The 288358-nt window shown below is 40.8% G+C and overlaps 13 protein-coding genes and 2 long non-coding RNA genes across 29 annotated transcripts in view; 4 read left to right on the top strand and 11 right to left on the bottom strand.

The window, feature by feature from the left end:
• b3glcta (beta 3-glucosyltransferase a) overlaps positions 1-40177 on the bottom strand; it is a 63485-nt gene extending 23308 nt beyond the window's left edge. The window contains 4 exon segments of the mRNA XM_056440993.1: positions 4462-4571; positions 13959-13998; positions 29747-29790; positions 39911-40177. Coding sequence (XP_056296968.1) covers positions 4462-4571; positions 13959-13998; positions 29747-29790; positions 39911-39974 — 258 coding nt within the window. The 5' untranslated portion in view covers positions 39975-40177.
• A 2292-nt stretch (positions 40178-42469) lies between these two features.
• wdr95 (WD40 repeat domain 95) lies at positions 42470-63112 on the bottom strand. The gene is made up of 28 exons (XM_056441274.1): positions 63066-63112; positions 61433-61688; positions 60489-60512; positions 58403-58633; positions 58025-58110; positions 57813-57905; positions 57684-57729; positions 57524-57570; positions 54986-55103; positions 54750-54819; positions 54100-54340; positions 53905-54010; positions 52892-53043; positions 52102-52216; positions 51904-52007; positions 51743-51822; positions 51577-51631; positions 51449-51494; positions 51017-51076; positions 47413-47575; positions 47238-47333; positions 47083-47141; positions 46001-46133; positions 45827-45866; positions 45361-45449; positions 43728-43912; positions 43517-43618; positions 42470-43415 (listed from the first exon to the last, which is right to left on the bottom strand). The coding sequence occupies exons 1-27, from the start codon at positions 63110-63112 to the stop codon at positions 43523-43525; spliced, it is 2838 nt and encodes a 945-aa protein (XP_056297249.1). The 3' UTR covers positions 42470-43415; positions 43517-43522.
• Positions 63113-63926: 814 nt separating this feature from the next.
• LOC130210860 (testis-expressed protein 26-like) lies at positions 63927-67150 on the bottom strand. Of its 3 annotated transcripts, XM_056441356.1 has the most exons (7): positions 66131-67150; positions 65737-65815; positions 65468-65630; positions 65211-65355; positions 64875-65057; positions 64620-64775; positions 63927-64533 (listed from the first exon to the last, which is right to left on the bottom strand). In XM_056441356.1, exons 1-7 carry the CDS (start codon positions 66141-66143, stop codon positions 64400-64402), a joined length of 873 nt encoding a protein of 290 aa, XP_056297331.1. In that variant the 5' UTR covers positions 66144-67150; the 3' UTR covers positions 63927-64399. The 3 variants fall into 3 exon arrangements, with proteins under 3 accessions (XP_056297331.1, XP_056297330.1, XP_056297332.1); XM_056441355.1 differs by having other exon boundaries at positions 65737-67150; XM_056441357.1 differs by having other exon boundaries at positions 65262-65355; positions 65737-67150.
• A 152-nt stretch (positions 67151-67302) lies between these two features.
• Positions 67303-69867, top strand: hmgb1b (high mobility group box 1b). Its single transcript, XM_056441359.1, has 5 exons — positions 67303-67402; positions 68513-68668; positions 68782-68927; positions 69019-69193; positions 69333-69867. Exons 2-5 carry the CDS (start codon positions 68522-68524, stop codon positions 69438-69440), a joined length of 576 nt encoding a protein of 191 aa, XP_056297334.1. The 5' UTR covers positions 67303-67402; positions 68513-68521; the 3' UTR covers positions 69441-69867.
• Positions 69868-74820: 4953 nt separating this feature from the next.
• LOC130210789 (protocadherin Fat 4-like) lies at positions 74821-76292 on the top strand. Its single transcript, XM_056441273.1, has 3 exons — positions 74821-75393; positions 75551-75740; positions 76009-76292. Exons 1-3 carry the CDS (start codon positions 75340-75342, stop codon positions 76290-76292), a joined length of 528 nt encoding a protein of 175 aa, XP_056297248.1. The 5' UTR covers positions 74821-75339.
• A 1-nt stretch (position 76293) lies between these two features.
• LOC130210692 (uncharacterized) lies at positions 76294-81018 on the top strand. 4 transcript variants are annotated; one of them, XR_008834844.1, is made up of 9 exons: positions 76294-76349; positions 77139-78050; positions 78143-78315; positions 78444-79023; positions 79122-79585; positions 79800-79897; positions 79994-80061; positions 80146-80213; positions 80348-81018. It is a non-coding gene; the product is annotated as an uncharacterized LOC130210692 (long non-coding RNA). The 4 variants fall into 4 exon arrangements; XR_008834843.1 differs by having other exon boundaries at positions 76333-78050; positions 78444-78624; XR_008834842.1 differs by having other exon boundaries at positions 76333-78050.
• Positions 81019-82461: 1443 nt separating this feature from the next.
• spartb (spartin b) lies at positions 82462-89458 on the bottom strand. Its single transcript, XM_056441272.1, has 8 exons — positions 89184-89458; positions 88639-89131; positions 86778-86975; positions 85358-85499; positions 85062-85256; positions 84811-84969; positions 84636-84726; positions 82462-83653 (listed from the first exon to the last, which is right to left on the bottom strand). The coding sequence occupies exons 1-8, from the start codon at positions 89456-89458 to the stop codon at positions 83449-83451; spliced, it is 1758 nt and encodes a 585-aa protein (XP_056297247.1). The 3' UTR covers positions 82462-83448.
• Positions 89459-95179: 5721 nt separating this feature from the next.
• Positions 95180-98963, bottom strand: LOC130210621 (uncharacterized). Its single transcript, XR_008834838.1, has 3 exons — positions 98875-98963; positions 98733-98799; positions 95180-98652 (listed from the first exon to the last, which is right to left on the bottom strand). It is a non-coding gene; the product is annotated as an uncharacterized LOC130210621 (long non-coding RNA).
• A 21424-nt stretch (positions 98964-120387) lies between these two features.
• Positions 120388-132165, bottom strand: postnb (periostin, osteoblast specific factor b). 2 transcript variants are annotated; one of them, XM_056441840.1, is made up of 22 exons: positions 132042-132165; positions 131480-131578; positions 128458-128522; positions 128081-128238; positions 127839-128003; positions 127608-127754; positions 127128-127269; positions 126246-126458; positions 125975-126109; positions 125131-125279; positions 124841-124977; positions 124524-124654; positions 124287-124417; positions 123480-123582; positions 123287-123354; positions 122905-122950; positions 122756-122785; positions 122059-122409; positions 121929-121976; positions 121337-121369; positions 121200-121238; positions 120388-120581 (listed from the first exon to the last, which is right to left on the bottom strand). In XM_056441840.1, exons 1-22 carry the CDS (start codon positions 132158-132160, stop codon positions 120553-120555), a joined length of 2538 nt encoding a protein of 845 aa, XP_056297815.1. In that variant the 5' UTR covers positions 132161-132165; the 3' UTR covers positions 120388-120552. The 2 variants fall into 2 exon arrangements, with proteins under 2 accessions (XP_056297815.1, XP_056297816.1); XM_056441841.1 differs by having other exon boundaries at positions 121200-121235.
• Positions 132166-139846: 7681 nt separating this feature from the next.
• On the bottom strand, positions 139847-149070 carry trpc4b (transient receptor potential cation channel, subfamily C, member 4b). 2 transcript variants are annotated; one of them, XM_056441204.1, is made up of 11 exons: positions 148213-148593; positions 146750-147268; positions 143059-143395; positions 142706-142845; positions 141709-142022; positions 141400-141595; positions 141101-141295; positions 140780-140821; positions 140555-140644; positions 140221-140470; positions 139847-140082 (listed from the first exon to the last, which is right to left on the bottom strand). In XM_056441204.1, the coding sequence occupies exons 1-11, from the start codon at positions 148588-148590 to the stop codon at positions 139952-139954; spliced, it is 2592 nt and encodes an 863-aa protein (XP_056297179.1). In that variant the 5' UTR covers positions 148591-148593; the 3' UTR covers positions 139847-139951. The 2 variants fall into 2 exon arrangements, with proteins under 2 accessions (XP_056297179.1, XP_056297178.1); XM_056441203.1 differs by lacking the exon at positions 141101-141295 and adding an exon at positions 148984-149070 and having other exon boundaries at positions 139847-140470; positions 148213-148615.
• A 14918-nt stretch (positions 149071-163988) lies between these two features.
• On the top strand, positions 163989-217190 carry frem2b (FRAS1 related extracellular matrix 2b). The gene is made up of 24 exons (XM_056441066.1): positions 163989-168996; positions 169965-170054; positions 187854-188000; positions 192362-192592; positions 195770-195895; positions 196113-196364; positions 204074-204223; positions 205690-205899; positions 206015-206212; positions 206299-206463; positions 206771-206953; positions 207044-207174; positions 207267-207422; positions 207669-207972; positions 208161-208292; positions 208515-208846; positions 211013-211205; positions 211326-211430; positions 211664-211791; positions 211868-212002; positions 213193-213319; positions 213892-214079; positions 214166-214312; positions 214913-217190. Exons 1-24 carry the CDS (start codon positions 163989-163991, stop codon positions 215411-215413), a joined length of 9339 nt encoding a protein of 3112 aa, XP_056297041.1. The 3' UTR covers positions 215414-217190.
• Positions 217191-217771: 581 nt separating this feature from the next.
• LOC130210477 (tripartite motif-containing protein 3-like) lies at positions 217772-233604 on the bottom strand. Of its 4 annotated transcripts, none has more exons than XM_056440821.1 (13): positions 233515-233604; positions 225341-225513; positions 224491-224731; positions 224146-224297; positions 223836-224016; positions 223016-223745; positions 222627-222730; positions 222023-222190; positions 221766-221934; positions 220854-220913; positions 220556-220626; positions 219921-220061; positions 217772-219828 (listed from the first exon to the last, which is right to left on the bottom strand). In XM_056440821.1, exons 2-13 carry the CDS (start codon positions 225484-225486, stop codon positions 219676-219678), a joined length of 2316 nt encoding a protein of 771 aa, XP_056296796.1. In that variant the 5' UTR covers positions 225487-225513; positions 233515-233604; the 3' UTR covers positions 217772-219675. The 4 variants fall into 4 exon arrangements, with proteins under 4 accessions (XP_056296796.1, XP_056296798.1, XP_056296799.1 ...); XM_056440823.1 differs by lacking the exon at positions 233515-233604 and adding an exon at positions 229050-229073; XM_056440824.1 differs by lacking the exon at positions 233515-233604 and adding an exon at positions 228099-228122.
• On the bottom strand, positions 233559-260836 carry LOC130210478 (uncharacterized). Of its 2 annotated transcripts, none has more exons than XM_056440826.1 (11): positions 260733-260836; positions 259123-259240; positions 257643-257794; positions 256398-256498; positions 248947-249023; positions 248472-248688; positions 248089-248204; positions 247702-247813; positions 241557-241758; positions 240721-241050; positions 233559-233641 (listed from the first exon to the last, which is right to left on the bottom strand). In XM_056440826.1, the coding sequence occupies exons 3-11, from the start codon at positions 257747-257749 to the stop codon at positions 233605-233607; spliced, it is 1299 nt and encodes a 432-aa protein (XP_056296801.1). In that variant the 5' UTR covers positions 257750-257794; positions 259123-259240; positions 260733-260836; the 3' UTR covers positions 233559-233604. The 2 variants fall into 2 exon arrangements, with proteins under 2 accessions (XP_056296801.1, XP_056296800.1); XM_056440825.1 differs by lacking the exon at positions 233559-233641 and adding an exon at positions 238375-240144.
• Positions 260837-267201: 6365 nt separating this feature from the next.
• On the bottom strand, positions 267202-273617 carry LOC130211258 (FH2 domain-containing protein 1-like). The gene is made up of 11 exons (XM_056441997.1): positions 272573-273617; positions 271654-271715; positions 270949-271051; positions 270727-270812; positions 270540-270640; positions 270369-270439; positions 270176-270283; positions 270015-270085; positions 269820-269937; positions 269569-269733; positions 267202-269484 (listed from the first exon to the last, which is right to left on the bottom strand). Exons 1-11 carry the CDS (start codon positions 272897-272899, stop codon positions 268237-268239), a joined length of 2460 nt encoding a protein of 819 aa, XP_056297972.1. The 5' UTR covers positions 272900-273617; the 3' UTR covers positions 267202-268236.
• A 1172-nt stretch (positions 273618-274789) lies between these two features.
• LOC130210989 (arfaptin-2-like) lies at positions 274790-282495 on the bottom strand. Of its 4 annotated transcripts, XM_056441547.1 has the most exons (10): positions 282239-282495; positions 282023-282131; positions 281407-281515; positions 279141-279203; positions 278199-278285; positions 277956-278059; positions 277616-277837; positions 277376-277533; positions 277091-277265; positions 274790-276140 (listed from the first exon to the last, which is right to left on the bottom strand). In XM_056441547.1, exons 2-10 carry the CDS (start codon positions 282119-282121, stop codon positions 275985-275987), a joined length of 1173 nt encoding a protein of 390 aa, XP_056297522.1. In that variant the 5' UTR covers positions 282122-282131; positions 282239-282495; the 3' UTR covers positions 274790-275984. The 4 variants fall into 4 exon arrangements, with proteins under 4 accessions (XP_056297522.1, XP_056297524.1, XP_056297523.1 ...); XM_056441549.1 differs by lacking the exon at positions 278199-278285; XM_056441548.1 differs by lacking the exon at positions 279141-279203.
• Positions 282496-288358: the final 5863 nt, after the last annotated feature.

The following is a 288358-nucleotide window of genomic DNA, read 5'->3' as shown; positions in this document are numbered from 1 at the left end:
CTGAAACATCTCCGCGACTTATTGACTGGCGTGATAATCGCGTGACACAACGAATCGATAATGAAATTCGTTGCCAACTATTCTAATAATCAATTTTGATCGATTCGTTGTTGCAGGCCTAATATAGATTTTTATATTTTCAATTATATTGACTTGTCTTCTATACACATCTGGATCCAAGTTCAATCACATTTCTTAACATTTTCTATGACCAAAAAATAAACAGTTATAATAATCTTTGACCAGTCGCTGATTAAGGACTAAGTTTGTGTAATTGCATGCAACAGAAACTAAAACGTCAGACAACTCTGAGATCATAAATGCAAACACAACATGATGTGGTATTCATAAAGCCTGTCTCTTCTAGTAAAACGTGATGTCCATTAGTGTAACTGAATCTGTTCATGATAAATACCATCCCCTGGCAGAGACTGAATGATGTCACTATTTATTACAGGATGCATAAAACAATCATTACAAATTGCGAACAAATTTCACTAATTTAATAAGATTCAAATAATGAATGTTTTTTGCAAATTGTATTGCTGATGGTGAAGTAAAGGAGTTCAGTGTTGTTGTGGATAAATATAGCAAGATATTTCTATGGTGTGGATTAATAAATATTTCTCAAACCAGAAAAAACAACATTAAACTTACTTAATTACTCATTATTTATAAATCCTTCAATTTGGTACAGTCAGTAGTGAAGATAAAAGGTGTGTGACATCCAGCAGTAGTGGAGTCTGACACAACAACAACAACAAATCCAAAAGCACAGACGTATAAACCCAGATAGGAGATATAAATAATAATAATTAGTCTCTTGCTCCAGCAAACACAGCGAGCAGTTCCTTCAAGTAATTGACTGTAACATCGTCATTAGTGATGCTGCTTTCACTACTTAAGCAAATGGAATTCAACTCGTGTATTTCACCACATTTCATTTGGCTCTAAAGAGACATTTAATGAACAGAAATAAATTGGCATTTTGTCATGCAAATGTGCCGTTCTGCTCCGACATGATGCGGATGTGTTTACTGACATAAAATATAGGTTTGCATCCTGCATTTTTTGGGAATATCTGAATTATAACCAGGAATTTAATTATTCATAAAAATGAAAACATGTCTTTAGACCAGGGGTGTCAAACTAATTTTCCCCGTGGGCCACATCAGCATCATGGCTGCCCTCAAAGGGCCGGTTGTAACTAACACTGTATAAATGTAACGACTCGAGAGCATATTGTTAAATAACTGTCTTTGCGTTTGATTATTGTTTATTCGAGTGGAAACATATTGTAGATGCATTTATATAAATGAATATAAGAAAATATCTCTAATATTATACAATAAATCAATTTAATTACTTATATTTATTATAACCCACATTACTATATTGTAAGGTTGTAATAGGTTATTTTGGATTCTGCACATGTACATAGAGGAAGTCTTATGTTTTAAATGAATACATATAGAAAGATATTATACATAAGAAATATTAGGAAGGATATTATGATGACTGATATTGTGAATTTATTGTGAAGCATAAGGGAAATACTCTGGTTTCTGTATTAACCGTTTGTAATAAATGTAAATGGAAAAAGTTAATGTTTATATGTATGACGCATGGGAATGAATGTTAGTTTATTATTTCAGAGATGTCGCATGAGATAGATGCCGTTTGAAACCCGAGACGTTGCTTTAATCTGGAGAGTAACATAATAGACTTTTATTGTGAAGGAACTTTTTAGTCAGTTGACTGGAAGTGTGACGTCTGACCCCAGGGTCGTGACGTTTGAGTTTGACCCCACCATTTTGATATCTGGCTTTAAGCCAAGGAGAAAGTCCTGCATGTTTTGAAGAACAAAGGACTAATCTTTGAGGTGTTTGGCTGTTTAATATTAATATATCATCCGTGTGATGGAGAGATCGCTCTCTCGTCGTTGACTCTTGTTGGGCAGACCTACTCGCCTTTGTGTTTTGCTTGTAGCCTGTGTGAGCAACAGTCAGTTCGACCCCACGATCGTGAGCTTTAATTGTTTGTTAAACTTCTTGCCATTAAATATTGTTCAACTGAACCCATTTCCTCCTGATCCTGATTTTCATCAAGCTCGAGACGTCCAGCATTCTGAACTCTTTCAGTATCAAAGATCAAACGCACGTTATCACTTTGTTCAAAGCCGTTTTGTTCAAAGATGTAACTTATGGCTCACTTACAGAATCGATGACAACCAACGCTGCACAACAAGTCAAGGTCTTGAGGAGAAGCTTTTATCCCATAAAAACAAAAATGAAAGTCAAAGAAAAGAGACTCCACGGCACTAACAACATGAAAAAAGGGAAGTTCTACTACATTCAAAACACTTTTGACAAAACAAAGCAATATGATCATATTGTCTCTTTTTTAAAGAATGACATGGAGGGCTGCTGAATCAAAGCATAGGATTTCCTTTCTTACATTTTTTTTAAGAAAAGGCGATCATATGTCTTTTAACCCTGTAAGACCCAAGCATAGAAATAATATCTAAATCTTTTTTTTTTTTAAGTCAGATGAAAAATGTTTTAATGCTTTTGGAAACGTTGTAATATTGCAACGTTAGTGGCTAGCAGAATTTTTCAATTTTCTCTCCTTGTTGGTGGCATGTTTTTGTTTTTTTAAAACGTTGTAATATTGCAACGTTGGGCCTAGTTGCAGCAAGATTAGCATTTTTTCTCCTTGCTGGTGGTATTCTGAAATGGAAACAATAGTTAGAGAATGTTCACATAAATAATAAAATGCAAATTAAAATCTATCTAGCAATACACCCACACATGGCTGGCACATAATCTGGCTAGGCTAATGTAATGTTACACACATTTACACACACAAAAAAACAACCCCCCCCCCAACTACATCCCCATATCCCAGACATTTACACATCTCCCTGAAACACAATGCATTAAATGCAACCCCATATTCCAGAACATTTTTCACCTCTTCCTGAACAAATTATAAATGCAACCCCCCATTTTCCAGAACATTTACACCTCCCTGAACAATGCATTTCCTGAAGGGTTATTTGGGAGTTTTTCCTGTCCGATGCAGGTTTTGGGGCAGGATGTCTATGTGGTACAGATTGTAGCACTCCGAGACAAATTTGTAATTTGATTGGGGGCTACAAATAAACTGAATGAATTGAATGATTATATAATGAAACCCCCACATTTCAGAACATTTACACCTCTCCTGACCAATGCAAAATACATGCAACTCCCACATTTTCCAAAACATTTACAACTTGTCCCTGAACAACCATCCTCCAAAGCATTCTACACATTATCTGGCTTGTGTAACAAGGAGATATTTGGGCAAACCAACAAAGTCCAGATTTTAAAAAACAGTTGACTATATCTCACTGCAAACATAGAAATAACATAGGGTTTGGGTTACCCTAACCCATTTAGAATTATTCAAATATGGTCTAAACTTAAAATTATAACAAATAACCCTTTTGTAAAGTGTGAATCATCAAATACATTATATTTATCCTGTATCTGAACATCCGAGAAGTGGAATGTATCCATGTAGTGTACAAGGTGCACCTGCTATTTTAGCTACCATTTTCACCCAACGTTGTAAAATTACAACAATGACATAACAAGCTGAAAATCTAATGTGATGCATTAATTCCACAATAACTTAGTATTTACATGAACTACATATTCTAACAATCACCAAAAATATTTCATGGGATTTACTTACTTCAATGTTGATATAACCAGTTGAATGAAACAAGGAGATGATGTGGAAAGTTTGGTAGTAGAGTGAGTTTCATGCCTTATGGCCACACCTATATACACATTTACAATCCAATGGCATTGCAAGGCAAGACAATAGGACCCATTGACTATGTAAATATGGTCTTTCCCCAAAAAACGTTTATGCAAATGTGTTTTTTAGAGAGATAAAAGTGATGTTGTAATATTACAACGAGGGGTCTTACAGGGTTAAGCCGTCGCGGGCCACATAGAATGACGTGGCGGGCCTCGTCTTTGACAACAGCGCTTTAGACGATCACCACTTCTCATAAAAAATTAACCCAAAAAAGAGGCTGGGAATGGAGAAGAGTGTTATATCTGAATATCAAATCTGCACAAATGTCTGTATTTTCTAAATAAATGCATATTTTGACAAACTACACTTTCACATTGTGGACATAATAGAGGCTATCATGAATAATTCTTCAAACTATCATTCAACATTTAAAATGATCAGTATTGATTAGTAGTGTATGTTTAACGTGAAATCACATCTTTACTCCCAAAGGAAATTCCTATCAACAAAATGCTACAGCTTGCAACATCAACTCACTTTTGCTGCTCGTGTTGATCGTCGGCTACATAAATCCTTAGAAATACAGCTGAGCTTCCTCTTCCAAAATAAGAGCATATGTGCATGAGTGGAAGGTGTCTTGAATCTTACCTCTGTGAGACTGTGTGCCTGCTTCAGTAAGTCTGCTCTCCGTCTTTCTGCCTGCATCACATGGAAGGAGTTGCTTTGACTCTGGAGGACGAACACTATCTCCCGCAGGTCTGGAGGAACACAAAGGACGGAGATGTGAGACTGCTCAAATACTGGGGGAAAAAGATCATGGCAATCGATGACCTTCTGAGTGCACGACGAGATAAAAGCCGCGGTCTGAATAACTGAGGTGGTTTTTGCTAATCTCCATTATTGGCCTGGGGATAATAACCAGCGCGTCAAGAGCTTAATTGGCATGGGTAAAGAGTTTATAAATGTCACAGCCCAGTCTGTTACTTAAAAAAGGATTCGCAGTCAGAAGAGTCTTCCTCGGAGGTGATGTAACGACCAAACTGTTGACACAGTCCAGCTGTTGACTTTTGGCCGAGCGGCACAAATGCACCGACGGTAAAACCCGAGATTGGTACGGTCAAGGTTAACAGAGAGCTACTAGTTTAACACGGTCGGTTTAAAAAGCTGCTAATACCGGCTTATTCATCGCTGACAACGTGTTAAGACACCAGCTGACTGCAGTTCATATAAAGAGACGTGACAGTGACACAGCTCAGTGAAGAATGACACAAACACGTCCACATAAACCCTCAGGCTCTCACGACCAGAACAATATAAATTAGACCAAAGCACCGAGGGGGGGAGGGGATTCTTTTAATTCTGTCTTTGGCTCAGTACAATTACATTTGACAACTCTTAAAATCCTCTAAGCTGTCCCTCACATAAAGTCTGTAGCACCTGGCTGGAACAACTGCGATAACAAAAAAGGCTTTTCAAGAAATGTAAAGCCAAGAGGTGGGAGCTTAAACGAGGTAGGAAGAAGAGCAGAGGCGATGTCAGACTTCTTTTCCTGCTACGACGGGCAGCTCAGAAACTTCCCGGTAGTGAGATGTGCTCTTTTGTGACAAACATAACAAGCTTTGTTCCAAATAATTATCCATTGCTTTAGACATTTTAATTAGCATCTTGAGTGTTTGCACAGAATATAGTCATTAAGGGGATACCATGTCATGAATTATGATTACCAGATGGACTTTTTCCCATGGAGCTCTTTAAAATGTGCTGACTTGGTGTATTTTAGTGTTCCAAAACATAAATAAGTAAGACAGGTCTATAATCTTCCCAGTGGAAAAGTTCAAAAGCAATGCATGGGAAAAGAGGACGGGGAAGTGTTGAGAGTGGCAGGATTAGATGGATTGCCTCCTCCTCGATTACACTACTTGAACCTATTCCATGGGTTCAGATATTAGCAGCGGGGTGGGGGGTAGATGCTATGTCAAGAGTACAGTATCCGTGTCCGATCTTTTTAATTAAGTGGTGGTGGGTGTGTCGCTCCTTTGCTCTGCTCATGACAAAGATCCCATTGATCCTGGAGCCCTGGTGTGTGTGTGTGTGTGTGTGTGTGGGGGGGATTTACTTGCTAAATCTCATCATGTCCATCTCTCAACAGATCTAACCCCCACTGAGAGCTGAGCTTAGGGAGTGAATACCTCGACACCACCTCTAAACGTCCTTCTGCTGAGTTTGCTAAATGACTGTGTGTGTGTGTGTGTGTGTGTGTGTGTGTGCATCTGGTTTCACATAAAGCAGTGCCTTTTAAAGCCCCAGGTGTGATACCAGCCTCTTAATATTGCACAGTTCAGCAATAATGCCAGCCGCATGTGACTAACAGCAAAATCAGATAAGCAGGTAGCCAATTCCTCATTGTGCAGATAATGTGTATCCCTCATGTCGGAAGGAAGGAGAATCAGCGAGTGAAACAAAAGAAAAAAGAAACTAATTCGAACTGAATTCACTGGCCTCGTCTCCACACTAATGGGTTTCGATTAATCATCAAACAACGGACAGAAAAGGAAAAAAATCCAGGTTCCAACGCCTTCTTTACCTCCATCAGTCCGTTGTCCTTCTCCTCACAGGTAAAAATCACCTTTATGCACCCTCTCGACACTCAGGGCAGCCAATGCAAGATTACAATTGTGCAATCAATACGTCTATCTGTATTTAATTATAGAGCAAAGATTTGGCGACAAAACACATTGTATGTGGATTGGTGAGATTATCAAAGGACGCCTCTGGCCTGAGGAGAAAACATGCTCAACACTTTGTGTGTCCCTTGCCGTTATAGGGCTTGAGCATTTGATATCGTTGCTAGGGCGCTGGTAGATGGTTGCTAGGTGATTTCTACATCGTTGGTCTGAATTTCCGAGAACTGCTCGGGACTTCTGACTGTTCCAAGGGCAAGGCAGCACGCCAGAGATTACTTTGCTGTGTTTGTTGCTCGACTATATGGGACGGTTTCCTGCAAAGTGTGAGATAAGTTACATTGGCACACTTCTTTATAAAGCATGGCTAAAAAAAACATTTGCTCTCCTTGTTTTTAATCTCTATTTTTACTTAAAATTTAATTTTGTGATTTGTGTCTAGTTTGAAGCTGGGGTGCAGAACTTGTGTCTTCCACATCTGGAAGTGAGAGTAATTACACAAACAACACTCATTTTTGACGTGTGCCTGCAGATGAGCTCGATGCATTTCCCCCAGTTATTAGTGTTTGTCCTCACCATCGATTTTTTTACATTTTTTACTTTACTCCTTCCTCTGAATTCAATGTTTTTCTTTGTTTGGTGGAACGCACCCAGAAACATTTCTTGGATGCTACTGAGGATTTTCAACTATCGCATCCCGTATAGTCCTAGCTGCTCTTTCATGTTGGTCTACCCCACCCTCTTTTTTCTTTTACCATACTGACAATTATATAACAAGTGGACAACATGCTAGGGGGAATAAGCAATGTAATAAGAAAATATCTATATATTCTTTTTTAGTGAAACAAACATTTTAAAGCGTTGAACATCTTCTGCATGCATAACATTACTTGTACAACCCATTTGATGTGAAGCCCAAAGTGTTTTACAAAACAGCAAAACAACAAGAACACAATAAAATCTCAATTCAACCACACATTAACTATAAGAAGATTAAAGTCAAATTAAAAGTCAAATAGAACATATACTGGTTACCGGTGGCTGCCCGCATCCGCTTCAAAACACTGGTTCTGGCGTACCGTGCTCTGAACGGATCGGGCCCCGTCTACATCCGGGATATGGTCACACCGTACACCCCGGCACGTTCGCTCCGCTCGGCAACAGCCAATCGACTTGTGCCTCCTGCACCTCGAGCTAATCACTCGAAATCCAGACTGTTTGCTGTCCTGGCTCCTCAGTGGTGGAACGAGCTCCCCACTGACATCAGGACAGCAGAAAGTCTCTACATCTTCCGTCGGAGACTGAAAACACACCTTTTCCGACTATATCTGGATTAAAACACAGATTTGCCCTTCAGTGGCACTTAAATAGCACTTACTTATGGTACTTTTGTAGTTCGACTATGTTGAGGAAATGTTACTTCCTGTATTCTTGTTGTTCTTAGTTTGTGCTCTAGGTTGAAATGCACTTATTGTAAGTCGCTTTGGATAAAAGCGTCTGCTAAATGACATGTAATGTAATGTAATGTAATATAGGTCATCAATATATTTGTTTAACTTCTAATGGAGTTTGCTGGTCTAAGATCTACAGTCTAGGGCTGTAAAAACAAAAAACGGCCTCATATTATTAAGTATCAGCAGTATTCCCATTGGTAAGAGTATGCAATAAATTCATCTGAATAGTATTTAATAGCATGGCAACGATGTGGAGCAGCAGACTTGTGCCAAACTTGCCACAAAGCTCTTTTTTTTGGTGATTAAGTGATTTATTTTTGAAGAATGCCTCTAGGCTGAAAATCATATTCCTTGAATGAAAGAGATTGAAGGTTACTGGGGAGATGAAGCTAAAGCCCCTTTCACCTTGGAAAAGATGATTGTATTTTGCCAGGCTGATGGAACGAGAAAGCATGAGACTAGTGTTCGTTTGTCTCCCCACACGCATTCAGAATTCTACAGGTAAAAAAGAAAGACTGCATCTGCCTTGAAATATATTGGATGAAATGAGACACAGGAGAATGCTGTCTCATTCTCTCGCTGATCTGATGCTTTTCTCAGTGCACGTAGCCACCCTATAAAGGCAATCACCATCTGGTCTTCTCTGCATATGAGAAGGCAGAGGATCAGACGGATAAAAGAATCCAGAATGATAAAATAAGATGCGTTTGTACTTCTTGGTGTGTGCACGCACACGGGAGGTTGAATTAAATAGCTGCACTTTAATGTAAGCTCTCGTCGTGGCTTGGCCCCGCAGTTTTGTCACCTCATTGACACAAATCAATAGTGACCCTTCCTTCGAGCGGGATGGCAGACGTTGCCAAGTGGCCGAGGAGCTGAGAGCACACTGACCTCGAGGCACTCCTGGAGCTCTGTCATCGCCATCAGTGTCACAGAGCAGGTGTGTGTGGTCACCAGGGCCGTCACAAGAATGTTTCCTTTCAGCCCGGAGTATCTCCATCCCCACAGGTAAAGACAACAAACACACCAACAAATGAATGCGTGGGTAAGTTTGGGAGCGCAGCGTTTGATTCTAGAATTCTACAAGACAAAAGGAGGAGCGTGAGGAGGGAAAGCAGATCAATAGTGCAATTTCAATGGCAAATGTCTGCAAAAGTAGAGGGAAAGGATTTGTTCAAATGGGGGCCATTAGGCTGTTGTGGGAACAATGAAACTGTCATGACGGACCCAGAGCTCTTCATTGCCAGGACACATTCAGAGATGACAGAGGATGTCAATAGCTCATTTCCATAGTCGACGGGCCTGACTTTCTCATCCAGCAGCTGATTATGCTGGTGTAAAACCTGCTACACTCCAGTGATTCACACTATTACAGTCCCTGTGTCAAGATGGCCAAGAATCATCCGACTCCTAAAATGTCTCTCTCTTCCTCACGTCCAATCCGGCCCATCCAAGAGACAAACTACATCGCAGAGAATTGGATTGCGGTTTCCTGACCAAACTAACCATGACCGTCACACCAGACCGCGCCGGGGTTTAATAGCCAATCCACAGACATCTGCTGATATTCAATTCAATTCAAACCCGTCTCCTCAAAATTGTGTTTCCATACAATTAAACTGTTTTTCTCAATTCGGTTTATCATCTAAGAAATATAAATAAATACATTTTTTTTTAATATGTTACATTAGTTAGGTAAAGTTAAACAACACGGTTTGGCTTTAAATAGTTACGTTTGTTTCGTCATTTCATTAATGGACATATATTAAAATAAGTCAACCCTGAATTTTTTTTTCTCCTGGGACACGAACAGTGGCATCTTGGGTAAAAGTCCTGTGTTTATTTGACCCATCCCCCCTGACCTCCCCCCTGCAGACTATGATATATTTCTGATGACTCAAAAAGAAACGTAAGTTTGGGAGATTAATAGTTTTCTTCGAAATGTTATTGACAGAGCAGTCGTTTTGTATGGGAACATTTAGATCACCAGGCTGCCAAATCCAATACAGCCAACTTTTTAGGCTGTGGTTTGATTAAGCCACATCAAATGAATGTAGCTTCCCTGTAGGCAATAATCTGGCTTGTCAGAGGCCTATGTGTCTTCCAGCAAGTGAAACGATTTGCTATCAGCCTTCTTCTCATATCATTACAGACTTGTAATTGCCTTGCACCCGATCAATAGAGAACATGGTGCATTTAACTTTCAGCTTACTTCTGAAAAGGTCATTGTCATAAATATCTCAGAAAGAGGAAAATAGCAGGGGGGGGGGGGGGGCAGATGGAAAGGAATGAGTGAGATAGGTAGATGCACAAAGATGGAAAAAGAAAGAGGAAGTGTGCGTGTGTGTGTCCTCGGTATACATGAGGGGGAAGCCATCAAGGGGAAAAGTTCCTCTAAAGTAAGCTCATTACAATTTTCCCCAAATCGTAAAGCAAAGAACACACACGCACAAAACAATCACGCAGCAGATGCAACACGTAAAGGTTGGAGAAAAGGGTCTCCAGCCTGGGATAATCACACTCATTAGAGGTTCTCTAGAGTTCATGACTCTATGGACAGCTCAGCTGAAGCCTGATGAGAGCTGAACTCAACCCGTAAACATCACTTAGCATCAATAGTTCAGGAAGCTCGGGCAATTAACGCTCAACAGATTTCAGGTTTGCTTACAAAACCCATTATCCATAAAAGTGGAGAATGGATGACACCACTTAGTCTTGTTTTATCCTCAGTAAGTAACTGATTTTTTCATTCGTTTACGATACGTGATCTCACACCCGTCCATAGATGAGAAATTATTTTAAGATGGATGTGTGATTAATTAATTATGAAAATAATGTAATCAGCAGTGTTCTAATTAATATAGAAAAGCAGAACTAGCAGCGGTGGCATGCAGCCAGTCACTCGGAAACATGAGCGGGTTGGAGACATACATGCAATAAGGAAACGTAAATGCACAGGGAATATGAGCTGGTATGCAGGAAGAGTTCAGTCAACATCTTGTGAACATTGTACCTTCTTGAAAGATACAACGCGTATCTCCTGGGTGCGAGGAAGCTGGCGCCAAGCCACTCTGTGGATATAATTAAACTGCTGAGGGGATCGTAGCACTGCTTTCATGGGTGCAATCATTGTAATGGTGAGAATCTGATTTAAATTCTGGCACGCCTTCTCTGCTCTCAAGCAATACCATTCATTGTTTGTGGTACAGAGTTGCCCCGTGCCGTGAACTATCAAACACTTTACTTTAAAAAGAGAAAAACACCTTGAAAATAAGAACAACAAATGACTCCGCTTTTGTTGATGTACCTTGCTGTATGCTGAATATTTGCTGAACCAAACCCTTTATGGTTCTACAACTTCAAAAGGTGAACATCTAATGTTGTTGCTATAGTATTCCCTTGAATTCAAAGAGGTAGGTTATATTTCTACATCTGCAACAAAGGTCAACAATCATAAGAAACACAGATGGTGGCCAGGACGAAGTGGCTTTACAGGAAGTAAGGAGATCAAATCACCATTCAGACCAGAGATCAAATCCTGTTTCATGGTCTCTGAATTCAGGATTCTTTTCCTTTTGCAATATGAAATCTTGAGAAAAAAAATGGATGACGGGGCAGCCAACTGTAATATATCAGATCAAAACTTGCATATCTGCACTTGACTGACCTTTTAACTAACATGAAGGAAGAAAAATCGAGGAAATACATTGATTGCATACATTTTAAGAAAAGGTAAGAAATAGGACATCAGCTCAATAGTAAAGTAAGTAATGAGTGTGGTCTGGGTAAAAAGCCAACTCCATTTTAGTCCAAAGAGCGTCCTTTAGCCATTACATAAGAGATAAGAACATCACTGCCTCACATCTACTTACTGAAACAGCAGAGCTTGGCAGACAATATATCAAAATGTCTGAATCAGGTTAAAACTAGACTTTTGTACCGCTACCTCTGTCCAATCTGTCCAACAGCATTACTTCATTGTGTGTGCTGGAGCAGAAAAAAGGAAGACAGGACATGATCTGAAACTAACTCTATAAAAAGGTTTTATCGAAAAAGTTCTTTGCATATATTATCATTCTTTACTGCGACTGCTCAACCCGGCCACTGGTTAATAAAACCTAATCTTATCCGTTGTCATCTTCTTCTTCCCCTGACAATGAAGTGAATTTGTGTGATACAGCACAATATAATGTTTTCATATAAATCGAGATCGAGAAGAAGAAGACAAAAAAACATATTAGCGCTAAATTTCTACGGGCAATTAAAGAAATATGCTCTTGCCAGTTAACAGTTATGCTGCAAATTGTGAAGTTATGTTACAATGTGTGGAAAGCAGACGTGTTAATTTTGAGATCATTTTACATTCAGTAGGAACTTGGGGCCTATGGCACTGATGGAGTTTTTTTTTATAGCAGTTGCATTTTAACAATGCAGTTATGCATCTTTATATTGTGGCTGTCTCTTTCTCTGAGGCATTTCCGTCCTTGTTTTTTGATAAGGGCGATATTGCATTTTTCAAACCACTACAGCACAATCTGCCCGGAGGACTCACACTGCTTCCTGTAATGTGGTCATGTAGCTTTGTATTGTGTACAAACTTCAATATAATGCCTGATTTAATTCAGACATAATTGAGACATCGTTCTATTTAGGTTTGGCCCCCTCAAGAAACATTGCTTGAATCATTACTTCCAATAACTTCTAAAAGGTCACCAGTTCCTTTAGAATAAACAAGCCAGGTGTTCATTTTCATGTGGTATTGTTAAAACATTAGAAAGTCAGACAAACAATATTCTCTGCAGGCAAGTGCAGTCTTTTTTGGGGGGTGTTACAAAGGGAATTACCATGGCGGTGCCAGATAGGCTTCATTTTTGGAATGGCCGTCTGTTTATATTTCCTCTCTGTGCTGAGGTGCCAAATGAGAGCATTATCAAGTTGCTTTTGTGGGCTTTTGCGTCTGCCGTGACCCAGTTGAATGAACAACAGGCAGAGGTCCAGAAACCTGGCTCCAAACTCCACTGCATGCTCACGGAAATCACTCTCAGATGGTGATTGTGTGAGCCCCCTGTAGCATGAAAGGCACGCATGAGGTCTTTTTATTTGCTTTATTTATGAAATTTCTGGTTGCTGTCAAATCGATAAAGAGACTGGGCTACGTTATGGAAAAGTCTGAGGAACTCGGAAGATTCCATTTTCTAGGCAGGCATCACACAAAAGCCCTTTTCCAAATGTAATGAATTAGCCTGTGCCATTCCAATGTCACCATGTCCAACATTTTTCATTTCAAGATGAACTATTCATGATTGTATCAAGTGCTAATCTATTTAAATCCTTTGAGCACACAGTTAAAAATGAGAAATATTCAGTAATAGTTCATTCCTTTGAATGTCATCCAGCATTATAAATGGGTTCCTCGGATTCAGACTTATTCAAATATCAAACACAATAACTGATCAAACATTTGATCTGTACTATGATGGAGGCTTTAAAGACAGGTACTTTCAATGACAGCGACGATGCCCTTGATGTAAATATAAAATTATATTCACAGATACATTCTATATTATTGTTTTTCAGCCTGCAAATCACAATGCAATTTGTATATATAGGATATTAGTGAAACACTTACTGGGTACAGTTTATCAAACAAGGAGATAACAACTTTGTGTTTAAGAGAGAGGACTCTAGGTTATGAAAATAGTGTTGGCGACACTATTGTTACTAGGGAACAACATATTATGAAAAGGTGTACATCTATAGCTGGAGCTATAAAGCAGTATGTCTTTAGAATGATGATCAAATGTAAAGTATTTTAGTTTTTGGTTCTGAACCATCTAGAATCAAAGGTGATGGCAGGAAAGTACCCAGAAAGTAATGGTATTGTAGTTAATTGCAAAACACACATCATAAATAATAATGTGGTGAGCATTCCCTCTTTCAGTCAAGTACATTTACACTGTATGAATGGGCTGAAATCTCCCCTCCGACCGGAATTAGAAAAAATACTTACCCAGTTGATTGTTGTGGATGACATGCAAATCATTGTGGCTCTGAAAAGACAGATGTGATTTGTATTAATAATTACAGCAACAAAAAAGATCTTCAAAGACAAATCCAAAGAATGACCTATATACACCAAAAGATGCAGAAAGTGTCAAAAAAGCGTCTTGTGTGAAGATTCTCAGTTGCGGATAAATGCTCCGTTTCATCTTCCTAATCACTAATTAAGACTTAGTGACACTAAATATGGAAAGCCCTGTGGGTTATTTGGAGAAGGAAATGGGTGATACCCCACGTCATTAGTCCTTCCTAATTGTGTGGGTTTTCTGCCTGCAGCATTTTAGCTCCTCCGCGCATTCGGCTCAATTAAGGCGCTCGACAGCGTTCCACCTCCAGAGCTGTCGATGCACGCGGCAGACCACGGAGGGATGAGTAAATCAATCACAAGCCGAGCAAACTTTGAACAGCTCTCTTTTCCCCCTATCTTCTTGAGGAAATCTTTCAGTCGTTGGGAGAAGGCGAGAATGTGCAAGTTCTGGCTGTTTCTGTAACTTGTGAACGAGAGTGGCAGAGTATTAATAGATAATGACAAAGCCAGGCCTGTTTTGATTTATGACTTCCTCTAGACTAACAATCATTTTACTGGCAAGCTGTTGCAGCCTTCGGAGAGCTTAACGAAGTCATGAATTCACTCTCAGTGGGTGTGTTGCAGTGGTTACAGTGAATCACAATGCTTTGGTGGCAGGCCTATATGTAACCCACCATCTCAGCACATTCGGAGGGCGAGCACATTTCATCATAGAAAACACATCATTCAGTCAATTACCTGCCCGTGAACAGTTTCTTGCAACTGTTATGGCAACACATTATTTATTTTTCGGTGGGGCACATGATTCTGACACTTTCTACCTCTCCTATTATATTCATCAAGTCCTGAAACCAGAACTTTTTCCAGATGCACAAATAATCATACAAAGTTCTCTATATATACAGCGATGATTCGTGCACACGGTCGGATGTAGTCATATTTATGGGTTAAAAGAAAAATATATGCACAGGCAGACAGGAGCATATCAGGTTTATTTAATTCAGTGGATATATCAGCTTAATTGTACTCGGTTGCAAGAGTCATGCTCGCAAGGTTTTCTTATCGCACACACTTCTCCTCTGAAATCATTTCCTCAGCTGAAGAGGGAAAACATGCATAAGCCGGGAGAATTTGACTGGTTATCAGATAATTACTTTTGTACATTTTTTGCAACGTCAACAGATATGATATATCGCAACAGGCAAATAATCATAACATAAATTTGCCTGGATGAATGTGGTTGCTGTGACAGAAGAGTGGCAGGTGCAAATATTTGTTTACTCTTCCTCCTCCAGCACAACTCAACTCTGAGGCAGATGAAACAGAAAATCACTGCACTGTCGAGCAAAATAAATCAAGACCTGCGTTGTGATGAATGGACTGGTCAGGGAGACGTTACCAATTACTACTCACGACGCTGCCTTAAGAAAAAGAAAAAATAATGCGTGAGGTTATTTTTATTCATGAACCTGCTGAACATGTTCACTATCCACCGTTGACTGTCACATCTATATTTGGTTGCCTTTGCAAAAGTCCCGAAGATTGAGGGTTGATGGGCGTTTTAGTTTGGCGCATGCTGTTGGATGGTGAGTTTTCAGACGGTACCGAAGATCTGTTTGTCAATCTTTAGTCTTAAATTGTTTATAGCACAACTTGCACATTACTCCTTCCACGCTCACCGGCATGGTCACAAACAACTGTGCAGCTCATGGGTGCATTACTCAAACTGGACTTCTTGGATCACATTTCTCACCTCTTCCTATTTGTCGGGGCTGAACACCCGTTGGAGATACCTGAATTATGTCTTTATGTCTTCATGCTTTCTTACGTTTATTAAGACAACTGATCAATTATAAAAAAGATTGATTTCCAACCTCCACGGTGAGATTGAACAATACTGATATGATGTCAATGCAGTGTTTCCCCGACCACTTGAAATCTCCGCTCGCCACCCTGTAATTTTCGGCTACCTACCATTGAAGCCACCTCCCCCCCAACACTTCTCGGCTCGCGCGGCAGAGCGATGCGCGCATCACGGCATCGGCGCTCTGCCGTGATGCAGACTGAGACACGTCCGCGCACACGGGTGAGCACACTCTCACTAGCACCCCCTCCCCCCGTCAACAACTCTTCTCGGCTCGCGAGCGGCAGAGCTCCGATGCCGGCGCGCGCATCGCTCAGCCGTGATGCGCACACACAGGTGAGCACACTCTCACTAGCCCCCCCCCCCCCCCCCTCAGCATATTTTTCTGATCGAAATAAACTAAACTAAGGGGTTAAATCGGGCCCCATTTGTGAATCCCACAGAACCAAACCCACCCCGGGATGGGTTGTAGGAGTAATCACACAAGGTGATTCTCGCCAAACCGTCCCACCCCGTTGGGGAGGTAGGCGATTCAAAATCATACTCGCCTATGAATCGCTCCTCCCGTGTAGGCGATTCTGAATCGCCTATCGCCCACCTCTCCTGTGGGATTCACAAATCCCTGCTGCTTTGCTGGAAATCACTTCTACTTATAAACTCTGGTTCGGTGCTCCGTGATGTCACTAGCGACGTCACAGCACAGAACCAAAGCGCATTGTCATGTGACAATGTTTCCATGATGACGGACAAGGCCGCGGAGATCGAAGGCATTGACAAGAAGTGACCTCCACCAGGAAACCTGTTTATATGTATGTATCAGGGCTCTCAAGTGTCACGCATTGAGCGTGAGACTCACGCATTTCGGTCTTAACTCACGCACTCCCGCCACACATCGTATTTCTCACGCTGAAAAGAACTCTCGGCTCTTTAATGTTTTAATGCAGGGGTGCTCAATACGTCGATCGCGGTCGCCGCAGAGTTCCGACGCCGGTCTGCGCGCATCGGGACGGAGCAAAGAAAAAGTCACAAGCATGTATGTACATCTATGTATATATGTTTACCATTTTAATTCCTTTTTATACCGAGTCAGGCCTGTACACCAAGTCCATTGTTCCTGCGAAGACTCGCAGCAGAAGACGCTACGCCAGGTTCACGAACTCTGTACCGAACTCTGGCAACAGGAATTCAGCCAGGAAACCACATGGGGACCCCACTGGACCACTGCCAAGGGGGACTTGGGACCACTAAGGACCAGTGGAGGGCTGAACAGGAGCCGGAGCGAGCTGCATAAAATTCAAAATACAATACACCAAAAAAAGTAATAAGAAAGTCGAAACAAAGCCATAGAATAGTTGGGAGGAAAAAGTGATAAAAAAGTTAGAGTATATATGTAAAAAAAAAAGAACAAATATAGTACATCCTAAAAAGTCATAGAAAAGCTTTTGTAAAGTTCACCATATAAAAGGCATCAACAAGTCATCATAAATTAATTCATAGAAAAGTAATAGTTTAGTAAGTCAAAGAAGTCAGAAAAAAGAGTATCTCATTAAAAGTCAGAAAATAAATTAGTTTAAGTTTGAATTTAAAATGTTTGCTTTCAATATTCAACGACATCAAACACACCACAGAGATGTTGTCTCAGTTTGTATAACATTCATTTTGCCGCATATCTAGAGAAGAGGAAGAGGGAGAATAACACCACCTTTATTAACAAGCGACACAACAGAGAGTTACATGTATAATACACAACAATATCCTTAAAACCAATGTAAAGATTGAGAACCTGTGACCCACGAGAAGAGGAGGTGGCGCCTCTATTTCTGTATTTCCCCTTTTCTTTTGGGACAAAGCTGAAGCCTCTTCAGTCGTCGTGCACCTGCAACCGTCTACACCAGGAGTCCCCAAACTTTTTCCTGTGAGGGCCACATAACTTTTCCCTTCTCTGGTTGGGGCCGGGGTCAGTTTGTAACAGAAAAAGTGTGACGATCGTAGGGGTGCCTAAATGTAAACATGTATTGCTTTCCAGAAACCCACACATAACCAAATATTAATAACCCTTCCCGGGATCTTCACACGTTCTATTTGACAGCGGCTAGTCTAGGATTTGCGTGGCCAGACTGAAAAAATAAATAAATGTGTCTCTGGTATTGTTCAGGGGGCCGGGCCAAATGTGCAGGTGGGCCGTATCCGGCCCGCGGGCCTTAGTTTGGGGACCACTGGTCTACACAATGAACACCAACCTTTGTTTATGGAAGGAAATGAAATTGTTGCAGTTTGCACTTATGAATGTTTTTAAAAATTTTAATTAATTTTGTAATGACTTAATAAAGTAATAATTTTAATACAAGTACGTTTGTATGACTGTTTTTAGGAAACACTAAGGTACCTACTTCTGTGACAATGGGATTGGGCATCTGCCCATATATAAATATATGAATATATGAATATTCATAGTTTTCCCACAGTTGAAGATTGACACTGCTCTGCATGAATTTGATTGAAGAAATTTAATTTGCTGTTAATTGCACAAATTGGCCATTCAACCCAAGATTCTTGCAAAAACAGATGATTGCATGCACAGGCAGACAGACGCATCTGAACCAATGACAGAGGAAGCTGTGAGTGCCAGAGGCAACACCACTACTTGGTTATGTTAAATACATAAAACATCATAGTTTGGCTTAAAATCACAACAAAATTCAAACAAAGCAAAAGTACTTGTTAGGTTGGAGCTATAAAACGACAGCGTACCCAGACACGTCACCCAGTCTACAAGGACTTCCTCAGACTTGTCTGTGATGTGTCAAAACTAAAGTAAAAGTTATGCCGTTTGATTTTCCCATGTGGGACCTCGACACAAGTGCAGTGTTTCCCCCACCATTCTATCAGGGTGGCGGCCCGCCCCCCTGAAATCTCCGCCCGCCACCCTGTAATTTTCTTTATCGCGCCAGATTACTTACAGCAGAAGTAATTTAAGGTCCCTTTTCTTAAAGACCATGTCTTTGTTCTTTTATTAAACTAAACAGCCGTCTGTTGTTGATCGTCTCTACACAGCAGCATGTCATTTCTGTCTCTACGTGTTACGTTAACACTTCTCGGCTTTCCGTCTCGCACGCCGCAGAGCTCCGATGCCGGAACACCAACATGTTTCAAGTGTTTGCGTCGGTCGGTCGGTCCCCCCCCCCCCTCCTGAAGCTGTAAACCTAGGGGAAACACTGCAATGAATATACATTTATTCTGTTTTAATAATCTAATTAGTTTATTTAGATTTTTGGGGGGTTTATTGACCATAAAGATATATATATTTTTAAAACATGTCAGAGGAAGGAATTCCGGGACCGATTTTAACCAGTATGAATATGACAAATAGTTTATTTTTTGCAGTGTTGATATTCATTACGATGTATTTTTCCTCATGGGCACAATCGCCAATTAAAATGTAAACAACCTGGTAAAAACAAAGTGAATGCACTAACAATTTACATGGTCAAAACCATTTAAAATCCTGCTCCATGAGACCACTTTTTAAAAAAAGGTGGATGGTCACAAATGAGTGACTCCGGGGCCACACGTCTTTCTCTGGTAAATGATTCAATATTCTGCGCAAGAGTGAACTCCGATCTCGTCTAACATCATTTTCGCCATTACCGAAGGATGAATTCTTCTGGGCTCACAGAGCTCGGCTCTTTTTGGCCTCCGATGGTTCTGCACACAGGTAACGCTCTCGTTAATCCCATCTGACAGCCGGCTGTCAGCCATTTGCAGCAGGAATCAGACACCCATAGGTGTTAAAAAGGAATTGCTATGAGTCTACACTGTCTATCTGAAGGGGATTAGTTTCACCGTGCCTTGAGCGCTTTTGGTCTCTGGCACGTCAGCGCTGATGCAGACGGACAAAAAGATTCTGCCTTGTGTAGTTTAACCTCAAAACACTGGCAGCGTAGCGGCTGAGGTGTACATGCATAAGCTTCTTGGGATGCTCAACCTTCGTTATTTAATTATTTAATCAAGGACACCCACAAAGACAACCCTTTTAGCTCTGCCTTTGATTTGGAGGCCTGACACACACATGCACGGCAGAGCTCCTGCCCAATGCTGCATCCCGAGGGCACAGGCGCTCCACTGATGTGAGTGACCCGTCAGGTCCCATTAGCTTTCTGTTCACTGACGGCAAGAATTATTTAAGGTTACTGGATTTTCTGAATTTTGACATGTGAGGGGAAAAATAGGGAATGTCTACAGAAGCGAGTTGTCTCGATGGACCTTACAATCTGTTCTTAACTGAGGAATAAAGTTTTGCAAATTGTCACCTCGATTTTTAAAGATGCTTTCAGATCTATTGAGCCGGTTTAAGCATGAAAACCCCCTTTGAATCCTTTCTCCATGTCAGGGAACTGCATTCAACAGTCATTTTTCACAGCAAAAGCTCTTAATGTGTGATGACTTAAAGATTTGGAATGTCTGCTGCATTGAAACTTCAGAAGGACATTTTTCATAACAGTGTTCAGCTTTTAGTTGAGTTCAACTGGAAATTGGGAGAAAATAACAGTCTGAATGGATTAAAAAGGACACTCTGGCAGGGGGACAGACAATGAAAATCAGCCTGTAATTGGGTGCATTTACATTTTAATTTAAAGTGTTCATCAATGTACATTGTCCCTCTGGAACAAATAAAAACTTGAAAGACAGAAACAACTGTTAACTTGCTTTTAATGACAATTGTCAATTCCCCATTGATGATGGTCCACCTGAAAACAAAGGCTCTCTGTAATTGATCTTTCACCAAGTTACTGTTGCTAAGCCTGTCAAGCCCAGCCTTCTGTTCTCATACATCACATCTGCAGTTAACAAAGATTACTGCGGCAGATTTACCACTTGAAATCTGTATTTAAAAAAATTAACAATACCTCGTTAATTTGAGATGCAGGTAGACGAAAGCAGGCTTTCCACTTCTAGCCACCGACTGTCAACTTTAGTGGCCGACATGACAACCGTCAATGCTAGATTTGATCAGATGTGACTGTACTGGCTAACACACCAACTGGCTTCATGGAATGGTTAAGAAGGCCGTCTTGTGATTTGTTTATGTCTGCAGTGGACTCATTTTAAAACGAGATTCTTGTAAAAATGTCATGCTATATAAAACATGCAACAGTGTCTACATGGATGTACCTTGTGAGAACAAAATGTTATCCTTCTTATATTTAAAACCACTTTTTACAACATAAAAAGTGTGTTGTATTTTCAAATCAGTTGGTAGATATTTCAACACTTTCTCCCTTTTAACTTCAAACAAAACCCTGTGTAGCTGCTTAGCTTAATATTATGAGCAAAAACACTGTTGGAAATACAAATGTTATGAGAGAAAATACTTGCACAATTAGGACCAGTCGATGTGTTATGCAAAGCTAACAGCCAACTTTGGCGGAGGTTTATAGAATATACGCTTACTAAAATACAATAAAGAGCAGGACATAACTGGTCCTAGACTTTGATAGAATCCAGATCCAGCATACACAGATTATCAGATACTAAATAGTGCACAAGCTACTCATAAATGGGATTTTACTCACGTGACCTCTAACGCCACAGTACAATTTAGTTTATGATGGGCTCATATGGAGGATTGTAGTACGTTAAAACACTCTGGTTAATCAATCCATACTTTTATGCTGTTGGATTTTTGGAAAAGGCTATAAATAACACATTTTCCTCCAAACTCTTTAAATGCTGAGTATTGTGTTCATGAAGAGATCGATGCACCCGGTTTCGGCATGTGCAAGTTTGACAGGGACACAGACTGCTATGAAGTGCTGTGAGCACTAAACCACGATCTGGTTCTTTATCGGCTTTTTCTAACTCAAACAAAAACAAAACCATTACTTAACAGTCAAAGTAAGTAAAATAAATAAGTGGGCAAATGTTATAAATATAAGTCATAGAAGAAGTAAAAAACGTTCCTACAAAATAGAAAAACTAATTACTAAATGAAATTAAATACTTGTTTTAGGGTCTGCTAGAGCATAATTATCTGTTTTAGTTTTTTTCCTTCGAGAAAAAATTTATCTGAAACCAAAAGGGAGACTTTTTTCTATTCTTTTATTTTTTTGTTTCATGATGGCGTCTCCTAGTTTTGCATTAAATTTGACAGAATCGCGTTATGGAGACTTTTATTCGATTCAGCCAAACACATTTTTTTATAAAGCATGAACGTCGGCATCCTTTTCCTTCTTCCTTTTAATAATCAAACAAATATTGTGGACTAGAATCCCCGCCTGGCGGTTATATGCCTCTGCCAACCAGTCATGTGGCATCCATATCTTTTTAAAATGTAATAACTCCAATTTGTTATCCTTTTAGACATTTTTGTGAAATTTTCATAATTAGCATGAATGATTGAGTTATGGCCCAAAACGTGCCTTATGAGGCCACAGTGACCTTTAATCCCCACACAGTTCAAACTTGAGGCGGGTAGGGTCGTGCTTTAATCCTTCAAACAGCAGTTTGATCCCCTGTTCCGCTAGTTAATGCCATGTTACCTTGGGCTTAATGTGCTCTATGAATGTTAGTTAGTCCTGATGGGCAGGTGGGACCTTGCACGATAGCCCTTGCTATCAGTGTGTAATTGGGTGTCCATTTCTCATTTGAGTGTGCTTGTGCCAAATTTGAACTGTGCATAAGATGTTCCTGAGACCACAATGATGGACCTGCTGGACACAAAGCCCACCAACAAAATGCCTATGGTTCCAGCTTTTGACGGCACAGAGACCAAATAAAAAAAGACCACTGGCGAATAACTACAAGTTATTTCATTTGGACCACAGGTTGTCCCAAAAGTATGGTTCCAATGGATAATGGATGCAGGTGTGTGTGTGTGTGTGTGCGTGTGTATACCACCTGGAGAACTGTTGACAAGCACAGATTGTGTCCAGTTGCAATGGGATTTCCAGGTGCAGCATTCATGCAGAATACAAATAGATTAAACATTTTCTGAGAAAAGATCATTGCAGCGGAGTTGAGGCAATGATTCAGACATCAGTCACATCTCATCTTAAGTTTGTTTTTCTTTTCAACAACTGCCTCAGTAATGAGATGCTAAATGATAATACAAAAATACTTTCAAGCATGTACTTACAGCCATTTAGGGAGTACATGGTTTCAACGTTAATATTTAGAAATCGTTTGGCAAATAAGAAATGTCTTCTATGTGGGTGCCATGTTTATACTATTTATTGTAATTTTGGCATTGTTTAGAATTCTAGTAAATGTGCTGTTGAGTTCCTGCACAAAGCCGAAGAAAATTTGTTGTATTATGTAACCTTGTGAAGCCACCATTTAGCCTGGAAAACACATGAAATAAGTGAATGACTCACAAAGATCAGCGCTTTCAATTACTTCTGCTGGACTGGTTATGTCCTTGTGTCTGTCGTATGACTGGTCGAATGCTTTTACCAAGGTCTAGGAACAAGCCTGAAGGAATTTCAGAAAAAAATGCTTCCTGCTTGGGCACTGCAGTTACTTTTAAAAGTGTCCTCATGTGTCTGGAGAGGACACGAATGTTGGCAAAAGTGACACGAACATTAACACAGGGCTCTCAAGTCTCACGCATTGAGCGTGAGACTCAGCATTTCGGTCTTATCTCACGCACTCCCGCCACACATCGAATTCCTCACGCTGAAAAAACCTCTCGGCTATTTAATGCTTGAATGCAGGGGTGCTCAATACGCCGATCGATTGTTCCGCTGCAGAGCTCCGACGCCGGTCTGCGCGCATTGGGATGGAGCAAAAAAATAGTCACTAGCAATGTTTAGCAACTACAGTATATTTATCAAGGCAGCGCTTGTAACTTTTCAAATCCTGCCTGCAAACTGAAACCGATGAGCATCTCCTCCTCCGCCGTGAGGGCGCAAACAGTAAGCCACGAATTGCAGAATCCCTCTGGAAATGTATTTATTAATTCTCCAAACATGTAGTTGGAAGTGTAATACTATCAGTCGCTGCTTTGCATTCGGAGATCAGTGTTACCCATATCACACACACTACAGCTTTTAATCCTGCTGAGCCTGGTTGTTTGAAGTCAGATGGGGAATCTTTTCGTATTCAGTGCCAGATGTCCCGACCGCTGGCCCTAAAAATCATGTCAAATAAGCCGATAGCTGAACAGTGCTTTGAAGGCATGCGTTGGTAGTTTGAATGCAATGTACATCATTGTAAACCATTTTCCAAAGCATACTAAAATCTCAACTTCTCTGGAGCCAGATACACTATATATTTCATGATTATCTTTAAACAATCACATTACTTCCATTTATACTGTTAAACAGTACTGATGTTCATTAAAAAGATATCACAAACCACTGGCCAGTAATTTCAGGTAACAATAATTACAATCTAGCTCTGCCAGACCGGCGAAACTGCCCGGTTACTGCAAGTTGTTTTTCATTACGCTTAACAGTGGCTGACCGAAAGATGTGCATTAAAGAATTCCATACTTTTGGAAAATATTGATGGATATAGCATTTATATCATGTAACATTCAGGCAGCATCAAGATCCACAATCGTAACATGATACTTTTCCAAAATCACATGAACAACACTACACATACAAATTAATTAAATCCCCCTCACAGCCCGTATAAAGTAGTGAGAAAAGACTTCACTTTTAAAACCGTCAATGTCATGGGGTGTGGTGAGGCAAAAGCTCAGGCCCAGAGGGAACGAGCAGGAGTCCAGGTAAGGTGGAACATAAAACTCTTTACTGAGGAGAAAGTCAAATGTGGAACTCAGATAGAAGGCGGAGTCACACAAGAGACTAACAACAGGCATTAATGACAGGACTAAACAACAGGTATCAATGACAACAATCTGGCAAGGGACAAGGGGAAGAATGGAGGTATATATAAGGGGGGAAACCACAGGTGTAGGGCATGAAAAATCAGGGAAACAGAAATGGCTGAGGGCAGGTGAAGGGAATGAGCAATCAAGAGACAGGAGTGGCTGAGGGCAGGTGAAGGTAATTAGCAATCAAGAGTCACTGGGGAGACCCACAGAACAGGGTGTTGCAGTCAGCATGTTAGCGTGTCGTTACCAAGCCTGTTTGTAACCTCCAACGACCAAAAACAGACTGTGAAACTAACGTCATATAGCACACCCGAGGTGGAAATGATATAAAGAACACTCATGATACCAGCATTGTCTAAATGAAAACATGCGGAGCATGCACTGTATTTAGGCCAGCATAATGTCTTACAACTATTTTATGGTTACACCCACAAATATCAATCATGTCTGATTTAACAACTGAGTTATGGCTGGTGTGTATTGGTGTTCCAGAAAACCAAATCTCATAAATATTTAAAACCAACAAAAGACTCGCCAGAAAAATTTCTTTATGAACATGGAATGCAACTAAACAGTTTTAAGGTACACTGCTAAGAAAGTCCTTCATTGCAACTTCATGTTATGATGTGAATAATCCTCTGTCGCAAAAGCAATCATACATTTCTTTTTTCAGCAACTGAGATAATAAATCAGGTGTGTTAGCTTTTAGAGTCCACTAATTTATAAAAATTTCAAAATGTTGTGTGCCGTAAGTAAATGACTGCCCGGCCTCCCGTAATGGCTTTCCACAACTTCAAGACCTTCAAACTTCAATGACCTCCAAATTTGTATTCCTCTCTAATGTTGTTCACATTGTTCTTTGGCTCAGTTTCCACTTTGCAGGCGGGCTTGATGAGGAAAACACACTCACAATAAGGCAGGGAATCTCAATCTGTCTGTCAGTTCTTCACATATCTGGAAAACGGCTCATTCGATAGTTTGAGGAATAATAATGCATTAGGTTTTAACGATATCTGTAACATAACCAGTTACAGATCTCTGACATGTACATTACCATCCAGCTGAGTTGAATGGTTTAAGTTCTTTGTGGGGATTTAGGGTACAGTGAGTTGGAAAAGTGACATATTTCAATACATTTCAGAACTAAACATCATAATACATCTTTAGCTATAGGTGCCCTTCAAGTTTCAAGTTTCAAGTTTTTATTGTCACATCCCCTTTTATACAAGTATAATCGGTTCGTGAAATTCTTATGTGCAAAACACCCGACAGCAGTAGCAGACTAAAAAAAGAATAAGAATGAGAATAAACTATACAATATCCACACACAAAAAAGAAGAAAGTATTAACAATATATATATAAAACAGTGTAATAGAATATACATCATGACAATATATATATATAAAACAATGTAATAAAATATACACTTTTTTGAGACTATATATATATATATATGTATATACATACAATATATATATACAATATATATATATATAAACAATGTAATAAAATATACACCATGGCCATAGATATTCACAGAATATGTTCTGGTGTGTAGTGTTAATGAGGGTCTCAGTCCTTGTTCAGCAGCCTGATGGCCTGACTGAAGAAGCTGTCCCTCTAGTTGAGGGCCCCAGAACCAGGCTGTGATAAAGTCAGCCCCAGGTTGTGTTATTCCTGTGAACCAGGCTGCAGACCTATTTCACTGGTATATATGTGTGATGTCATGGTGGGTGCAAGTCTTTTTTCTTTTTGTGGACCTCCCACCAGTAGGGGGCGTCGCCGTAGGGCCACTGTCAATTAAAATAGAGGCCAATATAATCAGGGGGAGCACTAAGGTCAGGTGTTGCTAGATTGGGAGGAGCCATGGACGGATTAAGAAACCACGGGCCCCTGGGCCTGGACGTGTCAAGGCCCCCCCCCCCCCCCACACCCGAAAAGAAAAGAAGAACAAAATCTGTAAACAAAAAAATAAAAATAAATGTAAATATACTTTTTTTTTTAAAACATCGCTAACAAAACAGTCCGTATGGAACAACGATACCGGAGCTGAGCAGACAACATAACGCGAATTATATGACCATGACATGAATGACTTAAGCCTAGCATATACCGGCTATGGCGCATCGTGTCATATCATCAGTGTTGGGAGTAACGCGTTACAAAGTAACACGTTACTGTAATTCCACTACTTTTAGCGGTAACGAGAGTGTAACGAAGTATTTTTTAAATCAACTAACGCAATTACAGTTACTGAAATTTAAATGAGTTCGTTACTCGCGTTACTCTCTTTTGTGAAAAATGAACACTTGCAGACAAGAAGACAAGCTAGGCTACTTTAGCTTCTTCTGATCTGACATCGCAGGACCTTGGTGGCGCAATGATGTAACGTCTCGGACGTTATGGACTGATGACACGGAGACGGGACGACGTTATTATTCCTCCCTTTATTGGGCATCCACCAACACAGACAGCGTGCTCCTCTCAGCTCAGCAGCTCGAACGTCAACAACAACGGTTCCCGTCAACCACCCTTAACTTCCGTTTTCCGACAGGTTAACCCCGCCTCCCCTCTCCTCCGCCAATCACAGGCACGCCTCCCCTCTCCTCCGCCAATCACAGGCACGCCCCCTCGACCAGCATCACGGTGCCACACTGTGATTGACAGCCACTTCCAGTGTTGCCAGGTCCGCGGTTTTTGCCGCTGGTTGAATTTTGTGTCCGCTGGTTCGGGTAGACCTATTTTGCATGCAAATTACATGAATATCTTTAAATAAAAATCCATATTTTAAATGAAAAAAATTATTTATACCCAAATCCTACCAAACTGCCTCCAGATCAGCACGTACCGCCTCACTAGCACCCCCTCAATTATATGCAGCACCTCAAGACACCTTTGTTTTCTTTTAATTAGTGTTAATAATGTAGGCCAATCACTTTTATTTCATTGGGCCTAATGTGGTAAAAAAAACACTGTTAAATCACTGAGACAGTTATTTTGTATTAAGTTAACTAAAAAAGGGACTTTTGTACTCCTGCTTGATTTGAAGGCCTGTTGCCCTGTTGATTGCAATAAATAGGTCTACAACATATGTTTATTGTGTTTGACTGTTCAGTACTGTTCATGACATTAAAAAAGCAGACATAAAAGTAACTTAAAAGTTACTTTCCCTAGTAACTAATTACTTTGGATATACAGTAACTAGTAAAGTAATTCAATTACTTTTAAAAGAAGTAACTAGTAACTATAACTAATTACTAATTTTCAGTAACTTGCCCAACACTGCATATCATCATATCAATACAAAGTTAATAACAGCTACTTCACGCAGAGGCTCTGGCTTAGGGGCCCCCTGAGCTCATGGGCCCCTGGTGCCGGTAGGCTCGTTCGGTAATCCATCCCTCAGTAGGACTATTGGGGCCCTGTTACTGACATGAAGGACTTAAGCCCAGCATATACCGGCTACGGCGCATCGTGTCATATCATCATATTCATATCAATACAATGTTAATCACAGCGACGTCACGCGCGGAGGCTCAGGCCCAGGGGCCCGCTGAGCTCATGGGCCCCTGGGCCTGGGCCCGGTAGGCCCGTTGGTTAATCCATCCCTGGGAGGAGCCCACAGGTTTTTTTGACTGTTTTTTGACAATGTGTTTTGATTTCTTTCATTTTTTGAGAACATTCAAATGGGTTTGGACAAGGAAACATATTTTGGTTTGTGTTGGAAGCCATACAACTCTAGAAATAAATAACCTTTTCACATTACAAACTGGACATTTCGTCTGTTTATCGCACGCGTCGAAACTAAACCTCCAAGTAATCACAGTGACCTTTTTTGATAGGCAATGGGGTCACTACAGTGGGTATATTGCAAGGAAGTGCAGTGTTGAGTGTGAAATTGTTTGTATCAGCGATTCCCGAAAAAGCTGCAAGCAGCATGGCCACAGGACAAGCATTGGGCCCGTTCTGAGCAGCCCTGCATTCGTATTACTGGAACAAATGTCTCATACGAGGAGTAAAAAACACATGTTAGCCATACTGGGAAACACCTGTCAAAATATCGGTATTACAATGATTTGTGACCGCGTTCAAAAGCAAAAGGCATGTTGGGAGAGTGAAGGAGACAAACTTCCTCAGAAGTCCGATGGTAACTAGGCAACACCACTCATGAGCTCGACAAATAAACGAGCAGCCACATGTCCGAGTCTAGAAGGGAGGCGAGGACAGCAGAGGCTTATTTTCTGAAGCTTGGGCATTTGTGTCTTAGTTTCTCAGTTTTTATCATGTTTTTTTTTCTCCCCAGCACATTTAAAAACTTTTAATCCTAATTTCCATTGTTGCAAAAACACTGCTCTTTTATTTCCTTTAAAGGGTTTCTTCTCCTGAATGGATGCCATTTAAATCTTTGCTTTATCACTCTTGACAAGCAGCTGTCCACTAATCGTTTTTTATAAAGAGACTATGCTATAGAAAAGGCAAATCGAGAATGAGACTCACTTTTTATAGGAAAGATTTAAGCAAACCTGTTACATTGGATTTTTAGTTCATGGAACAATACTCCCTCACATATATGTGTACAACTGGAAAATGCGAACAAAGCAAAAGTGTGAAACTTCCTCTCTCGGGAGAGAAGCGGTCGGCATCAGTAAAAAAGCAAGACAGTAATTGACCATTTCTGTGATGCTAAGCACCTCTGCCGGGGGACTCACTGAGAAGTCGAGCAACTGAACAAGTTAATTATTTATCGAGCGGCAACTGCCGAAAATGATCTTGCATTTAAGGAAAGAACACATACAATTGAAGTTTGGAGGAATTTAAGCCTCTACTCTAGAGGACAATAGTTCATCCATTAAAAATGTTCATTTCAGCTGGTCAGGTAAGTAAGGCTTTAATAGAGGTGATGAATGATTAAACCCAATTATCAAGAAACAAGCAAAAGTGCAAGGGTTCACACTAATCTGCACACAAGAAATAAAGAATCACATGTCAACTGGTCTCCTTACCTGTGAGCCTTTTCCTGAGCTGCCAGCAGAAAGGTTGATATGGACTGTAGGAATAGAAAAAGAAAAAAGATATTCTTTTAGACAATGATATAAACGGCAATAAACTATTTTTAAATGAATGTTAAACATCAGGCCATCGCACAGCTGCTGTACACAGGCAAGGCTAAAGAGAAAAACCTGCTTTAAGTTATTGTATTTGAAACAATTATAAAGACAATTTAAAAGAAAAGATAACTCGAAGCCCAATTCCTTACCTGCTGAGTCTATGTTGGATCTCTGAGAGCACCATTTGTCTATCCGAGTTTGTAATTAGAGCCCTGAGAGATTCTAGCTAATTAAATTGCCATCGATTCTAAGATGAGAAAATCTTCTCAGAAAGATTCCCAGGATTTCAAATCAATATGTCCAAAGCAGCGGTGTCTCCAAGAACGAATTTATACAGCCATGTAAATCAAATCAGGTTTGCTGCATTCCAACATGACTTGGCTTTAAAACTGACTTTAATTAAGTTATAGAACCGAGAAAGAGTTAAATGTCCTTCTCTGACTCGCAGCAGTAGCCATTAGAGGGAAACAGACTGTTGATTAAAACCTAAAATCAGCCATGTTGTATGGGAACTCTAGCTCTAGTGTAAAACAAGAAGAAAGAAAGTAAAATATAAAAAGGTACATGTAAAATACATACTATTTCTGTGTCTTGGTTTTTAGAACTCATTCTGCAGTAAATTGATCATATATACAATGTCCATTGCAAGAGAACCCTCTTCTTGAATTATTCAAAGCGCTGATTAACTTCAAAAACACAAAAAGCCTGGAGTAAAGCCACAGTTCAGAACAGACGAACAGGGTAATGAACCAAATTAGTTTAGTCATGAAAGTGCCAATGATGCCATCTAGTTTTCACACCATCCAAATAGGCCAACCAGGTCAATGGAATATTATTTTTGCATGTTCCTTTCAAGAGCAGCATACAAAACGTCTTCAAAAGAGTAGGCATGTACACAAAAAGATGCACTGCACTTTCAAACGGGAGAGATCTGATTTCATGCAACCTTTGACAACATTTGCTTTGTTTGCCGTTTCAATAAGACTCCGTTCACAGCAATTTACCGTTATCAGAGTTTTTTTTATGACAATATGAATGCTCAGAATATGCCTTCTTCTGATGATTCTCCATGAAAATGACATATGCTGATAAAAAGTGGCATCTCATTAATTGAATTCACCTGTGTATTATCTGATATAATGCTGAATAATTTAAGAAATTCTCTAAATAATAATAATGTTTAATCACAGATTGTTGAATAAACTGTCACTCATTTTTTAAGCCAACATGGAAGAGAAGTCACAAAAAATGTAAAGGTTAAACGTCTACTTCTGTGACAACTCAGCACATTTTATCTCCTGATCACATGATGATCCCCGAAACCAAAGCTAAGTGGACATTGAGCTTGAACCTTTATTTAAACATTTATAACATATTTCTATCAGCTGTTGCAGTTGTTTCAACTGCCACTTAAATCCACGGTGCTCTATAATTTCCTATATAGATCATTATTGCTCCCAACGTAAACAAAAGCCTGTGTGTGCTGATAAAAGGAGGAACTAATTGGAAATTGAATACCAATTTGCATTACACTACCTCCTTAATTTATCAGCAACAAAATGCCAAATAAATCAAATTCAGGCTAAACACGGTATTATCTAATGTCATAATTGCCATGGGAAGTTTACAAACATAAAATATGATCCAACAAATCACAAGCTCCATAGAGCGAGTAACCACGACATCGTCATCCTCCAACCCAGTTTTGGACTCCATTTAAAATGCAACATTTTTGCGTGACACAAAGCCTCTTTTCATAGCTCAACCTGGAGAGGGAGAGACACCCGGAGGAGAGGAGTAACTCCCTCCATAATGTCAGGAGTGTTGATGGGAGCACCTCTTTCTCATTGCCTCTTCAGCCGGCATAATGAAGACTGTTGTTTCCAAGCATGCTTTCAATTGAGCCGCACCGAAGGGGAAATTAACTGCTTTGAGTTTAGAAACTCTGCAAATCACACTTCAAGCTAAAAGCTCGGAACTAGCTTCTCAATTTCACAACGTCTTTGTTGGAAGATCAGATGCTCGGTGCAATTACCCAGGGAACACTGTGCTCGTAACTATGGAAGGGAAGGGTATGAGGTCGTTATGGGTGAACAAAGAAAATATGCATTGTGGGTGGGCCGACATACTTTACAGGACTCAGTCATTAAGCAATGATTTGCCTGTTCGACAGTTGCTTGGTGTTTGACTGAACTTTCAAACTCACCACATGAAAGTCCTTTGAAATAGTGACACATTTGACACTGCACAATTCAAGTGAACAAATATGGAGGAGGACTACACGAATTTGAATATTAATTAGCAGTCAGTGCCAGGGCTCTAATAATCACTATGTACAAGTGTATTACATTACATTACATGTCATTTAGCAGACGCCTCGTGTCGCCTGTTTCTGCCATCAAGGGGAGTTAACATTTAACACAAAGTTCACTTTCACCTTCATGCCAATTTAACGGCTTCATCCCACCTCGGCATTACATCCATATTGGATGATTCTGTGATTCTGCTATGCTAATGTTTTGCAGAGTTTGCTGACATTTTCTAGACGTCTTCCTATTTTAACCATGTTTATTCACCAGACCTATCACAGATATTACAGAATGCAAGCATTCTTTAAAGCATTGGTCGTTGGATGAAAACAAGACATTGTCACTTAACCTATTCTGGGTTTTGCAGAATGGTATAGAAAGAAGCAAACGGACTGAGATCTATGCTGCACATTCAAGTGTTTCTCATTGAGCTGTGTGACTCCACTCCGAGAATGAGACAGAGGGGTCATAGCAGAATTGGAGTTCTTGACACATTTTGAGATCAGTCTGAACTGTCACATGCCTATATGCAGGGGTGCACATAACTGGTACGCAGGTACGCATGCACGAAAATAATCAACAATGCGTAATGCCACTTGTGTTACTTTGCGCCTTTGCGTACTTGACCGATCTGATATTGATCGTCTCTACACAACAGCATGTCATTTCTGTCTCTACGTGTCGCGTTAACACTTCTCGGCTCTCCGTCTCGCGCGCCGCAGAGCTCCGATGCCGGTGTGTGCGCGCACATCGGGACGAAAAAAAGTCACTTGCACCCCATACATTTAACGATAAGTTGATATAGAATGTCAAGGTTTGTTGTAGTGACTTTTCGATACCACCCTCTTCCTTCTGAAAGGTCATTTAATGCAGTGTTAACCAGTGGCGGTGCGTCCATAGAGGGCGCCGCCCCTCTTAAAATGTTGAGATGAAGAAAAAAATATTATATATCCTGTCAAAAAACATTATATACCAAATCATTTAAATAGCAAATATATGTTGACGCGCTAAATGTGTGTGGGAGACCGTCAGCCTGTCAACAACCACTTAAGTTAAATGTTACATAAATAATATATCGCCACTCATCGTCACGGAGAGAAGCCCCTCCCCATTTTCGGGCCCGCCCAATGTGTGTGCGGCAGCGAGCAAACATTTCACGGTCGTTTCGGCAAGGACGGCTTCTCATTGGCGGATGAAACGTGAATCTTGGGGCGCAAAAATGTGCGTCCTGGCCAATGACATCGTTTTATTATTTCACGTGATTGGACTATTCAGCAAATCAGAGACCGGTATCGTTCCCTCATCCAGAGAGCTCCACGGAGCTACGAGAGCAGGTAGCTAACGGAGCTGGTCAGCTGGAGGTTCAGTGAGTAATGCGCTGTTTAATTTCCCGTCTGTTGTTCCAAAGTCCTGGGACTGAAACTCTCTGGACTACAACGGGGTGAGGGATCTAAAGAGCTGCAGACAAGTGTAAAGCACAAATCTTGCCGCAGTTATCTAGCTAACAGCATGGAGCTAACTCGCTAACAGCCTGAAGCTAACCTTGTTTACAGTCAGGAGAAGGAGACCGAACTGGCATCGAAAACACAACGAAGAAGTTCTGAAAAACAGACACATTCCCTCCAGAATAATGAAACAGGCTGGTTACAGACATGATTGACTTTAACCAGAGAGTTATGGAGAAGTTTGCCAACTTTAAAGAGAGGAGGCTACTTGTCTTTACAGTAGTGGGTCTACTCTGTCAAACACCCAATGTAACATGTGATCTCTTTCTGACTCTATTCTGTGTAACGGAGTTAGAAATGCACTCTGTCATTTCTTGTTTTCAATGTATTGTATTTTATTTTTGTTTGTTGTTTAACTAAATTGTTGAGTGTTTGTGAATTTTATTTTAATGAGCTATTTTTATTTAGCGTTACTTTTAAAAATCTGTTTCCTGCGGAAATTGCTTTCCATCTCTGTTGCACTTCCTGCTCCTGAGTCCCATCTTTCCGTCACAATGGTTTTATATTGCTGAGGGTGAGTTGAGTGAAAAACGATGTCGCACTATTTTGGCTATATTCTTTAATAAAAATTAACCGTTTATGTTACATACAGTAATGGAATGCTAATACGATCACGGCGTCCAGCTGTCGTGTCATTTAGACCGTCAACATATACGTTTGGTGGCGGTTTCATTGAGCCACTTTGGCGCCGTTTGTTTAGCTACATCCGGTCGCCCCGACGTATATTTTCCTTGTGTAAATTGTGTTGTTTTGCGTGTCTAGGAAGTGGAAGTGCAGAGACAGATCAGAAGGCAAATGTGTGTGTTTTGTCGTGTTCTGCAGGTATGTGTTTCCCGTTTGTTCAAAGTTAGAATTTTCGCTGTTTCTGCTGAAATGACTCTAGCTCATGTAGTTATTTATTTTGTCCATTAGGGGTCTCTGTTTTCCCCTTGTATGTTACATGTCATGGTTTTTGATGAGAATTGTTATTATTTAGATTTAATGTGGTCCTGTCTTCCATGGACAATGGTTTTATATTGCTGAGGGAAGTGGAAGTGCAGAGACAGATCAGAAGGCAAATGTGTGTGTTCTGTTGTCTTCTGCAGAATAAATAAGTGCTGGGAAAATCCACCATCTGAGCCGACTTCTTCCATGCCCGTTTCACATCCGTTACATCTGCTCTGAACCTCTTTCATGTGAGGGTGAAACTCTTTTATTTTGCAAACCTCTGAAACCCAGCCCAATGTTTCTTAAAGCTGCTCTGAACCTCTCATGCCCAAAGTTACAGTGTGTTGATAGTTGTTGTTGGACAATGTTGAGCACGGTGTGTTCTTGAAATAAAGCTTTGTTTTTTACAATATTCTACTCAAAACCTCTTTTCTTCTCATTGTTGAGTGCTATTTAAACCGCGTCGCTCAACTGTGCCCCGCCCCCCCAAAAAAATTCACCAGCCGCCACTGGTGTTAACACTTTTGTGTTATTGTTGGTGAAAAATCTGTAAAGTTAAATTCTAGAATTAATTCATGGAAGAACATTTTACGAGGACACAGGTAGCAAACACTGTCATGATGACTGTAGCTCCTCAAAGAACTGGCACAGAGGGCACAGTTTGCTCTGCACGTATAAAACTGTAATAATGCATCTAATTTGTATGTCAGGTATGCGAGACGCACAGGATTCATCTCTCACTGTGCCATATTAAATCTAAACTGGTCTAGTCCACTCAGCCAGCAGAGCCGGCTAGAATCCATACTGGCACTCTGAACCCAGTCGTAGCGCTCTCTCATGATCATTTATTTTGATCCAAGTACTGTTCAAATGCTTCTTATGCAACATCTTTAGGTGTTTCGAAAATATTCATACACCATTAGTGGTGGTGTATAGCAATAGTTAATATGGCCATAAACACATGGAGCATGGTGTGTGATATACCATAACTCATTAGTTAATTGATCTACAATGCATCTCCAATACTATATGAACTGGTTTAACACCAATGTCCAAATGTTACTGTCAGTGACAAAATACATTTGTCATTTTTGTAGTTTTATAAAGGTCAGGCAAAGCGCCTATCCAAACGTCTGTGATTATAGGGAAAAGCAAAATAGTATTATGTCTTTAACTTTACCCAAGGGTAGATGATATGGATAAAATCCTGTATCACAGTATGTGTAATTTTATATATATATATATATGTATATTGTGAAAAGTTTTATGGGAAAAACATTGTTAAAATAACCAGATCATGGTTTTAGACTGATACAGGAAATACAATACATGTAAATTAAAGAACTTGATCACATTGTTGCAAATCCATTTCCAGAAAGCAGTCCTGCTAATAGTGGAGCTGTAAAAGCTAAGCTGATCAAATGATTAGTCGATTTATTGAAATCTATATGCAACAATGTTGATAATTGATGCAACAAAAGTTGCGGTTCCATTTGCTGCATCTAATGTCAAGATTTCCCACTGTGTCTTGTATGATAAGTAACTGAAGTTAAAACAATTCATTTGGAGACCTGACTCAGACCTCCATTTGTTCATTCCTTATTTCTATGGATGCCATCTCTAGCTGATCCACTTCAGCTGGCTCCCTTCAGTGTGTGGGATCATAGCAGCAGCTGAACCTTGAAGGCCTCTTGAATCACAGACCTCCTCGCCCTCTCGCAAACAGTGAGGATGCTCGTGTCTGTGATCTCAGCCCTTCAATCACTACCCACAACTCTTGACAGCCGGCGGTCAGAACACAGACAGTTTACACTCTCTCCTTACCCACAATCTCAATCCTTGTGGTCACTTCTGAGTGGAACTCCGAGACACTTGAAAAGCAAACAAAGCAATGCAGCAATGACTTCTGAGGTTGTTACTTCAGTGTTATATTTAGACCCAACCGTCATATGAAGATCTTTTCCCGCTGCAATGAATATGATATATGCAGTGTTTCATCACACTCGCATAAAAACAGCTTTAAAAATCACATCTACACTTTATGTTAAGCACTTTCTCCGCCCGAAACATTGCACATTCGTAGGTATCACCATGAACTATCACGTGCAGCAAGCAGAGAAGAGGAACTACAAGCGTGACAAAGTGTAGGCTAAACGTTGATGATGCAAACGAGAGAAGGAAATTGAGGGAGACTTCTTCAAGTTCATATGGCATGGCAATAAATAAATCCTGATTAAGTATGAAGATGATGCTGCTTCCAAAAGATAGAGGTATAGCCAGGGGTGCACATAACTTTTTCAGTGAGTTACTCAGGTGAGTACCGGGAGATGGTGTTTGGTACTCACTCCATATGTAGCGTCAGCTTTTGTGACGTCCACCTACGTGGGGGGGGGGGGTGCTAGCGAGAGTGTGCTCACTTGTGTGCGCGCATCTCGGCTGAACGATGCGTGCGCCGGCATCGGAGCTCTGCCGCGCGCGAGACGGAGAGCCGAGAAGTGTTAACGCGACACGTAGAGACAGAATGACATGCTGCTGTAGAGACGATCAATATCAGATCGGTCAGTACGCAAAGCCGCGAAGTAACACAAGTGGCATTACGCATTGTTGATTATTTTCGCCCATGCGTACCTGCGTACCAGTTATGTGCACCCCTAGGTATAGCATTCCTAAATGTTGTAGTGGCAGCGGGGGGTGTTTAGGCTCGGCTGCAGAGTGGGTGGAGCGGGGGTGTGGTTCAGGGAATGGTGTCTGATTGTCCTCAGTTTGAGGCTGATTGATAATCTGTGTGTGTGTGTATCTGTGCGTCTGTCTCCATAAAGTAGCAGTAGGGACTGAGCAGCGAGGTGGTGGAGAGCAGAGATGCAGTCTGCGGGAAAATAATAAAAGATATTGCCAAATGTCTCTAGTTGCTGATCCTTTGTTGCTTAGGGGGGGAAACCTACTGGTGACAGCCTGAAACCTGTTACTGTTGTATGTCATAATTGGGCCTGCTACAGTCTAATTATTCATGAAGGGGTTCACTGCTATCTTAAACATTTGAGGAATGTGCTCCCTTTGTACCAAGAGCCCACGCTCTATAGGGCAACTTCACCATTAGATAAATTACTTTCTATTAAACTCTGATGATACAAACAACAGGAACCCTGCAGGGATTAAAAGTGCTAATTTCGTTCAAGGCCGTGTATAATGACCTGATGTGCAGTGAAACGGTCACAATGACATGTTGCTTATCTTCCCCACTTTGTTAACACAGACACGAGGTAACTCAGGACAAGACCCTTCTTGGGCCTATCCACTATACAGGACACAACGGTTGTGTTAAGTAGTTTCATGACAACTTCCTGAGCTATAACAAACAAGGTGGTGGAATGATGGGAAAAGTGGGAACAAGTTATTTATAAAAAAAGGACAGATGTGGCGAATGTATCTGAGCCTCCCTTTTTTCTATGCAATAGATTTAAAGAAATGCAATATAGGACACAACAGAACAAAACTGACCCCAGCAGAAAGCCTCTGTGTGCTATGTGTCGTGTCAACTGGAATTTGTATGCAGTGCTTTTGGCACTGTTCTAAAATGGCTAAGTTGTGGTTATCTACAGAAGAGAAGTGGAGTTCAAAGCTGAAATGTTATCCGTGAAGATCCTGGACAGTTTTCATACATCATGCCATCTGAAGCCTTAGACTCTCACAGATCCGAGTTGATGAATTAACTTCTCCAAGCATGAGAATGCATGAGAATCAATTATATCCAAGAAGAAAAAAAATCATTTTGTAACACAATAGTATGAGGAAATGTTCAGAGTACTCTCCGTGGAGACAACATATAAGGAAATGAGAGCAGCTTCATAAATGCATGACAGCTGCTGATAAATCACTTATACATGATCCAAGTGGCTTAATTCAAAGAGGAAGGCACTAGAAAGCTCCAGAGGCCCTTCAACAATTCACTTTATGAATGATTTGTAAACAAATGGGGGTTAGGAACAGTGAGTGTAATGCGTACAGTATCTATGATTAATGTGTTTACCTTAAACCCCTCTCTTCCTCTATCTTTTCTGCCAAATGATGATGCAATATCTTTCCAAATATATATATATTTCAATAATGTTGTTATCATAATCTAACAATCTGTCAGAACCCAACTAATAATATCAGTATGACCAGAAGCAATTTCTTGCAGCATAAAGACACATTGGCACTGTAACCGATCTGTTTGTTGCCTTGAACGTGACATATTGTATTCCCTGTGTTATTTACCCAGGCACATTTTTTTGGCAGTACTAAAATATTTGCAGATCCTCGTGTATTTTGGCATTTTTGTTCTCCTTTCTTTTTTTCACAGTGACCATTTTCAGAGCCAGCAAGGCGGCCAGCATGCATCTCCCACAGTTCAGGAGGACATGCACATGGTGCCACAGGGCAAATGCACCATTGGGCACTGACTGGTCTCCCCACAGCTGCAGCCACACACTGCGTGCTGCACCCAATGGACATGACACAGATCCATGGGTCTGCTCTGAATGTGCATTGGCATACTGCAAGCGGAGATCTGTATTGTCTTTAATGACAGACATAGCACGCAATGCTCTACTTGAGTTGACATGTTTAGCCGTGAACTATTTTTCACATTTAACAATTAACTCCATGGAAGAAAATAAAGAAAATGCAATGTATTCACAATGTACCCGCAGCAAACGCAACTTTACACGAACATGCTCTGTCCTCTCACGCTGCTAAGGCTGTGGGTCATAGGATTTCTCCCTTCTATTGCACTAAAAAGAGGAAGAATCACTAAATTCCTGCTGCACATCCGGGGGCTGACGGAGAGAAATGGGACTTGGCAAAGCTTACAGTAGCTGAAGCCGGAGGGGCATTCATCCTCTGGCTTGACTCCCACGAGTGCACCGTCGGTGTGTCATCAAGAAGCTACTTTACGCCGCTTGCGGGCGGTTTTTTTACGGCAATGCCGCGCGACTCCAAATGAGACGACTTTCAGACATTTCCCCCCGCGAGTGACTCTCACGTAAACTCCGCAGTCAGAGAGGTCTGCGCGAGCCCACATGGCAAACCGGGGACGGGAACACAAGTCGTCTTTCAACTGCTCAGGAAGTTGAGGTTGAATCATGGCTCCGCACTTCTCAAACAGTTCTGGAGAGACACTCGCAGCTGGAAAGCAGCGCTCCGAACAACAAGCTTGAAGCTTCGGAAGCAGCACGCGCCCCGGTAACTGTTGAGGGTGGCGGCGCGGCCCCGTCCCCCGCAGCTGTGTGGTCCGAGGCCCCCTGACCTGCACATTAGAAAGTAAAGTGAGTACTTACACAGGGAGAGGAACACCAAGCAGCCGGCCACTTTGTGCCCGATGTGAGGGTTGTTCGAACGCATCCCGTGAAAGTCCTGTGAGAGGTGGAGGGAGCTCGCGGTGCATCGGCTTCCTGACAATGTCAAAATAAAACAACAACAGAGCTTTTGCTTCTCACAGTTTCACGGAAAACGGGGAGTGGGTTTGCGCTGCGCTGAGAGGCATCCCCATTTTCTGTGCGAGGCGCAGGCACGCGCTCTGCTGGCAGGATCCAAAAAAGCACGGGCTCACTGCTGCTGCCTTCAAGTGCTCTTGTAAAACTCCCGTTTCAAGTCTGCATTGATTACAATATACTGAGGTCAGGATTATCTTCATTAAAGAAGATGTATTTAATGTGCAGTGGTGTTGATTCGTATATATATATATATATATATATATATATATATGGTCCCTGCTTTTGGAAACCCTAAATGGGATGCGGCGATGGCTAATGTTAGACATACCTGTGATTGTACTGTGCTGACAAGTCAAAACGTTAAAGTGTCTGTTGTTAAAAAGGCCAGTCAGGGCTTGCAGTTTAGTTTAGAGTTTGACTACTTGCACCAGTATCATTCTTATGAGTACATACAAATTGGTTACATAATTTATTCCTGCATAATATTCAAAACAAGTAGAGGCATAATTCAGCACCATAATTAAATTATGTGTGCACATGAACTAGGCCTGAAATATGCATAGTTACTGAGTTACATGTCAAACATGTGTTCAATAAATGCATTAAATTACGTTAATGATGGCCACGTTGCTTTTAGGTGTTCCTGGGCTATTTAGCATGCAAGCCTTCTGGTACACCTGAGTTTAACTGAAACCATATTTAGTTACCCCTGTGCGTTTCCTGTTTCAGGAGTGTGCAAAGATGTTCTGCAAAGGCATGGAGATTGAGGATAAACATTCAGTTATGTCTCTTTCCTAGATCTGCTCAGTGATGAAATACAGCATTTGGAGGAAATTGGTTTTCTGAAGGCTGTAAAGAAGTTGAGACCTTAATAATCTGGTAGAAATGAGAGAAATGTCTCAGCACTGACCAAAGTCGTGGCTTGATTTCACTTTAAAATTACAGAAAAGGACCATTAATGCATGTGCATTATAATCAATTGGATTTCATTATAATCTATGATACAAATAAAACATTGTCTATTTGAATATATGTAATATATACTATATACATTATATAGAACATGTTCTGAGCCCCATACATGCCGAATCTTTTCAAACTGGCATTCCACTTTCACAGCTTTATAAATAGTTTTCTGTTGTAGAAAACGCCTTCCCGACATGCTGTGAAAGTGCATTTATTTAATAGCACTTTGACAGAACAGTCCAGATATGGGACTATGAACAAGTGTCTCCCACAGCGAGAAACTAGAAAATCAAGGCAGTGTCACTAAGAATGTTTTCTCATGTGACAGTAAATGTGGCAGTGATGTTTTTTTGATTTTACAGAAACACGGACCGATTTTCTGTTTCAGCACTTCAGGCAAAAGAAGAATAGTTTCCGCAGTACACTATCTCTGAAGCGGCTATACGTGCTTGTCAACAAAAGCCTTGTGTCTGTAGGTGCACATGTCCTTACAAATTATAATATGCAGAAAACTGTGTGATTGTCATTGTAATTACCAAGATATTATAGGTTTCAACATCACACTAAAACACATGGATTTGTGGACAGCGGTGACCTATAATTACAATATTTCCCTCCTGAAATATTTATATCCTCCACTTCCACCCTCCTGCTATAGGCGCTGGGCAACCTTGAATAATAACTAGCTTGAATCTGTGGGTAATTATGTTATAGAATTATTATTATATTTGCTGTAATTAAAAGAAATGTGGTGTGTATGACCTCCTCCAGCTAACTCTTGAAAATATTGTTTGTTAACATTCAATTGCACAGCCTCATACTTTAAGTTTAAAAAAAGGGGAAGATTTAGGTGTGAGTGTGTGAAAGATATGATAAATTGCAGGTTTTCTGTGGGTATTATTTCTATAAATAGTGTCCCAACTAAATCTGAATACCATAGTGACAATTTACTTGATGGACTATGCAAACACTGTACAATACTTCTAATTTCCTCATTTTGCTTGCATAAACACGTGTGTGTCTGCACTCACATGGCTCACGCTCAACCTACAATGCACAGCTAAAAGACTCACATGATGTAAAAGATGACTGCCACTACTACTTAGTATCCATACTGATTATTTATTATGATATTCTCTGTCCCTGTTGCACTGCAGACGAGCGGTGTTTAGCATGGCCAACTCCAGCTTCAGATCGATCTCTCACTTCTTGAAAAAGGAAAGCAGGTAGAAAACAACTGCAACATGGGCAATACATATATTGTCATGTTTTTATCATGCATAAACTGCAACATGACAAATTTGAAAGTATGCCGGCTTTTATTAATAATACAATTCATGCTGGGCAGTTTTTCAAGACCCTAGATAATGCCTTTAATGCAGTAGTACATCTTATCTCAAAGATCAAGAAATGTTTAAAAGAAAGGATGAAATATGAAAGGATGTAATATATAATTTATTTTTCCAGCATTTTTAGAATCAGGTTTGCACAACTGGCTCATTAACGTAAAAATCAATTGATCCCAGCCAGTAGTTCGGGAAAACACTTTTTCCAATCTGCAAGAACAGGTATTATTATGGCGGTAGAGGTAACTGAAACAAGATGTAAACACATGAATAGTATCACCTCTTTGGTGAAACATTTTCACAAACAATTCCATGTTTTTGTCCACCTGATGAATAAAAGTACAATATGCACTGACCTTTTTACTCTGTTTTGGTCCCCACCAACTCCTGAGGGAAATAAATCAGGCTTTTTGGGCTACTAAATGCTCTACAACGCAATGTTCACTTGCCGCTAGTTTTGTCTGTCTGAGGTTTGGTTGGGCGTGCAGTGGTTTTTCAGAGATTTCTCACTGAAAACATTCTCTGAATTGGTCTTCTTAAGGCATATTGAGAAATAAATATGCTCTTCCTCACAGTCTGAAGTCATAAAAGTCAAAGTTATTAGTGCTAGTCTAACAGTAATGGTTTTCAAACCCTTTTTTAAAATATGACTTTAACAAATGACTGTGACCTGGACATTTGTGACAGCCTGAAGTTAAGGTCAAGGCACTTTGTCTTTGACTTTTTGTGTTCTTCATTAACTTTCCACTTTGTTCATAGCTTCTTCATTTCGCAATCCATATCTTTTCACACATTAAGTTCATCCATTATTTTACTTCACATGAGTCATTGTAATAATTACCTAAAGCCCTCCTCACTATTTCCATTTTAAAAGAATGTTTGTATAATATTTAAGGATTCTGTTTCCAAACTGTGATCAATAGTTTTCAGTTGCTAGGTCAAGTCTTACGTCGATGTCCGTGGCTCCGCAGCATCAAAGCCTTTCAGAGACCAGTGGATCGATAGCTTTTTAGTGTTCCTGACAGTTTCATGACAGCCTGAAATACAAAAGAAGACGCGATCACCCTTAATATGAAGCTGTCATTGTGTAGACTTACATAGCATGCGTACAGTCGTCTTTGTAATGACAATAACTCACCCGGTCTTATGTTCCTCTGGGTACAATGTGATTTTTATCTCCCTCAATGTCTGCATCACTGATGGATGTTGGGGGAAGTCTCAGTTTACTGTGTGTCTCTGACTGCAATTATTCAGAGAAGCAGGCACAATTCAGCTCAGCGTTTGTTGGAGGGAGAAACACATAGTTCAAGCTTACACAGCGAAATCATTGTTAAATTAATGCAGCTCACCTGTGCTTCGCCTCTACGAGCCCCAGGCTTGTCAGGATGGATGGCAGCAGAAAGACGTGTGTTTGCATTCAGAATGTCCTGATCAGGCATACTCAGAGGGTCAATCAGGACCTCATAGGGGACCGCAGGATGTTTCCAAGAAGAAGAGATGTGGACGCCCCAGCTCTCAGACTGCCCAAAGGTCCCTGTCGACAAAGTTTTCCATTTCAGTGTTTTTCCAAACTGTGCGGCAGGGTGCTGAAGGGATGTGATGGCGTCAAAACTGTGGCTTTTTAAAATGTCATAACGTCTGAATCCTTTTGAAATAATTTGTGCTCTGCAGCGCCCTACTGTGCAGAACACTTCTTACAAAGCCACAGGACAGAAACAGTTCCTCTATTTCTAAAGTGTAAAAAAAATACATGCCAAATTATTCCTAATGACATTTCCTCGCAGGTAACTATTTCTTAAAAATAGTATTTCAAAATAGCAGGTTAGATGTTAATTTCATTTCCAATTTCCTGTCTTTTTTCTGTCAGTGGGAAAAGCTGAACGTCATGCTTGTTGACTTGTTGAAAAATAACCCTGATCATTAGAAATATCGTACAAATAATGTGATGCAACAATTTAAATGCATCTTCTTCTGCCCAGTTTTCTTGGAGAAGCTATGGATCCCGTGTCTCGGTCGGTGGATCACACTCTTCACGTGGCTGTTTAATAGCATTGAGAGAAACACAGCAGAGATTCATTGAGAGTTGTAGTGTGTTTGCGTCAAGACTGGACTATCAATGAGGTCGGTGGAGGAATAGTTTTACACTTTAGGAAATACGTTATGAGAGTCAGCTGATAAGATTAATACCACTCTGTGTAGGTTGGGCATTCAATATGACATAATTATGAAGCTACAGCTAACAACCAGTTAGCTTAACACAAACACTATCTCTAAAAATCCCCAGGTATACTGTGTGCCAATTGGTTCATGGTTATTATTTAAATGTATAGTACATTTGTTTTTTTACAATGTTATGTCCCCAATGTTGGACCTGAATCAAAATATAGTTTTAATATGTTTAGTTGTGAGGTTATTACTGTGTATGTTTAAACTAATTCATCAAAATATAACTGACACACTGTACACCTGGTGCCAGATAGCATTGTAGGGTTGGAGTACACCAGCTCTAGGCACAAACTAATTAAACTGCCTTGTAATTTGCTGTGTGCACAATACTTGGTGCAGTGGAGAGCAGGGTCGTCCTTCAATCAGAGGATCGGCGGTTCGATCCCCGGCTTCGCGAGCCACGTCGATTTGTCCTTGCGCAACACACTTAATCCCGATATAATAAATGGGTATAGATGGATGTGAATGGGTGAATGATGTCATGTAGTGTTAAAGCACAAAGCGGTTGGAAGAATAGAAAAGTGCTATACAATTACAGGTCCATCTACCATCTGACAGGGTACTTAAAGTTGACGGGGCACATACACAAGAGTGAGTGGAAGGCAAAAGGACCCAACAGCTAGTTTGCACCCCATTGGGTTAATCCAGCAAGTACCGTCAGATTGAAATGAACATTCCACTGCACCATGAGTAATGGTGTTTACATAGACATTAATAATGTCTCGTGGGGATTGACAGATGCAGAAGAACACCCACCTATGAATTCTCCATGTGCACTCCAAAGGCGCACTGTGTAGTCAATGGACGAGGTAAGCACCACTTGATCATTGTCAACAATCTGCAGACTGGAAAACAATAAAGAGACATGAGATGAAATGAGAGAAGGCATTTCTGGCAGAAGACCCTAAATCATCCACTCTGTTGGTTCAGCTCATGGCAGATGCAGCCCGGGCCGCTTCTCACCGATACTGATCGTCTGTTCAAGACCTTCCCACACACAGTTCCTTCTATACGTTGTTTGTCTACTGCAGCAGGAGGAAGCAGTGCAGCTCCTGCTGCCAGTGACACCCCAGACTGAGAATGACTGTACCCACGGGGACTATCAAGTTAATAAGCAGCTAAAAGTTAATGAAAAAAGGCAATGTCTAAATGCTGTTTGACACTTTAAGACACTTAAGAAAAGATCATTTTTTTGACCGAACATGTTGTGTATTTTACATACCCAGTAATTCTGCTGGTGTGGGCACGCCAGAAGTTTTCAGCTGAGTGAAAGTGAAAAATAGAAACAGCAACGCTCTTACAAATGTGATGTTGCAAGTTCTGATGGACAGTTTCTCTTCACATTTTAATTAGATGTGTTATCAAAGGCAATTGCAAGAAAAAAAATGCAGCTGACCTCTAGGTGACTTTTGCCCAAGGGCAAACTTGTCTATATTGTATACGTAGATGTAACCAATTCGGTCAGCAGCGTACAGCAACGTGTCTTTGTCCGCTTTAGCCAGTTTTGTAATCTTTTGTTGTAATCGAGACTACAACATTAAAATAAGAAAGAATACAATGGTTAGGATTACTTTTCAGTCATAGCACTGACATCCCATCTCTTCATGTCCATTATTTGGTGACTAACTTTTCTCGTCCCTGCAGATATACATTCGCCCAGATAAAAGTCCTCTTAAAATAATCTGATATATAATATCAAACCAAATGTGTCTTGCAACAATTTGAAGAGTGATTTTGTAAACTAATCATGAACAACACAAAAATGCCTTAATTGATAAGAGCAGTTGTCCAAGTGGGTTATGATAGCAACTTATTTTGTGTCTATTATAAAAGACTTTATGTTTAATCGCCTCAAAACACAATTTCTGCTTTCATAGGCACGTGTTTTCTTTTTTCTTTATGCCTCTATGTTCCTCCACCGTCCAATATATATCAGGTCACATTCCCGCTGCGGTTAGGCTACACAACCGGCTGAGCTCCCGGTAGGCCACTTCACAACCAAACTGAACTTGGTCACTCAGCAGTTTATCACTTTATCACTCTACCACTACCTGGTGCAACAACATGTGCAATATGCTGAAGTACTTTTTGTTTATATACTTTGTTTATATATATATATATACTTTTTATTCAGTCTGTACATATATTCTACTGTTTTTAATGCTTATTATATTCTACTGATGTTTTCTTTTTTAATGCTTATTATATTACTTGTTTCTATTTTATTATTCGTTTTATCAGTGAGCTATACTACTGTGATCCTGTAATTTCCCCACTGAGGGACTAATAAAGGAATATCTTATCTTATCTTATCTTATCTTATCTTATTATGCATCTGCAAGGAAGATATCTGCTGGTTGTTCAGAAAACTAAAACCAAGCATCGAAAACAGTGCACCACAAATTATCTTACTGAATAATCAGCAATTCTGAAGAATGAAGAAGAAAAAGAGAAATGCTGTTGAGTGTAATATCTTACAGCTTTGAAGCTGCCGACACATTTTGCTCCACTGAGTACGTTCCAGAGATTTACACAGCCTTTAAAAGCAAAGATGCACACAGTAATTAATGGTCTAATGTAAGGTTGCGAAATTCCATCATGCGCGGTAATGAGTGCATGTTCATAACACTGACCCATGGCTCCAGAAGATAGCAGTGCTATCGCCGAGAAAAGGTGCTGTAACTTGGAGTTCTTAATGAAAATGATGCTTGGAACACTTGTATCCAGCCCTGTGTTACAAGGAAAAGCATTAGATGAATGCAATGTTCTCATCACGTCAGAATTTTTATTGAATATATCCAAAATCACCTTCCACATTCTGGTTTTCAGCGAGCAAGGGACTGACAAACCGACACTGTATACGTCCTAAAACCACGTTCCACACTATAATCTCTCCATCATAGCTGCTGGTGGCTACGAGTGATGGGGGACACTGCGCCACACACAGGATGTCCTCCTTATGGCCATTTTTCTGAGGAAAGACACAGTTTGAGTGTCTTGAAATAACTGCAGGATTAAAAGTTCATAAATTCAGGCATTCCCATTGGTCTCTAACATTTGACAGATTCATCCCTTCAAAGATTATTTCTTACATTGGCAAGGAAAGTTGTTATTAAATTAAATAGAAAAAATATTCGGTAAAGAACCAAATATTTTTCAGTTCAGAGACATTTGAATGTATTTGAAGAATAACATACATTAAGTTAATTGAATATATATATTTTCTTTTACACAATATATGCTTAAGAAATATGTAAAACACTTAGTGAGTACTGTCAACTTATATACTTAATACTTCAATACTACAGAGTATTCTAAAAGATTTCTAAAAGATAAAGCCTGATTTGGAACTTATGGTCTTATGAAAAATAATTGTCCTTGGGAATGTTCCGGGCGGAAAAAAAGCTTATTTTCTTTCTTTCACATTACAGACTTAAGAGTGTGATTGTCGGAAATTCCCCTTCATACAAGCTTCATTTTGTTTCACGATGTCTGCCTGGTTAATTAACTCAGACGCTTGATGTCAAACCCCTCAGCGAGCCAACCAAACGTCACTGTAAGGTTCTGTTCTGTGTGTACTCTGTCTCTGTGTCTCCTCTGTCTCCTTGATTGTGTCATTCCCTGCACCTGCCCTCAGCCACTCTCGTCTCGTTAATGTCTCATGTCGTACACCTGTTCCCACCCTAAATATTGTGCCACTCTTTCCCTTGTCTTTTGCTGGATTGTTTGTTTTTTTCGTCGTCCTGTCTTGCGTACCTGATCCTGCCTGCCTGCCCTGAACCCCGATTCTCTGCCTGCCCCTTTTTGGACTTTGTTGTGTTTTTTGTTACCCTTTTGGCTTCAGTAAAGTGTTTTTTGTTCATCTACATTGAGTCCTCTCGATTCCTCTGCGTTTGAGCTCCTGTACCTCGCTACCTGTGGCTTTAGCCTTGGCAGTTACTCCTGCCACTGTCGTTCACATTGATACAGAGCAATTCATCTTCTGCTTTATGTGCTTCTTACTATCTTGCTCTGACCTCAATGGGAATATTTTGCTTGGAGTGATACTGCCAACAAGAAACTGTACAGAAATCAGAAAAAGCATGTGGCACATTTTTACTTATAGGGACTGACTAACTGTATATTATATTTTTAGGCCAAGCTAAATGGTTTGCTGAACTGGGCCATGAAATGCAGCACAACACTGACCATCTGGAGGAACAGAACAAGTCAGTGAACCCCAGGCTCAATGGAAAAGGGGAAAAGACCAATGTATGTAGACAACCCATTGATCTTCCTCTTGCAGGCCATTGATGAAAAACTATTTCAAAAGAAGTCACTGTAGATAGTCAAAAGGGTCCCTCTCTTACTGGCCTCTGTAATGGATTCTTTCGGCTCTGTTAATAATTCAACCAGCCGAGAACACAGATGTCAAACGGTTGAATTCTTCATCTAAAATTAAGAATTCAACCGTTTGACATCTGTTTTCAATTCTTTAAAATGAAGAATTCAGGTATCTATTATCCTGTCAACAACTCTCCCCCGGAAATCTTTTTTCCGGGATCATCGAGCCTCTCAAACCGCATGTCTGGTCCACTTCCTGAAGAGGAGCGGTCAATCCCAGTGTGAAGAGATGGACGCTTCACCAGCGCAGGAACGTCTAACCCCGTCAAAGTCAAAGACAAATTCTTGTGACGTCACTCGGACGGACAAGGACGAGATGGCTAGATACTTTACATGATTTAAGCCCTTATTAAACACAAGTGAACTGAACTATTTGACATCTGTGTTCTCGGCTTAGTTAATGAGCCTCTTTGGGGGTGAGTGTGACCATCAGCCATGATAAAAGAGATGGAAGGGGAATCAGCATCAACTTCTATTATGGCTCACAGCATGAGTGAGAATCAATGTATACTCCCACACAGCTCATAGAGAGAGAGTACTTTGCCCTATTGTCAATGGTAATCAGACCACTTTATCCAGGTAACATCAGACAAAGGAACTGGAATCAGTTTTGTGATATTTTGGGGGGACTGAATACACATCTTTGAGAGCATGATGCCTAATTATTGTAGTTGATGATTTTACCTGAGGTTAAAGTTGGATTTCAGTAGAATTAACGGTTATCAAATGTTTAGAATTGTAGAAATGTAAAACAAAATGAATTTAGTAAAATATTATGACAAATATTTGCTTGATTATGAACACTATTAAGGGGAACACTCATCTGCATTGTGATTTTTCTTGAGATACAATATTGCTTTTGGGATACATAATAACAACACAATTGTATCTACAAACACACACAGGGTATAAAATATTGAGGTAACCCTACAAGACGCTGGCAGTAGTGCATGGGGCATTTGGTGCACACCTTTAGTTCTGAACTGAGTCAGTGATAAAGGTATTCTTACATTTCAGTGAGAGCTCAGGCACTCAGCAGCCTGTCAAAAACGACCACGATACTGACAGATGAAAGCTTGGCTGCACTGGCACTGAGACACAAAGATAAGCTGTGTGGCGTGAGGACACATCACCAATGATGTGCTTGAGAGAACACTTTAATACTATATCATTCACTTTATCAATAAGTGGATGCAGAGGGGTGGCAAGAGACTAAAACATTTCGAAATATGTCATATAAGTTCTCAAAGCTGAGAGAAATGGAAATAAGGAATGAGGAAGAACCAAAGTGAGATGCAGGAGATGGGGTAACTTTCTGCATTAGAAAAGAGAAATCTGCAGGTGATGCTTCACATAGGGTAGAGATCAGGGAGGCTTTGAACTCTGTGCACTTTCCAGCCAGTCAGCTGAAAAGTGTGTGTGTGTGTGTGTGTGTAGGTGTGTGTGTGTGTGTGTGTGTGTGTGTGTGTGTGTGTGTGTGTGTGTGTGTGTGTGTGTGTGTGTGTGTGTGTGTGTGTGTGGCCAAGCAGCCCTACTACAGCATTTTAAGGGTAAAGTGGAGCTGTATCCTTTTTATATAGTACTGGCTATTTAAATATATATGCATTATATTTTATGTTTTTTATTTAAAATCATAATCTGATTTATTGTAACGATGGCTGTCAAATCAATGCAATGAAGAAAAACGTACAATAATAAAATTACATTAAATGTTAATACTCAAGTGAAGTACTTAAATACCTCAATGTTTTTCTTAAGCACATTATGACAGATTTTCTCAAATTGTTTTTATGAATAAATATAAACTGGAGCAAACTTGATGATTAGCTTGCATGCTTTTGGCACTTGCTTCATGTGTTTTTGATCAAGCATTCAGTTCACAACAAAAATACACAATTTGTTCTTTTGTCACTTTCAACAAAAGAAATGGAAGAGTAATGGATGGTCCATCCAATGTTTCTGTCATCTATTCTGCCGAAACATCTTTTCTAAATGTCATTGTCAAGACAATTTTCGTTTAATCACTCACCAGATCATCTTGCCACGAAGGCTGTGGCCTCTGGACATGATGAAGGTCCTCGGGTGTGTCCTGGCAAAATGCAGATGCACAGTCAGCAAACGGGGAATTTTAATCAAAACTTTGTTATATTGATATCATAAAAGTAACTGGGAGAACATCCAATTCGCACATAAAGATTCTTATTAACCAGAAAATAACGAGAAGTGTCATCCGCCATGCAACAAAACACGCTTGTTATGATGAAATTGAAAACAGGCAATACAAGTGGCATGATCTATCAGTCTTTGCTTTGTTTCCTGCTATTTCAGAATCGTGATGTCAATGTAAACAAATGCAAATTGATGCAATACGATGGAGAGATGAAAGAATTGGAAAGATAATTGGACTGGGATTTCTGAAACACAACTGACAAATAATATCTAGAATTCATGTGTTACTCACTGGGTAAATGTCTATCTTCCGGTCCCGGCCGACAGACATCACATAGCTTCAAACGTAAAATCACACAAGCTCAACATGGATTACAATTCATATGAGCCACACGTGCCAAATATCACATCAATACTCACAAATTCCTCTGGACTTGCAAAAAGATGCAGTCGCACACTTCGTGACATTCACCCTCTACAAGAAAGGTTGGAGGGGATTTTTCACAATAACGGGATACTATTGTATTTCTGTTTCTCTTTCTTGCTTTTTTGGTCTGAAGTAGTATTGAAAATGTACAGTACTTACCCTTCTTTAGTGTCTTCAGGCACTGGCCATTGTTGAAGTTCCAGATCTTTAAACAACCATCTCTTCCCCCTGTTATGAGTCTGCAAACACAAGAACATGTTGTGGGATGAAGTGTTTTTATGACAAATGAAACATCTCACAAGCTGCTTTGTGTGCTGTACCTCCTCCCTTTGGGGTCAAAGTTCAAGCATGTAGTGGCAGACAGATCACTGGTGCCACCAAACTCAAAGACCTGACGCCCCGTGTCAAAATCCCAGACTTTTACCTAAATCAAGTACCACTTTGAGTTAATTTCACAGATAATATATTTCAAATAAATATGATCATGTTAAAAACAGACCTGATTAACTTTGATGTACTGATTTACTTACAGATCCCTCAGTGCAGCTGACGACTTGACGGAACTCCTCACTGTAGCCGCAGCACATTACGGTCTCATCGTGAGAAACAGTCCGCCGGCTGTGAAGACGTGGCCTTACAGAGGCAAAAGATAACAGAATGAACTAGAACGGGCACTCGGTAGAGCGCATACCTTCGCATATCACAAGATTGGGCATTGAATTATGAACATTTTGGCATTAGTTGCATGCCAATTAGATATAAATTGACCGTGCTATGGTAAAAATAAGATTTTGACCTTTTCATGACCTTGACCTTTGACCCGATCGATCCCAAAATCTAATCAAATGGTCCCCGGATAATAACCAATCATCCCACCAAATTTCATGCGATTCAAGAAGATGTTGACCTCTTTCATGACCTTGACCTTTGACCCGATCGATCCCAAAATCTAATCAAATGGTTCCCGGATAATAACCAATTATCCCACCAGATTTCATGCAATTCGGTTTAATACTTTTTGACTTATGCGAATAACACGCACGCACGCTTACAAATACACGGCGATCAAAACATTACCTTCCGCATTCTCAATGCGAAGGTAATATAAGGAGGATGAACATTAAGGTGCTACAGTCATTGCTGAAGAAAAAAAAAATCTTAAAATGAAAATGAGATGTTTAATCCTTCAAAAACATCAGCTATCTTATTTCATAGATTTCTACAAATTATCATCCTTACAAGCGTTAACATATTTTCATAATTTATTGTTTTATATGATGAACAAAGCACAAAGGCATGACAGCCAACCTTATCTTCAGGGAGAGCACAGCCATACAGTCTGCCGCAATGTAAAAGCTTTTCATAGCAGAGGAGTACGAGCATGCAGACATGTCGCCGTGAATCCCGCTGGCGCTGGGGTCTGCTGTAAACAGGCAATATTGATCTTCAATATCCCAGATCTGAAATGGGAAAAGGTGAACAGCGATGGAAGAACAATTCATATAAACAAAGTAAAAGCAATACTACACAACATAGGGCCAGCATTTCAAATGTCCATTTAAGTAGTACAGAAGAACGAGCAATACTTTGCTCTCTAAATTATCAAAATACTATATGATATACTTATCAAGCAGAATGGCTCCTGTAAGTGTTATATCATACTGCAGGATCGTTATTATTAATGTACTCAAGCAGCACTTAAACATTAAGATGCAGCTAATGTACACATTGGTTTGCTGCTGTATAGTTTAGTCTGTTTCATAAACTGATTATACGTTTGACTGTACAACCTTAATCTTAAAAGTATCAAAATAAATGTAACTAAAATGGCACTCGGTAGAGCGCATACCTTCGCATATCACAAGATTGGGCATTGAATTATGAACATTTTGGCATTAGTTGCATGCCAATTGGATAAAAATTGACCGTAAAAAGAAGATGTTGACCTTTTCATGACCTTGACCTTTGACCCGATTGATCCCAAAATCTAATCAAATGGTCCCCGGATAATAACCAATCATCCCACCAAATTTAATGCGATTCGGTTTAATACTTTTTGTGTTATGCGAGTAACACGCATACAAATAAATAAATAAATACACGGCGATCAAAACATTACCTTCCGCATTTTCAATGCGAAGGTAATTAAGTAAAAAGTACAATATTCTCCCTCTAAATTAAAGTTGAAGTACAGTACTATTAAATGTAATTGGCTACTTTCCACCACTGCTGATGAAATGTCCAAAGTGATTAATGCAAATACACGAGTGAAGCTGTATTCCTTTGGATCATCAGACCGTAAAACACAACAACAAAATTACTTTCACTGTGTTGTCTCTGGAGACGGAGAAGATCTGACTGTCCTCTGACGAGATGTGCAGGTAGACGATGGGAGCAGAGTGGCCTTTCAAAATACTGGTTGGTTTCCTAACAACAAAGACATAACCCAGAGGAGGTGGCTGTTTAATTTAATGTTCATTTTCTCAAAGAAATACCTCTGAATTCTGTCTCCTCACCCAGAGAAATGTGGGTTCCACATTCGTACGAGTCTGTCCATGCCTCCAGTGACCAGCAAGCTGTGCTTCTGACACAGGTCAAAGGTCTTGACACCTTTGTAGATGTTGAACACTGTCTGGTCACATGACGCCCGGAGCTGTGGAATCCAGCTCAGTTGGACCTTCTTGGTTTTACCTTCATAGCAGGCCTCTCTGATCTCACTCAACTGCTGCTCAACGTCTGTTAAAGGCAGCACACAGCCTCGAGAAGACAAATAAGATTGTATTACAAGGCCCACGTGTGAGCACAGATCAAATATGCTTTCTGGGTCAAGGGGAGGCCATTGTCGGAACAAATGAGCAAGCTGGCAAGTGGACATAGCCGACCACGCACACACGACACACACACACATCCTGGCATTGATTGGTGAATTGGAGAGAGACGAGTCATCATCATGAGTCATCCCTCACTTACACTCTCCTCCCAGGCGGCTTCATGTTCAACACCAAGTTTAATGGCTGCACTCCATATAGTGAAAGGACTTGATACTTTATATCATCAGCCTTTGTCATTTCCTATCTGGTCACAATTATGAACGTCTCGGATTTTTGGGTATTGTCCTGATGCTGTTGAACATATTATAAACAAAAGCCCCAAAAAGGAGAGTTACCTATAACGAGGGAAGAAGACTCTTCATTCGATGAGGAGACGACAGCTTGAAAACCATGAAAATATTTTGCCTAAAGTTAGAGAGAAGAGTTAGTTGCTCAGTCTATTTCAGGGTTATCTGCTCATAATGCAGGTAACATGTATTGTTACACAGCTTGTGCAGATATTGGAAATGGTCAGTGAGCTGAACTCCTTCATCAGGGATGTGTACACACAGATGGAAAGGAGACATGTTACCTGTGTCACCCAGTCGTGATGAACCTTCCATCTGACAAATGTCACATTGGGAGATAGCACTGCATTGTCGATCGCTATGTTGGGCATATTTTCAATCTTTGGTAATTTATTCCATAATCTATCAAAGAAAAGTTAAATTGAAAGATACAAGCAGGCCTGAAACAGGTCACATATTTCAAAGACACTGCCTCACGCACATATCATGCATATTATTTATTTGATTGTCGGCAAAGAGATAGGAAACAAAGTTATAATTCTCCGCTACTTTTTTAACCCTTGTGTTGCCTTAGGGTCATTTTGACCCGAATCAATATCAGAATCAGAATCAGAATCAGAATCAGTTTTATTGCCAGGAATGTTTACACAAACGAGGAATTTTTTTACACCCTCCCCCCGCTTTAGGATTAATTTGACCCCATTCAATGTTTAATGTCGGTGTTCTTTCGGTAGTCAACAAACAAACATAAAGTGCCTCACACTTAAACTTGGAAAACAATATTAATTCTAATAATTTTCTGGAGGTTTTAATTGCTGGCGTCAAATTGAACCCAAAGGGTAAAATATGTTAGTAAATATAAAGGTAACAGGAGGGTGAAACATTGAATCGGGTCAAAATGACCCAAAGGCGGGGGGAGGGTGTAATATTGATTTGGGTCAAAATGACCCTAAGGCAACACAAGGGTTAAAGTTTCAAAATATATATATTTTTTTCCTCAACTATAAATCTGAATCAGATTTTTCATATTATTCATATTACTGATATGGAAACCAGATATTTTAGTCCTTTTTGTGATTGAAGATGAAACATATTTCCTCATACTGCCCTTCCTATCCGTGATATGATAATGAATATTTCAGATGTTTGTGAAATAATGAAGAGATTACTATACGATAATGAAAATATGAAAAATTGCATTCTGTTAGAAGAACCAGGACATTTGATTTGAATCATAAATGAGAATGAAAATTTAAAGAAATAGACCATGGCCCTTTTCAAAATTACAGTCTTGACTGTTTCTTTTTACTTGCAGTATTGGTAACTACACATCCAATTAAAAGTAGAGTAGGTAAAACCATGCCATGGCTTCAATTGGTCACTTCATTCAACAGAGAGTCTCACATGTGTTTCTTATCAGCACAAATTATTCTGCTCAGGAAAACACCCAAACAACAGCTGCAAAAGTATCTGGAAACTCACAAGAAAAAAATAGTTTTTTATTGACATTTATTTTAACCTGTCAAGAATATGATCTGAGAGGAAAACAAGAAAGTGCACATCTAATTGGCAGTTGACGTGTCCTTAGCTATATTTATTTTGTTCACCCTGCTACACAGGAAAAGAGTCTAATCACTTTGAGTATGTGGCAGAATGTTCCAGGTAGTCTATACTGTATACATATTCTAGTAATACCTTCATAATGTGGTTACCACACATTAGCATGGTGTCCTTTACTGTTTGAATAATACTGAATAACAGTCTGTATGAAGATTAACCAAAATGTTTTTAATTGAACCTATCATAAACAAGATCAACTCCAATGACATCAATCATCATATGTGCAAGAGATGCACCGATACTGATATAGGATATTGGTCTGATTCTGACTCAAATAGCTGGATCGTGCATCAGTGGCAATGGGCTGATCTGGTACTGGATACCAATATTTAAAAAATAATAATCTGGCACATTTATATCTATGTATTTAGTTTTACAAAGTTAGGCGAGTAATGTCTAAGTCAAGCTTGATCTTGCCTTTCACATTAAAGAACTAGAATGGGCACTCGGTAGAGCGCATACCTTTGCATATCACAAGATTGGGCATTGAATTATGAACATTTTGGCATTAGTTGCATGCCAATTGGACAAAAATGTATCGTGCTATGGTAAAAAAAATAATGTTGACCTTTCCATGACCTTGACCTTTGACCCGATTGATCCCAAAATCTAATCAAATGGTCCCCGGATAATAACCAATCATCCCACCAAATGTCATGCCATTCAAGAAGATTTGACCTGTTCATGACCTTTGACCTTGACCTTTGACCCAATTGATCCCAAAATATAATCAACTGGTCCCCGGATAATAACCAATCATCCCACCAAATTCCATGCGATTCGGTTCAATACTTTTTGAGTTCTGCGAATAACACACATACAAATAAATAAATAAATAAATAAATACACGGCGATCAAAACATAACCTTTCCGCATTTTCAATGCGAAGGTAATAATCCCATTCACTTCCACACAGTGGTGCATACAACATAACACTGATATCTGATCGGCACTTGGCATCAGCAGATACACAAAGCCCAGTTATCGATATCCGTATCAGGGCTGAAAAAGTTGGATCCATGCATCCCTAATATATGCATGTGTGACCTGCCTAGAATGGCCTTGTACATTAAAATGTACCAGCGCTGCATCCTGCGCATGACAAGTGAAGACCATTCAGCCAGCGTGTACAATGTCTCTCGACAACGTTAAAGGAAAGAAGATTGAATGTGTGTAGTGAGTCTTTAGAAAAGCACAATTACCTGAGGGTATCTCCAACAGAGGATATTAAAATGATATTCACACATCCCTGAAACACAAAACAGCAAAATGGACCTCTGCCAGTATTTCAGTAATCAAAGTGATAGATAATTCACATTTTTTGGTTTTAGAATGGGATCAGGTTTTAACAAAAGGACCTACGTCTGTGTCTCCATACAGGATACAACATGTATCAGCGCCAGTGTAGCTATGAAGCAACAAAAAACAAAACATGATGGTGACCTATTGCGACATTTGGAAGAAATGTTAACGTGCAGTTTTGTTGCTCACCTATAGTCTAATGTCAAAGGCACTGTGTCTAGTGCATTGATCTGGCAATAAGGCTCCAGGGTGGAAAGCTCATAGAGTTGGATCTCTCTGTCCCTGCAGGGTAACAAAGACACGCACAATAAACAAAGCTAAAATAGTCTGGAACCTGCAGTTAGAGTAGTATGCATACTCAATAAATAATGTGTCCTTTAAGTCATTGCATTTAAACTTACCCTGTTCCGATCATCAGCTTGTTGAACTCTGTCATCAGAGTAAAATCACTCGCCCACTTTGACTTCCTGTTTGCAGGTCCTTCACTCTGTATGAAATTAAGAAAATGACATGTTAAAAAAAAAGTTGTGTTGGTTCTACGACTGTAACATAAACTACAAAATGGCATCGCGCCCATCTTAAGCTTTTCACAACTACTGTTTGAAGTCACGCTTCAAAAAGAGTGCCTCTAGTTGGCCAACACACCTACGTCATCCCCCGCATTATTGGTGTCGAAACACGATTGAAAAATCATTGTTGTTGACAATATCAAACGATGGGATGACACCAGACATATCCCTAAAGTGTTCAGATAAATGTAAAAAAAAGTTGAAACATACAAAGATATGTTTGGTCTTGAGTGGTTTGGGTTCAGGGCTCCAGCAGCAAACCACCCCGTCCTCTCGCACCGATACGATGGTGCCATCACGGGTGGAGTGGATGTTGACGATGGGGATGCCGTGACACAACGCCTTCGTGGTGGCCGGCAGGGTGAACGCCACCTGCTTTCTGCGTCTTGCAGTGTCCTGCTTGGCCTTGTGTCTCTGCAGCATGTGTGTGCAGAACTCCCCCTGGATCACATAAGCTGGTGTTAGGGTCAAGCTGTCTCGCCCGCATGCTGATGGTTATTACATTGTTGTCATGATTGACACACAAACCTCACTTAACCCTCCTGTTACCTTAGGGTCAATTTGACCCCATTCAATGTTTAATGTCGGTGTTCTTTCGGGTCAATTTGACCCCAGGCTGTTTTTCACTGTCAAACATATAAGAAATATCAAATTTTTTATATATTTAAATGGCTATTTAGGTAGTCAACAAACAAACAAAAAGTACCTCACACTTAAACTTGGAAAACAATATTAATTCTAATAATTTTCTGGAGGTTTTAATTGCTGGGGTCAAATTGACCCCAAGGGTAAAATAAGGTAACAGGAGGGTTAAACATTGAATGGGGTCAAATTGACCCTAAGGTAACAGGAGGGTTAAAGTCACAATTATTTGTTGTTGATTTGTGATAGATAAACATTGTACCTCTTCACTAAATAGAGAACGGTTCTTCTCGACTGTCTTTTCTACTTTACATTACATTTAGCAATCTTGTTACATTGTTACACCGTAGACACAGCTTCAGGAAGAAATTCAGGGTTAAGTGTCTTGCTCAACACATCGACTAGGGCAGGGATTGAATCGCCAACCCCCTGATTAAAAAACAGACCTGCTAACCACTGACCCACAGTCATATTTAATATTCCATTGAAGTGAGGCGGACGTGTCTCCCCCATTGCCAGGAGTAATTACACTCATGTTTCTGAATACAATTGTAAAATTTGTTTTTTGGCTCTTAGACTAAAAAATAAATCCATGCTCCAGTGTTACACCAGAAATATCTTCTAATCACTTCTTTAAAATGAACAAACCAGGACAACAGCCTGTCTCAATTAACTATTTTCCAGCTGAAGAAAATAACACTGACATGATTATTAAGTCAATAGTCAATAGCAACTTATTACTCCGGAATCAATACACTTTGTACCTTGTGTTATTGAACAGTGAACTAGACATTAGAAAAGCTGATATCCTCTTGTGTTCAGCTGTTACTGTTACACTTGCTCCTGTAATCCAAACTGAATTACAGTCACTAAAATAACCCTGTCACATTTCATAGTTGCCTAACTTTTATTGCAAATGCCTGGATTTTTAATGCATGAGAAGTATCATAAATGAGGCAACTCTCCAAAATAATAACGCGGCATGCACCATAAGAAACAAATATAAATAATCATCATCTCACCCATGAAATCCTTCCTTGGCTGGAATAATCAATTTTCTTAAATAACCCTTGAATTTGCTCATTGCTCTGTGAAATTCAATGCACAACATTATAAAGAACAGAGAGACATATTGTGAATTAATTAGGTATTGTACTTGCAAAGGCTTGTCTTCAATTTTGAAGATGTGAGACAAAGAGAACACAGAAATGAGAGAATCTGAGAGAGAGAGTAAGATATAAAGAGAAATGTCACACTTTCTTACTGTCTTAGGCAAACCCAGACACTTCTTCACTATATGTCCAAAATTATTTGCATCAATGGACGTCAAGCCGCCCATTTCTAATTCCTTTACAAGAGAAAATCCAGTCAAAACTCAGAGAAATGAATCACCAGACTGACAGTGTGTATTTAAAATATGCAGTTTATACAGTACCTCAAATGCTAGTTTCAATTCCTGGAGGTTGCCAAGTGATATTGTCTCATCAATCTTATTGGAGAGGAAACATGGTCAAATTGTATGACAAAATGGGCCAATTAATGATGAAGGTTCATTAGGAATGTTCCGAGGAAAAAGCACAACGCACAATCATTCCAGGAATAGAATTAATTGGCAAACATACGCCTTCCTCTCTTTTTTCTTCAATTCACTCACCAGACAGTTCATGAAGTCTGAGTGCTAGAGAGGAGATATTAACACAGTGTAATTATCATCAACTCACGTGATTAGGGCTCTACTTCTGAATATAAATGACTGCCCGTAAAGGCCACCACAAGCCATCACCGGCTCTGAGATGCTTGCACAAGGCCAGATGACAGGCCCTGTGTTAATGGTCTCTCTTCAATTAATGGCCTCTATTCAATTTGCAACGGGTCCTTGATCCATGACACACTTTCATATCTCTTTAATAAATAACGGGGATAAAAAGTCTAATTCCTCAAGGATGTAACTAAAGTGGAGGTTTCCCCGCCGTATCTCCTGAATTGCAGAGATAATTGTTTTTATCCGTCAGCGTGATGCAAGTGCTGAAAGTGTTCACACAACCTCAACTGCTTTCCATTCCGGCTGTATAACTTTGAGCTCCTGAGCCTATTCCGTCTAATCTGTCACGGCGCATTGCTCATTACATTAAGCAAGAGAGTATGACTGACAACTGCAACTTCTACATCAGTTCATCACTCCTGTCAGCTTGAAAGCTTGAACTTGAATCTGCTTGGCTCCTTTTAAGTCGTTGGCTCGGCAACTATGTTTGTTTCACTTTGGCCTGAAACATGGCCGTCCCTGGCTCCGGGACAGATTATGCTGTCAATCAGCTTGGTTTAAAAGGGCCCTTTTGGCACTACCTTACATGCATTCTCATGCTCGCCTTGTTGAGTGAGATATGCTTCTGCTAAGGTTGAGTTTCAGCACGCCAGAAAGAGTCTGTAAACGGTGATACTATAGTGACACCTTGAGGCTCTACGCAGAAGGTTTAACAAAGTAGTTAGATAATGCCATCTATCATGGCACTGAAATAATATCGATTTTCTTTTCAGATGCTCATTGAGCCCATTTACGAATCTAATTTCACTTTGATTGAGATGTTTTGAGAACGGTACCTCGGGGCTGCATAGTCTGCGAGTTGAGTCAATGCTGTGGTGTTGTCGTCTCATGAGTCCAGCCTCATCTCCCAGTGTGACCGAGTGTCTTCGGCCCTTCTGTCTCAGCAGCTCTCTGACCAACCATTCAGGCTGCTCTGGTCGTTCCTCGCTGACACCCCTTTGTCTTGGTGCTGAGAAGCTATCCTCGACTGTCTCACCCCAAAAACCTGGTCCTGTCGCCCTGCTCCCTGTACTCCCCAACTCAGAGAGGATGCTGGAGGATTTGAGATATAGTTTTGAGTAAATGCATGCACTATATGGTACATTGCTTCAGTGTAGAAATATTGCTCTGAAACTCATTACACTCAAAGAAATGACTCATTGGATGAACTCAATTAAATTGTTGGCAGGTTTTCCATCCAATAATTATATGCAACTCCAACTCAAATTTAGCACATCAGTGCAATAAAATGTAATTCAGTTAGTCCAACTCATTTGTATCAAATACATCTGAAATAAAATAACGATATTCATTAAATTAAATTAATTTGTGTTTGTCCAACTCAAAATATAAACTAACTAACTAACAAAATATGCAAACTCCACACAGAAGGAACACCCCGACTGGGAATTGAACCCACGACCCTCTGGCTGCGAGGCAACAGTGCTAGCCACAGCACCACCGTGCAGCTCTGAAAGTGTGTTCACCTCATGCAAACAAGATTTTCAGCTGGCGCATGCGCAAAGGGTAGTCCCCAATGAAACACATTTATTTTGAGTTGATATGCACACCATCTAACCTAAATAAATCTAATAAATGAAAGTATTCATACATTTTGTGTTACACCGATTAAATATAAATATCTATTTTTGTAATTGATTTATTTAAATGTTTCAAACAATATTTAAATGTGTCAGCTCGAAGAAGGGCTTGAATCGTTTTTGTGAGTGTAACCTAAATAAATCTAATAAATGAAAGTATTCCTACATTTTGTGTTACACCCATTCAATATAAATATCTTCGTTTTGTAATTGATTTATTTAAATGTATCAAACAATATTTAAATGTGTCACCTCTAAGAAGGCCTTGAATCGTTTTTTTGAGTGTAGAAGCATTTCAGAAGGTAATTGTTGTATCTTTACTTGATTTGTACTTAAGTGCAGGTGCTCATACTCCTAAAACTATTTAATAGTATGGAAAGTGATCGTAGGTGCCAGGTGAGCAGACTGTGTGCATTACAATGTAACTGCTCAGTGCTGACATAGAGGGCAACTCAAGCACCATGACAACAGCAAACATTTTCTGAACATGACAAGGCCTCAGCTTTTGGTCCCATTAACCCTTACTCAGACATTACAACTCTTCATATTAAGATCTGATTTGTACTAAATAGGAACAAAAGCCAACAAAGATATGTGATTTTCAAAGGCGGTCAGGAGAGAAACAGCAGAGCAGATTACCTGATCACATGTTGGGTTTCTAATCTTCCTGAAGCAGAAGAAGAGCGGACCTTTTTCCCCAATGGCATCCTTGTTAAAGGGTGTATCTTGAAGATGGACGTAATGTAAAAAGCAGACTATAGCGTGCTGCACATTTCCTCAGTCAGACCTCCAAACAGATGTTAACCAGACAGATCTCACACTAGTCTACCTGACACTCACTCTAACATTACACCTGAGCAGAGCAGGTGGCCCCATGGTAACCAAGACACCAAGAGTGTCAACTGAGACTGCAAAAGTAAAGACGAGAACCTACACTTCCAGCCTTGATACATCAACACACTAAGTATATTTTGTTTGGTTTTCACTGTAATCATTCAGCTGCCCTTATTAATGCTGACACATTTTTACATTTTCATTGCAACTACCATGGGAGTGAATAAATGAAGACAAAAAAATAATATTCCTTTTGGAAAGATTTGTAAACAGTGTTTCACAATGCAAAACAGAAGAATCAAAAAATGCTTGTGATATTCTGTGGAGGAAGAACACATGCAACACGTTTATATTCTGTCTTGTTATCGAGCTGCAAACAGGCATAACATCAGATAGCAGATTACGGGAGCGATGAAACATCAAACTCTTTTTCCCCCTCCTCGATTGCTTTGGCACCATTTTTTAAAATGGGCTTGTTTTATCAAGACACTACACACAATTCATGCAGCCGCACACACCAGGAGCAGAACACCTCAGATCCTTTGCAAAATTGAAACACTTCAAATCTATTCAATAATTAATAGAAACAAATTTGTGTCACCATATGGCAAACCCAGGAGTCATACAATCTGTTGTGTTTGATCCAGTTCCACATTGTTGTGTTCAATCTAAAACCTTTATACATGTGTACTGGTCTAATGATTTAGTCTGGGTCCGATTTTTGTTCAGAAACTAAATTAGAGTGAAGTTAATGAATATTGAGCAAAAACAACACACAAGACCAGTACAGGACACTGATAAAAACATGATATAATATATTTTTTCTGTATTTTTCTAAAATCAGTCAATACACACACGCATTTCCAAGGGATGTATTTGGTTTTGAAAATCAGAACAAAAATAGAATTTAACGAATTTATTAAAATTAAAAAGAAAGCATAAATTACTAACCTTCAATTGCTAATACACATTTTTTGAAAACAGGCCTCAATGTTGTCTTTCATTGTTGTTGAAAGAATTGGGTACAAAGCAGAATATGTGTTTTGACTTTCGAGTTTTTTGTATCTTGAGCAAAGATTTCCTTTTGTGTCAGATTCAATCATTGTGCTTTATGTTATTTTAGTGTATCAGCAATTACAAAAAAGGCTAGAATTATGACAACACACGAGTTCCACACAAAAAATGACAAGTAAAATTAATTCAGAGACACACCGTTACTTACAATGTGTTATGTTATATTGTTATTATTATCGACGCCAGTGGACGCACAAAATGACATAAAAACGGAAAATAAATGACAGATTATCAAACTACCATAAACAGTAAGACTTAGAGGGGTCCTGGCCAACTTGATATCCACTTTGGTGAGCAGGAATCAAGCACAACTGGCGGGAGTTCATTCACTTTCTCCCTGTTGTTTGGGTAAGCATTTATACTCATGACTGTTTTTACAGCCTCCTTTTCTTCAAAGCAAAAATACACAAAACATGAATTTCCCATCCGTCAAAAAATCTAAATCAGTAAGCAACCTGTTAGCGGTGTTGCTTACCCTCCTTGGGTGAAGTTGTGTGCAACTGCTGCAGCTCCTGGGGCAGCAGAGACTTGATCATATTTGTGACATTACTGAGTTTCTTCCCACAAAACTGGTCGTAGTTTGTCAAATATGATGTTTTCTGCTGAGTGTGTCTCTGCACAACAGTTGGAACTGCAACACACAGGATAATCAATTGACAGAAAGCATTAGCTGGGTGAATTGCAAGCATGTGTTACTGTGTTTACATTAAACACATATGTTTCACCATACCTATCCCACGACATGTCACGTTAGGATGTGGGCAGCTGTAGAGAGAGGAGTTACCCAGCAGTTCAAGCTTTTGCTTTGGCTGGCGATAATTGTCCCTCATCTCTGTATCAGTAGAAAGTATCTTTTCAGGCCTGCTGTGCCGAGGTGCAGGTCTTCTTTCTCCATCAATAAGATGATCATGTCCTGTCAAGTAAGTTACACAACAAACGGAAAATAGAAGGTTGTAGAGAGAAATTGTATGACTGTTTGATTTGGAAGCTCCTTAATGTCAGGAGTTCAGCTGTTCTGACATGCTTCTACCGACACTGAACCAACAGACTTGTCATATAGGCATACTCATGTAGTCACATCTGTAGATGGAGCTGTACTGTGCTGTCAGGGCCTTACGGATCTCCCCCTCAGATGGGGGACATTTCCATGGGAAGCCGACGTACTCAGAGCTCCGTGCGGCATCCCTAGGCAGCCTCCACTTCATGAATGACTTGGTGTGGAGAAAACAACTTGATTAAGAGGTTATGAAAACACAGCAAGAGGTCAAGCAAGGCATTCAGTCATAAATGCAAAACTGAGGTGAACACAGCCGAAACACAAACCTGACTGGGATGCGGGTTGTTTCTCCTCTGCCCTGAGGCTGTTCCTGTTCGAATGCATTCAGGTTTACAGGGTGGCTTCCAGCAAAAGTCCTTGTTGTACAGTGTTGAACCAATAGGTCCAGACTGTGAAGAGGAGTCTATAAATGAAGTGGACGTTGGGCACCTGCATACGCATCAACATATACATACCGTTACACACACAGAGAACAAACACACATATGTTTCATGCCTGTTTAGAACTTCACCAGAAGCCTGTAATTAGAATTTACACCAGAATCTCTGCAGCTGGCCGGTAGACAAATTGTCTTTTATGAGATGTTTCATATGGATCCCACCACTGTTTATCTTCTATGGAAACATCTACCATTAGAATGAATAATTACTATTCTGTAAGTGAAAATGAAAGTATTATGAAAAATAATAAGACATGACAAAATAATAATTATTCCAAAAATACACATGTCATATAATGTACCAGTCTATCATTTAGATTTTATTGTAGAACAAAATGAGATGGAAAGATTATTTAAAAGTAAACCCAGATGTAATACAACTGCAAGAAGGTAATAAGCTACCTTCTAAATCATCTATAACAACAATAAAAAGGAATAAGGTACCTTCAAGTTTCAATCTCTACAAAGCCTATGCTCCGTTTAACATTACCTGTGGTTGCCATTGGTGATCACTGTTTTGGAATCTTGTTGATGGTTGTGTTCAGTAGCCTATAATGAAAACCTCTCCATTTCCATTTATTTCACTTCATTGGTGTTTTTTTCAAAAAGCATTACTGACTGCGGTGGATCTTAAATTTGTGCCCCTGTGTAAAACAATTAGAAAGTTTGGCATTTAGGTATTGTTTTTATCGAAGCAGAGGCAGAGCTGATCCCAGCAGAGTGTTTCTCGGTGCTGTAGTTATGGAAACCTACAACATCTGAAAGGCCAGTGAGCTGCTCAGCAGGGGAGGTGTTGCATTAAAAATTCAACATTGCCATATGCTTTATTTATGTCTGTTATACTGACAGTGATGGGAAATAACTATATTTAGTGAAGTATTTGGATTTAATGCTATAATATCCAACGATGACATTTCCAATAGTACACTGGTCATGCATTGTACACGCCAGCTATAATTACTGGTTACTGAGCTCATACACGTTTTATATAGGCCAACACACCATGTCATTTTTCTATGGAATGATTTGGAGGCCACACATTAACTTATATTCTGTTTGCAATTTATGATACAGATAGCTGACAAGAAATCCTCCAGATGATTCCATGTGTTATTTTCAAAATGTACTCCCAACTCAATCCTACTCAACCACACGGTTATCAAATAATCTTAATCTGATTATAACCTGTCTAAATCTGTTTTTTTAAGAAAATAAAAATCTCTCCCCCGTAACCAGAAAAAGCATTTAAACGCCGCTTACACGTTGATAGTTTAGAAATAGCATATCGTATAACGTTAGGCCTATTACAATGTAACGCTCTAAATTACTTATATATGTTATACTTTATGGATGCTTTGTTGACAATATAAATCTACATTTACCTAAATCTAATTCGTGAAATAATGGCACATTGCATTACTCAAGTAAACAATACAATGGTGAATTATTCCACCACACAAGTCTGCACTTCACTCGTTTTGATTGTGTCTTCACGAAATAAAGGCGTCGGAGGTTTTACATTCAAGTTTAGCGCCACCGCCGCTAGTGTTTTTTAACCAACTGTACAACAAGCAGGACTGAGACAGCGAGTGTCCAATAAGATACTCCAAGGAGTTTACGGCAGCCAATGTCCAACAGCGGGAGCCAGACGCATGCACAGAGGCATCCTCGCTGCCGAAGGACCGCGCTCTAACGGTACCTTTCCTTCCATTGTTTGAGACGTACCGACGCAAAGCTGGCTTCCTATAGTGCTGTAGTTGGGGTAAGCGTTGCACACGTCCACTTGTTTTACACACTGCGACTAGTGACGAACCTCTATGAATGAACCCGTAGTCCGCGATACGTTTTGCACAGTAAACATCGTCGTGTAACCTTGCAAATTGAGTTGCGTGACTGAGCGGGATGGGATGCTAATACAATAGCAAGCTTTTTGCTTTTGCATTTTGCTTTTTGTGTTTAACAGTCTCGCTAACCGAGTTGCGTTGTTCCCTCCGCTGACATTACCGTCGGCCATGTATAACAACCCAAACGATGTGCGGTGCATATCACCCAATGACCAGCTGCTACGCCTGGCTTATCGCAACGTCCGCTAATGCGTTGGAGCTGCTCATGGCGCTAGCCTGCTCCGCTATAGTGGGAGCTAACGCTAGCTCGGAAGTGAACGTAGGTTAGTCCCAATGGTTGGCGCTGGAGCCCCGGCACTGATGCAGGCGGAGCGTCCTCCCCCCCCGCATCCATCCACAGTTATTTAGTGAAACTTTAAATCCAATAATCTGCGGTATTCAGACACGCACTTTGGGGTTTAAAACGAGGCCCGTTAGATGGCTGGCGGTGCTGTGGCCATTGTTCGCAATCAAATCAGCCATTTTAATAATCGTCTCTTGAAATGAGCAGTGTGTCCTGCCAGGGCGCTAAAGCTAGCTTAGCGAAAAGGCTACCATCCAAAGCAATGGGACACAAAGCGAGAGTGGCTAATGAACAATCAAATGCGCTGGAAGCTAATGCTAATCCAGCGACACTCATCTACATGGTATTAGAATGAAAGGCGAACGTCACTGGATGATATCATTAACGGTCCGGTCCGGAATCACGAGCCCCGCGAACCGTTATATTACCGTGAATGCTTGCGGGAAATAAAATAGCACTAAACGAATGCGTAGTTAAATATAAAAGGAGGCATCATGTTGGCCTCGACAAACAATGGGTTATTAATCTTCTTAAAACGGCATCCTCCCACCACCCGATTTAAACAATAGATTGAACTGTCAAAGCAAGAGGTGGACGTTTGACTCGGGATTTATTTAGATATTGCTGCTGGATGAATAGGATGAGATGCATTACTCTTAAAACATATTTATATTTATCTATTTAGCGCTCCAAGATGGGGAAGGATCCTAGGAAGCCGAAAGGCAGGATGTCCTCATATGCCTACTTCGTGCAAACATGCCGTGAGGAGCACAAGAAGAAACATCCTGAAGCCTCTGTCAACTTTGCAGAGTTTTCTAAGAAATGCTCCGAGCGATGGAAGGTATAACAAACAAAAAATTCTTCATGGCTGAATCATTCTTTTTTCTTTATAACATTATTTTCTTTTAGCAGATGTATTTTATATTATTTGAAAATACTTTTGTTTCCCCAAAGACAATGTCACAGAAAGAGAAAGGCAAGTTTGAAGATATGGCCAAACTGGACAAGGTGCGTTATGAGAGGGACATGCAAAATTACGATCCCCCCAAGGGCCAGAAGAAGAAACGCTACAAGGACCCCAATGCCCCCAAGAGACCACCGTATGTACCAGGATGATGTCATTTTTTACCTTCTGATTGTTGACGAGTGGATTGCGATCATTTTTCTGACTGTCCCCCCCCCCCCCAACAGGTCTGCATTCTTCATATTCTGTGCAGACTTTCGTCCACAGGTCAAAAGTGAGCACCCTGGTCTGACCATTGGGGACACAGCCAAGAAGCTGGGAGAGATGTGGAATGGCTTATCTGCAGAGAACAAGCAGCCATATGAGAGGAAGGCGGCCAAGTTGAAGGAGAAGTATGACAAGGTGAAAAAGAAAGAATGGCTTGTTTTGGGGACATTTTTAAATCTTTTGGGGGTTTTTTTTCAGTGTCTTTTTACTTTGAAGCTTGTAAAAGATAACGGTCCTCTCTGGTGCTAAAACACATTTGTTGTGCTCTCTACAGGATATCGTTGCTTATCGCACAAAAGGCACAGTTGATTCAGCCTCTGCTGCTACAGCAGATGACAATAACGAAGCTGAGGACGAAGATGAGGATGATGACGACGAGTAAACTGCATATGGATGGGAGTTTTGTTTATGCCATATAATTCTAATATACTCAATTCACCATCTTGAAACATAAAGACTGAGCAAGAAACTGTATATTTAATGTTTCTAAGATGTACAGTGTTATTCTCATTTTTCTTTGTAAAGTTAACACTACATATCTTAATTTTGAGATGTTCTAGTGGTAGTCCTTTATTCCCTGCCATACTGTGTAACAATTTAGGACAAAAAAATCGGTCTGAACGTGACTAGTATTTAGGTGTTAAAACTCAAAAATTAGATTTCTGAGTTTGTGTATTTTTCTTTATTTTCAGAAAAATATTTTTTTATGTGCTGTCCCAGTGTCTTTTTATTGTTCTTTGAATACCACTCTAATATCAAACACAGCTGTTGACATTCAAGAATGTCTTAAATAAAGGTCGTTTTTTTAATAAGGTTGTTGTTTCTTCTCATTTTAGTTATCTCAACACCTCCCAAGCCTTCCAGTCAGTTATCAAAGAAGATGTAGTATTTAATTATTCTGGGGTTTGATATTTTTCATTAAAAAAGTACAGCTAGTGGCTGCACAAGTGAATAAATGTAACATGACAACAGCTCTTTGTTCTGGTTTCTGCTGTCAATTTAAGGCAGCAGCATCATAGAAAACAGCTATTAACAAAAATAAGAACTACTGACAATTTGAGTGAAGCAGCCTCTGAGTAACCATATAATAATAATATATTACTAGTTGAAATCACAATATAAATGGCTCACTCACCCATGTTCATAATCTTGTCTTACTACAAAAATGAGCTGTTGCATAGTCTGTTAGTTTCAAAAACAGCCTAAGTGCTGTGCTTTGAAGAGATGCCATCCATTGGTGCTCTGCAGTATTAATGCATTTAGCCAGATACAAGGAAATATGAATGTCCAGGTCTTTTGGTGCATCACAAATATAGTACGAGAAAATAAAAATCTGCTGCAAAAGTCAAGGACCTGCTCTAAGTGCTCTAAATGCTTCATAAATATGCCAACATTCACACTATGTGGTAGAAAGCATATGTTCACTGTATGTTATCATACACTAATGTGTATCATATCATGTGCTATAGGCTTCCTCAGCTCTATTTAGTTTGTTCCTCAAATAACCTTGAAAAGTGAGGCGTTGATATTTGTACTGTGGTTTAGGGAACCTAAGTCCAGAAGGTGGCGCCACAGTTAATAAGGGAACTGCAAAGAATAGGCAGTTAAAAACCATAGTTAGGCAGGTTGATGTGTCATGCCCATAATGCTCAGCCCGCATGGACGCTGAGGCAGTGGTCAGGCATTAGTCAGACATAAATATAACTCGGCACATTGGATACAAAGAATTTGTCTTTTGTTCCAAACTCAACAACATAAATTAGACAAAAGGTTGCCTTCCTAATATACTCACATTTCTTAAAATCAAGTATCCAGGAAAACTGTACATTTTACTCAAGAGTAATTTGATATATAATGAGCAAAAAAAAGAACGTGAAATCGATTTCATGTTCTGTTACACCGAAATCACATAGCAGACTAAGTTCTTCTCTTCAAGAAGACCAATAACCCTGACGGTTGCTATCGCTATAGTGTTGGGGCTTGAACTGTTGCTACATCCAGCTTCACACCAGTTATGTGTGTGTCAAACATACAGCACCCCCATATTATATTGTAAAAAGGGTATAATTACATCCGAGAACACAAATAGTCATATGCAAAATTAGTGGAGTTATTTTGTGTCAAAAGAAAGATGAATCCTAACTGTTGGTTGAGTTATACTGACCACATTCAGAAGATGAAATGAAGTGTAGTGCGCCTATTCGAGTCTCACCTCAGTGTCCGGAGAAAAGTTCTCTCTGTGTGCACGACCCCAGTGAGACCAGGCAGGGACCTTTTGTGTTCCCATGCTGTGATAGAGTTCCCTCTATGGGTAACTGGAGACCGTTTCACGGTCCCGGTGGCCCGACAGTCACTTGAAAGGGGGTTCAAATGTCCATTCATCAGGAGTTTCTCAGCAGAGCCGACCTTTGCCTGACAAAGAACTGTCCTCAGTGGTCCTGCATGAAGAGCACATTCGGCTTACAGCCAGGGGCGGCCCTAGCACATTTTGCACGAAAACGGAATTTCAACTTTCAAACGCTATTTTGCCCTGCAAGACTGAATTTCTTTCAAATAAACAGAACAACGATCGCAACAATGAACAAACATTAAATAAAGAACAAAATCCCTGAGAAAATGTCACATCTGTGCTGAACTACGCTCCGGCTACGCCCCCCTGATCAACGGTGCACATTCACTCCCTCGTCGTGCCCAAAATAATGTGACCGCCTTTTTTCATCACTTTTTTTTTTTTACATTGAATTTACATGACGTGGTCTACACTTCATGAAGGGACACATAATGCATGACTATGTTCACAGACTCAAAGCGCCACCTACTGGCAGATTTAGCTGGCGGATGTTACAGTTTTTCTCGATTGACTCCACACAAAAACTGGAACTTAGAACACAATAACCACAACCTGTAACTCATGTGCCAACTCCCTAAACCAATTCTGCTAAACTATAAGCACACTTATCTGCTTTAGACACAGATTTCAATTGTTAACCACACTTTCTTCAAAACACTAAACACCATCCTCTCTACTTTGCACACTTCATCAATGCCAAAACCTCCTTGTGTTTAGACAGAACAAACTGCTATTCAATTGGCAAAACTTCCATTTCCACGGCTGTTGTGCAATTTGGAATCAAGGCTTTAGCAATATAAGGGCCACAGGTGACCTCCTGATTTGAAGAAGAATGGATGAAAACATGGAAGGTAGAGGAGACCAGAGAGGCAGAGGAGTATTTTTTTGTCCTTTTTTATTTACACTTTTCTTTCTTTTTTAGTTGACTGTAGTGGTCTATTTTCTATTGTTTGTTCTGTGAAAAAAATTAGAAAAAAGAAAGAAACATTTTAGTTGTATATTTGTGTGCTGTTTTATATTTTGAGTTAAAACATTAAACATTCACAATATTTTTCAACAGGAGAAAGCGTACAGTAACACTGGACATGAAAAGGCATAATGCTCCTGATAAGGCCTTCATACTGGTGTTTTCCCATATAGTGTTTTCCATTGAGCACATCAGTGTTAAATCGATGCTAATAATGTCGACTCAAATAATGGGCTGTGTTTGTCATTTGAAAACAAAATACCCTTTTGAGGTGACATAACACTGTTTTGAAAGCAAAGTTGCATTTTGCAGGAGATATAAAGGGTTTTGCATTTTGTGTGAGTGGTTTTGGGATTTGTGTTTAGAGTTTTGAGAAAACGAGGCATGCTTTCAAAAAATGTGTTTCAGCAATCGAGAAAAACTGTAATCGCGCGCTCGCGGACAAGACATTCTCCGGGACGTCACTGAGTCACCATGGAAACAGTCTGCGCTTTGATGCGGTGACGTCGCTCGTAGTCGTGACGTCACGGAGCAGCTCCGGCCGGCGTCTCCGCTCCGGCCAGAGTCTCCGCTCCGGCCGGCGTCGGCGTCTCCGCTCCTCTCCGGCGTCTCTGCTCCGGCCGGCGTCTCCGGCCGGCGCAGATGAGCGAGGACCCGTTCGATGCTGCTTGCAGCTTTAATGTTTTTTTGTGTTTTCTGGCTGGCATTGCTGTCAAAATATTGGTTGGAGATATAGATGGGGGTGCAAAAAGAACTGCCCAGCAAAAAGGCACATTTTTTTGGGCCCCCCTCTGAATGGCGCCCTAGGCGGCCGTATAGAGCGTATTCAGTCACGTGACCACAACACACTCTGGCGGCCATGTTGGGGTCCCACCACGGCATTGGTTTGCTTGTTTGTATGCCGCTCTTCCCTTAGAAATGACCATTATATCCTGAAGGAGACACGATTTCAGTTCAAAGCGGTGTGCCTTGTGATTATACTGTGCCTCATTGTTGGATGTGGGACTAATGATTCAGAATATGGGTTTATCAGCTCAACAAGACAGGCTATTACTTCAACTTGTCATGCATCTACTTCGGCTTCACTCGGCGTATGAGCGTTAGGACTGTTCTCATGTGTTTCTGTTGATACATCGGGTTGTGGGCACGTTTCCATTGACACACTCGTCAATAATCTCTTTTTGCTTTTTCGCCGAGCGAAAATCAATGTCTTTCACTTGCGCAAAAGGAACTGTGGATGGAAACTTGGGAGGAAGCCATGAACATGGCAACTCCGTCGGGCGATGTCTGCCTTTACTCTGTGATTCATTTCAAGGTAAAATAAAACACTGGCTCCATGGGAACAGCATCAGCACGGCCACCAAACAGTCACTGCTGGTCCTGAAGGAGCTGGAAGCGGCTTCATCAGACACTCGTCCTGGAGGCGGAGCTGTGCGACTACGGATCATATATGAACCCAGACACGGGGCGCTTGATGTTCCGACATTTGTGGTATTTCCACAACAAGTATAACGCAGAAATAGTTGTTAATGTCCCATGGTCGATAGCGGAAATGAAAACTGTTTTACAGGAATGTGACCGGGCTATGTGCTGGTAACTAGCGAATTAACCACAAAGTGTTGAGCGAGTAAAATCAGGTAAGAAAGCGTTGTGAATATTCAATTCCAACCGCTGAAATCTTTCTTTGGTCATGCAGAAGGACATGAGGTTGCTGGGCTCTCGCATAATCAAACAGCGGACACGATAGCCAGGTCAACTTCTTCTGACATTTAATAAGTGGGACCCCAAGATGGCGCGATTGAGATTCTGACGTCACGTGATTACGCTCTATACCGCCTGTAGGAAAAACCGCCCCTGCTTACAGCAGCTGTTTTTTTAACCCTTGTGTTGCCTTCGGGTCAATTTGACCCGATTCAATGTTTAACCCTCCTGTTACCTTTATATTTACTAACATATTTTACCCTTGAGGTCAATATGACCCCAGCTATTAAAATCTCCAGAAAATTATTAGAATTAATATTGTTTTCCAAGTTTAAGTGTGAGGTACTTTATGTTTGTTTGTTGACTCCCGAAAGAACACCGACATTAAACATTGAATCGGGTCAAATTGACCCGAAGGCGACAGGAGGGTTAAATGTTGAATCGGGTCAAAATGACCCGAAGGCAACACAAGGGTTAAGGGGCAAAGCAGTGCTGATGGAGGGTCAGTTATGTAAAACTACTTTGGCAATGCTAGTCATCCACTCAAATGAATTGCTCCTCTAAAGTGTATTCTGTTTTAACATTCTGTGCCACTGTGTGTCTTTTAAAATCTCTGAATCAGAGCAGCAGCAGTTTTCTTTTCTTGTCTCTCCTTTCACCAACGGAATGAACGCCTTGCAGTCTCTGAATGAATTCCCCGTCTGACATGCAGCACCAAAGGCTCCCCGAGGCCACTTGCTGCAAGCAACTGTTCAAACAGTTTGTTTCAGGGATACGCCGAGGAACCTTTGTCCATGGAGAGAATACAGACTGATTCAGCAAAACAAAGTATTATATATCTTACTCTTTTCTTTTTCACTTGCCAGAATTCATTTGACAAAGAAATCAAAGACGCATGGACTAATTAATCCAGAGAATAAGAGACATGTTTCTTTTAATTATACACAGTATGTAACAACAACAACAACAACACACTTTCAATGTGCTGCATTTTGGAGCCCCAACAGAGTTTTTTCTCTGCTGCTGGATTTGCATAGAATGATGTCAAAGGGGCGTGTCAGTCAGGATTACGAGCTGAGAAGATTGAGTTATCACTATGGAGACAGCTTTTAAAGCTTTCTTTTTGCTGGTCCTGTGTGGAGGTAATGCCTTGAAGTTTCTAAAAGCTCACTTTGTAATGCCACGTCTTTTTTGTTTTGCTTGGGATATTATTATTTTTGCATGATTTCGTAAGTATGAGGCACTTATGAAGTGAACTTTAAAATGGACTCTACTGGACACTGGAAAAAACATACACTTTTATTGTTTAATTTTCTGGTAAGTATAGTCTCTTAGCTCATACATTGCAATTTATGTTAATCAAGTTTATATATTTATGGTGGCTATAAATGTGAAGAATCTATCTAAAGGCTTCAAAAGTGGCCAATTCTAAAAAAAAAAACGAGTAATTTTTTCGTCGTCCATGGTTCCTCAGGTGTTTAATACTACTTCCTCACATGAGCCTTCATCTGGAGATCCAGTGAATGTGAGCGGCGAGAGGCAGCAAACGCTTGCCTCCTGGTATTGCACATCTGACGGCTTTCACTCCCATAGCAGATGGCAAACACAGATGGCTCTCTCCAAAACTGTTTATTCATTTGAAGTGAAAGAAGACACAGTACCAGGTTAGTCATCTGCGTCATGTAAATGAAGTTAAAATATATTATGTTAATTTATTACATTGATATTATTTAACCTGTGATTTTATGCAAAAATCCCCATTTCTTTTTGTCAAAAAGATTTTTTTCTTTTTTTCTTTACTCTTCTCATTTCTAATATCAATTAGAAATGATACTTCAGATATTTTAGTTTTTGACACTGATATTGCCAACAACTTCTAATGTTCCTGTCACTGTTACCAGACCAGATTGTGCATTTCCTGTGTGTTGACAGGGACAGTCGTGGGAAAGTTGGAAACCGTGTTGGAGAGTCTCACGCCTATCACATACTCAGTGCAGGAGGATGACGGAGAGAATCTGTTCCTCCTCAGCCCCTTCTCAGGGGAGTTCCTATTATCCCGCAGCCTGGATTTCGAAGCGCAGAGATTCTACATTCTCACTGTGGTGGTGCAGCAGGGCGACTCACAGGGATCCGGTGTCAGGGTGTACTTCAACGTGATAGACGTGAACGACAACCCCCTGTTTTCAGTCACGATACCTTTCCTGCGTCACTTCTAGAAGACGCTCAGGTGGGCACTTGCTTCCTGTCCTTGGAAGTGTCAGATAACGATGATAGTAAGTGCAAAAATACAATAGAAATATGACGTTCATCCAACATACAGCATATATTTGTTTGGCAATTGTAGCATTTAAAGGAACAGTATAATCCACAGTCAGAGAGAAACCCAACAGGAATAAGAGTGAATAGAAAACATATTTAAATATTATAAATACACATTTGTTTATGATGAGTGTGAAATATCCCAATTATTATTCACAGCTGTCTTAGCTAGACGTGCCACATCTGGCAAGTCAAATACAGACATCACACATCTACTTTATATTTGTGTTATTTGATGGTGTCCTGTTAAAAAGCTCATGTTTAGTTGGCAGCTAAAGTCATTTTATTTGTACATTTTCCATTGAATTCCTGTTCTTTATTTATTGTTATTATACTTGATTACTACAAGGTTATGAGTTTGAAGAACGCCCAGTTAATCCTGGTTGATCTTTGCCCTTCTCTGTCCAAGGTACTTCTCTCTGGCTGCAGATACAATTTGCCAAGATGCAGGACTGATAGACTCTGGAATGAATTTGTCCCTGCTGTCATTGGCCTTTTAAATAACTCAATGAAATCATCATTTTGTATTTATTGTTAATTCTTTGTCTGATGGTTATGTGATTGGTTTCTGTTGTCAGGTATTATAAAGATATTTTTGAAATATGCACTTAGCGGCAAACAGGTCATGAGGAAAGTGCAACGTTTTGATCCTTGTGTTATACATAGTACACCAAACCATTATGAGATGGGCAATCCATCGTTTGTGATAACATCATGTGTTATTATCATTTCTTTTCTGCCAGGTGACAATGGATACTTGAAACTAAGAGTGGTTGGTGGAGATGAGGAGGAAGTGTTCTTCATAAACACAGCTGGCGCTTTGTGTCTGAACACAGAGTTAGACAGAGAGAGACAACCCCGCTACGATCTGACTGACGGCCAATGACCGTGCCCCGACTGTGTCGTTAGCGTTCACCAGCACAGCACATGTCATTGTTGTGGTTGATGATGTCAATGACAACGCTCCATTGTTTGTGTCAGCAAAAATAGTCAACATACCAGAGGACACTGCACTTCATTCTGTCATAATGACTGCGCATGCTGAGGACGAAGACATTGGATCCAACGGGGAAGTTTTATATTATTTGAACAACACTTCTGGTGGCAAGTTTAGCATCGATAACAGGAGTGGAAAAATATACCTGGAGGAGGCATTAGACAGAGAACAGGTCGACAGCCTGACTATTACTGTAACAGCCATTGATGAAGGCTCACCTAGAATGGCAACCAGTATGAATCTCACGGTGCACGTTGAGGACGCAAATGACCATGACCCAGAGTTCTCTCAAAGCACCGACAGCGTGACAATCAGAGAGGACATCCCCAGAGGAACGAGCCTGTTCCAGGTGCAGGCTCTTGATCGAGACATCGGGACAAATGGACACGTTGGGTACATACTGACCCAGGAGAGTCCGTTTGTGGCGGACGCGGTTCGAGGTGTCATCACAGTCATGGACAAACTGGATAAGGAGAGGGATTCAAACTACACCTAAATCATAACAGCTGTAGATAAGGGGAACGCAATCAGGTCTGCCACGGCTGCTGTCAGTGTCACAGTGCTGGATGTCAACGACTTTGCACCCCTCTTTACTCCACAAACACTGACCATGCATGTCACAGAGAATGATGAAGACCCCGCTGAGCTCACACGTCAGGTGCTCCTGGTTCTTGTTAATGGAAGACTTCATTGAATGTTGATTACAAAATGTTAATTTCTCGATTGTTTATGTCTTTTTTTTAAATCCAGTTATCAGCTTCGGATGAAGATGTAGGCGTCAACAGCCAACTGACCTATTTTATACAGAAAGGAAATGGTGACAGTTTGTTCTCCATCACTCCCAGTGGCACGTTCCACATTTTACACAGCCTGGACAGAGAGGGAATCATCTTATTTCGTCAATATCGTTGCTGTTGACTCAGGTGATTCAGGCCAATGTTAAATATGATCACTTTATAAAGTGCTGTTACGTAATAAAAAATGTTTTAATGTCAAACTTTTTCATAACAAACTTGGTCTGATATACCATTATTTTCTTTGTCATGTGAAGGATTGCCACCTCTAACAGGAACTCTAAGCATACTCGTCATAGTGGATGATGTCAATGATAACCGTCCAGAGTTTACTCAGGAAGTCTTCAACACCATAGTGTCTGAGGACAGCCCCCCAGGCACTGTGTTTGCCATGATAACGGCATGTGACCTTGATGAGGGAATCAGTGGGGAAATAAGGTAACATATATAAAGTCCCTCACAAATTTGAGTGCAATGTTGAGAAGTACCGTCTCTAATAAAAACTTTAAATATCACTAACGCTAGGCATTTGCTGAGGCCTTTTGCATTGTGTTTCTGGTGGTGGAGCATTGAGATCAAAGTCTCCTGGATTGTACAGTATATGTGTTGTAATGATTTATACTTAATCCTAATTCACTGATGGACTGTTACATCTTTTAACTCTCCTATAGGTTTTTTATAGAGAACTTTAATGTGCCCTTTGACATTGAAGGTGGACAGGCATGAAGAACTGGTTTCAGTTCAAAACATCATTTTCAGTTTTTGACTTGGACGTTATATAGTTTAGTTGTCTTGTTTTTTTCTGAACGAAAAGATACAAATGGATGAACACTTCAGGTTGATTTTATTTTATATTGTAAAATATATTGAGGCTCAATTTGTACTCAATAAATTGAGAGATGTTTTCAGCTGTGATTTTATTCCCCATGTTTTAGGGACTGCTGTGCTGCCTTCAGGGTCCTGCAGGCTGGAGCTCAGGAGCAGCTCTTGTGGGACTACTGGAGGACCTCAGAGGCATTGTCTGGGAACCTGGAGAACACCAGCGCCTCAAGGACCAAGTTCAACAACGATATAACCATCGAGTTGGATTTGTTCCACTGCATGCGGCGCTTCAGTCTCGGAGCATCACTCTCTCTATAGGGATAGTGTCTCATGATGTACAAGTTGTAATGTCCTCGAGGTGGATTTGTGATATTATAAAAATGTAAATGACAAGAGAAGAACACTGATCATGTTTCCTCTTCCTTTGCTTAATATGTAAATCATCTGTTTTTTTGTTTGCTGTAAGGACAATGGAGGATCTTAAAGGTGAAAACACTGGAGAGAAGTGCTACCCCTCTTCAAAAAAGGAAAGTGACCTCCAGGCTTCTCTTCATTCTAGCAAGGAACAGAATCGGAGGTGAACTTAGTCGATTACAGATTGATAAAAGCAGCTGAAAGTGGTCATGCTAAAACTCTTGTGTTTTCTGCAGTCACAGGCATTTTGTACATTGTTATGTTCTTTTCATGTTATTCTGCTAATGTGTGGATATTACTTGTAGTAGTGAAACTCTATCAACAATGACTTTTGGGTCATGTTTACAGTTTTCACAAATCCTCATAATATTCCCCAGGCTAAAAATCGGAACATTGTGTCGACACTTGTGAGACCGTCTGCCCGTTGTCAATGTCCAGTTAGACACACAGCAACCACATTAGAGCTCCCTGCGAGGTATACACACTACCTGAAGGAGACCCTTCCTGCATCCCTTTGGCAGCATGGGAAGTCTGTGATCATTTTTAACACTTAATGTCTTGTTTTCCACAGGTTAAGAAAGCAGGTGAGGAGACAGCGAGTAGTTTGAGGAAAATCGTACAAAGTCCACAAAAGACACGGTACATACTCGCCTAGCCTTAGAGTTATTACAACTGAGGAAGTTACGTAGAGAAAGTGCTAAATGGGATATATTTTCCCCACAGAGGAACAGTGAGGCTAAAGAAGAATATTTCACACAAAGCAAAGCCAGCTGCTAAGAAGTCAACTGAGGGTATGAATATGTATTTACTGTATTGTATTTTTGTTTCTTTTGATGCAGTTGTATTGACGAAGCCTCTCAGCCATTTTCAAATTAATGTATAGCATTGTTTGATTGTTTTTTTTTAACTTAGTGTTTCATTTCAGATCCTGTCTCAAGAAGATTCCCTTAGTAGAAGAGTTGTCAAAAAGTAAATTGGACATCCAGCACACTAACCAATCTTCTGACAATGGATCGAATGATTCCTCCTGACAGTCTGACCACAGTCCATGCCCCGCCAATACTGTTGGACAAATCATCTGTTGGACAAATGCTGACAATGTGCAACGATACATTTTTCTCTGCCTCGTTTCAGTCTGTGGAAAATAACTGGATACAGCTGACCTCTGCATTTATAAACCCAGCTTCATGATCAGAGAACCTTTTTTACCACAGGTGGGGTACCTATATTCAAGCCATGTATTATGGGATGTCAATCCTGGCCTGGTGTATCCCGTTGCTCTAATTTGATTGTTAATTGGATGATGCTCTATAATAGCAACATAAACAATATTAAGAAAGTTTATGTTTTTGTCTTTCTTTCTCTCATATTGACAGCTTACATATATAAAAATGAACAATTTCCGTTCTTACATTACATCTTTCACTGTGCAATTCAGTTAACTTACCATATTCAATGAATATGTAACGTTGCCGTTGGCTAGTTATAGTTGAGTTCATAGCCAAGTAGACTTAGCCTAACATTAGTATCCCATGGTATCAGTTAGGAGTGTGTTGAACAGGGTTTTGTTGGAGGAACTTGATAGTTTTGACAGAAAAAGCATCATGTGTATTTACAGAGAGATATTAGTGAAAGTGTATATTTTATGTTGGTCTATAATGCATTTACCTGCAAACTCATGAGCGGTGAAAAAGGTGACATGGGGGTGGGGGGGGGCAGGTGATTTTGTTGTTGTTGTCTCCACACCACATCCACATTGTTTGATGACACCTCAAAGCTTTTATGACTACAGTCTTTTGATTGTTCTGACCGCAAATCTAAATAATAATAACAAACATTTAAAGAAAAAAGGTTCTCTGAATAATTCAGTGATCGGGCCCTAATAATAGTAATAACAACTTTACATTATCATTATATATAATATGGTTAAAGTCATTCATGAACCAACTTCCTTTTTTTAAACTTGTGTACTGTGCTCTGCTGAGCTTTGAGCCTGTTCCATGATTCTGTTCCATAATTCGGTTCCATGAACCTGTTCATGAGTCTGTTCCCGTTCCATGAGCCTGTTCCTTCGACGTGTCCCATCAAAGATGTTTAATTGCGAAGATCACCACATCGCATGTTCTCCGTGTCTCACTCCAATCTCATAAACGCCGGCCGTCCAATCGCCCCCCCCCCCCCTATCCAAAACAAAAACTCTTCGGATCTACACTATTCACGTGGATGACCTATTTCGATTTCAAAACGGCGAATTTCGCTGAAAGGTGACAAGTTTGCAGGTATGATAATGGCACAAAAAGATTTAAAGAAATTTGATGTGTTTGTCTTTCATTATCTCATATTGTGCAAGAGCTGCATGGCTGTAATTTGCTCGAGGGGTCAACATATAACAGTTTGGCATGCTATTAATTTATTTATATACTGTAAGGCATAATTAAAGCAAACAAAGTTAGCTTGTATTGACAAAGTCCATGAGGTCTGTGTGCAACATATTATATGGGCCCCAATAAATTAATTTTCGATTTTCATATTAGTGTGTTGTTACAGATGAAACCTCAGGTCCTCTTTAGTGCTTTTCATTTTTCAACACAACATTGTAAGAACTAAAAGCCCAGCATCTCTTCAATGTCTGAAGTAAATAAAGCAAATGTCACATGTTATTGTATTATACATTTGATTTGATTAAAAAAATAACCAATCCACATGAAATGAGTTGATCTTGCAGTTGAATACATTTGTTTTAAATAATTGTTTACTTGAGTTATGAATAATTAACACATATATAGAAAAATATAGATGTTAATCTTTGAAATTAGCATGTTTGACTAAAAGTGCGAGCAAGCCCAAACATTGTTTTTCATTGAATTCGTATCAAGGGAATTATAGCTGACTCAGCAGCACAAAAATACCATAAAGCCCCTAAAAAATAACTCCAACTCTGGCTGGACAAGCAATATAAAAAAAAATCTGTTTATTATACTGTAAAAAAATACTCTTATCACGTAAGACAAACAGCCACTAGATGGAGGTATTAAGATGACATGTTTAAGGTATTGTTTATTAGATTTAAACAAAACAACTGTTTAAAAATATACTGCTCAAATAAATAAATACAGAATTTCCTTTATTAATTTACATTTTATTTCTCAGAAAATTCTCAGTATTTTAGGTGGGAAATAAATCACAATACCCAACTCAAATACTAGAAAAGCCATTTAAAATAGATTAACTTTCAAAAGTCTCACAAATAAATTAGTCTCAACAGGTTTGCAAACAAAGTTAACATTGCACTTCAAAGTAAACGTTGTCTAGATTTGTATATTAAACACTATAAACATCATCATATATCAGAATATAGCACTGAGCATCTCATTCATAGGAGATGGAAAGAAACTAGCTCCGTAATGAAGGTCTAACAGAAATCCATCATGGACTATTAAGTCATTTTTGTATATTATGTGATGTTTGCAGGCACAGTAGGCAGCAGTGATTATACCTCAACTTAAACACCAGTAAAACAGACACTTTATGATATTATATCCCAAAATAGACGGATAATAATTAGTAGTAGTATTTATATATTCATAATTCATTCAAAGTATATAAATTGCACTTATCCTTCCAGGAATAAACTCAAACACACAGATACTTCACAAAGATTAGAACCGTTTCCAGTGTCTAGTTAGCAACAATTCCTGGCTTAGTACAAAGAGCAGAATGAAACTGGTATCTCACAGGTTCAGTGATAACAACCGAATCTGTCAATATAACTGTATGGCCATGTTTTAATGAGTTTAGAAATCTGCCGCTTCTATTAATTTAGGTCATCCATTTTATTTAGCAAGGATTAAAGTGCTCAAGAGCTGTATCAAACTATAGGATATGCATAGAACAGTATTTGTTTTGTAAATATAGAACATGTTTTTATAAATAATGAATATTTAGTTAACAAAATGTATTTTATAGAAGAATACAAATGATACTTTAAAAGGGTGTGGCTGAGGGAATGAGGCCAGGCACTGCCAGCTATTTGCCCGATTTCTCGACTTGCTTCCCATTCTCTGGTTTTTCCTGGAGCTTGTAATCTTCCAAAAGTGACTTTGCCGTCTCCTTGCCAGTTCTTTTCACCACAGCTTTGATTCCCAGGTTGTCAACATTGAATGCAGTAAGGCCGATATTAATGGCAGAATTGACAGCATGGTCAGTGGCTTGTCCTGCTGCCGCCCCGTACCTTCATCAGAAGTCAGATTGGGCGAGAGATCAGAGCAAGAGTCGAGAAACAGAAGGATTTGGGAGAATTCATTAATTAACATGTGGGACAAGGATAGCAAAGATGGCATGCTGTATGTCAATGTTGGTGTGAGGATTACACCCATGCAAGTGGTCAACCTACGACATTTCTGACTGACAGAACCTGAATTTCGCTGAAAACAATAAGTGAGCACGACTACCAGCTGCCGCTCTGCACTGGGCTCATATGTTGGTTACAGATGATATCGCCTTCCCGACCGGCAGCAGAAAGGTAAACTATGTTAGCTCTTCGAGCACCGTTGACATTTGTTGCTCAGCATGTTGAGAGCAACCGGAGGCTATTGAAATGCTCTGAATTTTGTATTGAGCACCTTTCAAGGGATAAATTGAATGACAACAATGGTCAATAAATGGATATAAACTCATATCACATGATAATCACACAACCCTAAGGAAATCAATAATCTATATATTGTGTAGATATTTTGCTCATCAGCAGCATACCTACAATAACGGAGGATATTAAAATCAGGTGGGACAGAAAAGTTGTGAAATTTCCATGAGAAACAATTGAAGAAATGAGGGGAAAGCAGCAGCGTCATGGGAATGACTTGGGGAAGGGAAGTGGATTGGCACAGCATTTTGACTTGCAAGAGCAAAATCATTCAGAAAACAAAAGGCATATCATGCTTGTAGGGGTAGGAGTTGAATAGCCGAGTAAGATTAGGAAAAATTACACTTGTTTTCATTAGGTGACTCAATGATGTTTTGAAGACCCCTAAATCTGGAAAGTAAATTGAAAAGGGAAATAAGTGAGTGCACATTTGGTTCTGCATGTGTAAAGGAGGAGCCCATTTGCAGCATACACATCACAAACCTGTGGTATGACTAATGTGCATTGCTTTATGTTAAAGCAAGTGACAGTGGTCAGACAAGTCATCAAAAGGGACGGGACGACTTACTTGTGTTTTACGGTGGTGACCGTCTCCGATGCGACACTCGTAGTAATGTCCTTTGCTGCTACTTCCAAACCAGTCCACATGGTCGCAAATCCTGAGCAAATTGGGCACATGTTACGACACTACTCGTCTAGAATTGCCTATTGCAGAATATTAAATGTAGTATTAAGTACTCAACCTTGCACTCCACTGGCAGCCACCACCATAGCTCCATCTATGTTGGAACGCCCATCCTTATCTTTCTTCAAAGACTCCGGGATCAGCTTGCCTCCGTGTTTTTTCACATGTGGAGCCAACTCTCGACCCACGCAGCCAGCGACCATGCACACCCCGTCCACTGCAGTGGCGAAGCATGACTCAATTAGAGGGCCGCCGCCAAATGACAATGCAAGCAAAGCAAAACACGCCGCCTGGGGATGATTTCATCACCTAGAAACTGGCTGACTTTGACAGCTCCTCCTGTCGCTTGCTTGGCAACTTGGAGGCCTTTGGTGACTGCGGGACTGACGTGGGTGGGTTTGTCCTCCGGGGTGATGTGTTCTCGGAGTTTAGATGCCCCTTTGTGAATGGCCTTGCCCGTGTACTCCGCTCCTTTCACCAGGCCCCAGCTTAGCCACGACGCCCCTAATAGGACAGCACGAGCAGACGCATCGAGTCTTTCCTTGCAAATTGTGAACAAAGAAAAGTATCGAGTGGTTTCGGGGGAAGATGCAGTTTAACGTCACCTGTCAAGATCCCACTCGCCACCTTTTCACTCCACTCAGGCAGCGGCTTCTCCTCCTCGGTGGCCGTCAGTGCAGTCGCTTCAGGTGGAGCGATGGGCACCTTCTGACTGAGACTAATGGCGTCTGCAGTTTCAGCTGGAGCCTGATCATGAAGACACATTGTTGAGCTACTTTAAGATGAAGACGGATAATAAGCCACTGTATGATTAAGACACGCAATGCAAGCTGAAAATAACACCTGCTTGTCAAGTCAAATCTTTGGAAAATGTATCTGCTACATTTAACAATCTGCAAACATCTCCGTTCATGAGCTTCTCCCAAAGTAACCACCCATGCACACAGCAGATCCTCTCATTATTCCGGTTTTTGTTTGTTACAATGCTCTATTTGTTTGAGACAAAGACATTGTCGAAAGGTCTCTGCAGTCTGAAAACAGCATCCCTTTGTGCTAAAAACTCAAACTTCTACTTGATCCAAAAAGCCCAAATGTGCGTACTTGCTGATAGGGAATTACGTCCATCAGAGAAGTAGCCTGATTGCATGCATCAAAAATGACCTCGTTTGGCATCAATCGGAGGCAGCGTGTCCACCTTCATCGTGGCTGAACTGCCACTCGTCTTTCGGCTGAAACTCTGAGGCGGTTCTCACCGCTGCAGATAAGAGCATTATGACTGATTAATTCCCCTCGCCCGTCTGTCTCAAATCCCCACAATGCTGAGGCAGGGGTAACTTGGAGAAGTGTGCCAGCTCAGAAGTGAGTTGGAGCAAGAGTTTCATGCAAGGCCAAAACAAAGAACCCATTATATTCTGTTAGTCTGCAACCTCAAAGGAAGCCGTAACTGCAGCCTTTCCATGGGAGGAATAGTTTAACCACGGCATTGTTTGGAATGATGACAGAATGTTTTAGTGATGGTTTGAGGAGAGTGGAGGTTGTTTAGGGACTGTCAAACAGTAGCACTATTTTTGTGCACGTATTAAGTCAGTCTGCACTTTCATCTGCATCTCCACGCAGACTTTCGAAACCCCAAAAATATATTTATATGCAAGGACAAATCTAAAGAGATGCTTCTATAAGCAAAGATCAACAGCTGAAGGTCAGACATTCTGGTACCACGTTAACATTATTGAACAATTAGACTGATGAGTGGGATCTCTGCTTTCAAATAGGATGCACAAATTAAAATCCAGCCATCGTCACATGACTGTTACCACCGAGCGCAGTCTCATTTTCATGAAATAGCTCAAAGCCAAAAGGTATTGAGAAACAATTATTTCGTGACTTCAAATACTTATGTAAACATATGTTGATGTATATTTATATATATATATATATTTCCCCCAATTGCATTAGTTTCCCAAAGAATTTCAAAACTTGTGTCATGCTGGGTTTTCACAAAACTGAGTGCACAGCGACAATGACCTGAACTCGGAGATCTGTATTCTGGGAGAGCATGTCGTGGAACCGCTCTCTGTCTGCGGCGGGGAGCTCAGAGGACAACACCACCCCCACAAAATAGCCTGGAGTTGGCGCCATCAAGTCCGGAAACATGAACACGCCAGTGTTACACAGCAACACTGGCGAGTCCATGGCCATGAGAGGGTAGAGCCAGTCGCACACCTGCCAGGAAGAAACATACAAAGATATGAGAAATAAAGAGCACAACAGCTGGAAAATGTCATGACGGATGGCTAAATGTGCGATGATATGATGTAAATCACCCCAAAATGTTCCATTTATTTCTGAACTCTGAAAGAAAATACGATAATATGAGGATTGATTTTTCCATGAAGTCAAATGTATGAAGGGCAGAGAGCTCTGGGAAGAGATCGGGCTAAAACATACGTTTCCAAATATAGTCTAAAAATGACACGCCTTACATTTCTAATGGAGAATATAATGAGTGCAACCCAGTGTGCCGTTTGAGAGGAGACAAACCAGAGGACACCGTCCCCCTTTGACTTCTGCATGTCTAACAGGATTATAGGGCATAACAGTGTAAGCAGGGTTTAGATAATTACTTGCAGGCAATAGCACCTGGGAAACTCCCGAATGAAGAGAATAGACATCGCAGGAATAGACATCGCCACAAAAAAACACAAAATTGCTCAAAGCAAGAAGAGTTGGGTAAATAGGATTTTATAATAAGTATTTATGTCGTCTTTTAACCAAAGCCTGAGGTTTTTCCTTTGCATAGTGTCTTGCAATTCCTTATCTATGACCACAACATATCAATAACAAACCCTGGTTAGATTAAAGGCCTGTTGAGCTGCACTCTGCACACAAGCTGAGAACAAAAACACTTGCCGTCAACAAAAACTGAACTTCAATGTCAGCGTTATTGTCGTGTTGCTGTCTTTGATTGCATCCGATTGTAACTATTTTCTGGTATTTCACTGTGTATTTTAAGCACCAATCTGTGAAAAATATCAACTGTTGGTGCCATTCGTGTAACACTTGAGGAGCGCAAAGATATTTATTGTTAAGGAACATAGATTAAAATTAGTATTATTTTCATTGAAATAGAAACATCTTAGTTTTCTTGATGTGGGAGACGTTAATTTGGAGTCGGTCATCATGAGTACGGTACCATCTGGTTCCAATTTTGAGCCAGTCATGATCCTGATTTGTGGACAACGTCACAGCCTTGGGTTTAGGGCACGGAGTAAACAAGGCTCATGTGATCACGTCCATAGAGGGAGGGAGGGAGATCTTTCACAAGCCTGTCACCGCCTGCTGATGACAGACAATTATCTTACACAATCAGGGGAAAGGGCACATCACACAGACTGGCGAGTGGTGACACTGCAGTGTTGACATTTCACTCCCACTTCTTGCATCAGATGGGCATCCAGGTTGCATATCTATATCTCAGGGCTGCATATTTAGTCCATTCTGGCTTTATCACCTTCGCATTGAAAATGCCAGAAGGTTATGTTTTGATCGCCGTGTATTTATTTATTTATTTGTATGCGTGTTATTCACAAAACTCAAAAAGTATTGAACCGAATCGCATGAAATTTGGTGGGATGATTGTTTATTATCCGGGGACCATTTGATTAGATTTTGGGATCAATCGGGTCAAAGGTCAAGATCTTTTTTTTTACCATAGCACGATACATCTGTGTCCAATTGGCATGCAACTAATGCCAAAATGTTCATAATTCAATGCCCAATCTTGTGATATGCGAAGGTATGCGCTCTACCGAGTGCCCGTTCTAGTTACAGAGAATGTTTTGAATTGACTGAAAGACAGGAGGGGAAAATATTAATTTTTTCTTACCTGCAAAAATGCTGGTGGTCGGTTGGGCATCCCGTCTTCATGGTCGACAGTAAACTTCACCAGCCGCAGGTAGCCCGGGTACGATGGAGCGCTCACTTGCCCTTCAGGCGTGACAAAGAATATCTGTACCCCATGAGGGATGTACACCAGCTCCACTCCATCTTCACCCATACTCTGGAGAGATGGTCTCGAGTGAGATGTACGACTGTAGAATTCATCCCCAACCAATGACAGTTCCCCCGCATCCGTTCCATACGAGACCGAAAAGTGGCCATCCGCCGCCTGAGGGGAGTAAGATGGAGGCGGTTCGGCTGCCTCCACAGGTGGTCCACTCGCTGAGAGAGGTAGACCCTCACTGCTGGATGCAGCCATGCCTCCTACAGAAAGTAGGTTTGGCGGAGCTGGCCTCTCTGGCTTGTTTTGGGTGGGAAGCTTGGGATAGAGGACTTTTTCAGACGTTTGTGGCACCAGGGCCGGGCGGCACACGACTGATGTTCAGTGTAGGGGCCGATCCAAGGTCAGCGCCGGTCTCTATTATGGCCAGCCGAGTGGTGATGTTGTTCAGTGTCTCCTGCATCTTCTGCTGCATCTGTCGGGCCGATTCCCAGGAGCTGCCGACACACTCCTCTCCCCGAGAAGGCACGCTGATGGCCCTGAGAAGGTGCTGGCGCCCTTGTTTGTATAGCTCCAGGGCCAGTGCCTTGTCTCCAGCTTCATCGACAGTGAGTCCTTTATTGATGCATTCAAAGGCCCTCTCATAGCCATTTTTGATCACTTGAAGTCTGGCATTGTCGAATGCATGTTGTTTAGCCTTCTCCATTCCCTCTGAAATAACATTACAATTAGCTTGATATACAATGTCTGTATGCATCCAAACACTGGCTGACAATAATAATGTGTGTGTCAACACAACTAGAATTTAACACACTTCATAATATTTAAAGTCACTTAAAGCTAGATGCTCCTGAGGTGAGTTATATCCTACTGCTTATTCGTCCCCAGTATTAAGATCAGCTTATTCTCAACCAGTAGACGTGTCACGTCCCTCAGAAGAGAGGGACACGTGTAACTAAATGGACTGTTACTCGTCACGTTACCTGCTTTGCTCGAACTAGTGATGTGCGTCGCTTCGTCTGGCGGGGAAGAGGTCGCAGTCGTAGAACAGGCGAATGTTGATGACAAGTTACCAACTCAAACTAGCAACAGCTCACGTCTCTGTGTTTAACGTCACACGAGCTCAGCGATTACGTCATCGTACGAACAGCTACAAAGCGATAACACGGACGAGTCGTGTTCAAAGTAAACGTATTATTAGCTAGTGTGCGCTGAGGCTAGCCCCTCCGTCCGCTCATGGTACCCCGGCTTCCCCCAGTATCCGACGGTAAGCTCAGTCAGACAGCGAGCTGTCGTGTGGCTGACTTTACGCGTCACAACGGATCCTTCCGTCTATTGAGCAGCGTTTACTGAAGCAGATTCTTCCGAAATAAAGTTGTTCATGCCTTACCGATATAGAGGAGTGATGCTACACACTCCTGTCCACAGTATTGACCTTTTAACAGTATCGTGACAGGAGGTATCGATGCTTCGCCTCAACTCGACAAAATAACTGTTGCTTCGAGCGTGAGCTTCACTTTCTGTTTTATTTTGAAAGTATTTACCGGAAGCTCTATCATCATGGCTGCATCGACGCAAAGTGATTAACATTTGTCTCGAGGCTTAACGGATGTTACAAGGTTTAAATGATAATCGCTGTGTTTTACTGCCACCAGGTGGCCACAAGGAGAAACTGCAAGTGCTTCAAAGTAGTCAAGTCAACGTCAATTGAGAAAGTGGAGCAGAATAACACTTTCTGACTTTGTCTTTCAAAATAAAGTGACCAAAAGAAATATACTGACCAAACGGAAAACATCACTTGCAAACTGCATTGACGCTGGTTTGACTAATATGTTGCAGTTCGTCATCGTAGCCACAGAACCAGAAGCAAACAGAGGACTGGGTCCCAAACAGCTACTAAACTCTCATTGTTCAGTTTCAAACATGCTGAATTAAATACGATCTCCCACTAACAATGTCTCATGTCACTCTTTGTTGTTATGGTTTATATGGAGATTATAATCTGATCATAAGAACATGCAGACAATAGTTCATGAAACACCTGATTTACACAATCTGCGTTGGTCGGTGATGATCGTTTGTTGAACAGCAGAATGGTAAATCACTTTAAATGTTGCCGCCGCAAGAAATAGTGGACAGAATGATCTCCTTTCCTTTCACAAAGGAATGTTTCCTGTGCTAAATGATCTACATTAGGAAGCATTGCAGCTCCTTTCCTTTGCATTTAGAGAATTAAATCAGCCCTTCTCATGGCGGTTACTTCGATACTTCCGGGTTATTTCACTCAGTTAGGAACCAATGACTACTCGACCACAGCCATTTACTGCACAGCCTCAAATCAAAGAATACATAACAGAGAATATTGTACTTTCCTTGATGCCTTTCTTAAGAGTCGACCCCCCTCGGGAGTTTTTTGTGAGTTAGCTGTTTGTGGATTTTCCTCCACCAAATTAGTAGATTAATAGAAAACAGAGAATATAAATGGATGACGGTTATAATATCATATTTTTTTATTTAAATATAACATTGGGATATGTGATTGTATAATTGTGGATGTAGGGGATGGAATAAGCATATACACGTTTGATTACGGGCCATATTAATCAAGTATAATATAAATAATTACTAATCTGCATACTATTTGCCTCTTTGACTAATGTATTGCAGTTGGACGCTGTGACCACTAGAGGGCAGGAAGCACAACAGACAGGAATGATGCTTCGGACGTGGGAGCGTCATCAGGCGAGAGTTTAACCATGAGCAGCTCAGCCAAAGAAACACTACATAATGTGGATCCTGTTTGTGGTTCAATGTTTAATAGTTCATTGTTGTGTTTAGTTTAGTTATACATGTACACTTTAATTCAATACAATTATTTTGATTACTATCTGGGAAGTTCATTCGGCGTTTAGGATACTGGTAATACATTTATAATATGTTAATAGACAATAGTATGTAGTGTACAAAGTAATATAGCATTATAATAACAAAGTGTGCTGTCTTAGTAATTGGAAAAAGCCAAAAGTATACTATTGGTATACTATAATCACAATATTAATATATGTATGTGATAATAATATACCTAAAGTATACTTTTGGTATATTATTCGCACAATATAAATGTATTTAGAATGTGATTATAGTATACCAAAAGTATACTTTTTTTTGGTTCACTATAAATACTTATATACCTATACTATATATAATATACTTATATAACTATACTATACTATACTTAAAGTAGTTCCAGTTTAGCACAAACAATATACTTAATATACTTCAAATATTACTTAAATTATATTTAAACACAACTTAAATATATTAAGTACAACATAACTTGTTGCACTTCACCCTATGCTGCTGTAATCCCGCAAATTTTCCCACAAGAGGACTAATAAAGTATTATCTTATTTTATCTTATCTTGTCTTATCTTATTTGTTCAAGAGGTTACTACTTTACATTAGGGCGTGACCACTTTACATAAACGCAACTTGTAACATTATGTTTGCATACAAAAAGCAAAAAGAGACAGAAAATGAGCACTTAAAAATGAAGGAATTATGACCATATGGTTGATTGATAATTTCCCCACAGTTCAAACAATTGTTGCCACATAATTACTGATTTACCACATACTTACTGATTTACTAGACACATATAGTTCTAGGAAAGAGACAAGCCATGATAATTTACTGTGCCTTTCTGTGCTTCATTTAAATTCCTTACAGCAAATGCCAAACTGTGGTAAAATATATAATACTGTGTTTGTGAAAAGTTGTTCAGGGGACAGAGTTTGGATGTGTGCACACGTATTTTCAAAATGATAAGTTATAATAACATTTTCACTGCAGTAATTTCATCTTTCCTATTGTAAACTCAAACATGTATGAAATCTAAATATTTTGTGTGTGACAAAACATGACTGCAAAATGTTACCGCATCACATACAAAAAAGTATGATCACATGGCCCTTTACTTTTCCATGAAGATAAACACAATAGTTTCCGTGCTTTTGTTGATAGCTGATGAAGTAATAAATTAAGGCCTTCCTACTGGCATCAGATAAATGTAGATATTTCTTTGTGAGCACCACTTGTGTATAACTGATGAGCTACATTGGCTTGTGGTTTTGTTTAATTACACATCAACATATACCGATGAGTTATCATAAGGAGAGGAATACTGATGGATGACTATGTTCTGCAGAGGGCGCCACATCCTATCCTTTTTGGAAAGATCAGACAAAACCTGGAAATGTAGAAATAAAGATGAGTGGTTAAACTACTGTGGGTTCAAGTTCATCAACATCATTATAACCCTCATAATGTAAGCATGTGCATGGGAATGATTAGGCCTAAAGCTCGGCATAAATGTGCCACTAATGACATTCAATCACCAGCATATGGGCATTAAACAGAGCGGGCAAGAGATATTAAAAGTCAAATAAACAGGCATTGTCTACGAAGCAGTCACTTTTTCACAACTTTTCATATAGGCTACCTATTTTGTTAAAGTGTCTGTCACCACTTTCTGCTGAGTCCACATAGTTGCTGTCAGCCTGAAGGCGTGTGATACACATCAGTCTCGTCCCCAGTTGGACATATTCCCAGCATGCATCCCCTACAGATACCAAAGCAGAGGGTCCAGTCTGGGCACGCTCTTCACGCATGATGAGGGAATATAATAGTGCTTTAGCTCATGTGCATATGCTATTTAACTATAACATACAACTTCATATTGTTGGATCCCATCCAAGACAAAGCATGTTTATTTGTAAGGTATCTAATATCTTAAAATGTGGGTGCTCATTATCTTTTTAATTACCATTGTACATCTTGTCTGCATTTTAAGACAAAGTAACGAAAAGACAATTTGTTGATGATTCTCCTGATATATTCTTTCCTTTCTATATATATTCAAAGTAAGTTCACCACACAGCACTGTAACCTCTGTGTACTTTAACATTTTTTCTTTAGTTAGTTATGTGGCTGTTGTGTATGCACATTATATAGTTCATGATGCATATGAAATGGAACTGATTGCACTGCCAGTGTATTGCATGTCTTCATATTGGGAGCTATTTTTCTAGCTGAACCTATGAGGAAGTTGTACATTTACTATGTTTCCTATTGAGCTCAACAACAACAATGTTTGGAAGTGAAACCGGCTGCTAATACTCATAGTCTGTCTTTCATGAATGTCTATATATGAGCAGCATATGTGCCTTTCATGGTTCTGCCAGGCCGGTTTCTTTTAAATATATACAAGTATTGATGTGGTTTGGTCTGAGCGCAATTATTTCAAGATGACATAAGAATACTAATAATAATGTTTATTTTAACAGTCTTAAAACAACCACAGACTATCAGCTGCACTGTTACAAGTTGATACCATGACCTCTTTGTATTCTTCTCATTGTTCTTTATCAACAGTTGCCCCCCACAAAGAAGCCTCTTTAAGGTTTCATAGAATTCCTTTTGCAAATGAGCAGACACAACGATAAATGAGGAACGATAGCTGATCCAACATTTAAATGCCATGCATGTGTGCTTATTGAAAGAAGAATAACATGCAAAATGCAATTGATTCAATTGATACTTACTGTAGATATTTCAGTACATTTAAATTCACCAAGCTGTATTTTTACCAAGTGAGCCTTCAAGTGTGCTGATATTTTACAGGCTGTTCTGTGGATCTTCTTTACAATGCTACTTTTAGCTTTTATTGTACATTTTGCATCATTAGAAATCCGAAGAAAATCATAAAACTTTCCCCATCATGTGATGTCTTATTTTCCTGGACTGCTGGTCTTCAATTTAATCACCGAGTACACTGCAAAACAGTTAAAGTAAGAAATGTGTTTAATATTTAGTCACTGAACTGTTTTGTACTTTCTTTTCTCTCTGTGGCAGATTTTTATTTTACATTGTTTTTTTAAATTTAAGCTCTGGATGCAATTATGGCAATAATGTATTGCTCTCTTAAACCCTCTGGCGTCTGGGATCATTTTCTCGATTTGACACAATTTCTTAAATTCACTTTTTAATGGTGTTCTATACTCCACTTCTCTTTTTTTAAAGTCCTCTGAAATAATGAAGAAGCGCTGCAACAGCTGTGGGTGTAAACATCTGGAACATGGCTCTAAGACACGTAATAGTGCAAATAGAGCATCACACATGGGATATCTAGGTGGAAAATATTGATGTGTGTTATTTTTTGTGTAGATAAAAAAAATGGACAATGTCAAATTAAACTTTGAATTAGAAACATGCTTTACATCAGTGGTCGCTTGTATTTAATGTTGCCAGTATTAACTTATTCATAGCTCTTCGGGTAAACCCATTAAATTAGCTATTGTTGTATAATCTTCTGTCGGCCGAGATGATGAAGAATGTTGGCGATGAAAAGATCTCCGTGGACACTGTCTTGTTGCTGATATAATGCAGTTTTATTACAGAAAGAAAACAGGTCTAATTACGAGCGTATACTGCTTACAGCCCGGGTGATTTCAGAAGGTCCAGGGAATCCACGAAACCCACGAAATCCACCCAAATGAATTTGTGTTACCTCTTTTAAGGAAGCAGGAATGGGCGTGCTGCTCCAGCCTTGGAGCAGAATCACGTCATTCCATAAGGGTTTCCTAATGTAAACCATCTGGTCCAACTCTAAACAAGGGTATTCTCTACCATGAACACCTTGTGGGCCTCTGAGCCCATATCTGTCTTTATGGCTGTATCTTTAAGAGCTGTAATGCAAAATACACTACACTATCAACATAAAAAGGAAGCTACGTCACTTTATTGTCTTGTGAGGTTAAATACTAAGACAGCAACATGATTACATCTACACATGTTTAAATCAATATAGAACCACATATCCTGTCATTAAAAAAGTAATCTATCAACACATGTATGAAGGTGTAATTATGGAATTCCCTGTGGCTGACGTTTGTGAGATAAACATATGTGTTAAACAGTGATGGAGGAAGCTGTACTACAACTACAGAAAGAAAAAATAGACGATTAAAATTAAGGCTAGAGTAGCAATACTCAGGTTGTCTTTTTTTACCACTGAAGCTTTTTAAAAACTGACAAAACTGGGCAACTGTGTCCTCTGTCTACTGTTTCCTCTGTCTCTTATTTTGTTATATTTGAGACACAATTGCATACCTCTTGAATTGCACACACCTAATAAAACCCATATAAATGAATGCAGTGTCTAATATACTTCATAACCTCATGTCCCAGTTTCCCCTCAACCGTCCATCATTTGGTGAGTTATGTACCCACAGTGCATAGAGTTCATGCACGTTACACATATTTCCTTCAGGCACCAAAATGTGGTCACAACAAGTGTTCAACTCAGTCTTGTTTCAAATAATGTACCAGTAAATTGTTTCATAACTTTTCTTTTGTTGAAGTGAAGAAAACCATCACCGGATGTAATTATTAGGATGTAATTATTATTTATTCTTCGTGATATTGCGAGAAAGGCTCAAAGTGATAGAGTATCAGACTTAGACTGACAAAGATGGTCAGGGTTGAGCTCTAATGGGCTTAAACATGTATGATAAGAAATGACCCTCCCTTAATCACAAGGTACATAAATAAAGTATGAGAAATGACCGATGGGTGTTGGATCTTTTCAATGGTGAAAAGCTTTCACAAAGGGTCAATGTGTTCATCCTCTTTTAGTGAGTGTTTATTGTTCTTAGTTGACATCTTCAGAAGTAAAAGGAGGCTGATAAAAACAAAAACTTGTATTTTCTATTGGTGGATGAAGAAATTGGGACTGGATCAGGCTGTCTCGTAAACCTTTTTCTGCCCCGTGATTTATGGGAAAAGAGATCCTGTTCCTTTCTGATTCCAAGAAGCTTAAGAGTCTGGAGCTATCATTCTCAAGGTTAACTAAGACTCAATATTTAAACAAAACAAATGCTTTCCTAAGAGAAACTGCTGTGTCTAATTGTGTACAAATTTAGTACAAGGAGTGGGGAAAGTAATGTCTTGTACAGTCTTGTACCAGAAGAAATTAAGTAAAACATGAAGGTAAACCTTTAAGTGCTTGCTCATAATAAATAAATAAATTAAAGTTTCTCCAATAAATCACAGAGCTTTTTAAAAGTTATAATCTACCAGAGGCCATCCAGCAATCTGACACCACTGCACACATGTGCAATTTACCTCAGGCGAAATGACAGAGATAACTGACGTCAATTGCACTAAACAAAATATGTTTCCCATAAACCTCAACTTCAACATGTTGTTGTGCCTGGACATAGTTTAGGTTCAGAGATATTAAAGTAAATGTTTCCCCTGTTGCAGCTTGTTTCTGTGGTCTTACATTTCTAATGACATAATCTTGTAGAAGACAGTGGCAGTTTAATATGTGTCTGTGCATAGCTCAACCAGTGAATTGTGGTCATGTGCGTTACTCTAAAGCACATGAAGTAGTTTGGCTTAAGTATACGTCTAGCAACGTGATTTTTTAGATAAGATGCCTTACTCTGTTTAAACTTGCAGGTTATGGAGGTAAGTGCACTTTCATTTACAAGTGAATACGTTATCTTATACCCACTAATGCTAATAGCAATGTGCGTATTGCACACTGGAACAGGAACGGCACCAACATAAACTTAGGTAATGGATTTGCTTCCAGCTTGTCTAATGAACCACATATCCTCCTTATTATCAGGCTGCTCTAATAAGTCTCTTAGGTCCCTCCAGTTGATCCAGAATGCTTCAGCTCGTGTTCTCACTAAAACTAAGAAAAGAGATCACATCACTCCTGCACTAGCTGCTCTGCACTGGCTCCCAGTAAAATCAAGAATCACTTTTAAAATTATTCTCTTAACCTACAAAGCCTTGATTGGTGATGCACCATCATATCTTAAGGAGCTTGTAGTACCATATTGCCCCACTAGAGAGCTGCGCTCACTAAATGCGGGACTACTTGTAGTTCCTAGAGTCTTAAAAAGTAGAATGGGAGCCAGAGCCTTTAGTTATCAAGCTCCTCTTTTATGGAACCAGCTTCCAATTTCAGTCCGCGAGGCAGACACAGTCTCCTCGTTTAAGAGTCGACTGAAGACCTTCCTCTTTGACAGAGCTTATAGTGAGGGCTGAATCAGGTTTGCCCTGGTCCAGCCCCTTGATATGCTGCTATAGGCTTATAGCTGCCGGGGGACGTTTTAGGATGCACTGAGTACCTATCTCCTCTTTTTTCTCTCCTTAGGGATGAATTTTCATCTCTCCATCACACGTTACTAACTCTGCTTTCTCCCCGGAGTCCTTTTGACTTCACGTCTCATGGGGTCATCGGACCCTATGAGACGGCATAGATCCTATCTGCCTGATGGATCATCGAGGTCTGGGTCGTGGAGTTCCTGCTACCGACGACGCCACCGTCCTGTTGAGACTCCCCCCACTGTTGAGACTCCGCCCACTCCTCCTCCCCACCGCCATCTGCCTGATGGATCGTGGAGGTCTCCATCGTGGAATAAGCCATCTACAAACACAAAAGACTAACTCAATTAATAACAAAACCGGGTTTCCCCATGAAGGGAAAACCACACGTGGCAAAATCAAACAAAAGACAAATAATAAGCAGGAGACAAATGAGAAACCAAAAACAGATAAACACAAAACAACCTAATAAATCCCAGTAAACGGCTCCTACTCGAAGGGAGCTAACTGGCGTCACACGCGCCGCAGAGGCAGTGTTGGCTCGGCCCTGTGCCCGGTCGTGCCACGACGCAGCCACAGCCGACGCAGTTGCGTTGGGGTAAATAGCGTTTGTGGACGCTCAACAGTGCCACGGCAATGGTTAAAAACAACCCTATAGGTAAAACAGCAGTGGCCCATGTGGAGTGGCAGCGTTCCGCTGACCCGGCCAACAGTCTCCTAAAATAAAAGGACGAAAGCCCGTCAAAACATAGTTATACCTCCCAAGCTACGGGATCCAGTACCCGGAAGTCACCTACCGATCAGTCGGGCATTCCAAGCATTCCAAGCATTCCACTTGGAAGGTGGGAGGGGGCAAGCTGCCGGCTATATATAAAAACCGGAACGAGTTAGGGACACGTCACAGTGAGATCATAACAGCTGGAGTGGAACTGAACTCACCAGCGCGCACCAGAGATGAACCTCCGTACAGGAGGAGGGGAGCCCAACGCGTCCGCAAACGTGGCGGAAGCCGTGCTTGATGTCATGGGGGAACCAAACACTTCCCCGTCACTTTTACCGGGCCCCGCGCACTGTGATTGGCTCCCCCGAATTAGTTGTGCTGACGCCCAGAGTGAGGCTACCCTCTGCCACATTAGCATTCATCTCCGATATCACAATGAATAAAACTATGCAGTCATGTTATGTTATGTAAAATCTTTGAATATTCTTACCTTATCGGTTGACATCATTTCTTGGTTTCTGACTTCGTCTGGTCATCAATACAAGTGTATGCGAGGCTAAATACTGAAGGGGGCGCTCCAAGGGAAAAACTCCATTATGGGGATTTAAAGTGAATGGGAATGAAAATGTTGTGTCAACCAATCAGCTTTAGAGTTGGCTCCTGAAGGCCTGCTAGCTGGCCCCGGAACCGGCACAGGAGCCAGCTAGCAGGCGGAGTGCGTGCACGTCTTTTGATTGGATTACCAATATTGAGAGGCGGGGCCTATGGGCAGGTATATGCAGAACCTCAGAACTAGGAAACTGAATTTGATAAACGAATTAATTCGCGTACTATTAAGCTATTTTTTCAACCCACAATGGCGGAAGGAGGAGAAGATATCGATTTGGTCGAGGATATAATTATAACGCCATTCTCAAGACGAACTTTAAGACCGACGCCGAACCTACAAAGCCCGTCACAGGCGGGGAAAGGGTTCGTTCGCCACTTTCAAAGTTCCAACTACGAGCGCTACCAACGGCTCAGGCTCCGAGAAGCTCTGCACACCGGACTGCTGGGAATGCCTATTATTTGCAAGTGATCGATTTGGTGTTTGGAGCCACACTGGCTTTGCAAACTTGAGTTGTCAAACCGAGGCAGCAACGAGACACCAAAGTACGGCTCGGCACCTACAAGCATCGGTGCTTTTGAAAACGTTTGTGGACACCCGAGCGGATCTACAGATCAACGAACAAGCGGCAGGGCAACGGAGCTGCACAACGAAAAGGTGAAGAAAAATAGGGAAATATTGAAAAGACACAATTGTGTCATGTGTTTGGGTAAACAGGAACTTTCATCTTCATCATCACGGTGAAACTGCTCTGGGTGACAATGCGCTGTTTAGTGAACACACTGTAAAAAAAAGTTGGACTTAAAGCTTAAAGTTTGTGGACCAGAAATGGATAGAAGAAGAATATTAATATAACTCTGTTGCACTCGAGTATGTTCTTGCCTATTAGTTGAACTGTCCTGTATTGTACTCTTCCCCTGCAATTCTCTGAATAAAAATGTCAATTTCAAGGTGACGCAACGCCTGGATATGTTCAGCATGCCAGCACAAAGAGAGGAATTCATCAGCTGCATGTATTAGTGGCTCTGCTATATTGTGATGTCTCAAGCCTCCAACTAAAACAATTGATTCTTATTTCAGCGACTGAAAAACGGGACATTCAAAAATATAAGAAATAATGTATGAATAACATGGCAAAAGCTTGTTTTAAAGGTGTTGTAATCCAATATGCACCCATAACCCTGTGACTCACCAGTTTTGGTGTAAATTACTGTAAAGTAATGTGTTAAATCACACAGTATTAACTTTTTGGATCTCCTATCTCCCAACATCCTGAAATTTCGCAAATATATTAAACTAAAAATAATTTGGTGTTGTTACATCACTTGGATGTTTGACCTTTACTTTGCCGAATGATGTATTGTATGTGCAGTCAGCAGAGCTTGAAACGAGAAGGCCACTTTCAACTTGATCTGCCGAAGGGGGAAACTTTCTCTCTGTTCACATTAAATCGGAGTTAACGGCCTGTATTTACGAGCAGGATTTTGTGTCCTCAAATAACCAGTTTGGCAACCAATCAAAGACCAACTTGCATCTTCCAGAAGTGCGCTTTGCAAACTCAAAGTGTCCAGAGCACATACACTGAATAGGCCGTTCAGTGAAGTAGGAGTCCTCTTATCCAGCAGTTAGACTTTTTCAGTCAGTTACATATCAGAGGCAAATTACAATTCAAACAGATACTTTTTTTGTATATCTCAAAACAAGTATAAAGACAATCTTGAAACATTTTCAAAAAGCTGTTTGAATTTATCACATATTTAATTATGTCCTCTGTCTCTTTAATGATTTATTTATTTCAATTCTAAATATATTCTCCATCATTTTGTACAGAATTTACATTTATTTAGCCTGACCTGTTTCTTTTGAGTTCAAGAAAGAGTCTTGAACTCAAAATCAACTTCTGTGGGTTCGAATCATGCTTGAAAACGCCAATATGTGATGGTGGCTGCAGTCCAAGGGGATGATGACTTCAGGCGTGGCCTAAATGAAACATAATGCAAATCTGCTCCTTTCACTTCAGATATTCTACAGAGAAACAACTTCCAGGGAATTTCTTAAAAACCTTCTTCCATGTCATGAAGTATAGTTAATGATTCAGTTAGTTGGCAAGATTATTATCTTGTTCACATCTGTGTGTGCGTCCATGAAGTTTGTCCCCTGCAGTGATGAAGACACACTGAGCCAAGTCTCAGACCATCATACTTCCACCAGCTGGACAGAGAGGAAACGGCAGACTGGAAATCTGAACGACGGAGCGTAGAGAATCCCGTCTACGTGGCTCATGACTCCCATAAATTGCTGAAGGAGGGGAAGGGGAGTGTGGTTGGCCAACAGCAAACTGATGTTGAAGGCAGAGTGAAATATTGCCTTCCCACTCCTGCTAACCAGTAGCAAAAACAAAAGTATTATATGTAGCTTCATTATGAAGTCCCGTGCAATGGATAGTTTCAAACATAATTTCCTGAGGTACTGTAAATCAGAGTTTCCGTGCTCTGTGCATGTGTGTTCATAAATCCATTGTGATGCATTGTTACTGAAAATCACAGTGTAAGAGTCACAGAATACATAATTATGTAATTTTAGTAAAATGTATTGTTCAAAGAGCCCTCTAGCTTCTAAAGAGTTGGAAGACTCACAACAAACTAATTGTTTATAGGCTAGTTGATAGGCTTCCCTAATGCACAGTATGTTTCCCCTATGCCCCCAGACATTATATATATGTATATATATATATATATTAGGGCTGTGAAACGATTAAAATTTTTAATCGGATTAATCACAGGTTTTTGTGGATTAATCATGATTAATCACATATTACCGATATTCTCGGTATATTTTGTGAGAACATAGAGATTTATGACAAAAGACGGATATATACATTTATACATTCTTCTATACAATGGTGCTGCAACTCAGCAGTTATTTAGCAGTTTTCTTCCATATGGAACATTAATACATCTTCATCCTAAACAGAATGTTTAACCCTCCTGTTACCTTTCGGTCAATTTGACTCCATTCAATGTTTAATGTCGGTGTTCTTTGGGGTCAATTTGACCCCAGGCTGTTTTTCACTGTGTCAAACATAGAAGAAATATCAACTTTTTTATTTATTTAAAGGGCTATTTAGGTAGTCAACAAACAAACATAAAGTACCTCACACTTAAACTTGGGAAGCAATATTAATTCTAATAATTTTCTGGAGGTTTTAATTGCTGGGGTCAAATTGACCCCGAGGGTAAAATATGTTCGTAAATGTAAAGGTAACAGGAGGGTTAAACAGATCATTTTTCTCTTGTTTGTCAACCATTAACTCCACCATGATACAATCTAAAGCACTGAGTACCTATCTCCTCTTTTTTCTCTCCTTAAGGATGAATTTTCATCTCTCAATCACACGTTACTAACTCTGCTTTCTCCCCGGAGTCCTTTTGACTTCACGTCTCATGGGGTCATCGGACCCTATGAGACGGCATAGATCCTATCTGCCTGATGGATCATCGAGGTCTGGGTCGTGGAATTCCTGCTCCTGACTACGCCACCGTCCTGTTGAGACTCCGCCCACTGTTGAGACTCCGCCCACTCCTCCTCCCCACCGCCATCTGCCTGATGGATCGTGGAGGTCTCCATCGTGGAATATGCCTACTATGAACTATTCATACACTCTGTCATATTCATTGAATTTATTTTAACTCTAAATCTGTCCTTCTGTACACATTACATCTATTGCATCTGTCCATCCTGGAGAGGGATCCTCCTCTGTTGCTCTCCTGCAGGTTTCTTCCCTTTTTCCCCTGAAGGGTTATTTGGGAGTTTTCCTGGTCCGATGTGAGGTTTTGGGGCAGGGATGTCTATGTGTACAGATTGTAAAGCACTCCGAGACAAATTTGTAATTTGTGAAATTGGGCTATACAAATAAACTGAATTGAATTGAATTAAAGGTGGACAGATTGACAAGTGACTTTTTTTTGCTCGGTCCCGATGCGCGCGCACGGAGCTCTGTGGGGCGCGAGACGGAGATCGATAAGTGTTAACGCAACGCGAAGAGACAGAAATGACATGCTGCTGTGGAGATACGATCAACAACAGACGTTTAGTTTAATAAAAGAACAAAGACGTGCTATAGAGAACATGTCAGGGGGCGGACCAATCTTTTTAATGTCATGCGATCTACCAACACTACGCCGCGATCGACTGGCTGGTCGCGATCGACGTGTTGAGACCCCTGATCTACAGGAAGTAAAAGTCGTAACAAGGTTTCCGTAGGTGAACCTGCGGAAGGATCATTACCGATGAACAGACCGTCTGCATGAGAGCGGACAGAGTTCAGATTGAAGTGGTGTATTGGAAGCTCATTTTGCAAGTTACTTTTTTTTCGTCCCGACGACCAACAACAGACAGATTGGAAGCTCATTCTGCGCATGCGTTAAATGCGTTAAAAATAAATAACTAGTTAAACCTGTAATTGAATTAACTGAGTTAACGCGTTATTTTTCACAGCACTAATATATATATATATATATGTATATATATATATATACATATATATATGTTCATAGAAGAGTCAAGCCCAAATTCCTGGGTATTCATGGCGAGGTAGACGGTAAGAACGATGAGGTTGCAGTGGATAATGAGCATGTAGCTCCTCAGACTTGTATGCAGGAGATTTGAGTTTGTTTCCCGTTCTCATACCTGCTGTTCATTTGTATCATTGTTTTAACTGTATGATAACTGTCCCCCGATCAAGCATCAGGGGGTCACTTGCCTAATATTGCAGTTCCCATATTATTTGCAAAAATCATATTTTTGTACCCGTAATCAAATCATTGACATTTAACGTATTATGGGGGCGTTACGTTCCCTGACTAAACTCCACCCTCTTCCTGGAACAGGGCTGTCTGTTTCAGGTCTGGCACGCCTGGAGCACCACCACCTGAGAGGCATCACGTAATCAGTGGGCGGGACATATATACCCCCAGACAGTGCTTCACCCTCTCTCTTCCCCTCCGAGCTGGGAACATTCCGTGGCATGGTGCCTTGTAGGCCACCATTTGGGTCTTTGTGGGTGAAGCTGTGTAGGGGCTCTCTGCCATTTGTGTTCTGTCGGGTTTCTCCTGTTTTGTGGTAAGACAGGGAGCTCAGTATTGTTTTTCCTAGTGATGGTGAGATGAAGCCTCATGAGGCATCGAAACACTTCAGCCAATTGGTTCGAGAAAGGGTTCATTTCTCGAAGCTTCGTGTGCTCACGAAACCCCCTACTGGCCAAGTGCATAATCACAGGCAGCTGTATCTGAACCACATAATGTGATGCATTGCATTTTTGTGTCTGTTATGGCTGTTGGGAATGACTATGAATGACAAAAATGTATGACCAAATCATTTCTGTACATAAATTATCACATATGTGCATAATAAGATATTTTTAAAATGTATTCTGTGTGTGTAAATGTTCCCAAAATGGTAGTATAATATGATACGGCAGGTTGTGTAATAATGTTATTATGTCACTCTAGGAAAATGGCATGGGCTTAAGCAGGCAGAGGACAGTGAACGTGTGTGTGTGTAAATAGGAAGAGGGGACTGAATATGCTTGTGTAACTTAGACAGTGATGTACAGGACAAGGGACATTTTATTCATTTTTATTTAGAAATAACAGTTTCTCAACAGTTCCATCTTATCACCTATCCTTCTCTCCTCACTCTCCTAACTCTCCAAACTATCTCTCTCTCTAAACTCTCCAAACTCTCAACCAACAACCCACATGTTGAATGGAGCCTGAGGGGTTTCTATTGCTGTCAAACCTCCCTGCAAAATCTGAACCACTTCCCGAAGCAGTCACGTGGTACAGCCGGGCAGCGAGGCTTCGGACGTCATCATTTTTGGCTCCTCCCTAAATGAAGCAAGCCTCGATACGCTCGAGAACGCCCTCCATTACTCGACACACGCTCAAGGCCGCACATCTCGTAACAACACTAGTTTTCCTTTTACTACGGTAGTTCAGTATTACCTTTATTTTCTAGCATGGGGTTTGTTTTATTGTGTTGGCCTTGGAGATGGCGTGTGTCCACGGCTGTGTGTCCAGACGTCGAGGTAGCTCTGGAGATTGTGCGCTCTTTTTTTTGTGTTTATTTTTAATATTTTCTTTTCCACAAACACATCGGCACTAACAGCATACGACCGCAGCACACTTTTGGACATAAACTTTTGCGCAAAACAAGGGTTTTGTCCACTTTTCCATCGATCCAGCGTGGCGGCCGAGATCGTCGAGCGAACCACAATAACAACAGTGGAGCCGCTACTACGGGAGACGAAAACATCGAGGAAACGGAGCGGAATTCGGAACAGACTGAGAGTTCAAGCCCACCGTCCACCTCTGCCCAGCATCCTTCTTGCTAACGTCCAGTCTCTGGAAAATAAGATGGATGATGTTAGGGCAAGGATCAGATTCCAACGGGACATGAGGGACTGTAACATCTTTTGTCTGACGGAAACATGGCTGACCCGCTGGTGCGGATCGAGTCATATGCCCAACCGAGTCCTTCTCTGTTTTCCGTGCAGACAGAACGGAAGAGTCTGGTAAATCCAAGGGTGGAGGGGTTTGCTTCATGACTAACAACAAATGGTGCAACCCCAAGGACATTAAAACTCTTTCTCGTTCCTGCTCGCCGAACCTGGAACATCTGACGATCTCATGCCGTCCATTCTACCTTCCCCGGGAGTTCAGCTCGGTCATCACCACAGCCGTCTACATACCACCACAAGCGGACACCGACGTAGCACTATCGGACCTACATGATGTGTTATGTCGGCATCAGAACAAGTATCCCGACGCGGCTGTGGTGGTGGCTGGGGACTTTAATAGGGCTAACCTAAAAAGTCATGCCGAACTTTCACCAGCACATTACGTGTGCTACCAGAGGAAAGAACGTTGGACCACTGCTATCGCCATTCAAGAGAGGCTACAAGGCTGTCTCTCTCCCTCCGTTCGAAATCGGACCATGCCGCCATTTTCCTGCTTCCGCAGTACCGCAAAGATCGCGCGGAAGCGGTAGTGACGAGGACGAAGCGGTGGTCTGACCAATCAGAGGCTGAGCTACAGGACGCTCTGCGTGTCGTCGACTGGGACATGATCCAATCCAGTTCCAGTGACGTCAGCGAGTTTTGAAGTAGCAATGAGCCTCATAGCAACGCTTAGCGGACACCATCGTCCCCACGGTAAAAGTTAGGGTCTTTCTAACCAAAAGCCGTGGGTTGATAGATCCATCCGTGAAGCTGTGAGCGCCCGTACTGCTGCCTATAACTCCGGTCTTGTATCCGCAACATGGACGAGTACAAGGCAGCGGTCTATGGACTGAGGAGGCGGTGAAGGAAGCCAAGAGGAGGTACCGAGACAGAGTGGAATCACAGATGGAGCAGCGCGACACCAGGCGCCTATGGCAGGGGCTACGGACTATCACAGACTACCAGAGCAGACGCCGCGCAATGGTGAGTGCCGACGCATCCCTAGCGGACGACCTGAACTCATTTTATGCACGGTTTGAGGCTAGCAACAACAGCGCTAGCTCGCCGGCTAACAACAACACCGTTAAGCGAGCCGAGGTGAGTTCTACCGCTGGGGATGAACACACACTCTCTGTGACCGAGCACAGTGTGAGGAGGGCTCTGTTGAGGGTGAACACCAGGAAAGCTGCAGGTCCAGATGGCATATCTGGGCGAGTACTGAAGACCTGTGCTAACCAGCTAGCTCCAGTGTTCACCACAATATTCAACCTCTCCCTGGCTGAGTCCGTGGTCCCCGCCTGCTTCAAGAGATCCACTATTGTCCCTGTGCCCAAGAATGCTTCTCCAGCATGTATGAATGACTACCGACCGGTGGCCCTCACCTCGGTGGTCATGAAATGCTGAGAGGCTGATAAAGGACTACATCTGCGCCTTCCTCCATGGACCCGCTGCAGTTTGCTTATCGCCCAAACAGATCCACGGATGATGCTGTCTCCCAGGTACTGCACACCACACTCTCTCATCTGGACAGCCAGAGGGGTGGCTATGTGAGACTGCTGTTCATTGATTATAGTTCAGCTTTCAACACCATAGTCACCTCCAGACTGGCGGCAAGCTGATTGAGCTGGGACTGAACACCCCTGTGTGCTTGGATCCTGGACTTCCTGACCGCCAGGCCACAGGTGGTCAGGGTGGGCAGACACACCTCCAAACCCCTCACCCTGAACACAGGATCCCCCCAGGGTTGCGTCCTCAGCCCCCTACTGTACTCCCTGTACACACATGACTGTGTGGCCAGGTTCAGCTCAACACCATCATCAAGTTTGCGGATGACACAGTGGTGGTGGGCCTGATCTCCGACAACGACGAGAAGGCCTACCTGGAGGCAGTTGCTGATCTGTCACTCTGGTGCCAGGACAACAGCCTCATCATGAATGTCACCAAAACTAAGGAGCTGATTGTGGACTTTAGGACGGTACAACAACAGAGGACGTACTCACCACTGGGGATTAAGGGGACTACTCTGGAGAGGGTGAGCGGATAAATACCTGGAGTCCACATCACCGAGGATCTGACATGGTCAACAAACACAGACACTCTGGTGAGAAAGGCAAGGCAGCGCCGCTACCTCCTCAGGCAGCTGAGGAAATTTAAAGTTTCCCAGAGGATCCTTCAGTCCTTCTACTCTGGAGCTGTGAGGCGTCCTGACAGGAAGCATCACAGCCTGGTTTGGCAACTGCTCCGCTCAGGACAGGAAGGCTCTGCAGAGAGTAGTGCGTTGGCTGAGCGCACTATTGAACTACACTCCCCACCCTGCAGGACTTGTACACCAGGAGGTGCAGAACCAGAGCCGGCAGGATCATGAAGGATCCTCACCACCCCAACAACAGACTGTTTCAGCTGCTGCGGTCAGGCAGGCGCCTCCGTAGTCACGCTGCAAGAACAGAGAGACTGAGACGGAGTTTCTTTCCTCAGGCCATCAGGACTGTGAACTCCGACCTCACCAGGACCCCCACATAGACCCACACAACTGCCCCTCTTAGGCACACACACACACACACTGTAAATATTGTGTTGTTTTTTATTGTAAATAGTGTGTACTTGTTGCCCTTGCACATTCCTGCTGAGCATTGCCACTTTCATTTCACTGCACACCCTGTGTGTGTATGTGACAAATAAAACATCTTGAATCTTGAATCTTGAATCTTGACCATGACGCCTTTTTGCTTCTGTTTTACTTTACCTTTGTTAAGCCTTAACTCTGCCAATAAATATACCTTGTTGCTTAAGTATTTCACCTTACTTATTGTTGGTCTCCTTTGTTCCACCCTTGTCAAAGCTGTATCTCTTATATATATATGTATACATATAATATATATATATGTGTGTGTATATATATATGTGTATATGTATATATATATACATATATATATTACGGCCTGTGTACCTCTAGGCAACCGAGAGAGGCCGTAACAGGGGTTTTAAAGGAATCATCTAATATTGACTGTCTTGTCTGCCAATAGGCTTGAAAAAGTTGCACTCATTGACCAATAAACTGGTCTTGATATGTTAAATCCTTAAGCTACTCCATTTTTAGCTACTTCCCAATCAGGTTATATATTGGTAATAGCCAAAAGGTGAAGGTTGTGGGAAATGATCTTCTGAGTAGGAGTTACATCACCAAGTAATGTGACGGCTAACTTGACACCATCTGGATACACCATTTAGATACACGCTTGATCACTACACTGCAGGGCCTCCTGTGGCAGCAGAAAATGTCGGGATGTTTTCCATAAGGGTTCGTCAAACCTGCTCATGGTCTGTCGGCTATGCCAGAGGTGCCCAACCCCCGGGCCGCGGCCCGGTACCGGTCCGCGGCTTGGTTGGAACCGGGCCGTGGGAAAAAAGTGAATAAATAAAGTTTTACATTTTTTCTTTTTTAAATCAGTCGGAAAAATATATTATTTTGAAAAAGGACCGGATACCCGTGTGTACGTCTGAGCCGCGTTCAGGAGTCTTAAAGTTCGGGTTTATCGCTGCAGGCGAGTCTCACGCGCCGAACCCTCTGCTGGCGGCACATTTCAGTGACAAAGAATCTTAAAACATATTCAACCTGCTCAATGAATTCTGTCACTTCAGGGAAATGACAACTGTTTTCAAGTTGGCCGATAAAGTCGCTGCTGTGTGGGGAGTGAACAGCGGAATATTCTACATGTTTCAGACGTTGACCGGTGGAAGAGGCTTTTAAAAGAGTTTGAGCGGTACTCCAACCACAAAAGACCCGACTGCAAAAGAATAGACCTGCAACCCATTTGTAAACAAACCCACCCGGTGAATCGAGCCCGTCCGAGCAGAAGAAAATGTGTTCGAGATGCAAATGACGGTGGCCTTAAGGGACAGTTCACACAACAACTCTGCCGGTGATCTAATGACAGCGACCAGAACTCTGTTAGGAGCAGCGGACCAAACACACGTCTGTGTCGCCGTCTCCATTAGCGGCTCGTTGCAGGTAAACAAGCGCACGGCTCACACTAATTCGGCGTAATGATGAGTTGTAGTTTTGGCACTTTATGCCCTTCGTATAATTGTATGACGTCATATTTATTCCGTCATTTATATTGCCGGTCCGTGAAAATAATTCCTGACACGGAACCGGTCCGTGGCTCAAAAAAGGTTGGGGACCTCTGGGCTCTGCTATAATGACAATGTGGCAGCGGGGGGTGTTTAGGCTCGGCTGCAGAGTGGGTGGAGCGGGGGTGTGGTTCAGGGAATGGTGTCTGATTGTCATCAGCTGGACTGATTGGTAATCAGGTTTGGTAATCAGTCCAGCTGATGACGATCTGTGTTGGTTATCTGATTCTGTCTCCATAAAGGAGCTGGACAGACGGAAGATTGGAGGAGTGTGGGGAGCAGAGTGACAGAGATATAAATGTGTGTTATGTTTTTGCTTATCGTATCTTAAACTCAACAATCAGAGGAGCTTCCCGAACTCCGCGTTCCCACCCGAAGGTTTTGTTATGTGTTCGGGGAGTCTGATACCAGACGGAAAGAATGTGTCAACTTGTCCTCAGTTCCACTTCTCCTTTGTTGTTGTGTGTGTGTGTGTTCAGCTTTCAATAAAAGGCTGGACCAAAGGGGTGCTCGAGGGAATGTCTTGGAGGTCGTCGTGTTCAGAGCATAGGCGACTGAGCTTCCCCTTTGGTCAAAGCTTTGGCCAAAGATACTACGTTGTCTGTGATTCATTTCTCGCCTCCTTGACCGTGAATATTTTACATGATATAGAGAGGAAAAACCTATCATAACTTGGTGCCGTGACCCGGATCCCAACATACCCATCGGCTGGATTTTTCTTTTTCCTGCGGAGCCACTGACACCTGTGCAAGGCCCCGACTGATCATCGGATTAAGAGACCGCTCAGCAGTGGATAATAATTTCTGCAGAGAGGAGATCCAGTTGTGGATTGACGGATCCGCGGATCGAAGACCGAGGAGACTGACCCAGACAAAGTACGTATGGTTTTGCCCTTTTGCGAAAAATAAAGGTTGATTACGCCCGTAAAATAAGGTTTTGCCCTTTTGCGAGAAATAAAGGTTGACTACGGTCGGAAAAAATAAGGTTTTGCCCTTTTTGCGAGAAATAAAGGTTGACTACGCGTCGTAAAAATAAGTGTTGTGAACTAATACATATTCGTGGGAGGTTATATGTGTTTGTTTAGCTTTGTTTGTTTATATTTGTTTGTGAATGAATGCTGTGACTCTATTGAATCAGCGTCACCCGACCTGTTCAATTAGACAACCACAGATCGGCAGGTTTGGGTAAAGAAACAAGGAAATGTACTAATACTATACGATCACACCATAAACAATGGGTAATTCTCACGAAAAGCCTGAAGGCGAATTTTCAGGCGACGCATTGTTTATGTTCAAACAGGACTCAGATAGTGTAAAATATCTGAAAAAATGGAAAACAAAATACGGCTTTTCGGAACTAAACGTTTTGAGATAGAAACAATCTGTAAAAATCTATATATATGTTCATAGACGAGTCAAGCCCAAATTCCTGGGTATTCATGGCGTGGTAGACGGTAAGAACGATGAGGTTGCAGTGGATAATGAGCATGTAGCTCCTCAGACTTGTATGCAGGAGATTTGAGTTTGTTGCCTTCTCATATCTGCAGTTCATTTGTATCATTGTTTTAACTGTATGATAACTGTCCCCCGATCAAGCATCAGGGGGTCACTTGCCTAATATTGCAGTTCCCATATTATTTGCAAAAATCATATTTTTGTACCCGTAATCAAATCATTGACATTTAACGTATTATGGGGGCGTTACGTTCCCTGACTAAACTCCACCCTCTTCCTGGAACAGGGCTGTCTATCTGTTTCAGGTCTGGCACGCCTGGAGCACCACCAGCTGAGAGGCATCACGTAATCAGTGGGCGGGACATATATACCCCCAGACAGTGCGTCGCCCTCTCTCTTCCCCTCTGAGCTGGGAACATTCCGTGGCATGGTGCCTTGTAGGCCACCATTTGGGTCTTTGTGGGTGAAGCTGTGTAGGGGCTCTCTGCCATTTGTGTTCTGTCGGTTTTCTCCTGTTTTGTGGTAAGACAGGGAGCTCAGTATTGTTTTTCCTAGTGATGGTGAGATGAAGCCTCATGAGGCATCGAAACACTTCAGCCAATTGGTTCGAGAAAGGGTTCATTTCTCGAAGCTTCGTGTGCTCACGAAACCCCCTACTGGCCAAGTGTATAATCACAGGCAGCTGTATCTGAACCACATAATGTGATGCATTGAATTTTTGTGTCTGTTATGGCTGTTGGGAATGACTATGAATGACAAAAATGTATGACTAAATCATTTCTGTACATAAATTATCACATATGTGCATAATAAGATATTTTTAAAATGTATTCTGTGTGTGTAAATGTTCCCAAAATGGTAGTATAATATAATACGGCAGGTTGTGTAATAATGTTATTATGTCACTCTAGGAAAATGGCATGGGCTTAAGCAGGCAGAGGACAGTGAACGTGTGTGTGTGGAACTAGGAAGAGGGGACTGAATATGCTTGTGTAACTTGGACAGTGATGTACAGGATAGGGGACATTTTATTCATTTTTATTTAGAAATAACAGTTTCTCAACAGTTCCATCTTATCACCTATCCTTCTCTCCTCACTCTCCTAACTCTCCAAACTATCTCTCTCTCTAAACTCTCAACCTACAACCCACATGTTGAATGGAGCCTGAGGGGTTTATATTGCTGTCAAACCTCCCGGCAATATCTGAACCACTTCCCGAAGCAGTCACGTGGTACAGCCGGGCAGCGAGGCTTCGGACGTCATCATTTTTGGCTCCTCCCCTAAATGAAGCAAGCCTCGATACGCGCTTCGAGGAAACGCCCCCTCCATTACTCGACACACGCTTCGAAGCGTCGGCACATCTCGTAACAACACTAGTTTTTCCTTTTACTACGGTAGTTCAGTATTACCTTTTATTTTCTAGCATGGGGGTTTGTTTTATTGTGTTGGCCTTGGAGACCATGACGCCTTTTTGCTTCTGTTTTACTTTACCTTTGTTAAGCCTTAACTCTGCCAATACATATACCTTGTTGCTTAAGTATTTCACCTTACTTATTGTTGGTCGCCTTTGTTCCACCCTTGTCAAAGCTGTATCTCTTATATATATATATATATATATATACATATGTGTGTGTATATATATATGTGTATATGTATATATATAATATATATATATATATATATTACGGCCTGTGTACCTCTAGGCAACCGAGAGAGGCCGTAACAGGGGTTTTAAAGGAATCATCTAATATTGACTGTTGTCTGCCAATAGGCTTGAAAAAGTTGCACTCATTCAGTGCGGTTACATGCAATCGAATTATTGGCTTAGTCGGACTGAAATCGAATTATCCGTTTCATGTAAACACCTTAGTCGGACTATGTGCGGTCCGACTTCGGTCCGATTAACACCCCTGGATAGCTCGGTCCGATCCAGTTGATAATTCGACTCTCGCAGCATGTAACTCTGAATTCGATTCGGAACTGGACTTTGCGTCTTTGCGCATGCGCGAGATCCCGCCGCCCTCCTCCCTCCTCCCTCCCATGTCGTGACCCGGAAGTCGAAAGAGACGATAAATTAAATTCTCCGTGTACCTTGGACGGCGTCTTCTCTCCGTTATCAACTCAGCCAATAGCGCCATTTGCATTCGCTGTACTCCTATTAACACCATGGAAGAATAGTAGAGGGATGTAGTCCTTGCTCTCTGTTCGCCATCTTTCTCAAAATGTTGTTGTTGGTGGTGGTGAAGAGGTCAAGCGGAAATGGCTGTATCACCACGAGTTGTAATGAAAACAGCGCCACCTGTCGTATCGGATATGACATGCTTTCGGCCAATGATTCGAATTACTCACTGCCATGTATATTGGGATAATAGCAGATCCCCCAAAAGATAGCATAGTCCGACTAAAGCAAGATTCGAATTATACCATCATGTAAACGCACTGATTGACCAATAAACTGGTCTTGATATGTTAAATCCGTTGAGTGCACCCTTAAGCTACTCCATTTTTAGCTACTTCCCAATCAGGTTATATATTGGTAATAGCCAAAAGGTGAAGGTTGTGGGAAATGATCTTCTGAGTTACATCACCAAGTAATGTGACGGCTAACTTTACACCATCTGGATACACCATTTAGATACACGCTTGATCACTACACTGCAGGGCCTCCGGTGGCAGCAGAAAATGTCGGGATGTTTTCCATAAGGGTTCGTCAAACCTGCTCATGGTCTGTCGGCTATGCTATAATGACAATGTGGCAGCGGGGGTGTTTAGGCTCGGCTGCAGAGTGGGTGGAGCGGGGGTGTGGTTCAGGGAATGGTGTCTGATTGTCATCAGCTGGACTGATTGGTAATCAGGTTTGGTAATCAGTCCAGCTGATGACGATCTGTGTTGGTGCATCTGAGTCTGTCTCCATATAGGAGCTGGACAGACGGAAGATTGGAGGAGTGTGGGGAGCAGAGACACAGTGTGAGGTCGGAATAAACTTTGTTACCGAATATCCCTCTGTCTGCTTATTGCTTATTGGTGCTTTAGGGGGGGGGAAACCTACTAGTGATGGCTACACACGTGTCACAGACAACTTTGTTGCACTTTCCTAATTATATTGTACCTTCAGCCAAGAGTGCTCCAATAAGTATCTAGTAGACAATTTTTTAAAGAAGTGTCATGACTCCCCTGTCCAATACATGTATGCAGTGTCGGAGGATGGGGCCCCACAGGAAAGCATCGTGCTCATTTTAACGTCACACTAGACTTTCTAAATTTTTAGTCACCAAATTCTTCTACGAAGCACTAATGTAGCACTAAAAAGCAAGTACCAGCTGTCGAACTTTATTCTACGTTGAAAAGGACAATGAGACAGTAATTATAGAAGATGATACCAACAAGGCTTTCAAACTGCCATTTCAGCTCAAGCCAGGGCTCATGATAAGTACAGGCCATTTCACAGTATTTGGATTGGCCCTGGTATCGAAAGATGTTGACATTGAAGGTGATTAATTGCTTTGAACAAAATTTATTTGATAACCGATCCTCAGGTGTGCTTACATCGGTATGCAGGAGCTTTCAGCTGTCAGCTCGCAGATAATAATTCAAAATATGTCAACGGTTCAGATGCACAACTGCACTTTAATGTAGTTCAGAAGAAATGCTTAATTGGTAACAAATGGTAACAATAGTAACATCTGTCAAAACTAAGAAAAATCCTACCACTGAATCTTCGTGTTCTTACCATCAGATAACTTATAAACATGTACCAATACCAAATCTTGTGTTTCATGTGCCTGTGTTTGGCAACCTGTTGTTGATCCCTCTTGTGCTTTGAACTGAGATGGAATTTGGGGAAAAAGATGATACTGCAGCTGATGTTGGTCAAATTACTCAAATTGTTTTTGTAATTATACTCTGTGTTAAGATACTGAATTACAGGATAGTTCAGCACTGAGAGAAAATATTAACGTGAGATGCACCGTGATCTACCACAGGAAAACTCCCAGTGACATATTGACATATTGAAGACAGATAAACTTTGAGCAGGTACATTTTGGGAAATAGATGAGGGGGAAAGAGTTAATTATGCACGGATAAAAGGCTCAGTTTTCAGTAAAATATCTCTGCAATAATTTCCTCTGAAACATACAGAAGGATCAGGCTATAGGCACCTGTCCATAAGCCCTCAATCTATCTAATATTTACATGAAAATAGGGGCACATGTGTGAAATATAAAGCATAATGAAATGAAACATTTGATCTGTTATATAAATTACAGCATCATCAGTATCGCATTGTAAATTCAAAAACAGAAACAAATATCTTTATTGATCTCTATGAAAATAGTTTATGGAACGTTACTTTTCCTAAAAGCCAGACCATTTAGCTTGTACTTAAGCAAATGCAAACCTCTTTATCATGTCAAAAAAGTGCATTTGCTTACATTTCGTCTTTCAGCGAATGGGGTATTTTTTCTTGCTCTAGGTAAAACTTAAATAACATAAACTTTTATTAGCATCAATTATAATGAAAATACAGAAAACAGAAATCACACAAAACCAATGTGTATACACAAACGACAGTATACAATCCAGCAATAACTATCCAACCTATATACTTTTTTTGCAGGAATCATTATTTAATAGCATCAAAGCGTATTAGCTTGAAATAGAGTTAGATATATTCAGAGGTAGCCACATCTCTGAATTTCTGCCCATAGCTCACATTTTGTCATGCAGTTTAGACAATCAGAATAAAATTATTTCTTAAAAAGTTATTCTTTAAAATAATTTGTAATTTGGTGAAAATTGCACATTGATTTCGTAAAGCCAACAATTACTATTTTATTACGAATATTGCATCATTCAAATGATGATTTATGATGTTTTTGAAATTGTTGTTGATAGAAAATGTGCTAGTCTTAATAAATAATTGTGCAGTGTTGGTAAACTTTATGTATTCTGGAAACAGAAGTATGTTTGGAAAATTCTGTTTCTATACTCTACTGACAGTTTCTTTCAACTATCTGCAGAGTTCCCTTTGCAATATTTGCTCTTAATGTTTAAAAATGTACAGTGTCCTTTAATCTTCATTGACGAAAAAGTGATAGAGATTAATATTAATTTTTAAATAAAGAAAATCTGTTCTTTTGTAATACATTTTCCGCTGGGACGAACCTTTACTCTTCCTGCCATGCATCTTTCAAGCAGCCGACGTATTATGTAACGTATCGGTAATCATGACTGGAAAAAGTCAAACTAAATTCAAAGTCTGCATGTTTTGGACATACCTATTGTAACTGATTTGATCATGATTATTTCTTATGATATATTTATAATTATAGCTGGTGTCTTTATATTTACATTAAATAAAAAAATGGTACTAACCCAAGACATTTAGGTGTAGAAGAACATGAAGACGTACTTATACAACAGCATAGCATTCGAGAATATAAAACTCTTGGCAAAATATTATTATCGAGAGGATTGTTTATTAGACTTCATTCATGCCGCTGTGGCAATGATTCTTGGCAGTCTGTCAGAGCATGACAGGTTATGCAACTTTTACATTTATTGAGCTGTAAAACACAAATATGGAAAACAAAAGTATGTGTGCTCTACAGATCTTTATAAACTATTCTAAAATGTAAAATTACGTTATCCAGTTGTCATGATCTGGAGTTTGTGTCTTGTTTTGTGTCTTGTTTTGAAGTCCTTGTGTCATCTGTCTCCCTGTGATTGTCTGCCCTGGTCCTGATTGTTTCCTTCTGTGTGATTGCTGGTCCCGCCCTCATTGTGTCCACCTGTGTCTCGTTCCCCGTTGTCCAATCCTCTCACCTTGCCTGTGTATTTAAACCCTGTTCGTCTCATTCGCAGTGTGGCTTTGTTCAGTTTGGTCCGCGTTTTTGTCGTCCTGTCTAGTTTGTTGGAATAAATATTGGTTTTTGCTGAAGTTATGTCGGCATTTGGGTCCTCTCTCGCTGCGACATCCGTGACACCTCATGACACCAGTATGGTTATTAATGTTAGTTTGGATGGTTTAACAGCTCATGTGTTATCAAACCAGAGTCCAGCAAACATTTTGTTGTGTATCCTTGGCTTCTTAGTTTGAGGGTTGGGACAGTAGTCTTAACCCTACTGTTCGTAGAAATGCTGCAGTTTCCATTTCTGAGAACTAATACTTCTCCAGTGACTGTATTGGCCTCTGGGACAACAAACTGTGACAGATTGTGTTTTATTATACACAAAAATTATAAATTAAGATTTTTACTTCAAAATAAGAGAGCACTGAGAGAAAAGGAATCTGATCGCACCTAGTGTCTATCCTAAATTATAGGGGATTTGAGAGTAGAAATGGGAGCAAGGTAAATAAACACTTTCTTGACCTTAAATTGTTACTCAGAACTTTTATAAGGATTGTATTGATTCATGTTTGATTTTGAATGTTCAAAATAGCTTTACTGCTTGGATATGGACACAAAGATAGAATCATCCTCCCATCTCATGTGGATGAAGACAGCTTTTATTTTATTGTGGCCAAGTCTACACACGACGGCACTAAGGTGAAAATTCATCCAAGACTCTGCACGGAACATTTCAGCTTTTTGGAATCAAGGGGTGCATCCAGATGAAGTTACTTTCACCCAGCTGCATCGAGGCCCGAGGGCATTTACTCACGCACACATGCACTGCCCTAGAGAGGTTTCCTGGTATGCTCATACATGTATGACTGATTTGGGCCGATTAAAAACCGAGATAAAACTTCCCTGAACTCCAAATAGTGTAGATTAGATAGTTTGAATGTGTATTTAACATCATGGACATTATACTATTCATCATACTTTTCGAATTGTGAATATATAAACCTGTGTGGAGTGTGATTAAATATACTTAAACCTTATTTGGATCATTCACACCTGATCAGTAATTATTACAACCAAATATATAGATATTGGTATTGCACAGTATTTACAATATATATAAAAAAATCTATTGGATTCTGGAACACTTTCTTATTCTCTTGGGCCTGTTTTGGTAAAACTGTAATTTAATGCAGTGCTATTATAAAATGTAACATTGAACACAATGTAATTCTGAAGCAGTAAGAACATATTTGGGTTTTGTACTAAAGCATGTGCAGTGTGATGCAACTTTGAAGGCTGATGTCATTAGTACATTTTTAGGTCACACAATTACAAACAACTAAAGCCCAACAGATAAGTGAAAGCTCATTCGTCATAAAAAGACTGGAAATAAATAAGCTTCCTGTGTGGTTTCACTTGAGAATGAGCAGACAGCTGCCTATTGGTGATAACAATGAGCAGTGGAAACTGTTGGGTGAAGTTTGAATCTATTAACGGTGATACCAACAGCCTAATAAAGGATTTAATAATGGATTGTGAGAGTACAGTGTGGATATTACAAATCAAAATGGAAAAGCAATTGTATCTTCCAGCAGATGTTTTCTCAATTTTCATTTCCTGCTGTGCGTCTGACTGCAGATTATACTCAAACTCTCTGTAGAAAGATTATGTTACTGTGGTGTTTTGCTTAAAAGTAACTTAATCGTTGCTGGTAAATATCAATCAACAGTGACTGAAACGGGCAATATCACATAAAAAAACAAGAATACTATGGCCATGACTCATGGAGACATTATAAAAGACAAATTAATGTCTTTATACTCTGCAACTGAGGAAGTTTCACTGATACTGAATAAGGCTCAGTCACTTGGATATTATGCTACTCCTCTCACACTGTTGCTAACACCTGCAAAAGAAATGCATTAAAACATGCGGAATGTCTTGGAATTGGTTAATATGACTTTTGGCAGAGATTCGCCGAGCTGTTATCAAAATTGAAAAAACATCAACACATTTCTACACACACAAGATACTTTATTGGGCAAAATGAGCATGTTGATAGCCAGCACGGTTTTCAGGAAGATTTAGAAAAATATTGAGACCGTTTCAGATTTTATGATGGGTGTGTTTTAGACTGAATGTTCAGACTTAGAGTTGTGACATCACCGTTAGAGTGGAGAGGAGCTTGACAAATATTCTGTAATTTTTCCAAAACAACCTGCTCTCAATCCAACATATTGCATTTTTCACCCTTATGAATCAAAACATTGTAAATATTGTGCTGGTCACAGAGACTATAGAATAAAATGGTGAACGCCTTCCAACTTTCCCCTTTGAACTCAATCTTAACTCTGACAACTCATTTCTCAAAGAAAGCAGACGGTACCCGTTTTGGAACCTGCTCTCGTGCTCTCAAACTTACTGTACATCACAATGTTCAGCAGAGTCCTATAGACAGCGGACTTTACTGACCAGCAATTATGAAGAATTATGATTCATGACCTTATCCATCCATGCATTATCTGTAACCCGTCACCTTCAAAATTATTTATGAGTGAGTACTTATAACAATACAGTACTATAATCTGATTTAAATACATTATAAGTATGTTTATAATGCATTATACGGGCAACATAAATGTGGACATGTTATTACATACTTTCCACACTTAAAACCCAGTTTATTTCTAATTTTACATAATGTCTTTCAAGTTTCTTAAAATGGGCTGCCGGCTCCTACTTTAATATGAATTGAAAAGATGGCATTAAAAAGGATGAATCGGTAATCTTAGTTTAAGAGACGAGTTTGTACTTGGAAATACAAAATGCAAACATAATATTTAGATTTGACATTTGATATTAATATCTATTTTCTGAACCATTAGAAATGACTCTAAATAATAAAATGTACATGAAACCTTAAACAGTTTACAGCCATGTACAAATCTGTTCAAGGCTGAAAACACACCATCACTTATTTATCACACTGATATTTATTTAACCTTCACCCAGACACAGTTTAAAGTGTAGAACTGAATTGTTTTCATAGCTCCTCTAATGGCTTGGAAAAATATATATATTGCTATCCTAAGATGTTCTTTGTCTTTAAATTCAAGCCAACATATTTATTTGAATGCTGTTTACATATGTTGAATTATTTTCAGGCATTGTACACTCATAATACATATACATTCAAAATGAGAATAGTTTTATTTGAGTTATTTATTACATTTAAAAACATTTGAAATTGATGACATGTTAAGGGTATTATGTAATGGAAAGACCAGTTTCACCCTCTGGGTTTGGTGTTTCTCTCTTTCTTTAAATGGTTGTTATTCTCCTCCGTCCATGCTCAGTCCCTTGCCCTCTTCTTGTTGCCAGCTGTTAAAAAAACGAGTACATGTGAGTTTGCCAGCTTTCATGGAATAGATTAGTATGAGCATGTTTAATATGTTTGCGGGGCATGAATGTTTTGCATCTGGGCTCTGATACCCCCAAGGGGACATTAAGCTCAGCATAGCAAGAGGCGATGATCATAAACTTAAGCGAGGCGAATTGACTTCAAGCCAACAGGTGGATGTGGAGATGGTAGGGCTCATAACATGCAATACAGTGTGAACAGCAGCTGCAGGGGCATTTGCAAGTGTCAGCACAGCATTCATCTTGGCGTTGTAGCTTGGCAGCAAAAGATGGAGCAGCACACAGTTGGCTTTGGGAAATATGCGTAATTCCTTTCCTGCCAAAAGTGCCATGAGAAGATTCATACCATTCCTGACAGAAGTATCAATCTTCTCATCTAACTTCAAGCAAAAAACGATGGCTCCTAAAATGTTCAATTATTCCTTACACCCACCATGATAGAAAGGGTGCGTTGGATAAATGATGCAGGGAGAGGAAAATGCCATGACATCACAGCAGTGAACTCATGTTGAGTGTCTGAACTAGCTCACAGTCTATGCTGCATTTATTACAAATGCAGTTTGACTACAATTCCTTTACCTAAAACTCTTCGGGAAGTGGTTCTTCTTGAACTGCCTGCTATCAAGGCAAACACATATATATATATATATATATCACACATTGTATACAAAATATTTTCTCCAAGTCACTGAGATGAACAAACTGATAAGACTTACCTTTTATAAGTCTTTCACTTTTTTTGTCAGTTCCTGCAGGAAAAATAAATCATTCTTTGTGAAACTGGATTATTTCGTACAGAAATGCATTTGATTGTGCTGTAAGAAATGTGGTCCTTCAGAAAATCAAATTGTATTTTGGTTAGTTTAGCCTTAATGTGCAAATTATAACATTCCATCCATCCATTTTTTGCCGCTTATTCCGGCGTCGGGTCGCAGTGGCAGCAGACTCAGCAGGCTGACCCAGGCTTCCCGCTAGCTGATGCTGAGGGATCCCGAGGCGTTCCCAGGACAGCCGGGAGATATAATCTCTTCCCCGGGGCCTCCTCATTCTAATTGGACCTAACTATGATCTTAAACAGCGTAACTAAATGAGATTTACATTATGTTTATCATTAGCATCCATTTTTAGTTTGTATTATATTAATGTAGTATCTGTATAAGTGGGATTACTTGAACTAGTGTGAATCTAATTTATATTATTTCATATATAAAGAGATTGACCAAAGTATTTCCCGACAAAGCCCCAATAATATAACCATTGACTCATCCTCAAATGTTTTTGGTTCAAATCATAATTAGTTTAACCAACCTTCCGGGGCGATGTTGGAGGTGACAATGCCGACTAAGTGCTGAGGGCCTGCAGAGGACAAACATACATACGTTTGTGAGATGACTAGCGATAAAAAACTGACATATGGATTCAAGTAAATCATCTTTACCTTCAATGACCCTGGTAACTTTGGTGAAGGAGGGTTCACCTTCAATGACCCTGGTGACCCTGGTGAAGGAGGGTTCACCTTCAATGACTCTTGTCACTTTGGTGAAGGAGGGTTCCCCTTCAATGACCCTGGTGACCTTGGTGAAGGAGGGTTCCCCTTCAATGACCCTGGTGACCTTGGTGAAGGAGGGTTCCCCTTCAATGACCCTGGTGACTTTGGTGAAGGAGGGTTCCCCTTCAATGACCCTGGTGACCTTGGTGAAGGAGGGTTCCCCTTCAATGACCCTGGTGACTTTGGTGAAGGAGGGTTCACCTTCAATGACCCTGGTGACTTTAGTGAGAGTGGGTTCCCCTTGAATATCCCAAAAATCAAAAAAAGACGTTTCACTACATTGAAATTGCCGGCATTACAGCATTGCCCTTCATGCAGCTGTCATAACATTGATCAAAAAGTTTGCTTTGACAAAAATGTGATTTGTAATAATTGCTAAATAGTACGAGAATTAGCCGATAAGAGATACTCTTCCTTGCTCTCTGATTAATGGTACTTACACTGTTAAATGTGGCAATTAAGTGTTGAGCACTCATTAACATAAAGTGATCACGTTTCAATACAGCAGGAAGCTGACTAGTTTTTCACCAATCTATGAATGCATCTGTTTTATTAACCAGACATATGTCAATCCTCAGTACTGTACCTTCATGGATGATATGATGGCTGATCCTCTCTAATAACAACAGGAGGGAGAAAGCCATTCGTGAGAGTGAAGGATGCCTCTTAAGAGGTTACAAATTCATTATAGCAAAAGAACAACACACAAATAAACATAATAATGCTGCTACTTACTCATAAAAGTAAGGGGGATTTCCTGATATCTGAATCCTGAAATGTACTTTACAAAAAATAAAAAAAAGTGTTACAGATTACACATTGACAACATGCACAGTATTACCATAGTAATGTGTTTGTGTATGCTGCATAATAAAGTCAAATAAAAAATCCGTAAAAGATAAAGAAAGAGTCAGAAAGCCTGTGTTCAAAACAACGAGCATGATGCTGTGTACAGTGGGTTTTCAAGCAGGATCTGGTTCTGTACTTAAGGTATAATTATAATATTGGCAGCCTTAGATGGAATAAGGAACAACAACACCTGCACACAGACAACTGCACCCTGCCCTCTAGAAGTTTCCAAACTTTTATAACTATAAGTAAATCTTTGATATGACACCTTAATTTGCATGTACGTGATGAGCCTCCTTAATAGCATGAGGAAATTCTGGCTTCCAACAGGGATATCTAAAAGAAAGCACAGGGCATTACCTCAGGTTGAACCTTTTACAACAGTTATATTTGAAGTGCAGAGATTACATCTCTCCATGTAGTAAGTAATATTAACAAAATGAAAAGCATAACATTTTTACCTCCAGGATACAAGACTTGGTTGATCATGTGGATGACTCCATTTGTGGCCATGATATCAGAATCAGGGACTTGGACAGAATTCACGAGCATAGAGTTATTTGCCTGAGGGAGATAGTTAAAACAATTAGAAATAAGAAAACCACAAAATGGGAGCTTGAATGAATCTATATTTTAAAATGAGGAATGAACTCTATTCTTCAGTATATAATAAAATTAGTATGCTAAGGTTACTGAGTTTTAAAATTCAGGATGTGATTTAACAGATAATAATAATCTACACTATCTGTAACACCCTGTTCTGTTTCTCCTGTGTTCCGTGTCTCCTATGTCTCCTCTGTGTCTTCTCTGTCTTAATTGTTTAATTCCCTGCACCTGCCCTCAGCCACTCTTGTCTCATTACTGTCTGATGTCGTACACCTGTGTTTCCCCCCCTATATATTGTGTCAGTCTTTCCCTTGTCTGCTGTCGGATTGTCGTCTCTAGTTCCGTGTCCTTTTCCCGTCGTCCTGTCCGTGTTCCTGGTTCCGCCTGTTGACCCTGCCTGCCCCGAACCTGGATTCTCTGCCTGCCCCTTTTGGACCTTGTTTTTTTTGTAAACTGTTTTGCCTCATTAAAGAGTGCTTTTTTCACATTGCGTCCAGCCTGTCGCTCTGCACCTGAGCCTCACCCCGTCACAAGAACCTGACACTATCAGAATCTTAATGAATAATTAAATTCACGTTTAGACCATTATACTTAAGGATAACTTGAATAATAAGTTAATTGACACAATATACATGTTAAGTCTTGCTGTTCTAAATACTTACAAACATCACTCTGAGGTTGCTTCCCTGAAGAGACTTGAGAAGGTTTATCACCCTAGTCTCCAAACCACCACCAATGAAGATACCATTATTGAAGTGATACAAAAGGATGGTTCTAAGAGCATTTATGTCACCTGTAATAAAGAATGGCAAACCTATTAACGTCTTCTTCTTTTTTGTTGTTGTAATTTTCAACTTGCAACTTGAAATTCTTTTATGAAGGTAATATTAAAAACCTACTCTTCAACAAAGACCAATCACTTTCACTCAAACCAGCAAAAGCGTTATCGCTTGGGACAAACAGAGTAAAGTCTCCCTCTTGTTTCAGCAGGTCTGTCAAGCCAGCATCTTTCATCAGAGACAAAAAAATCCTGCAGCACAGAGAAATAAACAGTAACTTGGCTGTAACAGAACCCACTGGCATATTGCAACCACAGCACTTTCTGATTATGCCATATGTGCCGTGTTGAAATAATGAAAAGATACAGAAATATGTGTATGTGCTGCAGTTTAATACTGCCGTCCATTTTCACAACACAACATTGCTCTTTACTTACTTAAACCCTCCATTTTCTGTCAGAATCTCAAACATAGATTGTTGCGCTGGTTTCAGCAGAGTCTTCGTGAGATGAAGGGCCCCATTGCTTCCTTCTTTACTGCCTCTTACCAGACAGGAATTCTCAATGCAAACAGCCTGCAGAAATAATCCTCAAGTTAAAGGCAAGGGATTCATTATGTCTCAAAGATATGATGATCGGTGGTCAAATAACAAGGGTAATGCATATAGTGTATGTTTAATGGCACACAGCCACCATTTTTGGGCACAACTTCAGAGAAAAGGACGTACTGTGCGATAGATGAAAACTCTCAGAAATTTCCCTGCAATGGTTTCCAGCTGCTGGCCATTGAACAACTCTCCCAGGACAATCTTTCTTTTCAAGATGTGGTTCTCCAGGATAATTTTGAGCAAACTCTGATCCATGGACATCACATCATCTGTAGATTTCCGATTAAAAAGGAAACACATCAGCATCATTGTAGATTTACATCTAATGTATTGGCTTTTGCATCAGAAATGACTTTTCTATTTATATTATTTAGACCATAATGTTCAGAGAAAAACAATTCTAACAATTCTAACTATGCTCAAAGACCTATCTGCCATTAAGGACATGATTTACTGAGCAGTTCTGTCGGTGGAACACTTGTAACCTATAAATAATGAGACATGATGTCCTGTACATGCAAGAATTCACAATTGAATGTTTTGTTACATTCAACTTCAGTTACTTGTGCATGCTTGTTCACCCATTTAAAACCATATGCCTTTAAAGATAAAAGTATTCTGCCTTGATCAATGACACATTAGTGTTACAGGTTGGTTAAGTCCAGGACTTTTATCAGGGGGAGTGGAATACTGTGGGAGCTTTAAGCCATGTAAGACTAAATGCCTTCTTACATGGCATGAAGCTCCTGCAGTCTTCCAATAAAGCCATGCTTTCCCCAGAGCTCCATATATGTACTGTTATATTCATGTTATGACTCAGCAAGCAAAGGGGTAATAAAAAGTATCCTCCTTTATTATTTAGTCTAGATTGTGACTGAGTGTGGAGCCATAGGTTCACATTTAGCCAAGTGCTCAATGAAAATCCGAGGGGTGTTCATGATGTTATGAACAGTATTTTGCTCACCATTCAAGGCAACATTGAGGGGGGCTATAAAAGTGTACTCAGCGCCTGGTCTCATGGCAGCAGAAAGGCCCAGCTCAGACACCAGGTCTCCAAACATTGACTGGGAACTTCCTACCAGTTCCATCACCTGTTTAGCTGAAAGGACAAAGAGAATCCCACTAGCATTAAAATATGGATTACAGAAAAACATGAAACACCTGGCGTAATATATATATTCATATAGTAAACCAGGTATGCTTAATTAAATAAGAAGAACAGATGGGAGTCTAACCTGAGTCTGGCATGAGCACTTGGTCAATCATGTGGATGACACCATTGGTGGTGACAATGTCCTTCTTGAGCACCATCTTGATGCCGTTGACTGTTAGACTGTCACCATCACAGCCAATCTCAATATTGTTGCCCTCCAGGGTCTCATAAGAGGTGCCAGTCATGATGGCCTCAGAGCACTCGACTGAGTCCAGAAGGTGAAAATTCAGAAGAGCTGAAAAAACGAGACACAGTTTTGAATTCATATACAGTTTAGTTGTAGATAGATGTTTATTTGAATGCAGCATAGGTCAGTTGGCTGCATGGGCTATTTCATGTTCCTATACATGTCTCACTGCAGCTGAGGATAACATGCCTTAGGAACCTGAGGACCCTTTGGATCCCTTAGGTCTTAAGTTAGAAGACTTGTTATTTTTCAACAGTTCTGTTTAACTGTGTAAAATGGTCTGATCTCACATCATGAGGCAAGCTGTGGACCAATACAGACGTTTTGGGTTGTTGCCAATTTGACCAGCTTCCTCAATGAAGCAGATGTTTCCTTCTTCTCAGTGTTGACACAAAACCAAATGACTTACTCACAACATGTATACTGGTAACTTTTAAAGTATCAAAGCAAAAGTTTAAAATTTCATGTTGTGTTGTTTCACTTCCCATTAACAATTTCATGTGTAACTTGGAACTTCAGGCATATTTTTTATTACTTTTCGACCAAACTCGCCTGCCAAATGTGTGTTAGTTCCAGATCAATTGCAACGTCATTGGTGTTTTATTTGAAAAAGTTCAACATGTGAAAAAACAAAAACCTTATTGGTTGACTTTGTCTAAGAAAAAGACCGAAGGCCTTTAGAAGGCCTTTACCTTTATGAATAAAAGTCTAGTTTACCCTTGATGACCTCCGTGTCGCCCTGAAGTCTCTCTAGCACTTCACTGCCCAGACTCTCAAAGGCTTTGTTGGTGGGGGCGAAGAGAGTGTAATGTCCTGGCTGACCCAGCTTCTCCAAGAATCCACTGTTTTGAGCCACGTCCTAAATGGTGATTTTACCAGCAGGATTATGTTTAATGTACTTACATATACAATAGACTGTAGTAGAATAAACACATAAGAATCTAATAATCTGAGAAAAATGTTTTATGTAACTAAATCGCAAATGCATGTGTTTTTAAACTACCTATAAATCCCTGTATAGGTACGTTGTCATCCATTCTTCCGTTTTTTTTTACTCATGCACCTGCAATATTTTCTAAATTGCTCTGCATGCTTGCATTCTACTTTAATGACTTGGATTGTCTTTGAACTTACTTTAGAATCCTTCTACTTGAGGTGTTTACATTGTTTAGTCAATTCCTGTATGTATTTACTCACGCTCAGAGTCGTCAGGTCATCGTCAACCTCAATGACATCCTGGATTGTGTTTCCAACGGCACTGATAACACGGTCAATGACATGCACAACTCCATTGGTGGCAACCTGGTTGCCATAGATAATCCTAGCGCAGTTCACAGTCACCACCTGCACACAACATACACAATGTTAAACCACCGAAAAGTGTCGATGGCATAACGACAACAGGACTGCTTGAATGACAATACTCACTCCATTAGAATAATGGTTAATTTGGAGACCAAGGTCATTGTACATGGAGGTGACTGTCATTCCGTTCTTTAGGTCTTTAGTCAAGAGGCGTTTGTTGGCCATGTGATAATGGAGAGCGTTGTATAGTTCAATGTTGACATTGCTGATCAGCGCACCCCTCATTTCCTGATAGGTGAGGAAGATAAGATGTTAAAACCTCACATGCAGAGACCTACTATCTTTTCATTTTGTTCTTGACTCACATCATCCAAAAGATCCCAGGCATCGTTACTCGGGGCAAAGATGGTAAAGGATCCAGATCCCTCAATCTCAGGCTTTAGCTTTGAAACATCAGCGTATTTTTGGGTTGAGGTGGCCTTCACCAAACCCAAGGTGCCATAAACATTGTCAATCGGGGTCACTATGAAGAACATTTACAATAAGCATGATTCGATTAGTCTGCCTGTCTAATAATAGACTTAAAAAGAAAGATGTGGGGAAAGTATGCTTCACCATCCTCTTCTCGTTTATTTGGTCTAAATTCAAAACTAGCATACAGATGTTCGACAGTTGGAGGTAGGACCTTATTTAACCTTTATACATAGACAATGTAGACAATGTAGCATTGAACCCACTATACCTGCAGGGCAACCACGCATGCCCTCCAACTTCATGTACCCTGGGCAGCACTCATAAAGCACAATCCTGCAGGCAAAATAAAGACATTACAAATGTGGGTATAATCTAGGACATGCCCTGAAAGCATCTTTCAACTTCAGCTGTGTACGATTTATTTTTCTGGCTGCCATGTTTGAAGTAGAATCATCGTTCCACATTGGTGTATTCAGTGTTTTTAGATGTTACTCATGATCTCCTTTATAACCCAAAGAGACCATGTGATCGTACGGCCAATACTCGATTACAGTAGAATCATCGTAGCAAGAACTCCTTTTTGAAGTTAAACAATTTGTTTTAATGATGAACATTTGGGCCTTTAAAAACTGTAGTCTAATTAGAGTTGAGTTTAAGGAAATGTTGGGTGACAAGGAACATTTAAAGGGTTTGGTGGTCTTTATGGAAACAGTTGAGCTAATCTGAAAAACAACGTTATTCAATTGTCACCAGGGGTTTGAGAGCAGTTTTGTTTAACTTATATAATTGAAAAACATGTGCAGTGAAGCAGTGTCCGACCTCGACTGTAAATTGTGATTGACAATGTAGCCCAAGGAGGGGAGTAAAATTAAGTGCAGCTGCTATGTAAAAACATGACGAAACCCCTTGGGTCAGCAGGTTTGAACATGTTGGATATCATTGTTTCCAGCTCTTGGAAAACCAGACATTTCACCTCAAAGAACTAACACCAATAAAAGAACCACAAGACATAAAGAACAGAGTTGGCTGGCGAGTTCATTAATGTGTACTGCCAAGGGGAATTATTAGAAAACTTAAAGCTGCTTCTTTTCCCCATTAATCAGCTGAACATGATTTAAATAATCATAATAAATAGTAAAAAGGTATTTGGTTGTGTTTGAGAGTGAACAGCGCTGGTTCTAATCAAATTGGATTGAATGATCAGATGACTAAAACATGCTATATGTGCAGTAATTGTCAATAGTTGCTAATGGGCAAAACACTCAAATAGTGAGATTCCAACATCTAATACAAATTAATGATGCTTTTATTCAGCAAAAATAAAAGAAGAAGAAGGAAACCATATTTGAACTTGCTCAGACAGGGTACAGACCGAGGCTTCTGTCATGGCTGACTGCAACGCTTTGACAGCTGTATTTGAATCCAAGATAAATGGAGTTGGGGGATGAAATCACAAAAGCTCTATTGGGGCAGAGTCAGCAAGACCCTCGCAATACCGCTCTCCCACAATGAGGGATTGTATCTGGCCATGGCGTAGGAAACTTTTGACTTGTCAGCATGTCTATAAAATAACTGTTCCAAGAACCATGATCATTTGGTCAAACATATTATTAGCTGTATGTGGCTTTATTCCAATACAACCCATCACTAATGGGTAGTTTGGATCTTTGGTTGGACAAAGTCTTCTTAAAAAAAGCTACTCTGGAAGCGGAAATAATCTTATTTGTTGAATTAAACTTACTTACCACTGCTTTGGCTGGCTCTTCAAAGCTGCACAGTATAAATTGCCAGACACCACAGTAAAAAGTGCAATCTAAGCCAATGAGAGCTTTTCAGTGAGTTAGCATGGATTTGTTTCCATGTTTAAGCTTTTAATGCGTTCCTGCTGCTTCGAGGAGATATGTCTTATTGTAATATATCTTATTCAAAAGTTATCCTCCTCTGTTGCTCTCCTGAAGGTTTCTTCCCTTTTTTTCCTCCTGAAGGGTTATTTGGGAGTTTTTCCTGGTCCGATGCGAGGTTTTGGGGCAGGGATGTCTATGTGTACAGATTGTAAAGCACTCCGAGACAAATTTGTAATTTGTGAAATTGGGCTATACAAATAAACTGAATTGAATTGAATTAACCTTGCTGCATAAGTTATACCAATTCCATTTAGAATAAACTTGATTGATCCTGTTCTGATTGGTCAAAATCAGTGTGAGACATTGCCGCTGAAGTCAAAGGTGTATGTACTCTGCAATGGGCATAACGAACAACTGATTAGCGAAAATGTTTTCTTACAAATCAACTCCATTAAAAAAATGCTGACTGAAATAAAGATATTTAAAGGTTTGTTTGGGGAATTTAATATTGTCTGTGTCCCAATAACTATTTTCGATTTATCTTTACAATACCCACTAATGAAAATTAAACTTCATTAACTAATTCGAACATGTCTGCCTCCGTGGCTCTGTTTTGAATAAATTTGTGTAGCTCAAACTTGAAATGACTATTTATATGTTGTGATTTCAGGACACTTTGCGTCATCATACTATGGTGCAAATCAGTAATCCAGTCTAATGTGTGAATTCAAATTTGGCCCAGTGATTCCACAGTCCCATGTCAGGCTACCATTGAAATAGATCAAATTATTTGGCTCTTTCCTATATTATAATTGTCCGCGATCAATGAGCAGTGTTTATTCATCATGTAGAACTTAACCTATTTAGAGTGTTCAGCATGACTTAAGCATAATACAAGCATCAAGGTCAAGCTGAATGTGTATTTCTGTGTGTGTGTGAGAGAGAGAGAGTAAGAGAGAGACTTTAAAATAGTCTTGGCTTCAATCCATGTTTAAACACAAAAGTGCGGAACGGGCTGAAATAATAAGAAAATAAAGAGGTTGTCGAGAATGACTGAGCTGAACGCTTTTCCATTCATGAATACAGTCAACATTTGGCAGCCACATCATAGCGTGGAATCAGTGGCTCACCACCACTAAAGTTTATAGGATCGAACAGGACAGTCTCCAATACAAAATATTTAGGGTTGTGTCCCTAAATGTGTTTTTCATTTTAAGCTGTAGTTTATGCAAAGTAAGAAAACAGATGTATGTCTCTATGGAGACATTAAAGTTTCCATGAAACCTTTCAAGAAGAAGCAGAAAAGCAGACACTGAAGATAAAGCCTATACTTTTTTTTTTTTTTTTACAAAACTGACCCTGAGGATACACTTTTTAGTCATTGAATTTGCCTGGTTCATATTTTACAAAGAGAAATAACTTATGGAAACATGAAACAGCACTTACGCTTTCTTTCCGCAGATGGCCTTTCGGTACCAATTACGACATGTGCTGAAGTACTTCTTCTTGGTCCCCATGACTTGCTGAAGCGCGCAGACATTGGGTCTGATGAGAAAAGAGTATAGAAAAAAGGAATGAAGCATTGATCAGCAGGTAAAACACAGGAGTAATAATGAGTATCTGACAAACAGCCCCGCTGGGTAAGACATCAGAATGTCAAGTGTGAAGTTTTGTATAATTTACTGTCTGGTTTCAGACAGTAAATTATGAATTATCACAACATCCACGCCTGCTGGATATGTAATTGGTTTCTTAGATTTGGGCTATAAATTGTCAACTATAACCCTGCTGGTTTGCACCGTTTCCAAGTGAGGTGTAATGTTATTCTAAAACAATTTTTTTTTTAAACAATTGCATTACAATAAAGCTGATTTAGCAAAGACAAATATGCTGAAATAATAAGAACTAAGCTTGTGATGCTCAAGGTTCAATACTGCATGCAAAATGAACTAACATCACATTACTCGGGTGTACACATATTTCTAATGAAACACATTGATAAGCTTACCCTTCTTTTCTTGCCCTGATGCGACTGTGGGCGACAATTTTGTCATAAGCTGAAGATTCGGCCTCGTCAAATGTGGACAGCACAAAGAGTGCAAAGGCAGCTACAAAAAGGAGCTTCATTCTTGATTTCGAAGCTAGTACCTCCAGACACAGAGTGATGGGAGCAGACGCAGAGTGGGAGTTTATATACTGCAAGTCTCAACCTCACTCATGGAGGATGGCAACATGCCATGCATACATGAGCCACCCAGAACTTCTTAAAAACCATAATCTATCTACAAATATGCTGCTTTTTAAATCTTTTTTATTTTGGGTATGATGAATTATGATTATTATGACCATCACATTCACACAAAGTTTTGTAATATTTGTACTTTAACCCTCCTGTTATGTTGCGGGTCAAATTGACCCGTTTCAAATCGAGGAAAAATACTTCTAAGTGCTCTTTCTGTATAAAACTTCTTCTGCTTACCTTATTTAGTGTAATCAACGTTAAAAAAAAAACTACACAAATATCATGTATTTGCAACCCCCCCTGCAGGTTTATATAACAGAGATGATGTTCCAGGGTCAATTTGACCCGGCTGTGAAAGTGAAGGCTAAAAGTCATCAGAAGTGTCATGTTTAGACTATTTCTTTCTTTGTAAATGTAGGACAGTCTTTCTTACTCCCTCCCACCAAGTTTCAACACACACACCAACACACACACACACACACACACACACACACACGCACACACACACACACAAACACACATATCCGCACACACACAGACACACATATCAGCACACACACACCCCGTTCACAACCACATATATAAAGTTGTACACATTTCAAACTTCAAACAAAAGAATCAGGTGGTTGTTATGGGAACCATCTCTATCCTGCTGTGTGCCCATCACCCTACATGAGAAGCACACTTTACAGAAAAAACAATGTTTATCATCTTCTAACTTTCCCCCTAAATACACCTTTATTGGACATGAGACACTAATGTGAGTGTTTCTTTCATGTCTCTACTAATACATATGTAGTATAGTACTTCTAATATACTGTCTGTCTGACTATGAGAGACACACACCCTGTCTCATCCCAATCTCAGACCCACACACACACTCTTTCTAACGACCACACCTGTGCGAGAAATACAGATACTATTTTGCGGGAAAACTCCACCCACACGTATCAGGGGAGTGGCCAAACATACAAAATGGTTGCTGAGCAGTCCTACAACATTACACTCTGCAGATACATACGACTGCACCAAGAGGATGACTGTGTGCTGGTCTTTGGTCATCTTTTATCATATAATTTATGCATCTTAACACTAAAAATAAACATAACTGACGTTTACTTTCAATACAAATCCTTTATGACTCATTTGGCTTGATTTTTAGTGGGCGGGTCATTATGACCCTGAACAGCACAGGTGTCTCATCTCTATTTATCTACATCACCCCATGAAAAGAAAAAACGTACAAAATGCAAATAAAATTTAGGAGAAAATACATGTTATGGTAGACTAATGCAATTTAGATTTAGATTCTTTCAATGTTCCTAAAAAATTGTTTGAACATGTATTTTTCATTAAAACGAGTGAGTGCTCCTGATTGAACTCTGATCTATGGAGGGGTAAATAACTCAATTCCACTAAAAACTGATTTAATTGTTAGTAATGTTGTTGGTGATGAGGTACAAACTAGAGTTTTTAGAATTTTTTGGTTTCTGACCACTTTTGGATGATTCAACATTAACCGGGTCAAATTGACCCGGGAACATCACGGCTGTATGTAAGAAACAAACATAACAGGAGGGTTAACAAAAGAGAAGATTGTATTGGATGAACAAAAATAAAAAATTAAAACATTAGGACACATTAGGATATTTCCTTGTTAAAAAAAAGTAATTAAAGAATTTAGTGCTCAGTATTTGGTTGAAACAATTTTTTTTTAAATAGCTGTGCACATTTTTAGAGCCATAATGGGATGCAGAATCCAGCTGCATCACAAAAATGTCTGTTGGACGCAAGCAGAATGTGTATAAATCTTTCAGGATGTAGTTTGCTCCACCAAGTGGTGAGAAAGAGTGCAGGCAGTGGGTATGAAGCATCACTATTTGAAATTGATAATATTAAAAACAAATGTAATATTGGATTGGCAATTAATACCGAGGTGAATCACTATTTGAGATATAAAAGACTTCCAATCAATCAATGAGCCTAACCACCCAACCATAACAACTACACTTAGATGTAAAGTCTGAATTCTTGTCAGTTCTAAATCTGAAAATGTGTACTTTCACCTCTACTACATCACTGCTTTAATGTGTTAAAGGTATGTTCAAGAGCCGCACTAGCTTTTCAAAGCCTTCAAAGCTGGATCCACATTTCAAACCGATTGGCAAGTGTTGTAACACAAATACTAACAGAACACAGACATGTGTACTTTCTTGTTAGCGATCAATACAATATTTGTTGTTGTGAGCAAGTGTCTGTGAATTGCCTCACATTGAAATCCAAGAATTATTTAAAGAAAATTATAATACGCTGCAACCTACAAACAGCATGAGCACGCGTGTCAAACCCAATCTGCTTTTTGATCTTCTTGATTCCTAACTAATAAGAAGACTTGAATATGGCATCAAACATTACAAGTTTTCAAAGTGCAGCTGTTATTAAGCTTTACCAGTGGGTGTTGTTACTCACAGGATGCCCAAGTGGCATCACTTACACCATTCCCTCTCTGCTCTTCTCACAGTCCTGACAGAACAGATAGAACAGAAAAATGAAATGAAAGAATCTTTGTCTGCCAAGTCTTTGTATTGTTAGAGTTGGAAAAAGAGCCAGTCCTGGATCCAAGACTGCAGCACTGCAGCACATATCTGAGACTGAAAACCAGTTGGCTTGCTTATGCTTGTTTGTTATGTCTGTATTTTTAACCAGTGAGTAGAAACATTTTAAATATCTGAAAATTAAGCATATGCCCATTAAAAATATGATACTTTCAAGCCAAGACCCTCTTATGATCTTGATTCGTCAATGATTTAATAAAAGCACTTACACACTAAATCGCTGCACAGCCTCTTCTTCTCCTGAGGACTGGAACTCATTAAGTTTACAATATACCAAATAAAGTAAAGTAAAGACTCTGTACTTGCTTGCATGGAGCAATAATGGTACCAATGAACTAGCTGCAGTGATAATAAAATGTGTCTTAATCAGTCACTTTCACACACACTGCACAACGAATGGGAAAAAGTATGTCTGAGCATGGGTACAGTTTCTTATTTATATCTTGGTAGTATGATCCTTTTTTAGAGTGGACATTTAAGGGAAAAGAAATATGACATCAATCTAAATTCAGTCAGCGCTTTGATTGGCTTTGGGACAGTGGGATTTGATCACAGCTGCTATGGTAACATACTTAAATACTTCATCCAGCATCCCAGGTTGCTTTAATAATTCATCCGTATTAATGTCAAGGTGGCACATTCTTTTGCATGTTTTAATTGATTTCTCCGTTTGGGTTTGATTTGTTTGGGATTTTAGATTTAGATTTTTTATTGTTTTTTATTAGCTGCGTGTTTTTATATTTAGAATGTGGATAAAGGTGATGCAAACAAACAGCTGATTAATTGGACCACACCCCACACAGCTGAGACTGGTCAGGGTACCCCTCTGTGTACCCCTGTGACTGAGGGTGCGTGTGTTTTCCTCCTCAGCGGCCGCAGCAGTTCAGGAGAGGGGAGGCAGCAGTGGTGAGGACGAGATGCAGAGGATCCGACACCAGAGAAGTGTGTGTGTGGCCCCCTGAAACTTAAGTAGAGTACTCCCTTCTGCGCAATTATTTGTTCCCTGTAGAGACATTAGAGTCCAATAACGCCATTACAAGGGGAGTCATTTGTGTCACTGATTAACCCTGGCAAGATTAGCAGTTTCTTCCATTTTTAATACACCTTTGTTTTATCATTTGTTAAAGGGCTAACTTATATTTATTTTAGCTTTGTATACAGGCTACCGTTGTTTGGTATTTTTTAGATAGTATTTTAATTACTTTATATAAATAATTTAAAGTTCTCCCCTGGTGCTTATTTTTTAAGAGTGTAAATACAATGTATTGCTGATAAAGAATTACCTTGCACTCTTGTTTGACACTAATATAAATACATACTGTACTTCAGCAGCAATACAGTAATTACAATACCAACAACTCAATAAGAAAGACCTATATATATATATGTTATTGTTCTGCACATTTCACTTTAAATTACTGTTCATAGGTGGGTGTACAGTCTCTATACAGTCATGTCATGTTGACATAACATCGTAGCTCACAACACTCCAGTTGTCTTTTACATTATTTACACATCACTAGAGGGCGCCTGATGCCTACAAGTATACGATTTTAACACAAGGTAATTGTTCTTCTAACCACAATCACAAATCATTAAAAGGATATGGGAAAACTAATCAGGAGGAAATGCTAAAGTTGAACAGTGGTACACACCGAAGTTGTGTTTGTTGTTACTTTAAATAAACATCAACATGCAGAATATCCCCTTTCAGAATTGTGTTATCATTGGCTCCTTGTCAGTTTACAGCTGATTAGCAGGCATGCAGGATGTGAATAATGTACCATTCATTGTTAAACTAAAAGAACCCACCAAAACCTTTTTGGCAATACTTTTCCTTTGATAGTAAACAAAGAGAGACACATGTCTCGGGAGGATGTAAACTGTGCAACAAGTGCACTTTATTCTTGGGACCACTGTATATACAGCCAGAGAGAAGGTAAACTATTTAATGAAATCTTTTCTGCAGTACAGTTGCAGGCAACATGAGAGTGATGATTCCAGCAGTCAAGCAAATCAAGTGAAATCCAACTTAAAAAGTTCTGTTTTTTCTTTATCGTCGTGCCAACTTCTCTGTTTTAATCTAAGGAAAATGCATATTTTGAAATGGATAAAGAATACAGCATATTGTGCTGCAAATGGCAAAAGAAAAAAAATAAGAACAATGTTTTTTAATTAGCATTCTCTTATTTATTTGCAGATCAATTTCATTACATTACACGTGATAAATAACATAGCAGTCACACACATATCACATAAGGGCTCTTACACCTGCAACTTTATATGGAACTCGGGGTTAAGGAATACAGCTTGCAACAATTAGATTGCATTGCCTCTCCTGCTTCAACAACAGAAGAGGAGTAACATATGTTGCTTTCAACCTAAACAGGTTAGGGAGGAGTGAAAGAGAGACTAACCCTACACCCAAAACTAGCTAGTTGTTACATTCCGAGTTAATCAACAGTATAATTTCTTTGTCCAAATGAAGTAGATACTATGTTCCGGTATTAAATGCAACTTCCATTAATTCAGAGGAGGAAGAATGGATACTGTCAGCATACAATGAATATTACTTTTCTCTAGACATAGAGAAGATTATTTTTCATATCACAGTCGGAAGACAGTTCAGGGTGGAAGAAGATAGAAGAGGCAATAGGGTGTCAGGGCTCTTTGGAATTAAATGCTCATTGTAAAATAGGAATGAGGAACTTACTTCACAATTTAAGTTAGCCCTTACTCAGTGTTGCTGTATGTGTGTAATATAATGTGAGATAACATACTATATAGTGTCAGACAGACAATTCAATTCATTCAATTCAATCAATTATAATTCAATAATATCAATCACACAACAATTTTACAAATTTGTAATTTGTTACAATCTGTACACATAACCTACTGAAGCAGGTATCTGTAAAACCCAGGGGTGGCCTGAGGGGCTTCTGTCAGAGGCCCTCAACTGATCACAAGACAATCAACAATTGAAACAGGCAGCAACACACAACCACACACCACACAGGCAACCACACACAGACATACTTATTACATTAGCAAGTGCAGACATGAGTGCACCATGAAGACACCCATGTAACCCACCTATGGGGCTAACCACGGGACCCAAGGGGGGTCCATCACCGGCTAACAGGACCAGAACAAGGTCTCCAGAACTGGGGGACGAAAAAGAAGCTGAAAAAAAAGGAGCCCAACCTGTCACCAAAGCAAAAAAAAAAAATGTCGACAAAAAAAAATAACCCACTTTAAAGACAGCATATTCAGATTCAGAGCAAGACACAGATAAACCCACGCCTATAAAAACAACACAGCACATCTCTCTAAACAACTCTCACAGCTCTTTTGCACAGTTTGAAGCACAGAACAGCACTCACGTCCACAAGACCCCGCCCTCCCCCCATGTCAGGTTCTCCTGCCTGCTGCGCTGCTGCCATGAAGGGACCTCTCACTCCATCACCCACAACAGCAACAGATCCCAGACCTGGTCTGGGTGAAGTTGAAGAGGGAGGCAGAGGAGCTTAAGGACGGATGTCTTTAATACTTCTCTGAGACCAAGCTGTTGTTCCATCCATCATGCTTTCACCACCACACCATCATAAAGAAAGAAACCGTCAATCCGTCCTGCTTCTAACCGTCCAGTGGCACCCCCCCCCTCATAATCATCTTGAAGCTTTTGAGTCATGTCATGTATCAAATCCATTCTCCCCCCACTCTGGACCCTTTCCAGTTTGCATACTGGGCCAACGGTCCACGGAGGATGCAATCTGCCTGCTCTCCACCCAACAAAAGACTTGTATGTAAGAAATGCTGTTCATAGAGCTCAGCATTCAACACACATAATCCACAACAACTAATAATGCAAACTTGACCAGCTGGGGCTCAACACCGCTGTGTAAACTGCTGGACTTCCTGAGTGGAGAGGCCCACAGCAGCACGTGTTGGCACAACTCGAGCGAGCAGCACTCACAGCAGCACAGGGGCCCAGGGGGCTGTGTGCAGTCCCTGCTCTTCTTGCCTGCTGACTGCTGACTGCAAAACCCACAGCACCAATCAATCACACATGGTGTTTATTGCCGACACACTGATAGGGTGGTCTCACTCAAGGATGGCGAGACCCCGACAGGAGGGAGGTCAACCTTCTGACCACGTGGTGCGAGTCAACAACCTCCTGCTCTCGGTTAAACTTCATCAAAACCACACACCACACACCCACCACCACCATCCATTGCGGACGCGGAGCAGGAGCAGCAGCCTCAAATTCCCTTCTGGGACATCAGTGAGACCTCTCGTGACACAGACACAGCCAAGGCTACTACGAAGGCAAAAGCGAGGAAAGTCCTTTCCCCTGCCAAACTGAGTGTGCCAGTGTCCCCCCCCATGCACCTGTGCCTGCGGCACCATCGAGCATCCTGACCAGCTGCACAGCTGTCACTGCCACAGCTGCCTGCACACACCACAGCAGGAGCGCGCGCAGCGAAGCATAGTGAAGGCAGCTGAAGGATCATGGGTGCCCCCCTCCCCCTCCCCCCCTGCAGGATATACAACACACCCGCCTCACCGACCACGATTGTGAGTTGTGACCACCCCCCCCACCCTCTCACGGCCCCTCCCCCTCTGGGAGGGAGAGGAAGCTCTCCACACCACACCCACAGGCTGTCCAACAGCATCCACCAGGCGTCAGGAGCTGAACTCTCTCTCCCATCCTCCCCTCTCGTTCTCTTTCAGACTCATGTCTGAATGCTGCTAGTTCAATTTATTTTTGTGTTGTCTATATTATTTATTTTGTCTATGTTATGTTGCACACTTTTTTATGTTGCACAATGCACAATTCTTTTTATGTTGGACAGAAGAGAAACATAATTTCAATCTTCTGTATGTTTGCACACATGAAAAATTGACAAATAAAACTGACTTTGACTATATATTACAGTGTACAGCATTAATTTAACTGCATATATTGTTTAACTTGTAATCAGAAGATAATATCATGCTTTTTGATAAACATGTTTGAAACCATTATCAAAATCCCTCCAAAAAACAAACAAATACTTATTTTGTAGATGTATTTGGCTCATTTTTTCCTTCCTTAGTATTTTTAATGCAAGAATGTTCAATCTCCTGAATGTCCCTGTCCACTTTCTCTGAGACTTCAACAATCACTCTCTCATTCTGAAGGTCTTCTTGGTTTTGTCCACCAAATCTCTCCTTATCTTCCTCTAAGTATATTGCATCATATTTGTGAGAGTGGAGTGTCTGTCCCTGGAGGGACCCAGCATCTGAGACAGTCTTGGCTAGGGCCTTCTGGGTTTGTCCTATGCTGGACAGAACAACTGAATCATGCACTTGCCTGTTCGAGCCCACAGAGCTCTGCAGGGTGGGGGAGGTCATGTCAAACACGTACTGCTTCTGTTGAAGCTCATCAGTAGGGAATTTGGGAGAGTACTTGAATGAGTTTCCAGGGTAAGCCAAGTTGGAGGTTGCAGCGTTACTTGCGACCCCACCTTGAGGTTTACACTTCATCATTCCGAGGACTTCATAGCGGAAGCTGGAGATATCCTGCTTGAGCTCCTATCAATGATTGAGAACCAGTGATTAAACAGCAGACATAACACAGCAATGAAAAAATAGCTTGATTACTTTACTGCATACTACCTTGAAATTCTCTTCTGTTAGCCCTTCCTCTCTCTTGACATCTCGGATCATTGCTGCAACATAGCGCTTCATGAGGTTCTTCAAAACCTCCTAAAAAATACACAGAATTTCTTGAGGTAAAAGAAACATGGAATTGTTCTTAAATAAAGTTTTATAAAAACTTAGCTAAGTAAAAAAACAATACATAAAAAATAATTAGAGTTCATTAAGTAACACAAGTCATACCTGATACTCGTGGTTTAATCTTACATTTTCGGCCGCGCGTCTCTGAAACAAAAAGGAAAAATGGTAACCAAGTGACACATTTTTTGGTATGCATATAGGGTGAATTGATGTTACTTTACTCGCCCCTTTTTAATACGAGCTCTTATGTTCAAGATTAACTTGGTGACTATGACATGAAGGGAAGAAAACAGGTAATATAATGTATTCTTCATTCTTTTGGTGCCACCCGCTTTAACTCTATAATCTGAGACAGGCATTAAATACATATACAATGCATATGTGATAACATGGATCAGAACAAATATCTCTAAAATTCCTTACCCCCAAAGTTTCAAATGTTTCAAGTCTTTTTAAACTTGTTCTCTTAAATAAATGACTCTTTATCCATCCAATTACATAATAAATTGACTTTGGAGTTGGTATTATATTGAATGGAGATGGCAAAGTTCCCCCTTCTTCAAAATAGCTCATCCATAATTTTGTTCTTGCAAATTTCCACTCTATATCTGCATGATCCTGAAAAGAACAAGAAACAGAATTGAAATTTTTTTGTTGTTGCTTAGGAGTACAAGACAAATTGGTGTGGTAAAACTAGATCATGTGTAAGCTATAGCACTCACAGCAATGTGCTGGTAGGAATTGTTCATCATTGCAATTAGCATGTTCAAAAGCACGACCAGGGAGATGACGTTATACGTGCCAAACATGGTGCTGCCCACAAACTCAGTGAATTCATGGTGTGGTTTCACATTGGTCACATGGAGGGGAATCAGGCCAAAAACAGACCAAAATAAGGTCTGCATTGTCTCGAACAGCCTGAAAAGCAAATCACCATACATCATACAATGCGCTGCTGAAAAACAAATAACAGTGTAATTATTAACAGTGCAGATTTGTCAGAGACAATAAATTTAAGAACTCCAACTTGCGTTGAGAAGGCGTTGTTTTGCGTATTACAGCGAATACCCTTGCATTTACCGTCCTCATTTGTTTCATAATAAAAGTAGAGTTGGTTGAGGCCATTAGCAAAGGATAACAGCACGAGACAATAGATGAAGAGGAACTTGAGGATGTCCAGGAGCATGCGGCCCAGTGAGATCTGTAAGGGGCCCAGATGGGAGTTGGCAGTAAAAAGGCAAATGAGGCGCAAGGAGCTGAAGATGTTGGCAATGGCAAACAATGCCTCGGCAATCAAAGTCGGATGCCACATTTCCCAGTTATTTCTGGATTTTTGACCATAGTACTGTAAAGAAAAAGAGAACAGGAACAGTGAATTCATAAAATAGATGCTGCAACGTTTCAAGTTAACTGTTCTACTGCAAAGTACAACTGTGATGCCATTTATTTTCCCTTTTCTCTTAAAAGTAAACTATGATAGAGGCCGCAGCAAAGTTACATGTTTGGGTTAACATACACGTTTTTCTAATTATATTTACTTTGATATACTGTGTTGATAGGAATGTTAAACTAATGGCCATCAAATAGCTTGCACTGTTACATGTACAATACTGTAACGGACTGAGGGACATGTAATCTTAACCTGTTATTTGTGTTATTGTGGTTACAGGAAGAAGTGTTCTAGATAAGATTAGTTATGGCAATTACTGAGTTCAAGAGGTCAGGGAAGGTCTCATGAACTCTGTGTCGCTGTGGAAGCTGTCAATCATCCTCGCTACCTATGGGGGTGGGAGGGACACATGAGCGTATTTGGGATTGGCAGAGCGAGTGAAGTGGAATGTTGTTGTTGTGTGCTACTTGTGTGTGAAGAGAGTCTCTGACCGGAGCTTATGGAGTAGAATGTTTGACGGTGTTCACTGTTGTTTGGCGTAGGCTACGGCCCACAGTAGCCTGGTACTTGTTCCCGAATAAACGGCAATCACTAATAAAACGTCTCGTAGCTTTCCTGACCCAGGGACGCCACAATACCTTTGCAAAGGCAACACATTTCAGAGAAATTGTTGCAAGATACAAGGAGTTCACTATGAAGTCCATTAAGTTCCACCAGTCATCTATGTAGTCTTGAAAACCACTATCCCACATCTGTTTGATCTCAGTCCATACGAAGCCTTGGAGAGAAAAAAAAAAGGTACATTTGTCAACACCATCACTAAAGTATAGTTCCACAGGAAAAGTGTGCGACAAACATCTGGTCTGCAGATAGAACAGCATGGTCGTGGTCACAGTAAGCAGCTTTGTTTGACTTTTTCCAAATGTGTGCAAGTATAGTGTACAGATGTATGTGTATGTATGTGTGTGTGTGTGTGTTTGTTTGTTGTTACCAAGCACCCAGGGCAGGATCAGCCATTCCACAGTGGTGGGTTTTGGGCCTTGATAGTTCCGGTCTGCAGAGGCTATATGCTGCGAGGCCAACAGGAGCAGGAAGAGGAAGGTCAGGTAGGAAGAAGTGTGACAGATGAACTTGATGAAAGGTTTACGGATGAATAATCCATAACGGCTCTTTGGAGAGATCACGTAGAAGATGGATAACAGTGGAAAAAGGAGGCCAATGAAGATACATGTGATGAGTTTTGCTGCCCAGTGACGCCTCCTCCAGCCTGGGAACTCATCATACCACTGAGACGCCAGCAGCTGCTGACAGTTGGGCTGAGCAACGAACTAGAAGCAAGGGAGGGACAAGGAAAGACATATTAACTCAAAATGAACGAGCTTCTTGTCTGTGAATTCCATTCAGAAAATTATGGAAAAATCAGAACAAAGGTCATTAATTATAAAACTACCTGCTTTAGAGATCTGTGAACTGTACAAAGAACTGCATATCTCCCAAATGCCCAACGTTTGCATGTGACATTTAAATTATCATGATTATCTTGGCTATAACGATCTCAGTACAATTTGCTACAATTAAATACATTATGTAAAAGCAAACTAGCATTTACATGTTTAATTTAAATAAACATATATCATAACATGTATGTAAGTTAAATCCTTTTGAACAAAAGTGTGTCACATCTGTAGTGCTGTTTGCACATGTAAACACCTTAGATCAGATTCTTCTTCAAAGTACCAAGCTTGTCCATCACTTACCGGAGTGTCAATAGGACATAGCCCAACAACCTCAATTATTATATAACAACCCAACATATGGAACCTTCATGCAATCTCTAAAAACATCCTTTAGGAACTCCTCCAACTGAGGACATTCAACAGACGTTTGTATGTTGTCTATATTATGTTTAGCACAACTTATCTGACATCCAATCGCAAAAGTCCAATGCAACTCATTACATGAGACTTGTATGTCACAAAATAAATAACAGGCTTTTATCTTGTAAGCATGGAATACAAAAGTTTCAAGTGGGAAAACATTTCGGAATCTTGTTGAGAAGCGATAGACTGTGAGATTTGATATAAACATCTGCTGGACATCAGCAGATGGGGATCGAAGTTAATTTTGGCTTAACCAAGTTAAGGCCAAATGGATCCCCATTATGGTTCTATATAACATTACATGGAGGGTGATGAGGTCATCTGTCAATGCAGAATCGGACATCTTTAACGTTTGATATTCGTCCTTGTGAGATGTTGACTTGCTGTAACGTGACTGGAGGCAAATGGTGGCATCTGGTGGGAACAGATTTTGTCTGAGGACATGTTTGGAAAGTGAAGATCCCCCCCATTCACATGTCACAACACTCTTCTCCTTAAAAATAAGTATTAATTATGTCCGAAGGCATGTTCTTAGTGATGACAGTGTATTGTGCCTATTAATTAGCTAATAAAAAACGTTTCACATGCAAACAAAACATTACAAAATATATATATTCTGCAATTTTTGGTAGATAACATTAACAACTGTCAGTTTATGTTTCTTTACATGCATATTGTAGATATACATACAATGTATCTAGTAATTACATCTTGTATTCAACACTCAACAAAGTGTATCATGGGGTGCTACACTGCAGCACATTGTATGCAGAGCAATGAGTTCTCTGGACATGTGGCATTATGTGGTTCTTACTTCTGAGTGAGAGTTTTGGGGGTTTAGGATGTGAACTTAACTTTAAAGTTAGGCTTTGTAATTCCACTTCAACCATTCATCGCTAGATTAAATACTAACCTGATAACTAAGCTCTGCTCAACAAATAAAAGCAAATAGTTTACTTTTCAAACTACCAACATGTTACCACACATTGTTTCATCATTATTTTACATTTTACATTACAGGAGCAAGAAAACAAAACCCAAATCAGAGTAGATTGAGTGCTACGGGTAAAATGAATGCAGGGTAGGAGAAAGAAAAGAAAGAAAACGTCTTAACTGAATACATAAAAAGGAGATTGTTCCACTAATGATGAGAACATCCGGGAATGTAGGTTGCTCATGAACATTATCAGCAGCACCAGTCTAGTTTATTAAAGTCTGTCACTACTTTGGTGCTTTTTCTTCAAGGAAGTCAACGGACCATTTGACATTTGCATCATATGTGCCTTACTATACTGTCTGTATACAATATACATCGTACGGTTCTACATAGATTACACCCCCATTCTCCAGTCTAATCCAAGGAGTGGTCAACTACATCAATGTTTGGAACTATGCAACTCACTCAGACATCTGTTTGTTGGTGTATATGCCACTTTTTGAGAGGAAGGTCCAGGTACAGTCTGTCACAACAAAGTTATTTTGAGAAAACATACATTTTCTGAATGCTTACCATGACAGTGACACATCAGAAAAGCTACAAGGTTAGAATTTTTTTTCTAATTGTGTCTTTTACAGAGCTGAGAAAGAATCTCTATAATGCTTTCTAATAGTACAACTGTGCAATAAGTGCTACGCAAAGGAACGACTGCCACATTGGCAAATAACCGAAGGTGGTCAGAGTAAAACAATGTGGCCCCGGCACATAGAACAAAACAAAGGTGTGGCTTGCTTCTTTCATTTTCTTGTGCACAACTTTAGGACATCACAAGTGTATCACAATGACTAAAGGTACTAATGTTGTCAAACGTTACACAAGCAAATCTGTTTCCAACTGATCATACTGTATATGGGGTGTGAATAATACAAACTAACACAAATGATCAATAGTACAATATGAAAGGCATCAGTAATAAACTTCCCTATTTTGCATGATATTGAAGAAAAACTATCTAAATGCACCAACTAAATACATAAGCAAGTATTACCGAGAGTACACCCATCTGTATTAAGACAAATACCCACTGAGCCCTTGAAGTTCAGCTGTAACCTTTTCCCATGGAGACCAATGTGGCACACGGGGCAGCTGTCGGGTCTTTCATTCTCACATTGCCAACCGTCACATCCAAATACAACAGAAAAGCACTGCGTGGTCTCTAAGATGCTGAAGGCGAGACACAATTTAATGTAGAAGATGAGCAGTGCAAGAGGATTTATGAGCATTTAATTGTGAAAATACTACACACCTACTGTACACAGACAAAACCCAAAAGCTTGACTTTGTCTCTTTAAGGAGTGCCTCTATTTCAAAACAAATGACAGAAAATTAGCATCGCATCCAATAGATACTTATTCCAAAGAAGATGCTAAAAGACAGTAAAAGGTTTCCACCCTAATTAAACTATTATGACTATGTATTTCAGGGAAATGGCCATCACTTATTCCATCATTATCCCCAATTATCCAATTGTCATGGGATTGTCTCAGAGTGCATCTGTAATGCACTGCTAAGAGCCAGCCTGGCAATTATATGTTGCTCTAAACTCCCGAAGGACATCCCCACCCATCTGAGGCCATTTACAACTCATCTTGGAACCGTTCTTGTTATCCAGTCCGTGTTGTGGAAATAATGCAACATGTATTCCTTGTTGTACTTGTTACATCAATTTCAATATACTGTTAAGTCAGTCCTCAATTTGTCTGTGTGTGTGTGTGGCAGTGTTACCAAGAAAACTTGTTATTCTAATACCGTAGGGCACTGCAATAATGCGATACAGAGGATATCATAATATTCAAAGAGTTTACCTCCTTCTGGCAATATTTGATAGCCAGCTTCAGTCGGGCCAGATCATTAGTGATCTCATCCAGCATGGGGTTGATGTCATCGCGGTAGTTGAGGATTATTTTCAACTCTTTAGAGCTCCTGGTCTGGTCCAAGAGGTTCTTTGCAAAATGTTTACACAGATTGGACAGTTCCTCATACTCTGACTTGAACTCGTTTTCTACTGTGCTGAGCTCCTTCAGCTCCCAGCTGAGTTGAAACGCCGTGAGGAAAGGATCTTCGCTTGAGAGGGCAATCAGAGATGAGCTGGCGAGGGCCTTGTAGATGTTAAGACGGGAGCGTGAGTGGCGTAAGCCGTCCACGTCGGAACTGGACCCACAATCCATACAGTTGCAGCGCACAGCATGTGGCTGAGGAATGGAAACCCCTCGCTGCAGAAGCAGTTTAATGATCTCGTAGTTGTTGGTGTGGGCTGCAAGGATGATTGGAGTGATGTCTGGGGTGAAGTCTGAAAACTGTTTGTCCAGTAGAATTGGTGGGACCTTTTTAAGGATACAGAGAGAGACAAACACAAATAAAGAGAAAATGAAACAGAATACATTTATGGTACACTAGTATTTTTTAAAAGATGGTTCACAAAAGAAAATATTCTTTTCAACCCTACACATGAACTGAAACTGGTTTAAATTGGTCTAATTGTATTTGTCTTGGGTCTCTGAGAATCTTATCTAAAAGCAAGCACACAGCTAATGGCTTATGGTTGAGCTGGCATCAAAATATCTTCCTGTTTGGATGCAACTGTCTTCACATATGTGACCAAGTCCATTATCGGAAGACCGAGGAGTGTCAAAAACATATTTACAAAATCTCCAGACAGTGGAGAATGGCGATTTGTTGAAAAAGCTGTGGCAAAACAACAACACGCACATCAAAGAAGCTCAGCACTGCAGTGTGAATGCAGCACATAGAAGATACATTTCTCAAATAAACATAGCCATTTCTGAAACAAAGAATAGAGAAAAGCACATAACCCTTTTAAAATATTATTAAGAATAAAATAAAATCACTATAGCTGACATAACATTGACCTAAATGTTTGTATTGTGCTCTAGTAGCTTAAATGTAGCTGTCCAGCAAGTACTAGTTTTAAAGAATAGCAAAGATGTTGCCTTGTAAATATAGGAAAATCGATTTTCTGAACTACATATATATTATTCTGCCCTAATGAATAAGAAAAGTATACCTCAACAAAGGTTTCTGGAAAATTGATACACAGGTTGGTGACAAATATAAATCTGAATATACAGTAAGCCTACAGTAATCACATGAGGCATAACTGTGGGCAGGTTGGTTAAAATGATGTTACAGTTGTAAATTAGCTCAGAAAAGGTTTTTAAATTAATTGACCAAGGCCAGAAAAGTTAGAAATAAACAGCAAGTGAAACACCTGTGGGAATGTAAAATGTGATCTACTCATGAATGATACCTGTTTTTCTCCACGTGGCTTCTTGTGGTTGAGCAGCAGCTCCACCGCCCCCACGACTTCTTTGCGGATGGCATGTAGCAGGGCATCACCCACATACACATTAAAGCTGAGCAGCAGATCAATAATCTCCAGGTTTTCATTTTCAATAGCAATGAGCAGAGCTGTGCGCCCCAGGCGGTCGATGCAGTTGATGTTTATCCTGAAGTAGATCTCCGCTTCCTCCAGGGCTTGTTTCACACTGGCATAGTCCCCCTTTTCAACAGCACACAGGTAGGCCCTCTCCAGGTTAGAGAGCTCAGACTCCGCCCGCACGACCCGCAGGGGGATGCGGTCCCGGTATGTGGAGTTGTCAGTTTCCTTGTAATATAGCTGTGACATGGCTGCGACAGCCTCAACGTCTCAACTGAGAATTAATGAGAAATAATAAGACAACAGAGAATATTAAATTAAGTTTCCGCGTTGATGTTTCAGACACAGTGGGATCAGTATCAGTATGGGAACTCCTAAAACAGTCTATATCCATCTGAACAGTTTATAAGCCGTATGCTATTTTGACAACATATTTGGCCAAAAAGATGTAGGCCTATTTATGTTTTTCATTAAAATCATTGTTTAAACATGTCATTGTGAAACTGAAAACGCTCTTCCACGAGTGAACATGACCTGATTACACGTATGTTTTCTTTCAGTTGACAAATAGGCTGAAACGTGCGTAATCACACACATTGACCCCCGCAACCATCATGCGCACATAAACCACGGAAACTTTACCTTACTCCTGTTGATTTCCAGTTGTGATGTACCCAACGAGGATGCGGCTGTCAGAAAGAAAACGTGCGCGGTCGCATCCTTATCTGGTCATTAAAGGTCTCCACTGGAGACGCTGTAACTTATCACTAGCATGCACTCCCCCTCCCTTTGTGTGGAGCATTCAGCAAATGTCACTGCCCTGGCTGACTGCACGGTCTGCGAAGTACACGCGTTGAATCAGGTGGGACCAACAGACACTGCGTAACTACTCAGGGTCTTTATCCATCACCGCCCCTTTTCACTTCGGGGTTCTCTGTGTCAGTCGAGCAGGCAGCATAGGTTTACAAGCAATGGTGGAGGGGCGAGTTTCATTTCAAGGAAACTAGTTCCACCTTGTTGAATTTTCATGTAAAAGTAGACTACTTACTTTTTTATTAATATTGCCATCCCCATGATCTACAGCCGACCAAAGTCTGCTCATCATCCCAAAAGTTCATGATTGCCCACAGCTGTGTCGGAGGTTGTAGCCTACATGTTCATGAACCAACCAGTCAAGACTACTTCATCCATCAGAAAAATACATCCTAATTTCATACTCTAAATATAGGCTCGCAGCAGTACGGGATGTAGACCAACATTGTACAATCCCCCCAAAACAACAGGAGGGTAAAGAAGTCCATCTCCATTGTAAAAAATGGTATACCGAATATCGAATGTGTTGTTGTTGTATAAAACACACAGGTCAATTATAAAGTATATATTTAGGGATTTGGATAGAGGTTGAGGACACTTTACAGGAAGACCCTGAGATTCAAATAAACCATGGTTTTCTATTTGCTATTTTGTTGTGATCTTCTTGAAAAAGCTGTTTTCTAAGGCTAAAAGAATGCGTTCGGTAAAATGATCTTGTGTAGAAGCACTCTAATGGGTGGAGTATTGCACGTTTGACAACTAAAAGTGCATTAAGCAAATATCTCGGAACAGATTTAATTTCAATCTAAATAAACTACAAAAAAGATAAATACAAAATAAAAAACATGTGTCAAATGAAACATATGTATGCACATTAAGTGTAAGTCCACATTCAGTATTTCCTTCTTTTATTCTTGGTCATTGTATTTAGCATGTGTTGGGTTCTGGATAAACATGCTTTTGTGTGATTCTGGCAGATAATATTTGTGTGTGATAAGATGCATTTCCCTCCCTCTGACTCGACAGAATCTCTCACTTACAGAACTTGTGGTTATTATCATCATCAGTGCAGCTATTATCCCACCACAATTGTCACGAGACATCTGCAAGGCGATCTTGTTTGTGCTAAACCAACTCAATCACAGAATGCCAGCTCCGTTATCCAGGAGCACAGTGTGAGAATACATCATGAACAGACAGACAACTTCTGTATACATGATGACATTTTTAAAACCGTATATGATATGACTCTAATTAGCGCAATATATTTTGTAGAGTATCACTTAAAAAAATTACTCACTAATTATATTGCCAAAATGAGTCATATGTGTAATGAGGGTCATGCATCTAACGGTTCACTACAGTGTAATAAATTCAGTTTTCTATTGGTTAGTACTTAAGATATGGGTGAGTCAATTTATTTCTCACTGGGACAAGATAATACCTCCGAAAGGGATCACAGAGTTCCTTCAAGTTTAACTTTAATTTGACATTAAACGAGACAAAGAAAAGGATAATTAAAACCCTTACGGCAACAGTGAATCTGCCCATTGACAAAGGTTAGAATCCACACCAATTGACTTTTGAAGAGAAGAGATCATGTTGCAGTTTCACCACAAATGCGAATTTGTCATTAATAATACATTACAGCTTTCTGCTTCTGTGATTTCTGTGTTCAGCTATTTGCCCTGAAGAGCCTCTTGTCGGCTATTTTCTACTCCGTCCAACTGAAAAAGTGAAGGCCATGATGTGGCCACCTTTCAAATGTCTATTTAATTTTAGACATTCCTGGTTGAATTGCATGCCATAACACTATGTGTATACAGATTGTAAAGCCCTCTGAGGCAAATTAGTAATTTGTGATATTGGGCTGGACAAAATAAACTGAATTGAATTGAATTGAACACTCTAATATCAATTTTGGTTGTTTCGAGGTTAAGGTCACATTCCATGATCAGCTCATAATATATATTTTTGTATACATTTTGTCGTGGACAGTAATTGATAGAAAGAGCTCACATCCGACTGCAGAATGTGACATGTTTTGCAATATTTTTCCTCTTCCTGGTCCAGGCAATGCAACAAATCTATCCTTTTTTATTCTTTTGTTTACCCTCTGTTTATTTGCTCTGTGGCTATGCTTTTGTTTATTTTTGGCATTGTCACAGGCTCTATTGACAAATAAAAAACATTTTAAAGAATCTATTTTTTAACCATATGCTAACAAAATGTTATCCCCACCAAATTGATGTGGGTGACAGTTTATTGATTATATTTGCTAGCCCTAGACAACAAGTAAACTTAAGCTGTTAATGTTTCTGAGGTTTACACAAGTAATATTTTACTTTAACAAAGCAGGAAAATAGGTGGAGATAGGAAATTATTAGCAAGTGTGAGAAACACACAAATGCTATTTTTGTATTGAGAAATCATTCTCTTTAATTTGATGTCTTTAATACAATGTCAACAATCCTATTCAGCTATTAATAATAACACTGTGATTCACTCGGAGCACCCTTGCCACTAGAGGGCAGAGAGAGATTTACAAAATCCTGATGAGCCTTATTCGGAGGACAGAGTTTTAAGGCCATCAGACTACTGATGGTGTTTCTTTAAAATAGAAAAAAGGATCTGCTCTTTATCTGCTCTTTGGTGGCGGCTGCATTCCTGAAGAAGTCACAGACTGTTTCCCCTGTTGTGGAGGCACATTTCCGGAGAAGGTTCCCCTTGAGTGAATGTTTGAGAAGCAAATAAACTTCCTACAAAGGTTTATGTTCAGTGATCTGAAAAAATCTGGGCCACATGTGTGTTAATGATGTTTGCTATTGCCAAAGCGTCCTGACCCAGTTCCCGGTATGTTCATTACTCCTTTCACCTCACTTTCTTGCGCCAGCATTTGGAGTTTATGTTTTTCATCTTCAAATAATAAATAATGAAGAGCACTTAGGAAAAAGTGTGTGAACCATCAGCGGTAAACTTTAGATCAGATTTCCTCGTGAAATCATTGCATTTTCCCTCTAAAAAATGTTTTTTGCGTTATGCAGCGCTGGCTCGACTTCACAGCAGGTCGTCTTATTTGGCATCGCAGTCCAGCTCTCTGTCAATTAGATGCAGTATGTATCATCCATGTTTTGACCCTGCTTTCTAAAAATGAACACTGATGCAATAGTCAAGCTGGAAACATAAACTCAAAGTCATTAGACAAGGCCTTGAACTAATTAGGCCTGCCAGTCTTACAGTCGTAAGATGCTACAACACAGCTACAACACATTATTTCTAAGGGGTATTAGCGTTACTATACTATCTTAGTTCTAGATCGGCCTGCAAGCTTGAACGTTTATATGTTTGCATTACATGAATTTAACTCTGTCCCTTACCCTGAGAAAAAGCATATAACTGATAATATGACTATAATTCAAAGTTTTAAACAGAGGATTTCAGTTATGATATCTATTTGTAGGTTAAGATGTTTCAAGTTTATTTTAAACCCATATATCAGTACTTTACATTAGCTTTATATGAATAAATCTAAGTTAATAGACATGCAATTATATTTAATTCACCAAAGAAAAGTCAGGCATGTTTTTAAATATGTATTCTTCTTTATTCTTAGTCTACTATCTCTAGGTGTCATTATATAATAACTGCTTTGATACATACTGACACATTACATGTGTAGTGTGATTTTGCCATATGCTGGCAGTGGCAGTAAAGTAAATGGTAAATATTAATCACATTTGTTATTATGCACAAAATGTACTTAAATTCTGTATCTTCCTTTCTAAAAATAAAAATCAATATCCAAATAAATGCGGTATATTGTTTGTCTCCAAATACTTTGCAGGGATTTGTTATCTGTGTTTGCTTCCTGTGGAGAGGTGAGGATACTTGGAGGTTATTGGTTCTGTTTATGTACAATATTTATTTCCCAAACGCAATAAGATCAGCAACACCACATCGACGTCACAAAAAGGAGCAAGAGTTTGTCAGTTTGTGTGCTGGTGCTTATTAAAGCTGTCAGCAGGGCATATGTGTGTGCAGTGTGCAGTGATGTGCGGTATGGGGTTAAAAATCACCCTTAAGTCTCACAGCTAAAACTCACATATACCAGGGAGCATAAAAAACACCTTGTTACAACAGTTAACTCCAACAGATGACAGCTGACTTTGGCAACTTGGGTCTAATGGAACAGATTAAGTCAATTACAGCTTGGCAGGGGGACTTAGACATATTTGAGACATTCCCCAGACTATGGGAACAATAGGTACCCTCATACTGTAGGAGACACTGTCACTCCAAGGCAGTACATTTCATTATGTCAGAGTAAATCCAACACAATGTATTTTGTTCTCTTTCTAAAAAATACATCTTTATAATAGCATAATAATGATAACACTAAAACGCAGTCCAAGAGAAAGCATTATTATCCCCACATGTGCAGTGTGTGCAGCTTTTTTTCATGAGCATCTAGTGAATGCGCTCTGTTTCATCAAGATGATGTTGTTGTTGACTTAGTCCCCAACTTTACATCAAACATAAAGAGAACGCATTCAGCTCAGCAGAAACTGGGAACTCCAAAGGGTTGAGGAAGATAAAATGTAGCAAAGAGGAATGGCAAGAATAAGCAGCTGCAAGAAGAAGATCACATTCTTAAATTAAATCTAATGTAAATATTTGGGAATCATCATCATTCCAATTTTCAAGAATTTAATTATTTTCATTACACTATTTTTGTTTGTTGTTGGAGTTTTTTAGGATTATTTTGTTAATCAAAGTAATCTCCTCCCGGTGTAGAAGGTCATACGCTACACAATCTGCACTTTTGTTTTATAATAATTAATTCAAAATCTCATAATAAAATTGTTCTGCTAACGAGGTGACAACGTGCAGATGGCTCAAAGTGACTCCCATTGGGTGAATTCTCATTTCTCTTTCATTTTGCGCAGTATAAATGAGTTCAGCCCGCAGGGTGGGCAAACATGTTAAGTGCCTCTCAGCTTTAAAACTCATCAGGAGGAGGAAGGCCTGCAGAGTGTCTGGCAGCAATCCGATTAAATGATGTAACCTTTGGCCTGCGGGCGACCACACCTCCACAGGAAGCCAACGATTTTGAGTTTTTAATAACGTAAAAGCTGAAGTCAAAGATGCGGTTTAAAGTTACGGATGAATGGGTACATTTCAGCTGGTTGGCCTTTGTTTTTGTCCTTAACTATCACCATATTAGTTAGGTTAGTTAGAGTAGATTGAAGGCCGTTTTGACAGTGCCCTGGTGCCCCTACAATTTGTATTGCGCTGTTAGAGGCTTCTGGGCACAGCATCACACATCATACTTCATAATCATCTCTCTGTAACATGGTGTCTTTACAAGAATCCAACAACATCAAGCAATTAATGTCTCAAATCGACAGAAACCTTGATTTGGTAACAGCACATAGTGCTTGTGTATAACACCACGTCACATTTGTGGCAGATACTGGATGCATGTAAAAACAATATATTTACTAGAATTAATTTAAATAGTTTCTTAGCAGTACTTGACAACATACACATATAGATTATATATCATACATACTTTAGAGTCATCAAAACTATGAACTTGACATTTTACAACATTCTAAAAATAATAAAGCAATGATGGAGTTCACATGTTACACCACAGCCAGATAATGTCTACTATGTATGTAAATTGCTATTTTTACCAAAGATCATAACATGTGCACATGCAAGCTAACATAATAGTAGCTTAATGAAATGGAAATATGGTTTTAAAGTTTTAAATTTGCCGAAAGGTGAATTTGATTCTGCCTAACTGCCACAATATAGTCACAGAAGCACCGCTCTGCTTTTCATTCTATGATTTTATTGCATTTTGAAGATAAACCACAAGTAAGTCTGAGGTTATGTCCTGCTTCAGGCGAAGGTTAACAATGTGGTCTGACTTTTAACCAACTGCAGCCTTTTATCCACACACAACCCCCCCCCCCCCCACCACACACACACACGCACATACTCATATTTCATACACACAGTGTTGTGTTCCCATTATTAGGACTTCGAACTATACATCTTGTTTTTTTGTCTTGACTTCCCTTGGATTTTGTTGTTTCATTTGTTTCCACAAAGCACCGCAATGAACCTATTTGTTAAAAGCAGGCTGTAAATAAACCTAAATAACTCTTGATTTGTTTTGTAAGCAGTATGATTTCTCTGGTCATACATTATCTACATGCCTCCATATGAATGTCGACGACCGGCCCTCACCTCGGTGGGTCTGTGAGGGAAATGTTTGGAGCTGATTATGACTACATCCTTCCCTTATTCCTCCATGGACCGCTTGCTTTTCAAACATGCGCAGACGCCAGCACGGATGATCCTGTCTCCTGCACACACCACTATCATGGACACTCAGCCAGAGGGTGAGACTGCTGCTTTCTGTGAGACTACTGTTCATTGATTATAGTTCAGCTTTCAACACCTGAGTCCCTCAGCTGGGCAGCTGGATGTGCCCACCCCCTGTGAACCTGGATCCTGGGATCCTGGGGTCCACAGGTGGACAGCCAAATGGGCCTCACCCTGAACCAAGGATCCCCCCCTCCCACACACAGGACAGGTTCCCCCCTCCCTGTCCTCCACCCCCTACTTACACCTGTACACATGAACACAGTCCAGGTTGACTCAACATCAGTGGTGGTGTGACATGACGGGTGTGGTGGGGGCTGATCTAAGACAACGCGGGAGACCCCTGGAGGAAGTTGCTGATCTGTCACTCTGGTGCCAGGACAACCAAAACTGTCATTGGACATCACCAAAAACTAGGGCACTGATTGGAGACTTTAGAGGGTACACAACGGGAGAGGGCGTACAGGGTGAGGAGCGAAGGACGGGACTGGTCCATCAGGTATAGGATCTGACATGGGATGACATCAACGACACCACCACATGGAACACAAACACAAGGCCTCCCAGGAAAGGGCAGGCTAGCGCCTCTACCACCTCAGGCAGCAGTTTCCTTCAGTCCTCCTGTCTGGAGCCTCTGAGAGGAGCTGTGAAGACGTCTGACTGACACAAAGCATCACCAGGCTCCAACTGACACGCTCAGGAACAGGAGAGTCTGCAGAGAGTAGTGGCACTACGCATTATTGCTATCCACCTCCCACCCTGCAGAGGTACACCACCAGGAGGCAGTGCAGAACAGCCGGCAGGGAGGATGAAACCACCCCACACCCCAACAACACACTTGTTAGCAGCAGGCAGGCAGGGGCGCCCAGTCACGGCTGCAGAACAGAGAGAGAGAGACGGAGTTCTTTTCTTCATCAGGATTGTGAACTCTGACCCTCCGACCTCCCCCACCCCCAGACCCACACAACTGCCCCTCTTAGGCACACACACACACACAAACATTGTGTTGTTTTTTATTGTAAATTTTTTGTTGTTGTTGCCCTTGCACATTCCTGCTGAGCATTGCCACTTTCATTTCACTGCACACCCTGTGTGTGTATGTGACAAATAAAACATCTTGAATCTTGAATCTTGAATCCACACACACCTGGGTAATTTGGGAGCACAAATGCAGAATATGATTTAAACCTGACTGGTTCTGCTACCTTTTTAGATCTGTATATCCCAAGAGTAATATAAACTGTGGAAGATAGATTTGGCTGCGGGTTGGCTCAGTATTGTGTTTCTACGGGTTACACAATTTACCTTTATGGTGGAGGACTTCGGAATAGCTGCTGATACCATTCCAACTTTAAACATCCAAAGAATTGTCCCTGACAGAGACATAATAGACTAAAATAGCCTCAGATCAGTGAGGCAGGAGTTGTATTGTCTCTAGGGAATAGTCACCAACAGAAATAGTCCTGATAAGTCCAAGACATTGTTGGAATGGAGTCACTTTAGCAACACTACCACACACAAGTATTTCTAGCCAGGAAGGGAATTTGTTTGGAAATTCAAATTTTATTCGGGATTAATGTTTGATATTGACAATTGTGTTTACTTTATTATTCATTGCTTTATTAACAATATACAGGACTGTCTCAGAAAATTAGAATATTGTGATAAAGTTCTTTATTTTCTGTAATGCAATTAAAAAAACAAAAATGTCATGCATTCTGGATTCATTACAAATCAACTGAAATATTGCAAGCCTTTTATTCTTTTAATATTGCTGATTATGGCTTACAGCTTAAGAAAACTCTAAAATCCTATCTCATAAAATTTGAATATTTCCTCAGACCAAGTAAAAAAAAGATTTATAACAGCAAAACAAAATCAAACATTTGAAAATGTGTTTCCAGGTGTTTTGAGTTAATTAGACGATTCAAGTGATTTGTTTAATACCCTACTAGTATACTTTTTCATGATATTCTAATATTTAGAGATAGGATATTTGAGTTTTCTTAAGCTGTAAGCCATAATCAGCAATATTAAAAGAATAAAAGGCTTGCAATATTTCAGTTGATTTGTAATGAATCCAGAATGCATGACATTTTTGTTTTTTTAATTGCATTACAGAAAATAAAGAACTTTATCACAATATTCTAATTTTCTGAGACAGTCCTGTAGACCATCCATATTAGGGATGTAGGGCTCAAGCATTGAGAGCAATACACATGTTGTTAATGTTGATAAAGACAGTATGAGAACAAAACAATGATTGTAAGGAGTTCACTTGGCTGCCGATTTCAGCACTGAGGACACAGATGATCCATCAAGCTGCACCGCATTATCCATGATCAGGTTGACTTGATGTCACCTCTCAGAGCTCAAGCCCCCTCACACTGTGCGTATCTCTGTTAACCCGGATACAATGACAGAGGTGTCACTGACAGCAGGGAACACTTCCATTGTTTGGCCTGTCTGTGTTTGGTGATGACATTGATATTAAGCGGTCAGCTGAGTTATTGGAAAGCAAAACAAACTTAACTTCTTGGTGCTAACAGCCACAAAGACAAACTATGAGCTTCAAAACAAAAAGCGTTGATTGTTTTAAGATTAATTAATAATAATTAATAAGCAACCTAAAACTTTATATTAAAAAAATTCTGACCAACATTTATAAACGTGGTATTGAAAAGTGTAAAACAGCCTAAAACCCACCTGCAATGTGTGTTTTTTTGCCCAGCAATAACACACCTGCACATCAGTGAGTCTGCAATCCTCACTTCCTTTACAGACCAACAGTTCTATCTTCTAAAAAGGATTGGTCATTTTCAATAAATCTGATATAAATGGGATGTGACAATAACATCAAACTTCTCCTTGCCTCAAAAATAAACCTGAAGGTTTGGGTAAGATCCAATTCCCTCCATGAAAGTTCTATTCATCTTCTTTTTTATTTTCTCTTGTAACTAGGAGCTGTCAAGGTCTGGGGGGGTTTGCCTTGAAGTTTGCTTGGCTATATTTATAATTGGACCCTATCAACAGTGACCGGTGCAACTCAACTGCACGGTGTGTTATGGCAGCTACTGTGGACTGATTTCAACACATGCCAGTTGTGAGATTATTTGTATGTCAAGTGCAACAATAGGTACGGACATAATGGTTGCACCCACTACTTTGTGGATGGCATGAAAACCGTCTAAAAGGGATTAGAGGGGACTGAGCACAGTTGAAGTCAAATTCTTCCAGGTAATATACAGCTCTAGGGACGCTGTACACACTGACACACTGATGTCTCTACATCTAATATGTACAAAGGCTGAGTGCATCAAACATGCAAAACCACTGTGCACAATGAAAACAACACTTGAGTTAGAGTAATTTGATTTATTTTTTTCCATTAAGTGAATTTAAATGAACAGTAAACACAGCCGGGAAGTAATGAGAGTAATGGCTCCCTCTCCTTTCATAATAATAATAATAATAATAATTCAGACTTCTATAGCGCTTTTCTAAGTACACAAAGATGTTTAGACTTGCCCACATACCATATGTTAACCTATCTTAAGATATTTTTATCTTGCAGGGTAGTGGGGCTCACCATGCCAAAATAAAACCAAGTTTTAATAAAAATGTTGCAGTTAACATGCCCTGCTGTGCTGAACACTGCCTGTGTGGGTGTCCTCTTCACTGGGCCGGATCATGACTGGGTGTTACGAACTCAGACACTCACTTAGAAGGACACGATGCGACTCCGGAGACAGAGATAGAGTATTTGTAAGTACTTTTTTTTCTTTCTTCAGCAGTGAACAAAAAAGCGCTCGTAGTGAGGATCAAAAACTTTCAAGAGCACACAACATAACCCGACTGATCGGCAAAAAACCAGGCAGAACTGACAAGGAACACTGGGAGACAGGGAATACATGAACCTCTCTATCTGTGCACAGTACCCTCTCCTCCCAACTCCCCTCCCCCCTGATGGCCCAGGCTGTAGTCTGATAAAAGTCGTGAATAAGAGTACGATAAGCTAATAAATGAGCAGCTTATCCAGCTTCAGCCCTCCCAGTCTACCTCAATTTGCTTGCCCCCCTATGCCTACGGACCTCCAGTAGCTTACGCTTAGCGTCTTCCCTTCAAAGAAGACCTGGGGGGGTGGAGGGGGAGGGGGGGCGGAGGGACACAACTCACACACCGCTACATTTTACTTGCGTGAAACGTTGGGGGTTGCAGGTCCTGGGGAGTTGAGCAAGTGCGCCGCGCCGGGGTTGATGACTCTGGACTGGACAAGGACCAAACCAGTTTCCAGCAGTTTCTTTGATGGTGGTGAGTGGTAATGGGTTGAGAGCTTTGTTTTTTTGGCCTGGACTGTGGAGGCGACCCCCCGCGCGCGTCGTCACAGCGCCTTCATAGCTGAACTGAAGAGAGAGAGAGACTGGCGACTGGCCCCCCCAAACTGCGACAACGTCTGATCATGGCATGTGCCGATGACAGCTGGGTGGGGCACCTATGAGTCGACAAAACCTTTTCAGAAAGGCGGAAATGAATTGGACCCTGTCGGAAACAATGTCATTAGGGAATCATGAGGGAACCTGTCACAAAATCCATCGAATGTGTGACCCAAGGGATGGGGAATCGGCAGCGCTGGAGCAAGCCCATCGTTGGGACACTCTAGCTGGATTCATCACATTTGCCTCTCTTTACCTGACTCTCCACTTTGCCAAAAAGGCTCCGATCACCGGTTACTTTACCGCTAGTGGGTTCGGGATCAAAAAAGAGACAAAGCATCGGGTTTTTTTTTCTGAGACCGGAGAAAAAAAAAGAGTGTGAAGTTGAATCTACTAAGAAAAGTGTCCACCTGGCCTGACGGGAGTTGAGGCGCTTAGCTCAGAAAAAACGGTTGCTCTGGCACCTCTAGCCAGTGTCTCCATCGAGGGGCAGCTTTTGGCTAACAATTCCTTGTCCACCACATAATAATTCCGCGCCGTTTGTCAACTTCCGCGACAGCTGTTGAGACAGAGACCCTCCTCCAATTCATCATTGCATCCTCCCATCGACTAGACCATAAGGGGATCTGGAATGAGTGATATGGAGAGAGCTGATGTGAATATATCTCTGAAGTTGAAAGCAAAGATCGCCTGGGGGGTCACTTGAAGGGAAACCTAGGAGAAGTCAGAACATGCTTCTAAGTAGCAGCAAATCTGAAGGAAGCTGAAACCTTTTTTTCCTGGTGGTGGTGTGTGCCTACTGCACTGACTGACTTGAGGATCCATTTGATTTTGGATATGATTGAGTGAGACTATAAATCCAAAGAAACCTTCTGTGTGGAACTCGCACTTCTCTGCCTTGACATATAGCTGATTATCCAAAAACTTGTGGACATGGTTAACAATGAGATTAGCGTCTGGGAGAAAGGTGAATATCTTAACCGTTGAAAGCAGTTCAAAGCAGATGACATGAGTGGCAGAGGATAGCGGTTCTTCTAGTCTATAAGGTCAGAAGAACTTTCTTTCTTTCACCAAAAAATCCCGCTCCGGCTGGGAGATGAAGACGGATATCCCTGATTTGGTCTCGAAGTAAAGTAAAAGTCTCCTTGGGGGGGGGGGCGGGTAAGAGAACAGGTTGCACTTACCCCCTCTCCCCCTCCCCCCCTTCCCCATTCTTAACTTTTCTGAAGGCCAGTCATTGTGAGTTGTGGATCCAAACCAAAAAACCCCAAAATAATGTGCTGACTCAAAAGGTCAAAAATATGAAATGCTATGGTCTCGGTTTATTCCTATAATATAGTAATCGTATGGGGCTCAACTGTAAAAAAACAACAACAACAAGCACCGGCAAAGGCACTGGAGATAATGGGATAGATAGCGATTTTTTTTTTTTTTGTTTGTTTAGGGCCCAGTCTCTATAAGCTTTTCGTCAGCCCTGAGTCTATAAACACACCTGGTCAGGGTGATCCGGAAACTTGCGGGGTGCCGCCCTTTTTGACTGGTGAGCACGATCTTTCTGTCAAGCTGGCGGATGATGCGACCGGATGGCCGAATCCGCTGTCCCAACCCTGCTCACGGCGCTGCTCTCCTCCAGAGAAAGCCTGGTTCTTCCGTCATTCGAAGTTCACGGGTAGTCCTCTGATGGTCCGGGAGCTATGAATCGAAATCCTGGCCGCTGGCGGCGCCCGAGGCGAATTCCTGGAGCGCTGGAATAAACTCGTCTGGTTTGCGCTCCCTCTCTCTTCCTCTCTTTCGGGTTATCGATCCCGGATGGCATGCGATGAGAGGATTCCAGATCCGGTCTCCAGTGGAGCCAGCTGGTCCTTTTATTTATCGGAGTGAAGTCCTGTCAAAGGCGAAGGCGGGAACATTCATCCGCTCCCGCTGCGCTGCTGCACGAAAATACGATGGCATAATCAACCCCCTGACGGTTGAGCTGACGTATTTGAAACAGTGGCCTCCGCAGGCGATGAGTGGTCAAAATGCGCCTCATAGTCTCTATGGCCAATGAATGACACATAATTGGTGTCTCCTAGAAAGGCTTGCAATTCGAAGTTCGAAAATCTCCGGAAGAGCACCAGCCAACGGGAGGAGGAACAGCCTGACTGGTCGTCAGCTGGAGTATTGACCATCTGTGTATAATTTCTCCCTGAACCCTCCTGGGGCCCCCTCAGCTCTTTGTATTTCCGGATGAAAATGTACCGACGCCCTGGGCGTGAAAGCGTTTTGGGAGGCTTTTGGGTCGGCATGGTGTAGTATGTGGTCAGTCTTACGACACTAGAAAGTAGGACCCACCAAAGGACACGACGAGAGAGAGAGAAAAAGTATTTGTAAGTACTTTATTCTTGGGTTCTGCAGTGAACAAAATGAAAGCTCCACGAGTGACACTGGGCTTGTCAAGAGTCAGAGGAGAATACTCTGCTTGGGCAAGCATCTGACACCTGGAAGACATGTGTGATGAGAGAGCAGCATAGCAGGAAACAGGAGATTGTAGGCCTAACTGCACGACTCTAGTAAATATAACTTTTGACTCTTGCTTTATGAGTAGATTTCGGGCTGACTTTGCAGGGTGAATTCTGTCAAGAGGAGTAGCTGTGATGTGGCCTCACATTAATTGGCTGCATTTCAAGGCAGTGCACAGTAAAACACCAGCTCTGATTTGTATAATACACAACAACAACATACCACCTCACACATTCAAAAGCTGCTCTAGAAGATGTTCCCCATTATGCTGATGTTCCCTCTTTAGAACCTACATAACACCATTGTACACTGCTCAGCTGTGGTCTAATCACAGGAAAAGGAGTATACAGAGACTGAAAGTATATAGCTTACAATGATGCTTTTAGATTGCTGCTTCATGTGCCTAGGTGGCATAGTGCGAGTCAGTTGTTTGTGTCTAAGCACGTACCAACCTGTGAGGCGCTCTTGAGACAATTGATGTATGGTTTCATGTGTCGACTGGACAAATCTGAGAACTGTATAGTAGAGGCTCTGGTCAACCCTCTAAAAAGCTGCTATCGATTTACTTCGAACATAAGACGACATTGGCACAAAAGTCTTCATACTTTCCAATGAACTGTATTATGTATGTTGTATCTTCTTGTTTTCTCTCTTTTTTATAGTTGTATGTCTGTTATTTTTATATGGAACTTGGTGTCTGAAATAAAGAATAAATAAAAATATGCACACATTACCAACCAATATATAAATATATTCTATAGTCTACTGTGTGGCACTGTGCATGCAATGCAGCATCTGTTTGACCAGGCAATTTAATAACGGACCGGGTTTCATCAGTAGGAATTCGGAACATGTGCATAACATCAAGGTGATTTCTTCTTCCTCTGCAGAGCACACCACGAGAGGGAGACAACGCTTTTCTCCAGTTATATTATGAGTGAAGAGTCTTCTCTACAGCTGTAGTTCTGATTGACAATTCCTATCGTTATGAGTATTTATGAGGGAATAGCTTTGATAAGAGAACAAATCTAGAATATTTAAACAACATCCCACCGTATAAAATGAAGCATTTTGCAAATAATAACACTCTTTGCCACACTGGAGTCTATAAATCTAGTCTTATGCAACAAACATCGCTGTATTCTTGTATTTTTATTTGTTTTAACCTAATCCATCCTGATGAGCCCGCGCGGCATCGTTTTGTCTGCCCGGAATGACACACCACACGTCCATTTAAAACCTGACAAACGCATTCCAGTGGAGATATTAACCAATCGGCGGAGAGGAAGGCGTAACTCTCCGTACTCTAGCAAAGCAGGAGTATGAAGTTTATGTTATCAGTGTACAGCCGCTGTGAGAGAATGGTGCACCTTAGTGCGCATAGGTGCGTGATATTATCCATCTGTGATGTTATATTCTTGCAACTTTAACCTCCGCACTTAGTTTATAAGGGTGTATGCGCAAAGTTCAACGTTACTCCGTTGCGGTTCCGCACTACAAATGGCTTGGATTATTCCCCCGCATCTGCACAGGATCGGCACTGCTTTTGTTTTGCTCGCAGTGATTCTGACAGGTGATGCAGTTGCGCAGGTTTTTGACAGCTATGGATTATCATACGCCTTGAGGTCCGACCCGTCAGAGGACACGATACTGGTTGCCAACAATGGGGTCCGCGTGCCTTTCGGAAGATCAGTCTTCATTGATCCCATCAACGATTTGGTTATCCAACTTCAGCCCGGTGATAGATGCAGCATGACGGTCCTGGACAATGATCCCCTGTCTCAAAGTCCCGGACACCTGTCTCCGAAAAAGTTTCCGTGTGAATTTGGCCCCAACGACGTTAAGTATTCGCACTTCGGCTCCAGGAGCCCTCCGAGGGATAGAGTGAGATTACAACTCAGGTATGACACCCAAACAGATACCATTATAATACCTTTTATGATGGAGGTGGAAGTGATTTTCACACAGCTGGAAGTTCTAACCAAAAATATGCCTCTCACTGTCGAGAAACTGCTCAGCACAAGTAACCCCATTGATAGAAGAATTTTAGAATTCGCTTATGATAAAAGTGCCCAACAATGCAAAATAGCCTCTCTCTCAAGTGGCAGCGTGCTGCCCAGGTATGGACAACTTGTGGATGAGGACAGCCTTGGAACAATGGTGGACTGTGATGAATTTATTCAAATGAATATTCGTTATCAGCATACTTTTGCTTTGAAGTCACCGAACAGAGATTACATTCCAATGCTTGTGGAGTTACATGATAAGGAGGGCAATTTGCTCAAGCAGGAATTTTTCCAAATTTTAGTGAGGATTAAAAATGGAGAGGAGAACACGGCTCCTAAACCCAGCTTTGTTGCGATGATGATGATGGAAGTAGACCAGTTTGTAATGACAGCAATTACCATGGATATGCTGGCTGCAGAGGATGTTGAGTCTAATCCTGATGAATTAATTTTTAACATCACATCCACCCTGTCCTTTGAGGAGGGCTACATAGTGAGTACAGATGATAGGAATTTACCAATAACCTCATTCTACCAAGGAGACCTCAAAGACTTGAAAATCGCCTACAAACCCCCTGCTGTGGATTCAAACAGTGAGCGGATTTTCCAGATTGAGTTTGAGGTTGTGGACACAGAGGGAGCTGTGTCAGACCCTTTTGCTTTCATGATTGTTGTTAAGCCTATGAACACATTGGCCCCTGTAGTGACTCGGAATACTGGACAGTTACTGTATGAAGGTCAGTCGAGGCCTCTATCCAGTTCACATAGTCTGGAAATCAGCGATGAGGACAGTTTACACAATGTCAAAATTACTGTTATTGACGGGCTGAGGCACGGAGAATTAACCGTTCTGGGCTCAAGGAGGAAATTTTTCACCCCAGCTGACCTCGATGCTGGAGTTGTCATTTATCAACATGATGGCAGTGACACCTACAGTGATAATATTATTTTCAGAATGACAGATGGAACAAATGAGGTGGAGTTCCTGTTTCCCATCACTGTTGTGCCAACTGATGACGAGCCTCCCATTATCAATGCCAACACCGGTTTGATTTTATTCAAAAACCAAATTATGCAAATCTCCTCACTCATGCTCAGTGCTGCAGATATCGACTCAGAGGATTCTTCAATCAAATTCACAATAGAGCCCCCCTTTTCCACGATTGGGCAGCTGTTGCTGCGTCAGTCTGAGGCCCCAGAGGACCCATCGACCTGGAAGTTTAATACAGAGGATGAATTGTACGAGAAAGTGGTGACTGAATGGCTGCAGCGGGATATAACTGATGGCAAACTGTTCTACATCCACATTGGGCCTCACAGCATCAGCACAGTCATGGATCAGTTTGTGTTTGGAGTTCAAGATGACAACGACCCACCAAACCAATCAAGTGAGAGCTCATTCATTATAAAAATTATCCCTGTAGACGACATCCCACCTGAACTTTACCCCGGCACGACTCTGCAAATGACTGTGCACGAGTATCAACTTACTTACTTCCGAAAGAAATTCCTCCGTTACACTGACCTGGACTCAGAAGATCGAGATCTCAAATACAAAATCATCCAGCCAACAACAGATACAGATGAGAATAGCCCCGTTGTATTGGGGGCTTTGGTCTTAACTGAAAAGCCAAACACTGAAGTCACAGTTTTCACTCAGGCACAAATTAACCATCATAAAATAGCCTACAAACCGCCTGAGCTTGAGCTTGGAATTACCAGTCATGTTTTGCAGTTTCGGTACACTGTGGAGGATGTTTCTGGAAATATTGTTGAAGGAGATTTCACTATATTTTTAAAGCCTGTGGACAACACGCCACCTCAAATAACCAACTCTGGATTCACTGTGTTTGAACGTGGCACACATATCTTTACGAGTGATGAGCTGGACACCTCAGACACAGACACAGACAGCAAACAGATATCCTTCACTATTACTCAGCCTCCACTGCATGGCCAGATCCAGTTTACATTTTCTGTTATTACAAGAGGAGATACTTTCAGCCTAGAGGATATTGGACATGGTAGAATGTCATACATCCATAATGGAGATGAATCAACAGTTGATTTGATACAAATAGATGTCAGTGATGGCATCCACATTGTCCCAATCACGATTCAGATTAGTGTGAAGTCGATTGATGATGAGACTCCAACTATCAGCCTTCCAGCTGGCACAATCGGCTCCTACATAGATGTACTGGAAAATGGAGCAACAGAAATCACAAGTAATGTCATTCAGGGAAGAGATGAAGACACAGATGACCTCCGTTTGACCTTCATTGTTGAGGACCCACCATCATTAGGTGAAATTCTAGTGAAAGGTGTCCCATCTGGCACATTCACCCAAGCTGATGTCATTAACGGCTTTGTGGTCTATGCTCATACCAGTGGTGAGATAGGCTTGGCCACAAAGGAGGACTTTTTCAATCTCACATTGACGGACATGTCTGATGAGTGGACCGTAGGTGGAAATAAAATCACAGGTGTAAGAGTGCATGTAACTATTCTTCCCCTGGACAGCCAGGCTCCAGAGGTATTTCTGGGTCCACAGTTCTCTGTTGTGGAGGGAGCAAAGAATGCCATTCAAATTCTTCACATAAGCGCTGAAGATGCAGACACTTCCAACGATCACCTCCTTTGTACAATCATTGTTCAGCCGACTTCAGGGTATGTGGAAAATATCTCCCCTGCCCCAGGTTCAGAAAAATCCAGGTCCGGGACAGCTATTAGTGCTTTCACCATCAAAGACATCAGACAGAATCACATTTACTATGTTCAAAGCATTCACAAAGGAGTCGAGCCAGTGGAGGACAGGTTTACTTTCAGATGCTCTGATGGCATCAATTTCTCTGAAAGGCACTTTTTCCCGATATCCATAATCCCCTCTAACGATGAAAAGCCAGATATTTATATGAGGGAGTTTGTAGTTATGGAGGGCATGAACATAGTCATCGATATTCCCATTCTGAATGGTATTGATGCAGATCTCCCCTCTGATCAGCTCATATTCATTATTACTAAATCCCCCAAGCACGGATTTATTTTCAATCAGCTCATTACTGGCACTATCCCTGTCTCGAACTTCACCTTGGATCAGATCAGGGAGGCCTCCAGCATTGTGTATGAGCATGATGACTCAGAGACCACAGAGGACAGCTTTGATATTGTTCTCACAGATGGAAAGTTCAGTGTAGAGAAAACAGTAATAGTTATGATTATCCCTGTGGACGATGAGACTCCAAGGATGGCAATCAATGACGGCCTTGACATTGAGATAGGTGATGTGAAAGTCATAAACAGCAATGTTTTAAAAGCAACCGATCTGGACTCTGAGGATGAAACGCTAACTTATATTGTTCGCTATGGGCCCAGTCAGGGATATTTACAGTGGGTAACTTCTGGGACTTTGCAAAATATCACAGTTGGAATGAACTTTACACAGAACGAAGTGGATCAGGGTTTAATTGTGTACATCCATAATGGACAAGAGGGAATTCGGGACCTCATCAAATTTGATGTAACAGATGGAATCAATCCACTGATAGACAGATACTTCTATGTCACAGTGGGTGGTATCGACATGGTTTTCCCAGATGTGATCAGTAAAGGTGTATCACTTAAAGAGGGTGGCAGGGTTACTCTGACAACGGACCTGCTCAGCACCAGTGACCTCAACAGCCCAGATGAACACTTGGTTTTCACAATCACCAGAGCTCCCATGAGAGGACACCTGGAGTGCACAGACACACCTGGGATGCCCATCGCATCCTTCACACAGCTCCAGCTGGCTGGCAACAAAGTATACTACATCCACACTTCGAAAGATGAAGTAAAAATGGATAGTTTTGAATTTGAAGTGACTGATGGCTACAACCCTGTGTTTCGCACTTTCCGCATCTCCATCACTGACGTGGACAATAAAAAGCCTGTCGTGACAGTCCACAGCCTAGTGGTAACTGAGGGAGAGCACAAACTCATCACGCCCTTTGAGCTAACAGTGGAGGACAGAGACACTGTTGATCGCCTCTTGAAGTTCACAGTCACTCAAATCCCAGTTCATGGTCGCCTGCTCTTTAACAACACCCGGGCTGTGACCTCCTTCTCAAAGCAGGACCTGAATGACAACATGATCAGCTACAAACATGATGGCACAGAGAGTGCAGAGGACAGCTTTTCCTTCACCGTCACCGATGGCACACACACAGACTTCTACATCTTTCCGAACACAGTATTTGGAACTCGAAAGCCCCAAATGATGAAGATTAATGTTCTACCAGTGGACAATGGAGTGCCGCAGATTCTGGTGAACAAGGGAGCCCCAACGCTGCGGGTTCTGGAGAACGGTCACCTGGGATTTGTGATCACGAGTAAGTCTCTTAAAGCAGCGGACAGAGACAGCATTCAGAATTCTGTGACTTTTAGAATTACTGTTGGCCCAGGACACGGCTACCTGATCAACCTCGGCAAAGGAAATGCGACTATCGTCACCTTCACACAAGGTAAGAGAGCTGGACAACAGCTTTGCATTCCTGTGTCATTCAGATATTGTAATGTAGTGCAGAGACTCACACCGAAGACAGTTCTAATCATAATTCCCTTGAGCTTGCTCTCAAACTCATTTTACATGTACTCACTCTGCTAACTGTACTCCCCTTGGATTCCTGAACAATGCTGAGTTCAAACAGAAGGTTTTTGTTTTCACTCAAGAGACTGCCTATTTACAGAGATGAAGTATGCCAGTGCCTCAGGCTGACCAGATCTCACTGGAGGATTGCATTTTTCAAACAGGGCCTAATGCATTTCACTTTGGGAGAGACTGATGGTGAATTGTACATTACCAGAGTCATATTTATAACAGAAGGAAAAGGGATTACAGGCATGGTGATAGATAGGTGGCAAGGGCATCGTAGCCTGCCTGACAGCAGACCACTGGCTGCAAACATGAGTACAGAAGTTATATTTCAAGCAGACCAGAGGGGTGTCTTGGTAAATGCTAAGTATCAGGGTGGCAGCATCTGTGTACAGTCAATAACCATGTATTCCCTGCTTTTATTCACTCTATCACTGCAAGATGCTTTCCCCGAAAGGTCTGTTCAATATTTCATGAGTTCTCACAAGAATAAACAGAAAGTAAATAAAGACAATAATAAAGAACCCTGTCTAGCACCACACTAGCAGGATGGCAAACAGGGCGCTGTGATGTAACCCCAACAATAAAACTATTCTTTATGTGCTGTGCCATTCAGGATTCTATTAGACATACAACTCTTGTGACCAGGCAGTTGCTCTTTTCAGATCCCCCAGATACTATGTGCAGTGGGCACATTTCATCTCACAGCCTCAGCCGGCCTCTTATAGCAGGACTCAGTGGTCGTTATAGTCAACTAACTGGACATATTTTCCCACTCACCAATTCAGTCAAATGGCGGATGTCATGGACATTTATGCAAATGTTTCTCTTTTTCAGCTGAAATTGACGACAGGAACATATGCTATGTTCTGAAGGATGGCGACAATGCTACAAATGACATCTTCCATTTCTCCATTGAGGATAGCGGTAAGTTACTTGGCTTGAACATGCCCATTTAAAATCATACTCTGTGAAAGCACACCCTTAATTAAGATGCAGATTTTTTAAACCGAAACATTTTAGTTTGATACACTGTCCCAACTTTAACTTTGAGTAACTTATTTATTTAAATAAAAGGAGAAAAATTGTCTGTGTGCTTCACAATATGCCTTGCTAAGCAGAATTACTAAGCAGAGTTGTGTGCACAGATGGGAGCAATTTACAGAACAATAACTTCACACGCTTTATTTCAGCATAATACATGATAGAATAGGAATGCAGTGAATGAGAAGGGATGCCATTTTTAGATTTTGTTCGTGTCATGCTCTGTTGATTTCCATTCAATCAATAATTCCGTCAAAAAGTCAGAATATCAAAGCTTCCACACGTATTCACCTTTAATCAGAACATTCATGTTGTTCTTCCTTTGCAGTATCAGTCGTATAGCACCCCAACCATAATACTGCATTGTTTTCTTCATGGAAGTGCCACCTTATTTAGAAAATAATGATTGATTTCGCAAGTAAGTAATTAGTAGAACAATTAGCGAAGACCTTCCTCTCACTGTAGATATGTAATCAGACACAGGCTCGGTAAATGGTTTGAGGCAATCATGCCGGTGTTGCCGATTAGCAGAAGCCGCGTGTCTGAAAGTGTGTCCTAGTTGCTACCCTTCAGCTGTGATGAGTGAGCACAAAGGACCTTCTTAATAGGGGACCTCTTTTCCCACAAGCACCTTTAGAGGGCCCCCGTAAACATGTTCCCATCTTTCGACTGTGGTCTAATCTGTGGCTTCAGTTGAACAATAGACAAGTTCAATGCTAATAAGTAGGTAGGGTCTTATGCGTGATGACTGAAATGCAGAGGACAACTCCATTATTAGGGGGTGATACTGATCGAAAGTGCCTCATGAGCTGCTGGCAAATGGCAAGCACATGCAGAGCTTTTATGTTGTTGTTCCCTTTATTATTGTCTCAATTGGGTTATTTGTTAAGGAACAGTCCAGACTTCTCTTTCATGCTTGCTTAATGTTTGACGACATACTTGAATCTCCACTTGTAGTTGGTCTTCCAGAAATGGCAATTAGATTCCCCTTTTTCAGCACCCCCTTCAATATTCTACATCATCCTTAGACTTGATCAAAGTACGAATAACAATACCACATGTTTTTGTTCTCTCCTTTCTCAAACAAAACAAAGCGTGGAATTGCAATGGTCAGACATTATATTACTCTAAAATGTCCCCCTCTGACATGAGAGTTGTGGCTATAGTTACACCTAAATTGCTTGACAAGTTGATAAAGTGTCTGGACGACCCATCCGAAAGGATTCGACATGTACAGCACTGCAGCTTGTGAGGCAGCCAGTCATTGAAGCTGTGCTGGTGGCTGCTCTAAATCCCCAGAGAGAGCCTCCAGCTCTTTGAACAGTCTTGTTTAGGAGAAGCTGAATGGTGTACACTGGAACACAGCTGCAGTATGTTATGTTCAACGGTGGAAAACATTCTCATCCTCACTTCAAGTTCATTTGGGAAATATACCAACTGCACTTGGCAATTTTTTAAGATTGATATTTTATTTTTCATGTCGCAGCTGCTCACTGGGATTCCGGGAGTTTTTTGTTAACAGCTGTGATGAATCGTGTTGAATCTGTGCACAGTTCTGAGTATATGTATAAATGCTAATTAATATTTGCGAGTGAATGTTTTCCGCAGCTCGATCATCATGTTTACAGTGCATATATTAATAGACAGGATAAAAACTAGGACTGTAACTATTGATTATTCTGTTCGTTCTCCTTTTAAAACATTACTCATTCATCTTTAAAATAGCCACACAAATTCCTCTGATATGTTCTATCGTGGTGTGAGGCCTTCAAATTCCAAACGTACACTACCGTTCAAAAGTTTGGGGTCATCCAGACAATTTCGTGTCTTCCATGAAAACTCACTTTTATTTATCAAATGAATTGAAAATTTAATAGAAAATATAGTCAAGACATTGACAAGGTTAGAAATAATGATTAATATTTGAAGTATTAATTTTGTTCTTCAAACTTCAAGCTCAAAGGAAGGCCAGTTGTATAGCTTATATCACCAGCATAACTGTTTTCAGCTGTGCTAACATAATTGCACGGGTTTTCTAATCAGACATTAGTCTTCTAAGGCGATTAGCAAACACAATGTACCATTAGAACACTGGAGTGATAGTTGATGGAAATGTTAACAATGTATAGTGTGTATTTCTGATTAATGTTATCTTTATTGAAAAAACAGTGCTTTTCTTTGAAAAATAAAGACATTTCTAAGTGACCCCAAACTTTTGAACGGTAGTGTAATTATTTAAACAATTTATCAATGCATTTGCTGTTGGTTCACTAATCGATCAATTGGCTAATCTACTCGGCACGAGTTGTGGCCCCTGACATTATCACTTAATACACTGCTTAAGGATAAGCTTACTGTACTGGGATCAGTGCCCTACCCAACTGATTGTTATAGTGCTGTCTCCATTGTCAATCCAGAAATAAAGTGACTTACAACCTGCATTCATTACAGGAAAGGGCACTAATTCCCTCTTGAATGCCAAGCCATTCATTTCACTTAATCCAATTACTTACTACTTATTGCGGTTTCACCACAAGGTTGTTTTAGCTGTTGAAGCAGAGATCATCGTGTCTCTGATAGATGGACGGACAAAGTCTTAAATGGAGCTACCAGGACCTGAGTTCTTCCTGCTCGTTTTGTCATACTAGTGTTCAGAAACCCAAATTGTAATCAATGTTGGACCTGATTTGGCACACCTCTATGTGAATATTGAGTGCAATAATTATCTTTGCTTTATGTGGCCAATTATTATGATTTTATAAGAACTGCTAAAAAGGATGATAAACTATTATTAAATTGTTTTGTTTATCTATAAATGATGCTTATCTTATTAAGACTTGAACCAAATTGGCTGTTTCACTCGATTAACTTGTCTACATGAAGACATCATCGGCTTTTTGCCACAAATAACAATATGACAATTAGACCAGAAGCCAAAATGACAGATTCTAATCATTTCGATAAGAATGGGTGTCTGGATAAAAGGATTCTCACTGTGTGACTAAAACACTACTACTTTTAGCCCCTGTTGTTATTAAACACATTTAATAATAATGCTGAATGCTACACAACACAATTATGCTGCACATTCTTCGGAATAGTCTATAACTTTATAATCCTGGGTAATTTGTGGATTTTTTAATATTTTCTCTACTCTCTTTAGTTTATTTTTAATTTCAGAAATCTCTCACTGTGATTATTTCAGGTGCTTTTGCCAAAAGAAGATACACAGTTTGTTTTCTCAGAGCTGCTGGTGTATCTCTCTATTCGTCAAGCTCGTCAAAGCTTTGAATGAATAATTACAGAGGACCGAAATTACACATATTTATTTGTCGGTGTCTCTTTCCTGTTTTGGAACAACATCACACCTTTACAGCCGTGTCACGAACACAGGTGTGAGCCAAAGACCTTCATTACTTCGAGAAAGTGTCTTGTTTGGAACACGATCGCTATCTGGATGTTTGTGCACATGTGTGTTCTGGGGAGGGGCCTGGTCCTGTCATTAAGTCAGTTAATTGCTGTGTTTGGGTGGCCTCCAGCCCTCCCCATGTCTCCCGAGGATTCGAGCGCATTCAGGTGAGCTTACCTGAGCACACACGAGCACTGGCATTCCCCGGCATTTGTTTGTGAAGCAGAATCCCTGTCTGCCTCCAGCCAGCCAGTCAGCATTAAGGACAGTCCTCCTGACAGACACACTGATGTTGCCTTTGTTTTTCATCCCAGGCATCATCTCTTTTTTTTGGTTTCACTAAGCTACACAGAGGCAGCATAATACCATTGATTGTTCAGTTCATAAAAACAGGCTGCTCCTGAAGGTCAAAATCCATCCTTGTGTTTCCCATTTCACTTGTGACATCTGTTTGGTAAGCCCTATGTGCAATGAGTATACAGATCAGTAATTCAGAATTACAGAGGAATAGGTGAAAATTCCTGACATTTAGTTTTACATGGCAGCTCCTGAAACAGAGTTTCCAATGCAAGTCTGCAGTGCCCTCCTCAATAAGAACGTTTTGTTTGTTATTTCTGGCTCACAAGATGAGTTTAGGTCGGCGTGAGTACAGTGACCTAATACATCCTCTGAACCATTTCGGGCTGTAGTAACATCACAAATCACCAACGTTTTCCATCTTATCGGTGTGTAATCGCTTGTGACACTGAGGGGATAGTTGAATCCATCTCCCTTGTCTCTCCGCCTGTCTAATCCCAGGTTAGAAGGGATTATTATTCTCCCATAGCATGCTGGAGCACAACGTGCATCCACATGCAGTTGTGAGGTTAATATCAACTTTGTGAATGCTGTAATATTCCCATCACAGAGCAAATGATGACTCTGCAGTTTCTGTGTGTTTCTGTCCTGTTATTAATGGGAATGTCTCCTCTACACATTTCTTGGGGGGGTTCCTTTGTCCTTGGGACCTATAAGGTGAATCATACTGTATACAGTTAAGCTTCAGAAAATTACATAGCTAGTCCAGTGTTTTAAAGGGATTTTGGGGGCGTTCGGTTTACCTCAGAGTCCATCTGCTGCAGCTAATACAATATTAGATAGTCATTTTATTGTCTTGGAAATTATTTTTGTGATAAAACATCTGGAAGTTGATTAGAGGAGCTATTCCTCGGTAACAGCTGCTTCACTTTTGGGAGGAAAAACTAAATTACAGGGAGGATTTAGGCTAATTATTTTTGACGGAGAGTGATTTTCGCATCTCACTCGTCTCTAATGTCCTCATCGTCACTAACTTTGAGTAATCGTTTTCTCACCGGTTTGTATTGCAGTTATATTTTCAATGTTTAGATATGTTTTAAAGTAAAAGCATATGTGGAGTGCTGCAGTGACTAACCAAACAAGTGAAGAACCTTTGCGTATTGATGAGGGGATGAAACATTCATTGTGAGCTAAAATACTTAAGCCAATGTAATTCTTTTTAGATAAAGATTAAAAAGTAATTATTTATGATTAGCTTATTCTACAGGGCAAGTAAGCTAAACCATATTGATGAGAGGTTTCATTCTTACATTATGAATTATGCATTTTAATTAGCCAATGGAGGGGTTTTCCTTGGCTCAAGTTGATTTCTACCAGCCGTTAGTGTTATGCTGCCTTTTCTACATCGTAGTTCATTTTTCTCTTGAGGGACGGTATCTTCATCTGTTTGAGATGTGTCTTCTAGGATAAATAAAATTAATGATTAGACAATCATGTAGGAGAGTGGCATAATCTTATATATTGTTCTCTCGGGTTGTGATTGTATATTACATAGAATGTGGGTGAACATGGCTCAAGGTTTCAAGACCCTTTTACACTTAAATGTTACTATGGAAACAGATGGGGAAACCCTGCTTGATGATTCCCGTCTTCCCTTCCATTACCAACGCCAGAGTGTGGAGCAGAGGTTTACAAAGCAAAGTCAAAATCCCAAAAGTATAGAAACCCCAAGTCCAGGCTTGTTCCCTCGCTGATGACATGTGTTGTCATACCTGCCTAAGGATATCAGTCTAGCTGAACTGGGGTTGTTCAAGCAATATGTTTGTAGAACATCTCTCTCTTTTGTAGAATAAGCTTGCCTGTGAATTTGTGTTTCACGTTTGGACAATCAACAGTCCCAACAACTCCAGAAAAGCTGAAGCATACATATATAAAATCATATAGCTTTCTACCAGCAACAGAAGAGGATAAACCAAATGTGCAAAATGGAATGGAGTTCAGCAAAAGGAAACCGATGTGGAGTCTTTTCACATCTAGAGTGAAAGCAAACTTAACATTTCAATTTCTCATGGGAGTGTTTCATTTTGTATCTCATTTTATTTTTGACCATAACAATTTAATGAGACTGTGTTTTGAAAAGTCATAATTCCGCCCCCCAAAAAAGCAGGATCTCTGAGGGTCAATGATGACACAGTTGCAAAGCTTTTGTTCAGTTTTGTGAAATCACTCTGGATAATGTGCTTTTGGCCCCGGAATCCCAGCAGTGGGCCGGAGCTGCTCCTCACAGCCCTGCTGCACGATAAGCCTCCGACAGCTGGGCTAAGGCTGGAGAGTCACTCTCTCCACCTCAGTCTGGGCTGCAGGATTGAAGCCCTAAGCAGTGTGCATCCCTTGTAGACACGTTTATGCACAAACATTCACACACACACACACACACACACACACACACACACACAGTTCCATAACCCACCCACCATCACGTGGCCAGCTGCCTGATCCTTTAATCAGAGATGAAGCTGGCGTTACTAAAATGATGCATCAAGATGTTGGGCATCATCTACATTTTAATTGATAAATGCTTTGTCTTGGATTTCAAGCTGTTTACTCTTTTGATTATACTGCTATGATTGCATTTTGATATCAGCATTTCAGTATGCCAAGAAAATGAATACAGTAGATTGAAGCAAACTCTCCCTATGAACATGGTTTGAGTAGAAACACGGCTCTCATATCATAAAAGGTGCTGATGAAATCCTTAAGGGGTTCTGTGTGTGGATCAAGCCCCTCTCACCACCACCTCCTCCACCTGCTTTCCCCCATAAGTGAAGCGTGATAGGCAGGATATGAGACGCCATCGAGTTGAGAAAAGAGAGGGAAGAGCAGTCGGGGGAGATGAGCGATAGACTTGCTCTGTTGGTCCCCGTACTGGTGGGGGCAAGGCTTCAAGCTGCTTCCTGTCGCCTGTAGCAATGGCATGAATGGGATGACGTGCACTTCACTCTCTAAACACCGCCTGTGTTGACAAGTTGTGAGGGTTTCAAATGTAGTAGATGAGCCCTGTGGGCTTGTGGCCTCATCGACATATGAACTGAAATAATGTTGATATTTCCCGGAAAATATAGGCTAATCTTTTATTGAATTTCAATTGATTTTTGTTGTTGTTGCTTACACATATAAACTACTTAAAACATGTCTGGAGCAACCAGGTAAATGTCCAGAGATCAACCCTTCCCCCATGACGACTAGTGAGGAATGTCTTTCTTTCTGAAATGAACTAGACCATGCCTGTGCTTAAATCTTGGTTTTCCAGGACAGGGGCTGAGAGTGAAGAGTTAAATATTAGCAAGTAAATGGGAAGAGGGGAACAAAGATAGGTCACAGAGTGCAGGGTGACACCACTGGGCAATCTGATGCAGCACTTACATCTAGCTCCTTAAATCCCCAGGTAATTTGCTGAAGATATGAGAATAACCACAACATTGTTTTGTCATAGATTAAAGGTTACCACTGGGCAATGAGTCTGAAACCATTATGTTTCATGACAGCGAGTGCTCATTTTGTGCTATTGAGGCCTTGTGAAACCTTTTGAATGTTCCGCTAACATATTTAATTCACACTTCATTTAGTTTCTATAGACAGTATATCATTTTTTAAAGGACCTGTGTTTATGAGTTAAAATGTCAATAGAGCTAAGGGCTCATACACGGTCTCAATGCCTCTCATGTTTATCCCCTCTGCATCTTATTACTTTATTCATTCCTCCGGTGTCCAGGGGTTGTGCTCCTTACAGGACCTGCATTTAGGTTGTTTGTGTTATCTTTGAAAACCCACGGCCTCTGAATTAATATTTCAACCCGACATAGAGAGCCGCTATTAGGAGCTGTCTTTGTTGAGTTATATTTTTTTCTTTTGGGAACCATCTTTGTTATCTCTACCTGTCTCGAACAGTGAACTTCAACTTCAACTTCAACAGCACTTCTGCTCTTTAATGCTGTCATAATTTTCAACAATGTTCCCTGTGGTATTATAAATAAATCTGCTCAATTTTATGACTGACAATCTATGTTAAGTACCAACACTGTTTCTTTAGCATCTTTGGAAATTCATTTGCCCAGGATATACGTATAACCTGCTTGTTGCCTTATTTGTATTAATACTGCTGATACAACATAATTAGTTGCTTGACACAATAGCCAATTGATGTTAAAAATGGCTTAATCCGTATAAAACATAATGCCAATCGTCAAGTTGGAGGTGTAACACTTGATTTATCACCTGGGTATCATTTAGCATTCGATGTAACTCCTACGAACATAGACCTACGGGGTACTGCAGTACTGCTGCTTTATTAGTAAGCAAGACCAGGTGTATTGTTGGTATTACAGTCGGTTGACACATGTCTACTATTTCTGCATTGTTAATGTAATTCTCTAACTGGTGGATTTTTAACTGTGTGACTACTTTAGTTACCTCGCTGCAAACTAAATGTCTTTATAGGGGACAATAAAGATAATCACCGTGAAGGGAGTTATGCGACATACAACTTCAATATTCAACTTCAGCATTCAATATAGGCTCCAACAGTTAAATGCAGTGTAGGCTATCTATCAGTATGATCAAATTGCCTAATAAAAAAAGTAATGTTGCAAATTGTAATTTTCACAGTATATCATGGATAGCAACGCTTTTCTGTTCGACCAATGCATTAGTGTAGCTTATATTAAAAATATAAATATACTGTCAATGATTTGCCAAAAGGCAAATGTTTTTTGGAGTTGGCTATTAATGACCTAAGGTAATTTGTTTTAGAAGGCTTTACTTCCTCATCATAATGCAATAGTCTGCACTCTCACTATTTTTAAAAATGAGATATGGACGATAGGATTTGAAAACTGCAAGATGCGAGAGTAAGACATACAGTCGCTGTCCACAAATACGTTCCCAAATGTTATTTTATGGCCCCTACTATACCTACAAAGTCACAGTATCCATCCCTGCAACTATCAGAGTGGCTCTGACTTTTAACCAAACTTATTTGATATTTTTTAAATGTAAAATTTGTATTTGTTTACAAAGACATCCATAAAGTGTTTTTACAATGATGTACAGGAGGAAATACTTGCATATGCAGGGCCTAAACAGAATGTTGCAAGCAGTCTTAGAAGTAATCTTCTTGTACATATTTTTTAACCCTGTTTTTTTTTCCGTGCAGAGACTAATCTTCAGTTCACTATTACAAGAAAGAGACAATAACAACAATACATCCGTAGACATATTCTCCACTCTTTTCATGAATGCAGACTAGTACTCTTATCTTTAACATGCAGGTTTGCAACGTTCTACTTGAAGTCTCCTTTTCAGCAGTCATGAACAAAGAACCCAGAGTCATTATACACGTTTTTAGTAATTACCAATTTCAGCTTTTAAGGGAGCATTTTCCGTCCAAGCAAAATCCTTTCGGCATGTGCAGATTTGCAAGTGAGAACTGTGAAATGCAGCTGAAACATGTTGTTATAAATGAAACCAATGGAGGCCCTGAAAACAGCCTCGACAAACACCCAGCTCTATTAGTATGGAGCTCATGACTCATGAGTCTGTTGGACTGGGATAGGGTTTTATATTCTATGGCCTCCCACTGCTGCTTTCAGCAAACAGTCCGCCATTATTCGATCTGACAAGAGAGCGAACACTGTGCATTCAAGGGTCAAGAAAAAGCACGTCCCCCTCTTTGTCAAGTCTCTTAATCCTGAAACCTAATGTTGCTTTGTTTTCTCTCACATTTCCACACTTCCCCTTGTTAAATAACAAACTACGTTGTTTTCTATTCAGTCTCCGGCAGAATTGGCGATTACGTCCCAATCTCATCGGAAGGTCTCTAAAAATCACATCTTCCGACCTTTCTGCATGTCCTTAGAATGTATTTTAGGCTTCTTGCTTGTAATTTATGCAACACTTTTTGATTGTCATTTATATGCCACAGGGTTTGTGAAAGTGTGAACGTAACGTTCAAAGTATTGCAACAACACAACGGCCACAGCTAAACTACCTCGTTAGTTTTACGAAAAATCGTCCACCATAAATCATACATCGATTTCCCATCATATAAGTTACTTGTACAGAGCGTATCATAGATAGGCAGATGCATTGACATTGCACTAAGTATAGACTACATGGTTTACAAATGATACATTAAATATATCTGTAATATCTTACTTATGGCTGTCAGGGCGTTCATACTCTACATTAGTGACTGGTAAAACACTATGGGGTCAGATCAGTCTCAATAATTGCAAATGCACGCATGATATAAATCATAATTTATTTACATGTGTATTGGAATGTATTTGTGAATCGTTCTGTGTGCATTTGTAAATTTGAATATAGTTGTCAGAATATAGTTGTCAATCTTGTGTTTGCATTTGTGAGTCTCTCTGTGCGCATTTGCAATTATTGAGACTGATCTGACCCCATAAATAACTCTTCATTTGAAATCCACTCTGGCATTAACAAGTGCATGCTGAAGAAATCTCTGCAGCTGCTAATTCAGCCTTTGGTTATTGTTCCCGTACTATTTAGAGTTCAGGCTTTTTCTCTCTAAACCATTTGGCTTAGAGGTGTGGTTAATTATGACACTCAAGGCAGCATCCTCTTTGACAGACAGGAATGTCATTCAATGAAATCCTTTGGCTGACTTCACCTTTACAATAAAAACAAACAAAGCCCCCAGCAACAACTTTAATACTTCCTTTGGATGAGTTCCGAAACTCAAGGTCAGCTAATTGATTTATGCACTCACTTGTAGAGAGAGACAGGAGAATAATATGTTATTTTTTTCAGTTTTTAGATGCAATAATTATCATTCTGCTGAAAAAGGCCAGAGACAACATAAGGGCTCTCACAGCCTGAATGTCAATATAACTGTATATATATATTATATATATATATATCTCTGAACAGCCCTCCATCTGCAGGGATAAGTCCTGACCTTGGGTGCTTGGTAGGTCACCATATGCCGCTGGTTGGAAATCAACAACCTGCGACAGAGGAGATCTTCTGCAGAGTGGTGCATCCTGAGTTAGCTGCTTCCTAATCCTTAAACTGTTTGGAAAGATTCTTTCAACAATAATTCCCGGTGAGGCTAATAGGAATACTCTTCACAACCGAGGATGTTTGCTTGTATGGGATGCCAGTAATTTCTAAACACAGAGAAATAGTGACGTTGGCAAATATCAAAAGGGGACTGTATTGAGTTGTTTTTATACTGCAGTTGGAATATTTTTTTTATTTAAAAGTACACCAGTAAAAGATGTGTTTACAAATTCGTTTTGAATGTACCTCCACAATTTTTTTAATGCAACATTCCAGCAAATATGTGAGCTTTGCATCAAGTGTTTTCTCAAGCATGACAAACAACGTCCTTTGTGGCACTGTGTAAGGATGCGAGAGCATGATGTAGAATCCAGGACACGAGGACCTTTCCCTACAATCAGATTTTACAGTATTTTCTGTGACCCAATTATCTCCCATTCTATTTCATTATCCATACCGCTTATCCTTTTTTTTGGGTCGCGGCCAATCCCAGCTGACATTGACAGGGACAGGTCGCCAGTCCATCTCAGGGCAAATATAGAGACAGACAACCATTCACGCTCACATTCACAACTACAGGCAATTTAGATTTCAATTAACCTGACTGCATGTCTTTGGACTGTGGGAGGAAGCCGGAGACCCCGGAGGAAACCCACGCTGCCACGGGGAGAACATGCAAACTCTGCACAGAAGGACCGCCCCGACTGGGATCTGAACCCGTTGCCCTCTTGCTGTGAGGCGACAGTGATAGCCACAACACCACCGTGCAGCTCGACAATTATCTCCTGGGCCACACATAAAAGAACCCCATCTGAAAAAAAGCTCTGGGAAATGTCACTGCCTTTTCACACAGACGAGGGGGCTCCTACATTGGGACGCAGCAAGAAATTCATTCAGCAGTTTCCACAACAACCTTATGCTGCAATTTGGAATCCAAAACAGAAGTTGTGAGGACTGGATAAAGATTGTTGTTTTGCTGAAAAGGTTTTTTACAGTCACTCATAGATGTGTAGGACAACATTGAAGCACCTTTTTTTTTGCTTCAGGTGAATGTTGTTTAATTTTGCAGCATTTTTTAACCACACTCTTGTTCTCATGTGCCCATCTAACCATCCCCATGATATATTGAGCAGTTGAAGTAATACATTTTCAATCTTAGTGGCAGGTCTTGCTTGAATAATGCAAAATAAAGGAAATAATCTAAGATGTACACTACCGTTCAACAATTTGGGGTCATTCAGACAATTTCGTGTCTTCCATGAAAACTCACTTTTATTCATCAAATAAATTGAAAATTGAATAGAAAATATAGTCAAGACATTGACAAGGTTAGAAATAATGATTAATATTTGAAGTATTAATTTTGTTCTTCAAACTTCAAACTCAAAGGAAGGCCAGTTGTATAGCTTATATCACCAGCATAACTGTTTTCAGCTGTGCTAGCATAATTGCACAAGGGTTTTCTAATCAGATATTAGTCTTCTAAGGCGATTAGCAAACACAATGTACCATTAGAACACTGGAGTGATCGTTGATGGAAATGGGCCTCTATACACCTATGGAGATATTTCATTAGAAACCAGATGTTTCCACCTAGAATAGTCATTTACCACATTAACAATGTATAGTGTGTATTTTTGATTAATGTTATCTTTATTGAAAAAACTGTGCTTTTCTTTGAAAAATAAAGACATTTCTAAGTGACCCCAAACTTTTGAACGGTAGTGTATGTGAGTTATTTATGCAACCTTAATGTGTTGGAAATAGAAATAAACTCAGTCATATTTCTGAACAGAGTAAAGCAAACATTCCTTATTTCATGTCAGCGGTTCCATTCATTCTAAAATTGTAGGTCTGAAGGCAAATGTTTATTCATGATTTGGTTGCTGAAAGTTTAAGAAAGGAAGTAAATCCATCCATAGTATTCCTAATTTGTATTGATCACAGAGTTAAATCACCTCCATAGTTGTGGCACATATGTTAATGTCCAAGAAGTTTCCCTGCTGAGAGCAAAGCCTGGCTTGCTTTGAGCCATGCATAACTCTCGGACCAGCACCTTTGTTCAGAAGTGCCTTTGGCCTTTCCTTCAGGCCCCTCAAATGTCGCCTTAGAGTGACCAGTGTGTAGGAGTGGACACAGAGGCGACAGCAGCTGCAATGGACCCTACGGAGCAGCTACAATTATGGTGGACCCTTTCCATGAAAGGCAGTGATCGTAGAGAAGGGTTTAGGGCCGGGGAAATCATAACAGTTTTAAATCTTTGGAACCATTGCCAACTTGTTACAGCTGATACGAGGCTTAAGGTGATTAGACCACAGCGCTCTTTCCTTCTGCTCTGCCATGTGCTTTCTTTCCTTCAAGAGGATTATCATATCCCTTTCCCCTTAATTGGTGAGGTGAGAAGTATGCTGGTCTGGAACCCAGATAAAACTCCTGTTATAGAGATAATATAAGTTGTGAAGACAGAATATAAAAAAATTAAGCTCTGTCATAGATTTTCTTTCGAACAATATTTGCGAATGATTATTCTTTAACTTAAATTCTTTAGCTGAACATTTTGTCTTTTATTTCTTGTCCTGGAAGCCCATGGAGCTGAACATGTCAAACAAGTCTAAACACCTGCTTAAGGGCCCTAAAGACTACGTTGTTCATGATACACTTCAATTGCAAAGTCTTAGATGGAATGATGTAGTGAAAATTGTGTAGTCAGAGCCATACTACTTGTGGGGCTTTAAGTGTTATTGATTTCGCTGCACTTGAGCCAAAGGAAACCTCATGTACTGTTCTAAATTGAACTGGTTCATCCCTCTTGGAATCACAAATAGCCGCAGTAAATTTCATGATCATTAGTTTTCAACGTACTTTGTCATGGGCCAACATTTTAGTCAACGTGAAATCTTGACATGGATGAAGGTCGAAAATCCCCATGAATTATTAAGAGTCATCTTGAATGTTCATTAAATCACCAGACTTCATGGCAGCCTGGTCAGGATCAAAAGATCTCATCTCCGTCTTTTGGCCATGCCGCTCAGATCTAAGATCCAAAATGGCTTGAGATAGCTATTTTGTAAACAATAACGTTTTGCTTTTTCCTGAAGATGAATAATACCTGTTGGATAAAGATCCCGGGGCTTTGAACATTTTTTATTATTATGACTGAATTGGTTGAAACAAGATGCTTAAATCTGCTTCATAAGACTTTGCGGCTCCCACTACAGGTGTGAAACCTGATTTTGGCAGTTATCTATCATTAAATTGTTCCCCCAAATAAGAAAACAGCCAAATTAAAAGTTTATTGATAGCTTAAGCTGCCAGTCTCCCTTAACTATAGTCTAAGAGTTTTGTTAACAATAGGAAATGGCTGTACTTCAGATGTAATGCCTTTATTATGAAATCGAAAAATGGTCAAATAAGAAGCTTCCATGGCTCTATCTCCCTGTGTGGTCCGTCTTAGTACTATTTGAAAAGACTCCTTGTGTATCCCACGCCTAAATTAAACTTGCTGGCCAGTGAGCACTTTGCTGGTCGTCCACAATTGTTAATTTATCCCTAAAGTTGTATTTTACATCTTTAATGCTACAGTAAACAGTTATTGCAGATCATGGAAACTATTACCACACAAAGTCCATTTGTAGTAATATATCATTACATATTTGTAGATGTATTCTGTCTATTGAACAGGATTCACAGGCTTGTCCCAATGTGTCCGGCCTAATCAGAGCGGTGCTGGCTCTGTGGGCAAAGGGCCGCCTGTCTGTCTGGTTGAATGAGCAGGCGAGAGTCCATGGGGCACCGCTTCACATGGACCAAGTAAGGGCTGTCTGCGACGTGTATTCTGGGAGGAGACAAGGGGCACTAAGTTGGCACAGTCCAGTCGCTCACATTCTTTGGCCTCTCTCAAAAGACTTCTGCCCCTCAACACACATCCAGTATCTGAGTGACCATAAGTCGAGTTTAAAAGTGCAGCTGCATGAACTGTACAAGACCTTTTGTTCAAAGGTTCATAACTCATAATTAGCATGGAGAGGGTGTGACACATCACTGGGGATTTCCTTCCCTTTCCAAACAAAGAGTGCTGAAAAATGTCTTTGAAACCAACAAGAGAAAGTGCAGGCAGGCAGGCAATTAATTCAGTGAATGAATTTAGATGACTAGCCACTGGAATTTGTCGGACTCTGCTATAACACATGCGTTTAATGAGAATGTGGACATTGTGTGAAATACAGTTTAATCTACACTTCATATACCTTAGCTTATGCGATGCATTCACTGTTTATGATGTACGTTTCTGTACGAAACTGCATAGCAGTGTGAAGTCCCACCATACGAGATGTGGATATTGTTCACTGAATTCTGTCTCACTGTTTTAAGTGCTGGTTAAAGATTAACTCTGGTGTTTTTCTTGGAGCCTCTTTGAAGTGGTCTTTGTCCAACCTCTGCTTATCTTAATTAGAAAAGAAATCTGGAGGAGTGAAGTGATCCTCTAGAAACGAGCACCTCCACTCCCAGCTCCCTGAAGGCCACACTACAGTTTCGGCACTTATAGTTCTCCTAAACTCAATATTTGCTCATGTCATGGTGCGATTGTATGTTGGATAAACTGTGAACATAAATTATTATTTCTGAGAGTTTAAAGCGTTGCTGGATGTATCCTCCTCAGATCTTGCCGGATATATAAAATGAATAATGAATAGTTTGTGAACACTGTTCAAGGCAAAAGAAAAAGGTGTTTAACGTGATTCATGTTGAAAGTAACAGCTGCCTCTTTGATGCTGAGCTTGATGTGTAGGCTGTTTCTTTAGTGTTGTTTAAAAAAGTAGACAAAACTTAACCATTTCATGCTTTTATTGAAATGTATGATGTACTTGGGTTGAATCCCAACATTAAACAGCTCTAAAATGATTATATTCTCAATTTTCTAGAATTACGCTTACGATCAAACGTATCAGCCGTGTTATAACTATTTCAAAGTCAATGCCAATGGGTGAAATTACATAAATACCCAAGACCTTCTCGGTTTCCATTACTTCCTTCTCAACTCAGAGATCAGACCTGCAGTGTTCACCGGTGGCATGCGTGCCATGCAGCTGGCTTTAATCCAAATGGAGTAGGGAGGTCCTGTCATACACAGGTCACCTGTCTCTAGAAGAATGATGTGGAACACACAGGGAGTGTTAATCCGACGCTGTGGTATACCTCAAGAATGTATGAGGTGAAACATGCATCACTGTTACACAAGAATGAAACAAAACATGTTTTGCAAGTCTCTATTTCCAGTTGATATCATAAAACAAGTCAACCTCTGCATTTGTTGCATTTAACTCATTACAGTTTTCAAATGTCATATTTTTTTCTTATTGCTAGCTTTCCGAAAAGCATAACAGAGATCATGCTTGTTTGTGATTTTATTGGATTAGATATAATGTTATACAGACTTGTAAAACAACGTTTCCTCCTTGTCATTTATTCTGTGCTTGTCCGATATGATAGTGCCCATAGTGTTTGTAAAGCTAATGCTGGCATAACGCTAAATCAAAATGTATTTGGGATTAACAGACACAAGTGGGTTGATGGCTGAGCGGACCAACAAAACAACACCAGCCATAGAAATTGCTGGTTGTTTTTATAGAAGTTTCAACAATTACAAACACCATTTTGTGGAATACAACTAAATGATTCAAAGAAATTGTTAATTTTGCAAGAGAGCAAAAATAGAGCAGTTTCTCGTATCAATACAACTCAAGCTTTCGACAATCACCGAGTCTGTTTGAAATTTAAATTTAACTTTAAGCTAAACAAAGATCTGTTTCTATCTTCTGTATTCTTCCTCTTTAGGCATTTTTGAGAAAGCACAATAAAACTCTCATTATACGTACACTATTAGGCCAACGGAAAGAGCTACAGGAAACATTTCACACATGCACACACACACACTCAGTCAGACATTTTTAAATGCATGCATGCTCACAAATAATAAAACACCCAGGGTGAATGTGTATAGGTCTCACCTTGCCCATTGAGCAAGGACATGGACACAGTGGAGCGCTCAGCTGCATGTAACAGATTTACGGACCATAACCGAAGAGGTGGGGTGAGGAAGACGCTCTCAGTCAGGCCTAACACAAACAACAGGAACCCTCTGGACAATGTCCCTGCTGTCGCCCAGCGATTCCACAACTTTCAGAACGGCCAGATGTTAAGTGGCTCAGTCATCTGTATCTTGTCCTTCTGATCCAATACAGCAGCGGGCACCAGCTCTCACTCCACAGTCTGCTGAATGCATTCATGCCCATTTCTAGGAATCAGTGAATACTTATTTAGAACGCTCTGGAAATTGAGTTTGTTCCTGTATGACCCAGTATGTGTATGTATTTGCACTGCTTGTGTCAGTGTCTGTGTACCTTTGTGTGTGTGTGTGTGTGTGTGTGTGTGTGTGATGCCTTTGTAAGTGGATCTACTTTGAGTCTATGGTAGCAGCGATGCCCGCCTTGGCCTCGGCCTTTGAATCCAAGATTAAAAGGCAAGGATGACATAATCCAGTTCAGACAGGAAACAGACACCTTTTATCTTAATTAGAAATGAAGCAATTAGACGAAAAAGCTAAATTCCTGTAGCATAAGGATGTGCATCCCTCCAACCTTCCACTGAATGCTGGCAAGGAATCCCAACGCCAAGTCCTAAGGGTAACCAAGAAGTCCTTCTAATCAGGGTATTGAACATTTCTATGCTGGCCCAGAAACAGAAAGCAACGTTAATATTCACAAATTATTATTGAACAGACTATTATGTCCCAGAAAGGCTGTCTGACCTTTCGTCTGTGTTTTCCCTTTCTGTGTGATGAGTTTTATGGAGTTTTTTTTAACTTGATCAACTGTATCTGTTTTCAGGTGGCAACAAATTGAAGAACCAGCAGTTCCGTCTGAACTGGGCTTGGATCTCTTTCGAGAAGGAACACTACGTGGTGGATGAAGAGGTCAAGTTCCTGGAAGTGGTGCTGAAACGTCGGGGCTACCTGGGGGAGACTTCATTCGTTAGTAAGCAGAAACTTTTAATTTAATAATTGATTTTAATGAGAGAAAAAAATATTCTCTACAAAATTAAGTAACAAGAGTAAGTAACTATGAATGTAATGTTTAGTAAATAAAACATATTTAAAATATATGAAATAGATACTGCAAAGTAAAAGGTAGAAGTGAGAATCTTTTTCTTTTTTAGGCACCAAGAGATACATGTGGTATATTGTGGTATATATTCCTGTATCCACACCAAACACGACTCAGTTGTTGATTTGCCGAAGGACATATTTAAACAAACTTTGACTGAATCTGCTGATTCAAACAGACAAAGAAACAAACAAAATGAAGAACAAACAGAGCTCACAGACACAATTACATTCAGACTTATATATTGCAGGACAACTCTGAGGCAGACCTAGACATCCTTTAGGGTCACAGAGGTCATCCTTTGACCTGACTCTTCCAACCAGTATTTACGCTGCAATGACACAAAACAGCAGGACAATGCCTCGGTGACTACACATGCACATGAGAAAGGTCACCCAAAGTTGGTGTCCATGGAAAGACGCCATTCCAAATGTTAGTCAAGGAAATGTACTGTCCGGAACTAAACAGGCAATGACTCTTCATCCGGTACAAAAACACGCAAGCTGCTGTAAGTATTAATGAGTGGTGGGAATTCTTACTAGTGGCACCTTTATTCTGTGCTTAAAAATGTATTAAAGTGACCTGATGTCAAAGGTCAAATCTCATAATTTGCTCTTGATATGCTGCAGGGTGTCAGAGTAATAACGCATCTCTGAGGTGATATGGTCGGGACATTTAGCTAACCTTCCTAGTGTCTCACACTGCACAGTATATCTGTACCATCTCTGCCACAATGCAATACATATGTAACATTGTAAAGCAGATAATCATATACTCTAGAGATATACAGGCAGAAAAATGAACTGAATGCCTGTGATGACCCCACAGTGATCTCTTAATTTATTTATTTGTATGATGATTGTTTATTTATTGGTGGGACCAGTGTTTATCCGGGGACCAGTTGATTAGATTTTGGGATCGATCGGGTCAAAGGTCAAGTCAAAGGTCATGAACAGGTCAAAATCTTAGAACTCAAAAAGTATTGAACCGCATGAAATTTGGTGGGATGATTTATCCGGACCAGTTGATTAGATTTTGGGATCGAGGTCAAAGGGTCAAAGGTCATGAACAGGTCAAAATCTTGAACTCAAAAGTATTGAACGAATCGCATGAAATTTGGTGGGATGATTGTTTATTATCCGGGGACCAGTTGACTAGATTTTGGGATCGGGTCGGTCAAGGTCAAGGTCATGAATGAACAGGTCAAAATGTTCTTGAATAAGCCTGAAATTTGGTGGGATGATTGGTTATTATCCGGGGACCATTTGATTAGATTTTGGGATCAAAGGTCAAGGTCAAGGTCAAGGAAAGGTCAAACTCTTTTTTTTTACCATAGCACGATACATTTTTGTCCAATTGGCATGCAACTAATGCCAAAATGTTCATAATTCAATGCCCAATCTTGTGATATGTGAAGGTATGCGCTCTACCGAGTGCCCATTCTAGTTTATTAATGTATTAATATTATACAACAAATTGTCTCTTGTGTAAGGAGCTTGGTCAAACAATCACATTATTGTCCTTTGTTTTGGTTTTCTAGAGCATCACTACTGTTTTATTAATGGTTACATTATGAATTAATGAAGCAATATATTTTGAACTTTGGATGCACTTCGTGTTCAGTGCCTAGAGAAAACATGCCTTGAATTTTGAAATTGTTCAAAATGACTGTGCTTTCAAGTCCAAACCAAAGCTTTTCATGTTGCTATTTTCTTATGATTGAGCATGAAGGGGAATGATAATGGACGAGGCAGGATGATGTAGCTCTTCGTGTCGGTGATGGAAAGCACAGAAAAGAAGCTATAATTTCTTCCTTTTTTCAGGTCAAGACCATTTTATTTTACAGCTTTCTAAATGCATAAATGTTGAAATATTTTATGTTGTCCATTTCCCATGATATGAAGAGCACATCCTACGGCATTGATTTCTTTGATCATACACACCACTTTCTTACCAAGAACGACATTTGCTGACCTAAGTAAAAGCAACAGTTTTGGGCTTGGAATATGAGCTGATCATATTTAAATATACAGCACACCAATTTAATATTTAACATGTTACTTAAGAAATAAAAAATGTTCTCATACATGCTTAAAAATCATCTCATTCCCCCTGCAAGTACACGACTAAGAACTCTATAATATCCTGACCCTGTAACGTACAAAATAACAAGAAATAAGAGCATTCCTTACTTTCTCAAAGTAATCATTTAGAGTTTCCCTATCCCTCGGTTGCTTTGAGGATAGGAGAGCAAAAGCAGAACACCATGTCTGCAGGCCACCAGCAGCCTGACAATCCACCTGCCTCAGTGTTGCAATGAGAGAGTGACTGATCCCTGGCCAGTACCTTCTCCTGAAGTCTGGGGATATCTCTTCTTGCCCAGCCCCACCTGAGTAAACACGGATCAGAGGATCCCACTGCTTCACTGGTCAATGAGCACAGTACAGGTGTCACCAGTTTGGAGGCCACAGCGGACCCACCTGCCGTGAACCCTCAGCGTGGCTGCTGTGATCAGTGTTATCCAATCCAGGCATTGTGCAGCAGATAGTCTGGAGCAAAGCTACTCCCTCCTCTCCCAACTCTTTGAAGACGACCGATTTTGCAAGCTCCATTGAACTTGATCATTTTATCCAACCACATATGTGCAGGGGCCTTTTCCTTCCGTCTGTACTTGCATATCAAAGCCCACGTTTTATTTTCATCAAAGAACAGAATGGTAATTTTCTTAAAAGCCCAAACTCATACACTTCTCAATCTGTGGTCTTTTAAAGATCTTGTGTCGTCCTAAATCGATATTTCAGTTTGTCTCTTCTCTTTCTTCCTTCCTCAGTTTTAAACAAAATGCCCATTAAAAAAATGTTATTCATGCTTAAACTAGATAGATAGATAGATAGATAGATATATACTTTATTAATCCCCAAGGGGAAATTTGTCGTCACAGTAGCAGCACCAATAAACTAAACACACGAGAATAAAATATAAAATATAAAATATAAAAAACAGGGATGAAAGATATAGATGTATACAAGTAAAATATAAAATACAAAATGAAGTATATATATATGTATATAAAATGAAACATATATGTATATATACACACACACAAACAAATATAATACAATGACTGTGCAAAGTATACAAAGTAAAATATAAAATAAAATATATATGTATATATATATACAACATATATGCATACACAATACAATACTAATGACTGCAGTGTAAAATTAAATTAAATATTAAAATATTAAATATAGACAGTGTGCAAAATGCAAAGTGTGTGTATGTGTGTAGTGTAAATAAATGAAATGTGTGTGTGTAGTGTAAATAAATGAAATGTGTGAAGTGCAGATCAACATAGTGTAAATATTAAGTTATTATTACAGTTATTGCACTAGGATCTGGCAAGAGGTGATCTGTTGTAGAGCCTCATAGCCGTCGGCAGGAATGTTCTCCTGTATCTGTCCTTGTGGCAGCGGAGCGTGAGGAGACGTCTGGAGAAAGTCCTCCTCTGTCCCTGTAGTAGGTGGTGGAGAGGGTGGTCCGGGTTGTCCAATATGGACAAAAGTTTCAAGTTTCAAGTTAGTGCTTCATTTATACAGTCATCTCTTTTTTTCTACATTTATGGAAGCCGATGGGATCGCCTTGCTGTGCGGTTAGGTTCTTTCTATTTAGTGCCAGACCCCTGCTGCTTGTTGTGTGGCCAATAACAAAGACAAAGCAGAGACTGTGTGACATTTCACTAGCTTCAGTGATCCTGCTCAACAGGAGTCTTGCCAGTGTCACAGCTATAGTGACTGTAGGCCCCATCAAACAGCTCACATGCTAAAGGTCAGACATTGCAAGTCAGCCTCCAATCACTGCTGCTAAGACCAGGCTGACATGAGGAGTAATTGGCTTTATTCCCACCGTTGGAAACACTGAGGGTGGGAAACTGCACCGAGAAGATGGGCAGATAGTGTCGGGTTAGACCAACTGGGACCTGACATTTTCCTGGAAAAACATTTGTTCGATTGTATTAAGATTCAATCTGCGGAACTGTGAGCAACACCGATATCACGATGCACAGAATGCACATACATTACACAGAAATGGGTTTAATAAAAGAGTGGTATGAACAATTAATATGAATGGTTGTTGTTAGCAAAACCTGCCAAAGTGATACGTTCTCTGGTATGCCTGGCAGATGCCACCTGACTATAATACCCTATATTTTCTTTCCACTTCCTAAGGTATAGGCACGACGGATGGCACTGCTCAAAAGGACAACGATTTTCGGGGGAAATCTCAGAAACAGGTGCAGTTCAATCCAGGCCAGACCACAGCCACCTGGAAGGTGCGGATCCTGTCAGATAGCGAGTACGAAGTGTCAGAGACCTTCCAAATCATTTTGTCTGAGCCGGTGATGGCCGCCCTGGAATTCCCTGAGATTGCCACTGTAGAGATCCTGGACCCGGATGATGGTCAGTAATAATACATGTTTACAAAGTTAATTATGTTTAGTTTTAATAAGATCATATAAATAACTTTTTAAAAACCCAAATGAAATATTGGCAAGGCCCTTAAAAATAGTTTTGGGGCTTGACAAGTAAACACACTCAGGTCATTTTCCAGCTTTCTGAAATACTGTTGGGCTTTTGAGGTCACAAGGTCGAACAGTAAATCATCGGACATCGTTTTGCATAGATGTTCAACAATCATACAGAAATAAATCTAGATATTTTTAATGGGGGTTGCAGCCTCAATGGCCATAATACACGAGTTGGCTACTCGAAGGGCAAGTGACATGAGCTTTCTCCGTTGGTTAGAACTTGAAAATAATATATAGAAAGCAGGCAAAGCATTTTTAGGGAATACAGGGAAACTAAAATGATAGACAAGTCATAAAACTAGGCTACATCTCAAGGAATGCATTGCATTTCACAGATCTATGTTCGAGTAACTAAGGTGTATCTTGTTCTAGCAGCAGAGATGTCCGTTAGGTCCAGGAGTCATCTCAGCTGTATTCACGGTTTAAGGAAATGCTTCTCTCCATCTGCCCAGTAACATCAGAGCACATGATACTCGTTATACAGAATTGATTCAATTTAAGGAACTGACAACATCCTGAACCCAACTTGATTATACAAAATTCCTACATAATGAGTAAAAAGTAGGGCTGTCAGCGTTAACGCGTTAATCTATGCGATTAATTTGGCCGCGATTAACGCACTAAAATATTTTAACGCAATTAACGCAACTTTGTTTACTTCCGGTGTGCGTTGAAGTTTTTGCACTGCTGTGAGTGTCAAGCCGCGGCAGTCCGCCTCCTTCCTCCCGTCTGCTCTTCGATATTCACAGAGAAGCAGAGGGCGACGTGTCGGTGACCGGGGCGGAAGGTGCAGGTGACTTTTTTTTGTTGCTCCGCCCCGATGCGCGCGCAGACGCGCCGGCATGGAGCTCTGCGGCGCACGAGACGGAGAGCCGAGAAGTGTGAACGACACGTCGAGACAGAATGACATGCTGCTGTAGAGATGACCAACAACAGACGTTTAGTTTAATAAAAGAACAAAGACGTCTTGAAGAAAAGAACCTTACATTACTTCTGCTGTAATCTGGCGCGATAGAGAAAATGACAGGGGGGCGGGGCCTCACCCTGATATAATGGTGGGGGAAACAACTGGGATGTGTCACATGCAAAAGCCTTTAAAAGGTGAATTTACATTTTTTTGTAAAATCGAGAACATGAGCCCAGCCTCCAGAGGGTTAACGTGACATATTTGAATGTCAGTCAGTTTACCAAGGCCACTGGTTCTGCTGATGTTCAATGTTAAAGATGACAGGACCAATGGGGTCTCTAATACACCTTTTCTTACTAATCTGGATGTTTCACTGAAGAAACGATTTATCATCCACGATATTAAATACCTCGCTGGCACTTTATAGGTAGGAGCCTCTTTGAAAACACAGCTCTGTGTGAAGTGTTGTCTTTAAAAAAGAATACAATTAAACAAGTGTCTAAAATACACGCTGTCTGAAGGGATTAGTAGTTCATTTAGAAGATTTAGTCTTTAGAAGAAAAACAACTTTTTAATCGCGATTAATGAATTTCAAAATGTGCGATTAATTAGTTAAATTTTTTTAATCGATTGACAGCCCTCGTAAAAAGCAAACCATAATTATTCACAGTATTTTCTTTCCACAAGTGTAGATAAACAATGTCTTAAAGAAATATGGATATAACCACGCTGACCTCTCTTGCATCTGAAATGAGCTCTGAAAGCAGCTTGACTGTGAGTGAGCTGAGATCGATAACTGCACAGTATAAATATGGATACTGCACCTCCTCACCCCACAGCACTTTATTGGAAAAGGAATAATTTGCTGTCAACAATGTATCCTAATTAACATGTTTAGTTGGGAATTTGTCTCCAGAGGGCAATCAACAAAACTGGCATCTATTTCTCCTTTTTTGTTTCTTTATTCCTTGAACAGCCACATGAATATTATCATATCATGATACTGTTTATGGTTTCTAAAGATTGAATGCATTTTGGCCTCTCAAGGTCAAATAAACTCTGAGGCTCATACAAATTATTTTTTCATTTCTTTTCACTGAAAGCAGAACGATGGAATAGCCCAGAGGGTGCCACCATGAAACTGTGCATAAATGGTCTCACACCGAAAACAGCTTAGTGTTGGAAGAGTGGTCGCATCATCCCATGCAATTATTTGCTTTATAATCAGGGAGGGAGAGGACGTCAGTTTAGGATCCGTTGTGCTTAGCAACACCTTGTACATGAGGGTGACCACACCGCTCACTGAGAGGGAGACAACGCCTCTGTTTGAGCTTTTTGGATTTTATGGCTGAAATGTTGCAAGCTCATTACTTTCCTCGTTGTCATATGCAGCTCGAAGAATGAAGGAGACAAAGAGATGGAAAGCTGCCAGTAAAGCTGTTGAGTAGAAAAAAACTAATCGTTAACTTGTCTCCGCTTGCAGACAGAATGAACACACCTCTTTTATTCAAGCCTATTTTTGTGGGAACATTTGAGATAAAAGTGTGTCAGTCACATATTTCTAATTCTAATTTCCTTCAGGACTCCTTACTCTTTCCAGAATCAGCGTTGTCTTACATAGATAACATGTTTCCCATGCACGTCTCTCTGTGTTATTCTGTGCATCAGTGTAAGCCGACTCTGGGTTGTAATGTTTGCTGCAGATAAACAAACAGTAGAGGGTGGCTTTTGATTCATCATGATGGAAGCAGAGCGGTAATGAGAGCTGTCAGTGTTTGTAAGCTGCACGCCCGTGTGTTATTGACGCAAATAAGGTCGCGCATGATTTGATGTTTTGAAAGCTTTTCCCTTTTCTTCATCTCTTCTAAATGATTCAGTTCAGTTCACCTGATATTCGAATTATCACATTCAATTTGCCATAAAACGTATTATACACAGGATAGTGCAGGGTATATGCAGGTGTAAAGGCTTAACGCACCTCCGACTCTGTAACTGACCCATCTACCTCGTAGTACATCCACCTCATCAATGACCACGACAGCGCTGATCATACTGGAGTGATGCAATTGAACGTTAAAGTATTACATTCCAATAATGTTAACGCACTATGTCCGATGTGTGTGGATTTTTTCTCATATCCAGAGTCCACAGTGTTCATACCCTCAGCCACATACAACATAGAGGAGGACATTGGGGAGCTGCTCATCCCAGTGCACAGGAGTGGAGATGTGAGTCTGGAGCTGATGGTCATCTGCTTCACTCAGCAAGGTAACGTAAGAACTGTGTGGGGCAATGGAAGGGGTCAAATAAAGTGAAGAGAGTCATTTCTAGTCATATAGACTAGATAGTATGTCAGTGTAAATGTTGTTAATACAATGAAAATTAAAAAAGGAAATCATATTTATGAATACATCTTTTGGTGAAAGAGAGTTGGCTGTATTGTGACTAACTTTGCTGTCTGTAATTCTGTTTTCTGCCCACTAAGTTTCGGCCACAGGCACCATCCCCACCACAGTGCTGTCCTACTCCGATTACATCTCCAGGCCCGAGGACCATCACAGCATCCTGCGCTTCGACAAGGGAGAGGTGGAGAAATCCTGCCGGGTGGTGATCATTGATGACTCCCTGTACGAAGACGAGGAGAGCTTCAATGTCACCCTCGGCATGCCGATGGGAGGCCGTCTGGGCTCCGAGTTCCCCGCAGCTCGAATCACAATCATCCCCGATATGGAAGACGGTAAGATGACATTTCACTGATCAGACCTGTGTAGTGAAATGAAATACAGTGTCAAAGTAATGAATTAAATGGCATTGCATATTGAATCCCTTTGTGGTATTTAGAGACACGTCTTTTTCTTCCTTTCACTTTTTTCAATTGTGAGTAAAGCCTCAAGAAAAGTCAGAGTAAAATTGTTTCTTGGCTAGAAGGGCGTTCATCAGATTTAGACGGAGCTGTTAATGTCTTTGTTCAATTCCTTATTTTATACACGGAATGGATAAGCACTTCGACAATAGCTGAGAATTAGAATTGAAAGCAGGTTTTTAAGGTGAATTATCTTTTGGTGAATTGATCAAATGAGAATTTTTAAACAGTAAGGCAGGTGGGCAGACAGACTGCAAAGATTGTTGTGCACGTGTATTTGAATGTGATTTTGTGTGTGTGTGTGTGTGTGTGTGTGTGTGTGTGTTTGTGCTTGTCTGACAACATCTCGGGGAGTAAGCGTTTGAGCGTTTGAGCGTGCGAGCCTCCTTCCTGGAGGCGAAGCCTTTATCTCGTATCTGCAGGCTGAGACTGGAGGACTGATAGTCGTCTCCCATGTCTTCCTGACGCCTCTTTGTTCCCCGACACCTGACGGCCATTCCTCAGGTCTCTATCGCTCTGACACATCTCCAGAAGCACCGCTCTGAAGTCAAGACTCTGTGATCGCAGGCAGCCAACAGCTAAGAAAAGACCGGCATGATTGCGGAACCATCTTTTTTTTCTCAAATCAAAACCCATGTAAAGCTACATAATCGGGTTGATGATACTATATTTAATTCAGCATTATGTTATCTAATGGCTTGTTTTAAGTAGTCAGATATGAATGTCCATTGGAAAATTAATAATTTTTTACATTAACTTCACTGAGATGGATTTTAATCTTCCCCAACTGCTAAAATTACAAACAATAAGAGTTCTTTTTGAAGAGACCGTCATATGTCAAAGAATTTAATGCGAAATGTAAAAATATCCTGAATTGTGTACAGCGTGAACTTGATCGAGCTCGCTAATGAGTTTCCAATTAAATGAAATTGGTGACGATGGTCCTGCGGCTCGCACTTTTCCCCCTTAAGATGACAGTTGCTGAAATCACATCCATTCATGAAACTCTCCAGTGCTTTAGCAAGTATTCAGACAACAACCATGAACCTGTGCTGAGGAGGTCTTGTCTTTGAGGTTACTGGAGCAGCAGTTTTCAGAATGTGGAACAGGTCATTCTCCTCCTCTACTCCCCTGGACCTCAAAGTGCACACACTTCAAGTGGATTTGAGCAGCCTGAGGAAAGAGGAGGTTACGTGGCTGGAATGTTTTCTTACTGTAGCACCATCCAGTGTAACATAAGAGAGAGAGTACAGGGCCTTTTGACCTCCACTGCGCCTGGGTATTGACTCCTGTCTGCCAAGGCAGCTCTGAGACACACAGGCTTTTAATGGGACGTCCACCGGTGGGTCCTTACGGCACTCAGCGTGCCTCACAGGCTTCAGGTAGAATTTATCCCTACAAGCATTACATTTCCACAGTGTCACTGTCTTTATGGACGACTCAGACTCTAACAAGACATGTCTTTACAACTGGCAGAGAGCTCATTGATTGGAGACGTTATCGATTAATGTGTTACTATAAATGTCTGACTCGGTCACATCCTGTTGTTTGCATTTCTATTTGGGTTGAGGGTCAAAGCTGTTTGTCAATACAGGGGACTGACACATAAAGTAGATTAGATAAGTCAACTGGAAGATTGCATTGGAATTGGTCTCAGATGAACAAAGGCAAAGGGTTATTAATTGCTTCAGAAAGTACCTTTTTACTGAGGCAGTCTCCTGTTTCTGATAAATATTATCTTCATGTTCATGCAATACTGTTTTTTCATAGTGTGGGAAGGAAAACTCTATTTCCATGATTGCCCCTGCATGGTTTATTGAGAATCAGAATCAGTCTGCAACTGTTATAAACAATGACTTGCATGAGTAATCACATTTGTGTTGCTTGGAAAGTCAATTCATTATGAAATAAACGAACCAATGTTCTCGCTCTGCTTATTGAAGATTTCTTGGCATGCATTTGCTTAAATTAGGTATGGTCTGGCTCTGTGTATTATCACACAGAAACAGGAGAAAAGAAGACTCAGTGCATTTTAGGATTAACTTGACTTGGACAGTCAACCAGCATCAACAGTCTGTTCCCAGGTTTATTCCTGCTTTCCTTGTCTGTAATCATGTTTCCTTTGGCTCTGGCTCCGTCGGGGTGTCTGAGTGACAATCAAAATCTCCTCATTCATATCAGTTGTCAGAAAGCTCCGGTGCTCCATACGACATGATTGTAAAGGCCAGAATACATCCTGCGTTCGTGAAACCATTCTCTGTGTAGATTTTATTGTTATGTCAAATTAGGATTTTTACTGTTGTCAAGACATTGAGAGAAACGATGCCTGAAGCTCCTCTGTCCGACAGTTTGGCTCCTTACTCACACCTTCACGCACACACACACACAGAATGTAGGTAAAATGTGCGCAACAGCACCTCCAAAGTATAATTTAGTTGCTGGAGGTGTTTAGGTTGCCTGCATCCAATGAATAAATGGAACGTGAAGAGCGGGGGAGAAATACGCTGGTGTCAAGGCTTCATATCTCCCTGAAGGAGGTGATAATGAAATGGCTTGACTACTGATGGTGAAGTAAATGATGAATAGCTCTGAGGCAAGCATAACAAGACTAATCTTCTGTCTGGAAGGGTAGAAAGGCAGCAGAAAATTAATCTACCACTCCTAAATTCAGCTATCCGGTTTTGGTATTAGATTTAAGTACAAACTCCTTGTTCCTAAGTCCTCTCCAGTATATATGGAAGGGAGGCAAACGGGGGCATCTCATTCTTCTTCGTCATCCCTCTTGCTGCAGTAGCTGTGCACTGGGTGTACATGGAAGGAAGGGGTTGGTGCTTGGCCGAGCACCTGTCCATGCTGGGGCTCCCCAGGAGGGCTTTCAGCAGCGACACCGAGCCGTGGGCTCATAGTTCTTAGAAAACATACTCTTCTGATATACGCAGAAATGCACGTCAGCAATGTCTTCTTTTCTAGCCGGCAAACCAGTGTAGCACAATATGATGAAATTAGAAGCCACAGGGCACCGATGTGTGTCCTCCCTGCTCCGTGCAAACACACATTGGCCACTGGCGTCGGTACAAGCACCTGCAAGAGGCCACACAAGTACAGTGGGAGGTGGAGGTGGTGTGATGTTAGTCTGACTATACATGGGAATCTAAATTGAGAATGTTGATAGTTTTTTTTTCTCAATGAAATTAACTCAATATTGCTGCAATAATAGCCAGTGTTGTAGAAACTGGGTTATGGAAGAGAAGGCATCTTCTCTTTCCAACCAACACATTAATTTCACCAAAGAGCACAAATCCACCTGCAGAGAACGAGTGATTAAAACCAGCTTGGTATGAAATGAAAACCAGCAGACTTCCATGGCACAGGAATTGATAGTTTTGCCTCTGAAGGAACTTTGTTGGCAACTAATATCAGACACAAAGTGTAACCAAATTCAAGAAAATTCCACTGGGTGGTTTATCATTTACATATTTGGGTCAACAAGAAACTCATTAAAAAAAAAGGGTGATCTTCAATCATTGCTTGCTGCATTGCTGTATTTTGTGTACATATCAGTTGAGAAACATTTACAACTAAAATAATCATTTGAAAATGTAAACTTTTCAGTTAATCCAAATGACAAATAATAAGTACTTCATCACAATTATGCAAAATATCTTGCAGTTTTGCTTATTGATTTATTTCATTTCTAGCAATAATCTATTATGATCAGATATATTAATGGGATTGTTACCTTGGTATATTAGACATTTTATCATCGCATGTTGTGATGTCGCCTTCCACGATGCAATTGCTATACTGAGCATGCAAGAGGAAATACAGGTTGTTAACATCCTGTGGGCATCAAGGTGGTGTGTAGTAACAGAGACCCATGCAATGTCATTTTTCCAACTGCTGTGCTCCCGGCCTGTCAGGGCCTACAACAAACACATTTGTCAGTCTACGAGGGTGCAAAGGTCGTGAGGGATCATTGTCTGCTTGCTGCACTTTCGATCCCTGCTGGTTGTTCAGGTTGTCTCTCAGACGTGTTAGATTACCAAGAAGCCTCAGACCCTGAAGGGCTCTGAAAGCCTCAGGTCCTCTGTGTCACCTGGTTAGTGGGGATTTAATGAATTCAAAATTAGTTTGGAAATATGCACGATGAGTGGGAGGAATGTATTTTAAAAGGCGCCAAACAGGTCATCGCGCTTTGGGCCCACTACTTGGTTAATAGACACTCAGATGTAGAAGTGGCTAATGTCAGAAACAACTAAAGTGGAGAGGACAGAGGTGAAAAAAACACTTACAAATCAACCTTTAAACCCCCCAAAAAATAAATGAGCAAGAATCAATCAAAATATGAAGCTCAAAACTCCAAATAACAAGTAACAGCCCGACAAGACTAAACAGAATTAATATGACCGCAGAATGCAATTTCGAACGAAACAATGAACAAGCGAGGTACACATTGACATGGTTAATAAAAACAGGAAAAACATTTGGTAATTAGTGGGAAACTATTTGCTAAAGTGATTGTTGTTTTATATTACTGATAGAGATCGAAACACACAGCATAATAGCATTTCACATACTTGTTTCTGCCCTCTTCTCAACATCACACAAACACACACGCATATACACACACAGACACATTGATATACACACACACACACACACACACACAACCAACTAATGTACAAATAGATACTATACGATGGAGCTGCTGTGTAAAATGTGTTTTTGACCAAGCTTATTGCTAATGTTGACAGTTGGCTACTGTTTAAAACAGGGACATGAATTATGTTTCCTTTTTTTTCTGTACAAAAGGTAAATTGTCTGGCAACTTGCAAGACTGTAACGTTTACAAGCTGTCCAGGCATTTTACACTATGGACAGCTGCTATCCTCAAAATACCTGAGGACCAGACCATCTGCACATAAACTTTTCAGTTTCCACTCTTGGCTGCTGTGGCTTGTCTTTTCTTGCAGAGATAATTACTATTTGATATAGTTTCTGCATCCGGGGAAATATTTGGATGGTTGGGGCTGTAAGACATAAGAATGCTTGTACAGCAGGACTTCCCGTGTGTATTTATGGTCATGTGTCAGTTGCCTGTAAATTTCGCTTGGGTTCTAAAGGTATGATTAGGAGCTGTTTTAAAGATGGGCGGGTGCTGTGCGTGTGCAGTATATCCTGGATGGGCCTGAATCAAGGGGAACACACTCACCCTGTCATTATGTCTCACCTGGATTCCCATTCATTCTGATATAAACAGATGTCCAAAGTACTTAAGCAGAGACCCCTCAACATTTAAATGTTTCTCACAGTCGTCAACAATTAAAGTTGTATCTTATTCTGTGTTGAGTATTTTGAGTATTTTTTCTCCTTTTGCTGTTGGACAGAGATTTGTCGAGCACACAGTGGGCAGACGGACATTTTATAGGGCTCAATTGAATCTCACCATTAGAGAAGCCACTTAGCGCTGTGGGAATGTCATGCAAAGTTCAAGTCGAATCAAGCAGTCAGTGGGAGTGCAACAGTCCCCTTAGGGATGCTTGTGTCTCCTTTGTGCTCCATATTTTATGATATGATCACACATATGCCACAGGAAGAAATTTTATTATTTGTATGCCTTTGTTATCCTGGCATATTGCACAATAACATTTACTCACACAATGACGATACGTAAGGCTCTCTCATTTCTGATTTTATTTTTTTATTTTTTTATTTCTAAGAAAGAGATCATATGGTTAAGCAACCATGAATGACAATTCTAGAAACACGTATGTAATAACTGTGTTGAATCGGTTAAATACATTGGTTTTTTTAACAAATGAAAGTTTATACACCTTGCATAATTTTACACAATAGGCAGGTGTAAATCTGGATCATCTTCACTTACATCCAGATAGCCTTACATGTGCTGTGTGGCATGGAATGATGCTGCTGGCTGGGTTCACCTTTCAGCTAATGGGCCGTTGCCCTTTGAAGCTCACTGTTTGTCTGCTTCACAAACCTTATCTGATTACTGGACTAGTACAGGACCCAAGTTCCTGGCTGCCAACCTAGTAGATCGTATTACCCCTCCTGTTGTGGACCCTGTGCAGGCAGCCAAAACCATCTTTGTTTGGTTTCCCTGTGGGGAGAAATGTTGGCAGCTGCAAGCCTCTTGATGCAGCACTCATTGTCCTGACTGTGCTCTCAGGACAGATTAAAGCCCAAAAGTTTGCTGTCCTTTGCTTGCTCTTAGATGAAATAGTAGTTCAACCACAGAGATGGCTCCTCTGAGAACCACAAATCCCAAGGCCTTGCCTTAAAAGACTATTTCCCTTTTAGAACGTGCCTTATCTTGTTAATATTGAGCTGTTACTGGCAATGAACACAGCCTCAAAATGTGTAATATCATCTGAGACTCAGATTACTTTAAAGACTAATAATATACTGCTAAATAATAAACTGATTTTTCTTGATCTCTAATTGTGCCTTGCAGCATTACTGGCAGTTAATCTATTTTTTCGTGTTTGTATTTTTGTTTCATGAGATATCATAATCGTCATGCAGTTACAACAGTATGGATATGTTTTTGTTCACAGTATTTATAGCCCAGTTCTACATCCCCACACTCGTTTCTGCCTCATACTGTGTGATGAGAAACAGCTACGTATCGTTTTGGAGGTGCACAATTGTCATGGAAACCACAACTCTGCCCGTGGCTATCGTCAGTCACTTAATGTATTCATTATTTGGTCACAGTTGCTTTCAAAAGCACACGCTTTTTAGTGCTCAGTGGTGGCGTGTTCACATAGTAATCCTAATAATGATGTATTTGATAAATCATAAGAATGAATGCATTTCATGGATTGGTTTCAGCTCGTGGGTGCTCTGGTTATTTCTCTTTTGTCCTCATCGACTCTGACTGACTCCCTGCAGTTTAAGTCCATAAATAAGTCTCTCTATAATAGCAGTTCTTACAATGTAGGAGCTGACTGCATATGAAGAGTGACTGTACCAAACAGTTTCAAACAGCATGAAATGAGAAAAAATAAACTCTGAACGGGTTAAATAGAATAACAGTGGGTGAGTTTGGCTACAGAGGAATCTCAGTTCATAGAAACACTAATTGCAGTCAGGCAGGCCTGGGCTGGCACATTGAGCTCTACATCCCCCAGACCTCCTGTCAGGCCTCCTGTCAGGCCTCCTGTCTGCCTCTCAGACCCATCACTATCAAAGTCAGCCCCACCACTAGCCTCATCCACAACAAAACCAGGACATTCTGCCTTCAGGTTGGGTTTTCCCTTTTAGGACTTGAGTGAAAACAAATTTAGAAATCCCCCCCCCCCCCCCGAAAAACATAATTCCAGGAAGTTAGAAAGTGGACAATTACAGGGTTGACTACCTGCTAGTGTTTCAATTTAAATGTTCCCTCAAGTTCTCCTGTAATCAGAGGCACGTTATGCTAGCTTTTACAGATTCAGCTCAACAATTACAACAGGCATTTGTGTTTCCTGTTGTGGAACAGCTTAAAGATGAATATGGATTACATCCTACTTTGTGCTTTGCCTCATTTCCTTCATTCCTTCATCTGTTGTTCTTCCCAGCTCCCATCTTCTACTTCGGCAACACAGACTACCACGTGGATGAGAGCGATGGCTTTGTGGAGGTGCAGGTATGGAGGACGGGGACTGATCTCTCCAAAGGAGGAACCGTCACAGTGCGCTCCAGAAAGACAGATCCTGTCTCAGCTGAGGGTACGTGTTCCTGCGAGGCACCTTTCCCTGACAGCTTTAGCTAGTTAGTGCTTACAGAAATGTAAGCCGCAGAAAGCAATAGACTTAAGTCATCGCCCTGTCACTTTATGTTTTCCTGAGATCTAGAGTCAATGGTGATGTTAAAGCTGGATATGTTGGGTGGATGACCTGTGGAATGTAAACATTGTTGTAGGTGAGAGGGAGAGAAGTCATAGCTTTTTTCTGTTGGGCCCTTGGCTCAAGGTTAGAGTCTTAGAGTCCAAAGTGTGTGGATATATATATATATATATATATACATATATATATATATAATGCTTTGGACACGCTAAGTCAGGTCGCTATGTCTTTTCCGACAGCCTCTATTATGTCAGGCAGTCTTCTCCTTGCACAGATTCTCAACATCTCTGCCTATGCCTGCATTATAACTGTAACAACTAGAACGGGCACTCGGTAGAGCGCATACCTTCGCATATCACAAGATTGGGCATTGAATTATGAACATTTTGGCATTAGTTGCATGCCAATTGGACAAAAATGTATCGTGCTATGGTAAAAAAAAGATGTTGACCTTTCCATGACCTTGACCTTGACCTTTGACCCGATTGATCCCAAAATCTAATCAAATGGTCCCCGGATAATAACCAATCATCCCACCAAATTCCATGTGATTCAAGAAGATTTGACCTGTTCATGACCTTTGACCTTGACCTTTGACCCGATCGATCCCAAAATCTAATCAACTGGTCCCCGGATAATAAACAATCATCCCACCAAATTTCATGCGATTCGGTTCAATACTTTTTGAGTTCTGCGAAAGATTTTGACCTGTTCATGACCTTTGACATTTGACCTTTGACCCGATCGATCCCAAAATCTAATCAACTGGTCCCCGAATAATAAACAATCATCCCACCAAATTTCATGCGATTCAGTTCAATACTTTTTGAGTTTTGCGAATAACACGCATACAAATAAATAAAGAAATAAATAAATACACGGCGATCAAAACATAACCTTCCGGCATTTTCAATGCGAAGGTAATGACAAGCATCTAATCATATGCAGCATTGTAGAAAAGCAAGCCCACACTTATGCACATGGGTCATAAGTACAGCGGGCAAAGGGTGAGCTTTCAATACTCAGATGCTTCAAAGAATAGCTAATGTATAACCTGTTTCCCACGGAGAGATATCCAGTTTCTTGCAGCTCTCCTTTAATCATGCAACAAATTCCAACTGTTCATGCCTGTTGACCACGAGATAGAAAGCGTCATTTTGTCAGCACACAGGGTATATATCCTTTCATCTTACTCGCTGCCTGACATCGAGAAATGAATTTTGAAGTAACATGAGTACTGCTGGTTATAATAAGATCAAGTGCTGGAGTCCATTTGTATGATCGTCACTATAGCCCATAAGCACTATGTTCTTTGAAACATTCCTGACCTATATTGTGTTGTGGAGCAGCTGGTGTGGATTACGTTGGAATCAGCCGGAATCTGGATTTTGCACCGGGGGTCACCATGCAGATATTTCGTGTGACCATCCTGGATGACCTGGGTCAGCCGGTGCTGGAGGGGCTAGAGAAGTTTGAACTGGTCCTTCGTATGCCTATGAATGGGATACTCGGAGAGCCGAGTAAGGCTACCATCCTCATCAACGACTCGATTTCAGACCGTAAGTGACAGTCTTGATTGTAATTCTTATGAATTTCAATGGTTGCACTTAGTAAAGTATGATTATTTATGTTATGTATCAGTATTTCTGATCATGTTTGGTTGTGTTGTTCCAGTGCCCAAGGTGCAGTTCCGTGATGCCGTGTATGTAGGCAATGAGAACTCAGGGCAGATCTCAGCTACTGTTTACCGAAGTGGAGATATCAGCTACAAGTCCACAGTTCGCTGTTACAGCAGGCAGGGGACCGCCCAGGTCATGATGGACTTTAATGAGAGACCCAACACAGATGGTTCCATCATCACCTTCTTACCAGGTAGAGGAGTAAAACCTAACACACATCTCTGTCCAATCTATGAACAGGACATATGCAGTCACTTAATATCTTTTCCCTTTTTCCAGGAGAGATTGAAAAGCCATGTGTACTGGTTCTAGTTGATGACACAGAACATGAGGAAGAAGAGGAGCTCCGACTTGTGTTGGGAAGCCCCAAAAGTGAATCTCCATTTGGAGCATCTGTTGGAGGGCAGAATGAAACACTCGTCAAGATAAAAGACGATGCAGACAGTAAGAATGCTTTGTTTTGTTGTCACACGTTGCTCCTTAGAATGGGTTCTGTTTAAATGCCGCCATTTGCAGAATATTTAACATTATTGAAATCATCTTAATGGCATGAATTTAGTTTGTGAAAAATGAGACACATTGTTTAGTCTGTGTGTTGCTGTTTGCCCACATCTACCATAGTGTCTGTTTTGATATTACAGTTGGGGCAACAGATTCAGAAAGTTGCACACAGGGACATTAATATGTGTTATGCTGTATTGTTACTCAAAGTTTACAAGCATGATTGAAACTATATTTCATGCTTTCTCAGAGGCAATTATTAGGTTTGGAGAGACCAAATTTAGTGTGAATGAGCCAAAGGAAAGTGGCCAAGTTTCTGTGGTGAAGATCCCAGTGCTGCGTGTTGGAGACACCTCTAAAGTCTCTGTTGTCCGAGTTCACACCAAGGATGGATCTGCTACGTCTGGGGAGGACTACCATCCCATATCTGAGGGTAAATAACACCGCATGGCACTTTGATCAGAACACAATTGATTTGAGATTTGCGATGAAAATATTTTTCAAACCTCTTCTTCCACTGCAGAAATTAAGTTCAAATATGGTGACACCCAGCACTATGTGGAGGTGGAGATTTTATATGACAGTGTCAGAGAAATGAGGGAGGCGTTCACTGTGCACCTAAAGCCCGATGAGAACATGGTGGCAGAGACAACGGTGAAAATAAAGTTAAATTAACATGTGATTAACTGTCAAGTGTGTAGTTTCCCTCTACATCCTCTTAATTGTCCTTGCTTGTCAATCAACAGATGAGCAAAGCTATAATCTATATCGAGGAGACCAACAGCATGGCGGATGTGACCTTCCCCTCGGTGCCCAGAGTGGTTTCCCTGTTGCATTACGATGACATCGACAGGACGAGGGACTCTCCCCCTGTGGCCGGATACCCTGTCATTTGTGTCACTGTATGTTCCAACTGCAATGAATACTTAGTGGCGTACCTTTCAGTAATTTACTCTGCTCATAACTCATTCAGCAAGACTCTCTGTCAGTGCCGTAACAGGTAAATACTGTTAATGAGGTAGTATTTAGCAAATGTGTCCACGTATCAGCTACCTGGAGGGCTCATCGGGAGTATACAGTAATTACTTTGGCTGCTACAGGGATTGTCGGGTGAATTTTACTCAAGCATTTCTTCTTTCCCTTTCCAGGCCTGTAATCCCAAGTACCCAGACTATGACAAAACAGGCTCAATCTGTGTAAGCGAGAACATCAACAACACCCTAACGCGGTATCGTTGGCTCATAAGCGCCCCAACCAGCCAAGATGGTGTCACGAGTCCTATGAGGGAAGTAGACTTTGACACCTTCTTCACCTCCTCCAAGCTCATCACTCTGGATTCAGTCTACTTTCAAGCTGGTTCTAGGGTCCAGTGTGCCGCAAGGGGCGTGAACTCTAACAGGGATGAGGGTCTGGAGCTCAGTAGCCCCATAGTGTCCATCAGCATGGACGAGGGTGAGTGCAGCTCATTCTCTCGCTTGAAATGCTTCGTCGTTCTTTAATGGAACCGATTCCACGTGATTAGAAGTCGCTCGCTGCATTTTGCTCTCCCGCTGCAGTACTTACTGTCCATAATTTCCTGTCGACGATTGTTTGGAAAACAAAAAGCGTCCGATGTTTGTTTGTGTATGGCTTGGTTGCAGGAATGTGCCAGCCTCGAGTTGCAGGCACAGTCGGGGCGGAGCCCTTCACTGCCAAGCTGCGGTACACTGGAACAGAAGAAACAGAACACCCCAACCTCATCAAACTAACTGTGACCATGCCCCACATTGATGGTAAGAACAGGAGAATGCATGTTTAAATGTTCATCGGTGAACATATCGATCAGAAGTAGGTTGTTGGTTTTGAAACCCTTCTCGAGCTGGAAAAAGCTTTGTTCATTGTGTCACTCATCAACCAGTTTTTTAAATCGCAGGCTACTTTAGTTTTTCCTACTTTGTGAATCGTACATGCATATGCTTCCACTCTCTGACCGCTCTATGTGTATCCTCTCTCAGGCATGTTACCTGTCGTGTCAACCCGAGCCCTGTCCAACTTTGAGCTCACGCTGAGCCCAGACGGTACCCGTGTTGGCAACCATCGCTGCTCCAATTTGTTGGACCACGCTGAGGTCAAGACCCGCTACGGCTTCCTTACTGAAGCCACTAGAAATCCAGAAGTGATCGGCGAGACATCCTCTTACCAATACAGCACTTCCCTCAGGGGATCCAGCACACTGCGATTCTACAGAAACCTCAACTTGGAAGCTTGTTTGTGGGAATTCACCAGCTACTATGACATGTCTGAGCTGCTCAGTGACTGTGGAGGCAACATTGGGACTGATGGACAGGTAAAGCAGCCCCACCTTTGAGCTTCAACTCACCTCTGACCCCTTTTATCATCCCTAGACATGAGAAGCAAGGAGTCGGTTCAATAAAGCAGAGGACCCCCTTGAAGATAGGAATGTGGATTTAGCAGTCACTGGTCTATTCCAAGTCTTGTCCATTTTCATTGAAAGAAACTCCTGGATTTCTAAATAATAATTTAGAGGCATATTAAAACTCTGCATGCCTGCTTGGTTTTCCCTAAGATCCTAAAGTAAATACTAGCTTGTGGAGAAGTCATCCATTATCGTCTGGAGACCCATGTTAACCTCTATGGTAATGACTAACCAGACACTCTGCTCCCTTCACCTTCTGGTGAGACCGGTTATTTATCTTCTCAAAGTGGCGAGTCGATAGCCAGCAGCCTCATAAAAGTCTGTGTTCATCTGCATTGCTATGTGTGCAATGTGCTCTTTGGAGCAGCAGCTGGTTTATGTGGAGCTGGAAGGAGGAAATATAAAAGCCTCCTGTGTTCTCCTGGCGCACCCGCAAACCTTAACATTTACATTCACCTTGGAAACCTCCAGTTGGTTGACTTTCAGTTAATTAAGGTCAAGTGTTGATAAAGAAAGGCAGTGCATGAGGACATCATACTCCCCTCCGTACTGAGGATTACTAATTAAATCCCTCCAGCACTCGCAAATATATTATGGGAGTTTCTCATTTTACATTGCTTCAGGTTTATTTAATAACAAAGGCATCACCCATGGGATAACAGCCTCTCTCTACAAGTGGAACGCCGTTGCCTGTAGCCACATGATGTAAATGAGAACGTGGCAGTAATAAACATGTTTTGACAAGTAAGCAGACTGCCGTTGGTCATAAAAATGTTACCTTACGGTTAAATCCATACCCCACACACTTTGCATTAAATTAGTGACCGCACTAATCAGAGGTAATCCAATATTTTGTATAATAAATAACAAAGAAAGATGAATGGTTTTGCCTGCCGAAAACACGTTTAGCAACACAACCTCTGTTCTTGTGGAGACATACAGGGCTTGTACAGCTTGTGTTGCTATGGTTACTAAACAGAGCACACAGCGGTATGTAGATGCATCACCAGTTCAGTTTCAAGATATTTTAGGCTGGATCAATGGGAAAATAAACTGTCTTTTGTTTGTGCTCCTCTAAGTGGGAAGAAAGTCTGAGCAGCGACTGTGCAAGCCGAGGGCAGTGTCGTGTCACAGTGTAGGGCTTAGTGTCCAGCTTAACAAGACCATAAGAATCTATTAAGGCCCAGCAGAATGTGTCAGAAGGCCATTCTGCAAATCATCTGCGTGAGCTCTCAGCGCCCGGAGGCGGAGGCACGTTTCCACATGAACACAGAGCCAGTGCGGGCAGGTACCTCTCACAGGTCAGAGGAGAGTGCAGATACCAGAGAGCACTCCCTCTGAGGACTTTCACCACTTGGAATCCTTTGACCATTTTAGGACGGCTCTTTTAGAGAGGGGAAGTTTGGAGCAATCCAATACCCCCAACCAATGTAAATGCAGTGCAATCGGTTTTCTAATGGAAACGTGAAAAGCTCTTGAAATGTTTTCAATGAATTGAGTTGAATGATACACATTGCAGTATTTCATCTGTGGTTAGAGTCAATGACCACTTAGGGAATACATTCGATCTTACAGCGATAAAACATCAAGTGAATTTACCGAAGCCTACTTGAATTTCACATTCCAGCCATGATTTCAAAGGAAAGTATTCTTTAAATTCACTAACACATTCATTGCCATGTCTGATCAATAAACGGACTGTCTGAAGCAGTATTCAGAGCAGAAAATGTTGTTCATCATCTCTAGAGGTATTATAAGTGCACTTTATTCAGGGGGTTTTGATGTTTTTCTCCCGATACCTCAATAGCAGGGGTCGGTTGTAGCTCAGTGGGGAAAGTGGTCGCCGCGTTCGATCCCCGCTCTCCCTGCTAGTTGCATGTTGAAGTGTCCTTGAGCAAGACACTGATCCCCCAGTTGCTCCCCGGGGGCTTCACTGCAGCCCACTGCTTAATAACTAAGGAGGGGTCAAATGCAGAGAAGAATTTCAATAAAGGACATATTATTATTATTATTATTAATATGTGAAGTGTGATTGAAATCATTTGCTCTGAAACTAAATGTTTGTTTCCACTGCAGGTGTTGAATCTGGTCCAGTCCTATGTGACGCTACGCGTACCGCTCCATGTGTCCTATGTCTTCCATTCCCCTGTGGGAGCAGGAGGATGGCAGCACTTTGATTTACAGTCAGAGCTCAGGCTCACTTTTGTTTACGACACTGCCATCTTATGGCGGGATGGTGTAGGTAGCCCACCGGAGGCCGAACTACAAGGTAAGACTTTAGCAGTAGTGTGCGATATAAAATTGAGGACTACTTAAATTGTGTCAGCCTAATGTGGGAATGTAAATAAGAGGCCAAATTAAAATGGTGATCTGTGATCTGTCCTTGTAGGTGCCCTGTACCCAACCAGCATGCGTATAAATGGCCAGGGACAGCTAGTAGTGAACTTCCGCACGGAGGCTCGATTCAGAGGCCTGTTTGTGTTTGCACATCCAGGTACAGTACGTCATATACATGTACAGGAGCTTTTAACAGCATACATTGGATGTGATTACTGTAAAAGATGCTTCTTTATAGTTTAAATTAAACTTCATGGCTTTTAACAGTTGACCACCTCTTTTTATATCACATTTATAATTAGTCTAAATTTGTCTTTTTTTCTTTTCGAAATATTTGAATTTTCGACTGAGAATTCTGCAAATACTTTAGTTGATGTATTTTTTCATCAGCTTCACCACTGACCTCCATGGTCATGTGTCCCGACCACCCTGGTTTGACCTTTAACCTCAGTCTTGTGAGGAATGAGCCAACCTACAATCAGCCCATCCAGCAGTGGACATTTGTTTCGGATTTTGCTGTGAGTAAACATTTTGTTCTCCAGTTTAATAGTTTGTACTCCTCATTCTTACTGTAAACATACTTTCCCTTGTCAGGTGCGTGACTACTCTGGCACGTACACAGTGAAGCTGATCACCTGCACATCCCCTCCCAGCCTGGAGTACACCATCCCTCCTGTTTGCAACCCCAGAGAGCCGCTTACCTTCGACATGGACATTCGCTTTCAGCAGGTGACCCCACCTTGTCTAAAATCAAACAGGAACAAATAAAAAAATATATTAAATAAGACAATGTAGTCAACTAAATAATGTGTTACATTTAAATATTGCCTTCCTTCTTCAGGTTAATCATCTCCAATTCAATGCCTATAGTCACAAAATTGAGAGCCACGGTGAGAAGATCAGTTTATAAGAGGAAATTGGAACAACAGAATGCACTAAAGGACACTTGAGTATATGCTTCAAGGTTGGCCCCACTCAAAATTATCCAATCCAACCAAATTGTTAGAGGATCAAAAAGTCCTCCTATCCCTTCTAGACGCCAAAATATAAATCATGAAAGGAAAATATTTCAAAAACAAACAAACAAAAACAGAGAATTTCCAGGATGTTGTATTGGGGATTGGCAGCTCTGGTCTTGTCTTGAATTTCCAGTAAATACTCCCCCCCCCCCCCCCCTCTAGACAGAAGGCTGCCCGGCTCCAACAATACTCCTCCACTTACATCCAAAAAAACATTTTCTCCACCCCAAACACTTATCTTCCCTTTGCCACACCCCCAAGTGATGGGAAAACAGATCACATGACCAGTGCATGGCAAACCAGATAAAGCCTGGGCCTATGAAACGTTGTGAAAGTTAAATCGATTATTCATTGCTTCCTGTAAGCCAAACATCTTGGCTCCTTTTCAGTAATTTTTGTCATTAACTTTCTTCCGTCTGTTTTGTATCCTTTCTCTTGAGAAATTTAAGAGGAAACTCCCTCCTGTTCACACCATCTAATGAAGTATTCATAAAACGGCAATTCTTCTCACTCATACTGACAAGAACAAATCTCTCATCAACATCTCACTTTTAATCCATGTTGCTGCCCCTGCAGTGCAATGTGTCCAGCTCCTGATGCTGATGCCAACATGTGACCCATCCACTGCATCGACACACTATCTACAATGATAATAGTAAAGCTGGCCATATTTATTCATCGCTTTGTCCATAAAATGCCAGAAATAAAAACAAAACCCCATCTAAATCCTTATTATTCTTATTCCATAACAATTATATGAAATAAAATAACATATGTTCTGGACAAAAATGGTGTGATAACTAGGATACAAAAAAAAAGTGTTCATCCTGTGCCTCTCTATTGTTACCTTATCTTGGCCTTGCTTTAAACGTGGTTCCATGTGTGTCCATGTGTCTGTAGGTGAGCGACCCTGTGCCGGCTGAGTTCAGCCTGAACACGCAGATGATCTTACTCTCGAAGCGGACGCTCTGGCTCTCAGACAGCTCCATGGGCTTCGGACAGGAGACCGACACTGCCTTCTCACAAGGTAAGGCAATAACATGCAGTCATATAATACATACTGTTCATGAAGGTTTGTTGATTAAAAAAGCCATAAAAAAACCGGGCCATAATAGTTAATGAAATTGCATGCATGGCTGTAAATGTATATCATTACCTCGGTCCTTGGAATTCCACAGATTATTCCCCAGATCAAAAGTAAATCCCTGTGTAATTAGTATTTCTGTTTATTTAGCAGAAATGTTCCCCTTTATTTCCTGCCCCAACAGCATACAATTTAAATGGAAATGAGGCCGCGATTTAGTAGAATTTCATCCACTTTCACCTCTTCTCCCAGGACCAGCTAATTACGAAAGCTTGGGTTTGATTTTTCTAAACAAGATCTTTAACGTTTTTGAAAAGTCCTTGAAGCTGTGGTCCAAGTGAGTCTGGGAAGCCCTCGTTGGCAACAATGACTTGCTGGTGTTTTAGTGTTGCTCTCACAATTGTTGTCTGAGCAAAATAAAATAAAATGAGAAATCTTCATCAGTAAAAACGTTAAATAAAAAAATCAAGGTTATGTGTAATGCAGTGATGAAACATGTATTTCTCTTCCCTCAGGGGATACGATTTACGGAAGAGTAATGGTGGATCCGGTGCAGAACCTGGGTGACTCCTTCATTTGTAACATAGAGAAAGTCTTCCTATGTACTGGCGCCGATGGGTATGTCCCGAAATACAACCCCAGCAACTTTGAGTTTGGCTGTCTGGCTGATGCCCCATCACTACTCTACAGATTCAAGATAATTGTAAGTAACAACAGTATATCTCATCATGTGCTTTGTTTCCATTCAAAACTATAAATATTCCACCCTGTGTCATCCTATCACTCCAGGACAAGGCCCAGCCAGAGACCCAGGCCCGGTCGTTTGGTAATGTAGCTTTCGATGCCTTCCTGGCAGTGGATGACCCTGGCGCTTTAGCTCTAGTAAGACAGTCTGCGTCAGATGGTTTCAGAATTGATTCCTCGGCTCTCTTCCAGGTCAGTATGATTGTCAAGTACTATAAACACGTTCAGCACACATCCTCGAATAGTCTGTGATGCATGCTAGAGGTTATTTGGTGTGTTGCCACTTATTTCTGGAATGTAACTCCCAGAGAACGAGTGTGAACTTGTGCGATCCCGGTGAGAGCAAATGGAAAGAGCAAATCAGAATAATGTGCACTGCATAAGGATCACAGAAAATGACCTACAAAAAAAAGTAACTTTTATACCTAAAACGAGAAAAATCACTTTCTTTGTGGAAACCTTATTGCAAGTGAGCAATTGTGGGTTGGCCTTTATATAGTCTCTGACCACAGGATCACAAGTGACTCAGAGCCCTCTTCCATCTGCAATCCAGATTGCTTCGCCTGGTCAGCGAGTCTGCATTTATTAACTTGTTAAAGACAAAAAGTCAGCATCAGTACTTTTCTGTTTTTAAACTTGATGGTACAGCACTGGTATGAGGTGGCATCATGGTTGGCAAGATATGCACTAATATAGAAATAATACCACAACCAACATGGGCCCATGAAGGGAAACAACATCTAATATAATAATTAGTATTATTTTTTAAATAAGTACTTTTGCATTCTCCAGGTATCTGCCGGGAGAGAGTGGTTTATTCACACCATCTATACGGTTCGTTCCCGGGACAACGCTAACCGTGGCATAGGGAAGAGAAGCCTGGAGTACCATGTGATGAGCAAGCACACAAATACCCTTCCAAAGGTTCAACATCGCACCAGAAGATCAGCCAACGGAGTGCCAGACGTAATAGACGAGATCGGTCAGACTAACAATCGTGGCACCAACATCCTTCACATCGCTCTGGACCGTAGCAGTCAGCAGAGGACGAGCCCGGAGAGGGAGATCTTCACCAAAGGGATCATCCCTCGTGAGCTCAACCAGAGAGACAACAGTGGTGACAGACTAGTGTTGATCATTGGTATCTTTGTCGGGCTGCTCCTCATGGTTCTCATCATCATCGTGGTGGTGCTGCTGGTCCGGTCCAAGCGAGAGAAGAAAGACGTACCCAAGAGCTCCAGCAGCGCAAAACCCACGATGACTCAAGCCCTCAGTGACAGCTCCGAGGTCTAACAAGCAGCTAATGATTGACAGTTTTTTTTGTTTTTTGTTTTGCAAGTGCCTCACATTTAGATAACAATTTAAGATTGTGTGTGAAGCAACACAAACTACAAGAGCTTTGATTCTTTTCCGAAATCTACTTGAAATACTACATCACTTTCCTGGCCGGGGAGTGATCCGGACACCAACTTGGGGATGGACTTTTTAAGCAGCTGTTTCAAGGCACTAGACAAGTTGTCAGCAATCACTTAACGATTTGCTTTTGATGCCACTTGATCCAAACAAAAAAGGTGTTTTTTGTTTCCAAAGGTGCTACAGAAGATGCCTCTTAACTTGAATGGCATGTGGTGTTTTACTGAGGAGATCAAGAGAAGGTGGATATGTTGCATACTGTAGTAGTTGTTACCAACAGGCTTTGCATCTTAGATCTGCTGCATCCAGACACCGCCCATAGTTTGCTTCCACTGGTTAAACCCATCTGTTCTGAAAGAGAATGGTTTGTCCTTAGATTCAGTGCGTGCCTAAGAAATGACAGAATGTTGAGGTTTTATTATGTATGTTACAGTATTGTTTGTCCTGTGTGATCAGTAAGACATCCACCTTTTTATTGTGCTCATGTTTTTGCATGCATTTATTTTTGTATTTGAGGACTGTTTGAAATTCATTTCTAAACGCTGATTTGAATGGAATTGTGACAAATGCATCAGATCTACTGAATTTCCTCCAGTTTGTTTTTTATAGTTTGTGTATTCCATGAAAAACAGTATTTATAAATGGCCAAATGTAATTGTTAAATTCCCTCTAATATTTAGTTTTTGAAACCCTGTATGATTTTAAGACCGTATTATACTAGGGATATAGGTGAAACTGTTAGTCTGTCGTATTGAATTGACTTTCAAGACAGCTGGTCTGCAATGTTCACTGTACTATAGCGAGGGTTACTCAGCCAGTATTTTAGGAACTACTTTCACTGTTGGCACAATAGGTTTGCTAATGTTTAAGTATTGACTACTGTAGCTAAGTAGAGATAGCTGGGACTCCACTGCCCTCTCACAGCAGGGCTATGTGTTGTTGATTTATTTTCAACCTTGAAAAATTGTCCAATAAGTTTAGCAGATTTCACTTAAAGGGAATGAATTGTTAAAGCCTCAGTCAAGATAATTATTGTCAGAATTGCTATCCTTTCCCTGACTGATAAGTGTTGAATGTATTTATTTATTTTTCAATACATTTCGTTCTGACACAAATCATATATCATTTTATCTCCCTTTTTTTCATTTTTTTTTCAAATTGTATAACTGTTTGTTTTTGGGATTTCAATATACAATACATTGTGCGCATCGAGAAACGTTTTTTAAAATGTGTCCAGGCGCAGGATTGCCATCAAATCGGATTACCTCGTGAATTGTATGACACTCATTTCAAAGTCATTGCTTTCTAACTGCCAGGTTTATTTGCTCTTTTTTATTGAAAACAATTCTATGCAACCTGTGATATCATACCTTCATGAAATGTGTAGCCCAAGTATGATTTTTGTCAATACACAATGTGCTTGCTTGTCTAGGTTTGACACTGTATCGTGGTTCTTTTATTCCACTCTAATGCTTTGAGTGCATTCTGACCTTTTTGTATGCACATGTATGTACATATGCATTACCTATAAATATACCATTTGGATGTTTTGGGAATGGTTATTGTTAAAAAATGCGGACTGTAGGCTATTTGCTGTAAGTATTTGTAACATAGACCAGAAGCACAGCGTGGTCTGCAAATAAATAATTTTTCAAGACATTGTATGTTTTTTTAAATATATATATATATATATATATATTATTTTTTTGGTCTCTGTGCATTTGCAATTATTCAATTCAATTCAATTCAGTTTATTTGTATAGCCCAATTTCACAAATTACAAATTTGTCTCGGAGTGCTTTACAATTATTGAGACTGATCTGACCCCATACCGGTCTGTTTATATCTCACCAAGCCGCATTGCTTATTGGAATACAGCTATTTGATTGGCTGAGTAGCATCACGTGATGTTATTTGCAACGCGTGTACATTTCGGTGTGGACCGGAAAAGCTGGTAAAACTGCGCCGGTTAAAATAATAGCGCTCTGTTAAAATGTTATAATGTATCAATGACCTATCTGTTATAGGTTCGGATAAAACGGCGTCTGGGTCTGGACCCGGACTGCAGTCCGCCTATTAGTGACCCTGCTGTACACCAACAGGTGGAGCCACTGTTCCTTATTTCCGCCACTCAATGATTGAGTAAGTTCATTAAGCACATTTAGACACAGCTCCAAATCCCCTCAGTGCAAGTCATTTCGCTTAAATGATTTGTAGGTAAACAACAACAACAACAACTCAGTTAAACATGTGCTTTTATTACCAGTGCATATTAATAGAGAAATCAACATGTGTATTGGCGTGACACAGCTTAGTGTAAAATGCTTCAGACACTCTGAACAAGGTGAGCGTTTGACTCTTTAAAGATGTCTGGGCTCCAACAACAGATCAGGTGGATGACAAACAGAAGCTTCCTGGTTGACTTCACTGGTGAAATCGGGTCATGTCTTGTCGCTCAGGAAATCCCTCCACTGGGGAGGGTGAATGTTATCATGTCAAACCAGAAAGTTGCTTTTTTCCTGCTCCTGCTGTGGCTCCAGGTTTTCTTATGACATTACACAGCATGAACACTAGGGGGAGCACGAGCAGCAACAGCTCTCCTGGTGCAGGTTTTTCACCTGGGCTCGGTCATTGCTTGAAGTTGTGCAGGCAGAAACTCAGATCCAACTGTGTTTTGTCAGAAAGATTACAATATAGTACCATAGGTGAGTGGAATCTAAAGCCAGGAAGAGTTTGCTGGCAAATGTAATCTAATAAACTATCATTTAAATAGCGTGTAACTGTTTCCTATGCAAACAACAAAAAGAAGAAAAAAAAACACGATAAAACAGAATTCATATTCCACCCCGGTCATTTCTGTGGTCTTAAATCTAGACTTTATTTGCACAAATTACCAGTTGTCTAACAAAGCCTCCATCAAAAGCTACCAAGTTGTTTCAAAACATGCTGATCTAATTTGGATGGTTTTCCTGAGATATGTATTATTTCTGGTTTGTAAGTTTTTGTTGAATAATGCTCTTTAAATTGTGAAAGGTTAAAACATCACTTTATGAACCAAAATCTTTATCCATGAATTCTGAACATAAAAAATGTGAACGTTACATTTTTTTTAAGACATCAGAAATTGGCTTTTAAAAAGAGCTGCTCATGTGCACTAACACTGATAAAAAAATCCTTATGTGGGGCGGCACTGAATTCTATTTTACGGTGAACATTCCCTTTAACGGGAAAGGAATACATTGTGAACCTCTAACGAAAAAAGCACATCAATTTAGAAAAATAATTTGTAAATGCTGTGCTCGTGTATAAAATAAAATAAATTAGCGTTGTTTTCCCTTTGAAACAACCGATATATTAACAACAATGATCATTGTGCTGCTTACATTAGCAATAAATATGAGACTCTTCTTTTGAGCATGTGCCGAGTATGTTCAAAAAGCACTTTTAACAGCTGCCATACACATGGTTAAAATCCTGGAATCCTTAACGGCTGCTCTCTCAATAGCCAAACGGCTGTGTGTTTTAAAATCAATGCACGCACATACTAGTTAAACTAATATACACAATATACATGTATGTAAAAACAGCAAATCAATGCACAAATGTTGATGACATGTTTTTATGTGAGATGTCGATAAATGCGAAATTGTACATTTCATGTCTGGAGAAGCGTAGCGTTGTTCATTTCACTGGAAGCAATAACTAGTTCATGAGAAAAGCAACCGATGGGTACAATGTGTTGTTGCCTAGGCATTAAGATAAATAAAAAAACGTCATGCATTTGGACAAGTTATGTCTCATTAAATACTTCAATCTCTATCCTACCCTGTCTGGTCTCACAGAAAGTGTGGTTGAATAATACCACCAACAGCGTACAACACACAAACATGTTTTTTGACATTCTCTAAAACCAGTCCATAGCTTTAAGTCCATTACTTGTCCCAAGGATGCTACATTATCCAACTTTACAAACAACCTTCAACACACATCATAGGGAGGGTAAACTCAGGATACGACACTTAGTTGTATCCGCGAGATCATCGGATGTGCACATCAAAAGGCTGCGTTGGATCGCACCTGTGGAATACATTGGTTGTGTCGTTGTCAGTGCTTGCGGCGGTGAAGACGGCTGTCTCAGGTTTCTACTGCAAGTAGCGGTAGACCTTGAAGCAGTGGTTCCCAGAGTCCGCCACTGCCACGTGACCATCAGATGTGAGGGCCAGACCCTGAGGGCCGTAAAGGGGGTCCGCTGTTGTGTTGATGTAGGACAGGAAGGACCCTGAGCTGTCGAACACCTGGTTTGTCACACAGCACAGAGGAAAGGTTAAGTGATAGACTTACAACTTGTTTCCCGATGTTCAGCGTGATGAACTTTTATCACGCTCACCTGGATCCGACTGTTGCCCCAATCAGCAACAATGATATTTCCGTTGGCATCCACAGCCACGCCCGTTGGAGCATTGAACTGGCCGTTGCCCTCTCCATGGGAGCCAAATTTAAACAGGAACTCCCCATCGGCATTGTACACCTGCAAGAGAGAATAAACAGGGAATTGAATGGAAAAATGACATTAAGATGTCACACATAATACAGATATGTTAAACAGGGTACAGGGCCTATTGCTAAAATGATCTACAACAACACAGACAGTCAGGAACAGCAGCTGTTTACCTTGTAACTATTATTTTTATGTTTCATCATGTTTGTTTGATTGAAATAGACTGATTATAAATTGAATGCGTGTTTATTTTAATTGTTGTATATGCTGGCAACGTTATGAAAGTGGAAGACGAAGAGTGCGGGAAGAAAAGGCTCCCATGACTATTTACAAGTAACCCAGCACTTCATTCAGATTACTGAACAAATAAAGTACGCAGTATAGAACTAGATGTTTGTTGTAGCTTTAGAAAGTTAAGTTAATTTAAATACAGATGTTTTTCCTGCAAGCCATGTACCCATAACACTTCCAATGCAGGTTTACTACAATAAAGAATGTATAGTCATACTTGTAACATGCCATACCTTGACTGAATGGTTATGAAAGTCCGTTACCACAATTTCATTTTTGTTATTTACGGCCACAAAGTGAGGACCTGGAAGCAGCAGAGGAGACAGAGAGAGAAAGAGGGGCGAGATGAATCAGCCTCGGGTTCACGACGTACGAGAGGAAGTTCCACACTGTTCATGGTCGACAGGACACAGCGGCACTCAGAGAGTTGACGAGGGACAATACGTGAGGCGTGACAGAGCTGATGCAGCGACAAATAAAGAACATAGATTCATTTCTGTACTTCACATTCACAGGGAATTCATTACTTACTGAAAACCGGGCCAGATTTACTAAGCTTTTGTTCCAGTGCAATGTTTGCACCACTTTTTTCTAAAAGGAAAGAAAAGGTCCATGTGAGATATTGAATGGAAAGCGGGTGAGTTTCAACTGAAATACTGCCGTCTGCCATACGAGCGAGGGACTCCTGTAATGGAAGCACATCCTGTGCACCTGTTCAGTCAGGCAAATACAGGAAGACAACGGTTACATCTTTTTCATGCATGCGGGCATAATTACCTTTTGCCTTGATACAGCTGTGCAATGCAATAAATAATAATGATTACCTCTGCGTGGATGTCTATAATAAAACAAGCAGCTTTACATGCTTACATAGTTAGAACCTAAATTAAGGGTGCATAGAACAATTCTGATCACTTAATGAATTACACATCTAAAAATAAAACATAAAAATAATTCATAAAGTTCCATTCCACTATCCGACCTGCTTATCCGAGCCTGATCCGATCTCAGCTGTCATTGGGCGAAGGGTTCACCCTGGACAGGTCATGTATAGAGACAGACAACCAATCACACTCACATTCACACCTACGGGGCCATTTAGAGTCCAATAACCTGAGCTGCATGGCTTTGGACTGTGGGAGAAGGCCGGAGAACCCGGAGAACCCAGAGGGAACCCACGCTGCCATGGGGAGAACATGTAAATTCCACACAAAAGGACTGCCCAGACCAGACCAGGATCTGAACCCGGGTCCCTCTTGCTGAGAGGCGACAGTGCTCGCCACGACATCACCGTGCAGCCCAATTCATAAAGTACGAAGCATAAATGAAATCCGTAAATCCGGCCCAACCTCCTGCCCTGAGACATCATCTTTCATTGTGTCTCCAGTCTTCCTGGAAGAGACATCCTTCAATGATCATCGGGACTCGTAGATGACACAGTACCTGCAAAGTGTCTGTCTGATGTTCCTCTGGCACCGAACTTTGTCACCAGCTTCCCGTTTGATTGGAAGATGAAGACACAGCAGGCCTTATTATCAACCGTGATGATATGTCCATTCTTATCCACAGCCACTCCTTTGGGCCCCATCAATCTCCCGGCGCCGATTTTGCTCTATGACAACCAGAGGGACACCGTAGTCATTCAAAGAAACTTTTGGAATTTGAAGTAAAACTTTTCACTCTGGGCTGTGAACACTCACCTTGAACTTGCCATCCGAGGAGAAGATGCTAATCCATCTGTTGTCGTAGTCAGCAACAATGATGTCCCCATTCATGTCCATTGTGACCCCCGTGGGCCTCTGCAGCTGCCCTGGTGAACGACCTCTGACCCCAAACCGCATCTTATACTGGCCATCGTTTGTGAATACCTAGACAGAGAGATTCACTTACACCAATAACCAAACAACTAAATAATTCATTACCTTCGCATTGAAAATGCGGAAGGTTATGTTTTGATCGCTGTGTATTTATTTATTTATATATTTATTTATTTATTTGTATGCGTGTTATTCGCATAACAAAAAAAGTATTAAGCCGAATCACATGAAATTTGGTGGGATGATTGGTTATTATCCGGGGACCATTTGATTAGATTTTGGGATCGATCGGGTCAAAGGTCAAGGTCATGAAAAGGTCAAAATCTTCTTTTTACCATAGCACGGTCAATTTTTATCCAATTGGCATGCAACTAATGCCAAAATGTTCATAATTCAATGCCCAATCTTGTGATATGCGAAGGTATGCGCTCTACCAAGTGCCCGTTCTAGTTATATTTGTATTTCAGCTCAAGAGAATGACACTGACCTGTATGCACTGGTTGTTGCTGTCTGCCACCACAATCCGTCCATTACTGGAGGTGGTGATGCCTTGTAAGTTACTGAATTCTCCTTTATCTCGCCCTCGTGTTCCTATCACACCAACAAAACATCACACAGCTTCAGCACCATGCATGTGTAGAAAATAGAGCACAAATCACTTCTGCTGTACTTTCTCTTGGATGATCTCGCCATTGGAACAGTTTGAACAGACAGAGGGAACAATCGTGTGCCACATCAGAGGTCGAACTCTGCATACTCAACATCATCAGGAACTCAGATGATCTAGAGGTATGACTCAGTGTGCGCTGTAGCGAAACACATCATCCAGCAGCAGTTACCAGAATCAACAGTGGATCTTGCCAGTTATTCACCCACCCACTCTGTAGATCAGCTCATCCTCGATTGGGTTTTCCTTTTTCTTGGTGGTGCTGTACATGCTGGAGGGTCTGCGCACAGCCTTCTGTCGCACGTGCCCTCCTCCTCCGCTCGGAGACTTCACTCTTCTCTTCACGTCGTCTGGTGACTGCAGGACGTCCGACGGCTTGACGGCGCGCAAGCGGAACGGACTCCCCCGCACAGGTTGCTCATACAGCAGCAGAGAGAAGGAGAACTCTCCCTCCGAGCGGACGGTGTATCCGACCTCATAGGTGCCGTTCTTGTTGTCCGTCACCTCAGCTATCGTGCGCACCCCCTCTGCAGAAATAATCTCTGGCCTCAGAGAAGCATTACCAGTCTTTACTAATTCTCCATCCTTGTCTTTGGTGGTGACGGTGACGGTGGTGTGCTGGCCGACCAGCGCATGTCGCAGGCCTTCACCGGTGGCAACGCTCGTGTGGCCGACAGTCCCCGTTGTGATGAGGACTCCCAGGTTCTGGATGGAGCGCCTCAGTCCATCCGTCTCGACCTGGCATTCCAGATGTCCATTTTCATGAGGCTGCTCGGGAAAGGTGTGTCGCGCCAGGGCACTGACCCGCTCACCCATCTGTTTCTGGACCAACAGGACCTCGGTGGCGCTGCCGTGGCTCAGGGCCTGCTCTGTGAAGCTACAGCTGCTTTGAATGTTCTCTTTGCCCTGAAGCAAAGAGGTCAGCTGGGCTTGAAGAACCTAAGGATGTCCAAAGAGTCAGAGGCAGACAGTCAGTGGTGTTTGTATTAAACATGAAATATATATAAATAACTCAGTACGACGTCAGACCTTCTGCTTCGTGCTGCAGATGTTTTCCACCTCAGTGATGAGAGCGGTCTTGCGTTGGTGTAAGGCCTTCTCCAGCTCGTCAAACGTGTTACTGATTTCAGTCACTGCCTCGTCTTTCCGCTCTGTGAGCTGCTTGGAGATCTCGTTCACCAGTTCAATGGCAGCCGTCAGCTGCGGTAGTCTGCCCGACAAAAGCAAAGATGATGAACACAGGATAACACTTACAAATTAGCATTCTTTATATACGTCTCGACATCTTTCAAATGCAATCGCATACGTCATTATGGATGAAATGATCCGAAGAGCCAACCTGTTGCGCACAGCATCCAGCTGATTCTTTAGCTCTGACTTGTGCTGTTCCAGGACATCCCTCAGAGGAACCGTCACATGTTCCCTGTGTTCTCCTTCTGTACACTCCAGACACATGGCGGTTTCACATGACTCGCAGTAAAACTCCATCACCTGCAGGTGGCGCAGTGGAGCACAAGACAACTGAACATTCTGTATTCTATGGGTAGAATATGCTTTAGAATTCAAAGACAAGTACAATTCACATGAGATCCTGTAACAGTCCACGTTGTTATCATGAACTTGTGGTTTACTTCTTACAAATCTGACGTCCTATGTAACACCCTCGGTCCATTCGTTTGCCTACCTTGCCCTCGTGGTTGGGGCAAGAGAGGGGCTGGCAGGCCGTGGCTGCACTGGCTGACTCGAGCACATTACAGGCCTCAGGTCGGCTGCACTCCGGGTCTCGCTGTAACACCTCCATTAGGTTTGTGATGAAGAAATTGTTCTGCAGGGCTGCCACACCCTTCTCTGGCAAGATAGAGGTCTGTCTGCATACTGGACAGGACAGCGTCAACGACTGGGGAGGGATGTAGTTCTGTAGGCATCTAGAGACAACAAGTTAAAGACCGGAATTAGAGGACAGCAGCGGTTTAGTTGGGCACAACAAAGAGCACCAAAGTGTTAAAGTAACCGGACAGTCGGTCCCATGTGGGAGCAACAGAGCTGTGGAAACCAGGACTCGCTGCCAAAGCTGTTCTTTAAAGAATGCCGTCTGTTTTAATGTGGCCGAGCTGAGGGATCGGTGCCTCACATCATGCAGAAGCCATAGAGATGAGAGAATATTTGGCATAAGTGGTGTAAATTTGGGACATTACAAATTATTTAAACATGTCTTTTAACATCCCTCTCATGGATCCCACAAAAATAACTTACTGCAGGAAGAGGGAATAGAACAAAACAAAAAGCACATAATGCAATAAACTATTTACATCTCTTTTCTTATGTTCTTTTTTTCTGCATTACAGAAATGAATTTAGCCATAAAACGTTTTATGGCTCTTATTTAATTATCCTGATGAACTGCGTTTCTCTTTTCTTCTCTCCCATTGTTTTACCGTTCATCTTTATACCGCCACATTCATCTTTTAAACTGTGAACTGCGCTGAATGAAAGGTGCTGCACAAAGGAAGTGTGAGTGATTGGATCCGAGCTTACTTCTCACAGAAGGTGTGCAGGCAGGGCAGGACCTTGGGGTTGTGATAATGGTCCAAACAAATGCTGCAGACCAGGAACTGCTTGTCTATCTGCCTGACGACAGGGCTGGTGCTGCCGGTCTCACGCTTAGCCATCGTGACGGACATTCAAAGGGGGCACAGGGACCGCTTAACCTGCACACACAGGGGGGAAGGAAAGGGAGAAAGGTCACCAAAGCCTTGAGGAAACATGTTTACTCCTCCTCAGCACAAGCAAAGGAAGAAATGAGTCATTACACCAAGAACAGAACCGCATCCAAAGCCTGTATCTGCTGGCATTCTCTGCACTCCCTCCCTTATTAAACTGCGTTAGAATGAGCGTCTTATTTCACAAACAACTGCACAGCCAGAGGTTGTTTGACTTTCCCCATGAAAATCCTAATAATGACAATTACAAAAATAATGATAAACACCGTGGGGCAGAAGTCTCAGACGGACAACTATGCAGTCCAGGAGCCAACATGTCTGTGTTTACACTGACGTTAGAAGAGTAATACATGCGTGTATATAAATATGCTGTTCACAAAAATGCTCAAATGCATCTTGTGTAAGTCCTGACAATGTCCTCCGTTTTAATGTTTAACATGTGTTGAATTCCAGATGATTACTGGAGGCCTGCTGGCTCTGGGTTCAGATGCTAGTTGCTGTGACATGAAACTGTATCACTGGGTCAGGCACAGATTATGTAAGTTATATCGTACATAAGCAAAAAACACAGGCACACTGCTTGATGACATCAACACTGCTTATGAAACAGCATCACTCTGTATTATTAGGTAACCTCAGGATCATTCCAACCAATGGTATGGTGAGGTAGTTAAGCTTGTTTGTATTAGAAGATTACAATTTAAATTTGTTTTCTTCCCTATTCAGCTTTACACAATCAGGAACTATCAAGCAGTCTCTGTTTCCTTTGTTCCCCCAGAGAGCATCTGTCTTCTAAGACTCCTTTTATCAGAGAACTGAGAGACAACATTACTAGCCACTGACTTCATTTCTGCTATTGTTGTCACTACACATGCCCGTCATGCATCATCCTCTAATACTCTTCAGACTGCAATGCGCCTCTTAAATTAAAGCTCTTCACTTCCACTACGTCTACATTTATTTTCAGATAGATGTCATATACAAGTGGAATGCTGGGCAGCACGGTGGTTCAGTGGTTAGCACTGTCGCCTCACAGCAAGAAGGCTCTGGGTTCAAATCCCGGTCGTCCCGGTCGCTCCAGGTCCTTTCTGTGTGGAGTTTGCATGTTCTCCTCGTGCCTGCGTGGGTTTACTCCGGGTACTCCGGTTTTCCCCCACCATCATAAAGACATGCAGCGCAGCCTCACCCCGGTTCGTATGAATGTTGGTGGTGGTCGGAGGGGCCGTAGGCGCTGAATGGCAGCCTCGCTTCTGTCACCACCGGGATGACTGTGTGTGTGTGAGTACTGGACTCTGAACTCTGTAAGCGACTTCGGGTATTTTGAGAAGCGCGATATAAAATTGAAGGTTATTATTACTTATATGAACATTCAAGGATTGGTGTCCGACTAAGTGTGTGTGTCATCGTTGGCGTGAAGAGCTCTGGCATGTTGAATTACTGTAAAATTGGGATGCATTGCTTGAAGAAACTGTGGATATGAGATCTGAGACCTGTGCCTCCGCACTGGTGTTTCTTTTCGGTTTATTTTCTTTGCAAGATCATGAAGCAACAGCCTGCCTGATTAGGTTGTTATGATGTGGACACGCCTCATTTAGTGGCATTCATGCTCAGTTAGTTCATTAACACAGCACTGCTGCTGGACGCTACCTTGCCCTGCACACGGTGCCAATATCGGTCAACAAAGCAGATACAAACTAGGAGACATTTATACGAAAAGGGAAACATAGCACGGTTTAGACCACACATATGTGCTCCGGGCTGTCGTGCTCATGTGATCATTGTGAGCGGATAGCCGTGGGATGTAACAGACTGAAGTGTGCATTTCACAACCACCGTGTTTGACTTGATTCACCCAAAAAAAAAAGAAATGAATTGAGAACAGATGTCCCCCAAAAAGTCTTGTGGATCAGAATGTGATGCATTGTCAGGAACTGTGAAACATCATTGCACGCTTACTGATGATACACTATATTTCTGTGTTTTATGTACCTGGTAAAGGAGTCATTCAAAGCAAAACTGTTGAACAAACAGAATATTCTTTGTCATTCAACACACCACAAGAACAGAACCAATCTTAAAGCGCAGTGTGCACCATGTTGCTTTATGGTTCATATCCCAGTTAAGTGGTCTAGATCTAATTAATGCTCAGTAGATACACACACACCTTACCTGAGAAGGTAATGTCAACTCACCCATCACCTCTTCATTCGTACATTAAAGCTCCGTGACCGCACAATCCTTCAGCCTCGCCTCATCTTTCCTCCACTGTTCCAACAGCAGGGTTTGTACTTTCTCCTGAGGTTGCATCTACACAACTTCTCTCTCAGTCGGACTTGGGATCAGGATAATCGGGCCTGCACAGCGCCGAACACCGAGAGCTAAAGCTCCGCACTGACAAGCCCCTTTTCTTTGAGTGTAAGGAGAGGAGAGAGGAAGCTTTTAAACGCCACTCCCCAAATTCCTCCGAGTTCCTTCCCTGAACTCCCGGTTGGCTGAGTTCAGGCACCGTCTGTCCATCTGTCTTTAAGGAGATGGGTGCAAAATTGTACATTGAACTGGATTGCCTGACTCACATGAGCAAGCAGGCCTCAGAGGCAGCAGTCCCTCTGCAACACAGAGCATTCCAGATCTAACAATGGCATTCCAGATCTGCTCATAGCTCTCCACCCCACATATCTTCCCCTCCCTTCATGTCTTTTCCTTATTTCTATTGTCCTCCTTTTCCCCCTTCTGTTCTCTTTCTCTCTCTCTCGCTCTCTCTCTCTCAACACCACATAAATGCGCTCATATCTTCAGCAGGCCTGATCTCAGCCACAGACATCTTGCAGATGGGACTTTTCTCAGGCATGCAGGCCCCATTGTTGCTCCTTCCTGCGTGACTGCTGGGCCAACCGACTCAGGATTTCCGCGGGCCCTTTCACTGTCCACACAGCCGGGCCTTCCCGGACCCGCTCTGCCTCCCCTTCCTCTTGTCTCCCTTCAAAAGCCCTCCCCTCCCTGGGCTGTCCTCCCTTCACATGGACTCTGAATTGCAGCAGCTGAACGGTGACATCATAAGGAAGCTTGAGAAACCAAAGCCCTCAGGCTCCTCCCCTCTCGGCTGGCGAGACACGGCCTTTAGGGTTGCAACCTTCTCCCCCCCCCCCCGCCTTCCCATTCCTTCCTCCCTGCCTGTCCGTTCTCCCAGCAGCCCTCCTCGGCTCAGTTCCTTCCACTTGCCTCACCACAGAAAGAGGATATTCCTTTAAAAATAGTCATTCCCTGACAGCAGCTCTGGGTAGTTGTACATGTGCTTGGAGAAAAGCTCAATAATATCAATGAAATACATTGAATTACAAACTGAAAAGACAAATATAATATTAATTAAATAATTGCTAATAGTATTGTATAATATAGTGTAGCAAAGTAACATTTCAATAAATTTAAAACACAACATGAATAATCCCTGTTGAGCGATAAAAATATCTCTAAGGGAACTGTGAGACATACAATAGAAGTGACAGTAAAGTAGACTAGAGACCTACATCTGAGTCACAGGAACAGCACGATCAGCACTTCATGCAGATGAGGTCAGTTTTCCCAGTCAGTTTGGAGCTGTGTTTGCTCTCTGTCACACTGGAACATGACGCCTGCAGAAGATCCACCGAATGTGAATGTTGTTTGTAAATGAAGCCGTTTGAGTGCTAAGCATCTCTGTCCACTCTCACCCTGCATTACAGTTAAGGCTTTATGTCATCCTGCAGGGTAAAGCCCTGTCTGCCACCTGGATTAGTGTCTCCCAGACTCTGATGACGCAATCACATCAATTTAAATCAAATCCCAATTCAAAAAGGCAAACACCTCACGTGGATTCAGATAAACCTGGCCTGACACGTAACTCCTGTGCTATTACCATCAGGGAAGCAGTGACAGTCATTACTCGTCTGTTGCACGAGGGCAGGCCTGAACCGCTCCCATAAAGAGATGGTTGTCTTTTTTTTGCTGTGGGTTGTGCATTGGAACAGAGAGCACATTATAATCACTATTTTGATTATCATCAGAGACATTCCATTCACCCTGTTGTACTGGGATGGGGGCAAATATCTTGAAGACTTGTCTGCACGGCCTGGTTTTAGGGCTGATTTCTCTACATGATACATCAAACTAATGTTCAAAGAAATTAACGGTGTTCGTGTATGTTCATTCAATGCTTACCACAATCACACACACACAATTGTAACACATTTACCCTGAAAGTTAATAAATGAAGCGGTGACCACTCAGGTTTCCAGGATGTTTGCACGTCAAGAGCCATAAAAAGCATTTCCCCTGGGCTTCCTCTTCCCCTGTTTGAGTAAGAGGCGACTACCTTTTCTTCAAACTGCATCCAGTATGTTACATTTGCATCTAAGGATCTAATGGATTTTATTTTGTTTTACTTGCAAGGAAGCATGTAGATTGTAATAAAGAAGTACTTGTGTTTGACCGAGAGAGGAAGAAGGCAGAGTAAGTGATGCACCGGAGACTTTTAATGAGCAACAGGGATGCATTTTAACACGTAAATTACATTTCTAAAAAGCATTTTGAATTTACCATAAATAAATCAAAAAACTAAAATGGGAAATGTGTGATCATTCAGCCAATTTGCAACAATATCTGATGGAATACAATTTCATCAGATATTCCACCAGCATGACTGATTTCATGGTCCCATGTGTACTCGCAGCAACAATCCAAAAAACATTTGTACTATTTAGAACAACAAAGCTGATGTAAACCAGAGAACGAGAAATCCAGAAAAATTACATTTCCGAGAGCCCGTTTCTGTGATTGAAGTGTTGAGGGCTGTTGTGGCCAGGGAGGCTGCCTGGCGCTAAGATGAATTGTCAAGCAGTATTCTTACAACACAGAAAGCGATGCTCCCCAAACGAACAAGTTCCCCGTTCACTTCACCGCATCAGATGAAAGAATCTGTCTCAATAAATCAGTCTGTCAGACCAGTCATAGCAGTGGACGTGGGGTAATAATGAAAGAATAACCATGTTTGTGCACATAATGTATAACCGACTCAACATTAACTGCAGTTTGTTTAGCATTCATATTGTTTCCGTGGAGCTTATCGTATCTACAGCTGGGCCCAGTGCTTGTAATTGTAAAATTAAATATATAACAGATGCAAAGCCAAAAGTTGATGACTAAATCTATAATAATGTTTTTAAAAAACAGAGATTGATCATAATTAAAGTAAAATTAGTTCAAGTAGTTCAGAATTAAAATCAGCTTAATTAGCAACGTTACGTATGTGTGCATATTTGACTATTTTTCTCCATCAATGTACTACAATAAAAATAGAAAAAAAGCTGGAGATAAGAAACAAAATAGACAGGACTGCTATGTCCACGAGTGAAATAACAGATGTAGAACAATGTAGTTAAATAAAACATACATGCTTATTAAAGAGCAGCAATGCCAAACAATAAAATAAGAAGTAAAACTGTCCTCAATTAGACTAACATCGTAGCGGTTGTCTTTCATATGCCGTTGTCTGCAGACATTAGATTGATACGGTCTGACAGAAAGTGACCACATCATGTCAAGTACAGTAGTCAGCAGTTTTTAATCAACACTGGAACAAAAAGGGAGTCAGGAGACGTGTGTGTGTCTCTCCCAGTGAGCCCACTCTCACAAAATACATTGCAGCATGCAGGCAGTGTGTCTGCAGGCGCCGCATGCACTACAGATTTATTATAAAAGGCCGATCAGTGCTCGAGCTCCGGGCCCCGGCCTGCGACCCTCATCCACCTCAGTAAGGGCTACAGAGGGACTGTGGCGTCTCACTCGCTGACTCAGATCACATGATGTCTCTCACACTTTTTCCTGTGCAAACACACTGGCAGTGGTTTGTTTGATGGAGTGTCAGTCGTGTTACAACTCGCAAACAAAATCTAATTTTATGATGAAACTTGGATTGGATTTTGGCTTTTGACTGGATTTGTGTTATTACATCATCTTTGATGTGGCTACATGCCTCCTCATAAGGTGATGTCATTGTGTACTTGTGATGCATCATGAACAGAACCTACTCGTGAAAATGCCCTCGACGATGCAGTGAAAGTGCTGGCTTTCATGAAAATGGCCAAATCGAAACATGCAGTTCAGGAAAATCCATCTTAAAAGAAGACACATTACAGAGTTTTAAAAATGTCTTTCATCATTCTGAAGTGCAAACCTACAATGCATGCAGTATCATGAGCAAAATACGATCCGTTGTCATCAACATCCATATGCAGTTCCCAGTCTGAAAAAGAGCCATGAATATCTATGAGGGGAAATTATATAAAACTGAAGTATGTTAATTTAGCAAATGTATCACAACATACTTTTAAGGTGAGCAAACACAATATTTAACATGTTGTCTGTATTTTCTCTATACTCTCATAGGCCAAAGTCATTGCACTGCAATATGGTTAATGCCTACACTTCAGGTCAGTATTTAATGTCCTGCAAGGGAAATTTGGTTTTCTACAGACTTTGTTATGACAAGTAATACAGGTTAAGTATAAAGATCCAAAAGTATGTACAATATTAATTAATATTCATGAGACAACAAATTGGAATCTCAGAGGAGAAGCTAAATGACGTTTTTCAACCGATATTGAATTCAATCATTTTTGGTTTGTATCAATTGAGTTCAGTGCTTGGGTTAAGAAAATAAACCCTTCAAAAAGGTATTGCAACATACCAAATGTACATGAACATAATATAACCTGGAGATGAGGTTATTAAACCAATGACTGAATGATCAGAGGAAATAATCCTGATTAATCAACATATGTATTACATTGTTTATATTCATGTTTTTCTGGCTGCACCGATAACAATAGACTCCACCTTCATCTTCATTACTGCAATATGCATTCAGAAATTGTATATAGTCCCTTCTAAGATACACCTTGAACTCTTTCCCAGCAGTCAAACTGGGTCAATATTTCATTTACAGAGTGCTGGTAGAGTCAACATAGCACCCCTGTTTGTAACACAGTTATACAAACACAGCCAAACACTAGGCATAACACTCCAAGCTCACTTATACAAGCTGAAAGAAACCCTCACGGCCAGAGACAGACATGTAACCCCTGCTCAGTATCTGCCCTCAGGCGCAGCATCCAGGACTGTCTGCCACCTCCCTGCGACCCAGTGCACACAGTGACACAGCCAAGGGAGTAAACCAGTTGAGATAGTTTTACAGAAAGAAAAGAAAAAATCACCTATATTGTAGAACACAATACCCAAAAGGAACCACTGAACCATATGCTTGCAGTCTAAGCCAGAGGTTTGAAAATGATGCATTGGCTGTCGCTGCGGTACAATGCAACAGAATGACAGAAGCAAACAAGACGCCGATTCACATGTGGCTCCCGACATAAGCCAAACACATTCAGATCAGAAACCCAACGATAGATGGCTAATCCTCTTCACAAAAGAGCACGTATGCCTGATGACAGAGTACAGCAGAGATACCTGCCACAGAGCAGCCAGGGCCGCCTGGGAGCTAAAATGGAGAAGTGTGTGTGTGTGTGTGTGTGTGTGTGTGTGTGTGTGTGTGTGTGTGTGTGTGTGTGTGTGTGTGTGTGTGTGTGTGTGTGTGTGTGTGTGTGTGTGTGTGTGTGTGTGTGTGTGCGTGTGCGTGGGCTGATTGAGGAAGCAATGAAGAATCACAGCAGTAGAGGGTTTTAGTGCAACAGTTGCTCTTAAATGAGGCTGCAATACACGGCTTGTAATGTTTGTGATGACGGATGAATACAAACAGAGCGCGCATCCTAGCAGTCAGGGCTGGTACTTTACCAATGCACAGATGCTGGATGGGATGGAGTAATCAAATATTAATCTGCACTCATTCCAGTCATTGTACTTTATTATTTAGGACTCCACGTGACGGCACAAACAAGATGAGAGGGCAGAAATGCGATATCATAAAAGAAGACGTGAATATAGCCAGATTGTACTCACATGAAGATCCAGCAGGAGGGAGTGGGGTGTCAGCATGCAGGCCGCCGACAACGCTTCCCATTGTCAGTCCAACCCGCTACGAGAAAATCCTCAGACCGAGCGACAGAAAGGAAAGGGCAGGGTCTGTCTGGGAGAAGAAGGGGACAGAAAGGAAGAGGAGAAGGGAAAGGGGAGATGAGGGGAGTGGCTTACATGCAGCATTGGTCAGAGGGCTGATAGGAGGAGCTACGGAACCCAATAGCATGTGTAGGGGGTCGGGAATATGCAAAACAGTTGAAATCTCAGAAACTGACTGCGGGATGGAGTCTTTCTGGTGCAAAGGGGTGTGGCTTCCTTAGATCCCGCCCAGTTCCCTTAAAAGGACAAAGGATGCAGTGTATCACCTCTAAGCGTCACATTGATGGGCAGCACAGAATGTTTGCAGTAAATGTAAATGTACTTTTACATGACAAATGCTGCAATTATCACCCTGAAACAGACTGTAGTTCAGTGATCAGTCTCAGAGCACATGTTCTCATGTTCTATTCTCCTGGATCTTGCCTCACACGACCCCAACGTATTGCATATCAACAATCAAAGAACATTGTGAGGTACTGTTATGACAGCGGGGAAACGAGAGGGTGCAGGGGAAGGCAGTGGGACAGGGGGAGTCCTGTGTGTTCTGGTATGGATGATAGGCTACAGTGTTTTGAGTGGAGTCATGTGGTGGTGGTATGGGGGTTGGGATCAGGGCATTTGATGAGTTTATTGGAAAATAAAGACTGTGTAGAGAGGAGAAAATTAGATTTTCAACCAGAAGTGCCAAAAGGGGTATGTGAAGAACAAAGCAATTTGCTCAAGTCTACGCCCAATTGATCTTTCCCTCTGTTGGTTTATTAGAAGGGGAGTGGGGGATGGGTCAATGCTCTAGGGTCAAGCCGAATAAGGAGAATGCCAGTGGAAGACATGAATGAAAAATAGGTGGTAACGTTTTGTAATGTGTTTTGCGCTGTGAGGCTTCTGAAGGGGTGCAGCGCGGTGGGGAGGTTGTTGGGGGTGGGGCTTGGTGCGAGAGGCAAACACAGTCATCTCTGGGTTTGATTCTGGAACGTGGAGTTGCCATGGAGACTGCTTCCATCATCCTTTAGTCAAGATGGCTGTTGCAGTCTGGCAGCAGCAGTGAGCGGTTCACACAACACAGAACTGTCACTGCCAAGACTGACGAGAGTCAAATGATAGCTTATAACATGGTTGGCACCATGTTGAAGATTCAACATTTCCAAAGTATTTAAATAAAATGTGTACATTATTACAAACATAATTGCATGAAAATATGTCTAATTTGCTGAAGCTAAATTAGTTGTATTTATTTATTAGGCTAACCCTCATTGGGAAAATAACTCTTCAAGACAGGCCCATAGCAACTCAAAACTGTCTGGTCCTGCAATTACCTACATAGACACCAATACAATTAAATCATAAACCACATGTAGTTTAACAAATTTAGTAATATACAAACAATTCAATCATAAGAGCATGATCTTTTAATTTGATCATTAAACATTGGTTTATACATTTGTTTGAGCTGTATGAACATGTTGTTAATTTTCTATAGATGTGTAATGTAAGGATGTTAATTATATTAGTTGGAGAGCAGTTACCTTGACCTTTGACCTTAAGTGATTCTCTTATATTTTTAAACTGAATATATTTATTTAGCATTCACTGATAAGAGATAAAGTTACAAATAACAATGTGACAACTTGAGATTTAGTAACAATGCTATTTGTTTCTCTTTAAATTGGATGCTTTCCATCTCAGTGTTGTCCATATTTAATACTAATAATCTATAGAAAGCATTCAGATCACTTCGGTTGATGTGAATTATTGTCACCCTGATATCAACCACTAAGAGATGTAGTTGAACCTCTAAATTTAGACATCCTAGATGTCTTGGCCAGGCTGTGGTCTCACTGACCCTCTGCTCCGAGCTCGTGGAGGCATCGGGGTCGGTGCCTGTCATTGGCTCCAGCAGAGTAAATAAATGTAGGGAGGCGGTCCCTTCCCTCACAAAAAGCCACCAGCCGTTGGCCCTTCAACCTCAGCAATCTCTTCTCAAGTTCATTTGCAATTAGCACACTTCACTTTGCCACTGACAGTCCATAGTGCAGATCTGCTCAGATGTAGGCTGCCTTTGTAACACTGGCCCATTTAAGCTCAAAACATTGGCTGAATTGAGTCAGACCCTGAACGCGCCTTCAACCTTTTTGATATGATTCTGTGACAAACTGAGGCACACGAAGAGGCAAAAAACAAGATTCATCATTGTAAAACTGAAAAATTAGTATTTAATTCAAGTATGTATTTTATAGTCATTTGTCAAAGTATCAACAAACATGTAATCAAACAGATTTTACATATCGTCTGACAAATTATCTCACATACATTTACTTTCTCATTACATTCTGCAAGGCTGCACATTCAGTCTTTTTAAGAACACAATCGGTATGCGCGAGCTGCCTCTAGGGGGTACGCGAGAGGAAAAATGTAATGGTGGTCTAATGGTGTAATAATTAATATTAAACATTCTCAGGGCTCTCAAGTGTCATTTCGGTCTTAACCAGTGGCGTCCCTAGGCCCGAATGTAAAAAGTGACGTCATTCACCAAAAAGTCAGACTGGCAGCAGGCGCACGTAACAGCAAGCTGCTGTCTGATATGTCTACAAATTTCGCTGCTTCACTCTTCTGGGCTAAGCCCGCGCGCGCTCCCATAACGCGCATCGCTCCCCTCCCGTCAACAACTCTTCTCGGCTCGATGCTGGCGCGCGTCACGCCCAGCCGTGATGCGCACAGGTGAGCACACTCTCACTAGCACCCCCCGTCAACAACTCTTGCATTCTGTTGCGTTTTTTGTTATGGTGTGGGGGATTGGGGGTGCGTGAACGTCGGGGGATGAGAGGGGTGCGTGGTCTAAAAAGTTTGGGAACCCCTGCTTTAGACAGAGGTTGGGACCGCCCCAGCTCATTTGAATATACGGACACGTAAATGTCACACATAAATAAATGAAGAAATACGTGTGGACACATAAATAGATAAATGAAGAAATACAGAAATGTAGAGATATATTTATTTAATGATGTCCTGTTGATTTATAACTTATATTTATTAATTCCTATATTTATTTATTTATTTATACATTTATTTAAGCATTTATTTATTTATTCCTCTATTTATTCATGCATTTATTTATTTATTTATTTATACTTAAGTCATTTTGAGTCCTCCATAGCCCTCCAGTGGTACAATCTGACAATGTAGGGAGGAAATAGGCTATATTTATGGGGTTCCTCTGTAGCCAAAGGACTTCCTTTTCAATATCCTGCTTATCTTTTACAGTCCAAATTGCGAGTCAGTTGTTTTACAATCTCTAATAACCAGAAGAAGACACTCAGTCAGCTGCTAGATGAGTGTCTAAATAGTATTTAAATACTATAATAGCGGCTAGGTCCGTGTACGCTTTTGTTCTTTTGTTTGATGGTTCATTCGAAAGTACCATGGTGTCTTTGTTTTCAGCTTGAGACCAAAAACAAACTAACAAAACGTACACGGGCCCAACTCCAGCTGTCACAGAAATGAAGAGCAACTTCTGGTTCTGCTTGCAAACATGAAGAAAGCTGACACATATCATTCGCAGATTATACGGCTATATTTGAATTTGGACATTATTTAATTTTATATCAGGTTTATTTAATTTTAAACATATTATTTTGAATGCATCTATTTTATTAGCACATATTATTTATTTTTCACATTTTAAATTCTCGTTTTTTTTGAGTCCCTCCTTTGGTTCTCTCGTCAACTCCAATCGTTATTTTTGTGTTAATTAGCTTGACCTGAGCCTTTAGATTTGTTCTTGTATTAGTTTGATTTATTTCATGAATTGTTTACTTGTTGGGTGTCTTGTTGTATGTGCATACACGCAGGTTTACACACACATAATGAACAAATGGCTTGATGGTCATATTGCGTCATGTTTTTGCTTGTTCAACTGTAAGTGGATTTGATTTAGTTATTGAGTACAAATCAAACCAAGAGGGAGATCAATTAGTTAAAACAATACGGTGTTTCTATATGTGAATGGGCCTCGGGCCCCTAGGTCAAGACCCCTGAGCCAAACCATTCAAGCAGGGATGAGGCAAAACGAGGCCAGCAAGAAAAACAGCCAGAGATCACAAAAAAACAATAAAACCACTGGACCGGTCGACAAAGAGGACAAAGATGAATAGCACAAAGACAGGGGGTCACTGGGATCAGATACACTGGGGCGGTGATTAGACACAGGTGAATCCAATCAGGGGCGGGGCAGACAATTGCAAAGTTGGGAAACACACAAAGGCAGAGAGGTGAACGTCTGAAACGAGGTGAGAGGTATATGTAGCGGCCCCGGTGCCTGTTCAACACCGAGGCATTACTGGGCTGCTCTTCTGCTGGAGTTCCGATGCGTTTCATTGAGTTTCAGGGTACAGTTTGTTATGTCCAGTTTGTTTATTGTTCCATTTGCATGTATGTATCTCAAACTAAATCATAAACAATGTTGCCAGCACTTAGGTGCACATACTTAAATCATAAATATAACACAACATTTCTGTTTCTGTTTGCTTCCCACAAATGAGCAACAACTGGCCTCCGTGCCTCTCCTCATCGAGTAGGCCTAAACATCAAATTAAGTCTGTGTTACGCCACCTGGTGGTGGGAAGTCCAAAGTAACAAAACCTGATCAAAATGACTCCAACAGTATAAGTTACACAAAATAAAACGGGTAATAGTGAAATGTAAATAAGTCAATAAAAATAACAAACAAGATGAGACTTGACACAAGGATCCTGTTCATGATAAAGTATTTAATTAACTTCAATGTCTGTAAAACTAAAACTTATTTATTAAGAAAGACAATAGGACATTTAATTTGGTTCCATCCCACACTGTTTTAATCATTTAAAGTAGTGTCTAAGACACAATTACACAATATTTATACAATAAATGAATCGACTAAAGTGTATTTAATGTACGCAGAAACAGTTTCAAGTAAATCCTTTTATTTTCTTCTGCTTCTTTGGAAACACATCACAAATCCTACATATTTATTACACTAATATGCACAAAACAGTGCAATGGATTGTCATTTATATTTAATTCATAAACTTTTGACAAGTTAGTGCAATTTTAAAGTTAGTTTCACCCAAAAGTTTAGGACAATGCTTAAACTGAAACAACTGAAAACCTGCTCCACGACATGATATCACCCAAGAAGAAAAACAATGCAGTCCTGATGAACAGAATAGCTGATTGCTTATATTATTAATAAAAAAATAAAGGCACTTTCTTCCAACTCTGTTCACCAATATTTCATGTTACAAAGGAATTCTGAGTATTGTATCAATGGTTAACAAGACTCTACATGAGATGGACCTTTGTGGGATGGACTGTAATACCCTTTGGTTGACATTAATATTCTCCTCAAGATGAATGCTTTCAGCCTCACAGAGCCACCAACATGGCTGGGTCTTAATCATGCTTAAAATACTATGACTGCAAGTTTTCTGTGTGTTTGGTTATTTGTGTCTTAGAAGACATGTGCTGCTCAGTTTGGCTATGCTTGTTCCTCTTTTGATTTTAGTTTTGTGTCGGGTGCAGGGCATTGGGCTTTCTCAGCAACCACACAACTGAAAGGTCATAACTTCTGCTCACTCACCAAGCGATAAATTGTCAACCACAATGCACCCTTTACATTGTTCTTGAAGAATGATCTGAAAGCTCATTGACTTTTAAACTGACAGTCATTGACTCCTCGAGCAACAACAATGTAGCTTTCTTCCAGACCTTTAAGTGCACTTGTTTTGAACTTTAAGACATGTTTTGTATGTGTGCCACACACACACACACACACACACACACACACACACACACACACACTCTTGTAAGACTAGACATTTTTGAAATTAGAAACAGTGCGAAGATGCTGCTTCTGAAAGTGCCTTTTGTCGGTGTTGTGCACAGAGAACAGTTACAAAGAGGATGTATTTACCTGCAGATAAGTAAATCACTTCCTTTAAACAATAGTCACACATTGGGCTGATAAAACCCGACTTCAATAAGTTGGCACATTTGAGCAAGACTATAACTTTTGAAATATTGTACATTGTATGACCCAAAGAAAAACAGAGTGTCATCTTATGAACAACCTGAAAAAAACTGGCAAAACATGTGTTGAGCATTGTCAGGTTCTACCTGGTCAACCACAACACCGATGTGAAAATGCTGTTCAATTTCAGTTTAGCATTCAAAATCATCATCCCCTCCAAACTGAACACCACATTAGTTGACTGGCATAAAAACCCTCTGCAGCTAGATTTCTTAACTGACAGACCCCAGTATGTTAGGTTAGGCCAGGGGTCGGCAACCCGCGGCTCCGGTTCAGGACTTCCATAGATATCTGATTAATTGACCAGTGGCTACTGTATGTTGTCCTCTGGCAGAAGTCCACTCTCTCTTAATACAGTATTGACATTTGGTATGAGTTGTGAACTGTAGTTCAGTAGTCGGCCATCATAAATCAGCTGGTCTGGTGTCAGCTCGGTTTGTGCAGCAGCTCTGCACAGACAGAAAGCAGAGGCATGACAGTTGTGTACAAACTGAGCAACACACTAGCACCATAGAATCGACTTTAGTTGTCGGTCTATATTTTTAGATAGGGTGCAGCTCTCTGGATATTTAAGCTGTGCGACCATGTGATGTCTTTGACATTTACGTAGAACACTGAAGTTAAGTTTCCTTTTCCAGTACAAGCTTTTTCATGGTTTTGTAAATCCTATCTGCGCTATGTTTTGAACTGGATGTCTCAGAATGTGAATCCAAAGAAATACACAACAAGCCTCAGTTTTCATGTCCCTTCCTATTATTTGTATGGCCCTCATTTAAATCCAGAAGTAAAAAGGCACACCTTGGAAACATTTACTAAAATGAAAATGCAAACCATGACTATATAATGGTGGTTCCGTTTGATGAATAGTTGACTCTTTAAACAAGCAGCTACAAGAACCAGAATAAGTATAACTCTATCGTCAATGGCATCCCAATGACTTGATACAGTCGCTTCAAGCCAGATAGTTTGTCGTCAGTGCAATCGCACACATGATTTGATTAGAAAGTATACAACCATCAGTCTACCTTGTGTGGTACATCCGTGCTATATTCCTGTCAACCATGGAGCAGCCCCTGAGTGAGCTTATCAGTCCGTGGACGGTTGCGGTAAACACAGCTCGGGGGTTGACAATTGTCTTCACGTTGTCGAACTTTCCTTTGACCTTGGGTTCTTGGTACAGGTGTGCCAGGATGTTCACCCCAGACACATTCTGCCAGCTGGAGCAGCAGCTCTGCAGCAGCAGGGTTTGGGAGGTGGGCGGAGACGTGACGGTGTTAGGGAATATGTTATTCTCAAACATGTAGCACTTGTCAGCTCCATATTTATGTTCCAGCAGAGGCATCAGCTCCAACCAACTGGTAATAGAATGATGAAAAGAATACACATTACAAACCTTTTTAAACACATTTACATTGAAAAGCAATATATAAACTATTAATAAATGCCTTATAACACATTGTAATGAATTTGGAAGCACACATGGATATGTATAGAATGTTGCATTTGTAAATATTTACAACTCGTCCTTTGAGACATACTGCTGTATTAACAAGGACAATTCTCAGGTCATTATGATCACGTAAAGATATACTTTGTTTCAAGGTGTCCCAAGATGTTGGGCTATACAAAAGAAGCTTAATTGAATTGAATTGTAAACACACCTATGAAATGTAAAGGTCTCATGTATATTTAATTGTTATCTTTTTGTTACATAAAATGTATTACATGTTAAAATGTACAAATCACTTTTCAGGAGTGTGTGATCTGAGATTGTACTTCATGCAGTCAGTGTACTGTGAGGCTAAAGGTTAACTTCTCCAAAGACGTCTCATTTCATGTAGTTTCTTAAACAATGTGCTACCTTTTGACTGACTGGGTCAGTATGAGCTCATCCATATCATGCAGGGCCACGTATCTGGATTGGTACATGTATCTATAAACACAGTCATTCAGAGCAGGAATCTGCCCAAAGTAGTGGAGGTCACCTGGACCGTGTAAGGGCAGCCAGCCTCGAGATACATTCAGAAATCTGGACAGAGACCAAGGAATCACCTCAACTAGACCTAAGAAGGAGACATCAGTGAACACATGTGAGCAGTTAGTGGATTTTCACTCAGCACTTTTATTATATCCGGGGATATTAGCAAGGCAGAGTCCACATAGTTGATTATTCAATCTAAGGAGACAGACTCGACTGCCAATCTCACAGTCGAAGCATCGCAGTGGCAAGAAAATGTGGTCATGAACCAAAGGATTCCATTGTGTCAATATAAGGGTGCTGCCTTTCTGATTCAACATATAATTGCTTGGTTTCTTCCAGTAAATGATGTATAGCCTTGGTATTGCGACGGCCAAATTGTTGTCTCTGTTGTTGTGTTGTTTGTCTTTCGGTGTTACTGGTTGGTTGGAACTGAAAGCCATCAATGAATTGGAGTCAGCTGGCTAAGCTCATGGGAGAAGTGCTCATGGAAAAGAACATGGTTTGGGTTGAAAATAAGTCTTTTCTTCTTAAAAACCTTGAAGGCAAACTTCTCAAATGTGCGCCGGCTACTGTTTCTAGTTTCCAGTTTCCTTGTTCTATGTTGGACTTTTAATTTGCTGTATACTTTTTTTATCATTCCCACAGTGGACCTCAGATATGAATAATTTGGTTACATTTGTCAAACTAATTCAACCTTTTTAAAATAAAACACTTGCATGTGCTGACCTTATTTGTTGTGGCTCTGGAGCCGGACCATAAACTAAGATATGAGTAGTTCTTCGCTTATGGGGTTTTGTTGGTAAGATATTGATTGGAGACAGCAAACACTACATCGCTGGCAAAGAAGGCACAGAGGCGCCTCTACTTCCTCCGGAAACTGAAGAAAGCAGGGAGCCATCATGTGCACCTTCTACCGCGGCACCATCGAGAGCATCCTGACCAACTGCATCACTGTGTGGGGTGGAAGCTGCACAGACCACAGCAGGAACGCCCTGCAGCGCATAGTGAAGGCAGCTGGAAGGATCATGGGTGCCTCACTCCCCCCCCTCCCATCCCTGCAGGACATATACAACACCCGCCTCACCCGCAAAGCGACCTCGATTGTGAGTGACCCCTGCCACCCCTCACACGGTCTCTTCAGCCTCCTGCCCTCTGGGAGGAGATACCGGAGCCTCCGGGCTCACACCACCAGGCTGTCAGGAAGCTGAACTCTCTCCCCATCCTCCCACTCCGTCCTCTTTCAGACTCACATGTCTGAATGCTGCTAGCACAATTTATGTTGTCTATATGTTTACATGTTTCTTACTATTTTTGCACTTTATGTTGTCTATGCACTTTATGTTGTCTATATGTTCACATGTTTTTTACTATTTTTGCACTCTATGTTGTCTATATGTTGCACAATTCACTTTATGTTGGACAGAAGAGAAACGCAATTTCGATCTTCTGTATGTTTGCACATATGGAAAATTGACAAATAAAACTGACTTTGACTTTGACTTTGGTTGGGTATCCTGTGGTGATGTCAGGCGTGGGGAATCCCTTTTCTCTGCTCATTATGGTTGTGAATAACTTGTTACCTTCGCATTGAAAATGCGGAAGGTTATGTTTTGATCGCCGTGTATTTATTTATGTGTATGCATGTTACTCGCATAACTCAAAAAGTATTAAACTGAATCGCATGAAATTTGGTGGGATGATTGGTTATTTTACCCGGGGACCATTTGATTAGACTTTTTACCATAGCGCGGTCAATTTATATCCAATTGGCATGCAACTAATGCCAACATGTTCATAATTCAATGCCCAATCTTGTGATATGCAAAGGTATGCGCTCTACCGAGTGCCCGTTCTAGTTACCTTCGCATTGAAAATGCGGAAGGTTATGTTTTGATCGCCGTGTATTTATTTATTTATTTATTTGTATGCGTGTTATTCGCAGAACTCAAAAAGTATTGAACCAAATCGCATGAAATTTGGTGGGATGATTGGTTATTATCCGGGGACCAGTTGATTAGATTTTGGGATCAATCGCGTCAAAGGTCAAGGTCAAAGGTCATGAACAGGTCAAATCTTCTTGAATCGCATGACATTTGGTGGGATGATTGGTTATTATCCGGGGACCATTTGATTAGATTTTGGGATCAATCGGGTCAAAGGTCAAGGTCAAAGGTCATGAACAGGTCAAATCTTCTTGAATCGCATGACATTTGGTGGGATGATTGGTTATTATCCGGGGACCATTTGATTAGATTTTGGGATCAATCGGGTCAAAGGTCAAGGTCATGGAAAGGTCAAAATCTTTTTTTTACCATAGCACGATACATTTTTGTCCAATTGGCATGCAACTAATGCCAAAATGTTCATAATTCAATGCCCAATCTTGTGATATGCGAAGGTATGCGCTCTACCGAGTGCCCGTTCTAGTTTTAACTTGTTTTTGTAGGAGTATTGCATTTTCCCTTTAGGATGGTTATGCATGCACTGTAGGGTGAAAGTGGTTGCAAGCAGGGGATTCAGGAGCACCTGAAGCAGGGTTACCAGCTTAATATTCGCTTTGACTTCATTCATAATTCTCCGTTAGAGGCATTTCTAAATGAATGTGCAAGAAATCCTTGATCACCTTCCGTTTCAACTGAAACACCTTCCCAGGGTTGCCAGGTCTGTGTGACAAAACCAGCCCAATGGCCAATAAAACCAGCCTAAAAACCAGCCCAATATCAGAACTCAAAATATGCCCGTGCCAAACCATATACACTGCTTTTAAAGTCCAACAGCATTGCTATCATTGCCAAATGTATTGTAATATCTACAAAGTAACACCAAATGTTTAGTATGCCAGCATTAAAAGCAGTTTATGGTAGGATTTGGGTATAAATAAATTATTTCATTTAAAATATGGATTTTTATTGAAAGATATTCATGTAATTTGCATGCAAAATAGGTCTACCTGAACCAGCGGACACAAAATTCAACCCGCGGCAACACTTCAAAAGTTGCCCAATGCCGCGGGAAAACCGCGGACCTGGCAACACTGCACCTTCCGTTGCAAGTGAAATGCCTTCCGTTTCAAGTGAAATGCCTTCCGTTTCAAGTGAAATGCCTTCCGTTTCAAGTGAAATTTTTATATGTGTGTATGAGAGCTTTTCATATCATGTATGTGTGTGAGAGCTTTTCACTAGTATGTGTGAGAGATTTTCAGTTGTGTGTGTGAGCATATAGTTTTTCAGTAGTGTGTGTGAGAGCATTTCACTTGTGTGCGTGAGAGCATTTCACTAGTGTGTGTGAGAGCATTTCAGTAGTGTGTATGAGAGCATTTCACCAGTGTGTGAGAGCATTTCAGTCGTGTGTGTGAGAGCATTTCACTAGTGTGTGTGAGAGCTTTTCACTAGTATGTGTGAGAGATTTTCAGTTGTGTGTGTGAGCATATAGTTTTTCAGTAGTGTGTGTGAGAGCATTTCACTAGTGTGTGTGAGAGCATTTCACTAGTGTGTGTGAGAGCATTTCAGTAGTGTGTGTGAGAGCATTTCACAAGTGTGTGTGAGATTATTTCACTTGTGTCTGTGTGTGAGAGCATTTCACTAGTGTGTGTGAGAGCATTTCAGTAGTGTGTGTGATAGCATTTCAGTAGTGTGTGTGAGAGCATTTCACTAGTGTGTGTGTGTGAGAGCATTTCAGTAGTGTGTGTGAGAGCATTTCACTAGTGTGTGTGTGTGAGAGCATTTCAGTAGTGTGTGTGAGAGCATTTCAGTTGTGTGTGTGAGAGGGTATTCTGAATAATGTCCCTCACGGCCCCTCATAGAGCTCTGTGGCGCGCCAGATGGAGATCGATAAGTGTTAACGCAACGCGAAGAGACAGAAATGACATGCTGCTGTGGAGATACGATCAACAACAGACGTTTAGTTTAATAAAAGAACAAAGACGTGCTATAGAGAACATGTCAGGGGGCGGGCCAATCTTTTTAATGTCATGCGATCTACCAACACTAGGCCGCGATCGACGTGTTGAGACCCTGATCTACAGGAAGTAAAAGTCGTAACAAGGTTTCCGTAGGTGAACCTGCGGAAGGATCATTACCGATGAACAGCATGACCGTCTGCATGAGAGCGGACATAGTTCAGATTGAAGTGGTGTATTGGAAGCTCATTTTGCAAGTGACTTTTTTTTCGTCCCGACGACCAACAACAGACGGATTGGAAGCTCATTCTGCGCATGCGTTAAATGCGTTAAAAAAAACAAACTAGTTAAACCTGTAATTGAATTAACTGAGTTAACGCGTTATTTTTCACAGCACTAATATTTATATATATATATATATACTCGTAAAAATAAAAAAGCTTCATTAAGAAAAACAGAATGTTTGGTGAATAAATCTGTCTAATGCAGTCTTCTTGCATTCCTCTTCATGTGTTTTTATGTCCCATCTTTAATCCTTAATGTTGTTGTGTAATTTTATTGGGCTGAACACACATGTGCCATCCTCTTTGTTTAACTTGTTTTATGTCACCATGCTTCCACTGGTAATCAGAAAGAATTCATAAATGGCTCAGAACGTCTGCCAGAGAGCCCTCAAACACTCAATGGTTTGACAGTGGGACAACCATAAAGCCTCATCAACCTTATGGGAGCGCGCCTCAAAATATGTGAGTCCATAAGGGTGGAGATTGGGGCCGAGAGGTTGCTCGTGATGTTCTACGTCGGATGTTTGAATGATTTGTGTAACCGAGTGGTCCTTGAGCAATTTTAAAACACAGTCCCCGAATGGATTGCAACATAACTAAACAACAAGTGAAGATAGCAGTGGAGTTTGCTGAGTTGGCAGATCATTTTGTTGTGACACACAGGTGGCAGGGTTCCTGGGTTTATGGCTTTGATGCTGGTAGAGAAAATGGTCATATTACATGTTGCTTATATCAACAGGTTAGACGCAGGTTGGTCCGCTGTCCTGTTAAAGACAGTGGAGAACCCATGATGGCTGTGGGCCCCACAGTACCTGTTGTCTATGAAGGCCCTCAAACATTCCGGGACTGGAGAACAGGGGTGCTGATCTAATGTTTAGGGGCAGAACTCGGGTGATTAGGAGGTTACTCACAGGAGAGGACAGGATTTTGGGCAGGATTTTGTTCTAACACCACGTTTTGAATTATACCGTGAATCCAAACAGATTAGCACTTTAGAGGCGTCTTAAATGGCACTTACTTATAGCATTTTGTAGTTTAGCTGTCTTGAAGAAATGATACTTTCTAGATTCTTGTTGTTCTGAGTTTGTACTCATGGTTGAATGTACTTATTGATAAAAGCATCAGCTAAATGAAATGTGTTGGTTTTTGGTCATAGTTGGACCGTTGCCTGCTTTACAATACGATAGAAGGTTAATTGTGTCATTGTTTTCAGGCAGCTACTCTACTAAATTAGGAAGTTGGTGAAGGAATGCTTTAAATTTAAAGCACTAAAGTAGTGAAACGTGGTGGCCACAGAAAACACACTGTTTTGTATTTGTGAGGTTAAAGCTGACAGCAACCATCGACGGAAGAAGATGCCACATGCGGCAAATTTATTGAACAGTTCATCCTCTCTATTTCCAGCAGCAGCAGTAGCCGGCAGCTGTTTTTACAATATCTGAGAAACCCACTGTGTAGACACAGACATCCAGTTTCAGGAGTGGATATTTCTGGTTGAATTGTCTTCAAAGTCATGTTGGTAATGGGATGTCTATGAATTGGAAAACAAGTTAACTCTATTAAAAAAAGGGAAGAGTTCTAGCTAATGAGGAAACACAATGCAATCCTGGACCTGGAAAGCAGGATATTGAACGTTGGAACAACTTGTTATCCTCCTCCTGAGGAGGTAAAGGAAGAGGGGAAAGGAGTTTTGCTGCTCTGCTCTCACAATGCCGCTGAAAGGGGGGTCTGGAAAAGGGATGGCTGGATAAAATACCACTGCTGCTGCTTGTGCTGTGAACTGAGACAACACACATACAACACACATCACAAACATACAAATAATTAAATAAAAATACTCCACCTTTGGATGTGTAGTAGTCCAGTACACGCTGTGTTTCAGGGCTGCTGTTGGTCTTATAGACAACAACTCTGTCCACCCCCAGTAACTGCATCATTTCCAAACTCTGGACCAGCTGCAATGCAACACAGATATTTGGTTGCCACGCTATAGGCACTTAGGCACAAGACAAAAGTCCTGGTCTTGGTCATTATTAAAGGCAAATAGTAGAAGCATTAATGACATATTATTGTGGAGGTATAAATATCATAGCCGGGTTTCTTAACCCTGTCTTATTTTGTTCTTTATTTCTAATGTCTGCCTGTCTTGGTCAGCATAAACAAGTCTTTTAGTTCCAATTTGGGTCTTAATAAAGTAAATAACTCCAAAGGCAATGTAACGTAACGTTACCTGCAGCACGTTGGTGAAATCAAACATGGTGGAGAGGCAGACGGTGAAGTTGAAAGGAAAGGAGTCCCTCTGGGCCTTCTGGTTCTTCACTTCCAAAAACTCTTCATGAAGTGTATCTTAGTGTCCACAGAAAAGAACCACAGTTTGAAAAACGCCTACAAAAAAGTAATTTTGTGGAAGATATCGAACGCCTTTTGATGTCCGTAGAAATATACTCGCAATGTATTCAATCATTTGCTGTTGATGTTTCAAAATGTGTGAAAACTGTTGGATTGCGGCTGATCAGAGGATCACCAAAGTCGACAGGATTCATTTTCTGGGCACCATGGATATCTGACCAGAGATATTTCAGTCTCGACCAAAGTCACCGAACCCTTCATTACCTTGAGAGTCCAATGCAGCAGAGGTCACAGCGACATGAGATGGGGTCTCACAGCTTGGGGGGAGAGGACACATGATGTCTGCAGTGCCATAGGCAAAACCAAAGTGATCGGTGTGGATTTGCCTGACACCTTCAGAGATGTAGAGTTGCTCCTGACACCGGAGGACACAGCGATAGGCAACTGTCTCACTCCTTAGCACCACAGCAATAAGACGAACCTGGCAAAGGAAAAGATGTACAATGTTATGGGGAAGATTTAAACTTCAAACCTAAATTTTTTTATCCAGGCAATTTTACAGCTATTTTTGTTTATTACACTTAAATGTCAATGTCATTTATCCCTTTTTGTGTACATTTGTCTTACAATGTGTTCGTGTTTATATTACTGCTATCTAATTAGTTGTAATGTCCATGTTGCAACCAGTGAGCACCACAGGGGGCAAACCCTGAGCTGGTGCTTGGCTCTCTTCACTGACCTCCCTTTTGCCTGTGCGGTGCTCCAGGTAGGCTGACACCAGCAGCGACCTCGTCCCTGTGACTGCCACGAAAGGAACTGCATGAGTGAAAAAGACAAGACAATTGAGACAATAATTAGCGAGCTATCTCACGCTGTGGTCACTCTGGATCCCTCCCTGCCACGAGAAGTGTATACTTTACTGGGATGAGAGCTGACGTCAGACGTCCACACAGCAGTCTAGTGGAAGGCGTTGAAGTGTAATGGTCATTTTATATTCTTAGTTGTATTTTATATTCTTATCTAAGTGAACTATACCAATTGTTATTGTACATAGCAGGCACGTGCACAGACATTTTGGGGGGCAGGTGCTCAAACCCAAAAAAAGGGCATCCAATGAGACAAAAAGAATTCTGACAGAGTTGAAGCATAAGCAGCAATACACTGATGATGCAATACATCCTCGACCTGCATTTCCTCTGGGCAGCATCAGACCGCTTGCTTGCATTTTCTTTATGAATACAGATGAATTATTATATAGCAACGCAGGCACGTGCACAGATAGAGCCCTAGTGGTGCTCAAGCACCAGCTCTTTTGCCCTGGATGAGTAAAGTGCCCTTTTTGCTGGAGCCCACTTTTTTTATTCATCAGTATTTAAGAATAAAAGTTACTCTTTCTGTCATCAAGTCCCCCCAAATGTGTTTTAATATCCGACGGGGCATTTATCTGAGAACTTCGCCCCGACATAATCCGCGGCGCTCACAAACTCACATGCCCCCCCCCCCCCGCCCCTCCCTCCTCCTCTTCCACTTCCTCCTCCGCGCAGTGCTCCTCGCGGCACCAAACGGCTGCACCTCCTTCTCCTCTGACCCGTAGCATCAGACACACAGGTCATGAGTCATGACGGTGTTTGTCCCCTGACGTTGTTTTGTGATAAATCGACCACAACATTAGCGCTGCTGAAAACATGACGTCACAAGTACTGGTCCGACGTTTCCTAAACAAATAAACAAACAAAAACTCACGAAATCCGTGATTTCAAAGCCTTGCAGCTGTTTACTGACGTTAGTTATGTTTAGAGAATAGAGAGAGGGAGAGAGAGTGAAGAGAGAAGAAAGAGAGAAGAGAGAGAGAAGAGAGAAGAGAGAGAGAGAGTTCTTATTCCGTTCTATTTAACAGGGGCTAGTCTAGGATTTGCGTGGCCAGACTGAAAAAAAAATCATAATGCCTCTCTGGTATTGTTCAGAGGGATGTCTGTCAGATAGAGCCCTATAGTCACGAACAGATTATACTGTGTTATGTAAACAGTTCTTCAAAATACTAATATCTATACTAAAAGACTTCGGGCCTACCTTTGTTTAGTCTACCCATACAGTTTTTGTGTATGGTCTGTTTTCTTTTCCCTCACTACACAGGAACGGCAAGTGATAAGATATTCAGTAAAACATGTTCCTGTAAATGTCCTTTAGCTTGGTTTCAGTCTCTCACCACTTAGATTCTCTGGTAATTTGGCTGATTTGTGTGTGCAGAACATGGATCTTATGTTGTTCCCCTCTTACAATGGACACAGGTCTCCCTTGTAAAAGAGGTCTTGGTTTTCAATGGGACTTGGTTAAAGAAAGAAACATATGTCATCTGTTCTATTCCATGTGTTAGTTTGTGATGAGCGTCTCGTCTTTCATTCATTCAGGATGAGTCTGATGAGCCAGAGCTCGATGGTGTTTCAGTGGGCCTCCTGACCGTCATCACTGACCCGACGCAAGTTCAGTTCACTGCCACCCTGTGAGCATCTCTGTCGTCATTGAAGTGATGCCACGGTCAGATTTGGCGATGCCTTCCTGGTAATCTTTGGACTACTCTATGCACTACACCTCAGCTACCCCAAAGTACTGCATGCCCAACACCTTTGAATTCACTCAAAAGATTTTACTTTACTGTTCTACAAAGTGGTAAACTGTCACCCAAGTTGCAGACCCTCAAGAATGACTTGATGATGTATAATGTCATCTTAATGAAGGCTGCAGGGTAAAGCATTATAAAAGGTTCAAAAAGTTCAAACTTTGAAGTGAAAGTATTCTTACAGTCTATTGCTTTTTTGTGTTTAATCTGAATTGCTGCCCTGTTGCCTTACTCAGGAAGCCCAAAGTCTTTTTTCTTTTATAGCTGTACACTGTAAACCCGAACGTCCAAATTAATCAAATAGATTAAGTAGTGTATACTCAAAGTTTTAGAGAAAGTTCTACTAACTTAAATATGTCAAGTTGGTGTATCATGTTCTTCTTTTTGAGTAATTTTAACTAATATTTTTTTATTAAATGGAACTATTTTGTAAAACATAACGTACGCCCAACGTAATAGAATTTAGTAATTATATGCTGCTAATGATAAAGTCCTGTTATTTCTATTGTTTTAAATATGGATGATTTAAAAGTAAACCTAAATCACATGCTAAAATACAATAAAAGTGTAAAATACACAGTAAAATGTCCTTTTAGTTGTTTTTTAGTCGGTATCATAAAAGACTATTGAAGTTGTCATGATAATACAAAATAACTAGTAACATATCAACGACAAATAAAACGTTACGCTGAAAATTCACATTCAACTTGTAGTGTAAATCAACTTGGAGTCATCACGTGTTTTGGCCGTTATCAAAGTGCATTATGGGGATTTCGCGGGAGTCGTTACTTTACTTTCGTCCTGCACCCTTTCGCACGAGGCTGTGGTGTCATCGTCGACTCGGACTGTTTTCAAGGTGAGTGAGATCTTAAGTGTTTTTATATATACGTTGATATGTGTAATGTGTTTAGTTACATGATGTTACAATCAGCCAGTTGCCAAACCTCGAAAAACTAAAACTTTAAATAATTTCCTAGACTTTGCGAGAGACATTACGTCTGCTTCACTCGCCGAGACTCCAGTCCTCTCCCGGAGTCTGTCTCAACTACAGCAGTGGCTGGTTTGAGCTCAGAGACACAAGTGGCGGCTAACGTTGGCTAACGTACGCTCCTCGTGTACTAAGGTACTTTAGCTAACGCACGTCGGTTCGCGCAAGCTAACGTAACTTGACGTACCAGCGGAGGAGCACGAGGTGTTCCACTAAACTACCTTGTTCGACTGAGAACATCGCGGCTAACGTAACTTGACAGTGATCTCCCGGGCTTCTCTGTTGGTTCACGGGGAGCGCCCGGTGTTTATGCTTGACTATTCACGTCACTCGCATCTCTGGCATTTCTTTTGTTTTTGTGCACGTCAAATAAAAACCACGTTATTGTTAGACCCTGTATGGAAAATCCTAGATAGTGTTTTACGGTGGTGTTATTGAGACTTGCATGTAAGCTGCATAAATGAAATGTTTAGATATGCCACCAACAAATTATGTATTGTCAACTATGTTTGTCAGTGCATTATACCAGCGGTTCCTAACCTGGGTGTCAGGACCTCACAGGCTGTTGCATGGGAATCACAACGTGTTGTGGGAAGAGTCCTTAAGTAAGAAATATCAAAGAACAGCACAGAAAAATCTTGTTTGAAGAAATAAAATGAAATAATTGACAGTAATTGTACTATGGCATAGCATTTGCATCAACCTATCTCCACTAAAAAAAAGTATTTCTGAAAAGGTGGCCAACCAGTAACATATTTTTGGACTCATTTAAAGGTTAAGAACCACACATTATATATTTTTAGAATGAGAAAAATTGTGCAAAGAATGTGTTTGTAGTAGCATTCAAAACTCAGTCTTTCATTTTCTTCTCTTCTCTGATGAATAGGGAAACAGTTACCGGTCCTTTTTTAGTCAGTGTTCTTTCAAATCAAATATTTACTTTTTGTTTTACATCGCATACAAAAATGGAAAACATGCCATTTTAAAGCAGTGTTAGCTGTAGTCCATGATCATGTTTTGGTAAGCTAATAGTAATTAACTTGTTATATTAATTAGTAAGTAATAGTAATTCTCATTAAAGTTTTAGATGTTGGTCTAAACTTTGTCATTTTTTTATTTGCCTTTTAGGTTGCTGGTTCCAAAATAATCTGGAAGTGTAAATTGTGCGCAGCTTCTTGCACCTCCAGAATACAGTTATTTAGACACTGTAGGCTGCAGCACAGCCACTTTTCCAGAATCAGCCCTCTTCCATGCCTCTACACCGATTGCATTTGCACGTTTCAGACACTTAATTCACTGAGTACTCATTTATCAATATATCATACAGCACAACCTAGCAGTTGTACAGAGCAGAGTCAGGGGCCTGTGTTATTCAAATGCCCTTATGCACATTTCAGCAACCCTTTTCTAATTCAGCCGTTTTCAGTCATCTCAGAAAGCATTTGAAAAATCATGACACGGTGACATGCCCATATAAGGATTGTAGCTATATCACAAATGTGTACTCCTCGTTCAATTCTCATAAAAGTAGAGAACACCAAGCAGGTCTTGCATCTGACTTTCAAACTGATATTGTCAGTGAGGATCCCCATATTCTTCAAGCCAGTATTTCTGAGGAAACTAGTGATTCGCATGAAGAATGCCCAGACCAGAGCAGAGAAGTGGGGAACGGTGATCAGTGTGACACTGGCAGTCTAAGAAATCAACTTAAAACAAATTTACAAATTTAGCTTCTTTATTTCTAAAGATGCAGGCTATCCTTCATGTCTCGAACACAGCTATTCAGGAAATAGTAGACCACTTGAATCAGATCTTCTGAGGTAATATGGATCATCTCTCTTTAAGTGAAAATTGTGATTCTTATTCATTTGACCGCTATTGTCGGCTTAATAAATGTGCTAGATTCTTCAAATTGAATGTTTTTTTATTTGTTGCTGTTATTTCAATGTAGTTGTATGCAGAGTTCCAGAGGATAACCAATCAGAACCTGCCCAACCGATTCTATGCTGAGCTTGACCGCCATCTTCCACGACTAATGACTTTATTTAGGCAGAAGGCATCAAGAACTGGAAAGACAGCAGATGCTCTGGCTGAAATTTTAAAAATCCACGATGAACAGGTAAATAGATTATTACACACTTCATAGGTTGAACCGGTGGAACTTCGAACAGGTTCAATGACTCAAATGAGCTTTGTGAATTTTGCAATTAGTCCACTCTGTGTTTGACATTTGTTTGATTGCATTAAAGATGTGAACAGGTTATTTGTGGCCATATGTTCTGAATCGATTATTTTAAATGTACAAATGTGTTTTTATCTGAATAGGAAAACCAGGACATACACACCAAACGTACGACTGTTCTCCACGGCCTTCCTGTCTATCTGTGCGAGGATGTATCTGGATTCTTCAGAACCTGCACAGTGAGTCTTCTTAAGTCACTAACAGATTCTATGTGTGCATGATGTAAACAGTTCATCAAAATACTAATATCTTTTAGGACTTACCTTTGTTTAGTCTACCCATACACTTTTCGGATATAGTCTGTTTTCGCCTCACTACAAAGGAACTGTATTGGCAAGTGAGAAGATGTTCAGTAAAACATGTTCCTGTAAATGTCCTTCAGCTTGGTTTCAGTCTCACCACTTGGATTCTCTGGTAATTTGGTTCATTTGTGTGTGCAGAACATGGATCTTATGTTGTTCCCCTCTTACAATGAGACACAGGTCTCCCTTGTAAAAGAGGCCTTTGTTTTCATTGGGACTTGGTTAAGGAAAGATACATTATGTCATCTGTGCTGTTCCATGTGTTAGTTTGTGATTGGTATCTCTTTTTCATTCATTCAGGACGAGTCTGATGAGCCAGAGCTTGATGGGGTTGCAGTGGGCCTCCTTACTGTCACCAGTGACAATAACACAAGTGCAGTTCACTACCACCCTGTGAAAATCTCTGTGATTATTGAAAGTGATGTCATGGTTAGTCTCCCAGACTTGGCGATGCCTTCCTGGTAGTCTTTGGATTCATGTATGCACTACACCTCAGCTACCCCAAAGCACTTACCAAGACTTTTGAATTCATTCAAAAGATCTTACTTGGCCTAGAAAGTGGCAAACTGTCACCGAAGTTGCAGACCCTCAAGAATGTTTTGATGACCTAGAAACGGAAGGCTGCAGCGGTATACCATTATAAAAGGTTCAACATGTTCAAGTTAAAAGGTCTATGATCACGTCTTGCAGCTTTGCAATGCAGCGCCATCATGTGATCTGTTCATGTATGTTATTGTGTTGTGTATTATGGAGGAAAAAAAGGCAGAGGTCATGGTTCTCGGGTTGTTATCTTTGTGCAGATAAAACAAATTTAAATTCTTTTATGCCTCATGTACGTGTTTCCTGTTAATGTCAATTTATCAACAATATTTAACCCACTATAGCGGTAAAGATCATCATTATCTTTTAAACGTAAAGATACAATTTATTTTGGAAGTTTAACTTTGGTTGCAAAGTTGAAATGTTTTATTTGTTGTGCCCATATTCATTCAAATAATTAAAATGATCAGCCACTATAAAGATGGAAGTTTTTCTTTTTTTCCTGAAAATGTTCTGAAACAGTTCTGTTGTATTTAATCCAAAATGCCGCACTATATACTCAGGAAGCCAAGAGCAGTGTTTTTTCACTATAACAAAAAATGTTGGTATTGTTTTATGTCACCAGCTCTAAGTTTAAGCTCTACAATTTATTAAAGTATATTTTCAAATTATTTATTTTAATATTGCAGTGTGCTAAATGTGAGTGCAAGAAAATACTGTTCAATAGATAGATGTTCATGACTTAAATTTTGAGTTTGTTAAACTCAATGTAATTGAGGCAATAAATTGCCACAAAAAAATTAAGTTTCGAGTCTTATCTTTTTAAGTAAACAAATTCAAAACATTTGACTAATGTGAACTCGAAAACATTGAGTTTGGTTAACATGAAATGGTGTGGTTGTGTACTTTATTTTTTAAAGTTCTGTGAACTTATTCCAGTGGTTTGAAAACTAGAACATTTTAAGTACTAATAACTGAAAATAATTGAGTTGAGCTAAATGAACACTTTAATTTAGCTGTAATCAAAAGGTACAAGTAGCAAGTCATCAAACTTTTTAAGTTCTGCAAAATCAACTTAAAAAGTTCATTAACTCAAAAAATTTGAGGCAATCGATTGCCTCAAATTTTGTGAGTTCTGGTAACTTATTCGGGTTTACAGTGTGCATTGAGTGACTCAGTGTTTATGCAGTATCTGCTTATGGCATGTGCACACCCTTGTTGAGTAATAAAGTACAGGGATTAATAAAGTATATATCTATCTATCTATCTATCTATCTATAAATGAAGTGCAGGAAACATTCTAAAATGTTCGGATGGGTGAAATGTTAATTCCTGCTTCAATAATGGAAAGTTGAATGAATAACATTAAAACAAGAATGATCATGAGAGAGAAGTTTAGCAACAGGAAATAGAGGTTACATAATACACAGCAGTTGAAGAGAACAGGAAAAGAGACTTTATACATTTTCTCTAACATTGTGCAGCAGTCAATTACAGTTACCTGTTTCTCTTGGATCATGTGGATCTCTCGGCGGCACTGCGAGCTGAGGCTCACTGGTTGCTTGGTAATACTGGGTCCATACCTGAAAGGCACTGGTGGACCTGCAGATCCAAAGCAATGTTTTGTATTTTGGTAGGGTCACATAAACTTAGCACATTTCCGTTAAAAAACGTGTCAACTGGATTTCAAAGAACAAGTCACAAGGTGGGAGAGGATGGAGGCAAATTCTGAAGCCAATTGTTCTTATACTATTGTTTTTATATCGAGTTAGTAGTGTGACAGTTTATTGGTTCCCAACTAAATGTAGCACAATTCTTGAGAAATAAAAAAGAATGGAGGTTGTAAAGACATTCAGTTTGATACATTTGTTTTAATATGAAATTATATATATCAAGGATGAGACAACAGTCTCTCTCGGCTAGAGCTTGCAACATTTTATGTTTAATGTCAGATGGGACAAGTAACTCATTGACAAATAGATGCAATGTTATCATTGCTTTAAGTCCGATATAACTTGCATTTCGACCAGGATGTGTTGGTTATAGCGCAGTTCACACTATTTTAATTATATAATTAAATATAAACAAATGCACAACATTTGTATTATATATATTGCCAGCCAAATTGAATTGTTTACGCTATTTTCAACCTTTTTTACTTAATAATGCATTTACATGACCTCTTTCTTTACAGGGTTTGTATGAAGACAATAAAGTAGTCAGCGTTATGATCAAAGTAAGATGTGCTTTTAACATTTGAATATGTTAAAACTGGTCAGAGATATAATCCACAAAAATATTTTACATATTTTCACATATTTGAATAAATATGAAAGAATAACATGAGACAAGTTTATTAAGCATCGGTTGTGTGTAAACCACATGTCATTAGTCATGCAAAATCCTGTAAAATAAGTGATAGGGTTTGAATGTTTGAAAACATTCAGCTCGAATAGACATACAAATAGATAAAGTGAAACATAGCTGACTGAGATGAAACACACTGATGTTTACTTCTCAACCTGGGCTGTCAACAATTGTATAAGGGCAACATGAGTTCCAATATTCAGATTTAGATTCAACCGTATTGCCATTGCACTGAATACAGATACTGAGACAATGAAATGTTGGTGCATTATGGAGTCCATCCTCCATATGGGAAGGTGACAGTGATGTTGGGAGTTGGTTGATGAAACCAAGACATTGAAGTCACTTTGAAGCCGATCAGACTCATGAGTTCACCCACCTGTATGTCCAAAGCAGCAGAGTGAGAGAAAGGATGGTGATGACAGGACTGATGTATACCAACCATCTGAACTTCATAAGTTGAGGAGGGAGCTGGTTGTGGCCCATCACAAACGTATACCTCAGTTATAGCTTAACGACGCCTGTAGAAACCTGAACAAGCAGAAATAAGTGAGTGATTATTTTCTTATTCCTCAGATATTGAGACTCACTAAATAGAGAAAGAAGTAAGCAACAAATAAACAAAGTCCTGTAAAAAAAAGGACAAGAAGGTTATTATGTCCTCCAGAGACTGCAGTATTAATTTCATCACAATGGAAAATAAATAACGATGCACCGGTTGTAATTGTCTTGCCCTATTCCAAATTCCAACATTTTGAAAGTCTGACCTGCAGATTCCAATTTTCTTTCTATTATATAATTGCATTTCACTGGAGTAGTAGGAGTGCTTTGTACAATTGTAGTTGAAAGATTAATGGATTGATTTAATGAACAAGTCCTGTGAACCATTTTTTAGTGAGGGAAATTATTGTTTTTAGTTAATACGTAAGCACTGGTACCGACTTGGGGGCAACAAGACCACATAGTTACCATAGAACTGCATCATTGCAGTCGTGAAATGTCAAGAGGCACTCACTGGGTTTACGACGCGTTACGTGTTCTCTGTTTCGTGACCTCCTGATTTACCTCCTGATGTGTTGACTACATATTTAATTCTTACCTATTTTAAAGGTTATAAAATATATCATAATATAAAATATTCTTATTCTATTTTGAAGGTTCAAAAGACGTTTAAAATACGGTGATGTTTAAAAGATGGTTCAAATTGGTTAAAAGTGTTTTACTTTTCAAATTGTTGTCAAAAAAACTTTCATTTTGAACCAATTTTAAACTTCTTTTCAACAGTCACCAAATACTTCTTTTAGTCGTCTTTTATCAGACAAATGCGCTCTGGGAACGTTGCTGCGATAACAAGCACACAGTGTATACAGAGTATAGGTGCAACACTCAAAGGGCGATTGTCTTTATATCTTTATAACTTCCGTAGCCTATGGATAACTCAATGTAATCCAAAGTCCTATTGCTAACACTCAAACATAATATGAAATGCAAAAACAGATAGCCTACGGCCATTCGTAAAACAATTAAACCAACATCAGTGAGTAATATTCCCTTGATTGCACAACAAATACAATAACTCATGAAAATGAATAACGAATAGATATGTATTTTTTTCCGAATTAACCTTTCATGTAACGGTACTATTACTGTAACTCAAACAGTTATACTTAAAATAAACACACTATTTTATTTAAAATATATCTGTAGGAACTGCTATCCTTAAAGTGTTGGTAATTGTGTTATCTCTTTTACAACAAAAGCTATTCTCAACATTATACTGCCGTATAATGCAAATGACTCAAAGCATCTATTCTAAATGTTACACATTCTAAAGCGGGTAATTCGTGCTGTCCGCTTACCTTTCTCATGCTGGCGTTCACATTCACATATGATGTCTGTCAGCTTCCATTTTGGCTGGTAAAGGAGGATTTATTATTATTTCCTCGAAGTTTGGTTTAGGCTGCAGAGCCGCTTCGTCTGTAACAATTGACACATAAATAAGGCAAAATAGGACAAGACCGCCCAACACATTTGCACACACGGATGCGCTCATCGGCCGCGGAAGAGGAAGGAGGAGGAGAGTATGATCATAAACTGTCATTGTGAAATGTTGAAGTTTGTGTATTTTCCATATCTTCTTCTGCGCGTCGTCCCGCCGCACGCGCCCTTCTTTCTCTCCTTTGCTGGAGGTGGGGCGGAGATGGCGTGTGTGTATGTGCGTGTGTGTACCCTCTCACACAGCAACTTTGTGGAAGTGCCTCCTTCTATGAGGGGCCGTGAGGGACATTATTCAGAATACCCTCTCACACACACAACTGAAATGCTCTCACACACACTACTGAAATGCTCTCACACACACACTAGTGAAATGCTCTCACACACACTACTGAAATGCTCTCACACACACTAGTGAAATGCTCTCACACACACTTGTGAAATGCTCTCACACACACTTGTGAAATGCTCTCACACACACTAGTGAAATGCTCTCACACACACTAGTGAAATGCTCTCACACACACTAGTGAAATGCTCTCACGCACACAAGTGAAATGCTCTCACACACACTACTGAAAAACTATATGCTCACACACACAACTGAAAATCTCTCACACATACTAGTGAAAAGCTTTAACACACACACATGATATGAAAAGCTCTCATACACACATATAAAAATTTCACTTGAAACGGAAGGCATTTCACTTGAAACGGAAGGCATTTCACTTGCAACGGAAGGTGCAGTGTTGCCAGGTCCGCGGTTTTCCCGCGGCATTGGGCAACTTTTGAAGTGTTGCCGCGGGTTGAATTTTGTGTCCGCTGGTTCGGGTAGACCTATTTTGCATGCAAATTACATGAATATCTTTCAATAAAAATCCATATTTTAAATGAAATAATTTATTTATACCCAAATCCTACCATAAACTGCTTTTAATGCTGGCATACTAAACATTTGGTGTTACTTTGTAGATATTACAATACATTTGGCAATGATAGCAATGCTGTTGGACTTTAAAAGCAGTGTATATGGTTTGGCACGGGCATATTTTGAGTTCTGATATTGGGCTGGTTTTTGGGCTGGTTTTATTGGCCATTGGGCTGGTTTTGTCACACAGACCTGGCAACCCTGGGAAGGTGTTTCAGTTGAAACGGAAGGTGATCAAGGATGGCAGATCAACAATGTGCTCAACAGCCCTTAAGCAACGGCGTTACTAAACAACATATTGGCCTCAGCGGAGACAATCAGAACACTGTCTAATGCCTCAACTGTTCGGCAGCAGCCGGCGTTACACCCCTACTGGTTTTCAAACCTACTGGTTTCCCTACGCGTGCCTGCGTTGTGTTCTCTTCACATCTGCAGCGGGGCTCTGTCTCGCTCACCAGATTCGTCACACATTCACAAACATATTGCTGGAGATCTTCAAGCCCCCGTTCATATCATTTGTAACTAAATAATTAATTCTGTCACCTGTCCATCACTACAGCCAGATGTTCAAAGAACTCCCCCACTGTAGTTTTATTGAAGGCTGTAGCCCTTCCCAGGGATGTTGCCTCCGGAGTACGGACAGAGAGATGGCGACGTACTCGGAAGCTGCCAAACCACTCTTCTCCTAAAGAGTAGAGAATTCATTATTATAAGATTTAGCTTTGTGGCAAAATCAATTAACCTTCAGAATCATGTGATCTAACCTAGCCTACCTGCACATTGTTTCTCTGTCCAATTGGCAGGGACAGGGATATTGTTTTTCTCTGCATATTCAAATGCCAGTTCACGGCACTTAACTGGAGCAAGGCCATGAAACTGGTCAGCTAGTTGTTTCAGATGTTTGGCAAGCTCCTCCTCCATCTCATCTGTGAGTATTCTCTTTGCCTTAGCTACTGCACCCCAGGATACTGATTTTACTTCCCCTTTCTCTTTTTTATTTATGAATCTTTGGAGGGTGGTCTTGTCAATATTTCTATCCCTTCCAGCTTTTCTTAAGGACTTATGTCCTTGCATGACCTCAGCGGCTGCACTCTCCATCTCTGCGAGGGGTGTTTGGCCCCATGTTGTCCTCCTGGTGTAGTTTCTTGGCATGATGGCTTTTCGACAATGTTTATGACATTACAAATTAAACATATGAAATGTAATATTACACTCAAATATGTTTAAGACAAAACTTAACTTGTGCTTCATGGTGGGGTAAAGTGAGACACAGCATTTGTCTCACTTTACCCCACAGCCACTATTTTTGAAAAAACAACATCTCTTAGCAATTCAGGCGAATCTTCAGCTAGCATCAATCACATGGTTTTATATGTTGGAAGTTCATCAACATGTATGATATAAGCTTTTCTAGCTGATTCAATTTGTTTTGACACAAAAGTTGATTTAGTTCACAGCAAGAAAATGTACTTTTACATGCAAAAAACACACTTTTGTGAAAAAACATACTTACCACAGCACCAGCACCAACTTCTTCCTCATGGCAAGGGGGGAATGGGAGGGGCTTGAAAACATATGGGTCACATGACCACAAATGGGTTCCTTTGCCTAGATACAGGGGGTGTCTCACATTACCCGGTGTCTCACATTACCCCGCTCTCCCTACTGAGATTTCAAGTTTTACGACTGCCCATGGCCTCCCCTGAACAGCAATTTAACCTATTTTAGAGAAAATCATACCAAAGTTCTTGATTTGGGAAATTGTCAATAACCAAATGTGACCATCTGCCAAAAACTGATTGTCAATCACCTAAACGCACAGCCTGTTATTGCTTTTAATGCCACGTCACACATTTACAGATGCAGTTATATCAAGGTTACAAAGTGCAAATAGGCTATTAGCTACACATAACTAGTCTGTGCATGGTAACAGGAACAATATCCTTTAATTTTTGCAAATAATCACAATCGAAACAAGTGTTTAGAGTTAAGTAATCAAGCATGACATGTATGCGATTCAGGCACCAGGTCTACGATTGTTTCCGATATTTGTTTAGCATTTCCAATATTTCATTAGAACACAAAAAAGTAATTCAAGCTCTTACCTTGTCACTGACATGTCAAGTATGTGTCATAATGACATTCCCACTGTTTCAGAGATCCTTGATTTGATTCAAAATGTTAATATTTGACAGATTATAGTAAACCAGCCCAAAAATGAGTTAATAAGTAAATGCTGCTTCTGAAGTTGAGAGCCACCTTTGGCAAATAAGGTTGAGGTTCAGCTACAGCCTGAGATGTGGAAGCCTCTGAGGGTTTCTCTGTTATCTTCTGCATACTTTTAAAGGGAAACACCTTGGAGATGACATCTCTCCTTGAGAGATGATCAACCACCCTGTACTGTGCATAGCCACAGCAAATGATGTCATTACATTTTCTCTTATTTGGCTTGTCATCCTTATACGACCATAGAATTGAACGCTGCTATTTTTTTCTTTATCAGGCCATATGCCACTTCAATAATATTGATCTACAGCTGCAACCCTCAGTCATGTCATGCCTCCCACTGTCCTTGGTGAAAGTGCTTTTAAGTCTTTTGTTTGTTCCTTTATGTGAAACATCTCGGCCCTTAGCCTCTTTTGGAAAAAAGATGTTGAATCTCAATTGGAAATATTCCTGAATGTTAAACAAAATGAGGCATGTTTCTGTGCTCCTTTTCAGACTCAAGGCCCTTTACTATGCCAGCTTACAGTATCTGACACACTCACCTCCCTTATCTTTAGAGGGGAAGCAATGTTGTTGTGGCCATCCACCAGCTTAACAGAAGCATTGACCATTTCTTCAAAGTGACAATCTTCCATTGATGGATACCGCTGTTCAGCCCGGCTGCACTCAGAGAAGTGTCTTGAAAACCTATTTAGCAGTGAATTCAGGTTAACAGTTTGTCTCCACCAGTGCAACACGACCCATAAACAGCCCATCCCAGTTTATAGCCCACCATCCAAACTTGGAGTATCCAACTTCAGTTGTAAGACAATTACTGAGCAACAAAGTAAAATGGGGAAATAAGTTCTGTTGCATTTCATAAATCTATTGTGATTATACCACATACCGTACCAACACTTGAAGGTTACAGATGATATATACAGTTGCACTTAAAAGTATTCAACCCGTTGCAAATAAGGTTTATTTGCAATAGGTTTATGTGCCAGAAGAAAGAAAGCAGCCCCAGAGCTTCACTAAGCCAAGGCCATGCTTCACATGCCTACGGCATGGAGAACTTGAAGCATTTAGTATTACTGTGGAAACTAAATAACTGCCACCAAGTCTTGCTGTGGCTCTTTTGGAGTCACACAAGGGTTTTTGGCCACTCACCTCCTCTTATGGGGGCAGCTGTTGATAAGCTCCTTCTGCCACATCCAGGTGTGGTGTCGTGTTCCTTTAACTGTGAACTTGTGAACTTTGCTTCCAACGGTATATATAAAGGGACATTTACTGCCGTTGCTATCTTTTTGTATGCTTTCTTTGTTTGTGCAAGTCAATGATCTCTTCTCTTTCAATTATTGGACAATTCTTTTGACTTACCCATGTACCTGATATGTTCTATCTCAAGCACACGTAATGGAACTAATGAGGCCCTTGTTTGTTGAGACAACACCTGATTGGCAAATATCAAGGTTCAAGGTTCAAGGTTCAAGGTTTTTTATTTGCCATCTGTGCCTAGACCAGCAGTCCAGACACATCGGAATTATTTTTTCAGGGTTCTCTGAGTCAACAGAGGTACAAAACAAACACACTATAATAATAATAATAGTAACCGTAATAATAGAAATATGAAACATATTTTTTTTTAAACACTGTACAAAAAAACACTGTACATAGTGTGGTTATGTGTATGCTATATTTACAGTAATAAGTATGTATAAGTGCTGTACCTAGCTTGTAAAAGGAAAGAAAGAGGGGGAGCGGACAGTGATATGGGGATATTGCACATGTTCAGATGTTGGGGGAAGGTTGTGTGGGGCTATTGCACTGATTGTAGTGTTGCACATTTTCCACAGTTGGGCTCTTATGAGAAATTATATTGAGGGAGTTTAATCATTTTGAGACTGCAGTAGTCATTTAAAATGGAATTTTGTGTTGAATTTGGAGAAACCACTTGTAACATTAGTTAGGATAAGCAATATATAGTATAGAGGCTCAGGAAAAAAACTAATGTCAGGAATACATTGTTGGATTATAATCGGGTGAAACTTTGTGCATTTAGGGAACTTCAGAAAACCGAGGTGACACCGATATGTGGACTGACACTTTTGTTTCAGAATGTGCAGTTGATTTACAATAAACAATTTAAACTTGCATTCAAGAATGAGCAGACCAAATTCCCAAACCAAAGGCAATAACGATACAAGACATGTCTATAGCATTCCTTAACAATACCTCATGGATGTCACAGTTCAGCTTCACACCCTGCTCACTCTACTTGTCAGTCCCTCCCTCCTCATTAGTCTAACTCCCTTCACCTGTTCACTCACCTGCCTCTGATCATTAATCAAGCCCCTATAAACTCCTGCCGCCCAGACTCACCTTGCCAAATTGTTTTTTGGTTTTCCAAGTCGGCCTTGCCCCCGGTAAGCCCACCTGCCTTCTGATCCTTACTAACACTTCCTGCTGTTTCTGGAAGTTTGAAATAAAAGGTAAAAGATCCCTGCAAATGTGTCTGTTGCATTTGGGTCCATATACACCTCGTGACAATGAAAGTCTTTGCTGCCACTCACTTCACCAAGAATTTTAAACCAACTTTAATAATAACTGTGCATATACAAGTGTGTGTGACAGATCTTAATAGACTCGTGAGCTGGATGTATGCATGTCACAGACATCCTTCGTCCTCTGTGGTTCAACATCCTGTGTCTGGAGGATGAGGTGTGTCCTTTGTTGGGGACGGGTCGAGCGCTGCTACAATCACGGAATGCAACAAAGGAGTAAATGCAAGCAGACCGACAATCACAACTATAAGGAAAGGCCCATATAAATGGCATGCAATACATACCTGTATTGAATTGCTCACTATCTTTACATAAAGTAAAGTTAATTGCAACAAAATGAATGTTCTGCATATTAAATGCAGCACCTTTTTAAAAGTCTGAATAACAGGAAGTATATAAATAAATTAGAATTTAGCTAGATTCCAAAATCTGATTGACATTAATGTCTGAATTTCTAAATCCAACATCTATAACTCAATAAATCCTGGATCAAAATGATCAAAACATCAAAACATATTGCTAAATCACTGCCGCATTTCAAACAAACATACATTCATTGAGGATATTGAGGCATGGTGGGCTACTAATTGCTGTGTTCAACAGATGAAGCTGGGGTAGCTGGGGAAGTAGACGATAATTCGCAGAGATATATGAAACTATGCCGGCCTCTGTTGTGGTCCTTTGGGCCACGGGTCTTTGGTACTTGACTGGTACCAGCAGTACATACCAAAGGACCACAGCAGCAGGTACTCCCAAGGAATTGATGAATCACCTGAAGAAGTTGGTCCATCTTCCCTCCCTCCTGGTACCCCTCCTATCTCCTTCCTGCTTCAGTTCCCTCTTCTGATGCCCATCCTTGTTCGTCCCTCTCTCTGCCTGCTCTGGCGGTGATCTCCTGCTCACCCAGAGGCTGCTCACGATGTTCCTCTCACCTAGAACAGCCTTGGACCATCCAGCCAGCCACCATCCAGCCTTTGCTTCTGACCTGCATGCCCGATTGCTTCTGTACGTGAAACGAACCAGAGTTGGCCGACAGGTGCCAGCCGTAGAGGTGCCAGCGAAACTCCTCCACACCAACTCCAGTAAGACCACATCTGGTGGTGCCACTACCGCTGGTGCCAGTCCTCGGTGGACAGTGAGCATCCAGGCCTCCGGCACTAGATTGCAAAATCTTTCTATACCTGGGTGTTCACCTATCTAAGTACTACCTGGCTCACCTGAAAAACAAACTGACTATAAAAACCGCAGAAGCAGACTTTCCTGTGACGAGGCTGAGGTCCCTTGGAGTGACGAGGCTGAGGTCCTTGCACCTTCTGAGCCTGTGGTGGCATCAGCCATCTTTGATGGAGTGGTCTCTTTTGGAGGAGGCTTCTCAAGGCAGCAAAGAAGGCAGGCTGAATAAAGGCTGAAGAAGGTGCAAGCTGGCTGTGGTGGGGTGTGTGTGGTGGGGTGGTGAGGATGATGATAAGGGATGGCTCTGATGAACCACCTCCCACCCACTCACACCCCTGCCCCTGTCTCAGCACCCTGCCTCAGCGACACCCCACCCTCTTCCCTCTCTGACCCCGAGAGGAGAGACAGATGGACACACTTTCAACAAACCCTTCCAACACACATTAATCACTTGATACACGACTGACTAACTACCTTGTGTATATATATTTTTTTATTTTTATTTTATTATTTATATGTATATTATTTTATTTTACTCTTCTCTCTTTTACTTACTACTCGGGCACTGCTGCCCTGCTCTGTCAATCTCCCCACTGTGGGACTAATAAAGGAATATCTTATCGGGAGAGATCAGCTAGGTAGGAGATAGGGAAAAATCTCCTCTTGCCGGTTCCAAAAAAAGAAGAAGCTTGAACCTCTACATTTAGTCATCCTATAGATGTCTTGGCCAGGCTGTGGTCTCACTGACCCTCTGCTCCGAGCTCGTGGAGGCATCGGGGTCGGTGCCTGTCATTGGCTCCAGCAGTGTACATAAATGTAGGGAGGCGGTCCCTTCCCTCATAAAAAGCCACCAGCCGTTGGCCCTTCAACCTCAGCAATCTCTTCTCAAGTTCATTTGCAATTAGCACACTTCACTTTGCCACCGACAGTCCATAGTGCAGCTGTGCTCAGCTTTAGGCCCATTTCAGCTCAAAAACAACGGCTGAATTGAGTCAGACCCTGAACGCCTTTTTGATATGATTCTGTGACAAAAACTGAGGCACACGAAGAGGCAAAAAAAACAAGATTCATCATTGTAAAACTGAAACATTAGTATTGAATTCAAATTCAAACAGATTGTACATATCGTTACAGATCTCACTATGATCTCCCATTCATTTACTTACTCATTATATTCTGCAAGGCTGCACATTCAGCCTTTTGAAAAACAAACTTGGTATTTCAACATTTATCCAACCGATGAGGACATTGCCGTCAAGGTAATATCAGGAATAAAAAATAAAAAAATGTGTGCCTATTGTTGTTGTTTTTACTTGGGAGTGTACACCTTGCCTGGTAATCAACAACACCCATATGTTCTGAACAATACGTTCACTGGCAGCAAGGCTTATCCTGAGACATTGGAAGAGCCCACACACGGCCACGCTCACGGACCGGCTCAAAGGCATGACGGAGACGGCTGCTTTTGAAAGTAGGGTTGCCAGGGGGAAGAACAGTTCAAGCCAAACTGACCAAGCATGGAAAAGACTGATGACTTTTATTACAAATTAGAGGAGGGGTCAAATACTCAGGGGTCAGATTTGGGTTTTGAGGGAAATTCAAATATAGATGCGGGGTGGTGTATACACACTTACAAGTAAAAGATAATTAAGGGGGTGCCGGGGTTGCTTTTTTGTTGTTGTTGTCTTTGTTGTTTCTTTGGGGGGGGAGGGTATGTATGTGTATATATGCGTGTGTATGTATGCGTGTATATATGTATGTGTATATGTGTGTGTGTGTATATATATATATCTTTATGTATGACATTTTTTTACTTGTTTTATGTTTATATGTCTAAACGAATTGAAAAAAATGTAAGTGACAAAAAAAATACATTCACTGTGTTAGTTATATGCTGCCCTCCAGTGGGACAACATACAAAATGGCCTTCCTGAACAAACATTCTCCAACCACTTTACTTGAACAGTCTCTCCATGTCTTAATGACCTCTTCATAAATGTACAATGGTAACATTAAATATAACACTACATCATCACCATGCTGAGTTAATAGTAATACTAAAGTTACTTGTGCTTCCCTGACCTTACAGTTGATGCATCTTATGCTTACACCCCAGAACCAGGGCCCTTGTGGACAGTTTCTTTGATGTTCGACGGTTTACTCATGTCTCCAAGGCGTTTTAAAAAGCTAAAAAACAGTCCAGTGTTTTCAGTCTTAATCCATGGACTTTTCGGGGGAACATTTTCACCAAGCCTATTTGATTCGTTGTCCGTAGAATCCACTGATTTGCTGACTTTGTTTTGTTCTCCAAGACCTTCATCTGTAACATGGGTTACAGCAATAGTTGTCTTTTCCACCGATAGAGAATTATGGTCTTGAGCACCAGTTTTTTTAAAATTGTGAGACGTGTCAGTGAAGTCAAATACTGGTTTAAAGGGATTTTGTCCAGCACCCTCTGCTGACAGTGGTCCCTTTTCTCTTGCTGCAGAATTAGGAGTTCTGACTGGAGGCTTAGTGCAAAGATTGTCTTCCTCTTCCTCAGTCTTAAGGCCTTTGGTAGGTAGAGTATGGCGGCGGTTTGCTAACTGAGGATTGAGCAACAATTTTACAAAATCCTCATTGGTGGAGTCTTCGGGATACCTCTCCGTGTCCTCATCGAAGGTGCGCTGACAAGGCAAGGTGGCGACTGGAGATTTCTTATTGTCCAGAGAACAGTCGTCGGATGAGACACTGCTGCGGCTGTTCTGAAAGCGCAAAACCTTTTTCGATGCTTCACGCAACTTTTGAGCCTCCTCCTCACTATTATCCTGTCGATCCTCCTCACCATCATCAGTGGCAGCTGAGAAAGATTTGCCTGCGAAGGAAATGGCGGTGGTCCCATTGGCTGGGTGTGTCAGACCACTGGCGTCCTCTGTTCTGGACATTTGACCCCCTTGTTCAGAAGGAACGCCACCTTTTGCCTTGTTTTCCTCGCCGATAGACTGATCTTGCTTTTGTGAAAAGTTCTCTGTGAGTTCAAATGCTGAATTCCACTCTTTTCTGCCCATGTCATTCGCTCTAAAAGAGCCTCCGATTGCTTTCCCAGTGGGGATGTTTACCTGGGAGATGATATCTGATAGGCTCCCGTTGTTGGGGCTGCCATCCGTGGGGCTTCCATGAGTGGACGAGGGTCTTCCGGGTCTCCTCCGAGAGACACCCTTCGCCAGGAAGTTCTGTAATATTGACTGCAACGCAATTCCATCCATTTCCTTGTCTCTGCTGGAGCAGGTAGCCGTGGACCTACGTTTGGTAGCGCTCTGCAATCGGTCTCTGTGTCTCCGCTGCACCTCTGCCACCTCGCGAGCCTCGTTTTCCTGCAGAAAATCACACAGTTGATCAAATAGGAGCTTTTTTTTATTCCTCAGTTAAGGAAGCCATTACAGCATGCACATGTTTACCTGCATGGCACGCATAAATCTCTCACAAAAGGAGTTGAAAACGGAGAAGCACTCCTCCAATTTGAACTTGTTTGGGTTTTCACAGAAGTACTCTGCCACAGAGTCACTCACTGACTGCAATTCCTGAAGATCAGTCTGTATTTCTGCCAAGCAGACCTCGGCTTCCTAAATGGATCCCAAATCAAAAAAACATGAGCACATTACAATTCACACCAACTGGGCTGCATTCCAAAGAAAAAAGGCTTCATCACCTTCAAAAAGTCCTCCATCTGCACCTTTAGGTCTTCTTGCTTCAAGGTGTCCACTTTGGCAGTTTGAACTTTGCTCACCTGTTTTTCAAACTCTGCTTCAATTTCACTTTTATTCATTCTAAGAATAAAAACAAAACACTGTTATTGTACAATGGAGAAAGAGGGATAACGAATGCTGAGAGCCAGATTGTTTACCTTGCTGCAGCTTCGATGTGTTCAAGTTGGTCTGTGAATTTAAGCATGTCCACCTCTGCCTTCTGAGCTTGCTGTTGTGAACATGAACGTTTGTATATAAAAATCATATTGCAGAAACGTATCTTAAGGTACAGAGAAACTAAGTCATAAAAGCTACTTGCCATCACAACATAATGCATCAGATTCATTCCAGGTTTGTTTGCTTTGGTGTCCACGAGCTTTAACAGAGAAGCCATTCGGAAGCCAATCGCACTGCCTGCATAGCCACCCTGTGGTCAAATGAATAAAATGAGACTCAGAAGAACAAAACAAAGGAGTCATCCAAAGCTCTACTATCCCATAGTATACACTCACAGCATTCATGTAATTCCCAGTCTTCAGCACCAGCCGGATGACAGAATGGAGATTATCAGACTCCAACACCTCTGAAATAAGATACACATGGTGAATTCAAAGTCAAAATTGCTTTACAACTCTATTTAAGTTCAAAGAATATGTTTCAAATCCAGGAAAAACAAACATTACCCTTTCCAGCTGCTGTCAAAGTGCCAATGCATTCTTTTATTTCATTCATGAGGGGGAAAAATTCCTCTTTGAGCACCAAGCTGTTAAGACGCTCTTCATAGCTAACAGACACATGTTATCAATCATTAGTGAACGGCTACTGACATTAAACACTTAGAATACATGGAATGACATTCAGACAGCTTACTTGGGTATCTTGACCAGCATTAGCATGAACAGATCTGCTTCGGAGAGAGTGGAGTGGTCGCCCTTAAAACTGACCAGCTGCTTCCCCTGGGGGAAAAAAGAAGAAGCAAGTATGAATCTTAAAATCAGATTGTGTTTCGGAGATTAAATCACAAGCAACAAGGATGTCAGTGACAGAACACATCAGACATGTGGGGAAAATATAGACAGCTGTCACAAGTACCTCCCCTTCATCTGGCAGCAGCTTGCACAGCTCCCTCAGTTTTCCAGAACCAAAAGTGAGGCTACTTCCTGATTTGATTTCTTCAATCATATCTTTTGTCGGCCTGTGGGTGGAGACAGATGGGGTTGCTGTTATCGTGATGGTTGAGGGTGCTCATGAGCAGTGCGCGTCTTCATTCATTCTCAAAGTTGGGCAGCTGACAACAGGCCTCTACCTGCTCAAATAGTTGTGCGAAATAACAACACCTCTGATATCTATCCTCAGAAGAACCCAGGTCGTTAGAAGGACGCCATTTCTTTGACAAAAAAATTTATTTTTAAAAGAAAACACACATTTGACTTGTTCGGAGGAAAATACAGACGCTTAGACAGTTAGATGGTTGTGTTGATACAAATGTTGTTTTGCTGTTGCTGATTTTGTTTCTCAGTTTAAAATGATTGAGGATATACAGTATGTTTTCCTTTTTTCACGTATGCTAAATAGCCTTCGGCAGTACATTTAAAATACCTCTCGATAATGTGCCCAAAGTTACTGAGGAGGTAACCTGTTGGATCTGTAGAAGAGAGTAAGTCAGACCTGCCAGGACATGTTGGCTTTCAAAGGATTGTGACTCGTCTCTCTGCCTCATCCTGTGTTTTACAGTGCAAAATAACGAGATCATTGCACAACAACAATCACACCTTAAGAGTCCTACCCGTGACTCACCGCTTGAATTGCTTTAGGAAAATTCCAATGTTCATGCTGCTCTTGGCGTTGAGGATGGAAACCTGGGAATGGAAGCAAACAAACACAGACCTGGATATAATCAGCTTGTCAGTCGCCAAGATAGTTTCACTATCGTCTCGAGCTGTGTTTTTTGCGTCATATTCCTCAGCTTTCCAAACAGACAGCTGATTCCAAAGGTTAAGGATTCTTTGAGTTGATTGTATTGAACAATGAGGGCAAAGAAGATACCATTTTCTCAGTGTCTCTCGGAAAATGGGACATAGGTCAAAGTAAAAGTTTGGAAACAGAATTCTACCCACTTTTGTTTGATAAAAGACCTTAATTGTTCCACATGAATGGGTATGTTTTGGCTTAAGACTTAGTTTAACCTAAACAGCAGCTTACATGCAGAGCGCAAGTCGGCTATAATACAGAATGATGCTGTGTGCGGACACCATTACACCTTCCTTTAGTAAACATATGAAGCATAGTGGGACTCCACCCTTATATTGAGTGACTATGAATCAAAACACAATGTTCATAAGACAAGCATTGCATTACTGTTTTGCTATTCTAGTGATGCATTGTACAACTAAACTAAATTGTGTTCTACCCTCACAATGGGAAAGATAGAAATGTGATGTTTCTCAAATATAACGAGTCTCATTCCCTCAGTATGCAGAATGAGCTCAACAGAGGAGATCTACATCCGATAGAGTTTGCTGCATAGGTAACTGCAGGAGACTTTGTTTCCAGTTCATCTCAACAGCCAAAAAAACCAATATAACATCAGGTCTCAACGGCTCAGCCTTACACAACAATATTTCAATATATATTGCCGCAAACCCTTGTGGTTAAAGTTACGCCTTTTATGAATTTTTAAAGCATGATGCCTGGATCCTGTGGCTGGAAAACTCACCATTACGCCTCCCGAGGCAGCAGTCGGCAGACCCCTCACACTCTGGCGGTTCAAGGCCTTGACTTGTTGCTGGTTCTGCTTGTGGCTGAACAACTCCTCCATGTGATCAGTGTCCAGCTCATATTCCTTGTCAGTCTTCTCTGCAGTCCAGATGTTGTGTTTTCCGACCACACTGTGTTTAGGAAGAGTTTCCCAGTTGAAATTGCGCATCCTGGAGCGCCGGCTTTCCCCCTTGGCAATGAGGCCAGGAGGTGGTGGTGGTGGTGGTGGTGGCGGAGGCGGAGGCGGTGGTGGCGGAGGCGGAGCGGGAGGACCTCCTGGTTGCATTTTCTTTTCAAGGAGCTCTCAGCAGGTTTGGGACATAGTCATCTGAGTCACACATACAGACAGGATTAAAGCCGATGAAATAGGTCAACTTTAAACTAATCTTTATGGGATTGTGCTGCAGTTGTTGTGCTGGAGGGACTTGTTCAGTTTGGATGATACATTCAGACTGAAAGAAACACAACAGGGTGGGGACAGATTCATAATAATAAAAAAGGCGTGTGTATGCAAGTGATTAGCACTGGATAAAGCATTACTTTCTCCAGAGTACTTAATACATGACTTTAGTGCTTCAAGGGTTGTCAAAACATATGATAAACACATTGATATGGGATTATTAGTGGCAGTGTATTATAACATATGTAAATAGCTATTCAGCAAATTAAATGTATCCCCTGAGACTGAGTTGGTCACTCTTGAAGACTCTTTGGCAAAAATGTGAAGAAAATATCCATAATTTTAAACAATAAAGCCCTCGTGTTCTATTCTAAAAGTGTCTACCTCAATCAATAAACTGTCCGAAGCACTAGTTGTTACAATGTTTGTCCATAACGTCATCATCAGGAAGTCCAAAGACGACATACCTATGTTTCTGATTCAGCCGCTTCCCCATTATCCAAATGTGTTCCTGTTCCTTCTTCCTCCGTTGTCTCCTTGAAGCTTCTCCATGAAAAGCAGAGCCGACAACCCGAGGAGCGCGAGCGCGCAGTGTCGAAACTACCTGCGCGGACGACACGCCCAGGTGTCACGGCGGACCACGCCCAGGTGTCACGGCGGACCACGCCCAGGTGTCATGGCGGACCACACTTTCCCTGCGAGAAGGACTCTATTTTGATGTGTTGGCGTTTGTTTGTGGCCGAGTTTTTTGTTGTTGTCCAGCTGTCATGAACTTCTGCGACCCGTCCAGCGTGAAGCGCGTCCTGCCTGATAGGGACATTGATTTTTCGTAGGCAAAAACACGAGTGAGTTACACTTTAAAGAGAACACGTCCCCACTGTGAGAGCTGGCGTGCTGGACTGCCTTGTTTGTTTTGTGTGTTTCCCCAGCTAAATTAAATACAATGGCAAGTGAATGAGTACTAATGAAACATGCTGTCGTGAAACATTATGCTATTCGCCCACAGTGCGGTTCGTTCGGATAATAGCGTCTGCTAAATGACATGTAATGTCATGTAATGTCATGTAATGTCATGTAATGTAATGTTTGAACGTGGTTGTCTTCAATTAGCAGCACGCACCTCAACTCTGCCCCAGAGACGATGCGCATGGTGGGCGTTGCGTGTTTGTGGCGAGCCGCACCAGCCGCCATGCTTCTGTATGCAAACGAGTGGTTGTCTCGAATCAAATACTAAAGGAAACTCGATGAAGTGTTTCAAATAAACTCGTTGTCTGCTGGGCAATCTGTTAAAAATAGCCAGTGCCCTAATACATCAGGAATAATTTTTTTTTTAAAAAGCATACATTGCATGTTGCAACAATAGCAGATACTTATCTAAACAGAATTGACCGACTTTCTACATACAAACTCCAACGTGTCACTTGTTTTGCCGTTTCCCTGCAAATGAGCAGCAAGTGAAGCAGAGTGACAGTGGGGAGAAACTAAATGAGTGAGGGGCGTGATTCACCCGGTAAATTCACCGGATGTGATTTATTAGTTAAACCCGTCACAAGTCCACGCTTGAATCTGACAGTGTGGGCAACTAAACAGCTAAAACTAACTTTGCAATGTTATATTTTCACAACAAAAGCTTGTTGACACAGGTGCAGTACATGAACCAGTTCAGTGTGACTATAGATGTAAACTACTTGGTCTTGTCTCCAGATTGCTTTTCTACCAAAATAACCCCATCAAATTGCCGCACTACTGATTTCCAAAACAGCACTTTCAAGTATGAAATATGAAGGGCAATTTAATAATCATGAAATAAGATTACAAGTCATAGACAACATGGAGATATTTCAGATTGTATTATGTACATAATTCATGTTGAATACATATAACATAGATAATCTTTCAGAGGTTCCCATATGAAACTGACAGATCTGTGTTGATCGCACAGTTGGGTGAAACAAAACATCCAGCAGATGTTATTGGAAATGCTGAACAAGACAAAGATAATTGAAAAGAAATGCACATAACCTACAATGCGGTCACAAATGCATTGGCAAATAAATAGATAAGAAAAATGTGAGTGTACATTCTGTCCTCGAAGACACTGATATTTAAATGTTATCCATATGCATGTGGTGTTATATGGATTCTATTCATGTTCAAGAATGAGTGGATTTTTTTTTGCACACAGGCACCTCTAAATAAAACAGTTTTATCCCTTTGTTAGTTCAGATGTTTGTATTTATAATCAAAGCATCCGATATATTGATTTCTTGATGCTGAGTTACTAAGTGTAACATCTGTTTTTGAGGCTTGTGCTGTGCTGCATTTATCAGGACATATCTCAAGGTACTCAAGCTAGAAGATCAAACTAATTATGGATTCTATATCCGGTTAGAGAAAATGACTATATTCAATACATACATCGCCCTTCTCTGCATGTTAACTGCAAACATGATAATGCATCCTAATGTCTTTGATCTAAATCTGTAAAACTAAATTTGAAAAACATGGCTCAGTCATGCACACTCAAGAAAAATACAATTTCAGAGAATGTTTCATAAGATTTGACATTATCCCTCAAACTTGCTAATCTCATTTGTAATTCCTCTAATGTGATATACCCTAAAATATAAGATAACACTTAAAACAACATTTAAAACAAATAAATGCATGTGCAAAACTGCCATGGGATCTCTCCCCAACAGTAGACTATACTGTACATAAATAAGTGATATGGATGACAATGATTGTGCAACCTAAAGAATAAAAGTAACAAAAGGTGAATTGTGTGATGAAACCAACTACAATTGTACCATCTATGTAATCCAGGATACTGAAATACAGAAGGAGATATCTCGTGTTTGTCTTGACCACTGACCGTAATTGATCCTACTATGTACATTTCATTCTTGTCCATCGAACCACGATGTCCGGATCTTCACAGACCAGCGTGTCACTGTACATGTCAAACTCTTTACTGCTCCTCCAGCCAGGATGGCTTGTCTGATCCGGGGGGCTTTAACTTGACATTGAACTGTATGAGAGTTTGTTCCAACTGCTCCTGGTTGCCAGCAAAGTAAGCGGAGATAGCATTATGGAAGAGAAGCAGCTGCTTCTGCATAACCTTCACCTGGAAGAAAAGAGGAATGAAAGTCTGCCATTACAGTTCAACGTGTTTAGTACAGACAGCCCACTGACGTCTATCAAGATGACATTTACTCGCTGCTCAGATTAGTTTCTGGGGAATCAAACTAAAAGCAATGTGGACTTTACATCAAGATGTATTCCCCAGTCTCCTCAAGCAGGTTCTAAGCTATTTTAGGCATTATATACAGTTCTAAAAACAGTGACGGTTGTTTTAAAAAATCCTTATTTTCATTCATTTGGCAAAACTGCCACAAAAAACTATGTGTACAAATAAAAAGATGTTATGCCTTCGAAATGTGTGGTGTGGATTATGGGTCTGTATTTAAATTTGACAAATCTGAGGCATTCTCCCACTTCAGTGTAATTATCTACAGCATGAATGAGCTTGCGTGAAGAAGTCAGCCCTGCAAATCAGTCCTAAACCACTGCTGCACTAAACAACATATGAAATGTTTGGACTTATTTATCACTGTAAATTAGGGATCATCTCACAAACCAATGTGAGGGGAAAACAACTAATCGGAAAGAGTCACAACATGCTGCATCTTTTCTGAATAGGATTGACTGCACTGATATTCTCCACATTTCAAATGCTATCCAAAAGCAGTTTTGAGTTTATTTTTTTAAGGGGTAATGACAACTTGCTAAAGAACCGTTTTACTTTTTTCCCTGGTAGATTCTTTCATGCCTGTTTCACCTCTGACCACGCCCAGCAACACTCATACCTGTGGTTGGGTGTGGTCAAAGGGGAACACTGTTGCACCTGTAACCACAGTGACTGTGGGATCCTGGAGTAGACTAACACATCACTGCAGCTAAATGAGACGTTAACCCACAGAAGATCATTACAAAAAAAAAGATTTCTGGAGGTATTGAGTTCCTATTTAAATAGGCGGACATTCGAAAGAACATTTCAAATTGTAATCCATAAACCTTGTTTTCCTCCAGGAATTTGAGCTTGATGGTGACATCACTACGCAGCCTTTCATATTTGTCTCTGTGGATCTGGTAATCCTGCTGAGCCATCTCAATGCGGACCATGGCAGCTCCATCCCTCGGGTTCAAACTCTGCTCCTCCAGATCAGAGCGATAGGCATCAAACTCAAGTCTGCATGCAAAAGAAAAAAAGATCAAGCCGTTTCAGTTTCCAGGTTTTCACTCGACAGGAATTCCTATGATATCAACTCAACTCCTAAACATGATGTCAGGGTTTGTTACCTTGTGTTTTCATACAGCTTAATGGTCATCAGAGTATCCTCCATTGTTTTGTTGATAAGGGTGTCGATGCCGGACACAAAGAAGCTGATGGCGCTGAGCAGCGCCTCGCCGTTCCTACACAACAGCTTTTGTGTTTCTGCATTATACCCAAACTCGTCCTGTGGAGGAACAAATTAGTTTCACCTGCTAACTTGTGTTCCACGTCACATCCCGCAAGGAGCTTTATCCACTGTCTGGTACCTGCAACTCTGGGGACTTCTGACTGAGCTCGGTGAAGGTGTCTCCGAGAGCCTGTTGCGTCTGCACCATGCTTTGGAAATGGCTGGTGAGTGCAGTGGCCAGTCTTAGGATGTGTTCATACTTGTTCTTGGTCTCCCTTAACATGTCAATCTGAGCCTCCAGTTCCAGGTCCACTGTTCTGGATCCTTTGCCAAATCTCTCGGAGAACATCTGCTTTGTACACTGCGTAGCGGATATAGAGACTAAGATTAAAGTCAACATAAAGAAAATCTCATGACATTATGGTCAGCTCGACTAAAAAACCGAAACAAGCAAAGTATCTAGACATAGTGCACAATACCTTGTATGTGTTTATGCCCCATTTCTTAACACTGTCCAATTTCTCCACTGCCACACCCCGAGAAACTTCTTCAGTGGAATTACCAGTGTTCTTGTTCGAGGATCCTAACAGAGACGACAACAAAAAAGAACAATGGACACTCTGATGCATGTCATCCTATCAAAGTGGACAGAGCAGACATTGCATGGGGCATGACAATGAGGGAAGAGTGCAGTGTGGACATGATGGTGAGCCTGGGGGTACCTGGATGCTGGTCTGTGTGCTGGGCAAGTCGACTGGCTGCAGATTGGCTTTTAGACAAGCCAGCAGCCCTGGCTTTCATGCGAATGTCTGAAATGAGCATGGTGATGATAAAAGAGCGAAGGTGAGAGGAAGGTGTGAAAAATATGTCTCAAAAAAGTTTGGCGGTGACATAGACAGCTGAATAGCATACTGAAAGAAAAATAATGTTACGCACTGTGGTGAAGGAAACATTAAAAGACTTTAACCCTTGTGTTGCCTTAGGGTCATTTTGACCCGAATCAATATTACACCCTCCCCCCGCCTTTGGGTCATTTTGACCCGATTCAATGTTTCACCCTCCTGTTACCTTTATATTTACTAACATATTTTACCCTTTGGGTTCAATTTGACGCCAGCAATTAAAACCTCCAGAAAATTATTAGAATTAATATTGTTTTCCAAGTTTAAGTGTGAGGCACTTTATGTTTGTTTGTTGACTACCGAAAGAACACCGACATTAAACATTGAATGGGGTCAAATTAATCCTAAAGCGGGGGGAGGGTGTAATATTGATTCGGGTCAAAATGACCCTAAGGCAACACAAGGGTTAAGGGGCCTTGAAATAATACACCATGCAGGTTTCTCATGCAGAGGAAAAGGAGTTACAAAAAGATGAAAATGGACTTCATTGGATGAGAAGTCAATACCAAGCAATGCCAAAACAGTCAAAATTTATTTTACAGTAAAAAATATGACATTCTTATTCGACATCAATAAGTTTAGTGCACCCCTTAGTTAGAAAGTTGCCAAAACACGTCTTGCTGCTGAAGCTGTGAGTTGAAGAGGTACAAGCAAGGTTGCATGAAACTCCCTCAATCAGGCAATATCAAAACCTCTTATACACGGCCAAACAGACCAGGATATAAAGAAAAACCAAAAAGAGTTGTCAGAATGCACAGCCACCTGGTCCTGGTGCAGGGGCTCGTCTCCTGTCCAGATACTCAGGGTTGAAGCGAACTGCAGGCCCTATGGGATATGGATGTTTGTAACGTGAAGAAGGAGCCTAGAGGTCAGCAACTCTCTCGTGACACATCACAATACAAGGAGCTCTCGGTATGGTTTCTTTAAGTATTAAGTATTAACTTCTCTCGGTGACTTAAGCATTGCAACAACATTGACGGATCTCTCGCATTGGCAGTCTGCACGGCCTGTTGGGAGGAGTGGGGGGTCAGAACAGAGAGTGGAATGAACGGTGAGCTGTGAGAAGCCAGGAAAGTCAGCACCTGGTAAAGTAATCGAAGGGTGATTTGTGTTGATCGACAACCCTCCTCAACTGATGTAGAGTTATCAGCATGAGTTAAAGCTATGGAAAAACAACTGTTACGCAACACATCCTGTTACAGAGACTGGAGCAGTCGATTGGCATTTCAGGCACGGCACTAATTTGGTTTAAATCCTATTTATCAGATCGATCTCAGTTTGTATTTGTAAACGATGACGCCTCGATAACCACCAACGTTAATCACGGAGTTCCACAAGGTTCTGTGCTTGGACCAATTTTATTTACCTTATACATGCTTCCTTTGGGCAATATTATCAGGAAACACTCCATAAACTTTCATTGTTATGCAGATGACACTTAACTATATTTATCGATAAAACCAGAGGAGAGCAACCAACTCTGTAAAATTCAAGCATGTCTTAAAGACATAAAAACATGGATGACCTGCAACTTCTTGATGTTAAACTCAGACAAAACCGAAGTAATTTTAATCGGCCCTGAGCACCTCAGAGATCAATTATCTGGTGATGTGGATTCTGTAGACGGCATTGCCCTGGCATCCAACACCACTGTAAAGAATCTTGGCGTTATCTTTGATCGGGACTTGTCCTTTAACTCCCACGTAAAGCAAATCTCAAGGACTGCATTCTTTCATCTACGTAATATTTCAAAAATCAGGCACATCTTGTCTCAAAAGGATGCAGAAAAATTGGTTCACGCGTTCGTTACTTCGAGACTGGATTACTGCAACTCCTTATTAGCAGGCTGCTCTAATAAATCTCTTAGGTCCCTCCAGTTGATCCAGAATGCTGCAGCTCGTGTTCTCACTAAAACTAAGAAAAGAGATCACATCACTCCTGCACTAGCTGCTCTGCACTGGCTCCCAGTAAAATCAAGAATCACTTTTAAAATTCTTCTCTTAACCTACAAAGCCTTGATTGGTGATGCTCCATCATATCTTAAGGAGCTTGTCGTACCATATTGCCCCACTAGAGAGCTACGCTCACTAAATGCGGGACTACTTGTAGTTCCTAGAGTCTTAAAAAGTAGAATGGGAGCCAGAGCCTTTAGTTATCAAGCTCCTCTTTTATGGAACCAGCTTCCAATTTCAGTCCGGGAGGCAGACACAGTCACCTCGTTTAAGAGTTGACTTAAGACCTTCCTCTTTGACAGAGCTTATAGTTAGGGCTGAATCAGGTTCACCTGGTCCAGCCCCTTGATATGCTGCTATAGGCTTATAGCTGCCGGGGACGTTTTAGCATGCACTGAGTACCTATGTCCTGTTTCTTCTCTCCTTAAGGATGAATTTTCATCTCTCAATCGCACGTTACTAACTCTGCTTTCTCCCGGAAGTCCTTTTGACTTTACGTCTCATGGGGTCATCGGACCCTATGAGACGGCATAGATCTATCTGCCTGATGGATCGTCTGGGTCGTGGAATTCCTGCTCATGACTACGCCACTGTCCTGTTGAGACTCCGCCCACCTCCTCCCCACCGCCATCTGCCTGATGGATCGTGGAGGTCTCCATCGTGGAATATGCCTACTATGAACTATTCATACACTCTGTCATATTCATTGAATGTATTTTAACTCTAAATCTGTCCTTCTGTACACATTACATCTATTGCATCTGTCCATCCTGGAGAGGGATCCTCCTCTGTTGCTCTCCTGCAGGTTTCTTCCCTTTTTTTCCCCCCTGAAGGGTTATTTGGGAGTTTTTCCTGGTCCGATGTGAGGTTTTGGGGCAGGGATGTCTATGTGTACAGATTGTAAAGCACTCCGAGACAAATTTGTAATTTGTGAAATTGGGCTATACAAATAAACTGAATTGAATTGAATTGAATCATTCATGATATCTTTCTCAGCACAAACTGTATCTGTACCTAGAGGAATAAACAACAACAAAAAATCTGTCATGGATAACATTTGACTTTTCTAACAGTACCTTTGATGCTACTGGTAGGAATGATGCCCCCTGCAGCTCCTCCATAACCTCCTGAGACGATGTTGGTTTCATTCAGGTTGGGTCCAGACACCATCACCTGCTGCAAATCCTGGTGGATTTACAATATTGGTAGCAAACATGATTATGCAGGCCATACAAAAAGGGCATAGAAAGTTGCAACTTAAAAAACAAAATATATATATATATTTTTTTCATATGATGGCCCTTAGTCTTACTTTTTACAGACTCACTTCATGTAGAACCTCTGATACTGTAGCTTTCTCAGCCCTGTTAAACTGTCCCATAATGAGACAGACAATATGCACACTAGTTGTGAATTATACTGACTGCGGCTGCTTGTATGCAAAGGCTCGTATGGCTTCAGCATCTACCACACCAGAATATCAGACTCCCTCTCCATGCCCTCAACACATCATTCCCAGTTGCAGGTACTGATGGTGACAGTGGTATGACGTTACAGCTCCTGCACATAGCAGCTGGCCTAACCGATTCCCAGACTGTGCTATCACGTGGAAAATGACAGAGAAACAAAAAACTGATCACAAAAGAACAAGACCGAGGTAATAAAAGGACCGTGTCAGTGTGACTAACTGACCTGCTCCAGGCTGTCATCCTCCTGCAGAGTCCCTGTGTCGCCATTGCTGTTAATGGGGATCTCCATGGTGGCAGCCTTGCTCATGATACTGTCTGCCATGATGCAATCTCTGCAAGACAGCAGCCAACACTGACACATACTGATGGCATCATGTTGCACGTTGACACAATAATGATGGTATGGCGCACCTCGACACACACATACCGCCTCGCTTACATTGATGCTAACGTGGCTGGAGAACCTCAGCGGTGCCGCAGCTACAGCTAGCGAGCTCTCTCCACTGAAGCAACCCGAAGTCCAGTCGTCCAAGGGAGAAACGAGCCGTTTTTTGCACAGACAGCAGGCTTGAATTGATAACGTGTTTTAACCGGAAACCACCGTTGTCTATAATAATCATTGAATGCAAAGTCCGTGATTATTTTCCCTGTAACGGTCGCGTAAATCTGCCACAAAGTCCCCGCTTCTAGCTTGCTAACAGCTTAAGTGGTACCTCTTCGAAATAAAAGCGTGCGGGATTTTTATACAAGTGCAAGTCACACAACTTGGTTTTGATAGCAGAGCACTTTGAGTAAAAGTCATAATATAAACTGTTTATTGTGTGTTACTTTATAAATGAGAGGCTTCAAGCGTACACTGTGAATAGATGCTCTTATTCTGAAATAATAATACCGTAAACGTGGCATCGTCGTCAATCCTCCTCCCCCGCTCCATCTTCCAGGTCGTGCAGTGCTGACGTAGGTTTATCCCTAAGCTGCAGTACCATTCTGCTCCTAAAGATGTCCCTAACAGCCCACTGATGGGAGGAAAACCTGGCACAGTAACTCCTTCAGTAACTGCTTTAAGGAGTCCCTATACAATGTTATGATAATTAATCACGAGAAGGAAGGCTGCTGCGTCCTGTTACCTTGATTGCAATATCTCTTGAAATCAAACTGTATAAATACAGTCGTTTGTTTTGAGATGTGAAATGCCTCGAGATAGACCTCACCCTCGTAAACTGACCACACTTCCAATTATTCGCCTCATTTGTTTCAATCAGGGATGCGAGGGAAGTGCACATGGTCTCCAAATGTAGTTTGTGAAATTACTCCTGGTCTGAACAGAGAACAAACAACTCACATTCACAATGTAGGCAATTCCTATAGTAAAATGGCTAATTGTCATTGATGTGCTGATTTCCTGCTAGTGAACTTTTTTCCAAACATCTCAAATCTCAAGTTGAGAAAACCTTTTCCCTTTTGTTGCTTCCCCTTCAACATCGTCCCCCTCCTTCTTTTTCAGGCTTCTGCATATGACTAAATGTGTCTTCTGCATTACCAATATCAAAGACATTTAAAAGGCGAAGAATGAACTGGGTTAGCCACGTGTTCCTCTTAATTCACATGTCAATTGTTATTGGACAAGATGATATGTGTTCTGCTTTTGATCCTGATGTCAACATTCATAGTATTGCATTGAACAAGGTTTGTGCGCCATCATATACTGTACACACATTTACAAAAGAACACTCTCAGTCATTCAGTTCAAAACATATTGTATCGGTGCATATGTTGATGTCACATGTAAATTGTTGAGGTCAACATTTATATCCCTAACCTGTTGATATGTCCATTTGTTGTCATCATGTGTATCCTATAATCAATCCATTTTGTTATTTGATGATCTGTTTTATACTGTGTACTGCTTATTATTACTAGATTACCTTATTGCAAGTATGTCCCAATACAGTTAGTGCAGGAAATCAGTCTACCTGCTAAATCCCTACTGCACTGTTAAAAAAAAGGATTTCTATCTCAATATACGACAAATCTGATCAATCAAAAAATAGCTTTAGGAGGTGAAATATTCCTGTGGTTCACCAGCATGAGTTCCAGTTTTTGTGAGTGAATAATTGTTTGGTGTGTTTTGACTTATACCATATGAAGAGAGTGACTGACTCAACATCCTTTAGCTCCGGGACCTTTGACCTCAACATTATTCATGGGCCACAAACCGCCTGATGTTGCTGGGAATTGAATTTTAAAACCAGTTGTTATATTTTTTGGAGTGGAGGTCAAGGAAATTATGTGCAGCAGTTAGTTACCATCATTGCACAGTATTTTAAGCTGCAATCAGGTACTCAAGGCGTATTAAAGCAGACTTTAATCATACATTATCTCATGTTTCAGCTTCATGGCAGTCAACAGTTTTTAGTTTTAACAAGAGCAACAGTGGGGGGAGGTGGGGGGAGGAGTTTTACCACTTGTGAAGCTCTCTCTACTCTCACCCTTGGATATACATTTTAACACACCAGATTCTCACACAGGAGAATACAAATGTAGTATTACCTTTACATTTAGAACTACAATGGGCACTCGGTAGAGCGCATACCTTCGCATATCACAAGATTGGGCATTGAATTATGAACATTTTGGCATTAGTTGCATGCCAATTGGACACAAATGTATCGTGCTATGGTAAAAAAAGAGTTTGACCTTTCCATGACCTTGACCTTTGACCCGATTGATCCCAAAATCTAATCAAATGGTCCCCGGATAATAACCAATCATCCCACCAAATTTCATGCGATTCAAGAACATTTTGACCTGTTCATGACCTTTGACCTTTGACCCGATCGATCCCAAAATCTAATCAACTGGTCCCCGGATAATAAACAATCATCCCACCAAATTTCATGCGATTCGGTTCAATACTTTTTGAGTTCTGCGAAAGATTTTGACCTGTTCATGACCTTTGACCTTTGACCCGATCGATCCCAAAATCTAATCAACTGGTCCCCGGATAATAAACAATCATCCCACCAAATTTCATGCGATTCGGTTCAATACTTTTTGAGTTCTGCGAAAGATTTTGACCTGTTCATGACCTTTGACCTTTGACCCGATCGATTCCAAAATCTAATCAACTGGTCCCTGGATAATAACCAATCATCCCACCAAATTTCATGCGATTCGGTTCAATACTTTTTGAGTTTTGCGAATAACACGCATACAAATAAATAAATAAATACACGGCGATCAAAACATAACCTTCCGGCATTTTCAATGCGAAGGTAACAAAACCAAATAGAATTGTAAAGGTCTCATCTCCTCTGAGACGGCACTGCATGTCACAAAGCGAGCGTATGCATGTGAGGGGAGTGTGAGACCTAGGCCACAGTTTTCCCTTCCCTATATCATTTTTAGATAATAGTTTATCATGTTTTTATTGATAATAAAGCAGACTTCCAGATGTTAGGAGGTACATTCATCCTCACAGAGCAAAGAAGAGTCCTGCAGTGAGACAGATTAATCCAGAAAAACATAGCAAAGCAATGCTGCCGGCATTCTTACACCATGGGAATGACAAACAGCACTCCATTTTTACATTATACAGCATATGGAAGTGCTTTTTATCGTGCCTCTAATGTTCCATTTCAAACAGTCTATCAACCTTTTTTCCCCCGGTTGGTGTTTCTATCAATGCTCTCCCAGAGAAACAGCAATTTCTCATTATAATGAATCTTTGGATGCTGGGCTTGTCAATTGAAGAGTGTCTCAAAAGAAAACACATAATCAAAACAATAAGTAGGTGCTTTTGCCTTTAATGAATAACAATATGATACATTTAGATATCGATCAGTGAAAAATAATGCATGAAGGTTAAATTACATTTCTAATAATAATAAACATTATGTTGACTAACAGATGTGTTTTCAAATGAATCACAGCTGAAAAAGAATCTTTTTATTTTTAATTTCTCTGCTATCCTCTTTATTTTGAAGGCTTTCATGTAGGAATAAACTCAGAGCTGTCAATAGTATTGCTATCGTTGAAATCAAGTCCCAAACACTGGGGAAAGTAATATCTTAACACACGAGAAAAAAAATAATGCCAAACTTTCGGGTATGATTTAGTAAGTCTGAAACATTTTTTTAATTTCTTTTTAAAGATTTTCTGTTTTATACATACCACCTCTGCAGTAGTCAGCGTGTCAACCTTGTGTATATGGCGTGAGAGCATGGCCCTCCTAAAATATAGGCTTTGCTATTACTCTGATGTTTCCACTTAAATTCACCTGCATAATCAGAGGGACAACCAGTCAAAGTCCGAAAATAAAATGAGTGGCCAATTTAAGAATCCTAGAATCCCACAAGAGCTTGTTGGTATGTTCACTGAAGTGTTAAAGCAGTTGTTAATTTGTTTTCATGAATGCTAACTGTGGTTGGCACACAGAGGCTGCGGTCAGGATATGCACGAAAGGGCATTTGTTTAGTTTCTTTACACTGTTTACTTACTTTGTCACGCAATTGCAGTTTTCAGTCTTCAATTTTGCAATCTCATTCATTTTAGTTTCAGGCATTTTCTCAAACCATGAATTACTGTGGGACTGCTACCTATGTGAAGAGATTCAAGCTCTGAGTTATATAACAATATATACTACTACAATATACATTTACACCAACGTTTAAAAGAGGCCATCATTGTGATGACAAGTTGTAGTTACTATAGAAGTATTTTGTGAAATCAAACTGAAATCTTGATTTTGAGCCAGTAGGCACCTCTTGACAGAACTCGCCTCAGAAAACTTTAGATAAAGTCAATCGGCCAAACAATGCAGAGCAATGTACATGATTACCTTCCCAACTATACCCAACATTGATTAGCAACATTTATTCAGGCTGCTTCAAACATTGTGCTCCTTAACCCTTGTGTTGCCTTAGGGTCATTTTGACCCGAATCAATATTACACCCTCCCCCCGCCTTAGGATAAATTTGACCCCATTCAATGTTTAATGTCGGTGTTCTTTCGGTAGTCAACAAACAAACATGAAGTGCCTCACACTTAAACTTGGAAAACAATATTAATTCTAATAATTTTCTGGAGGTTTTAATTGCTGGCGTCAAATTGAACCCAGAGGGTAAAATATGTTAATAAATATAAAGGTAACAGGAGGGTGAAACATTGAATCGGGTCAAAATGACCCAAAGGCGGGGGGAGGGTGTAATATTGATTCGGGTCAAAATGACCCTAAGGCAACACAAGGGTTAAGTAATCATGTAGGTTCTCCAAGGGTGGACAAATGTCTATTGCAATACAAGGAAAGTCAAGGTATCTTAAAGTTATTTAACTTTTATGCAAAAGAGAGAAAGTGAAATATGTACAAAGCAGAGTGATTTTAACAACTAACAAATATTTAGGATAACTTTTTTGTTTTGACAGATATATTACCCTCATGTGAATATGGTATTTCTTGGAAAATACATTTGAAACCTAGATTACTTAACACAAATAATATCAACATTATGAGAAAAATAGTAAAACATGACAAATGCACCATGCACTTTAGCTCCTGTTTTCTTTTCCAATTGTCTATATCCAGGTCAGGGTCAGTGGCAACAGCATAGGCAGTATGACTTATGCCCCATTCTCCTGGAACTTCCTCTTTTTCCTCCTGGGGGATTCCAAAGTGTTCTCCGGGTCAGCTGGAAGACATATTCTCTCTGACTTTTCTTAGATCTCCAGCAGGTGTCTTTTAAATCAGTCAAGCCCAGTACCTAATACTACATTTATCTGCATTCTCATTTGTTTGATCTCAATCTAAAGCCTGTGAGCATATGGGCATGTAATGGAGGTTTTAAGTCCAATAAAAAAAATATTAAGGCCAAAGTTCCAGAATAAAAATAAGAAAGACAATGAAAACATCAAACAGCTTTGCATCATTCCAATCGGGTGGCAGAGAGTCAGTGGACGAGGCTGCTTGGAGGTTGAGTGTGGGAGTGTCTAGAGACAGCACTTTGGTGGGGTGGGGGCATCGTAGCCTGAACGTCTCTTGACCCCCTTTACCTTCACTCATGAGAACAACTGGGATGGCTCAAACCTCACCTGAACAGGATGTTTTCAGGACGTCTCAGAGAGTTACTTGGGGGCATTTAAGACTCATCTTTGGAGATAATCATGCACTGATATCAGCACAAATGTGTCGTCTGCAAACAGATAACTACTCGAGTGACAACGATTTGGACGCTTGGAGACTTCAAGTGACTGTTGATATCTTGTCCATGACTATATTAGAAGTCGAGGAGTTGACACAGAGCATCCCGCTGAAAGCACAATGCTCACATTAAGCAAGTCATAAAAAATGCTCAGAGAACCATCACAGCTTTGATTCACAATGTACAGGAACCACATATTGTGTTCATCACACAAGATACTTTGGGGAACTTGGTTGCAAGCTTTTTCCAAATTCATAAAACACATGTGGACAGGATTAGCAGACTGTCATGATCGAGGATAAGAAGATCACCATTCTGCAGGTTTTACAATATTGGCGTCTCACTTCCAGCACATTGGCTG

Source organism: Pseudoliparis swirei, chromosome 20, assembly GCF_029220125.1.
Source record: "Pseudoliparis swirei isolate HS2019 ecotype Mariana Trench chromosome 20, NWPU_hadal_v1, whole genome shotgun sequence".
In the NCBI taxonomy this organism is placed as follows: domain Eukaryota; kingdom Metazoa; phylum Chordata; class Actinopteri; order Perciformes; family Liparidae; genus Pseudoliparis; species Pseudoliparis swirei.
Note: the sequence above shows the minus strand (reverse complement) of the source record. Positions and strands in the feature narration are given on the sequence as shown.

Bases quoted from the DNA above. Each gene is read 5' to 3' on its own strand.
- wdr95 (XM_056441274.1), bottom strand. From the start codon at position 63,112: ATGGGGCCACCTGCTCTGCTCAGGTGTAATGTTAGAGTGAGTGTCAG. The intron at 52,008-52,101 runs GTACATCAAAGT...TACTTGATTTAG, and splicing joins AGGGATCTGTAAGTAAATCA to GTAAAAGTCTGGGATTTTGA. The intron at 47,334-47,412 runs GTGATTTTGGAT...CTTGTAACACAG, and splicing joins TGAAAACCAGAATGTGGAAG to GGCTGGATACAAGTGTTCCA.
- LOC130210860 (XM_056441355.1), bottom strand. From the start codon at position 65,834: ATGGTAGATGTTTCCATAGAAGATAAACAGTGGTGGGATCCATATGAA. The intron at 65,631-65,736 runs GTAAATTCTAAT...ATGCGTATGCAG, and splicing joins CCAGCTGCAGAGATTCTGGT to GTGCCCAACGTCCACTTCAT. The intron at 65,356-65,467 runs GTTTGTGTTTCG...CTCCACACCAAG, and splicing joins ACAACCCGCATCCCAGTCAG to TCATTCATGAAGTGGAGGCT.
- hmgb1b (XM_056441359.1), top strand. From the start codon at position 68,522: ATGGGGAAGGATCCTAGGAAGCCGAAAGGCAGGATGTCCTCATATGCC. The intron at 68,928-69,018 runs GTATGTACCAGG...CCCCCCCAACAG, and splicing joins AATGCCCCCAAGAGACCACC to GTCTGCATTCTTCATATTCT. The intron at 69,194-69,332 runs GTGAAAAAGAAA...TGCTCTCTACAG, and splicing joins TGAAGGAGAAGTATGACAAG to GATATCGTTGCTTATCGCAC.
- LOC130210789 (XM_056441273.1), top strand. From the start codon at position 75,340: ATGGACTCTACTGGACACTGGAAAAAACATACACTTTTATTGTTTAAT. The intron at 75,394-75,550 runs GTAAGTATAGTC...ATGGTTCCTCAG, and splicing joins TTTTATTGTTTAATTTTCTG to GTGTTTAATACTACTTCCTC. The intron at 75,741-76,008 runs GTTAGTCATCTG...GTGTGTTGACAG, and splicing joins GAAAGAAGACACAGTACCAG to GGACAGTCGTGGGAAAGTTG.
- spartb (XM_056441272.1), bottom strand. From the start codon at position 89,458: ATGGAGAAGGCTAAACAACATGCATTCGACAATGCCAGACTTCAAGTG. The intron at 89,132-89,183 runs GCTGGCCATAAT...CCTACACTGAAC, and splicing joins CTGAACAACATCACCACTCG to ATCAGTCGTGTGCCGCCCGG. The intron at 86,976-88,638 runs GTAAGAAAAAAT...TCTTCCTGGCAG, and splicing joins GACCACCAGCATTTTTGCAG to GTGTGCGACTGGCTCTACCC.
- postnb (XM_056441840.1), bottom strand. From the start codon at position 132,160: ATGAAGCTCCTTTTTGTAGCTGCCTTTGCACTCTTTGTGCTGTCCACA. The intron at 131,579-132,041 runs GTAAGCTTATCA...TTTTCTCATCAG, and splicing joins ATCAGGGCAAGAAAAGAAGG to ACCCAATGTCTGCGCGCTTC. The intron at 125,280-125,974 runs GTGAGCAAAATA...GGAAATCTACAG, and splicing joins CCTCAATGTTGCCTTGAATG to ATGATGTGATGTCCATGGAT.
- trpc4b (XM_056441204.1), bottom strand. From the start codon at position 148,590: ATGTCACAGCTATATTACAAGGAAACTGACAACTCCACATACCGGGAC. The intron at 141,296-141,399 runs GTGAGTGCTATA...TGTTCTTTTCAG, and splicing joins ATTCCTACCAGCACATTGCT to GATCATGCAGATATAGAGTG. The intron at 140,083-140,220 runs GCATAGGACAAA...GACAAAACCAAG, and splicing joins TGATTCAGTTGTTCTGTCCA to AAGACCTTCAGAATGAGAGA.
- frem2b (XM_056441066.1), top strand. From the start codon at position 163,989: ATGGCTTGGATTATTCCCCCGCATCTGCACAGGATCGGCACTGCTTTT. The intron at 204,224-205,689 runs GTACGTGTTCCT...GTTGTGGAGCAG, and splicing joins AGATCCTGTCTCAGCTGAGG to CTGGTGTGGATTACGTTGGA. The intron at 206,464-206,770 runs GTAAGAATGCTT...ATGCTTTCTCAG, and splicing joins GATAAAAGACGATGCAGACA to AGGCAATTATTAGGTTTGGA.
- LOC130210477 (XM_056440821.1), bottom strand. From the start codon at position 225,486: ATGTCCGTCACGATGGCTAAGCGTGAGACCGGCAGCACCAGCCCTGTC. The intron at 222,731-223,015 runs GTGGGTGAATAA...TTGGTGTGATAG, and splicing joins TGAGCTGATCTACAGAGTGG to GAACACGAGGGCGAGATAAA. The intron at 220,914-221,765 runs GTACTGTGTCAT...CTTTCCTTTTAG, and splicing joins ATCAGACAGACACTTTGCAG to AAAAAAGTGGTGCAAACATT.
- LOC130210478 (XM_056440825.1), bottom strand. From the start codon at position 257,749: ATGGGCCACAACCAGCTCCCTCCTCAACTTATGAAGTTCAGATGGTTG. The intron at 248,689-248,946 runs GTCAGTGAAGAG...TTCCTTTGCCAG, and splicing joins ACCGCACAGGCAAAAGGGAG to GTTCGTCTTATTGCTGTGGT. The intron at 241,051-241,556 runs GTAGCACATTGT...TTCTATTACCAG, and splicing joins CTGACCCAGTCAGTCAAAAG to TTGGTTGGAGCTGATGCCTC.
- LOC130211258 (XM_056441997.1), bottom strand. From the start codon at position 272,899: ATGCAACCAGGAGGTCCTCCCGCTCCGCCTCCGCCACCACCGCCTCCG. The intron at 269,734-269,819 runs GTGATGAAGCCT...GGATCCATTTAG, and splicing joins AGATGGAGGACTTTTTGAAG to GAAGCCGAGGTCTGCTTGGC. The intron at 269,485-269,568 runs GTAAACATGTGC...GATTTTCTGCAG, and splicing joins GATTTATGCGTGCCATGCAG to GAAAACGAGGCTCGCGAGGT.
- LOC130210989 (XM_056441547.1), bottom strand. From the start codon at position 282,121: ATGGCAGACAGTATCATGAGCAAGGCTGCCACCATGGAGATCCCCATT. The intron at 278,286-279,140 runs GTGGCTGTGCAT...TGCTCATTTCAG, and splicing joins AGCCCCTGCACCAGGACCAG to ACATTCGCATGAAAGCCAGG. The intron at 277,534-277,615 runs GTACCAGACAGT...GTTCCTCCACAG, and splicing joins AGAAGTCCCCAGAGTTGCAG to GACGAGTTTGGGTATAATGC.